The sequence below is a fragment of the Schistosoma haematobium genome, chromosome 1 (assembly GCF_000699445.3).
Source record: "Schistosoma haematobium chromosome 1, whole genome shotgun sequence".
Classification (NCBI taxonomy): Eukaryota; Metazoa; Platyhelminthes; class Trematoda; order Strigeidida; family Schistosomatidae; genus Schistosoma; species Schistosoma haematobium.
The window spans coordinates 62,358,585-62,646,942 of NC_067196.1; the positions used below are offsets into that span (position 1 = coordinate 62,358,585).

Genomic DNA, 288,358 nt, shown 5'->3' on the forward strand with positions numbered 1-288,358 from the left:
TATTCATCCTTTTCATATCTGCTTACAGTTCTCCATACAGTGTGTTCCTGGGATTTCTCTTTACCGTTTCCTTCCACGATTCCAAGATAGGGTTTGCTTCGTGATGCAAATTGGTGATTTTATGAGTTCATGTTCTATTGATTTTCAATGTGTTTTACTAGTTTCCTCTTCAGATTGGAGCTGGTTCGTTCTCTCCTACAGTAAACTGTTGCTCATGGTATCCGGTTAACGGACGTTGAGTATGTTGTGTTGACAACTGTTTATAAATACTTATACCTGTTTGATGATGGTTGTAGTAGTTCTCCAAGTTTCAGCTCTGTATAGTAGAACTGACTGTCTTGACGCTCATATTGAAGATTGTGACTTGGATGTTGACTTACAGACAGTCGTTTCGAGTTCGATATACTCTTCAAATGTGGGGATGCGGTCCTTGCTTTTCCAATCCTCCTGAAATCTACTACTTTGAGTTTATAACACTGAATAATACTACCAGAACACACTTTAAAATTACATCTGACGTCATATTATAACTACAGATTAATAACTGTTTGGAATCTCGGTGATCGGTTGAGTCAGTTCTAAATCTGATTTTATTTTCTCTACATAAATATTTCAACTGATGTATCACTATAAAAAGGGAAATGTCATCAAATTATTCTTATTCTAAGTTGTTGATACTAGACAACTGTAGAATGAGATATAAACTAATTCCATAATAAAGAAATGTTTTTCACATATTAAATGAGTGTTTCACAGGGTAGAATAATCAATGTCCAGGGTCCATGTTTGTTGTTTTAAGAATAGAAAATATCTGACATCATCAATGAATGATTTACTACAAAATTAATAAATATATGTTTGTCTTTTTATTCAACTACGAAGTGATAAAACGTACGTGCCGATACGTCAGTTTCATCGAACAAATTACTTATATCTATCATTATTATTACTATTATCAAATAAATAATAAATAAATAAATAATATACGGTAATTAAATCTAATTTCTGTAGTAACTTCTCAAATTATATTCATCGACCGAATATAATGTAGCTAGTTATAAGTCAATTTCAGTAAAAAAAAATATGATTTGACAATGAAGTTTTCTTTTTCTAGTCAATAAAAATGAGAAAATAATTGGATTGTTCTCTATTAATCTTCCAAATGGTTTGAATTTTTGTTCCGGTTAGCGTTTTTTTAGCGAGTTAGTTTTCTACGGGATGGGGTCGCTAACCCCATGCCCAACCCTCCTCCTCATTTACCCGGGATTAGGACCGGTAGTAGCCCCAGGGGGTCCCAGGCGGAGTCTTTTAATACAAACATTCTTTTCTTTCACTATCTAAGACGCTAACTTAGTAACATGATTTGTTTTGTTTGCATTTCTCATCGACTTATTCATTATTCAGGTTTTATGCTTATTTATTTCCTTGTTCAACATTCCATTATGTGAAGATATTACTTGACAAAATTAATAGATGCTTATCTGACAAAGTGAATTGTTTGTAATTTTGGCAAAAAATCATTCAGAAATCAAAGATAGTTACTATTATTATTAATCGCTTTATTCAATATTATATTCTCAGCACAAGGTATTTCAACAAGTTTCTTTTACGAAAAAACCACGACAACAACAAAAAAGGAAGGAAAAAGGTGAAAAAAAGTCTGAAACTGTACAACTTTCCAAATTAAAGACATGTTTAAGAATACAGGTTATTGACTAGGTTAATTCTAACAACCTGTTCTCATAGAGTATATTTGTTAGGTAAGGTATTATAGAACTTTTATACTTTTGCTTGCGTGCATGGATTTTTATGTAATTACGTCTCGTTCTACCAGAAAATAAATAAATAAAAAGATATGAGTGAAGGGGATGATTAGTATCTGATAAGATAACACCTGCCAGGAGTTTGCATGACTTTTAACAATTTGTTTGAAATATCATGCTCAAGATAATGATTTGATTTTGTTTTGGTTTTTTTCTTTTATTGAAGAAATGTTTTAGCTTATAGATGATTTTGTTTTGTCAAAGAATAAACCAATTTCAATAGTTGAGATCATGAGTCAATTGAAGCTAGACCACCAAGGAAAATCCGGAAGAACGTGACAGCTGTTTCGTCCTAGCATGGGACTCCTCAACAGTGTCCATCCACGATTCCACCCCGCGAAATTCGAACCCAGGATCTATTGGTCTAAACCACTTAGCCGACATCCGATGTTAATGTTTAACTTCAACCAATCCAGGAAATTGAGCGACAAATTTTCTATCTCTTTGTTAATCGTATCACATATTTATGTTTTTCAAGCAAATCAATTAAGGCATCAATATTTTACCTGCAAGTTTACGTACAATAATGTAAGCATGACGTGATATACTGTGCGTTTATATTTATAATAATTCTTTCAAAAGTGCTTCGTGTAATGAAGCTGCCTTCCAGAGAGACAGACAGACAGACAAACCATTAGATATGGATCTATGTGTATTCTACATTTTTATAATCGTTTGCCGCATAATAACTATTGAACAATGAGTTACGTTGGTATTTATCTATAAAGTTTGATCTCAAATATTTGTACTCGTTATTTATGCTTCATAAATTAGCTGCATGATGAACATAATGAACAAATTCGAAGATAATAGAACGTGATTTGATCGCGTTTAATGAATACAACTTTTACATGAAACCCAGATAAAATATTTAAATATATTTATAAATAGTCACTAATGTAGATTTTATTTCTATATTTAATCTGGTTACATCTGACTATACTGAAGATGAAATATCACGAGATTCTAGAAACATCGTAATCTAAACAAAATTATTATCTTGGAGATTTTCAAAGACAATCATAGACGTTAGCTTCTTTATACGATTAAGCAAAATTGCTTGAATAAGCAATAGCTGATTTTAAATGGATGTTTTTAAGCTAATGAATCCAATCAACTCTTTTGAAATAATGTACAGACTAATCAGTCTTTGGCATAAATTCTACCCTATACACAAGATTGGGCAGTGTCTTACTTTAAAAGTGAGTTAGACATGAAAACATCATATCTGGATGTTTTGAGTAACTGAAATTTATTCCATTTAATTTATTCATTCTAATGGTCAGTTATTATGTAGTTGTGAAGGAAAAATTTTGGTTGACAAAAAAATATTTTCGTCTGTAGGAAGTGTGATAAGCAAAATCTATTTATTAGAACATATACACACACACAAACACAAACAAAACTCCATTCTACTATGAAGAATCGAAATAATAACTACACATGATAAATCCAAAAAACAAAAACAGAAAAAACAAAATACGTCGATGTCTACAATATGAAAGATCTATTTTTAATAACTCGTGTATAGGACAAAGTGAAAATTAGTCGTTATTTGACATGTTAATGAAGATCATATTTTTCCCCCTTAAAACATATGTCTCAAAACTAGACAGAAATATGTCGTAAAAGCATATTCAAAGCAAAATGTGGAATTTTTTGTTGTTTCTTTTTTGGTCTTGAAATTCGAGACTCTGCTGAAGACTTTATGTGATAAATATTTTGCACCCTAGCTGTTATGGTTTCGAGATGGTGGAGAAATTTGCAGCTCAGGTGGATGATTTTGTCGTTATTGTTGTTGTTGTTATGGTTAATTTCATCAGGTTACATACTTTTTTTATTTGTAGACATTTCAAAAAATTGAAAAACATTACTTCCCACTACTAAGTAAAAAAACAATGAAAATTTTGTTGTCAGTTTTATTATTATTAGAATATGTTATACATTTCAATGATATTGTGGTATAAGTACGAACTAATGATTGATTTGTACATTATTGTAAGTTGATTACCAATTTCAAATATAATACAACATTCATTTGTGCATAACTAGTTCTACATGATATAAATCACTTTATTTTGGGGAATTATTAGTTTGTATATTATTTCGAATACTTTCAAGTATCATAGATTCCATATTCAAATTTTCTTTTAGTATCTAAATGTTTATTTAACTAAAACAAGAATTTTTGTTAAACGAAGTGATTTATTTATTTAAAACAATTAGTCTCTGTGACGAAGTTTATCAGAATTATGTGATATACTTGCACAATACACTTCGAACAATCTGATCACACATATACTTGTTAAGACATTTTTATATGAAGATTAAAACGTCGATTAGACAGGTTAAAGGTAAGCCATAACAAAGAAAAATAATAATAATAAAGTATCAGAATGGGTTCCGTGGAGATTTTTAGAAATTTCACTAGTTGAAATCATGAGTCAATTAAACCTAGACCACCATGGGAAAGCTGGAAGCACTGGATGGCCGACTCATCCTAGTATGGGACTCTTCAGCAGTGTGCATCCACGATCCTGCATCTCGCGAGATTCGAACCCAGGACCTATCAGTCTCGCGCCAGGCGCTTAACGAACTAGACCGTTGAACTGGCCGGCATCCAACGGTATTAATGTCTAACTTCAACCAATCCACGAAGTTGCGCCACCGTATACCATTGTTTTCAGTGAGTTCCTATCTCACAACAGACCTTGTTGAACTCCACTGGTAACGACTTCTCACTAGAACTCCAGGAGTATCTCTTGAAGTCAGTCACTAGTGATCAGGTGATTATTATTATGAGAATGGGTTTTGTGGAGAATTTTAGAAATAATAGGACGAAACGGCCGTCCACTGCTTCCAGGTTTTCCGTAGTGGTCTAGCTTCAATTGACTTATGATTTCAACCAGTGAAATAATAAAGTACACAAAAACAAAATGATGACCACTCTTGATAATAAATCAGTATTACGAGGGTAGGTGAAGTGTAGGGACAAATTGTTTTTGAATACATAAATGGGGTTTCAATTTCCGAATAGTCAAGGCTTCAATAAATCTTAGTATACGTCCTTGAAGGCTTTTGTATAACACTACAAATGTTGACTTGATATCAACCTTATGACCAGTCTCAATCAAATGTTTTGCGATCGAGGATGATGTCTGTTTATCCTGTGATCTTATTTGACCATTGAAATTCATTTGTTTCTGAAGCCATTTTGGTATATGTTCACCCACCTTTAATTGCAAACCATGATTGCTCCTCCCTATGTTTAAGTGTTTCCACACATACATGTAAATTGATAGAGAGAATGGGATATGACATAATCGCTTACTTGGTGTTTGGATTTTTGGTGAAACATAGAGCTTGTCTTTTTATTAATGACTAGTTGGGCTGCATAAAACGTCCGGTTGATGGCTAATTTGAGTCTCCGTTTCAACATGAAACTATTTATGTTGCCTCTTTATGATAACATAATGTAAACTCACTTTTATTTTTTATTTCGTTCACAATTACCTACTGAACATACATGAATAATAGTAATAGGTAGTGGCAAATGGGTTTATATTTGAGTAGAAGGTTAACTTCTTCCAAGTTAGCTTATTTTGTTAATATTGAATTTTATTGAGGTAACAATGAAGTATTTACGGTTTATGTTATGAGAATTTTATTAAACTAGTTATCTTTTATAGTGTCTATTTCTTGTTCAATATTGGATGTGGATGTGCACTGCTGAGGAGTCCCACAATAGGACGAAACGGCCGTCCGGTACTTCCAGGTTCTCCATGGTGGTCTAGCTTCATCTGACTCATGATCTTAACTATTGAAATTACTAAAATATCCACAAAACTCGTCTGATATTAACAAATATTACCTCAATGTGAGCTGGTAATTACAGATCATAATGTAGCGTGCAATATACTACGTTAAACTTTACTTTCATATGTTATGCTCTTCACGAATTAAACTCACTTGGTATATTATTGTGTTTTTTTCGTATCTTCCTATTGTTGTTTGGTACTACAACTGATCGGTCTCTTGTTGACAGATGTTCATCTTGTGTGGATTGCCTCGATATTGCCTTAAGTCACAAGCTTTGTAAACATATTTTTTTCAATCAAACCAAGAAATCTATGTCCGATAAGTAAAAGCTAAAGAGAATTACTGAAGTGATACAGTATTTAAACCGAACTTTACATATTCACTTGTGTTATAAAATGCAGAAAAATTATGTGAATGATTAGAGTGAGAATAAAGTTGATAAAGGAGATAATAATAATAATAATTATTATTATTATTATAAGTAATAGTAGTCATTACTAAGAGCATCATCCATTATCTATTATATATATTATACATATTAGGAAACCGTTAATCTGCACTCGATATTCCAGATATTACGGATTATTTCCATAGTTAAAAAAAACCCAGAGATATTTAAACTACATATATGTGTTATAGGCAAAGAGAGATTATGGATAACAGTGCAATCCATGACGCACGTTTCTTCCTAATTGGAACTTGTCAGTTGGATATACTTGGATGTATCACTCATCTCTGCTTAGACTGAAGGGATTATCGAGGTGTTCTCCATGAGGTGGGCGCATTCCATATAGAGACTGATCAATTACAGTCTTAAACAAGAACTGGAATTTTTAGACAACCAATGTAAATAAATCACATACTTATATGTTATAGTAACATACTTTGAGTTATTTGAATACAGACCAATTAAAAAAATTTTAGGCACACAATAAAAGCATTTTTAACAGTTCAATAGTTTTTTCATGGTAAAATTAATTTATACTCTGAAAATTAAGGAATATAGTCAAATGAATCGATGTTGTTCGAATAAACACACACGCGCATACAACTAATTATTGCATTCAATCGAGAACAATTAATATTAGCTTCCTGTATTAGATATGACTGAATATCATATAGACTAATTATAAACAGATTAGTTTGAATAAAACTATCGTAGACGTGACAAAATACCAGGTACAATAAGCTAGTTGAAATAAATAGATTTCGTCTTGTAATGCACAGAGGAGATAAATACAAGAAGATTTTCAATGAATAATTAAAAATTTTAAGAGCAAATAAAAAATAAATACAAACTATACTGTAATATTTTTTAAAGTATTTAGGTAACTTTCTAAAGTACAATTTAAGTACAAACTAAGTGGATAACGCGATGGCGTTTGAAGCGAACGGTACTGGGTTCGAGTACCAGAGTGAACGTCAACACTGCAATGCGGGTACATCCAGCTGACGAGTCCCGAATAGGACGAAACGCGTGTTCTGGATTTTACTGCTAACCACTATCCATTACAGATTATGTCTCTAAGATGTAGTCCCTTTTGAGCGACCACATAAGATCCAAGTTAGAAAAAATAACAAAGACTTAACTGATTCCACTGAGAAAAGAATCACGAAAGTACTCAGAGATCTCCTGAAAAAGATGATCGATAGTTCTACTCACAATAACGAACTGCACCAATCTTTGTTATTGCTCTCTTTAAAATAAAAAAATGAGTATGTCATAACTGACTACCATAAATTAGGAGGCTTTTGAATGTGTTTTGGTAAGGATAAATTTCTCTGGCTTAGTATAAATACATAAATAACATCTTTCTGATGTGCTTTTTCTCATAGCAAGATCTATCTGCTACGTCCCATGATTAATATAAAGTATATTTAGGATGTTTTGATTTTAATTCAGTAAGACTTTTGAACAGTTTTGTTAACTAAGAACAACAGGTTAATTATATAGAAAAGATTAAATGTGGCTAGCAATGGAATACAGGAAACACAGTTTGTTCAATTTAGACTTGTCAGCCGGATGTATCAGCTAAGGCTAATCAAAATCCAATCAAAACACCAACAATGAGATAACCTAAATCATTACAAATTGAAATAAGTTAACTAGTATTTTTGTAACTGACAATTTGAAGTTGACAGCTGCGATATTTCTGGTGACTAGAAATGGACGGTGATGATAGTCCATTCATCATGAATATTTAAAATTCGGCACTGGAAGCAGGATGTGTCCATAAATTATAAGAGTTTATTTCATGAATGTGACTTATATGAATGAATTCCGAATAATATTGCATTAATATTAAAACGATATAGGGGGTTAAACATTTAAAAATTATTACATTAGCTTTATTTAACCAATTATGGGCCATTATTAACTATTCTTTAGACAACTCAAATTTGTTTCAACGAACATACTCTATCCAAACTGCTTTGTAATTCAATCTGGACGTTGGTGATATTTGGGGTCGAGTTTTGTGAATAAAGATTTATCTATTATGATAAAGCTTAGGAATGTGAATTCAACCGTACTTTTAGTCAGTGGAAATACTGAGTTTGATATGTATGATAACATTTTGTAGATAGCAGTTTAACAAACTGTTCCAAGGCTCGTTTCTTCATGTCCTAGTAGACATATATGAGTAATAAATTATTGTTTACAGGCAATTTTACCATTAAGTATATACGATGTTCTAAATGAAAAACTTAAGCAACTTGAATGGTGTGTTATGAACTTCAGACTAGATTACTATGCTACCAGGACTTCATTTGTCACATCATATTATAATATATGAGATCAAAAATCAAGTCACTTAAAATTACATATCAAAGTTACAATCTGTTTTCCTCTAACGAATTACATATGATCAAATATTAGAACATAAATGTTTGGAAGATGTTCACAACATTCTATCAATTAGACAGACGTACTTTCGAGTAACGCCGATAAATAATTCATTATATAGTCATTTCGTGAGCGGAACTTAATCATCGTACGCTAAACATTTGTAATACTTTTAAAACAAACATTTAATTCGAGTAAGTCACGTTACTATACAAGATGAAGTGTATAAAATAGTATTCAGTTCATATAGAAATACATAACTCCTTAAATATTGTTAGTACGAATGATTTAACTTTCTTCACACTATTTGTTTTCGAAACGTAAATTATCAATATGGGTAACAAGATCTAAACATTGACTCTAAAGTTTTTTTAAAAAAAGGTTTAATTGATTTATTCTGATTTATTTAATGTAAATATATTTCAAGTAAATAATTTCAAATGGTCATTTTAACGGTTTTTGAAGACTGTCGAAAGTTTCTGAGATCACGAATTGAACTAATTTAGACAATCACTGAAAACCAGGAGGCAATGTTTTCTTCTAGTATAGGGCTCCTCAAGGGCGCACATCAGCGACCCCATGGAAGACTATACTCAAAACCTCTATGATGCATTTTGGACGCTTCATATCTAGATCACTAAGCCATTAATCAGTGCTTCAGATGTTTAAATTCAGTCAATAGCTAGCAGATATAAATAACTAATCAACTGGCCAATTTTGAAAGTATGCGTTGTCAGGTTCTTTCATGTGATCATAATTCATGTTTGTGTATTGAACACACTACAGTATAAAAGAAATACACATTTATTACTCATTTATGAATAGAAAAACTGGCATAGATGAATAGAATGATTCCATTTCATAGTCCACTCTTTATCCTGCATTCACGTAATGTTATCACAAGTGAAATGTAAGTTTATAAGCTAAGAGTACACGAAATATGTGTAAATTTTTTTAATGACGATAAAGACTTGTTATTATTCTGAAATGTTATTAACTATACAACTGAACAAGACGATGACACCCATTACTAGAAGTGTGTGAGGAACATATGCAAAAAAGTAGTGTTTACTTAGTTGGAATCAACACGACAGGCATTAAAATATTACTATATCATGATTTTATAAAATAAATAAAATGTATAATGTATAGTTGTTGTAAGAAACTTTTTTCAAACTTGATAAAAATTATCAGAAGGGGTTTTATGAAAGTTTTAGTAATTTAAATAGTTGAAATCATGAATTAATTGAAGCTAGACCATCATGGAAAACCTGGAAATTACTAAAATCTCCACAAAAACCCTTTTGATACTGATCATCATATGCTCACTAGTGATTAACGTCACAAGGTATTTCCTGGAGTTTTAGTGAGAATCAGTGACCAGTGGAGTTCAACCGGGTCTGTTGTGAGATATCATCTCACTGAAGACAATGGTGGATGTGTTGTTGAATTTCGTGGATTAGTTAAAGTAAGACATTAACACCATTAGATGTCGGCCAGCCCAGTGGTCTAGTGATTAAGCGCTCAAGCGTAAGACTGATAGGTCGTGAGCTTGACTCCCACGGTGGCTGGCGGGATCGTGGATACCCACTGCTGAGGAGTTCCAAAATAAGGCGAAACGGCCGCCCAGTGTTTCCAGGTTTTCCATAGTTGCCTAACTTCACTTGATTCATGATTTCAACTATTGAAATTTATAAAAATTACAATAAAATGCACTTCAGCATAAAATTTCTGAAAAATTAATATTACTAAAAGGTCACTAGATAAAGTTTTAAGGTTTGATATCATAGAAATGATTTTCCATAGTTACATGTTTGATTGATCTATTCAAGTTCATATATTTTCTAATTCATTTATCTGTTTCAAAATTCACTCATTTCTCCATAAATGAATTATACTTTCTACAGTATAAAATTATTTATTATAATATAAGGAGATATCTTCAAAATAATGATGATACAAAGTTGACCTTGTAATTTTGTTCCATTATCAATAAAAGAATCAAAATGTTCCATTTTGTTTCCATAAGACAATAAAAAAAAATAGGTGAATTAAAGTATTTCTTTTTAAAGAATGTTATAAATAATTAATGTATTAGATGATATTTTCAAATTTTTGATTCGTATCATTTTGCAGTACGTTTATGGAATAAGATTAATTGATTAACTAAGTACATAGTGATTAATGAATGGATCTATTTTCTGAATGTAAATATCTTATCTTTTGTTATAATGAATAAAAGGGACATAAATCACTGTAAATTCTACCATTGTAATATTGTAATGTCAGTTACTATGTTAAGACCATTCATTCTCGTATTTTACTTATTCTGTTATTCACTAACGCAATCTAAATCGATAATTATATACGAGGATTGACTATATATAGATATATTTCAATAGCGATCAATCATACGATCTAACTGGAGTCAGACCATGGGCCACCAGTCTAATATATTCCCAGAAATAATAGATAAAACTTTTCAATTCACAATAAAATTATCATTAATATAATCATATTCATCAGTATGTGTAAAGCTTTATTAATGCAACTTAGATTTTGGCAGAGTGATATAATATATTGAATTTTTTAATTGTGTCTCATTATAAACCATTAGTATGGCAGGTTGTTCTCTATTCAATGAAGTATTTATCTCGGTATAAAGAATATATTTAATTTTAATTTTAATTTATGCAAGATATATAATTGATATACATGTAAATGAATGTTTGTATACAATTATGAATAAACATTTCATGGGAAAATAATATAGTTCATCTGTTTCTATCATTTAGTGTTACATTTGGTTATAGGAATAAACTAGCTATGAGACATACTAAATGTAATAGAATTCAAAATACAACAATAAACGCTATATTGTTAACAAATAGTCTTTAAAAGCTTGATGTTTTGTACCATATAACTATATGAACAAGAAATGTGTATAGCTTAAACAGGTATTATTTTGCAAAAGATATTGGTAATATTGTTTGTCATAATAATGTGAATAATATTACGCTATTGACATCATAATGAAATAAATTTTAACACATGATAATGATCAGTGAGCAGGTATCCAACGGTGTTAATGTCTAACTTTAACTAATCCACGAAATTGAACAACACATCCACCATTGTCTTAAGTGAGATAATATCTCACAACAAACCTTATTGAACTCCACTGGACACTGCTTCTCACTAGAACTCCAGGAAATACCTCTTGAAGTTAATCACTAGTGAGCATATGTTGATTAGTATCAGAAAGCGTTTTTGTGGATATTATAGTAATTTCAATGGTCAAGATCATAAGTCAATTAAAGCTAGACCACCATGGAAAACGTGGAAGCATTGGACGGCCGTTTCGTTTTATTGTGATAATCCTCAACAGTGCGCATCCACAATCTCACCTCGCGAGATTCGAACCGAGGACCTATCTCAGTGCTTCCAGGTTTTCCATGACGGTCTAGCTTCAATTGACTCATGATCTCAACTATTAAAATTAGTATAATATCAACAAAGACAGCTTCTGATACAAGTGATAATGAGTTAGTTGAAAAAGATTTGACATTTTATTTATATGTAACTTGCTTTGAAATAAGTAGAAAATAAGGTTTAAACAATATTCACTTCAAAACTATTTTTGCAATTCATCAGTTTTCAGTTAAAGTAATTAAGTAAAAAAAATAAAATTAGAATAGAGTAGATGTTCTGTGGTGTCTGGTTATTATAATTGCTAGTAATTAGCTTCAAGATAATTCTGATTACAACCACTTGAGAAAGTAAACAGTCAAGGGATAAGCATTGAATGATTGCCACACATTAAAGTAAACTCAATAAAATTTAGATATGAAAACCATTTTAGATAAAGTCAGAGGTAATTAGGAACACTATAAGTACTTTAAGGTAGCTTTTAATGAAAAAAAGAAAAACAAAGATGTTTTCAATTTCAATAATCTTTCTACACGTTATTCTAGATATTATAAAATATCAGAAGGAGTTTTGTGGAGATTTTAGAAATCTCACTAGTTGAAATCATGAGTCAATTGAAGCTCGATCACCATGGGAAAGCTGGAAGCACTGGATGGCCGACTCATCCTAGTATGGGACTCCTCAGCAGTGCGCATCCACGACCCCACATCTCGTGAGATTCGAACCCAGGACCTATTAGTCTCGCGCCAGGCGCTTAACCAACTAAACCAATGAGCCGGCATCCAACGGTGTTAATATCTAACTTCAAATAATCCGCGAATTTGCGCCACCGTACACCAATGTCTTCAGTGGGTTGATATCTCACAACAGACCTGGTTGAACTCCAGTGGAATAATAAAATGTACTGTGGATTTACTAAAATAAAATATATGTTTATCTTACTGATACAATGAATATATATGAACAAGCAAAGTGAAATAATAAAACATTCGGCAATTGATATAAACTGATACTCGATCACGTGAATGAATAAACATACATTTGCATATACCATTTGTTGTTATTTCTGTAAATAAGAACAATGGAATTGTGAAATATGCCTATTTTAAAAGATGAAGTTGAAATTTAGTCTAGTTTAATTTTGTTTTGTTTTCTTCATTTTTCTCCAATTTATGCAAATCGGTTGACTAATTAGCTTTAATTCATGGATTTAATTTTGTTTTAAATTATTTCATTTACTAATTGGATTCATGAGTTAATTGAAGCTAGACAACTATGGAAAACCTAGAATCACTGAACAGCCGTTTCGTTCTAGTGTGGGGCTCCTCAATAGTGCGTATTCACGATCTTGACACGTGAGATTCGAACCAAGGACCTATTAGTCTCGTGCGCGAACGCTTAACCTTTACCTTGATCGTCTGAAAAATGAATATTGCACATAATGTGTAGTTAATTGCTAAAAGCTGATCATCATTCTTGATCACAAAAGTCTACCTATTTGAAATGAATAAAGTAGTAGTCCTTTAAATATTTATTGTAATTTCGGAAATTACTTGGTTTGAATATGGTTTTTTCAACAAAGAAATCTGGTTGAACTACTCTCTTCAGGTATTGTTCATTGGATACATGATTATTATTTTAATTCTTCAATGATATAAAGAGCTGAACAGTTGTGTGTTCTGATCTAATTTTTCCTTTACTTTGTATTTTATGATAGCTTTCAATTTCCTATGATCTGAGACAAGAAATTTCCTGAGTTAAAGCTATGAGAAGCTCTTTACTGTTTCAAACATTAGTAGCTAATAAATATTTAGATTTTTGGTGAAAATTGTAACTAACTGCGATTAACTCATCAGCTTAAACTATATGTATGTAATTAATCTACGTTGCATATTGTCTTTAATGGTAGTTTAGTTGTTTTATTTAGATTGATTCATTTATAGCTGTTAAATAGAGGTTATTATTTTAATGAAACTTCACTAATGAACATAAATGTGTTGACTATTAATGATCTAATGATTTAATTCTTCAATGAAACCTGTATATTGGTTATTTTACATTTTTAACTGTTATAAGGTAAAAAAATCTTCGACAGTAATCTTAGTCTTATTTCATAACATTAAAAAAAATCCTATTCATTGAATAAATCAGAAGCATGGTATTAAATGAATTTAGAATAACCTACTTGAAATATAACTTATCTAATAGTTGAGTTCATGAGTCAGTCGAAGTCACATCACCATGGGAGACCTTGAAGCACTGGAAACCCCTTTCGTTCTACTGTGGGACGATCGTCCAGTGCTTCCAGGTTTTCAGTGTTGGTCTAGCTTTAATTAACTCATGAATTCAACAATTAAATTACTATAATATCCACAAAACCTCTCTCTGAATGTAAGTTACTGTTACTCATGTCATAATTTGTTGAAAATCTGTTTAGCGTCTAGCGACGCAGACATTAAATGATTGTATATCATTTTAAAACAACTGAAAAGAAGAGCCTAGGACATAGCTAGAGAATCTTGATTGGTGGTTTTTGCTCCAACAGGAGTAACAGCGTAAGCACATAAGTGTTGGTCTAAATCAAACAAAAGCTTATTTCTTTTATTAAGACACTTGAAATAATTGATTTTCATTTGATCATTTCAACAAATAGAAAAGCATTTGAAATTCACACAAATTTATTAAAAAAAGATGTCGGTTTATTTAAATATTAATAGAATGTATTGCCTCAAAGCGTTTCACAGTTTATTTGAAATATGTAAATGGATAAAAGGTAAGCAACAAATAGCCATAACCGATGGAAATGAATACTGAGTGACTATCTGATAAATAAATGTGATTGTAAAATCAATATCCACTCACATTATTTGGTACTTGTAGCTAGATTATTCTTTACAGAATTCAACGAATAGAAAATACTTGGTATATTTCAGTAGACTGATCATAATGACAGTGGAATTTACAACAATATCGAGCTTAGATGATCTTATGGGTACACAGAATTTGTTTACCAATTTGAACCAGTATATTTTACTAATTCTTCTCCCAAAAAATTGTAGCATCATTCATGTTTTCAAAATAAACAAAGTTTATTATAAACAATCAAGCTTGAAAATTTTTAATTCACGCTTCTTCTGTGTATTACTATTTCCGTATCTTAGATTTGTGTCACATATTTGTTAAAGATAAGAGTATCGTTATATCCAGTAGTAATTATCAACGAAGAGCATATTTGAATAAAATTTAACTTGGATGAGGTAGTTGTTTTAAAATTTTTATTGATGAAGTGATTTCAGTAATTTTATTGAGACAATAATTATTCGGTAAAGTAATGGAAAATTCGCCAATAACAAAAGTGTATAGACTATCAATAATTTCGTGGATTAGTTAAAGTTAGACATTAACACTGTTGGATATCGACCTAGTGGTCTAGAGGTTAAACGTTCACGCACGAAACCAATAGGTCATGGGTTTGAATCTCGAGAGTTGGGTTTGTGGATGCGCATTGTTGAGGAGTACCACAATAAGACGAAACAGCCGTCTAATGCTTCCAGGTTTTCCATGATGATCTAGCTTCAATTAACTCATGATTTCAACTATTGAAAGTAATATAATATCCACAAAACCCCTTCTGATAATAATTTACTTGTTCAATACAATTCGCCCTGAGCTAGTATAGAAAATAATCGATATTTTTAATGAAACTAAGTAACTGAATTAAGTATGAGGAAAGAAATAGTTATAGATATCTAAAATGGTATTTTCAAATATACAAATCTCTGATAATGATATTTTAATTCAATTGATATGAACAATTCTCTATTATTCAACTGAGCTAGGTTATGGAAGCTCATTTATAGTTTTTTTTTTGTAGAAATTGACTGGTTACGATCTCAGATAGTGATATGAATGAAACAGTTGCACATGATAACATGATGACATTATTTAAAAGGGGCTAATGTTTGTAGGCGTTTGACATCAAAGATTCTTCATTCCATAACTCTTGAAAAAACATTTTGATTTATTCTTAATTATGATAACTTTGTTTGAATTCTACATTATGACACTTTAGTCATTTAAAAACTTAACTTGGCGTCTTATGTCTGTAAACGTAAAATATAAATTGACCATTAATGTAAATGTTAATTTAGAATAATAACGGTAAAATGTACTATAGTGAATTAGAATTATTCTTTTATCTTTCCATTATGTAAGTGTTTAAATATCATAAAAATTTCATACTGTTCTAATAAGAATAAACATATAATCCAAGTCATTACTAAACCTAAGTAGAATTAGTTTGAAATCAGGGTTTTTGTTTGTCAGATTCTGAAATGAGATCATATCAAATGATATTTGTCTGGTATGAGAAATAAATAGTTTAAAGACTTCGATATTCATTTTGATTTTAAAGGTAGTCATTTTGATATTAGTATTTCTATACTTACATAGACATATATTTTGTTCAGTTCAACAAAATATTCATTTTCACTTGATAAATCTAATTGCTTATCATTTTCAATAGGGTACAGAAAAGATGAAGGAACAATATCGATACATGATTACGATGTACCCTATTAATGCTAACATAATCCATACACAATAATTACTTATACTCACTTGGTATTGTTTGGCTTGTATCTTCCCAATGAGGTTTAAGACTGCAATTGATCAGTTTGTTATTGACATATGTGTATACTGTGCGTATGCCTCAATATTGTCTTAATTCACAAGCTTTTTGTAAGGAATGATGGATAGTGGCTAGCGATGGCGTTTGAAGCGAATGGTACTGGGTTCAATTCCCAGAGTGAACATCAACTCTGAGATGAAGGTACATCCAGCTGACGAGTCTCAAATAGGACGAAACGCGCGTCCTGGATTCCACTGCTAGCCACTATCCATCATTGCTTACAAAATTACTTATATTGTTTTATATAAAAATAAATTATATTATCCTAAAACAATTTCTCATTAATAGCATGACGCATAGAGTGAGTAAATTAGTTAAAAGAACCATTATACTGTATTCATAATTGTACTACGCTTATTGATTTCCTGATAATGAAATTTCTTTGTCATAGGGATTACAAAAAATTCAAGTATTAATTTACGAAAAGTTACTCTGATATGTTTTATGAGAATAGACAATTCGTAGTAAATGTTTTTTTAATTGTCAAGATCATATATCAATATTTTAGAGACTATATGAATTTACTTTACCCTTAAGTGAAAATAACTTATAGTCCATTTCGGTGAAGCTCCGACACTGGAATTTTCCATAACGTGAGATTCAACATTTCATTTATTCGAGTATACATTTTATGGCCATTTTGTTGTGACTGAAATCCACGGGTTAATTTGAGTGCTTGAATGACCTTAAGATGCTTTAGTAAGTGTTATCGATTGTTAAGATATTTTTATTTAGACGTTTCATCAATCAGTGACACTAGTGGAGAAATAACTGAAAGCCATGAAACACTTGACTGTTGTATTGCATTTGCTTAGGACTTCTCAGTGATGTTTTAAAATATTATTACTCAGGAACAAGCTTAAGATTAATAAATTTTGTGGTAATCACGGTGAATATTTCACATTTCAGTTAACTCTCGTTGTAGCACCACTGGGCTTTTATGGCATTATTGAGTGAACAACACATTTTTAAGGGAGAGAAACTTTATAAACCAAGGTATTGGATGGAATGTTAAGATATCCAACATAAACCTTGTCACTTGTAACTAAACGATTATTATTGTGATGGATTGACTAGAGTATGTACTTGTCCTACCTAATGAATTATGGGTTATCAAAGGAATTTTCATAGTTTGTTTTCCATAAGCTCTAGATTATGTTTTAATTTCTCATAATAAACTAGTGAATAACTTGTTTAAAGTTCGTCTTTTAATATTATCAGTGGCTTTATTTAATATTACATCTTCGGTACAATATAAAATTCTCAACACAAATTATCTCAAAAAGTTACTTTTTCTTATTTCTTGACCGATCCTTGCGATTAATATTGAGTGGTCACCAGTTGGATGTTAGCAGTTCAGGAGTTGACATATGAATAATGTATATTCTTTTCGATGGACATTGTCAGCAACCACGATGTCTCTGATTAGGCTCTTTTGTATGTTGTACAGCGAAAAGTAGTCAACATTTCACAAACGCACCTGGATAGGTTATGAGACTAATAGGCATATTGATGTGTTAAAACAAACAAGAAAACAGACAACCTGTTGAAATGTTCCGATAGCAGGAACAGGTAGCTCAAATATTCAAGCAGGCCGTCTTGATGATAATTACTTCATTTAAAAATGTCACTGATATTTCACTTACCTATTTCTGAAGAAAACAAGCACATTTTGTTTCAATTTTTAAACATTACTTCACAGGAATTCAACAAGTGTTACATTTTAAGTTTGATATAGTCTTAATGGCAATAAACTAATGAAAATATCAATCGAAAGATAAACTTAAACGATAAAAACACAGTTTTAAAACCTTTAATAACTTATCATAAATTATCAACTCTGCGATGCAAGTACGTCCAGCTGACGAGTCCCAAGTAGGACAAAATGCGCGTCCTACACTCAATTGCTAACCATCACCCATGTTTGCTTAATAAGCTTGTGACTTAAGGCTATATCGAGGCAATTCGCACAGGATGCACATATGCCAACATGAGACTGATCAACTGCAGTCCTAAATAACAATGGGAAGATGCAAGTAAAACTACACGAAGTGAACTTATCATTGTCCTATAATAAACATTATAATTAAGCTTATCATCTGATTAATACTAGACAGATGTTTACATTGCTAAATCGTTATTAATGTGAATAATGGCTAATGTTAATATCAGTTTACCTGGAAGCTAATCTAATTACGTAAATCTAATCTGATGATTAATTAATTCACTTGTCATCAATTCCAATATAATCCAACTTCAAAGTGAATTTAGAGTCAACTTATTCTACAAATGCAATCCCATTGATAATAATATATAAATAAATGATGGCATTCAAGTATCATTTTACTTTTCTCATTTACATACCGTATGAGTAATTAAAGTAACCTTGTTAAGTTACAAAAGTAAAAATTAGATTTTAAATACTCGGTCTTAAAAAGATTAAACATACACTAAAATGATAATGAATAATCGTTGTTTCATTTCCCACTGACTTTGTTTTAATGTTGTAGTCAAATGCAAGACTGTTATAATGAAAATGAATATTAGATTAATCATTGTTTATTTAGAATACAATCTAATTCACAATCTAATGTGTTAATTCATTATCATTCTTTTCATTGAGTTGTTGTGCTAAGTAACTTTCTTTTATCCTTTCTTGATGATGCCCGACCGAAGCTGCTACCTTGACGCGGTGGTCGGGCTTGCCTATCGTGATGACCCAACCGAGCTATATTGGCTGGAACATATGTTCCTGTAGGTTCTACCATGCCAGGCAGGACGATTGGAGAACAGTAAGACTAAAAGCAGCAACTCAAGGTCTGAGGGCGAAGTCGTACTGCTGACTGTAGAGGGGTGTGACAGCAGTAAGGTGTTTCCCTCGGACAACCAGCATCTGCAGCGATGCTGCCTCCCCACAAGGAGGGGTGCGGTTAGAAAAGGTCGACCCTAAAAATGTCACACCACACCCCACAACTAGGAAAACAGTTAGGCAGCCATATAGGTGATGCCCACCCCGAGGCAGCATGGAATGATATCCGAAAAGCTGTGGAAACAGCAGTGATATATGCTATTACGGTAACCCGTAAGTTTAGGGGGCAACACTGGATCTCAGCAGCATCTATCGTCCTGATAGATGCTCGGAAACTCATTCCACCTGGCTCTGAACATAATGAAGAGCGGAGTCAGCTTAAGCGCAAGCTGACAAGAAGCCTACGCAATGATCATGAACAGTGGTGGGTAGCGAAAGCAAGAGAGATAGAATAGGCAGCGGCAATAGGTAATAGCAGACAATTGTTCAGACTCGTTAAGGAAACCGGAATTAGGAACCCGACCGTTAGTGCAACAATCTCAGAGAAATATGGACATATTATTCATTCTCAATCCAGGAGATTGGATCGATGGGCAGAACACTTTAGGGATCAGTTCAACTGGCCTTCAGCCACACTTCGGTTTCCCACGATCTCTAGTCAACCTGAATGGCAAGTTAATGTAGGTCCTCCGTCCCTTTACGAAGTTGAAAAAGCCATAGGAAATCTGAAGCGAGGGAGAGCAGCAGGCCCTGACAGGTTTACTCCTGAGATTTTTAAGGATGGTGGTCCAGTATTAGCAGTGAGATTAACTGAGGTCTTAGGTAGAATTTGGGAACTGGAAACAGTCCCATCTGACTGGTCTCAATCACTGACTGTGCCAGTCTATAAGAAAGGACAAAAGTCCTCTTGTGACAGTCACAGAGGAATCAGTTTGACAAATATAGTGTCTAAAATATTAGCTTCAATGATACTTCGACGCCTAATCAAAGCTCGTGAAGAGCAGATTAGAGAAAACCAGGCTGGTTTTCGACCTGGACGTGGTTGTATAGATCAGATATTCACACTACGTCAGGTTCTAGAACACAGACACAGATTCAGACGCCCCACAATTGTAGTATTTCTCGACCTTAAGGCGGCATTCGACTCTGTTGATCGTGAGGTTCTATGGCAGTGTTTGTCACTGAAAGGAGTACCAAAGAAGTATATTAACCTTATAAAGGCTCTCTACTCGAACACAACTGGTAGAGTAAGAGCTTATGGCGAACTGTCATCAGAATTGATTACCTCTAGTGGTGTTCGTCAGGGCTGTCCACTCTCTCCATTCTTGTTCAACTTTGTCGTTGACGTACTTTTAGAGATTACACTTTCCTTGTCTAGCTTTACAGGGGTTGAACTTCTACCGGGAGGTTCACTTGTTGACTTAGAATATGCAGATGACATAGTTTTATTTGGTGAAGACGCTGACAAAATACAGAGTCTTCTGACCACTCTAAGCAACAATGCAAGCATGTTCGGGATGCGATTCTCTCCCTCGAAATGCAAAATGTTGCTTCAGGATTGGGTTGCATTGACACCCGAACTAGTGATAGGGAGTGAAGTAGTTGAGTGTGTCGACCGCACCAGTTATCTTGGAAGTCTCATCAACCCTTGTGGTTTGGTGTGTGACGAAATCTCAGCACGGATACAGAAGGCTCGACTAGCTTTTACCAACTTGCGTCATTTATGGCGTAGGCGAGATATCCGTCTATCAACCAAAGGACGTGTTTACTGTGCAGCAGTTCGTTCCGTCCTACTTTATGGCAGTGAAACATGGCCGGTAAGAGTAGAGGATATTCGTAGGTTACTAGTATTTGATCATAGGTGTCTTCGAAATATTGCTCGTATATCCTGGGACCATCGAGTAAGTAATGCAGTTGTTAGGAAACGGGTACTAGGTAAGGATGGCAAATCAATTGATGAAGTAGTGAAACTTGATCAGTTGAGATGGCTGGGACACGTGTTACGTATGCCCAACGACCGACTGCCTCGACGTGCTATGTTCAGTGGTATAGGAGTAGGTTGGAAGAAAGCTAGGGGCGGCCAGACCAAAACATGGCACAAGTCCATGAAGTCACTGACAAGTGGACTGAGTCATGTTGGCAGGTGTAGACTACCTGGTTGGGGACCACGAGATGATAGCAACCGATGGTTAGAGACCCTGAATGACATGGCTCAAAATCGTTTGCAATGGCGCAGGTGCATCCACTCTTTGTGTTCTCCCAAAGTTTGATTTCCTTATTCCTCCTTTTCTCTTTTTTTTCTCTTTCCAAATTTATTTCACTGGATTATACTCTTTAAATAACATCTCCAAACACTAATTTTCCCGATTACTGCTTATACTCTTATTACCTCTACCACTACGGGATTTGAATCGACCACTGCATCTCTGTGCTAATGTGGTGTGGCAACTCGAACTGATGTACGTCCGTACGAAGTTCTACGTTGTTACTGACTGACTGACTTCTTGATGATGATGTATTTATTGTGAAATATCCTTTGTAATTTCTGTCTTCTACGTAGATATTCAATTATATGAAAATCAAACGTATAAAAATCTGAATAAACATTTAATCATCCATGGCATCTTATGATGGATATCTAACATATTTTCATGTCAGATTGAAACAATGTTCACAAAATCATGAAAATACTTTAAATATCAAGTAAACTGAAAGTTAACGGACACTCATATAAAAAATGAGTATAGAATATGTAGCTTTCAACTCGTATTTATTTGTTCTATGTTAATCAATAAACGTTTGTTAGAACAGTCGTCTAAAAGACTTGTATTAGTCGTGTTAAAATGGCAGTTCAGTTGATCTTAGCTTCCTGGTTATCTCAATAGAACGATGGACTACTTGAACTACTTTAAATTCACTGAACTATGATTAGTCAACTGATGTGTAGTTTGTTCTGGGCATGATTGGCCATTCGAATTTCCCGCCTTGGTCATCTCAGATTGGAATCTATTGAGAAGTAAATTCAGTCAATTAGGCTTATAAGTGCCAACATTTCTAAGTATACATATTGGTAGACTCTGATATTTCTACTTTCTAATCCTTTATATTGTATAAAACAATCATACTAAATAGTTCGTGTGAATTTCACTATTCGTAATAATTAATATTGTACAGTAAATCATTACTTTTTACTTTAATGAAAAACAATCCCTCAAAGATTTTCTGTTTTGAGGTATCATGGTGATTTTTAAAAATATTGAATAACTAAAGTCTCTACAAAAACTTTCACACTAGTTACACAAAATCATAGTTGCCTAAATGAATAAAAGTGTAACCGTTCTACACTTTTAATTTATATGATAAATACATTTGGTATTATGGAGAAGGGGTTTTGTAGATATTATAGTAATTTAATAGTTGAATTTATGAGTCAGTTGAAGCTAGACCACCATCCTAGTATGAGACTCCTCAACAGTGAATATCCACGATCCAACCCCGCCGTATTCGAATCCAGGACCTACACTAAGATCTTATTAAGTATTTGAATATGAAATTGATTGCGTAATAATACTTTATATATCCAGTATTTTTAAGTTGGATATATATTTTCAAAATATAAATTTACATTAATTCAATTCAAATTATTTTTCATGTTTTATAGTAGAGATTGCTTCTTGATTATAGTGAATTTAAGACAAATTTATTTAGTATTAAAGGTAAAACCGTAATTTTTTTAGAAATTGCGTACAAATTTTCCAATTGATAATGTTTGATAAAACCGAAGCAACACATACAATAGGATTGAGAATTCTCTTTGGTCACTTTCAGCTTTGAATTTCAGTAGCTTTATCCAACAAGCAACAACGGAGTTTTGATCTGAAGAAAAGATTCAAGGAGAATTGACCGTAGTTCAAACATTTTTTGTGGAATAATAGTTACTCATTAAGCTCATCAGTGTCTATGGAGAAACAAGAACAAATGAAATAAAACGTTATGCAGTTAAGAAAAAGTAGATGAAATAGCAGAGGAGATTAATTTTCAGATAAATGGTTAGTTGAGAAAATCGAATCGAGACTCTAATCTAGTGATACTCTTTCAAGTAAATCGTTCATTGGGGCAGGAGACGGATAGAAATATTCCACGACATTTTACCTTCAAGCATATTTAGTACTTTACATGTAACTATCGAAGTATCTGAAAGTATTTTTCAAGCCAAAAGTGATTAGATGATCAACTTTTTCTTGATAAACCCGACTACTTGCTACTTCAAATTCTTTCAAAATAATTGATACACCATTATTACATTTTAAGCAAGCCAACTCTGTCAAAGCGTTTAAACAAAACTTATGTATCTAAAAAAAATACAATTTTAGATCTTGAACTACACTGATGATCTCAGTTTTCAATTAATTATTGTGTAATATCACAATTCACACTTCCGTTTATTAATTTGTTTCCTTTATTTAAGCGCTCGTGCACGAGACTGATAGGTCCTGGGTTCGAATCTCGCGGTGGGGGCGGCATCGTAAATGCGCACTGCTGAGGATTCCTACAATAGGACGAAATGATCGTCCAGTGCTTCCACGTTTTCCATGGTTGTCTAACTTCAATTAACTCATGATTTCAACTGTTGAAATTACTAAAATCTCCACAAAACCCCTTCAGATCCTTTATGCTTTACTTTTTTGAGCTTTATTCATTTTACTCTTTTAATCGATTGACGTAACTTTTGATATAAAATCTAATAGCATCAAGTAATTTTTATAATACTCCCATATTTTTAACCCCTTTTTACTCGTTATAAAAAGTTATTACTACTATTTCCAAGGTTTATTCACATGATGAGAATCCACGTAACAAATAGATTTATAATATTATGCTACGTTTAGCATTCTTTTTCAGCAGTTTTTTAAAGGTTTTAATGACTGTAGGGTATGTTACAAGTTAGTACTTAATAGATATAAGGTGGATACTAATAGTGATGTCAATGAGGTAGGTTTGAAAGAATTTTTGCTCTTATCTATGAAGTTCTTTTGACTTTTATTGACCTACATATAGACACTATATTATTTTCCTCATGACTAAACACCAGAAAACACTTCAAATATCGTTCATACGGAAGAATTACGTAACAACATAATGCTTTTTATAGAGTAATAGTCAATCTTTAACATTTAAAAGAAATGAAAGTGATTTTATATCACATCAATAAAATCATACAGAATGTAGGATAGAAAATAATGGTTTATGAATGACAACAGTAAAATAATCAGAATCAATTACACTAACGGATAATCATTGTTTACTTCACTACCAGTAAAAATTCAGAGGTGACTAATAGAATGTTGAGTACAATTTACAAAATAACTGAAAATCTTTATATTCAGTGAACCCTTTAGCACTGTGAAACTGTCTACTAACAATAAGGCAATTGATTGGTCACTGTCATGTCATGCGTGTCTAGTCCTTATTAGTGCAGATCGAATGCTATCGACCAAGTTGCAATGTGGCTACCAGCCTAGGTGACTCAACACTGCGCGTACTATTGTGAGACTAGATGGAGGTTGGACGTAGTCGACAGGAAATCCTGGACCCGGGTTTCGTGCTACATGGCACTCGTCAGCAAGGTGTACCTGTAATCATGAGGAAACTGGTGCTTCTTGGCGGATTAGATCTCGTGTCACCCAGCTTCACAGTCAGAGACGTTACCACTGAGCTATCCGAGTGCCATGTAGCATGAAACCCGGGTCCAGGATTTCCTGTCGACTACGTCCAACCTCCATCTAAACTAACAAAAAGTGTTTAAAAAAAGTACTTCACGTAGGATTTTACGTAAAAGATAAGTATTTTCTATTACTCGTAAAATACTAGTGATTGTTTGATAGTACTTATGTCAAGAAATTCTATTCACTCCCTATGTTTGTAAGAAATTTTAAGCTCAGCTGAATGGGGTGTTTAGTGAACCAAAGTTGAACACTAGATAAATAATAAGTTCGTCAGTTTCAGAATGTTAAGTAACCTTTCATTAATTGAGACAAACATTCACATAATTTCAGAAATTTATAGATATGAGTGGGAAATTGCTTAACGTTATCTGAAGTTAACTTTATATAAAAGACGAATGTCCATCTTGGTTTCTAAAAACAACTCTTCATTGTTGTTTGTTTATAGGACTGGCTATAGTAAACGGTTTGCTCCAAATATATTCATGTTAATTTGACATCATCAGTATATATAGTGAATAATTGGTGTTTGCAAATTAATCTCTTCACCAGAAGAGATTGACGTTTTCTTCACTGAATTGTGGTCTTCAGTTGTGGGAATTTGGAAGAAAGTACTACTATTCATGAACGGCTATAGGGTTCTTGGAAAGTCAAGCAAAGAAGTTTGAAGATTCATACTATGTGGTCTAGGCTATTTTTTTCGATACACATTTTTAAATATTCAGAACGAGCTAAATATATTAATTTTGTAAAGAATGCTAGTAATTAGTACGTAAAATGATTTGTAGTTCAAGTACCCAACTTTTAAGGGAAGGGAAGTCCATCTGCTAAGCTTTTTATAGCCATTGTATTAATTAAATATCACGAACATCCGTACCAAGTATAAAACATCTTTTATTATCGCACAAATGAAATTATCGTAGTTGTTGATAGCCGCAGGGTTTTTATCTCTTTAGAAGTAATCTCATTTCTTATGAACAGAAAAAAGCACTAATTTACTTCAGTTGTATTGTCAATATTACAAAAAATGCGAATATTTTGAACACATTGTATTCATTAAAATCATGCCTATAGAGTTACAGCCAGTCCCAAGTTCTTAAAAAAGAGGAGGGTTATACATGCGGTTGCCGAACCTATCCAGTAGGAAATAATTTTTCTAAAAAGTGCTAACTAGAAAAAAAATATTGAAACCATTTACTCTTCCTTGAAAAATGAAGAATCTTCATTCCAAAGAATTGAAACGCCTCATGGTGAAAGCTGAGCTTCTTCGGTAGTCACCAGACCGATGACTCCCCTGACAACCAGAGCAATAGTCAACGAAGGTACATAGAATGTTCGGAAAATATGAGAGACTAGGAGGATCAATCACATAGGTTTGAAATGAGGAGATGTAACTTTATGGTTGTTGGAATTAGTGAAACACGTTGGATCCAAACTGGAAAGAAAACATCAGCTTCGGGAGAGATGCTGTTTACCCTAATCATGAAGACAAAAATACTTCGCACACAAAAAGAGTCCCACCGATTCTGTATAAAGAAGCACGAAATGCAATTATAGGATGAGAATCTCATGGATCCAGAATCATCGAAATATCCTTCAAAACAAAGGAGAGGAGAATCACAATGAATATTATCCAATGTTATTCACCCACCAATAATAGCAATGACGACGATAAAGATCAGTCCTACCAGAGGCTACAATGGATCATAGCGATGTGTTTAGTAAATGACCTGACCATGTTGATGAGAGACCTAATCGCTAAAGTCGAACTGGACAACACCGTGTATGAAGATACCGTGAGATAACATAGACTAAGAGAAAGGAACGATAATGGAAAGAGGTTTGGGAATGTATGTGCATTCAACAGAATGGTTATAGGCGACAAAATATTCCCTCATAAACGCATACACAAAGTTATATTGGTCTCATCGGATCACACTACAGAGAAGCAGATGGATCATATCTGTATGACTGAAACATTCAGAAGGTCAATTAAAGTCGTGATAACTAGAGGAAGAGCCGGCATAAATTGAGATAACCATCTGATGGCGGTCATGATGAAACTGATGACAAAGAAGCACAGGATGACTGGAGAAATATCATAGCAAAAGTTTAATACAGCCCTTCTTCGAGATACCGAAAAACACAACAAACTCAAGATAGCTCTCAACATCAGGTTTCAAGCATTCCAAGATCTACTCGAAGAAGAAGAAACTACTATAGAGGACAATTGGAAAGAGATCAAGGAAGCACTAACATCAACGTGTCAGGGGATTCTGGACTTCAAGAAGCATCATCATAAGTATGGATATGTATGAAAATCCTGGGTAGGATTGAAGAAGTAAATAACAAGAAGACAGCAATGAACAACAGTCGACCAAGTAAAGGGTTAGTAATTACAAACAAGTAGAAAAGGAGCTCAGGACAGAGTTGTTTCGACAATCCTTGTTGACGGCCTATGCGCTTCCACTGGGGGGGAGACAGGCGGTAGTGCGTAACTGTGTATGTATTAAGTTACTCAATATGTTACGTTTTACGATTCTGTGTACATTTTTACAATGGGATTCATTTCTCTTGATAAACTTCTGAACAATAATTTCATTGAGAAATAGATCTACTACATAATCTTTAAGATATGTCAAATAATAGTATCCAGTGATTTCGGCAATCTGTATCTTTTCTTCTTATCATATTTTAAATAATAATAGAGTTATTATGAAAGGTGATAAGTTTTCTAATTGAACGCTAGATTAGGTTCCTAAGCTCTTCTAGTAACCCCCAGGCTAGATCTATGAAGCAACTCGAACACGAGAGAAAAGGCACAGCTCAGAGAACAAAACTCCACCAAAATCATCCACCTGAGCTACAAATCTTCTCCACCATCTCAAAGGCACGAAACACGGAAGAAACACTTTACTCAAAAGGTTCGTCTTGGTATAGAAAACCTAAGGTTTTTATGGTATTTTAGATGACCTTGGGTTTCCGTAAATTTCTGGAACGCCACTAAAAATAGTAGCGGTATAGGGAATCATCCAATCAGAAACTCGACATGTGACTTTTCACTTTCTAAATGTTTCTGGCATAACTTCTGAATGCTGATTGGATAAGCTGTTTCTCAGCGTTTACAGAGACTGTTGGTTTTTTTTCGAGGATTTTTCTGGATCTCCTTAACAAAAAGCCTTCAGGTTGATGTTTTATATCTTTAAAGATATATCATCATCTGAAAACTAAGTAAATATATCCACTTCTGCTATATAACGTTTGTAATTATATGAAATCAAAGAGACTCGAAAAAAAATATTTTTTAAGGATTCGTTTTTTGAAAAACCCTGTTTGATCCAATTTCTCGTGATAGGTAGAACAATTAGACTTACAGAAATTTAATTATATTTCATCCATATCCTTAAGCAGTTCGATATGTAATGCATTTAAGTTTGAATGTGCATAAATTGTATAGCATATAAATCCCGGATATCTTGAGATGAATACTCTTTACTTTAATATTCAAACTTCATTTCATACAACAATTATGATGAACTACAACTTATTATCAGTTAATGTTAATTTACTAACTTATACAGTAATAAATGTACTTAATTACTTACACCGGTTACCCCCAGTGGTGAATAGGCCACCGACCAGTGTTCTCCAACCCCCTCTGTCCTGAGCTTTACTTTCTAGTTCTATTCAACTATTGTTCATTCTTCTCATTTCTGTCTCCATTTCTCGGTGTAATATGTTCTTTGGTCATCCTTTCCCTCCAAATGATAACTTGCCATGTGACCCAGTTGAATGCTTTCCTAAATGTGTATCCTATCTACTTCCAGCGCTTCTTTCTGATTTCTTCCTCCACTGAAATCTGATTTTTTCTCTCCTACAATAAGCTATTACTGATAACAATAATAAGTGTACATGATTCTTTTTCTATCTCATCTGGTGAATATTAAAAACAATAACTTACAACGTATTGTCATTCAAAAAAAGAGATAATTATATTCAGAATGATGAATCTTCTTCTTTTCATTCCATTGAAATTCTAGTAGGATACAATAAAAAATCCTCTACTTGAATTAGATTATTGACATGAGTAAAAACAGTCAATTTCATATTTAATTGAAATTTAATCTAAAATGATAAAAATTAATAACGATGTAAAATGAAAAATAAAAATTGAACATTTTTATAAATAGTTGTTATGTAAATATTGTTATTGAAATAACGAGGGATAATATGTGTGAGCCACACAAGTCACATGATTTGTGTGTGGTCTGTGATACTACCCATGCACCCAAACCGAAGCAGGCGGTCTTCTTAGAGGGTCACTTTTGGAGCCTTTGACATGAAAGTCTAATCCACAAGGCAGTGGAGCAACTTTAGGAGATGCGGTCCCATGGTAACTGGTTCATACGACATTCGTTCCTTCAGAATACTGGAGCCAATGTGCACCATTGGTTTTCCAACTCCCTAGATGGACTCTCCGTCTCTACCAACTCGGTTAAAGTGCCAGACATTCGCTTTTCGTCCTCCCAATTCCGTAAGAAACACCCTCGTCATGTGGTCAGTGAGTAGGACTTCCCTGTCAATGGCTATATATGTGTGGCCATGTAACTCTCTCCACTTTCGACCGTACCAGGGCATTTGGGGGCATAGAGTAAGTCACAAAACGTCAGAAATACAATTTTTTCTACTTGTTGCGATATAAAAATAATCACACTAATTATTACTCAATACTCAATTTATTTGAAACTACCAAGTCCAATCTTAGCACCGATACCTATACTATAAATATACTTGTAATTAAATTGTTTAGACGTACATAATATGAAAATAATAGAAAAAGGTTTAGGCATTTAAAGATCTTTCGAGTACATTATTTGAGATGGTGGAGAAGATTTGTAGCTCAGGTGGATGATTTTGGTGGAGTTTTGTTCTCTGAGCTGGAGCTCCACGACCACCAAAAAGTACATTTTTTGAAATGATAGTCTAACATTCTTAAACCACAATATTAGTCAATAAAATGATTATCAATCATAATGAATTGTGTTTAATGTTTATGATTATCTAATTGAAGCAAATAGCACCAATGAATCTTATTTTCTCATGATTTATCCATATCCAAATTTGAAATTTGACTTTGATTTCATACTATACAATCTATGTGGCGAGACTAAAATTTATGGACGAACCAATCAGATTTACGATAACAGGTCTTGGATTTTGGCGCGAAATTCATTCACCGATTTGGCTAAATAGAGTCATGGCATTATAACTCATGTCAGTTCGTGATGAAAACTCCAAATCTAATTCCTAACCTTTACCATCAATTGTAAATGGTAATCTTTATTCTTCAAACTGCTTTAAATCCCTCATTTAGCCCTAGTAATTAGGTAGACACTCCCAAGGTCACTTTAGCGTCGCTCAAAGGTCGCCCATAGATTATAGTCTCATCCTATATACTACCACTTTGTAACATTTGCTGCCGTGTAAACTTTGACAGAGTGAATCATTACAGCATGTTATATTTCATTTTATCCACATCTTACAAACTAAATAACAGTGATAATTGAGTGATTTAGAATAAATTCCATTCATAATTCTCTCCAATTAATTTGTACATAGTAATCATAAACATAATTATTAAATGGTCCTTCATAAAACAAGTATTATTCGTCTGATTGAACATAAAACTGTTAATTTTATACTTATTGTTTTAATATTTATTTAAAGTTAATAAATGACTATTCAGTATTAGTATTTTGAATGAAAAGAATACAATTAACTTTGGTTTCTATTCAAAGCGAAATGTTAATTATGATTCTCAATAGCTAAGAAATAGTTGAATTCATAAGTCAATTGAAGTTAGATCATCATGGAAAACCTGAAAGCACTGAACCGTTTCTGATTATAATCATCATATACTCACTAGTGACGGTCTCCGAGAGGTATTTCCTGGGTTTATAGTGAAAAGCAATGACCAATGGAGTTCAACAGGGTATGTTATGAGATATTAATTCACTGAAGACAAAGGTGAACTGTGGTGCAATTTCGTGAATCGGTTGGATTTAGACATTAACATCATTGGATGCGAGCTTAGTGATTTAAACGTTAAGCATTCGCTTGCAAGATCGATAAGTCCTGAGTTCGAATCTCGCGGAGGGCGGGATCGTGGATGTGCACTGTTGAGGTGTCCCATAATACGACCAAACAGCCATCCAGTGCTTACAGGTTTTCTATGGTGGTCTAGCTTTAATGACTCATGAATTCGACTATTAAATTACTAAAATCTACACAAAATCCTCCTAAATAAATCAAATAGCAATAAGTAATTATACTAAATAAACTTTTTAAACTAGCAAGATAAAATAGACATTTATGATTATCATTATTATTATTATTATTTCATTTGGTTTCATATTAATTCGATTTATTTCAAATGTTTGAATTGGTATTTCCGTACTTGAAAATTTATCAAATAATCATATGTGATTGACTTTGATAAATGAAAGGAATAACACAACATAACGTAACAACACAAAAGTACATATATTTAATGTAGATAATTTATATTGTAAACAAAATATCTCTTTTGAAGTTTATATCGTAACCAATCACATTTCTATTCTTTTAATCAAAGATTATAATGTATTTTTTTCGTAATTTACTTTATATATAGAATTGATGATGATTTTATGCATTTCGCTATACTGATCAACTACTTTATGAGGATTTTCAAACATGTGAACTACAATACTATTCTCAAATAAATTTGTTTATCATGTTTTTTTAGCAAGATATAAATTGCTTCAGAGGATTTATCTTGAACACAATTAAAACCCTATTTTGGAAATTATATAACAAATTCATTAATATTATGTCTATTACCATTTGTATTTAACAGTCCTTCCAACAAGAATTAATACTTACATAGGCCGCCGACCAGCATTCTTCAACCCATTCTGTCCTGGGCATTCCTTCATAGTTCTATCCAATTGTTGTTCATTCCTCTCATTTCTGTCTCCATTTCTCGGCGTAATGTGTTCTTTGGTTTTCCTGTTGTCTTTTGGCCTTGAGAATTTCATATGACAGCTTGCCTTGTGTTCAAAATGTGTCCTATCAAATTCTAGAGCTTCTTCCTGATTTCTTCCTCCGCTGGGAACTGGTTTGTTCTCTCCCACAGTACGTTGTTGCTAATAGTGTCCGGCCAACGGGTCCGAACTATTTTGCGTAGACAACTGTTAATAAACACCTGTACCTTCTAGATGATGGCTTTCGTAGTTCTCCAGGTTTCTGACCCATACAGTAGAACTGTCTTGACATTTGTATTGAAAATCCTGACCTTGGTGTTGGTTGACACTTGTTTCGAGTTCCAGATATTCTTCAGTTGTAAATGTGCTGCTCTTACTTTGCTGATCCACGCCTTCACATCTGCATCAGATCCACTGTGTCCATCAATGATGCTGCCCTAATATGTAAAGGTTTTTACATCTTGCAAATCTTCTCCGTCAATTGTGATTGGATTGGTGCATGCTGTGTTGTATCGGAGAATCTTGCTTTTCCTTTTATATATATTGAGACCTAGTGCTGATAAGGCTGCTGTGCTACACTGATCGTCTTCTCCTGAATTTTTCCTTGTTGCTTGTGAGATAGAAGTGCCAGATCACCTGCGAAGTCTAGGTCGTCCAGATACATCCTAGCTGTCCACTGTATTCCGTTCTTCCCTTCAGATGTTGGCGTATTCATAATCCATTCTATCACCAGGAGAAAGAGGAAGGTTGAAACTAAGCAACCTTACCTGACACTAGTCTTAATACGCTGAAAAAATCTACAATTAAATGAAATATATGACTATACAATTATATAGAGTACAATGTATGAGCATCAACTTTACAATAATCATTAAACCTATGTGTGGGAAAAATTGAACATTACGTAAAGGTTATCATAAGTGATGTTTTTCCTTTTTCAAAAAAACTCTTCATTTTCTTTTTTTCTCTTTTTAATTTATAGAGATTGAATCTTCAATTTGTTTTCTATTATATTACAAAAACAATAACTTACCTAGTCTACTTTATCTTTTGAATTAAGTGATGACAATATACAAAAGGATAAATAAAAGAATAAAGTAATAAGATTAACAAAAAACACTGTCAGAATAAACAAAATTAAACAAAATAGATCAGAAAAGAGAGTTTTTGCTAATTGAAATGAAGGAAAAACAAACAACAGAGAAAACAATTTAGTAGAAATCAATGGATTATCTTAACTCTTTTTTATTTTGTTTATTATCAGGATTGTAATAAATTAAAAAGCACACGAAATGTTGTCATTACTAATTTAAACAAATCAATTATCAGAAGGGTTTTTTGTGGATAGTATAGTAATTTCAATGGTTAAGATCATGAGTCAATTGAAGCTAGATCAATATAGAGAACCTGTAAGCAATGGACAGCCGTTTCGTCTCATTGTGGGACTTCTAAACAGCGCGAATCCACGATCCCACCTCGTGAGATTCGAGTCCAGTGGAGTTCGACCGTGTCTGTTGTGAGATAGTAACTCATTGATGACAATGGTGGATGTGTCGCTCGGTTCCGTGGATTGGTCGAAGTTGAACATTAGCATCGTTGAATGCCAGCCAACTCAGTGGTCTAGTGGTTAAGCGCTCACGCATGATACCGATAGGTCGTAGGTTCGAATGTCGCGGGAGGCAGGATAGTGGATGCGCATTGCTGAGGACTTCCACAATGGGATGAAATAGCCGTCCAGTGCTTCCAGGTTTTCCATGGTGGACTATATTCAACTGACTCATGATCTCAACCAATGAAATCAATTATCATTAAAATGTTCCAGTAGAAATTTGAAATGAAATTGTATTTTAAATATTGTAAATAATTAAAATAATAAAATACTAATCTTATAAAATGGAATGAAGTTCAGTCATTAAACTCAGTGATGATTATTTATCAAAGATACTATAATTATTTGAATTGATGGATATATTTAAATTATCATCTTTAGAGATTTATTTTTCATGTGGATTATCTTAACAGATTCTTGTTATGTGCCGAAAATTCAAATACGGGTAGAGGTCAACTAATTCAGCATGATATCTTGAAGGGATATATTAAAAAATTTAATTATTGAATAGCACACTCTTACAAATAAATAAAAATGAACAACTAGTGTATTGGTTAGATATCAGCACCGTTGGATGCTGGTTTGGAGGTTAGGCGTTTGCGCAAGGGATCGAATATTCTGGGTATGAATCTCGCATGCGGTATTGTGAGTACACACTGCTGAGGAGTCCCATACCAGGACGAAACAGCTCTCCAGTGCTTCCAGGTTTTCTATGGTAGTATAACTTTATTCAGTACATCATCTCGATTAGAACGTTTACATATTCACCTTGAGTTATTTGCCTACTAAGTTGTTACAAGGTCATGGAATTTTTATAACATTTGATTGACGAAGTAATTCAATTTCTAATAATCAGGCATTAAAGTGATAATCTTAGATTTTTATACTTAATATATTATTACTCTTTTTTAGTTTTCGTACGATCAAAAGAAACAGTGAATACTTTCAATCTGCTTCCTTACGTTTTGCCGGTATTAAATGCTAAAAAGAAACTAATATTACTCCACGAAAATTGTGGCTAAACATTTGATATCTATAGCTCACTGTAACAATTAATTTTTCCTGATGATAACCAACAGACAAAAATAACTGACTTCATGTTGATTACCGATTACTATCAACTAGTGATTATTCTAAATTAATTCCGTCATAATGATTCCATCAGAATTGTGATTGTCAAGATTATATATCGTTTTCACTGAACACTTCAAGATGTCTAACATAGGATAGAAGAGCATAAAGTGTTTCAATACGAATGATAAATAGGTCTACAACTAACTATTACATTCGAAAAAACAATGTTTCAAATAAACGATAATTTATTTGAGTTGTATCGAGAGTTCAAATAGTAAACGCTTCAAGTGCAACCAAAATCGGAATGTTTCATAATATGTAAACGTCGATACGATTTAAAGACGTTTGAGGGAGTTTCGAATATACTTCAGATTTGAAATAATGTAGTATTAGTAATAATAGAATATTATGGATTGCTAAAGTTAGATCTTAACACGAGTGAACGTTGGCCTGTGTTTTCAATGGTGCTTAATTGTTGATTGATTCATGATCTCAACCAAAATAATGTAAATGGGTAATACTCCCAATAATGTAAAATTTTAATGAAAGAAAATTAGAATAAATTTCCAGTTGGAATTTTGAGGATCAGTTGTGGAGTTACGATGTTATTATATACAATCAGAAAACTGTTTAATTGTATTTCCCATTGATTTGATTCTTGGTCCTATATTTATTCATGGTTTCTTCTAATTGGTTGATGAATTGTATCGATTTCAATGTGTTTGTTGGGTGCTGATTGACCTGAGTGCCAAGCTTCTAAAACTTTATTGGTGTTTTTAGAATTCCCTATATCCATGATCTCACAACTGCAGGGCGGAAAATTGACGAGAAATATCTAAAGACTATCCAATCAATTTCAAGAAATATCAACCAAGCGCATCAGGTGAAACAAAATCAAGTACAGAAATCAATAAATGGATCATTCTACCATATATAAAAGACATTAGAAATTACCACGACATTACTGAGACATTTTTGGATTAGTTTATCACACAAACAATCCATTGCAAACCAAGGACGAAATGACAGAAGAATAACAACCGAATATCATCTGCAAAATAAATCGTTCCAACTGCGAAAAACACTACATCGGACAAAGACGTCAGCAACAGCCGGTCAAGATCGAGGTCTACAGAATAAGTTGTGAGTCATATATGGAGAAATCCAAATGCTTCACTTCTGCTTGAAGTTTGTGCTGATGATGTCATTCAGAAGAACAATGAAAGTTCCATGATCAGACCATCCAACTCATAAGACGAAACTCTACCAAAATCTGTCAATGTTTATTACAATACTCATAGTCTTGAATATATGTCAATGATTTAATTTTTCTGCTCTAGGTTACAAGTATACAAATGATGAACAATACATGATTTAGCAATTAATAAAACAAGTGATAATGCTCAATCATATTGGTTATTTAATATATATATGTATATATTCTGAAAATAATAATTACAGAATTCATACTAGTTTACAGACATGATCAGTTTGATATAGATAGTAACATTAAATGTGGAGAACAAACATGTGATACAAGATTGTTTTAAGTTTACTAGTTCAAAAATTTCTTAGGTAGTACATTTATAACATGTATTACAGCAATTAAATGAATCGGCCGGGAACTTTTAATTCTTCTTAAGTGGACATCCTGTTGATTTATTAACGGTGAATTTAAGGTCATTTCCTGAGCCATATTAAAATAATTATTATCACATACAACCAGGGAAAGTAAAATGGAAACAAAGAGCACGGAACAACAAAGCAATAATTACTATGTCAGTCAGGTCTACCATAATACATGTGTCATGTGACTCATTGATGTACTGTCCATGTTAGATATTATTCAAATTAGTTAAGGTTACCAGAGATGGTGTTAAAGTAAGGTAACAGCAGGTAGGTGGTCTTACTCAGTGAATTCAGTAATAAGAATGGCTAAAAATTTAAAGTTCCTATAGTCTCACTTATGGAATAAGATACACTTACAGGTGCCAAAACACTTAATGCATTTTTAGAGGAGCAGCAATATCGATGCAGCGAACAAAGGATGGGAGTGAATTTATCTTACGGATAGATTGTGGTGGATTATTCCAGAGTCTTGAGAATTTTACGGTAAAGTAATTCATATAGGTTTGTTTCACTAATGACAAAGAGTTACGGATGTCGTGATTAGAAGGTTCTGCATACTGAATTACTTCACTGGATGTAAAGGGTAGTTTATTAGATATTTTGAAGAAAAAGATAACATTTAGTTTGAGTCTCCTCTTCCATAAAGGGTCTAGCCCAAGTTTTTACATCTAGAATTATAAGTCAAGGTACAATCAGTTCCAAGAATACGGAGTATAAATCGTCTCTGTACTGATTACAACCATAATTTATCCTTTATGCGTACACTACTAAGAATAAACGTGCAGTATTCTAGGAGTGGTCGAACACAGACTTTGTACACAAAATACGTGATTCATTGTTATAAAGTTTTCGAGTTATGCAGTCCATAGGACTTTGAAACTTGGAAATCTGTTTCGATACGTGTTCTGTAAACGACAAATCGCAGGAGTACCTAAGTCCTAGGTTTACTATTGTATGTAACTTGGATAACACCTTATCATTTATGGTAAGATCTAAGTTGAGTGATGAATCACCGAAGCATATTCATCCACATTTAGCTGTGTCAAGCTCCAGCTGCCTTTTTGAGAACCACAGCGATATCTTGCTACGCTACATACTCATGCAATTTTGCATATTATTCAGCTCATGAAGAGAAAATGAATACACGACTTTAAGATCATTTGCATACAAAAGGTGCTTACTCACACAAAAACATTCACATATATCATTCATAAAAACAAAGACACTACCTTGAATTATACCACTTCTGACAGGGACAGTGTGCTAAAAGGAAAAGTTAATTTTATCTGTTTGGTGTCGGTAGCTGAGGAAGTAATCAAACCAAGCAAACAGATGGTTTTGGACCCCATAAGATGCGAGTTTATCCATAAAAAACTAGTGATTAACCATGTCGAAGCCTTTAGAAATGTCAAAGTATAGCACTAAGACCAGATGTCCTTGGTTATGTTGAGAAAAGTCTTAATTAAAGAAGCCACAATGTCATGTCATGCAAGATCTATGTTGAGAACCACTGATAAATTTTCCAGCGAGTAAATAGTTGGAGAGTTCGTCACTAACATTTTTTCCCGTAATCCTAGAGATAACTAGTGTAATATTTATGGACCGATAATTGTTCATGTCAGTCTTATCTCCACATTTGTAACTTTGTATAATATACACGATTTTCAAATAGTAAGGGTAAGTACTTGCTTTTATAGAGACAACAAACAACTTTGGAAAAAGAAATGGAATATCTGGACCACCGTATTTGTTTTAATGGTCACCAGGATTTCTTTTAACTGCCTGATCCATAAATGAAGACGTAAATACGATTAAATTGTCTTACAAACAAATCTAAGTTAAAATAAAAACAAATATACTGACATATTTTGATTTGTTTTCAGCTATACATAAGATAATCACTATTATCATGAAATTTGGCACCATTTCTATCAAGCTTATTACATTTCAACTACAAGAAGAAAAAAAAGAACAGAAACAATCGAACTTCATAGATCCCAGAAACAATCTAATAGTCAAATTGAATTACTTGAATAAAATTTTAATCTTTTCATTTCATAGTTTACAACTATGATTTATTTAAATGTGATTTGTAGACTTAAATGATGAATGGATATCTATACAAAATATTACTGTTAACATCTTGGATTTTTCTTTTGTTCTTCTCTTACATTTCGATAATGTAATAAGACGATGAAGTTTATCAGAATTATGTGATTGAAGGCCCTGGGTTCGAGTCTCGCGGGATGCGGGATCGTGGATGCGCACTATTGAGGAGTCCCACAATAGGACGAAACGGCCTTCCAGTGCTTCCAGGTTTTCAGTGGTGGTCTAACATCAATCGGTTCATGATCTCGATCAAAAACATTTCGAACAATCTGATCACACATCAGACATTTTTATATGAAAATAAAAGATCAACTAAACAGGTTAAAGGTTAGTCGTAACAAACAAAAATAGTAATAAAGTACACGAAAACAATGTGATTACTACTCTGAATAATAAATCAGTATTACGAGGGTAGGTTAATGGTAAGGACAAATTCTTTTTGGACGTCTAAAGGGGGTTTAAATTTCCAAATAGCCAAAGCTTCAATAAATCTTAGTATACGTCCTTGAAGGCTTTTGCATAACACTACACATGTTGACTTGATATCAGTCTTTTGATCAGTCTCAATCAAATGTTTCGCGACGGAGGATGATGTCCGTTTGGAATTCATTTGTTTCTGCAGCCATTTTGGTATGTGTTCACCCACCCCTAATTACAAACCATGATTGCTCCTCCCTATGTTTATGTGTTTCCGCACATACATGCAGACTGATAGAGAGAATGGGATATGAAACAATCGCTTACATGGTGTTTGGGCTTTTAGTGAAACATAGACCTTGTCTTTTCGATAATGACTGGTTATATATATTTTTCAAAAACCAATTTTTTCTATCAATATTGTTAAAAAGTATAATAAGTGTGGCTTTTCTCGTCAATAAAAGTTGGTGCTTCTGAATACCATGGATGCATAATCTGAACAAACACTTTTTCTCGTACACTTTAATATTAACAAAATATATATTACATTTAGTTTGCTATATTATAATTCATTAGTAAGCATATGACACTTTTATTACGTACATTTTTAAACAAAACCTTTCACACGCTTCAGCAGCATTGCGGCGTGCCTGAGAAGATAGTCAAAATCATACGGAATTGCTATGATGGATTAAACGTCAAAATCGTGCATGGAGGACAGCTCGTAGACTCGTTTGAAGTAAAGACCGGTGTCAAGCAAGGTTGCTTAATTTCAATCTTCCTCTTTCTCCTGGTGATAGAATGGATTATGAATATGCCAACATCTGAAGGGAAGAACGGGATACAGTGGACAGCTAGGATGTATCTGGACGACCTAGACTTCACAGATGATCTGACACTTCTGTCACACAAGTAACAACGAAAAATTCAGGAGAAGACGATCAGTGTAGCACAGCAGCCTTATCAGCACTAGGTCTCAATATATATAAAAGGAAAAGCAAGATTCTCCGATACATCACAAAATGCACCAATCGAATCACACTTACCGGAGAAGCATTGGAGGATGTGTACATCTTTAAGTATGTGGGGAGCATCATTGATGGACACAGTGGATCTGATGCAGATGTGAAAGCGCGGATCGGCAATGCAAGAGCAGCAACAAATTTTGGATAGAACTAGAAAGTAACGCCCAAGACAGAGTGGGTTGGAGAGTGCCGGTTGGCGGCCTATGCTCCATTGAGAGTAACAGGTGTAATTAAGTATGTAAGTTTTACAAAAATCCTGAATTATGATCAATATTGACAAGTTATATTTATGTCTGTTTCAATCATTCTCTAGTTACTTGTTAATTCCATGTACTTCATCGTACGACAAAATCTCTTATTTTCAGACATTATTAGCAGTATAACTCACTTCCCACTGATCCATATGTTTTAAAAATATCAAACTGAGTATTGCTTATTGACATTTTTTATAGCTGTTTGGAATTAATGATGTCTGAATCTTCATTCGTGATTTACGAGATTCACATTTAAGAATAATAAAATGTACTATACTACACTTATTTGGTTTTTCACTGGATGTTTGGCAGTAAATGGTTGATATGGATTGTAATTTCGTTCTTAGGTGCCTGAATTAAGTAAGATACGTCATATTAGAGTATATACATCCGTTAAGAATCCCCTTCTCCATCACCGATTCAGCAATTAATTCGGAAATTACTGTTTTCATTAGAGTTCCTTGATCTTCTTTAGATGTTTTATCACTGAATGCGAAACATACTATCAAAAACAAATTGAAATAGCAATTAAACCTTAAAATTAGTATTTTGTGAAAACTTGGTATCATCAGTCAGGTTCATGGATATAGCTCCATTTGCTAGATTCGATTCAATTAAAGTAAATAAGACTGTGACATTAAAGGATATTATCATATTATGAACAAAACAGAGCAAATGACTATCATTCTAGATTGAATTATCTAGAGAAAATTATATACTCATCATACTTTGTATTCAATATTCTTATAATTAGAAATCATTAATAAACCCTATCAATCTATTCTCTAAATCTAATACAGTAACATAAGATCCTGAACACAATTTGATAGCATTTTGCACCTCCCAACCCCCCCCCCAAAAAAAACAGTTCATATCATATACAATCCGTTCATGAACATTCATTTAATGTATTTGTTTTGTAATTTCTATACACAACATATGTACACATTCTTCATAAATGGTCATATGTTACATTTTTTCTTCAAGATCATATTTTTTAAGTCATATTATTTATTTGATATTTTCATGTTACCGTTATATTCAAAATATATTTCCTTAATCCATAATATAAAAAATAAACAATCATGTCAAATGTATCATAACAACTATGGAACTTGTAACTGAAAAAAAAACAAGAAAAAAAAACAAAACAAATAGAATTAATCTTTTACAATAAAAGTACATAATCCTATCAATGTTTAACAGGAAAAAAAGTAATTCTATACATTAATTTTCTATAAATCATTTAATCATGATGATATAATAGGTATATTATTTTGAAAAGTCGACATAATCCCAGGTAACAAGAAAACTTTAAGTGTACATTTTACTAGTTAGTATAATTGTATACAATAAAATTGGTTAAAGTTATATTAATTTCAATAGTTGAGATCATAAGTCAAATAAAGCTAAACCAACATGAAAAATCTATAAGCAGTTAGATGACTGTTTTGTCCTATTGTGTTACTCTTCATCATTGAGCATCCACGATCTTGCCTCACGAGGTTCGAACCCAGGATCTGTTGATCTCCCGTATACAATATTATTACTTTAAACTACATACTGATAGAAATAGTAAACCATAAATGGTTGAAAAATATAAATAATTAATTCTTAATCATATAGAGTGTGCATCAATTTACAATTATTTTTTTCCCATTTTGATATTTCGTGTTTTGTATGGCATAAACTTTAAAACAAAAAAAAACTTTTTTTTGAAACGCCAAAAAACAAACAAACAAATCTATCAAAAATAACCTAAAACAACATTTCAAAATAAGCAAACAAAAAAAGAAAGTATACATTTCAATGAATATATAATGTTGAATTTCTTCAAGTATACTTTCAGCGCGGGGGGTATAAACATAATTCTGTTTTGCATCGAGGGATTTCATTTCTTGTTTAACTTATGAGTTTTATCATTATTGTAAAGTACAATAAAATCAAGGTCAGTAAACAATTTTCTTTTCTCCTTTTTTTTTCTTTCATTATTAGCAAAATAGCTAATTAAAGCGTTTTAAGTAATAAGAAAAAAACATATAGTTTTTAAGTAAATTTCCTTTCTTTTGTCAATACCGGAAGATGATAAAATTTGAATTAAACTTCTAGTATAGAATTAAACATTGTTACCTGTTCAATTTTTGTCATTCTTTATGTCATTCCTGAATTAAAATTAATAGTAACTAAATGATTAATGTCATATAATATCACAAGACAACAACATCTATGTAGATTATCGTGGAACATTTATGATTATTAAGTGTACTCAGTAATAGAATGTGAAAGTTTGATCTGAAAGTGTGTTTTTATTTTTTATTGAGAAGAATAATGATTATTTTCCTATGCAATGATTGATCTTTTCTGATGAAGTTTTGTTCTCAGAGCTGGATAGTTTGGTCATAGAACTTTCATCGTTATTCTTAATAACATCATCAGCACAAACTTCAAGTAAAAGTGAAGTGTTCCAATTTCTCCACATATGTCTCACAGCTTGTCCTATCGACGTTTATCTTCATTGATCATTGTTGACCTTCAACCTGTCATTGCTCACTTCTTTATTTTGATTGTATCTTCCACCGATTTGATTCTTGGTCCTATATTTATTCATGTTTTTTTCTGATTGGTTGATGGATTGTTTCGATTTCAATGTGTTCGTTGATTATTGATTAACATGAGTACCAAGCTCTCAAAACTTCATTGGTGTTTTTAGAATTGTCTCTATCTAAGATCTCAATATTTTTCTAGTTAAATGTATGTCCATATTTGTCTACATGCATTGATATAAGCGAGGGTATATCATGACGGTTAACCACTAATTGATGTTCGTGTAGGTGAAGATAAAGAGGGAGTTCACTTTGTCCTATATAATGTTTTTCGTAGTTGCAACAATTTGTTTTGTTGATGATTTTCAGTTATTCTTCTTTTGTCATTTTTTTTCTTATAGTCGACAAAGTCATGAAAAAACAAACTTTCTCGTATTGTATCAGGATTAATGTTATTTTGTAAATAACTTTGAAGAAATGTCTCTCTGTTGTCAAAATAAAACTAGTTTAGAAAGGAGATAATCTAAAATATTGATCACACTAATCATTATCATAAGAACATAAATTTTTAGTTGCTTCAATCAACAATCTTATTATTTGTAAATGATAATAAAGATACGAACATACATTCATTTGCGTATTTTCATAACAGCGTTTTATTAAGGTTCATAATTAATTATTAAATGTTTATATTACAACTAAATATATCAGAAGGGGTTTTGCTGATGATACAGTAATTTCAATGGTTGAGATCATGAGCCAAGTGAAACTAGACCACCGTGGAAAACCTGGAATCACTGGACGGCCGTTTCGTCCTATTGTGGGACTCCTAAGCACTGCGCATCCACCATCTCGTCTCGCAAGATTCGAACCCAGGATCTACTGGTCGCGCGCGCGAGCGCTTAATCACTAGACCACTTACCGGCGTCCACAATAGGACGAAACGGCCGTCCAGTGATTTCAGGTTTTCTACGGTGGTCTAGCTTCAATTGACTCATGATCTCAACCATTGAAAATAAATATATCTTTAGACATCTGAGTTTAAGTGTTCGTTAAATAACTTTGCATACTTATGATTAGTTTGTGGAAATATAGAAACTAAAACTTTCTGCAATTCGGTTCATTTATTCTTAATCTGATAGGATGCGTTACATTATTTAGTAAAATTAAGCTAAATAATAGTTGCTAAAGATTAACAGTGAAGAAATATTTTTTCGATTAGCATAGCAAATGCATGAATGAATGAATACAGTAAGTTAATTCCACATAACAGTATGACATCATACTAAGGTTTATTAGTAAAATTCAAGTCTCGCTCAGAATTTGTTATTTTCTGTTTATGTTATAGCAACTATTCTACAACCAATTTCGATTATAGTTAATTTTTGTTAAGCCCTTCCTATTAACTTACTTAACAGACAATGTTATTTGAACAGCAACAATTCGCATATTTTTTTGCACCGTTATGATGACTAGATCACATGAGAGATTCTAGCCAAAATGTTAATCGTTTGAATATCACTCGACAATTCATCCTCCACCCCATGTATATATGTAATCAAATCCTTTTATTGACTTTTTCTTTGCCTTGCTGTGCTGTGCCCTTATGTGATTTGACCATAAATTTGCCACTGTATTTGCACACACACATATTCGCCTCTCAGCTTCAAATTCATTCGGTGTGCTTATAGCTTTTTGATCTGTGCTATCCTCTAATAAGATATAGTTGCCGTTTCTCATGCCCTTCAGATTTCAAACTTGAGATTTAATATTATAACGGTTATCGGGGTGATCGATTAACAATGCAAATCCACTACAATGTAAACAGTCATAGTTTCATTTGTTTGTTTGGTTTTTTTCATATTAATCAAAGCATAATAGAATAATTATTAGAATGGTCCATGATTTATCGTGTGTTTTAACGTGACATATTAAAGGATTCAACTCAATTATATCTACACATTGAAATGAATACAGTGTGACTGTAAGTTTATCGATTTTATTGGAAACATTCCTTACTTTTTCTTTTAAAGTAATGTACATGATAATGATTTTATCATCATTGTTAGTTAAAATGGATTTGTTTTTGTTTTTTTGTTTTTTTACCCGGGCTGTATTAAATAGGTACAGAGTTTCTTTCAATGTTTAATAAAAACATATATTTTGAGAAACTTTTTTTCTTACCATGATAGTGACAAATAAGAATATCGGAAATGGAAATGTATGAAATGTAAATTTCTTTATCTGTAGTGTCGGTTATTATTGTTAAATCCGCATAACTTATTTTAGCTTCGAGATAGGTCAATTTATTCATTCTTTTTGAATCACGTTTTGACCATGTTAATTATTCACTTATCAACCCTAACTGTTTTTATATATGAGTGCGTGTGTGTGTGTGTGCGTACACTTCTTAGCTCACATATTTGTAACTTATTTCTGTGAGGATATAAATATCGATTAACACTTGATTAAATCGAGTTGGTTTACATTGCCTTCTTCACCGTGCATCATTTCGTTTCTCTTTGTTCTTTTGATCGATTGTATGGATCAATGATTGTACAAAATACAAGTATTCGAAATCTATTCTTGTATTTGGCTTATTTAATTGCATTATTCACCAATTCGAGTTAAGTCGATAATTCTATACAAGGAATATTTCAGCAACCATTCATACGATCTAACTGGGATCAGATAAGGGGCCACAAAATATCAACCATTTTTTTATGGTTAAAAAATTAAACATCACAAGATAATCATTGTTTTCAAGACTAATTTAATTTTTTTTTTTGATTAATTTATTGGATATTGAAAATTAACATCATTTAATAAAATCGCTTATTATTCTTATTTACGATTCAATGTAGAACATTTAATTGATGGGATATTAGTGAAAGTGTATTCACATTATGCTCATTGTTCAAAATAACTGCCTACTGTAATGAAAATTACTGTATTCTTCAACATCGTAGTAATATGAAAGATAAAGACTAGAGTCGACGTCTTTTATTAGACAAGTTCAATGACGAAATTCATTAACAAACTAGGCCAACAATTTTAAGGTTTTTCTCATACATACTTTTTAGGCTCAACTTTATATTTCACACTATGTATGAAATATAGCTTTTCAAATACATAAACAAGAAACACTATTCGTTTCCGTAACAGATAATTTACAAGAGTAATATGGTAGAGATCATAGATTGATGAATGCTATTCCTCCATTGAAAACCTGAAAGTACTGGACGGCCGATTGTTCCTGATGTGGCACTGTTCAGCAGTGTGTATCCACAATCCTGCGCAAGAGATTCGAACCCAGGACCTTCCGTCTTGCTCATGAACACCTAACTTTTAGACCACTGAGCTAGCATCCAATGGTGTTAATGTCTAACTTCAAACAACCATGAAATTTCGCGACCATCTTCTACTGTCTGAGGTAGATACCTGTCTCTAATTGACATGAATTTATGGTCTCAACCAAAAACTCAACAACCGCACACAGAGAAATATGGTAGTTACAGTGTTTTTATATTTCATGATTTCTATAATTTGTTAAAGAAATCATCCAAACACTTTTAGCATTATCAGAATTTTGATGAATATTCTTTTTTCTTTTTACATTACATTGACTATTAATATATCTATGATAATTCATTGCATTTTACCGTCATTGTTTTTATTTGAGCAATATGTATCATTATTATCCCTGACTCCATATTATCCATTTTTACCTAATTGCTTTATACATGAAAACTGATTACAATAATACTCCCGTTACACATTTTCTTGTATTTTCCAAGATAGGATTTTTCGGTATTCAACAGAGAAATATAGTGGACAAGATTTGTAGCTCAGATGGATGATATTGATGGATCATGTTTTCTGAGTTGAATGGTTTGGTTTTGGAGCTTTCATCGTTATTCCGAACGATATCATCAGCACAAACTTCAGGTCGAAGTGAAGTGTTCAAATGGGAGATACAATCAAAACAAAGAAATGAACAATGAGAGGTTAAAAGTCAACAATAGCCAATCAACATTAAGATCTACAGGACAGATACTTCACTTCTACTTGAAGTTTGTGCTGATGATGTTGTTCAGAATAACGATGAAATTTCCACGACCAAACCATCCAGCTCAGGGAAATATAGTCTCAAATTAGTAATGCGTTATTGTTAGCGGACCCACAGGATTTCAATTACAGATTTTGCTTTTTGAGAGAATTTGTAAAACCTATAAATGACCGCTGATTTCTACTAATTATCAATCACTGTATATCGAAGAAAGCCGATTTATGTTTACCGAACGATAGGTAAATATCAGTTTACCATATGTAGTTTTCAATATTTATCGAAACTTATTCTTAATTCGCGATTAATTTATGATTTACACTGCCATCGGTGCAGAAAAAATAAGGACTAAGTGAGTTATCTCTATAAATATATTAGAACAAGTCTCGAAATATCTCAATAATCAGAATGATTAGTTCAAGAAGTTATGAATTGGAAGTAACTGTTGTCGTAGTAAAAATTTATTATTACTTCAGTAAATGATTATTGTTTGTTTGTCTGTCAGAAGCGTGAAACAAGCCACATGATAAATCCTTGTGATCACGCGATCTCTCATGTAAATAAGTAGAAAAAATTCAGAATAAACATTTAATCTGCAATTTATGGAGAATCCCAGTGTCTAATATAAAGTCAAACGGCACAAACACATTCCACAAGTTGATATTAAAACTAAAACTTTCCATAGAATTATTACAAGTCTTATATCATATGATGTAGTGATAAGGAATTGTCTCCTAGTTTTTAAATTCAAAGAAGAGTCAGTTACTCATGATCATCAAGTTGTATAAGGGGAGAAAAAGACAAAGTAATCACTTTCGTCTTTCTGATTCTGAATTAAGTAAGGGAAAGACCCTTTAAATGTATCCGTGATTTCTATGTCATTTCACCTAATTATTTATTCTCAAAAGTTCGAGAATCCCAATCTAGAGACAAAAAAAGTATCTTCAAACTCCACTTTTATGTATAGCAGCTTAATGATTCGCCAACGAACAGTTAATTCTTCATGCTAGTACTTAGTTGCCTTTTATAATATCCTGATCTGTGTATCGTCAAATTTATTCTTTATTCCGTCAAATCGTTTACGATCTTTTTACGATCATTTATTTATCATTCTGTATTACATCGCGAAGAGAATAATGAGTGGTAACTGTCGGAATCTATTTCTGGACTAATACTATACGTATAGAATTGTTAAATAACTAAACTATTCATATTGGTGTTCCTCTTATTATGAGCTTTGTTTTGACTTAAAGACTATTATTAGACGATTTACCGTTCTTGAGTTATACCCAGTCTATTAATTACTACCTCCCACATTCACAGACACTTTTGGCTAAGTCTTACACAAATATTGTTTCCTATTTTATGGTACGATGTGGTCTGTTTGGTTGGTATATAAACCCAGTATGTTTAAAATAAATTATTCATATCACAGAGGCTGAGATTAGTGTTCTAGACTTAACAGACAGAGCTAGGCGGTAAGCACGACCGATAAGTACTTTAAACTGTTCGTACTTGTTTTATGCATCATTGTTCCGATCGATAATTCACTGTTCTCTAATTAACGGTGTCATTATGTTATGCATTGATAAGGACACAGGGCACAAGTTATAACATTCTGTATTACATTTCATGCTTAAAACTATAACTTCATTAACCAATTATTACTCACTCATATGAATTAGAACAATATTCAAATATTTATCTCAGGTTAATAATGTTGTTTCTTTCTTTTTTTGTTCTAATTCAGTACTAAATTTTCTTTATATTCCATGAATTAAAGTGAAACAACTCAATGAGGGGGAGAGGGGCGGCGGACGGCATTTCTTATTCCCTTTTATTATAAGATAAATTATATATTATTTAAGTTTATTTATTTATTTTAAAGAATAACAATTATTAAAGACACGTTTTAGCAAAGATAAAAAAAAAGACAAGAAAAAACAGAAAATTATTTCTTTTTTCTTTATTTTTTTCTGCTTTTACACAAGAAATATGAAAGAGAAAATCAAGATGAAGAAAAAAAAGTTTTCATTTATCTTTGAAAGTTTCAAATAAGAGATTGATCACAATTAATATGTTAACTGTTTCAGTGGCTGTTGTTGTTGTTGTTTGTTTGCTTGTTTGTTTCTATCCAAAAGCTAGTTTATCAATATTGGAATAATAAATAATGATTGTATATAATGTAATTTACCATAGAATATAATTAAATGAAAATTTGTTGAATAGTGAATGTATATAGTGGAAGTTTCATTTTATGCATTACATATAAGGGAGAATAATTTGACTAGATTATGTTTTTGTTTTGTTTTAAATTGTCATTTAATTTAATCGGATCAGAATTAAAATAGAAAAAAAAATTTACCAAAATAATCAATAATTGTCAATTTAAGCTATTCTACCATTGAAAACTTGGGTTCGAGTCCTGTGTGCGGGATCATGAATGCGTACTGTTAAGGTGTACCATACTAGAATGAAATGACCATTCAGTACTTCCAGGTTTTCAATAGTGGTCTAGCTTGGATCGACTCATAAATTCAGGTATTAAAATTAACGATATCCCAAAAGAATTTTAGATGTATACTTGAGTACTGTAATGTAGTGTGAGTTTCTGTTTAACTCTATGAACTGCTTGAATGTGTTACTACTTTTACAAAAATACTAAAACTTTAAGACATATGTTGTCATAGAGGAAAAGATTGTTGTATATTTTAAATTTCCATCTCACTCAGTAAAAAAAAACTTAATCTTGAATCCATACGAATATTCGTCAAGATTAGAACGAATAGTTTGATAAAAATTGAGCGCCGAGTATAGAGAAGACATTTTATGTGAAAATTATATTTGAAATGATTTCAGCGATTGAAATTTAACTAATTCCAACGTTTCGTTCAGTTAACTTGTCTGGACTTCTTCGAGGTAATAATCAAAATCATCAAATAAATATATAGCATTTTAGATGGTGGTTGGAGGTAGTCAACAAGAAACCCTGGACCCGGTGATCAATCAATTGTGATTACATCTCAGTCCTACAGGAGGTCAGTCGCGGCTCGGATAGTTCAGTGGTAACGTCTCTGACTGTGAAGCTGGGTGACACGAGATCTAATCCGCCAGGGAACACGAGTTCCCTCAAGATTACAGGTACACCTTGCTGAAGAGTGCCATGTAGCACGAAACCCGGGTCTAGGGTTTCCTCTTGACTACCTCCAACCACCATCCAAAATCTCAATACATAGTGCCCGCAGTGTCGAGTCACCTAGACTGGTGGCCACATTGCAACATGATCGATAGCATTCGATCTGCGCTAATAAGGACTAGACAAGCATGACATTGATCACCACCCAGTGATCAATCAATTGTGAAATATATAGCATTGTAGCAGTCAAATCAAATCTATACTGTGTTAATCCAATCATATTCCGATGTTGATTTTTGTAAATAGGACAACATGAGTCAGTTAAATGAGGATCATGTGAAAGTTCACGATATGAAAATCAATGACTGAACGAATTGTGTGTGTATGTATGTCATGTGTAAGATTGAGTTATTAATAGTTGATATTAGGTGTTAATGTCTCTATGCGAAGAAAAACAAAATAACAATCTGCTCATTGTTAAAGTAACAAGAAGAGTTGTGACTATTTTTCGATGATGTTCACTAAAATGGGAAAATTGTGAATATTTATACCAATATGTAAATAAATATATTTAAAAATGAAGAATATTTGAGCGAACAATTGTTTTCAATAACTTAATCATCAGGCTCTACAGTTATAAGTCCATAATTATTAAGATATTTTAATAAGGCTAAAATTAGGCATATTTTAATGAATTTGATAATGCTATTTGTTAAAAATGGATCTAGATTAAGGGTTACTCTACATAGCCTAAGCCATCTGAATCAACTCCAGAAAACCAAACTTACGTATCCAGAAAAAGTATATCCAGTCCCTATTTTTACCTTGCCCTACGAATGGATCACGGGATACCTAAATTGAATATTATAAACCTCTATCTTAATCTTCACATCCAACACTCCCAATTCGTTTATCGTAATTATCTTGATGACACCCCCCTTATTACATATCATATAAACACAACAATATTATTATTATCTCAATTGACAAGATGAAATTCTCCTACTATGCGTTTTATTTACACGAGTTTTCGCATTTTCATTCTTTCTATATTACTATTATACTGATTGTTACTTGACACTTTGCGCCAAATGATTATAATCTTAATCAAATGACCTTTCTAATTTCCAAATAACACAATTTTGAAGTAGTTATGTCGTTCACCATTGTCAACATATAACATGTCAAATTCATTAACATATGCCTTATTTTGACCTTAGTAAAATATCGTAAAAATTATGGACTTACAACTGTAGAGCCTGATGATGAAGTTATTGAAAACAATTGTTCACCGAAATATTCTTCATTTCTGAATATTCTATCAGGATTTTTAAGCTGCTGAAATAAGTATATGTTTAAGCGTTCTATTGAAGTGACTGTTTCCTATTCCCCGACTTTCTGAAGTCATATTTGTATCAATTGTTTCATAAGAAACAGCAAACATCTGCACTGTTTGTCTTGGCCATCGCTGAAGCATATACTCACTGGAAAATTTTGTTTGGTCGTAGCATACAATTACAAAACCAAACGATTCTCAAAACTATGCAATTTCCAGTTTCTCAGTAAGGCGTTATTACAACTAAGCTAACTAAATATTCTAGACATCATATTATCTTTCAATAATGTATTTTTGTGCAACTATGAAATGTCTAATATGCGTATCCAATTTTTTAAGTAAGTAGTTTTCCACGGGTAACAATTCATCGTTAGTCCTCAACAATTACGAAAACAATCGAGTAAGTACATTCGGACCATAGAATAGTTGAACGATATGGAATAATATCTTCTGTTGAAAGTCAAATTCTATAAAACATAAAACTGTATAAAATTAATTAGAATTCAAGTATTATGTCTCATCGTTTTCACTCTCTGTAGATTTGACTTGAAAATCATGCTGTTTGAGTTTATTCAACATAAAACAGCATATTGTCTTTCATAAACTTTTCATGTTCTTTTGATTTCAGTGTTATAAAATATTCACTACACAAAGAGCAATCATATTTTAAAATGATTTTACTGATAATGGCTAATGAGGTTGGGTATATGCGTTCATAAAATCATTTTTATTCTAAGTGACGATTCTTATTGAAAGAGTCATGCATTTTTCACTGAAAGCTACTAATTTGTTGACATGCTAATTTATGTGTTTATCAATACTATTAAGGAATTGTTTTAATTTACATTCTATTCAGTTTGATATGGGTGACAGTATGTTTGAGAATATCTAATTGATTGTGAAAAGAATATACCCTGGTATGGATTAACCGAATGAAATTATCGCCTATCTAAGTGTTTCTTTGGTGATATTAAAAATAATAATAAAGATTATTTCCATGAAGAAATAGACAAAGTATAATGACGTTTGACGTAATTGAGCAAACGCTACTAGCGAAAACCTTGTGGATTATCAGTGAATTTTCAACAATGTTTACTTTACTAATGATGCTTCAATGTCCACGTTCGATGTTCACGTAATTAACATGATTTTTTTACACTTGTCATAAATGACCTACGTTTTTTTTGTAAAACTTGTTTTCATATCAAATAGTCGGTGAAATCAAAGAGCAACTTTAAAATCTATAGTCTTTTTTAAAAAACTTTTGGAATAAGTTTATTTGTTAATCCAAGGGGTTTATTGTGACATTAAAATTTTGTAGTCTGTATTACGGACTGATGTTTGTCAGACACCTATTGGAAACCAGAAAGTACTAGAAAGGTGCCGCGTTTTGGTATGGCATTGTTTAGCGATAGTGGTATCTGCATACTTAGTTAATTAAGCTTTTTACTACTTTTGGTGTGAAGGCTGATCAGAAAGGATCTCCAAACATCCTTGTTCTGATTTTTTTCATTGATCATCTATTTAAATTTGGAGTAGTAATAATCTAACTTGTATTCTTTGAGAGAAGATTTATGATCATGATTTTTAGAATCACTAATTAAGACATATCTAGAAAACAATGAAGACCCCGTTTTTCCAAATGATGATCTATAACTTTTTTATGTGTTTCTACATATTTTGTTGTTATCTCTAAGAGTCACGAAAAGCATATTGTACTGGGTGTTTTCACATTTAGCTTCCGTGTATTTGTTCAATTTATCTACACTTTTAATGTAGTTTTCAAACTGGTTTACATTCAACAAATTTGCAAAAATTATTCCTATCTGTTTAATAAAATAATTTTTTCCCTGATATATGGCCATTGTCAAGGAAGCCCGACTCACTGCCTTCTCACGGTGGCTTAAGAAATTGAGAGGGCGAAAAACCAATGTCCGGCGATTTAGCTAGGTTGCTGAACATGGAGGGTCCACTTGGGGAAATTGGAAAACCCTGATTCCAAATCAATAGTGCACACGAATGAACGGATTTTTGGTCACTGGCTACCATGAAACTGCATCTTCTGACGTTGCTGCACTGCCTTGTGGACAGACCTTCAGGTCGAAGGTTACGGGTGTGGCCTCCTAAGAATATACCTGATTCGGTCTGAGCATTCGGACTGCATTACAGCTCTCACACAAATCAATGATAACTACTACTGGCTTCATTGTCATTGTGTGGCGCATATGCAATTGGTTCCCTCCTTGTACCAATGTTTATGTGTTCAAATGAAATAAATTATAAAGTTTATTAAAAGATGGAATTTTGAATACTGCAAAGCACTCAACACTATTCGTGTTCAATATGGAAAAGTGTGATATTCTGATGAATAATCCAGTTGTTTTCATTTCATCAGTCTTTATTATTTTATCAATGAACTATACATTTTGATTTTCATCACTTTTTATTCTTAGCTGTAAACCTAATTAAATTTTATCATAAATGTCAAAAGCATAAATGTTTTCTTTTTTTTTAATTGGAACATTTAACATTTGTTGTTAGCTACATTTCAATGTTTGATATTATAACTGTATTAACAATAATAAAATATTTGTATTCTTATATGAAAGGCAAGGTCAATGGTTTCTTTTTCACTTTGATTACGAAGTATACAATGTATTCTTTTCAAGTCACTACTTAAATATTGATAAGTTACTGAAAATGTAAATATACAGTTAGTTTGTTGTTGTAGCAGTAAATGTATTTAACAATATTAATCTTTATTTGTAATAAACATTCATTATAAAGGAAATATTATACATTATACTGTTGGTTTTTAATCTTAATTAGTTCGTAAAGATAGATCAATTTTGTCATCATCATAATAATAATGTATTTGTTTAAAGCTATCGTAGGTTTGTAGGTATCATTACTAAGGTTTGACATGATAATTTCGAATACATTAAGCATTGAGTAGATTGTTATCAATAAAAGTAATATATTTGTAATATGTCAATGAAGAACAAGTGTATTTTGTCATAATATTCTGTTTGTTGCTTTGTACATTTGTGGGACTTTTTATTTTGTCGTCATTTAGATCGAATGATGTTGTCGAATGGGCTCTCCACTTTAGTGGCCCGAGATCTGACTCCAAGAAGATCATAATGAATGTGTGTTATCGCCTATCGTCGTATATAATCATCGACTTAAATCGCGTTAGTCAATAACGGAATTAAATAAGTCGAATAACGAGGATGGACTTGTGAATACATATATTTTGTATATAAAGCGAATGGAATAGAGAGAAGAGAAACGGCGCAGAGTGGAGATGGCTGGTAATCCAACTCCCATTTAATCAAGCGGTAATCAATATTTATAGTTACACAAAAGTAAGTTACAGACATGTGATGAGTAATGGGATAAGAAATGTGTAAGTACAAACTGAAATATAAGTGGTCGATAAACAACTTTGAATCGCTTCGAAATATCCCTGTGCTACATTCCTTAGTATTTTGAACTGATTAGTACTATACAAATACTATCAAGTATTTACATTCAATTGAGATCGATTCATGATCTCAGTCAAAAACTCAACAATCTCACACAGATAATCACCATGTGCTCATCAGTGACTGGCTTTAAGAGACGATTCTCAGAGTTCTAGTGAAAAAGTTAGACCAATGGAGCTGATCCTTCTCAAGTAGAGACAGGTATCTACCTCATACAATAGAAGCTGGTCGCGCAATTTCGTGGATACTTTAAAGTTAAACATTAATACTGTTGGATACCGACTCATTGGTCTAGAAGTTAGATGTTCGTGAACGAGACCGAAGGTCCTGGTTTTGAATCCCGCGAGTGGGATCATGGATGCGCACTGCTAAGGAATTCCATATTAGGACGAAACAGCCTTAAGACAGTGCTTCTAGTTTTTCAATGATCATCTAACATTCATGGATTCATAATTTTAGTCAAAAATTCAACAATCTTCACAACTTCATTTACCTGAAATATTCTCTAAACTATTACATTATGAGTGTAATTTTTAGTAGCATATAGATTGTGTACTTTCAACTAAATATTGTGTTAAAATTCATAGAAAATTAATAAAAATATAACTTAACGTTAATAAAGTCGATTTGCAGTTAGAAATAAAGAAATAGTAATGTGAAATTAATTACATACAATTAAACTTATTTATTCTTAGAGGCAATAAACCTATTCTATTTATAATACACAAATAATAGTAATAATAATACTGTTTTTTTCTAATAATCATAATAACATTTAACAGAGAATTATGATTTCCAATAGAATTTAATTATTTATTCAAAATCAATTCATATTACTAATGAAAAGAAAATTTTTATAGAAACAAAATTTATACGACAAAATATGTTTACTCATTGAATACTTTGATCATACTCTGTTGTTCTTGTTGTTGCTTACATTGTTAGTGATTAGTGCTGTAACAAAATGAAATATTGTTTTTAATTAGAATCAAAATTATTTGTTGATTTTCATCTTTTAAGTCAAAGCAATTTAACATCTGTTCAAAAACCTTTGATATACATATATATATATAATTACTTAAACCGGGTCTGTTGTGAGATAGAAACTCATTGAAGACAATGTTGGACGGTGGCGCACTTTCGTGGATTGAATGAAGTTACACATTAACATCGTTGGATGCCGGCCAGCTTAGTGGTCTAGAGGTTAAGCCTTCGCATACGAGATCAACAGGTCGTGGGTTCGAATCTCGCTGGGCGGGGGGCGGGATCGCGGATGCGTACTGGTAAGGAGTCCCACAATAGGACGGAATGGCTCTTCAGTGATTTCAGGTTCTCCATTGTGGTCTAGATTCAATTGACTCATGATCTCAACTATTAAAATTACTTAAACAGTTATTTATTCCAATTTTTTTGTCTTAAATGAGAGATGATGAATGGAAAAAAATGAAACAATTATTGTAACCAGTTATACTTAAAGTATAAAGATTTTGATGATCACATACACAAATACAATTTAAAATAATGAGGTCGACTTTATTAGAAAAAAGTTTCTCTTTATTCATATCATTTGTCAATAAGCTAATGTAATAGGTTGATTTATCCAAGTAGAAAAAAAATTAGATAATTATTGTGATTTTATAGTTCAATTAGTAAGATTCTTGATATAAATTAATATATGGTTAACTGAATAGGTTAAGTAGTTTCTCATTGATCTAACAATAGAATATTGTGAATGAATAAGGCACGTTAATTATATGCTTCAATAGATTATAATCAAATAGATTTTGCCAAGCATGTGTGTACTCAGTTATAAAGTATAATAAGCCAATGCCCTAACAAAAAAATAATTTTATTCACCTCAACAGTTCTTAAGACAATGCTTATGTCGTAAAACAACAGAATGCTAACATATTTTGCAAACTTGAAAAGTTTAAATAGTCCTTGTTGTTACACTGGTCTGGAATCTTACACCTTGTTGACAAACGCTTACAAAGTACTAAAATAAGAATAACCATTACGTATTTTCGTGTTGTTTGAAAAAGCAATTTCTTTGAGTTACATTTTATATTTCGACTACAATTTCCTTTTCGAATATTTAATTGATGATTACACAACAACCGATAAGAGATCCTTAGCAAACATCATCGGTACACTATAAATTGAGCATATCATGCTTCAGATTCTAAACATTTTTCTCAGGTAGCTTAACTATAGTCTTACTAGCACAGACGAATTTTGGCATGTAATAGTTTGTAGACATAACTAACAATGACGATGTTTGAATTCCCTCGTTCAGAATAGTCACCTTCCATGATCTATGTTTCTCAGTAACCATTTTTATAGGTAACTGCTAAATCCGATATGGATAAATGAACAAGATGATGACACTTTAAAAGCAAAAAAACAAGAGAATAAGAAAGGCTACACTTTACAAACAATATTTTATTTCACAGATTGAAATCATAAGTCATGATTTCAATCTGTGAAATTCCTAAAATCTCCACAAAACCCATTCTGATAATATTTTATTTCTCGGGGTATGACAATAAAAACAAAGTAAACAGCATATAGAGTATGTTTTAGAAAAATTACCTACGTTAAATAATTGGTCTTCAAACTGATCAATTTGTTTTTCCTCTTCCTCTTTCTTCTGATAGTCGACTGGATTATGAAGACCTCGACATCTGAGGGAATATACGGATTACAATGGACAGCTCAAAATCAGTTAGACGATTTGGACTTCGCAGACCACATAGCCCTCCCATCGCATACACATGAACAAATGCAGATAAAGACAACCAGTGTAGCAGCAGTCTCTGCATCAGTAGGTCTCAACATACACAACGGGAAAACCAACATCCTCAAATACAACACAGAGAACAGCAATTCAATCACTCTTGATGGTGAAACTCTGGAAGATGTAGAATCCTTCACATAACTGGGAAGTATCATCGATGAATAAGGAGGATCAGATGCAAACATGAATGTGAGGATTGGCAAAGTAAGGGTCGCATTCGTACAATTGAAGAATATATGGAATTCAAAATGACTGTAAACCAACATCCAATTCACAATCTTCAATACGAATGTCAAGGCAGTCCGTTCTAATGTACGGAGCTGAAACATGGAGAACTACTACAACCATCGCCAAGAAGGTACATGTATTTATAAATAGTTGTCTATGCAACATACTCAACTTCCATTGACCGGATACTATCAGCAACAGCGTTCTGTGGGAGAGAACAAACTAGCTTCCAATTGAAGAGGAAATTAGGTAAAGACGATGGATTTGATGGATAGGACATACATTATGCAAATGATCAAACTGCATCATGAGGCAATCCCTAACTTGAAATTGTGAATTGGAAGCGGCAAAGTGGAAGGCCAAAGAACGCATTATGTTGGTAAGTAGTAGCAGATATGAAAAGAATGAATAAGAACTGAAAGTAGCTGTAAAGGATTGCTTTGGACAGTGTTGGATGGAGAATGCTGGTATGTGGTCTATGCTCTTCCACGGTGTTGGGTGGCGGGCCTAAGTAAGTCAGTCATTGATTTGTCTGTCAATTAGTTCATTTGTTTTGAGTACCTTCTTTCTCTCTTACATGTTAGTAAAATATGAATCTTGGAAAAACATCAAATGGTAACTGCTCAATATTATCCATCCATTAGATCTGTATGTTATGAAATAAGATGTCGGAAACATTCAGATCACATATTACCTTTGTATACAATATTAGTATGAACTTACATTTAAGGGATTTTCTCTCCACAACCTGGTATCATCCAGAAAAGCCTGAAAACCAAGAAGGCCTAGTTATTGTTACATCTCATTATGTAATTTTCGGTCCTTTGTAAACAAAACTAAAATTTCACAGATTGAAATCATGAGTCAATTGAAGCTAGACCACCATGGAAAACCTGGAAGCACTGAACGGCCTTTTTGTTCTGTCGTGGAACTCCTCAGCAGTGCGTATCCACGAATCTGGAATTGTCTAACAATAAAAACAGTGGTAACATGTACCTTAAATCAGTCAGTAATCAAAAGAATTGTCACATTTTAACTCGTATAAGCTGTGTAAAGAAACACATATAAGATATAAACGCACAATTTTAACTACTTGTCCGTTATGTTTCATTATCGTTTGTGTCTCTAGTGTATTTTCTTAATGTTATCTTTTTAGTTTCTTTCTGACAATAACTCTTTTTAGATCATAAACAGAGATACTTATACGATGACTTTTCAAACAGCTTCTTAGAAATTATTAGTGCATATTTCGGTTGATTTTCCTAATTGATAATCTTTTATATGAATTGGTAACTTTTTATATATTACCATGTGGTTTACTAACCATTTCAAGTTAATAATAAAAAAAATTTATCTTCAATTCATGAATAGATTACAAATTTTCAGTTTATCCGTATCTGTTCGATGGAATAAACAAAGGATCGAATAGTCTCTCAGCGTTATAAATTTAATAGGAATTTCAACTGTTGAGATCATGAGTCAACTGAACCTAAATCACCATGGAAACCTGGAATCACTAGACGGTTGTTTCGTTCTGTTGTGGAACTCCTCAGCAGTGCGTATCCACGATCCTGCCCACCAGCGAGACTCGAACCTACTACCTATCGGTCTCGTGCGCGAAGGCTTAACCACTAGATCACTGAGCTGGCCGGCATCCAACGATGTTAATATCTAACTTCAACCAATCCACGAAATTGAACAACACATCCATCATTGTCATCTATGAGTTACTATCACAACTCACCCGGTTGAACTCCACTGGTCACTGCTTCTCATTAGAACTCCACAAAGTCCCTTCTGATATTTATAGGAATTTTTGAAGTTGAAGTGGTTTTCTCATTGATTTAATTTGTTGATTCAAAACACAAATTATATTTCAATATACATCATATGTCAATGAACGACATTTTTACAAGTTTTATACAATAGTATGAAATTAATTTTGTCTTAAAGAATGGTTCATTCAACATTGATTGTTCTGAAGCAACATATTTTAAGTGAATATAACCGTAATTCATCTGAATATTATATTGACATTGTTTTACTTGAATAATAATAAGCATCAAGAGATGTTCTTTTTTTTTAATACAGACTTAATGTTGTTGTTGTTTTTTTCACTAACTGTTTAGTCAACATAGATTTTACATTTCCGTTTCCCGATAACAATCATTGTTCGCTTTTAGTACCTCGGAATTCAAAAACGAAAAATCAAGGTCGATATTATATTTTTAAAGTACATTGCTTCTTTTTTTTTACTGTTATAGCTTTATCAGATAACTTATAAAGTACGAATTTTGAATATTTCACAAAGTTTTATCAAAGCTAATAGTAGACTTTATAACTCGCAGTTTAGTCGTATTTAAACCTTCCTAGTTTGATGTTCATATATCTTGGTGGTTGTGTCGAAATCAGTACTTATCATATCAAAATGAAATGCATTATCTATTAAGATACCAAGCATAGATAATCACTAGTTCGTCCACCCAGTGCAAAATTAGTGTTTATAAAAGTTTTGTTCTTCCGATGAAGATGTTCATGAGTGAATTTTGATCAATCTCTGTTGATGGATTTGCTGACCAAAGCGACGAATCTATTCTGGCATTTGATCAAAAAATGTTTAGCTCATTTTTATTTTGGCTGTCAGCGGAATCGTGTACTAGTGTTTTGACCCATATCGTCTTCGTTAGTGGTATATTCGCATAATTGTTTGCTTTTAGATACGGAATAACAAAAGTTACTTATCACTGTCAATGGTTAATATCATAATTTTGTATACAAAAGTGAAACTAATCTGTTGAAGAAGATTTGTATGTTTTAAAAAGACACTAATTTTTATCAGAAGAGGGTTTTTGTGAAGATTTTACTTAGTTACTAGTTGAATTTATGAACCAATTCAAACTGGACTACCATGGAAAACCGTTCAATGCTTCCAGGTTTTCCATGATGGTCTAACTTCAACGGACTCATGAATTCAACTATTAAAACACTGATTTATCGTTTGATACATAACGCTAAAAAATATAGTTTTAGATTTCTAGTTTACCGTTTTGTTTCTAAACGTATAGCTTGATATCCCAATTTGGTAATCAGTTTTGTATGGTGTGATTTATTGTTATTTGTATTCCCTTAAATAGTATATAAATATTAATTTACTGTTCTGATAGATATTCTTTGAATATCTTCAATTGGCATGCTAATAGGCTTGGTTACGAAATGTATCCTTTTTCTTATCTTAGCTATCAATTATAACTTTTAAATATAGAATTTCTTATAGTTTGGATGTGATTGTTTTTGGTGTAAAATGATGAGATATAAAAACTATGTATTTGCGAAAAATCAATAATCCTATATAACCTCAAGTTGTGATCAGTAACGAAAGTAGACAATCTTCTATATGTTATCAGTTAAACTTATCATAGAAAGCATGGAAACGAGAATAAATAAATAAATTTAGATAAGTTTATATTATTGTACAAAAGAAGCTGGTTGTTCATCTTATATCCAAACAAATAAACTTATTATAACAAATAACAGTTGATTGTTGTCCACATAAAAAGTAGGATGGATTAGAAACAAAATAACATTTAAATTTATATATTAGATATTAGTTGCCATGACGCGACTGATTGTACTAGGTTTCTTCTATTCATATTGTTTGATTTCGCCCACATATAAGAAGCTTCACCTGTCTATCTTTATATAACATTATGAAACATTTTGTTTCATTGATATCAATTGTATGTCGAAATTTTATTTAATATAGTGCTGTTTCCGACTTGTATATTCAAAAACAGTTTGTACTCACCTTAAACCTACCCTGCTAATATTGGCTTATTATCCAGAGTGATTAAGTTTCAAATTGTGCTCACATTATTATTATCATTAGTCTTATTATTATCCTTGTCTCATCTTATCCCATTTCCAGTCTAGTTGACCTTTTATCATTATGTTCTCAACAAGTATATGTGCTATCAGATTGTTCAAAATGTATTGCGCTAATATATCATCATATTGTTCTGATATTCTTCGTCTTCTTATTACATTATCGAAATTTATCAAAGGGACTAATTTCTTTAAACGTTTCTAAAAATCAAACAACTTTAAAGTAAGTACACAGATATTGGCCTTGAGTTGTTAAAGTGCTTCATACAGGTAATTTGATATCATCTGGCCAGGTAATGTATTTGCTAATCTTTTCTTTTTCTTATCTCCTTTAGAAAAATAATTAGCACAAACATTGAGAACTATTGGAATATTTTTATTACTGAAAAATAGCGATTACCAGTGAAGTTCAACCAGGTCTGTTGTGAAATATCAATTCACTGAAGACAATAGTATACGGTGGCGCAACTTCGTGGATTGGTTGAAGTTAGACATTAACACCGTTGGATACCTGCCAGTTCAGTGGTCTAGTTAGTTAAGCGCCTGGCGCGAGACTAATAGGTCCTGGGTTCGAATCTCGCGGGATGCGGGATCGTGGATGCGCACTGCTGAGGAGTCCCATACTAGGACGAAACGGGCGTCCAATCCTTCCGGGTTTTCGATTGTGGTCTAGCTTCAAATGACTCATGAATTTAACCAGTGAAGTAGCTTATACTGTCTATATAGAAATGAAAAATTTATATTTGCTATATAAGTATATTCTTTAAAAATCCCCCATATTTAAATGAACTGAATAAATAAAAGATTTCTCAGTATAGAAACTTAACGTATAATTCGGTAAATGAGTTATACTTTTTGTTAGTCATAAACATATGAACACTATGTTGGTAACAGAGTTCTCAGGATAATTTAAATATAATTTCTGTATGATATTCATTGATATTCTTATAGTGTAGTTATACACTAATCAATTGTCAAAGTACTAAGCACTAGTTATTCGAAACTTAACGTTTAATAGATGACAAGTAAATCTGTATTTAAATAAATGAAACGAGATGTTTTTTAATTCAGTATTTATATATGTGAAATAAATCTTAGTCTACCGTCTTTGTCTACTATCATATGTATATATTTTTCCATTTTAATAATCGACTATGTTAATATAATGAAATCTTCTAACCCACATAATGTACGTGACTAAAATATGAACTGTGGAATATATAATTTGTGAAAATGTTCAAATCAAAAAAGGATTAAGAAGAAATTTCTTTTTAATTTCTAAGTATGGAATGTTGTCTTCTGTTTTATTTGTAGAGCTCAAATATATTTATTTGTAAGATAACATTATCATAAACATATTATGTCAGACGGGGTTTTCTGGAGATTTTAGAGATTTCACTAGTTGAAATCATGAGTCAGTTGAAGCTAGACCACAATGGAAAACCTAGAAGCACTAGACGACAGTTTCATCCTAGTATGGGACTCTTCAACAGTGCGCATCCACGATCCCTCTCCCTGCGAGATTCGAACTCACGACCTATCAGTCTCGCGCGTGAGCGCTTAACTATTGTTATGTGTTAATTTAATTGAATTTCATCTGAAAACCTTTACAGTTTTAATCTAGAATGAAAATAGATATGCACTTTAAAATCATATAGATAACATGTCTGAAATATCTGGTTTTTCAATTCTTATTTATACCTATGAACGCTGAACATATGTTCAATGCATTGTTTTTTCTATTCATTACATCACTTGTTATTGACCACTCAAAGAGTATGACTTTATTCTATTGCTTTATATAGTTTCTTTCAACTGAACTTAAGTATTGTTAATCATTATTAAATACTGAAAAATATCTAATACTAAGATTAGTGAAATATATGGTTACTGATAATGAGTTGTTTTATAATAGTTTTAAAATATTTTCTTTGAAGTATATTTAATTTGTAGAATACTCTAACAGACAATAAAATATCAATGGTTGAGATCATGAGTCAGTTGAAGGCATACCACTGTGGAAAATGGCCGTTTCATCCCATTATGTTACTCCACAGCAGTGCGCATCCACCATCGCACCTCGCGAGATTCCTACCCAGGAGCATTCGGTCTCGCGCGCGAACGCTTAACCTCTAGATCATTGAGCTGGTATTCACAAAAAGACGAAATGGTCGTCCAATGCTTCCAAATTGTCCATAGTGGTCTAGCTTCAATTAAATCATGATCTCAACCATTGAAATTACTACAATATTGGGAAAATCCCCTTCTGATATGAATAAAATACTAGTTAAAAAGGGGGAGGGGGGACATTTGGTTATTGATTATAGATAATGTAATTAGTATCTACAGCTAATAGATATAGAATCTATTACCAATGGTAGAAATATAGAAATTTGCATAGTTTATTTGGTCAAAGGATTTAGCATCAGGTTTTAGTTTCTATTAATTATATTTTCTATCTTGATTACTTTTGAAGATTTTGCGAAGAAATGTATATTATCAAAGATTTCTTCTTTATTTGCATAATTGTTTTTTCAATAACACAATATTCACTTAAATGGATTTAAACCATTACTGAGAGAAACTTACAATGCTATATGTAACTTAACCATTCTATGTAAATGTTTCATTCATTTTTAATAATAAAATGTAATGTAACATGCCTTAACCAATTGGAATGAAGATAAAGTATATACTATGTGAACAACTAAGTTCGTTGAATATTTCTTCAAATGTTTTAAACTGAATTTCGTAATCTATATTGATGTATAGGAAACAGAATACAAAATACTATTCGCTTCAAACAGTTGTGTTATAATCTAATGGATAACCGTAACTGGGAATAATAAGAATATAGAGTAACAATTATCCAGCATAAATATTTCATAAAGACACAGGGATTGTAAAAATAAAATAAGTATAACTTGATCATTTAATATTAGTTATACGTCTGATGAACGTAATAAGACCTTAGTTAATTCACGAGGCAAGCCATAACTTGAAATTCTGAAGAAAAGTAGAAAAGAGGAAGGCCAAAGAACGCACTGTGTTGAGAATTGGAGGCAGATATGAAAAGTATGAACAGCAACTGGAAAGGATTTTCCACAACAGTGTTGGATGGACAATACTGGTGGGCGGCCTATGCCCCTCCACGACGAGTGGTAACAGGCGTAAGTAAGCAAAATTAATTCTAACAGAGTTCTAATTCAGAACATTATTTTACTACGACAATCACATGCAAAAGAATAAATCAAGTCTGCATTTTAACTTGTATTATTATGTGATAATATTTAAGATAAACTTATTCTAGTAATTTAAAAAAATGGAATGCATAATACCTTATATCCGCGCTTCGTACCACTGGCGTTTCGACAAATATCTCCTCTTTTCTAAAGATTTAATTACAAACACTATTGATCCGGACTAAATTTTAAAGTACACTGCATTAGTTGACGTTAGACATTAACATAGTTGGATGCCGGCCAGCTCAGTGGTCTAGAGGTTAAGCCTTCACGCGCGAGACCAGTATGTCGTAAGTTCGAGTCTCGCTGGTGGGCGGGATCGTGGATACGCACTGCTGAGGAGTTCCACGACAGGACGAAACGGTCGTCCAGTGCTCCCAGGTTTTTCATTGTGATTTAGCTTTAATTGACTCATGATCTCAACCATTGAAATTACTATATTATCCACAAAACCCCTTCTGATACATTGAAACTATTTGTGATATGCTTTATGACGATCATATCTGACTAGAAATACGGAAACAAGCTAACTATTCGTTCATTATAATGTCAAAAGAATTTCCAGTATAGAAAAACAGAGAAAGTATTCCGTTAATGTTTCACAATTACAGTTAACATTTTAAAATAAATAATAAAACGTTGAGGCGATAATGACATATGACTTAAATTTCTTAGTGTGTCATTGTTAATAAATCTGGGAGTGCAAAATTAGAGTGATCTAAAATTTCCTAAAGTGATTGTAGTATTGAAAAATTAAATACACAATTTATTCTCTGCGGAGTTTAATATAAATTAAAGTACACCGACAGTTGGATTGCTAACTATCGTTTCAAGTTTTTATTTGTTGTTCACTTATACAATACATCTATATTAAAAATGTATTAACAGTTATTTTCGCAAAATAATAAGTCTGGTTTCGTAGGATTACTCTAATTATTGAATGGCTTTCCATAAGTGGCTAGCAGTAAAATTCAGGATGCACGTTTCTTCCTATTTGGGACTCGTCAGCCGGATGCACCTGCATCTCAATGTTGATGTTCACTCCGAGACCCAAACCTAGTGCCGTTCTGTTCAAACGCCACCGCGTTCTTCACTAAGCTATTGAGTCCCGATAGCCACTTTTTTGTGCAATGGGGCGAAGTCCCGGAGTGAACATCAACCCCGAGATGCAGGTACATCCAGCTGACGAGTCCCGAATACAAAGAAACGCGCGTCCCGGATTTCACTGCTCAACACCATCTAACTTTTCTTACAATGAATGTAACATAATGCAACATTTAGGCAATACGCACAGTATGCATATATGCCAGTAAGAGACTGATCAATTACAATTCTACACACTAATGGGAAGATTCAAGTAAACAATACCAAGTGAATTGAATATTATATAATAATTCTCATTTTAGAAAACAAACACCGAACTATATGCAATCAAATTCACGTAAGTTATATTTATTCAGTTACAGGAAATAACTGTATTTTCAAATGATTTTTCTTTATCTATAGTCAATATATTTCCTGTTCAAAATTGAACATTCAGAAAGCTTGATAGAAAGTAACTTTAACCCTTGTTATTAATCATATATAGCCAGATAGAGATCAATTAGTATTTCGATGTTTAAAAGTTGCTTGGATTGTAATGTTTCAAGCAGATAAACCAGAATAATACTTAATCTAATTTCTGGCTACTGGTAGAGTTATTTTAAATGTTTTCTGTTACTTTATGACATTTATATTGTACAGAATTCAGTTGATATCCTTATCAACGTTTTAGTGTCACATGAATATGCGTACTTGAATTTAAAACAAAAATTTTAAACGAAACGGCCGTCCAGTGCTTCCAGGTTTTCCATGGTGGTCTAGCTCCAATTGACTCATGATCTCAACTACTGAAATTACTACAATCTCCACGAAACCCCTTCTGATACTAATCAACATATGACCACTAGTGACTGGATTCAAGAGGCATTTCCTGGAGTTCTAGTGAGAATTAGTGGCCAATGTAGTTCAACCGGGTCAGTTGTGAGATAGTAACTCATTGAAGACAGTTGTGGATGTGTTGTTCAGTTCCGTGGATTGGTTGAGGCTTGACATTAACACCGTTGGATGCCGGCCAACTGAGTGGTCTAGGGGTTGTGATCACGCAGGAGACCAATAGGTCGTCGGTTCGATTCCCGAGAGACGGGATCGTGGATGTGCACTGCTGAGGATTCCCACAATAGAACAGCGCTTCGAGGTTTTCTATAGTGGTCTGTCTCCAACTGACTCATGTTCTCAACTATTAAAATATTTTGCATTTGTTTTCTTCACTCTCATAGACATAATTCAATAAGTATGTAATGTTGAAGTTGTATTTGGTACATTTCTTGTCTTATTTACAAATGGATCAAACAGCATTTTCGACTAGTATTTTTTAATAAACAGTAGAGATTTGTTATTAGAGAAAAATATTAAAAAAATAGTGATATTCATCTCAATGATTTATTTTGTTAATTAGCTCTTCTATACAAAAACACATTGTGATTATTAGAAACATATGGTACCTTGTTATTCACAATCGAACAGTTTATTTCATGTTAGGTAATGTGATTATTATGATTACTATTATCACTAAAGATGTAACGGTCTGATACAGAATTTAATCTGACTTCTTATTGAATATTTTAGGAAAACGCAAATAAAGATGTACAAATAAACTCTGATTTTGAATTTACACAAGAGTTATAGATTTATCTTTAAATATCACAATTTGTACAGTTATTCTATATCTTTATATAAATATGTTATCTAGATTAAACTCGTACAAAGTTAGAATTGAGATGATTCACCCAGTGCTTTTTTTCGATTCATAATAACGTATTCAGTATGTGTATTACCAGTACTAACAAAATTCTTATTAGCTTCAATGATAACTAATTAAACAAGTTCATTATAATGAAACGTTATGTTTATTCTAATTATAAATCAATCCAAATTGTGATAATATTTCTAAGTGTGTATTATTTAAAAGTTTTGTACTACAAGAAAATAGTCTTCCAATCTCACTTAGCATACAATGATATCTAAAACGAACAGTAGTTACATACTTAATTAGCATAGGCCGCATACCAGCATTCTCCATCCAACCCTGTACTGGACAATTCTTTACAGCTCTTTACAGTTCTTATTCATCCCTTTCATATCTGATTCTATTTACCGACGTAATGGGTTCTATGGCATTCCAATTTTAGGCATTCCCATCAGAATTACAACTTACGGCTTACCTCGTGATGCAGTTTGATCATTTGCATAATGTATGTCCTATCCATCAAATCCATCGTCTTTACCTAATTTCCTCTTCAATTGGAAGCTAGTTTGTTCTCTCCCACAGAACGCTGTTGCTGATAGTATCCGGTCAATGGAAGTTGAGTATGTTGCATAGACAACTATTTATAAATACATGTACCTTCTTGGCGATGGTTGTAGTAGTTCTCCATGTTTCAGCTCCGTACATTAGAACGGACTGCCTTGACATTCGTATTGAAGATTGTGAATTGGATGTTGGTTTACAGTCATTTTGAATTCCATATATTCTTCAATTGTACGAATGCGACCCTTACTTTGCCAATCCTCACATTCATGTTTGCATCTGATCCTCCTTATTCATCGATGATACTTCCCAGTTATGTGAAGGATTCTACATCTTCCAGAGTTTCACCATCAAGAGTGATTGAATTGCTGTTCTCTGTGTTGTATTTGAGGATGTTGGTTTTCCCGTTGTGTATGTTGAGACCTACTGATGCAGAGACTGCTGCTACACTGGTTGTCTTTATCTGTATTTGTTTGTATGTATGCAATATGTGGGATAGGTGATGTGCGAAGTTCAAACTGTCTAAATGGTTGTGAGCTGTCCATTGTAATCCGTGTTTTCCCTCAGATGTCGAGGTCTTCATAATTCAGTCGACCAGAAGAAGAAGAAAGAGGAAGTGAGAGAGTAGACAGCCTTGTCTGACTCCGGTCCTTACTTGGAATGCATCTGTGAGCTGTTCTTCATGCACTACTTTGCACTGCGCCTATGACCATTTTGTTGAATGCACACAGATTTGCAAATCTTTCCCCATTTTCTTTTCTCTCTCCGACTCCATTTCGTCCCATGATATCTTCATATCCAGTGTTGTCTATTCCGACTTTGGAGTTTAGAATTTCTCAATAGTTGAATAAAAAAGATAGCTACTTACCTCTAGCTTTATCGAATAGTTCACCAACTTCACAACCAATAAATTTGGAATATCAGCATTTCTTTTTTATAACATCAACATTGTCTGTTTGTTTTTTTCTATGACATAATCAACAAAGGAAAATTTACTATTAAACATACTGTTCTAATTAAAGATATTTCAACTTATTAAAAGTTCTTTTTGAAAATCTACAATTTGTATTTGTAACCACCTGTACATAGAAAGTAATAAATAATAAAACAGAAAATTGTTGGATTCATAAAAAATAAACGTTTTGTTAATATTGAATATAAAAATTATGGACATTAATTTATTTTAAATTATTAAGCTGAAAATCATATTTTTATGGTTTTAATATTTCAATTAAAGACTAATACGAATAGAATAATTGAATTCATGAATCGATTAAAGCTAGACCATTATAGAAAACCTGGAAGCACCGGACGACCATTTCGTCTTAGTATGGGATACCTCAGGATTATTCATTCACAATTCTACTCTCTGGATTCGAATTCAGGACCTATCGTGCTCATGAACGAAGGCTTAACCATTAGACCACTAAGCCGACATCCAACGGTGTTAATGTCTAACTTCAAACAATCCACGAAGTTGCGCCACCATCCACCGTCTTTTTTCAATGAGTTACTATCTCACAACAGACACGGTTGAACTCCACTAATCACCAAATCTCACTAGAACTCCAGGATATACCACTTAAAGTCAGTAACCAATGATGTAAATATTCTGAAGAGAAAAAAGAAAACTATTTTTAAACATGAATATAAATGACCGGAAAACTGATATTTAAAATTCTATAAAAGTTTATATATAGTTTGGTCAGTAATTTTATTAAAATAAGTAAAGTTCAATTGAAGCTGAAAAATAAAAAGAATAAGGAAAATTAATTTTTAATTATAAACTTAAGTGCTAAGAATTAAAGTAAATAGAACAATGAAAAACTGATAAAAGTATTATTTAGAGCTCATACATTTGATTTAACTCTTTTGTTACTAATGGCTTTGAATAAAAAATATAAGTTCTAAATCACTTACCTATTGATAACTTAATATCTTCTATTAAAGAAAATGATAAGTATCCGCATCCTTGAAACTATATTAACTTCTTAATTTTAAATTTTGAGGAGTGTATATGAAGATGTAAATAATACAATTTGATTTATATATTCTCTAAAGAAGCGGCTTACACTAAGTTATGAAACGTCAGAAAATCTTATTTTTATACTCATTGGGATATTCATTTAACACCTCTATATATTGTGTTTTGTATTTATGAAAAAAAACGCTATTTTGTTTCTTACAAAACAACGAAAGTGTCCTCTATACTTATCCTAAAATAAAACCAAAGAATTTTTTGTATAGAGTTATCACGGCTACTGATTATCATTTTTTTTGCTTAAGTTGTTTCACTGAGGCAGAAAACTCTTAGTTTATGATGTACGGGTTCAAACGATATTGTCAATAAAATGTAAAGTTGTAATATTGATCCAGAAATATATGTTATCAACAAACATCAACCTGAACGATTTGAGAAGTTGAATGATAAAAAAACTCTATTTATGGAACTTATTCCAAATCGGTCCTGCACAGACCGAATTGCGACAACACAGATCAACGTCTAACAATCACTTGAGTGGGACTCGTCACTATACATCTACTTCATTGATTATGAAAAGGCGTTTGACAGTGTAAATAGAAGAACATTATGGAAACTTCTGCAACACTATGGAGTTCCTGAGAAGATTGTCAACATTATCTGGAACTCATACGACGGACTACAGTGAAAAGTCGTTCATGAAGAACAGCTCACAGATGCATTCCAAGTAAGGACCGGAGTCAGACAAGGCTGCCTACTCTCTCACTTCCTCTTTCTTCTTCTTCTGGTCGACTGAATTATGAAGACCTCGACATCTGAGGGAAAACACGGATTACAATGGACAGCTCACAACCAATTAGACAGTTTGAACTTCGCACATCACCTATCCCACATATTGCATACATACAAACAAATACAGATAAAGACAACCAGTGTAGCAGCAGTCTCTGCATCAGTAGGTCTCAACATACACAACGGGAAAACCAACATCCTCAAATACAACACAGAGAACAGCAATTCAATCACTCTTGATGGTGAAACTCTGGAAGATGTAGAATCCTTCACATAACTGGGAAGTATCATCGATGAATAAGGAGGATCAGATGCAAACATGAATGTGAGGATTGGCAAAGTAAGGGTCGCATTCGTACAATTGAAGAATATATGGAATTCAAAATGACTGTAAACCAACATCCAATTCACAATCTTCAATACGAATGTCAAGGCAGTCCGTTCTAATGTACGGAGCTGAAACATGGAGAACTACTACAACCATCGCCAAGAAGGTACATGTATTTATAAATAGTTGTCTATGCAACATACTCAACTTCCATTGACCGGATACTATCAGCAACAGCGTTCTGTGGGAGAGAACAAACTAGCTTCCAATTGAAGAGGAAATTAGGTAAAGACGATGGATTTGATGGATAGGACATACATTATGCAAATGATCAAACTGCATCACGAGGTAAGCCGTAAGTTGTAATTCTGATGGGAATGCCTAAAATTGGAATGCCATAGAACCCATTACGTCGGTAAATAGAATCAGATATGAAAGGGATGAATAAGAACTGTAAAGAGCTGTAAAGAATTGTCCAGTACAGGGTTGGATGGAGAATGCTGGTATGCGGCCTATGCTAATTAAGTATGTAACTACTGTTCGTTTTAGATATCATTGTATGCTAAGTGAGATTGGAAGACTATTTTCTTGTAGTACAAAACTTTTAAATAATACACACTTAGAAATATTATCACAATTTGGATTGATTTATAATTAGAATAAACATAACGTTTCATTATAATGAACTTGTTTAATTAGTTATCATTGAAGCTAATAAGAATTTTGTTTTAATATAGTGTATACAGAAGTAAATCATTTAAAAGAAATAAAGGAAAATATTACTTAAATTCTGTGATACATTACAATTGAAATATTCAGGATTTATTAATAAATTCGAAAATTTACATCAAAATTAAATTTATAGTAAACTAATAGCAATAGGATTATTGAGAAAAGAAAAAATTTTTTTCTTTCAAGAAAAATTGATGAAAAAGTAAGCACACACTTCCGGATCACGCACGAATAGAGGGAAATAAAATAATCATGTGTGTGTGTGTATGTATGTTTATGTGTATGTATGTGTACACTTATGTAGAATGTAGATAATTATTGTCTTGGAAGAAATATTGATGTGATCCATTCAAAGAATATACCATAGTTATATTTTCATTCATCTATCACAATCCATACTAATAAGTATACTTATAAATTTATGTGGATAGATACAAATTTTGAAGTATGAAAATAGTATGTATGTATGTATGTGTATATGTATGTAACTAATTCACATGGGTATAGAAAGTTCTTGCACAGACGCACAATGTCTATCAAAGCACATGATTAATTGCTTTTTAGGGAAATCTTTTTTTTTTTTTAATAATTGAATTTTGTCACTTTGCCTATATTTTAACTATAAATAGAAAATCAGTGACAAACGAAAACCCAAAAGCTTACTGCTGATCTACATGATTTATTTATCATTGGACAGATGAATGATAAACATAGATCAGAAGATAGATATTGAAGATATCTTATTTAAGCAGAGTGTTCTGGGAAGCGAATTTCTGAATATATGAATCTGTGGAAGCATGCATATATATATATATAGATATATGTTCAGTGGTCTTTAAGAGGTACATTCTGTTCAGAGGATCACATAGTGAATTTACAAATAACCGATTGGGTAGCATTGATTGGCATAAAATGAAGGTTATAATCATAACTAAGGCGAATTGTTTGGTATTAATCAAGTTTTAATAATTTTTACTTTTTGCCTAGATGTAATAATAATCCTGGTAATTTGTTATAATCAGGTAAACCACTTTATGAAATAATACAGCTTCAGGCAAAACATATTTGAAAAACCATTATTACAGCAAACTAACATTAGAAAATTCTCAAGATTCCAGAAGAATTTAGTTTCGATCATTTAGTTAATGGATTTTTCATGCTAACTAAATAGATATTAAGACTAATATGCGGATGACGCGTATAAATATAACTTTGGTAAAGGTCTGTATTTCCCGGTTTTTGATAAATGAACACTCCTGATAGTCAGTTACTACTCTCATAAATTCATCCCGAGGCAACTGCCTTATTACTTCTTGTTAGTTATAAGTTTCTAGTATATATAGTCAATGTTTAGATTTTAAATTATGAATGCAAGTTTTATGCAGTTGAAGTTCCATCAGCTAAATATATGTGCGTTTCAGTATTAAGCCTAAAAACCAAGAAATATCATTTCGAAATTCAGTGCTTTATTCACTGAGGGTTATGCAGTGAATTGGTAGCTAAAATTGGTTAAGATTTTAGATTGAGATCTTAATCTAGAAAGAAGAAAGCTGATAAATTTTAGAGGAGTTAATTGTTCAGAAACATGAGTAGAAGTGCTCCAAAACTGTTCTTGGAAACTTAATTTAACATTGTATTTATCCTTCTTAACTACTCGACTGATTTCAATACTTATATTGGAAATGAATGGTAGTGAGTTGTAACCTTCGTCAAACAACTTAGTTTTACTCCCAAGTCATGATGACTGACGACCAACGGCAAAAATGTGTCTTTTCTTGAACATTTGTTGGAATTCAAACTTGTCTGTTGCATATAGATATTTATATATTCACGATTATAAGCATTAGTATAATTTTAAGTTAGTTAAGCTGAGTGTCATGATTGCTTCTAGCATAGCAACGTCAGAACTCAATATCCGGCCTATAGTGTATTGAAAAACCTTTATTAAAAATCAAATATCAAAAGAATTAAAGTCGAGTAATTAGTGAATATTTGTTTTACAACAGAACTAAATATCCATTTAGATGTAAATAAATTTCTACTTCTTCAGAAACGACTTTCAACATTAATTTCCAGTGTATACACAAACTGATATTAAATGAACCAATAAGAAATAGGGGACTATGTATAAAAATGACATACAGTGTAGCCTTAATGATACGTTTGCTTATATACAGTAAACAACAAGGCTAGTAAACTCAAGATAGAGACTTGGTTATGGAAGGGATTATGGTATTCTTTATGAATACAAATCATATTGTATACTTTATGTAAGTCCTACTAATAGAACATTCTTCAGTTATACATTCACATACATGAGCATAACGTTAACATGAAGCCTGATTAGTAATTTCCTAGACAAAGGTATCTGTGATTAAATTATCTCGATGAGAAACGAAAACATAGAGTTTAAGATGTTCATAAGATTTTCATTAAAATTAACATCCGAACACTTTAACTTTGCCTTATGCTTAACTAATTTGTATAAATGAACAAATGAAAAACTGAAGATCTTTATAAAGATAACACTATTATTTTACTCTTCGCTTTTGTTAAACGCATGGATATTTAACACAAGTTGAAGAATAATAAGTAAATATAATATAAATAAATAACAATGTGAACATTAATTCAACTGGTATTGTTTTACTTGAATCTTTCGATTGATGTTTAGGACTCGAATTGATCAGTCTCTTATTTGCGCCCATCTTTGCTTATAATGCTTGTAACGTTTGAAGCAAACGGTACTGGGTTCGAGTCCTAAAATGAACATCAAATCTGAGATGCAGATACATCCAGCTAAAGAGTCCGAAATATGACGAAACGCGCATCCTGGATTCCACTGCTAGCCACTATCCATCTTTGCTTATAATGTGAACATCATTTTATTTATAATTTACAAAAAATAAACTTTGAATAAATTAACTCACTGAAGACAATGGTGGATGTGTCGCTCAATTTCGTGGATTAGTTGAAGTTAGTCATTAACACTGTTAGATGCCGGCTAGCTTAGTGGTCTAGTGGTTAAGCGTTCGCGCGGGAGACTGATAGGTCGTGGGTTGGAATCTCGCTGGCGGGGGGTGAGATTGTGGATGCGCACTGTTGAGCAATCTCACAACAGGATGAAACTGTCGTCTTGTGCTTCCAGGTTTTCCATTGTAGTCTCTCTTCAACTGACTCATGGTCTCAACGATTAAAATTACTATAGTATCCACGAAAACCCCTTGTGATATTGATTTAAAAGATTAGATCAAAAAGATTTCAAATTTACCGTCTTAAAGATTTATACCTGAATAAAAAATTATCAAACTGTACGTAAACTACCTGGTTTTATTTCACATGAAAAAAATATTTAAAAGAAATAAAACTGATAGGAGTCTGAGTAAAGAAATCGCAACATTCTATGATAATAATATCGTTTGTTTGATTTATTATTTTTATTTATCTACTGAACCCATGTTCATTATTTGAATGTTTGTCCAATGTTGTACACAATAATAAAATCATCACGGTTTTGTTGTAGAATCTTGAAATGATATTCGACATATGTGTTGATGGATAATGAGAGATGACTGTTCACTTGGTATTGGTCGATCTTATTTCTGTCAAATTTCTTAGTACATAGTAAATGCTGTCGACCAAATTACATTGTGGTCACCAGTTTAAATGACTAGACATTGCAAACACTGGGTTGAGATATTTGGTGGCTACATAAATAAGCATTTTGAAAGAACTACTGAACATTTTGATGAGATGGTGTGTGATAACACTTTTTTAACAGTTCGCACAAGAAAACAAATCTTCACTGAAAACTTAAAGCTAGATAAGTCATCAGGTAAATCGATCAGCTTATCCATCATTTATTAGGCAGTTAGATGCACTCAGCAAGAAACGGTGAATCGGGGTTTCAAATTCGTTAGTAAATTATAATTTGGTTAGTAGAAGCCAATCATCACTAAAAGACGAGATAAATGTTACATCCATCACACCTCGGAGATAAATCGATTGTAAATATCTCAGTTTTACATGAGGGCAACCGCATCTCAAATAGATCGATGCTAAACTTTTCGAAAATGGAAGCTAACTAATAAGGTATCGAGACTTACAACGTCCTATAGTTGGCTCAAGATTACAGACAAGGCTCATATAATACGAAATGTAGGTCTTAGGTTTCCTACCAACAATCTTCAACCACATAATAATTGACAAAAAACCTCACTGATTTTCAGTGAACATTCATTCCTTGAGGTGTAATTTCAAATTATATTAGTTGTACATGACACTATCAAAGTAATTTGTACTTCTTAGAAATAGATTGTTTGTAATTATCAGATATTTCATTCCTTATTATGGGTTTATAAAACATTTATTAATGTAAATGTATTTGTCAATAAAAGATGTGAAATAAACTATTTGTTATTTCTATCGGTGAATAGTAATTATCAAGATTACTGAGAAAGGAATTGGATCCATAATTTGAATTTCCAGTACTAACTTTCATGAAAAAAAAGATTCATAACTAAGTATTACTCTCTTATTTTAATTAATTTTTATGACCCTTAGAAATATTCCTTCTATAAATGAGAATAATCTATAAAGTGTCTTTATTTTAATAATATTTCTGTTATTGTGACATTTACATGATTTTACATTTATATGAAATTCATTATGATGATAATTACTAAAAACATGTTCTGTTCACATTCATTTCAATGTGACATGAATGATTTAACGAAGCTGAATAGAATGCATTATGTGAATGAATATATCTAATGCTAAAAGAACTGATTGATATACAAACTCTTATTTCGAGTTTGTATAAATAATGAAAAGTAAATGAAGCAAAAGGAAAATTATCACGTATATTTAACAGTATCAGAAGGGGTTTTGTGAAGTTTATGGTAATTTCAGTGGTTGAGATCATGAGTCAATTGAAGAGAGACCACCATGAAAAACCTGGAACCACTGGACGACCATTTCATCCTATTGTGTAACTCCTCAACAGTGCGCATTCACGATCTCACCCCTCGCCAGCGAGATTCCAACCCATGACCTATCAGTCTCCCGCGCGAACGCTTAACCACTAGACCACTAAGCTAGCCGGCATCTAACAGTGTTAATGACTAACTTCAACTAATCCACGAAATTGAGCGACACATCCACCATTGTCTTCAGTGAGTTACTATCTCACAACAGGCAATACATTGATTGCACATTCCATTGTTGCATCATACAATTTGTTTTCTTGTCATTGAAATATTATGTTTCATTAAACTGCAATAAAGTATTATTATTTATACTCAAAAAGCGAAGAATAAGAAAGATCTTTGAAGATTCTACTATTATTATAAGTGATAATGTTACAAGTCATAAATGTGGGATTTATTCAACTTCAATACAGATAGAAATTACACTTGGTACAAAATAAAATGTGTTTTCATTGACAAGATGTTACAATGTTAATATACAATAATGCAATTCACGTTTATATTTTGAAAACGTGGTACTTCTTTATAAAACTTTAATGCCAAATTCTTCAGAGTAACATGATGTAAATTTGTTCCTTGTTTGTAAAACAGAAAACATTTACCAATATCATGTTTTAAATTTTAAAAAAAACTATATTCTTATCTGAAATAGATGGACTATAAACATACAGATTCGAAATAATATTATACGAAAATTATGTTAAATACATAAAGATGAAACTCATTTGCTAATAGGAGACTAAAAATAATACATAAACCTAATTTGTAGGCAAAGATGGATAGTGGCTAGCAGTGGAATCCACGACGCGCGCCCCGGAGTGAACATCAATACCGGTATGCAATCCACGATATTTCGCGTCTATCTTCCATTGTTGTCGGTGAGTAACTGCCTCACATCCGACACGGTTAAACTCCACTTGTCACAACTTCTAACTAGAACTCCGAGAATTCCCTCTCAAAGCTGTTCATTAGTAAGCGCATGATGATTATTAGTATCAGTTATATAGAAAATCTTTACAACACCGTTGGGTGCCAACTCAGTGGCCTAGCGATTAAGCGTTCATGTGTAAAACCGAATGTGATTCTCTTGTGTGGGGTCCTGGATGTGTATGCTAAGGAGTTCCATATTAAGACAGAACAGCAGTTCAATACTTCCAGTGGTCCAGAGGTTTAACACTGGTCGGTTAATGGTTTCTATAGAAATCAAAATATTAAAAATGTATAAACAGGTGTTGATAACAAATTATTAACAAAAGTAGAAGATTAAATCCAAGTGAAACTGATAAAATCTGTTCTCAGCATACTTTTTAACTGATACGCAATTTAAACCTGCTTGACATAATATAGTAGATACTTTTGAAAGATTTTCATCTACATTCTGGTTACTCAGCGTTAATGTGATGTTTTGAATTGAGCCACTGCATCAAATACCTGATTTATCTTCTGTTTTATTTTAGTGGTTTCATACAAAGTAGCGCCTAATTCCAAATCATATGAGATGGTGCTGATGATGTCGTTCAGAACACGATGAAAGCTCCACGACAAAACCATCTAGCTCAGAGAACAAAACCCCACCAAAATCCAAATCATATATTAAAGTAGATACAATGTTTCTAGTTCTATTCATCTTATCAGCCAAATGTAACTACATTCCAACAAGCACTAAAAACAACAGGTAAATCCATATTTGAGTATTATTTACCAGATGATAATAATGTTGATTACATAAATATATGTATCAAATACAATTTTACTTACTGCCGACTAAAGATGAACAAATAAATTGACAGTTAATATCAAATATACATTAAGATCTTTTGTATTATAGTCACAGTATTCAATAGCAATTTTATGTTATATTTGTTTAGATTTATCTAAATAATTATTCGATAATTCACACTATGAATTAGATTAATTTGTACATAATATAAAGTTATGTTGAACACATAATCAACAAATAGACTCATTAAAAATTTGTTACATGACCCTGAAGGATAAAATGATTTTTAATTCGTTAATTTCAATAACATTATAATTCAAGATCCCATTTCGTTCAATTAATAACTAAATTGAATGGTTGAGATCATGAGTCAATCGAAGCTAGACAACCATGGAAAGTCTGGAAGTACATGTTGGCCGTTTCGTCCTATGGTGAGACTCCTCAGCAGTGTACATTCTGTGCTTCCAGGTTTTCCATGTTGGTCTAGTTCCAGTTGACTCACGATCTCAACTATTGAAGTTCCTACAATCTCCACAAAACCCCTTCTGATACTAATCAACATATGACCACTAGTGGCTGGATTCAAGAGGTATTTCCTGGAGTTCTAGTGGGAATTAGTGACCAGTGGAGTTCAATCGTGTCTTTTGTGAGGTAGTAACTCAATAAAGACAGTGGTGGATGTGTCGCCCGATTTCGTGGATTGGTTGAGGCTTGACATTAACACCGCTGGATGTCGGCCAGCTCAGTGTTCTAGTGGTTAAGCGCTGACGCACGAGACATATAGGACGTGGGTTGGAATCTCGCGAGGCAAGGTCGTGGATGCGCACTGTTGAGGAGTACCACATTAGGACGAAACGGCCGTCTAGTGCTCACAGGTTGTCCATTGTGGTCTCTCTTCAATTGACTCATGATCTGAACCATTGTAATGATTAACTGTCAGAAATAAAACAAAATATAATGTAAAAATTATGATTTTTCAGGTTACTCAATCATAAACATATAATATCTTTAACTGAATTTTTGTTTTTGTTTTTGTTTCTAATTCTACCATTAAGTTGACTGGGATTAATTTTTTCTTATTATGTTAATATTTAACATCTAATCACAAATTCTTAATTCCGGTTAAATGAAGATGAAAAATGAAGCGCACTATGTATAGCAATTATGTAAATCAAATGGTCTAAATCTATTCAAAATAGCTTTTCATTTGAAATGTTCAGTCATTTAGAAAAATTAAAGCATACATTTAATAGGAAGATAGAACGTTAAAAATAATAAGTAATAAAGCCTTGGAAATGAAATAATATTCATGATCAAAGTCTCACGCACGAGACCAATGGTCGTAGGTTCGAGTTCCGTGTGTGGGATCATGAATGCGCACTGTTGGGGAGTCCCATATTAGGATGATATAGCCATCCTGCGTTTTCAGGGTTTCTGTGGTGGTCTAGCTTAAATTAACTCATGAATTCAACTATTCAATTACTATAATCTCCACAAACCCCCATTCTGATAAAACAGGAATTATTTTACTGTAGATCCTTTGTAGTAAATAATCATTGTCCATCTTCTTTGTTGTAAATAAACATTAAAGTCAATAAAAATAGGAGTTCCTTTGAAATAAACTATCGAGTGTGACATTCAAAATACTCACCTTACTTATAGCCATTTCAGATTTATATTGAACAGATGAATATATCATTACAATGACTAAGTATCAAAAGTCTTGTTCATTCAGTGTTCATTGTGGTGATGTATTTGGCAGTTCAACATAAGTTTTCAAACTTTCAATTATTTAATGCGTTGTGTAACCAGAAAACAATATACGACAAAGTCGTTTGACATAACTTAAAAATGAAACCGCTTATAATTCACATCTTTTAGAAAACTTGTTCGACCTATAACTAGTAATCACGTACCGATTTCGGATCAGTTCATTTAAGTAAATTAACTTCTCTCTAGATCAATCACTTCAACATTTTCCAATATCACTCGTTCTATCATAGCTTGCATCATTTACTTGAGTGGATTCAGCTAGCAGCTCGGTATAGTGCTTTCTTCTGTGTACGACAAAAGTGTTTTGAAGTGATTTCAACGAGAAGTTTTACATTATTTAACGAAACGACGTTATACAAATAGTCCCATACTAAGACAGAAAAGCTGTTCAATACTCACTGCTTTTAGTTCATATCATAACCCGTGATAAATATTACGATCAAGTTATGTTATTAGTTATCATATGTCGTCTGGTTGCCGTTAAACTACATGTTTGCAATCTAAAGTCAGTTATTAGGAAGATATGAAATTTTTACGAAAAGTGAATTTAAAACGGAAACATAATATCTATAACTAAGGGACTCTGTGTTATTCACCGAATTCATTAAATGTTTTAAATCTTACTCTCTTGCTGCCATTGTACTGTACTGTCATTGTACAACGCAGTAATGTTAATATTAGTTTTATATCGTTGTAAAACCTTACGTTCATGCAGGCAAGATCTTCAGCAGTTACCTACTGTCAGTAAATACTGCTACTGTAGTGCTCCCTTTGTTGGAAATGAATGTTCTTGGATCGAAAAGACTAGTGTTTATTGATTAAAATCATTTTCGAACTCCGTTTCTTGTGTCCATAATACCATGTTACCATTTGATTCTAATGAATATCTCAATAGGAGAAATTTGCAACCGTTGATAATGAATAAATAAAGTGGAAATAATGTTAATTCATAGTATAACAGTAAAATCTAATATAGTTATGTTTAATAAGTATTGGTTGATTTCAACAACGTATTGCCTTTATATCGTACTCCAGATAAACACCTCAACAAACTAATTTTTTATTCTGAGGGTGTACAAGATTCGTATTAACTACTCATTTTCTGGTTTGTTATCATATGATGAACGAATTCAAGAAAGCTATCAAATTAAACCAAGAAATATCTTATGTTTATATTTACATAATAAAAATTATCTTTTAAAATGACTGCTCGATACTTGTATCTACATATTTATTTGGTAATATATCATTAAATGTAAACACGATTATGCATTATTTTGACTAGTACATCACTTCATTTCAAAGCAAAGGCGGCAATCCTACAGTTGAAGAACATATGGAGCTCAAAACGATTGTCAACCAATATCGAAGTCACAATCTTCAATAAGAACGTCAAAAAAGTCAGTCCTACTGTATGGTGCTGAGACTTCGAGAACTGCCACAACCATCATCAAAAAGATGCAAGTATTTATTAACACTTGTCTACACAAGATATTCAATGTCCATTGACCGGATACCATGAGCGGCAACATACAGTGAGAGATAACGAACCATGTTCCATCTGAAGAAAAAAATTAGGGAAAAATGTTTGAAGTGGATGGGACGTGCAGTGCGATAATCATCAAAAGCAAGTGCTAATTTGAAATTTTGAAGGGAAGCGGAAAAGAGGAAGACCAAAGAACACGCTGCGTTGAGAATTGAAGGCAGACACGAAAAGGATGAATAGCAACTGAAAAGAACTGGAAAGGATTGCCTAGGGCAGGGTTGAATGAAGAGTTCTGGTGGGTGGCCTTTGCTCCTCCACGACGTCGGGTGACAGACATAGGTAAGGAATCACTTCATTTATTTTAAAGTGTAAGTAATGCACCAAACAGAAAAGAGCTCTATTACATGTCGTTCAGAGTCAGTACACGATTTCAAAGATCTGCGTTATACTATAACCTTATATTAGTAGATTGTAATAATTATTAAGGTATTTCCTAATTGCTACTTGTGTTTATATGAAATAAGACAATATTGTACTATTAGGTTTAACAAATAATATTTATGATCTGTTTAGAACGGTAGTTTATGGAAACTATTTTTTCTACAACGTTGTATATGGGTTTAAACACATTTCATATTCTTTTTATGTATAAGTAAGAAGTTTTTTTACCGAAACATGTTTTATGCTTTATCAGTCTGAATTAACATGACATAGAATTGAATGATGTGCACATAAATAGTCATTAACTGAATCTTAGCACTGACTGCGCAATAGGGAATGAGAAAATTATTTCAACGGGAGTGAAATCATGCTGTCAGGCAAAAAGTAATAAACAGATAATCGTAAGCGGTTAGATGTTATCATGTATCGAATGCAAAAATCCCCATACCTAATTAACATGCATTATATACAATATGTAATCATTTGTTTTCACATACGATGTCCAAATGAATACTGTATAAAATGAAATACTTGTATTCTTTTACTGAGAGTTGTAGTCAAAGCTTACACTTTTGTACGAAGAATGAATTATATAACCCAGAAAATGTGGAGTGCTATTATCAGGCTGCACTGTTCTTTTATAAAGCAAACGTTTTTGACATTCTAATACATTATCTTTTCATTTGGTTTGTTAAACAAATATTTTATGATGCATTAACGTTTGAAGGACATGAAAAGGCAAACCCACTTTAGATGTTTGTACAGTTTATGATAGCTGGTTGCTTTTGTATTTCCGTAAAACAGATTCATTAAATGAATTTATCTTTTGATTTAGTACACTGATTTTTCAGTTTCATCAAAGTAATATATACACATAGGAGCAGTAAGATATGAGGCATCTTCTTAGCTTGGTTAATTTTAACTAACTTATATTTACCATGTATTCAAAATTACATTTGTTTTCTGCTGACTGTACGACTTAGTCAAACTTTAGTGGTTGCTACCATATTAAATAATCATTAATACATAGGTATTACACTTAGCAACACAAAACTCCTGGCTCATGATTTCGTTTTCATCTAGATGGAGTAATTCACTGAACTCTTTAGATATCTTAGTATCTGTCCCCATAAATTACGAACAACTTTCCAAAAGTGAAATCAAATTTCTGATTACAGTTCATGAAACTTTATGTGACCGGTTTATATCAAGAAATTACATAATGTCGAAAATGTTATGAACGCTTAATACATATTTACTGATGCAAGGCATTGAAAAATGCCATTTTATACCAGATCTTTCATAGTACTGAGAAGTAAACAAATGTTATCAAACAGAAATGTTATATTTCTATTATTATAATGACTCTTTCCTCTTATTTCGTTGAAAAGAAAACATTAAATAAACTGTAATAATTTCTCCACCCCAAACTAAATACAACGTTTATATATAAGGAAAAGTAACTTATTAAACTAATTTGTTAAGCAGTTATCAAAAATTATTTTGACTAATTTTATGACTAGACTTCCTTAGTTACTTACGCCTGTTACCCCCATAGAAAACTAACTCATTAAAAAAACAAGACACTAATCAGTTTATGACTAGAAAATAAGCTTATATTATCAGGAAACAATTTTGACAATTTATAATTTATAAATTCTTTAAAGATTACTCATTCACAATTATTCTTCTGTATAATTATCTATATAGAACTATATATTTGTTTATATGTGTATTATTGTTCACGTCGTATCAATCGATGTCAAAAACTCATGGAAGAACGGATACATAAATGAAATAAAAAGTATTCAAATGAACAAAGTAATTTTAACCAAATAAGTGACACTATTTAGTTCTTTTTAGAAGGGTAAAGAATACTTTATTACCATTTGATAACCCCTTTTAAACTTATTACTTATTAATGAACGTTCACTTCTGAACAAAACTTCAGCCTTGAGAACATTAGCTTTTCTAGCCAAGCTTTCTTTCATACTTATCACTAAAACATAGTGCTTTCAAGCGGTATCTGATTCAGAATTAAATATCCAGAACTATTGACTTTATAGCTGTGACAGAGAGATTAAGTGAGGAGGTGGTTGCATTATATATGCTTTGGATACCCTAACAACTAATAAGGTTGAAGATAGTGTCCTGAATAGTTTACCAGAATCAGTCTGGATATCAGTCAACACCCTGAATCTGAATCATAGTCTACTCCTTGGATGTATATACAGAGCTCCTGATAGTTCGAATAATGAGAATGATCTTATTATCAATGCATTCATACATTCATCTTCTCTAAACTTTAATGCTAAGGTTATCAATGGGGATTTCAATTATCCTGGTATCAATTGGAGTACCGGTAGTTGTCAGTCATGTAATGATGAGTTCTCGGCAACCATTAACATGCACCGCTGGTCACAGTGGGTTTGTACCCCAACCAGAGGCGATAGTATACTCAATCTAATATTTAGTTGAGATGTTATCCCACTATCTGTAAAAGTATACGATGAATTTGAAAGCAGTGACCATAAGATAGTAGTTTGCGCTCTCCCTATCTATCCCTCTTATAACCGACCCATTTAAAAAACCTGCCAATATAGAGACTATAAGCATGCTGACTGGGACCTCCTGCATTCACTGATGAAACTTTCAGACTGGGATACCTTTTTTCATATAATAGTCTCATGGATGCTATCGACAAATTCTATCTGATTGTTAACTCTTGTTTTGATTCCTGTGTACCTCTTAAAACGTACAGGTTTAGTAAATCTTACGAATTATATATACCAGCTAAATATCATAATAAACTAAAATGCCTACAGAATCGTTAAGTCAAACGACTTTACGTCAGTTGCACAAATAACAGTATATTTAGTCAAATTAAAGAGAAACATAGGTCGAAAGCCATTAATGAGGAGATACTAGCACTTATTACTAACTCAAAGGTACAAAACTTAACTCTGCTTTTCAATAAGCTCGCTAAAGCAACTCAGAATGTTGATATACCATGCATCCAGCATAAAAGAACTTTTATATACGACTCCAAAATAATAGCAGACCTTTTCAGTGGTATTTTCGCGAATGGTGTAGGAATCATAAGTGTCTGTGCTTCAAGAGTTATCTGCAAGACTAGAAACTCAATAAAATCTATCTCCTTCACATGCATGAAAATTAATAAGGCTATAAATACCCTTAAGCTTTCGAGAGGTCATGGAGTAGACGGGATTTCATCGTTTCTCTACAAGTATGATGGTCCAGGTATTCTACTTCTTTTTCTAAAGTTGTTTATTGTCTCTATAAAAGCCAGGTACTTACCCTTACTATTTGAAAATCGTGTATATTATACCAAGTTACAAATAAGGAGATAAGACTGACATGAACAATTATCGAACGATAAATATTACTCCAGTTATCGCTAGGATTATGGAGAAAATTATAGGTGATGAACTTTCTAACTATTTATTCGCTGGAAAACTTATGAATGATACTCAAAATGGATTTCTTAAAAATCGATCTTGTATGACATGTCATTCTGACTTCTTTAATTTAGTCTATTTTCTACGCATTATTTGTTCGCTCCATCGATGCATACTGTTCCTCTGAAAATGCATTGAATGTTCTAGCACCTGTAAGTGATATTATAGCAACTTTAAATGTTTAGCCACCTTAATTAATGCATTCCCTAAGTAAAACCATCTACTTGCTGTCACTTTATGTTAACACCGTCCCCAGCAAGTTTAACTAATTTGAATAACATCAACAGTATATCACTGTGTCACATGACACACGCATTTAGGTAGACCTGATTGACATATTTTGGTAATTATTGTTTTGTTGTTCTGTGCTCTCTGCTTTCGTTTTAATTTCTCTAGATGTAGATAATTATTATTAATTCGATCTGGCACACGAAATGACCTTAATTACTCCGTTCACAAATCAACAGGCTGTCTATTTAAGAAATATTAAAAATTCCCGGCCGATGCATTGGATCGCTGTAGTACATGTACTACTTAAACAACTACTGAACTAGTACACTTAAAACTTTCTTTTATCACATGTTTGTTCTGCACGTCTAACGTTACTATTTATATCAAATTGATCATGCCTGTAAACTGGCGTGAATTCTGTAATTATTATTTTCAGAATATAAGTTATTATTATATTCACTCTTACTTTCTTCATTGTAATTAGTTAAAAAAAATGTGAGGGGGGGTTCTGCATAATGTACTTCTCCTAATTGATAATAATTCCGAAGTTTAGTTTATTTACTAGGATGTTCACTTTTAACACCTAAATAGATATCAAATTTTATAGTTTAAATAGCATATTGTATATTACGAGTAGCCATGACACAATACATACCTAGCTTATATTTACACAATATCTTTTAGTAATATCTTGGGTGTATAAATGCTGTTTAAATATGTGAAGCTTGGACGTTTAGCAGTTAGTAAAATTTCATGCAGACACTATGATTGAAGTGATTTTACAGAAATTTCAGAACCTTCATCAAGTATTGAAAAAAGTAGACCCATATTAGCTAAAAACATTTCCTAGAAATTCATCATCAGGCTCTTCAGATATTGAACAATAAGTACTGTAATTTCAATAGTTCAGATCATGAGTCAATTGAAGCTAGACCATCATAGTAAGCCTCGAAGTACTGGACGACTGTTTCGTCCTATTGTGGGACTCTTCATTAGTGAACACCCACGATCCCGCCTCAAAGGATTCGAACCCAGGAGCTATCAGTGAGCAGTGGAGTTCAGCTGTGTGTGTTGTGAGATAGTGACTCATTGAAAACAATGGTGGATGCATCGCTCAATTTCGTGGATTAGTTGGAGTTAGATATTAACACTGTTGAATGTCGGCCAGCTCAGTGATCTATTGGTTAGGTGCTCACGCACGAGACTGCTAGGTCGTGGGTTGGAATCTCACTGGGAGGGGGCGGTATACTGGATGCGCACTACTGAGGAGTCCCACATTAAGATGAAACGGCCGTCCAGTGCTTCCAGGTTTTTCATGGTTGTCTATCTTCAATTGACTCACGTTCTCAACCATTGAAATTACTATACTATCCACAAAAACCCTTTTGATAATAATTACTGCATTACAATGATCAATATGAGCAGCTCTTATATAACTAGAAAGATTTAGATATGACTCTGATAACCTAAACCTGATTATATAAAATTACCATGATCAGGATTTCTGCTTTAAATTATCTTATTCTCAGTATATATACTGCCAAATTTGAATAATTTTCATATTACTATTATTACAACTTTCCAAGCAAACATTTCATCCATGAGTTATTAGATTATTCTAATAATATTTCACAGGTTTTCCATGTTGATCATTCATGCAATTTAATCATATAAAAGTTTATTTATAATTATTAATTGTTCTCTTATTATACGTTTCCGAACAATAATCAATTGATTTAAGTAGTTTAACTCATGAGATCAACAAAAAGAGGATTTCAGGATACAAGATTTGGTGTACTTACTTAATTAGCAGACACACACACGCACGCATATATATAGATATATAACGATCAAATTCAAATCTTGCCTGAAATTATAGTATACGCCCATATTTTACTTTAAATATTTATCATCATTTTTGATTAACAGTATTGATAATTAATAAATCGGTAATCTATAAAGTAAGTAATTGAAGGACATTTTTTTCTTCGAATAAAAGTATATCTAGAATAATTTAATTAATATAAATGATTTGTATATTCTATTTCTATGACATCTTTTTCTATTCATTAATATAAATAATAAAATATCTAATCACTAATGGTATTCTAATGAAAAAAAAATAAGAATTGATTTAGCAAACTTAGTATTTTATTAACCATTTTATAATCCCGGAAAACAAAACAAAAAAAAAGTTTATTAGATCTGCTCAAAGCATAGCTGATATATATCCTATAGATAAAATGAATTTGTTTGTTGTTGTTGTTGTTGTTGTTGTGGGTATGGATACTATTTTTGTTTCTTCTCCTTATTTTATTTCATTTGATTATTTGGAAATATACAAAAATTTCTATCAAATGACAGGACGGTTAAAAATGCTTTCTTTTCTTTGTTGTAATCCTTCTTTTCTTTTTAAACAAAACAAACAAAGATTAAATCCTAAGAATACAATCAGTATTAGTTTCAGGGAAGTATATCTGCATATATATGTATATATATCTGTTCATTTTAACCAATATATTCAAAGTAAAATGAAAATTAGAAAGTCATTTCTTATTTTAAAATAATTCGTTAAGTTTCATTTCCGCTTCATTTCATAGTGCTATATATACATAGAATGAGAGTATATATATACATATATATTTGTTTTAATCAGATTCATTAATCTACTATTTATACAACTAGCCATTTTGTTCATTAATTTAAAATCTTACAAATGAAATAACTAATTATTTCCGTTTCTAATACATTTTATTATTGAACAATGAAAGATTTGATATATAAGATATATGAATGATAGATGCCGTTACATATATATATATATATATATATATATATATATATATATATATATATATATATGAGATGGTGGAGATTTGTAGTTCAGGTGGATTCTCTAATTAAAGTTTTATTTTCTGAGCTAAATGGTTTGGTCGTGGAGCTTTCATTGTTTGTTTTGAACGACATTATCAACACAAACTTCGGATAGAAGTGAAATGATCCAATTTCTCCACATCAAGTTTACGGTCAACAAGAATTAATCAACATTGAGGTCTATAGGACAAGATGTGAACCATATGTGGAGAAATTCGAATATTTCACTTCTACCTGAAGTTTGTGCAGATGATGTTATTCAAAAGAGAGAAAAAAGCACCACGACCATACATCCAGTTCAGAGGATAAAACTCCATCGATATATATATATATATATGAAATTTATTTTAATCTAATAAATGTTTCGTTACATTTGTTTCGAACTCATGGTGTCTATTAATAAAGAACAAAAAAAGATTATTGCATTCATTTAGACAAAATGTTGGTTTTAAAGAAAAAAATTCAAGGATACACATTATATCAGTATATGTTACTGATATGCTAGTTACATAATTCTAATGTTCTTGGAAGTTTAACTGTTTCATACAGTGTTATGATCAAAGTACAATAACATTTCGGCTAATCCATGTATTATCTCTTTCTTTTCTTGACTACTCCCTTTCTTGATTATTTGCTTTTTACAAAATTTTGCTTAAATTTTCAACAGTGAAAATAATGATATATCTAATAATAGAAGCTACAAATGTATTATGTAGACTGAATGACTTAGAACACATAGATAGATGGATAAATATGAAGCACTAAACTGTATATAGAACTAATTATTGTCAGTATACAGATTTTGTGGATAAATCAGAAATACATTTGTTGATTTATTACTAAGAAAAAGAAGAACACTAAGAAATCCACGATGCATAATGGAAGTGGTCAGCAAATGCCGTTTTTAAAAAAATAATTTTCACACGTTAAATAGAACAGATGTCTGTTTAGCTATATATTTAATGAATTAGAGATGTGCATACGAATTATATAGACACAGTCTTTTTTAGGCTTGATTAATTACAAATTAATAGCCTATCATCACTTTTATAAAATAATTAAATAGGAATAATACTGCCATTTCATTTTCTTCTAAACATTCACAATCAAAATTTAAATTCATATTGATAAGATAATTATATTTTTGTGATAATTCAAAGAATAGCAATTAGCATTTCACATGTTTCGTGATTCGATGTAAGTCACTTCTTTAGAGTAAACAAATAAATAACCGAAATAAATGAACACAAGTTTAAATAGGATGCTCAATTCATTTGAAAATATCAGGTCAAACCTTCATATTTATTAGATTCACTTATTTTATTTTAACACATTCGAACAATTCTATTGATATCATCCCGTACGATAACTCTTTAAAGAGCATTTTATTTGATCAGTGATTGCAGTTTCATTTACTTCAACTTACGCTACATGTATTTATTACGATCGTTAATCTTACAAATCCAGATGATTTACAAACTGAATGGGTTATTCATTACATAATAGTCATTGCATTGATTATAAATAAACATAAATTCATTTTACGAACAATCCTAAATGTAAAACTTGTATTTTTAATCAATGTATATGTTATGAATTTGACTATTCTACTAGATCGATAATTTGAGCACATAACAGTAGAACATTATAAGTACTCATTAAGAGTAACATTCGGCTACCATATTTCTTCGTTTTATTACAATACAAATTTTTTAACTAGTGTGCATCATAGTTTTTTACTATGAATTCCTTAGTAGCGTTATGTTATTCATTGTGTCTGATACTACGAATTATATTTTCTTTCACTAATAAAATTAGTTGAAAAACGCTCTCTATATGTGTTGGGTCGACTTCCGAGAATTACGACGGAGTCACCAAAGGACCTGAAGGAGCCGAAGAGTTTCCCTCCAATCAGAACTTGGTAGAGCTTTTTAGAGCATCACCGTAACATAACTTAGCTCTTCGTGGATTGGCTTAATTATACTGACGTTATAAAAAATGCTAATATCTATAAATATCCATGATTTTCTGTACATTTTGATTCTTATGTAACAAACACATCTCCAGCATTCTTTTGTCTTCTGATTTTATGACTGTGAGAACCTATACATTTGAGTGCTATAGTTGTATACCATATTCTGAGTCAATCAAATAGCAAACATAACATAACTTTTATACATCTTTCAAAGTATCATATTTTATTTTTAGTAATCTAACATTCTATTAAACATAAGTAACTAGTGGATTTATTTGAAAATTTCATTATTTCATTAGTTGATCATTAACAATTACATACAACAACAACAAAAAGAGAAAAAGAAAAGGGAAAACGAAAAAAAAATACTTGAAAATATTTAGTTCAATCGAAAATATTCAATAATCCTGTATCATAGAAATATTATTTTTTTAAAAAATCTTTTTTTTCCCACATACTACTATGAATCTTTATTGTTTACATGAACTCATTATTAAGTAATGAATATGAAACAGTTTAAAATGAAAAAAAAATCATTTTATTCATTAAAATAAGAGTATACGATTTGTTTTTTTCAACTTATATTTATTCTATAAAAAAGAAATTGAAAAAGGAAAAAAAAACGTCTTTTTATTTGTGAAAAATAGACTTAACAAAATATTTACATAACTGAATTGACCTATATTCATAATGATAATGATGATAAATGTTAATGAACTTTTCAGTTAATTCATGTGAAAAAGGGTTTCTGTGGATATTATAGTAGTTTCAATGGTTGTGAACATGAGTTAATTGAAGATAGATCACCATGAAAGAACCTGCAACCACTGGACAGCCATTTCATCCTATTATGGGACTCTTCAATAGTGCGCATCTACGACTCCATCTTCCGAGATTCCAACCCATGACCTATCTGTCTCGCACACGAGCGCTTAACCACTAGATCACTAAGCTGGCTGATATCCAATAATGTTAATATCTAACTTCAACTAATTCAAGAAATTGAGCGATACATCCACCATTCTCTTCATTGATTCATTATCTCACAACAGATCTGGTTGAACTCCACTGATCACTGCTTCTCACTAGAACACCACCAAGTGATCAATCAAATGTGAATACATCTCACTTCTACAGGAGGTCAGTCGCGGACTGGGTAACCCGATAGTAACGTCTCTGACTGTGAAGCTGAGTGATACACAATACACTGTTTTCTTTAAAAATAGACGGAGAACATATGGAAATATTGTTGATTATAAATATATGTTAACTAGATGGTCATCAAACATTCTGTTTGAAAGTAATACAATGGCAAATAATAGATTGACATGATTAACATAAATTTGGAAACAATCAGATATTGATAAACTACATATTAAGTAACAAATTATCATGTGGTTATATGCAAAAACAATGATAATTCAGCAACTTATAATAGTAGCATAGTAACAACAGGTTCTAAATATAAGAAAAAAGTTGATTTTTTAATGACGAAAGAGGACTAACATTTGATATCATCAGGCGTTTTTAAAACTAATTCTATTCATACACATATGAATGAATTAATTTTTAAACTTTGACTATACAATTTAACATCCAACTACTTAGTTTAAACATTATAGGATTAATAATTGATTGATCACTGAATGATGAATAATGTCATGTGTGTCAGGTCCTTCTTAGTACAGATCGAATACTATCGACCAAGTTTCCTGTTGACAACCTTCAATCACCATTTTATTATTGGGTTAAAGTAACTGATTAAATAGTTAGTTGATTAAATCTCAATATCAAAAAACAAAAAACAAAAACAATAAAAGAAACGTTACTTCAAATCAATAAGTAGAACAAATTAACTAAAAATTCCTGTACCTACACACAATGACACTTAATCTTTCAATCTAGTTATTAGTTGAATGTTCAAATGAGAAAAACAAGTCAAAGAATACACTTTAAAGTTTGTTCAAATCAAAATCAAAATAATACTTTCAAGTATTTAATATAGATCTATAAATTGTTGAATTGTTTGAGGATCATTAACAGAGAATGATTCTGATCCACTGGTTTCATATTTATGATATAACAGAAAGAAAAGTCTAAATTAGATTGATTCCCTTATTATGATTTTTATTCATCTTTATCTCTGTATTAATTTGATGTGAGGATTACTCAGTATGACAACATTATGAAAACTTCTTCGACACTAAGGCGTACCTTAGAAGGTACTCAATATCATGCGGAATTCCTATGATGGATTAGACTGCAAAGTCGTGCATGGAGGACAGCTCATAGACTCGTTTGAAGTAAAGACCGGTGTCAGGCAAGGTTGTTCACTCTCATCTTTCTTCTTTCTTCTGGTGATCGACAGGATCATGAAGACGTCAACATCTAGGGAGAAGCTTGAGATACAGTGAACAACTAGGATGCAGCTGGACGATCTAGACTTTGCAGATGGTCTGGCTCTTCTATCACACACGCAACAACAAATGCAGTAGAAGACAACCAGTGTAGCAGCAGCCTTAGCAGCAGTTAGTCTAAACATACACAAGCAAAATTCTCCGATACAACACAGCATGCAACAATTGAATCCCACTTGCCGGAGAAGCATTGGAAGATGTAAAAACGTTTACGATATGTAAGCAGCATCATTGATGAACATGGTGGATCTGATGGAGATGTGAAAGCGCGGATCAGAAAAGCAAGAGCGGCATATTTACAACTGAAAAATATCTGGAACTCAAAACAACTGATAACCAACATCAAGGTCAGAATTTTCAATACAAATGTCAAGACAGTTCTACTGTATGGTGAGGAAACCTGGAGAACTACGAAAACAATCGTCCAGAAGACATAAGTGTTTATTAAAAGTTGTCTACTCAAACTGTTTCGGATTTGTTGGCCAGACACTATCAGCAACAACCCATTGTGGGGGAGAACAAATCAGATCCCAGCAGAGGTAGAAATCGGGAAGAAGCGCTGAAAGTGGATAGAACATACATTGAGGAAAGCATTCAACTGCATCACAAGGCAAGCCCTCATATGAGGAGAGGAAGACCAAAGAACACATTACGCCAAGCAATGTAGACAGACATGAGAAGAATGAACGAAAATTGGACAGAACTAGGAAGGAATTCGTAGGAAAGATTGGGTTGGAGAATGCTGCTCGGCTGCTAATGCTCCATTGTAAGTATCAGGCGCAAGTAAGTAAGATTACTCAGTATAGTATTTGTTACTGTCTTGCTGTAGGATATTTTATTCTGTATAACATACGGTATTCTTGTATTAAATTAGCATGAACTATACACAGCATGTGTTTTGTTATAACAGGATATTTTTCATACATGTGATTTTATACTAAATTATAATCAAAATGTACATACGAAACAATATATAAATGAGTATATTTTCGACTAGAGTTGTTATTGTCGTCTTTTGACGATTAATAAATCTTCATTTGTACCAGTCTTTATCTTTTTACTTTCACGTCATAAGAATTGCAGTAGTTCCTCATTTTCAAGTATAAGTGATAAGCAACGACCCAAAATAACAAAGTAGAATTCTATCAAGAAAACTTATCAATGTAAAATATAGTTTTGTTATTTAATATGATAATACATTTCTTATATATATATATTGAGTACTCTGTCTACAGCTAATCTGCTTTTATCGGTCATTTAGATGTAGGAGGGTGATTGTTTTTTGTTTTGTTTTTTCCGACTATACTAAAATTAAAACACGTTCTTGAATGAAAACAAACAAACAATTAAAGATTTAGAAAAAAAATATTTTTTTTCAAATAGATTGATGATTGAAATTGTTTGTTTTTTTTCAAATAAAATTTAATTAAAGAATTTCATGGTTAGTTAATGACATTTATTATTATTTTCTTCTCCTTTTTTGTCTCTTTGGATAAGCTTTATGTATTAGATGAAATGTAAATATGTCTGATTTATAAAAAATATTCTAATCAGATAATCTAATATTAAATACTTTACTTTATTCTTCAAAATAAATAAATAAACAAGATTATTCATAAAAAGGAAACTGTTTACTCAGACAATTGATTGTATTATCTAATCAAACATACATTTTTAAATTTATTGTGGATATATTTACATAATTCTGTCAGTTTCAAAGAGTATCTGTAGTTATATTCGGTCGGTTTTTCTTAAAAGTAAAAGATATGTGTATGTGACTTTTTTCTTGAGAAATCCTCTTCTTCTTCTTCTTCTTAATTTAGCTATCTTATTTTAGATCTAAAAATAGCATAAATATAACAAGCAATTATATGAATATTTATTCTTTAAGTGTTGAAACCACTTAGTTTATCGTCTAACAAATATACACCCTAATAAATGTATTTATGTACTAGTAGAAAATCAACAGAGAAATTTAACGAAAATACAGTAAATAATCTTGAAAAATATAAATTTGTCTGAACGGTTAAAAATCGACCTACTTCGATATACACCCTTATGATACAAATCAACGTATACTCACTAATGACTAGCTTCAAGAAGTATTTCCTGGAGTTTTAGTAAGAAGCAGTGATCAGTGGAGTTCAACCAGGTCTGTTGTGAGATGATAAACCACTGAAGAGAATGGTGGGTGTATCGCTCAATTTCTTGAATTAGTTGAAGTTAGATATTAACACTGTTCGGTGTCGGCCAGCTCAGTGATCTATTGGTTAATGCTCACGTGCGAAACTGATAGGTCTTGAGTTGGAATCTCGGGAGATGGGATCATGGATGCGCCGTATTGAGGAGTCCCACAATAGGTTGAAATGGTTTTTCAGTGCTTGCAGGTTCTTTCATGGTGATCTATGTTAAATTAACTCATGATCTCAACTATTGAAATATAAATTTGTCTGAATGGTTGAAAATCTACCACATTTCGAAACAATCTGTCCGTCAGTAATTCAAAAATCCGTCGTTTTATCTGAACCCTGCATACGTTGTTCCAAATAAGTAATAGATAAATGTTTTTTCGTAGTACTGAACTTCCTGACAGTATTTATCAACGACCTCATGAGGGATTTAACTCGCGACCTTTAGGTCTCTTTGAAAGCACCCAACCTTAAAACTGTTAATTTATTATTCAAGAGTCTGATAATTAATTGCTCGCTAGAAAGCCTGAAAAATGTGAGTTTAAGTGATGGTTGTTTCACAAATAAGTACTGCTGGAAGTCCAATGCTAGGATGAACCGGTTATTTGATATATATATATTGGCATTCAAAAGCTACTTAAAAGTGACGTTAACCTACAAAATTCAACAACCTTCAAAACCTCTTATGTTAAAAAGTACACTTAGAGTGTTAATATTACACTAATATTTCCATATATATTATAACTGAATTCTATATGAATTGATGAAGGTACTGATATGACGGGATTTCAGTGTGATAATTATTTGGAGTAATATTTGTTTACTTTTTCAGTGTGATATCTTATTCTGCATAACATTAATTTACTTGAGTGTTATCTTTATACAAGATTCCATATTGTTGTATTAAATTAAACGTGAAGTATGTTCAGCATGACATTCAGTATGTGATTTGTTATGACTTTGGGTATTTTTCATATATGTCGTCTTATTCTAATTAATAATGAATTTAAGTGTAATTTGGTAAATTGCAATGGTTTGTTTCTTGATTTATTGTATCCTTGTAAAATAGTGAAACAGTAGTTCAAAGAAACAATTTAATTTTATAGTCTTGCATGATTACTACGTTTATTGTGCAAAATATTATTTAGTAGCAAGGAAACAGTAAAGATATGAGAAATGAATATTCCTTTAACTAACAAACTACCCTTGGTGATAATTTAAAAATGTGATCACTTTCTCACCGTTTGCCTATACAAATTGTCATTAGGCGCAAACAGGATCTATTTATTGATTGAGCTAAAATCTTTTATTAAACATGAATAAACATCCACATTTAATTACAGTACCAAAGTTAAAAACGGAATTTGGTAACTTTATTCTGGTTAGACATTGATACTTTTCAGAGTTGATAAACGGTGGTAATGGTGATATACATCGATCGAAAACCATACTTTCACGTATTCGAGTCATACCTAAAATACCTTGTGATAACTAATGCTAACTTATTTCTATCTGATCTGAAGATGTTGAACCCCATTTTGAGGTTACACCTAGTAATTTAAAAGTCTAATGCATTACACATGAACCGACGGATACGCAGAATTAGTGAAAAATAAGAACACATAAGTTTGTGGAGGCCCGTAATTGAATTTTGTCATCATTTAGGTCGACGATATTCGTTGAAGGGCTCACCATCTTAGTGGCCCGTGGACCTGACTCCATTTTAGATCGTACGAATATTTGTTATCGCCTATTCTCGTATATCATCATCGACTTAAATCGCGTTATCCAATAACGGAATTAAATAAGTCGAATAACGAGAATTGACTTAAGAATACATATATTTCGAATATGAAGCGAATAAAAGAGTAGAGCAAAATGACACGCAGGGAAGATGGCTGAGAAGCCAACTCCATCTTTGCCAAGCGCTACTCAATATTTATAGTCAGACAAAATAAAGCTACAGACACGTGAATAATGGAATAAGAAGGGCACACATATACGCTCATATAAAAACAGTCTAGATTGATAAGCGAATTAATAACAAGGTCAAAGTATGGCTCAAGTAAAAGGAATAGAATGGGATGTCCGAAAGCTAGAATAAGGTATATGGGCTTGGCATAATAACTGACACTACAAGTTCAACACCATTCTTATATATATATACATATATATGAATTCGAGACGACCATGTTTGTAGATTATGGTGAGTTCATCGTGCATCGGTCCTTTCTCTTCAGCTCCATACAATCTAATATGGTTAATTATTTCTAATTATTAACATAATTTTAAAAAGTGAATTGTTAATTAACAACAAATAAGTTGTGCGTAATGTACTTCTAAAACTGAGTTCTTTTTAGAATTGATTAGATGGTAGTTCTATAATATTGTGATAATTTTATCATCTGATATAACAAAATGTTTGAAAGTTGGGAAAGGAAAGAGAAATTATAATCCCGACTCATTGGATTATCACTACAACAAAATAGAGAAAAGAAATTTCAAAATGTTACCTAGGCAGCTTACAGTTAACTTCTGACTCTTTGAATTTGAATGTAAGTTTTAAGTTATTTAGTAGTCACGGCTTCTGGAAAATTAAGTAACGAGGATTCGAGTTGTCAATAGATAAATTTTAAAGAATTCGCTGAATGCATATTGTGCCAATATTCAGGAGATGAGGTGCTACCGAACTGCATAAACAAAATCCTCTTCAAAGGCGTAGGTTATTTGGAACATTATCACTGAAATGAATAGAAGTCCACCTTATCGTCTTTCTAATGTTCATGCTTTTTTGTATATATGTTAATTGATATATGCAATTGGAGTAGTTTCATCTACTTTTGTCTTTGTCATTGAGTAATATTGTGTTTAATGGATTCAAAATGTCAGTGAAGAGTATGTTTTTAAGAGCTGTTTTCAATTTTCAACGAAGTTCATTCACTATTTATCTATCTTTGAATAATGTAAGAGTAATAGCTTTCGTATTTTGGGTTCACAGTCATACATCTTATTTCGGCGTTCGATATTACATTTCTTTACGAATGATTAGGGCGTTGATTTTATGGCAGACAATCATTAAGAAGAGTATACATCTAATTGAGCTTTCCTGGTGAATATGACTTTCCTTCTATGTATAAAAGTTTTAATCAACCTATTTTGATAGCTTCAAGTGGAAAATCTGTGAAAGTTTAAACACTATCTACTCGGAAATCGTTGTCAATGTACGTGCACTTGACAAATTCAAGTACAGTCACCTTGACTATAGGTAATAATTCTGTTCAATCCAAGTTTTCAACAAATATATCATCAAGGACAGATCCTAAAGGACTGCGCATCAATGATGTCATTACTATCGTTAATATTTAGAAACGATAATCATATTAGCTTATGTATAGATGAAGAGAAAAAAAAAGGAAATACAATGGATCCATCGTATTCTGCAAATATCGCCCTTCCTGCTTTGCTCGAGTTTGTGAAGTAACCCAAAAGCATATATATATTATGCGCCAAAGTTAAATTCTAAACCGTCAATGTTAATGTATGCAACTTCATCCATGCTAAAATACATATCACAGCATTTGTTAATCAGGAAATTCGGGAAAATAAACAAGTTCAATATTCTAAGATTATGAAAAATAAAAATAAATTATATTCAATCAAAATTCATTCCAGATTTTATTCATAGCTTTAATGAATAGATCAACGTAGTTTATATCGTTAAAAACTTGGGCTTTTTTCCAATAGATATATACCTATAACGTAGAGTAACGAGAAAATGAAGGTTACTTAGTGTTTTGACTAAAAAAACTTGACAGCAAAAAGAAATTTTTAAGTGGACCATAGACAAAGGAACGAATCACCAAACATATCATTTGATATGTCAAGCTGTTTCTTGTCAATTTTCAAACAAAAACATAGACGTATTTCTTACTTTCATTATATGTTCAATTTCGGTACATTCATTTTGAATTATCTTACTTGATTCACTTGGTATTGTTTGGCTTGTATCTTCCCATTGAGGTTTAAGACTGCAATTGATCAGTCTGTTATTGGCATATGTGCATACTGTGCGTATGCCTCGATATCGCCCTCATTCACAAGCTTTTTGTAAGCAATGATGGATAGTGGCTAGCAGTGGAATCCAGGACGCGCATTTCGTTCTATTTGGGTTCGAGTCCCAGAGGGAACATCAACTCTGAGATGCAGGTACATCCAGCTGACGAGTCCCAAGTAGGACGAAACACGAGTCCTGGATTCTAATGCTAGCCACTATCCATCATATCTTACTTGATGTCATTACATTTATAAATCTTGCATTGAAAAAAATTATCCTTAAATTTACACTTTATTCTTCACAAATGAACCTTGACGTTTGATCATTTGAAACTACATATTTCAATTGTTCAAATGCTACATAACTTAAATCTTGATTATACTTAAGTATATAATTCTAGTATAAATTAACTTTTTTGCCAAACAATGTACTGGAAATAAAAAAAAAAAATATTTACATTGAAATATCACACAATTGATATGTATAATAATATAGAAAGGTAATATGAGTTAAACCAAGATCTATATTGATTATGACTGACTGATATTCAATGAATAAATTTCTCTTTATCATTTATGATAAAAACAAAATTTTCATATGAATTTAAACAAGAAGGAAAGACTGAATTGTTAAACTTTTATTCATTTATATAGATTATTGTAAAAAATATCTAAGGGGGTAGTAGTAGTAGTAGTAGTAGTGATGGTGATGGTACATTTTATAGATTTATCTGATTTGTTATACAATATGTAACAGATATTATTTCTTTTATCTTATAATTATATGAATTTATACTTGATTCATATTTTAATGAACAATATTTAACCGTAAAATATCAGTTATTATAAGGTGAAAATATTGAATGATACATCATTATTAGTATTTGACTAATATATTAAATATAAAGTTAATAATTTATAAGATAGTAATGGGTGTATAAACTTATCGATATAAAGATGAATATAGAAGAATGAAAGAATTTATGAAGATCTCAAATAGAAATATCTATATACATGAATATTTGTTTGTAGGTCAATACAATTAACATGAAAGAATGTTTAAAATTTGATATATTTCAGACGAATAAAATTCATTTAGTCTTCTATGTTTCATAATAGATCATATTTTAAATATAATATAATACAATAATAATTTAACTTTCTTCTCATTTGCATTTATCATTCATATTCATTGATCAAGTTTTAATTAGTATCCTAATTAAAATTGATAATTGATCTAAATATCTTGAATTATGTTTATTAATTATGCGATAATTTCGTCGTATCTATTTTACTTTGAATTATTTTGTAACAAAATTAAAATTGCAAAAATAAAAGAAAGAAATAAAGGAATAAATGTTTAACAGTAAACTAAAATGTAAAGAATAGTACGACTGACAGAGATACTACTTTTTTTTAAAAAAGTATATGTATATAGTTTTCATGGATAAGAAACAGAGAGAGAGAAAAAACACTGATCAAAGAAAAGAGAAAATTTCAGCAGAACACCTAATCATTGAAATAATAAAATAGTTTACAATTAAAATTCAAAATTAAATTATTTCTGTACATAAATTGATATGGAGAGCTAATCTAAATTAATAAACGGTCAATCGATGTCAGTCAGAAGTGACCTAAAGGTCAAGTGCATTTCATTGGGGTTAGTATGTCAATTTCCTAAAGATAGAGTAGTATTTATATAAATGAGTATTTATGCATTTTTATTCGATAGTCCAGTACACTTTCTCATTTACTCTTGTGTTCTTACTTAAGTAATCAGTTGGGGGTTAGCTAGTAATATCATTATCAAATTTCGGACACCGTCCGTCACAACACAAATAACTGTGTATGTGTTAAAGAAATTCATGTTCTAATCAGATATAATAACCATTGGAATGAATGTGTTGTATTACAGACAATGATTTCTTGCCATTCCCATCTGAGTGAATTATTGTGAAATATTATTTTCTAAAAACATGAATAGAAAGACTGATGTAGACGAAAGCAACTATGTATATGACTATATGAGTCGTTGCGAACGCTATTGAGGTAGTTGGAGAATGAAAAGGGTAAATAAGTTCGGTACAATATTTCTCTATAATTACTGCCAGTTTTCGTACTGGTGAGTGCATAAAAGTGAATTTCTCGGTTTAATATATTACAGATATCTGAAAGATTTTATACGACCACAGTAATTTGGAGCAGATATCACGGGGATTTATACACCAGTATATGATTGTATCACCATTTCTTCTTATTGGGAATGCAAAACGTTTGTAAAACGAATTATTTCATTTAGTTCTGCTCATTATGTGAATTCACAACCAATCCAGTTAGCGAACGATGGATATTTTCTATTTAATAACACCAAGCTAGTGGAATAATTTACTTCAATTCTACTCAGCTGTAATGATTTTCCAAATACCTAAAATAAAGAAGTAGATTTTCAATAAGAAATAGAAAACGTGATTATCTTTTATGGAAAAACGTGGCACTATAAGTAAAGTACAATCATGGATTTCCATTAATCCGATTATTCTGACTTACTCGTTTTAAATCTTTGTATAAAATGTAATCTGGAAACACTTTACAAACTATCATCATAATCTAACATTATCTTAATTACCAACCCCTTTACTAGAAACAATGAATCTTTAGTTGTAATGAGACTTATAAAAACTATATATGTGATTGTTAATTAAATCACTAACAGCTAACTATCAGTAGATGAATGCCTTACGATTTAACAGATGAAATAATTTTTTTCAAGTAAAACAGATTCATGATAATAAGTGATAAAGTATTGGACTCGGGACGAACCACACTTTTGTTCTCAAATGCCCTGGTACAAATGACGATTACGATAGTCTGCTTTCACATGGCTACGCGTATACACTCACTGTCAGTTAAGTCCTACTCACTCCCTTCTCGTGGCGGGGTGTTTTTTAAGGCTTTGAGAGGACAAAAAACGAATATCCGGAGCTTGAACTGGGTTAGTGGATACTGTGGATCCACCTAGGGGAGTTGGAAAACCCTGATTCCAAACCAATGGTGCACATGAGCTCCAGGACCCCGAAGGCACGAATGGCGTATGAACCAATCGTTGGTGAACGACTACCATGGGACTTTATCTCCTGACGTCGCTCCACTGCCTTATGGATTGGACCTTTAGGTCAGAGGCCCCAGTTGAGGCCCCATAAGGAAATCACTTGCTTCGGTCTGGGCACCCGGGCAGTATGACAGCCCTCACACAGATCAATGATAACTACTACTGGCTTCACTGTTATTGTGTGGCGCATATGTATTTAGTGCCTCCTTGTACCTATGTTTATATGTTCAAATAAATGGACTAATATCTCATAATATTTTGCCAACCGTAATTTAAAATATTTTTCAATACGGAATAAATGTTTTATAAAACTTCTACAGTACAGTAATGAATAGTTATGCAATGTTAGAATATAGCTCGTTTAAATGATTTTGCAACTAAGTTTGCACATAAAATGTTGAGAGATTATAAATATTTGAACAACAAAATCAAAGCTTATTGACTGAAACATTGCTCTATAACTGTATACGTTCATGTGTTAACCGTAAATTTCAGAATGTGATATTATCAATACTGTACTTAAGAGAAGTTTTTGATGTTAACCATTGACCTATTTTATTCTTTTCATATTTAGCATACGCTACAATTCTCCAGTTACTTTTCGAATAAGTAAATTTTGAAAAAGTAAAAAAACAAGATATTAAACGGTTTTCGTATTCAAGTCTATACGATATAAAAATTTGCGGTTGAATAACTAAATTAAATAAAAGAAAATAATAAATAATAATTATTTTAATAGTTAAGATCATAAGTTGATTGAAGCTAGACCACCATAGAAAACATGGGAGCACTGGACGGCCATTTCATTCTAGTATGGGACACCTCAACAGTGCATATTCACGACCCCGCCTTGCGAGATCTAAACCCAGGATCTCTCGGTCTCGCGCGCGAACATTTAACGTCTAGACAACTGGGCCGGCATCCAACTAGGACGAAACGGCCGTCCAGTGCTTCCAGGTTTTTCACGGTGGTCTAGCTTCAATTGACTTATGATGTCAATTACTATAATATCCAGAAAACCCCTTCTGAAATAGTTATTAGTTTCAACTTTTTTGCAAAAGTAATTATAAAATTCAAAAGACTTTGATTATCAATTTAGTTAACTGATTGAAATGAAAACAGGAAATATTTATTCTGAAAGGTGATTTTAGTAAAACTTCACATATTTTCTTGAAAACAAACGAAATACATGAGTAGGTAAAATTCAAAATAAACTAATAATCTCTCTCGTAAAAGTTTAAAATTAACTATTTTTGATATTATAGACTTCAAATGATCAGTCTTTCTTGGTATCTTACCATCCTAACCGGATCGCTTCAATAATACTATTAGGTTATGGGTTAATTTTACATGAAAATTAAAACATTTTGTCCTGTAGATGATATAAGCTATAACATAACAACTACATATTCTTAACATTTTATGCTTTATTAAATATCTACATGGTTTTATAAATATAATAATAGCTGTAAAACAATACCTTACAAAAGTTTAAAAGCATGAGAACAATGCTTCTTGAATTTATAATACAATCTTCATGAATTCATTATGAAAATGAACTTTCGAAATGAAAATTGAATTTTCTAATTACAGATGGATAATATGTTGTAAAGTTAATCTTCATTGTAATAGATACACATTTTTAAGAATAAACTTAGACATATATAAGGTAATGGTAAGTAAAATGTAATTTTCACCAATAAAAATTCAATAAAACAACAAAGAGATATAGGATTGCATACCATATGTACATAATACATGATAGTTAAACACGAAATAATATTCTATGTTTACTATTTTTAACAAAAGTTATATTTAGTTGAACCAATAGAGAAAGTCATGTTAAAATAGTTAACATGTAGTATTATTTATTATAATACAAAACAATTTATCTTGATTTTATTACAAAGAGTTACACCTGTTCACTTAATCTTCTTAAATAAAGTATATTTGTTTAATTAAATCATATAAATATAAGCATTTTTACTGGGAATTATAACATAGTTGCCTATTGCATAATGAATATTTAACCAAGTAAAGCAATAATATTAATCAATATTTTAAGAAAATAATGAATGATTCTAAGATATACCATCTAAATGTATAGGTTTGTCGAATGACAATACTACAATTAAACAACCTGTTGTGATTTAGTATATCAATAACATTTCTAGTAGTTTAATAGATTTAAACAGGACTTGAAATGTAATAATTCCTACTCAAAGAGTTCTATGTAAGTAAATAACCTCATTAATTTTGGATTTTTTAATCCGTTACCCTGTACAATAAATAACTGTTCTAATTGTAACGTAAAACAAATGCAATGAAAAAATGAACTTTATCAGAATTATGTGACATAAGTGCAAAATAGATTTCGAAAAACCTGATCACACACATACTTGTTGAGGCAATATATATATATAAAATCCAAAGGTCAACTATAAAAATCTAAAGGTGGGGAAACAAAGATAATGATAAGGTAAGCAATGCAAAAACCATGCTGGATAATTAATCAGTATTACTGGAATAGGTTAAGGGTTAGAACAAATTGCTTTAGGACAAATAAGGAGAATTTCAGTTCTAGTATAGCCAAGGTTTCCATAAACCTTGTTAGACACCCATGGATAATATTGAATAACCCTATTCATATTTATCTTATTACCGGTTTCAATCAATTTTTTCACTAGGAGAAAGATATTTGTCGATACTGTGATCTTATCTGACTATTGGAATTCATTTGACTTCGTAGCTATTTGGGCTTGTGTTTATCCAGCCTTATTTGCAAATCATGACTGCTCCTCGTTTGTATGTATTTCGGCCCATACATGTAAACTGATGGACTGAATGAGATGTAACAATCGTTAGCATGCTGTTTGTGTGTTTCGTGAAACATAGACCTTGATTTTTTGATAGTGATGAGTTGGACTGCGTAAAACGTCTTAATGACATTTAGTTTAAGTCCCCATCTCAATATATGACTATTTGGGTCACTTCTGAATGATAGTGTAATATAGACACTTTTTTGGGTGCGGGCAATTAAGAATGTATTAAATGAGTGGAAGTAACTAACAAAAACGACGTCTGAAATGGAGGAAAGAAAATTACGAAATTTTATAACAAGAAATTGGTTTTTTGTAAGTGTGCTGACTAAATATTAAGTTGTAAAATGACCGAACATGTAGCATATATATAAACTAAAAATCTGTAAAAACTTACAAGTAACTTCAATTTTGCATTCAAAATCATTTACTTGACGATGTCACACTCATATACTATATGTAATATATGGTACCCATTGTTAGTAAAACTCCTCCTGTAGCTCTTCCAGAGTTACTGCCGGTCCCAAGCCCGGGTAAAGGAGGAGGCTTGGGTATGAGGCTAGCGTCTCCATCCCATTTAAACTCTGCCCTGAAAGTTAGAAGGTCTTCATTTAGAAGAATTATGACGCTTCATGGTGAAAGCCGAGTTCCTTCGGAATTCACGAGGCCGATGCTCCTTCTAACGACCAGAGCAACCATTTTTTCATAGGTACATGGAACGTCCGAGCAATGTGGGAGACCTGGAAGACCAGTCAAATAGCAACGGAAATGAGGAGATACAACTTTGCAGCACTGGCAATCATTGAAACCCATAGGATCCAAGCTGGACAACAAAGGCTAAATACGGGAGAGATGCTGTTATACTCCTGTCACGAAGAGGAAAATGCTCCGTGCACTCAGGAAGTTGCTCTAATGCTGTCCAAAGTAGCACGAAATGCACTTGTAGGATGGGAATCTCACGGATCCAGAATCATCAACGCATCATTCACAATGAATATTATCCAATGTTATGCACCCACCAATGATAGCAACGACAGATAGGTAGAGTACTTCGAGGAACTCCTGAATATTTCGGCTCTAATGAATTCACCGGTCATTGAAGCAGCGCACACAGATCTTCCTATAGATGTCAATCCACCAACCACGGAAGAAATCAGAACGGCCATCAAACAAATCAAGAGCGGGAAACCAGCAGGACACGACAATATACCAGCTGAAGCACTGAAGTCAGACATCGAAGTAACTACAAGCATGCTTTACCTTCTATTCAAAAAGATTTGGGAGGAGGAACAAGTGCCGATTGACTGGAAAGAAGGACACCTCATCAAGATTCCAAAGAAAGGAGATCTGAGCAAATGTGAAAACTACAGAGGCATTACACTACTGTCAGTACCAGGGAAAGTCTTCAACAAAGTTTTGCTGAACCAGATGAAAGATTCAGTAGTCGCCCAACTTCAAGATCAACAGGCTGGATTCCGTAAGGATCGGTCGTGCACAGACCAAATTGCGACATTACAGATCATTGTCGAACAATCAATTGCGTGGAACTCATCACTGTACATCAGCTTCATTGATTATCAAAAGCCATTCGACAGTGTAGATAGGAGAACATAATGGAAACTTCTTCGACACTATAGAGTTCCTGAGAAGATTGTCAACATTATCCGGAACTCATACGCCGGACCACAGTGCAAGGTCGTGCATCAAGGACAGCTGACAGATGCATTCCAAGTAAGGACCGGAGTCAGACAAGGCTGTCTACTCTCTCCCTACCTCCTTCTTCCGGTGGTCGACTGGATTATGAAGACCTTGACATCTGAGGGAAAACGCGGAATACAATGGACAGCTCACAACCAATTAGAGGACTTGGATTTCGCAGATCACCTATCCCACATATCGCATACACACAAACAAATGCAGATAAAGACAGCCAGTGTAGCAGCAGTATCTGCATCAGTGGGTCTCAACATACACAACGGGAAAACCAACATCCTCAAATACAACATGGAGAACAGCAATCAAATCACTCTTGATGGTGAAACTCTGGAAGATGTAGAATCCTTCACATAACTGGGAAGTATCATCGATGAATAAGGAGGATCAGATGCAAACGTAAATGTGAGGATTGGCAAAGTAAGGGTCGCATTCGTACAATTGAAGTTTATATGGAACTCAAAACAAATTTCAACCAATATCAAAGTCACAATCTTCAATACGAATGTCAAGGCAGTCAGTTCTATTGTACGGAGCTGAAACATGGAGAACTACTACAACCATCGCCAAGAAGGTACAATTATTTATAAATGGTTGTCTATTCAACATACTCAACTTCCATTGACCGGATACTATCAGCAACAGCGTTCTGTGGGAGAGAACAAACCAGCTTTCAGCTGAAGAGGAAATTATGAAAAGACGATGGAAATGGATAGGTTATACACTACGCAAATCGTCAAACTGAATCATGAGACAAGCCCTGACTTGGAATCCTGAAGGAAGGCGGAAAAGAGGAAGACCAAAGAACGCATTATGTCGGGAAATAAAAGCAGATATGGAAATTATGAATAAGAACTGTAAAGAGCTGTAAAGGATTGCCCAATACAGGGTTGGATGAAGAATGCTGGTGAGCGGCCTATGTCCCTTCACGACGAGTAACAGGCGTAAGTAAGTAAGTAAGTAATTGTTAGTAAACTAAGCTTATGATTAATGAAATGGAAAAATCAAAAATAGACCATTATAGTGAAGGGCTTACATTAAAACGACTGTGATTATTTTCTTTCCCTGAAGAAAAATGTCGGAAGCATTAAAAGTATTGAAAATATTGTGATTGGTTTAAATATTTTTTGAATTACGTTCTCCAAATGTCTAGATAAACACTGCTTTTTTCCCCGAATATATGAAGTTACAGTATACTGAGAAACAAATTACCTCTGATCGTAATCATGTTCAGACAAACTGAATATGATTTGTAGGTCTTAAAACAAAGGTTTGATTCGATAATTTCAAATAAATTGAGCATTGGGTATATTGTTATTAATCAAAATATTTGTAATATTCCAATGTGCAAAAAAATTAAATTTTTACATTTTCTGACATTTATGGACTCATTAGTAAGCAACTTCTCTGAAAAAGTTAGTTTCTCTACTTATTGGGATATTACAAATATATTATTTTAAAATAACTTGAATATAAGCTACTAATAACATACTAACTAGAGCTCATTATTATTAAAATACTAATTACTGTACAAATAATTGGCTTTTATATACATCCTGAAAATATAATAACCGATTATAACTATTTTATAATTATTAATTTTAATGAGTAACAGATTAAATTTCTTCCCGACACTATCAAATCCAGAAAAGCTAGAATAAGTTGATTTAGTGACTACTTCCACGTACTCTAATTGTATAATATTATTTACATCATGTACCATTTAAGTAAACAGCTGAAACAATTCGATTAGAATTAAAAACCAGAGTTTATTATTGTCAATCATTAGGTGATCAACCAGCACATATCCTAACATATCACGAACATTGTTCGAATGGCTAAAAGTTTCACTTTTGATATGACAAGTATTTTAAAAGCTTCTTTTAACAATTTGTCATACAACCTCAAATGAAAGAATATAAAAAGGTACAATAATTTTATTTCTAAGATAGAAGACAATTCATGTAGATGAATTCAGCGAAACATAAAAAAACTCTGATTACCCCAATCACGAAGAATGCTTAGCCCGTTGAGACTAAGGTGACTCATGTGATCACACTAGAAAAGTAATAAGATGAAATTCGATGTCGAAATTCTTTCTAGAAATGTTGAAATAAACTACACCTCCGGCATTTTTAGTCACTGGTGAAATTTAGAAAAACTTAAAACTCATTTTGAAGTCTCATAATTTTATAATTTTAAAAACATTTTTGACAATATAAATTACGCTATCGAAGCTGTCTTATTTGAGAGGATGAAACTCATATTTTTACGTTGACTGAATCATAACATAAATAAGTATATGAAATTCTATAACAATTACCATGAAACATGTAAACTTAGTTTGAACGTTTGACTTTGAAATAAGTCCTTGTTAATGGAGTGAAATAACCCAATTTCGAAAGAAAAAAAAAGACAAACGAGAAAAAATCATATAAGTCTTGTTTCCAAAAATATGGGAAAAAACTACAATCTGAATACAAGTCATTGGATATCGACCAATGGACTAATAATTTACATTAGCACGTGATGTAAAAAACATCATCGGACTTTATTCAGTCAAATATATTTGATAAATAATTGAATAATTCCATTGTATAATTCCATTAATGAAGTTATAAAACAGGAGAGATATGATTGTATGAAACGTGTTGCTCACATGAGATGTCGTATAATTTTATGATGGAAATCAACAACAAAAGACTTCCAAAATTGTTATTGTTCATAATCCATCCATATGTGAACCATAGTATTCAGCAAATTATCAATTATTTACTATAACCCATTTCAGGTAAATCTGTCTTGTATTAAGACAAGACAATACTTAGTCCGAAACATAATATATATATCTGCAACATTATTTATACCTACACGAAGGAAAATAGCTTGTTAGATCAATCTTTTTGAAGGTATAAGATCGAATTTTCAGGAAATAACAGGAATGAACTGTTAGATGTAAAAACAATCACTTTATATAAATGATATGAATACTTGTTTCTAATATTCTATTCATTTAAGAAACAACCAATAATGAACAATGCATTTAATTTGACATGCCTTCAACTATCCATATTTAGCAATAATCAATGTAATCCAACCTTTTAATGACTGATGTTTCAATTAGCAATTATGTTAACCAAAGGATTTGGCTTCCATTGAATTAGGTTGATCGAAAGGTTTTTACTTCCATGATATTTGCGTGATAATCTATGTACATAGGGCGAAACAACAACTGAACTGTATTGAATATGTTTACTAACTACAAACTGAGTTTCAATCTATTTGAACCGATCGATTAACTACAAAACATTCACTAGTTTCTCAGAAAGTTATAATTACTGAAGTTTCATATGAGAAAACCTTGTCTGGTACGAGATCAAGAACCCACAGATTACTTTGCCCATGAATGATGTTGATTGATAAATAAACGAGCCACTGTTTAGTCAGTCTCTTAGTAAGTAAATTACTTTCAATCATAAATAAGGATTTTAGGAAGGATATATATGAAAATGCCAACGTTTTGTTAAATGGTGAATTCATAGAGTTGAAGATGCACAGTGTAAATCCCGAATCACAGTAAAATAAAATACTTAGTTTTTTTTAATAAGATTAATGCAGGTGAAGCATCCTTATGATTTATTCAATATATATCTAGAAAATAATAACGAGAAATGAGCTATTCTAAAACTGACTATCACAAGAGTATGTAGGTAGATTACTTTTGTCTTAATATTATTGCAACGGTACTATTTACCATTATACATTTTTTGTTTCTTATCAACTTTCATTTGATTTTAGTATCTAAAGCCAATACTATTAAGTATATTACTAATTGTGCAATGTCAAACTAGCTGCTCAAATCAGTGCATCGTCCTTATGAACACAGGGTTTCAGGTCAGGCATAGGTTGTTTGGTTACAAAGAATGAACGTACTGTAGAACCCGCCTAAATATTATATTACGTTACCTAGTAAATTTAGAAGTGATGTTTCGGTAACATTATAATATATATATATATATATATATATATATATATATATATATAGCGCCAAAACGAAACATTTCCAAATACAAATTTAGCCGATGTCTATAACTTAACATAGTATGCGGACAACTTTTACAGTCAAAAACAGATTTGAAAGCGTCCAGATAAGGCTATAACCAAATGTTCTCGCATATTGTATATATTTGAAAAAGAATCACATTATTTACAAAGGATAAAATTAAACCGATGATCAAAAAGAAGTGTAGGCTATTTGTTTTTCTTTATAACCCATGTAAATATTTAATAACAATTATATAAAGTAGTTAAAATTACGGTTACCTAGTCTAAATATGTAGCTAATTACTGTCAAGATATATCTAACATTTATGCTTGTATGTACGAAGTTTTAAAAACTTTATGGTTAATCTATCTGTATATTACAACTGACAAGGACGCTACATCTGTACAATAAAGTTCTGAACAAAAATAAACTAAAGAGCTGTCACACTACTCATTAATTGTTTGAATTATATGATCTTAACCTCTGTCACAACAAACCGTTCGGCCTCTGTAGTGAATATGGAGAGAAAAAAATAATACAACATAAGCAAACTCTAAGCGGTTACTTAATATTTCAACTAGAGAAATCTTTCAAAAAAAACGCTAAGTATTATGTAGCAAAAATTTATGTTTAAACTTATTTGGGTAGCATATCTTTAACAAATAGGAAATTGATTCATAAAGTCTGGTAGGAAACAACTGGGGCGTAGAACTGAATGAAAACCTTCATTAAAAAAGTACTTACTAAGAGAATTTAAAGATAACTGAATGCGAATTCACAAACTCTAAAGGAAAGCACCAGCGTTAAAGTTATAACTGTTATAACATACTAGAAAAAAACATTTGGGCCACATTGTACAAAAACTAATGTAAATTATTCATTAAAATGAGTAATAATTATCTCTTGACTGACATACGGCACATCATTCAAAACAATAGGCGAAATTCATGTAGTCTTCTTGAAGTATGCCTTTTGCGTAGATCATCAAATAAGCAGGATTTTACAAGAGAAACATTATATCTCACGGGAAGGGAACTGAATGAGTATATGTCACATTATGCATATTATCTTGTATCGATTAATAGCTGAAAACACATTAATGTCATATTTATGTATTACAAATAATCGGGTTCCTTCAATCACGTAGTTACATTGTGAACGCTAATCTATGTGATGTGACATCGTGTGTACTATTTTCAAACACCTAAAATCAAAACTTTCTAAATATGTCAGTCCTCTACGAGCCAAGAAGTATTTCAGATGTCTCAGTTATGATGTCGCGAACTCTAAAACCCGATGATTCAGTTTTAAATCCCATTGGGACCACCAGCTCCTCGAAAATTTGAGGCTTACCTTGCTAATGAGTGAAAACTGACAAGAAATATAGGTTTACACTTTCCTAACAACCTCTAACCACCTAACGTGCAATATTGATAAAAATATGTCAAACAAGTCAAATTGTCAAAATACGAAGGTCACAATAATACAGAGGTAGAACAACGCAAACACAATTATTGTTGTTATGACAACATCAACAAATCATAATATTAGTCTACATCAACCACAGAAACTTCAAGGTATAAATATTCTTTGTAAAAAATAAGACGTAAATTACATTAGAATCAAAACAGAGGTAACTATTTTTCCGATTAGATCATTTATAAACTTCAGTTGTTATTAGTGAATATGATTAAATGATTATATTAAGCGAGAGAAAATGTCTGCTAGATTTACTGTTTAGGTAATATACATACTGTAATCACAGCATACATAAACCATATGAATTAGTGACAATATTGAGGTTTGTTATTTTTACATAGCTTAAATAATTTACTGACAACCTAAAAACGATAACACTTTTTTAAAATATCCAGATTCAAACAAATTAACTGGAAGAATGAAATGATTGTTAATTAAAATGTTTTTGTTTTGATGTTTTTTTTATTTATCTGATTACTGTTAGGTGTTGCATAGATCGAAGCTTATCACATTAAGTGGAATGTATACAAAATAATCCCGTTAAGAAGGCGGATAACAACATTTGAAGGACTATTTCTAAACACACTTCAATCATATATACTGTAAAGTTATAATTCTAAGTTAGTCATTTAATATAATTACTGTTGTACAACAAAATATGTAGATAAACAATTATTCAATTAAACCTTATTTCAGATTAATTAATTGTACATCACATTTCGACCCTCACTTTTTTCTAAAATTAACCACAATGAATGGATTTTGAGAAAAAGGGGTATATAGGGTCATTCTAGGGCGTTTGACAGTGTAGATAGGAGAACATAATGGAAACTTCTTCGACACTATAGAGTTCCTGAGAAGATTGTCAACATTATCCGGAACTCATACGCCGGACCACAGTGCAAGGTCGTGCATCAAGGACAGCTGACAGATGCATTCCAAGTAAGGACCGGAGTCAGACAAGGCTGTCTACTCTCTCCCTACCTCCTTCTTCCGGTGGTCGACTGGATTATGAAGACCTTGACATCTGAGGGAAAACGCGGAATACAATGGACAGCTCACAACCAATTAGAGGACTTGGATTTCGCAGATCACCTATCCCACATATCGCATACACACAAACAAATGCAGATAAAGACAGCCAGTGTAGCAGCAGTATCTGCATCAGTGGGTCTCAACATACACAACGGGAAAACCAACATCCTCAAATACAACATGGAGAACAGCAATCAAATCACTCTTGATGGTGAAACTCTGGAAGATGTAGAATCCTTCACATAACTGGGAAGTATCATCGATGAATAAGGAGGATCAGATGCAAACGTAAATGTGAGGATTGGCAAAGTAAGGGTCGCATTCGTACAATTGAAGTTTATATGGAACTCAAAACAAATTTCAACCAATATCAAAGTCACAATCTTCAATACGAATGTCAAGGCAGTCAGTTCTATTGTACGGAGCTGAAACATGGAGAACTACTACAACCATCGCCAAGAAGGTACAATTATTTATAAATGGTTGTCTATTCAACATACTCAACTTCCATTGACCGGATACTATCAGCAACAGCGTTCTGTGGGAGAGAACAAACCAGCTTTCAGCTGAAGAGGAAATTATGAAAAGACGATGGAAATGGATAGGTTATACACTACGCAAATCGTCAAACTGAATCATGAGACAAGCCCTGACTTGGAATCCTGAAGGAAGGCGGAAAAGAGGAAGACCAAAGAACGCATTATGTCGGGAAATAAAAGCAGATATGGAAATTATGAATAAGAACTGTAAAGAGCTGTAAAGGATTGCCCAATACAGGGTTGGATGAAGAATGCTAGTGAGGGACCTATGCTCCTTCACAAGAAGTAACAAACGTAAGTAAGTAAGCATGATCCTTACAGTAAACAGAAAGTAAATCGTATTTCGTCTGAATGATTTTCTTTCAATGCATATTAGAAAAAGTTCACTTCGTATGTTCTTTTGTGTAATAAATGTATACCTCAAAATTATCATGAATATTATATACAACTGATATTACCGTATTTGTTTAAAGAAAGAACGGTTAACTTACAGCTGTATAGTTTATATACTACCTCTTTCAAATGTAAGAAAAACCCTATACTAATAATCATGTCTTCACTAGCGACTAGCTTCGAGACGGAATTTTCAATGTTCTGGTAACCAGTTATGACCAGTAAAGAACAACCGTGTCGGATGTGAAGCAGTTATCCACGAAAGACATCAGATGGTCGCGAAATGTGGTAGACTGCTTAAAGTTAGACATTAATACTGTTGGATGCCAGCCCAATAGTCCAATGGTGACGCGTTTGCGTGCGAGGCTGAAAATCCTAGATTTGCGTCCCGCGTGAGAGATCTGCACTGTTGAGGAGTCCTATACTAGGACGATACGGCCTTCCAGTGTTTTCAGGTTTAACATTAACTGATTAGTGATCTTATTGAAAGTCAACAATCTGCACAACCCTATACTGAAAATTTATTTAGTTTGGATAGATACTAACACAATTAGGTATATTCCAGTTGAATATCATGTATTTTTGATAATTACCACTGTGATTAATAAATCAGTTGACCATCAAATTCATTTTTATTATCAATTGTTACATTCTTATTTCTAGATTTTTGCATATTTTTGTTTACAAAAAATCCGCTTATACCAAACCCAAATAAAATCAATTTTTAGGGATTTTCTCATCGTTTTAACAAAAAGCTGTTTAGTATATATACACACAAAAATAATGTTTTATTTCTTTTTCCTTTAAGTTTTCACTTTAACATTTATTTAAAACCATTAATGTAAAAGTTCATTTACACTATTCTTGAACTATAAAATTAAAATTCTGATTACTTTTATTTATAATAACTGCATAATACAAAGATATAGTATATAGAACACATTAACATTTCTCAAAGATAATCTTATATCGATTAGTTCACAAGTAAACAGCTGATACTTTTTAATGTCATATGCTTAGAAATAATATGTCTATTCTATTGTGATAGTTAAACAGATTTTAATTTTTCATACTTGATAATAATCCTCAATCATCAATTGTTTTTTTTTTTGAAAATTTATTTTGCAATTTTAATATTCTTCCAGTTGATAATTACCTCTTATATTTTTCATCTATATAACAAATTCATTTGATTATTTTGTACCATCTATTATAAAACCATATATCTACTTCATTTAATACTTCATAGTTAATTCCTCAACAGTTATCCATATTAAATAAATATAAACATAAGTATGCAACTCTGATAAATAACATAAATAAATAATATATTTTTAATATCGTAATCAGTAGAAAAATAAGATTTTCTAACGTTTCGTGACTTGATGTAAGCCACTTCTTCAGAGAATAAGTAAATAACCAAATTATAATGAATCCAAGTTTAAATAGTACAAAGGAACAACGCAAGAATATTATATATATATATATATATATATATATATATATGGGGAAATATTTTGATTGGTTAATTTTTAAATTTGCAGATAAATCTTCAGTTTATTGTGTGTAATAATAATAATTTACTTCATAAGTTTAATAGTGAAGTAAACTAGTTTCGTGGAACTTGATAACAAACAAAGGTAGGTGGTGTTGTATTTTCATTACAAATGCTTTAATAACTAATGTATTTTAGTTTGAAATTTCCTTAATTTAAGCATTAAAAAAAGATCACTTTCTATTCTACATAATCGATTATAGTACTTACGTAAAATATTCATATTCTAAGGGATTAAAAATAAAGTTTGGAAATGAAATTTTAAAAAAAACTCTGAAGACAAGCAATAACAACACTTCCCTGGAAGTAAAATTAAATCGATCAATATTTAAGAGGCGGTTAGTCAGACAGTTAATTATATATTATATTCGAGTATTTCCTTTTTTTCATATTCGTAAAATAACAATAACAAAGTAAATATCAATCACGTAATGTAAGTGGGTTTGAAAGTGTATTAAATAGAGAGGTAGTATATGTGTGCAGACATAGAAACAGATGCATACACCTACACACATATATTCATTTAAGTAATCAGGATTTATTTGCTTACCTATTTGCTAATTTCAATGTTTATAAAAAGGCTTTTCATTTATCTTGCCTATACATATTAGAAACCGATTAATAGCACGAAAAATAATAGAATAATGTCAGTAGGGTTTATAATCAATAATTCTTAGTTATGAAATCTTACTTCTGACTGTTTATTAAACATAAATTCATTCTTTTTTCACTTGGTATTATTATACTAAGATTTGTTAGAAGTATTCTTATTATTTTAGGCTAGTTAATTACTTATATTAACTAATTATGCGATATTACAATATGGTTAGGCTGTGAAATATACTAATTTGGAAACCAGTTGGAAAAAAATAAGATATTTTAAGTTGCTTAACTGAACTAACAAATGATGCCTAAAAATACGGTTCAGTCCAATTATCAATAAATTCATGGATTAACGTTACGTTTTGGTTTCGTCGCCTCTAGCTTACTTCAATCAACTACTTCTAAATCAGGCGAAGTCACCCATCGAAGTAGATGGTGGTTAGGCTTATGTACCACATATCTCAATCACTTCAATAAACAACGACTCACTATCTTATTAACCGAGTTACGTTTCTCGACTAGCTTTTCGTTTCCCTCTTCAGCATTGCTTACTCAATCGTCCTAATTTAGGAGACTTATGCTTTGAAAACACCTACGATCATATACTCGTAACCTGTTAATATCCTCAATTCTTAATGGGTGTGTTTCACACTACGAACTACCGTAAAGCATGTTTTTCCTTTGATTCGAAAACAGGCATCTCCTACGCCACAAGAGACGTGAACTAGTAAAAGACAAACTAGCATTCTGAATTCGTGCAAGGATTTAGTTAGACGCAAACGTATCAGTGTTTATGAAACGTTTATGAAAAGTGAAGTGGTCGATGCACCCTATTATTTTACTCCTTACCACTGATTCAGGTTTCCACATAGACCAGCCAGCAATATTTTGGATTTAGAGGAAGAAAATCGTAATTTAAACACATCAGCGTTATCACTCAAGGTGATCTGACGACTCTGCATTTTATCTGTATTGTCACCAAACACCATTATATCATCTGCATATTCCGAGTCATCAAGCTAATCTCCGTGTAAGAGACCGATTTCTCAGAAGCTAGACTACGACAGCGCTTTCTCTAAATGAGTATTTACAGAAAACGTGAACAAAAATGAGGTGTACAATTGTAACTACTTCCAAAGTTCGAAATACGATATTATCACGATTTTACTATGGTTGAACTAATAACAAGTATAACTTTACGCAACAAGATCATGACACTTTTCGTATAAAAATTCATTATACTTACTTAATTACTCCTTTTGCTGTTTAAATGATGATAATGATACTGGACGATCGGAATTTACAGAAGCATTACTTGAATGTATATCAGTCAAATTCCCAGTGTTCGATTTAACGAGTTTTGAGGGAGAATTTTTAAGTTGATTGTCACATTGTTTTATCAAATCTGGAGAAACATTGCGATATAATTCATGGGGAAATGAATATGAAAGTCTGGGACTTAATTTTGCATAACTAATATGACTTTTATACAAACTTTTATCAGTAGGAAACGATAATTTTGGACAGTTTTGAGAGTGGGTAATTATTTTATTGATAAAATTATTGGTGGTATTATTTGATGAACTGTTCGGATGTGATGTTGATGTGATTGAAATATGTGACCGTGCACTAGCAAACTCGGTTAGATTTTCATCTTCCAATGACGAACACATTAGGTTGGATTGCACAAATGATGACTGAGATGAAACATTTGCTTTTGTATTGAAACTTGTACAAAATATCACAGAGTCCGGATAAACCGCAGCACTGAAGGACGATTTAGGTATGGCAGCTGTATTAACTAGATTATGCTCATTAGACCAACTATCACTGTCAAACGGATTAAGTGACTTCCCATAATTATTGGATGACTTATCAGTAAAATTGAAGTTGGATTTGGATTGGAACGAATTTGATGGAAATCTAAAAGATGGCCAAGTGGGACTTGATGCGAAACCTGGATCCCTTGTGAGAAACGATTTTTCGTTTACCAAATCGTTCAAGCCAAGTTCATCACTATAAGTTAACCTTGAATTATCTAACAACGGTTTTGTTTCACTATAGGAAGGATAGACTGAGTTATCTACAGTAGAATTATCATTATGAGAATGAGCATCTATGTCCATTATGTCAGCTTTGTCTGGTATTTGTGAAGAACTTACGACTTTCATATTCACTATTATTTTATTACTATGATTATCATCAGTTTCAGAATTTGTGGAACAGTTTATTTTTTTATAAAAATTACGATAACCATGGTTATGTTTGAATTTATGAAGATTTAATTTTCGTTTAGAAAATGTCGTTAAATGGATTGCTGAACATCGACGATCTGATGCACGCTGACTCCGTGAACCATGTAGACGGAAGACTTGCAAATGACGAAAAGGATTAGACTCTCGACGATGAACGGCAGATTGGCTTTCAGTTATTTTATCAACATTTGACATATGGTCACTACATCCAACCCCAGCATTATTATTTTTGGTATTATCACAGTCTTTAAGATTACTTGTAGATCTTCTATTTTCATACAAATCTTTTGATATAGACTGTCTTACCCTCAATAAACGGGAGATTTTTGAAATAGATTCACTTGTTAGACGTCTATGATGCTTAAAGTTTCCATGTTCCAGTGCACTAATTAAAGGATTATTAACATGTAAATGACTGTTTGATTCTCTTTGTTCATTGATTGTTGCTCTCGCCTGTTAATTCATGTAAAAAAAAAGATTGAAAAAGTACTGTCAATTTAAAAAATATTTGAACGTAAAGTGCATTCCATAAAGGGTTCAGAAACCACCAGGTACATTAATAGTGCATATTAATCTTGAAATAAATGTCAAAACAAAGAAATATAGTTAGTTCTATTGATGACTGTACAAACAACACGAATAACTGGATTCACTTTCGAAAAAAATATTTAATTATGCTTGTTTTATTGTTTCTGTATACATAGAAAACATGAAGTTATTAAAAATATAATAATTATTAAAAACATGATACAGAAAATCAAATCATATTGCGTATACAATTCAAAGTGACTTAAAATTTCAGCATTATATATTTTTTTGTTTGGAGAAAATACTTGTTACCATCTGATTTGTATACTCCTCTCTTTTTTTCAGAATATGGACAAATGTATCCTAATAACAACCAATTTTCCAAACAGTTTTATGTTGATCAGCTTTTACTATGAGAAATATACATTTATGTTATCACCTCACTTAATGAGTAACTTTTGGGATAATCAACAGGTAAAATGGATTGAATTGTCAAAAACGAAATACGGTAAGTTAGGGAGAAAAACTGATATCATAGATTGAAAGTGTCCTTGTATTCGATTATATTCCATTCATATTAAACTTTGATCCCGGTCTACTGAATTCGCCGGACGTAATTTTAAATGTTTAGTCTGTATTTTTTTCTTATAACTTATTTTTACGTATTTCACTTGTAATTATCCCTAACATAACACATTTCGTTGACATTGCTATCACATAATTTTCAACCAAAATAAACAAGCAGGTATTGTTTTTATTTTCTTAGTCTGCTTAATTATTTATTTAACCATGACGTTTGATTAGTAACATGTTATATTCGTTGGTATTGGATGAACATACTTAGGTCATTTTATACTGGTCAAGGTTATACGAAATCATTAGAATAGTGTGCTCAAGAAGTATCAGATAGTTAATGTATTATTTGTTTCATATACATTGACTGCGAAAGTTCTAATGGATAAGCAAAAAAGAGAAATATTGTTTACCGACTATAAGAGAGAAATCTAATAACTGGAGACAGTTACATCAGACAGCTGATGAATTAACGCAATGTAGCATAGTATTGAATATTATAATATTATAATAATATTCAATGACAACAAATGAATTGACAAAGTGGTCCTTTTTTTGTTATAATATATAAACGGTCTATGTCTATATATTCTAAGTCTGAATGAATATTTAGTTACGTAGCTTAAATGTGTACCTATATTCTTTACTGTAATAAATGCATGATAAGAGATGCCTGGTTTATCATTGAAAGATCTTATACAAGAAATATGTTTCTCACAACTAGCCTATCACATATTTTCACTCATTATTTGTTTTGAATAAGGGATTAATAGTTAATAGATTACCTTGTGACTATATCAAGATCAAAATATTATACTGTTCACGAATGAACAGGTTACGTGATTTGTGCATATATTTTTTTCAAAACAACGTTTTCAACTTAAAATGACATTAACTTGAAAACTACCGAAAAATAAAAGGCAATGGGCAATAGTTTTTAGTATGTGAATATTTAGAAAGGGTAATCATATCCAGGTACGGAAATTTGTAGACTAATAAACTCAAACTGACTGCTTTTATAAATCTAATGATTACTATCAATATTTTTTCACTTGGAGTTGTATCCTTATTTAGTATAAATTTTCATACACCAGCTTTGACATTTTCATCATCAATATAATTTCTTTTGCAGGAAATGTACATCGAAAACAGTATATTTAAATCAATTGCAATGATATGTGATCTATAAAATCTACATACTGGGTTACGTGAATCAACTAACTTTACATAGAATGAAATGCTAATTCAAATTATTCATGTGTTCATTTAAAAATTAGTCGTTTGTCTACTACTTCAGAACTTAAATTATTTCTTTCGAATATAATTTCACCCTGAACGTTTTTATAACGGCCAATGTCCATGAAGAATAGTGTTATGGTGTTATTAATCATTTCAATGGGCAAACATCGACTTCATTTAAATATTACTGAATAAAATCAAAAGAATTTCTTTTAGATTCAGTAACACAATAATTAAAACGAATATAAGTTAACTCAAAATTCGAAATTAATCATCCGATCACTTGCTTCGATGTTCTTTACTACTCAGCACCGATTAAAATAAACTCTGAATGATTATACGGGGAAGATAGACAAAGGTAACCAGGAAAGAAATTGCCATACTAAAAATCATCATAGTAAATACATAAATAAATACCTTTTAATACGAATATTTCAACCTTTTTTTGGAACCACGGACACAGTTTCTAGAAATTAGCTTTCTATTGTACACCTAAAATGGCTAACTCAACAAACTTTACGACCGGATATCCAGTGTTAGTTGGAAACAAGTATCTTGATATAATAGTGGCTTTATGTTGTGTATTTGAAAATAAGTAAAACTCCATCATTTGGTTGACGGGACGCATGAATAGTTTTCACTTGACTATATCTAACTGGTGAGTTGGATCAATCAGAATTTGTAAGCAGTCATCCATTAATTTTTATTCAAATATTCCTATATTTACTAAATAATCTGAAATTTCAGTGGTTCAACGTCAGTCAACGATGGCAGTTATTATTTCCTATTTGTTTACAATTACATGCACTATAAACTAAATCTGAATAGCTCATACAATATCATATAATAGCATATTTTAGTTGCATCAATATTTTTTTGTAATAATAAGGTAAGAATACTGTCATTAAACTATTAACAAAAATAAGTTCTACGATCAAAACAAGTATTACGCTTCGAGTGCATTTTGTTTTCTTTTTTTAAATGAAATACACATGAGTATATAACTTTTTTTAGAAAAGAACAACGCAATTGGTGTATCTAGGATCGTTCTTAAGTGAACTTTGATTTATTTAAAGGGCACAAAAACTTTTTTTTTGAAAAAGAAGAAATGTGACGGCACGTATACATATATAAACTCAGTTAATAATAAAATACTTTGCCAAAATTTTATTATTATTATTATCATTATTATTATTATTGAGGTTATAGTTACAACAAATGTATTTTATTTGAAAAAGCAATATAATAGTAAAGAACCGAAAAGTTAATAGTAAACGTTTTTTAATAAACTTCATGTAGAAAGAGTTTGGGATATTTTTTTCTACCTCAGTAGATATTCATCTGGGGACACTGATGAAAAAACTCACAACTGAATAGATGTCATTTCCTGTACCCACTATGTAAAAATTATTTGAAAAAAAGTTTAATTCGGCAAAGAATAATCAATAGAGCAGAAATATTTATTCGTCTGTATTGCTTAAGTAAGTCAGGTTTCTTAAATATTTTATTATTCAATTACCAACTCTGAGTCTGGCCGTAATGTGAAAGAATTATTGAACCCTGTTACTCGTCTACAAATATGGAATAGAAAACTGGGAAATATATTAAAAATATATATAATAATGGTCAAGATTCTCTTAAATTAAGAGATTGAGAGCTATTACCAGTCTGTGATTGAATGTTTTATTTTCCACTAGCCAATCAATCATCTTAAAAAAAGGGACTATTCAAATACAAATGTTTGTCAATCTGGATTCACTTAAACAAACTGACTGAGATAAAAATACTTTTTTCTGCTATTTGGCTACAACGATACGAAATTCCAGAAGATTCATTATGTATCTCGTCTGACTGACAACAAAGTTATTTTTCATCAGAACAAGGTTCGTTCGTTTATTGTTTTCAATAGTATTTTTCCTGAAGTATTAGTTCAAGTTATGGTTATATGATAAATCGCAAGTATTGCATTGGGTCTTACAGGATGCGTGCGGTAAATACTAGCTATACACCGATGAGTGGACGTAAAAGGATTATTATCACAAACTAGATTGTTCATAAGCCCAGCAGAATTTTCACAGGTTTCCGTTGGTGAGAAAACGTACAGAGTTCCAAGAACTTTTAAATATGAGTATGTTGTTTTTGAACTAGATTGGATTATGTGCTAAAAAAAGAGACAATGCAAATTCATATGTTTTGTCATGAAAATATCCATCTGTTTTTCGTAAATTTATTAAGTCTCACTTTCAAACTTGTCAATTACTGAATAACAAGAGACCATTAAAATAAATAGCTGGACAAACAAATGTACTGTGACCAATCATTTATGATTTGAGACGACCCTAAAGTACATCTGAACGTCAACTTTAATTCTCAGAAACATTTATTTCCTTTGATCAGTTTAAATAATTCGATGAGATATCTTAGTTTATCAAAACAATGTGATATATTATTGTAATACAAATTGGATAAGCTAGTGACTCAACAGCGTATGTAGATATCTGTTAAATTAAGCTCAGCCTGGACAAATTGTTGCATAACAAAAACAAAGAATACAATAAGGGGTAATATGAATCAAACCGCTCCGGATATTGTAGTTAAATCAATCTAGCCAGGGTAAGTTTACTGTAAATACGATGTGTTTTTGGATCCATAAGAGAGAGAGAGAGTCTGAATTTTCAAGTGATTAAGGTATCAACAAACACAATTAGTTGCATTCAATGATCTATATTTCCAATTTCATTGAATTCATGATATTGTGTAACCATCACGCAATAGCATTAGTGATATTTGTCTCACAGCCTAAATGATTGAACTCTATTGGTCACTACTTCTCACAAGAATTCATATTGATGGAACAAGCATATTTTTATAGGAATTATAACTGACTAAATTGATATCATTGTAAAATAATAACAATAATTGTTGAAAATAAACAGAAATAAAGGTCAATAGTTTATAAATAGTGTGTAAATAATTATCTGATGAAATAAGAAATCGGAAAATTAAATTATTGATATATGTGACAACGACCTTGTCGAAATTAATTTACACAATATATCAAATGTCAGAAAAGAAATGATGAAATGAATAAATAAGGAAAATTCTTCTATGTTACGGAATGTTTATTATATTACACTTATGATTATTCAAGAAATTTCATGAATGAAAGTATAAACAAAACGTGAATCATCAACATCACAAAATAAATAAACTGGAGGAAGTTACCTAAAACTATGTGCAAATAAACAAGTAACAAAATATAAAAAAATTATTACTAAGAAACATACAAAAGGAAATAAGTGACAACACATCAGGAAAAACAGCATCAACTAACACGAAATCATCATAGTTCTAGTAGAAGAAACTTTAGAAGAAAGAGTAATTAATAAGATTACAGATTTATGTAAAATACAAGAACTAAACATTCTAAAAGTAAGAAATCGGATGTTTATGAGGAAAAACGGAATGAAAGATACCTTAACACAAATGATACCATTATGATACTTATTTTGTACAAAAATACTTCTTAAGTCTTTTTTGACAATTCAGGAGTACTTATATTTTATAGTGAATATATTTTAATGATATGTTAAATGTATTTTTATTTTTACAGATTAATCGAAACTCCACCTGTAGCTCTTCTGCGGTTACTACCGGTTCCAAGCCCGAGTAAAGGCGGAGGTTAGAGCATAAGGTCGGCAATCCTATACTGTAGAAAACAACCTTAATAAAAAGCACTAACCAGAATAAACGAATTGAACCATTTAAAATTTGTCCTCCGAGTTCAATGAAAAATTATGACGTCTCATGTTGAAAGCTGAGATTCTTGGAACGTCATGAAGCCAGTGCCCATTCTAACAAACAGAGCAACGAGTTTTATAGGTACTTGGAATGTCCGGTCAATGTTGGAGATCGGGAGGATTAATCAAATAGCTACGGAAATGAGAAGATACAACTTGCGATTTTCGGAATCATTGAAACACATAGGATCCAAGCTGCACAGCAAAGATCAGATACGAAAGAGATGCTGCAATACTCAGGTCACGAAGTGGAAAATGTTTCACGCTCAGGGAAGTGCTTTGATGCTGTCCAAATAACCACGAAAAGCTCCCATAGGACGGGAATCTCATGTATCCAGGATCAAAAAAGCATCCCTCAAAACAAAGAAGAAGTGGTTCACAATGAATGTTATCCAATGTTAGAAACCCATCAATGATAGCAATGACGACGACAAAGACGAGTTCTACGAGAGACTGCAATCGATCACAGCGAAGAGCTCAGGAAAGAACCTGACCATCCTGATGGGAGGTCTAAACGCCAAAGTCAAACTAGACAGCAAAGGATATGAGGATATCATAGAACGACATGGACTAAGGGGAAGGAACGAGAATGGTGACAGATTTGCTAATTTATGTGCATTGTAACAAAATGGTTATAGGCCACACAGTATCCAAACACAAACGCATACACAAAGCTACATGGACCACACCTGACCACACAACGAGAACCAGCTAAATCATATTAGTATCAATAAAAAATCCAGACGGACAATGTAAGACGCGAGAACAAGGAGAGAGCGCAGCTGACATAGATTCAGATCACCACCTGGTTGTGGCAAATATGAAGCTGAAGCTAAAGAAACACTGGACAAATGGACACATAGCATTACAAAAGTACAATACAACCATCCTACAAGTTACTAACAAACTAAACAAATTCAAGATAACTCTCAACAACGTGCTCCAAGCCTTACAACATCTACTACAACAAGAAGAAATTATGATGGAGGACAACTGGAAATCAATCAAAGAAGCACCAACTTCAACGAGTCAGGTGTTAGGCAACATCAAGCATCATCATAAGGAACAGCAGTTAACAACAACCGAACAGAAACAAAGAAAGTCAAAATACAAGCTGCATACACACAAGCATGAAAACAAGTGAAGAAGAGCATTAGAGCCGACAATCACAAATACGTGGAAATGCTGAATTGGAAGGAAATATGAAACAACTATATGACACGACGAAGAAACCGGGAGAGAAATATTGTAAAATGGAATGATCAATCAAGGACAAGGAACGCAAGCCAATCACCGAGATTCAACAACAGAGGAACAAATGAGTAGAACACGTCGAGGAACTCTTCAATAGGCCAGCTACACTTAATCCATCAAACACCAAAGCAGCACACACTGACCTCCCTAAAGATATCACTCCACCAACGAAAGAACAAATTAGGATGGCCAGTCATCGGAAAAATCAAGAGTGGGAAAATAGAACTACTTGAAAACATACCAGTCGAAACACTCAAGTCACACATAGAAACAACTGCAAGTATACTTCACTCTCCATTCAAGAAGATTTGGAACGAAAATCAAGTGCAGACAGACTGGAAAGACGGACACCTCATCAAGATACCAAAGAAATTGGATCTGAGCAAGCGTGAGAACTACTGAGGCATCACACTACTGTCAGTGCCAGCAAACGTTTTCCAAAGTGTTGCTGAACCGAATGAAAGGCTCAATAGACGTCCAACTTCGAGATCAACTGACTGGATTCTGTGAGGATCGATCGTGCACAGATCGAATCGCGACACTACAGATGATCACCATTGAACAATCAGTTGAGTGGAATTCATCACTATACATCAAGCTCATTGACTATGAGAAAGCATTCGACATTGTGGATGGGAGAACATTATGGAAACTACTTCGACACTGAGGATTACCTGAGAAAATCGTCAACGTCATCCGGAATTCATGCAATGGACAACAGTGCACAGTGGTGCATGAATAACAATTCACAGATGCATCGCAAGTGAGGACTGGAGTCAGATAAGTCTGCTTACCTTCCCACTCAACATACACAAGGGAAAATGCAACATCCTCAAATACAATACGGAGAATACCAAAACAATCACACTTGATGGAGAAACTCTGGAACAAGTGGAAACATTCACTTGTCTAGTTAACAAAATCCACCAACCAGCACGATCTGATTCAGACGTGAAGACGAGGATTGGTGAGGCAAGAACAACATTCCCACAATTCCTACAACAACATATGCAACTCGAAACAACTGTCAATCAATATCGAAATCACAATCTTCAATACGAATGTCAAAACAGTCAGTTCTACTGTACGGAGCTGAAACGCACAGAACCACTACAACCATCATCACAATCATACAAGTATTTCTAAACAATTGTCTATGCAAGAAACTCCAGATCCGTTGGTCGGACACCATAAGCAACAACCTACTGTGGGAGAGGACAAACCAGATTCCATCTGAGGAGGAAATTAGGAGACGACGTTGGAAGTGGATAGGACATTCATTACAAAAATCACCAAACTGCATCATTGGGCAAGCGCTAACTTGAATCCTGAAGCGAGACGGAAAAGAGGAAGGCTATTGGACACACTACATTGAGGATTGGAAGCAGACATGAAAAGGTTGAATAGGAACTGTGAAGAACTGTAAACGATAGTCCAGTACAGGGTTGGATTGAGATTGCTAGCGGACGACCTATGCTCCTCGACGAGGGAGAACGGGTGTACGTAAGTATATTAACTGAATCTAATATCTTTGCAGCTGAATATAACATATTAGTGAAAAATTACCTGGACTTAAAATGTCGTCCAATTAGAGTAAATGACTTCAATTACATAAAATTGATGGAATTAGGATCATAAATTTAGGTCGCGTTGATCAATCATTCTTTACATACGACAAGAATCCTTATGAATATTTAAAGACATAATTCATCCCTTTATTGAGAAGTGAAACGAAGAATAAAATTCAAATTATTACACAATTGTTCAAAGAGTTCGTAGTAAAATTCTATTAAACAAAAAGTAAAAAAATAAGCCACTACATAATCGGTGAAGTTCTAGAATTACACATTAAAATATGTCAAACACTTAATTTTTTATGTATACATGTATACATTCATGTAATTTGCTTTCTAAAACAAGTTCGTATGTAGCTTCCCACCTACACCGGGAATATATGAACTGAAATCAAGAAAATTGTATAGAATTTTCTTTAATATTTTTCGATTTTTTTAGTATCTTGCTATGCTACTAGACATACTAACAGAACTAATATTGCAAAATAGAAAATTTATCGCTAAAAGCTGTACTTTTTTTCCGTTTCATTTGTGTTATCATCATTCTAGTGGTAATATTCATTCTTTAAAATAAAGTTTATCCGAACATACTATAAGTTTCAAATAATGATTAATTATTTTATACAAAACAGTTTACAAGCATAAAACACAATAAGCCATGAAAATCTAAATTAATTCAAGTTTTATCCAGTTTCTTGTTGTTTATACAAAATGCTTTACCATATGCCAACGTGTTATTGTGTTGTTATTGTCTACGGACCTTACTTTGAAAAACTTTTTTAAATTTACTTGTACCGTTAGATCTAGTGTTTAATTCACGTACAAAATCAGAAGTTGGATGGATAAAAGATTAGTAATATAGTTTTAAAAGAAACATAAACAGGTCAATACTGGTAGAGTTTTGTTCTCTAAGCTGGATGGTTTACTTGTGAAGTTTTCATTGTCCTTATGAACAAAATCATCAGTATAAACTTCAAGTTTGTTATTTTTATTTACAAGCGGTATTTATCATGAATTGATTTCAATTAGAGTACTGCTGAAAACTGGAGAGGAATGGATAGTTGTTTTTTTCATAGTACCAGATTCTTAAGTATATCAGACAAACATCTCTTCTATGGGTCAAATCTTGAACGTTCAGTTCTCTATACAATCACAGCGATGAGACAACTAATTTTTTTCTTCATCAAATGTAAAATAACTAGAAAGGTAATATACCGAACTTTCTCTTCAGATGTTGTATATGATAAGTCATGTAAAGACTAGAATAAATCTATATTCGCATAATTAACTCATTTCATATTAACTTAATCTTATAAACAAATACTAAATGATAAATACACCTGTCTTATTATGTCATTTGAAAAATTATTTGTTTATATCTATTTGACAGATAATTTAATACAAATGATCATTGACTTTTATCATTGTATATTCTAATGATTTATCTAAGGCCTAAACCAATTGAAACAGTTCTAACTAAATAAATATTCTTAAAACAATTTTTGAATTACCATTATAGAAATTAGGGATACATTTTGTGATCAAATGTTTATTAAAAGTATTCTCTGTAGCAATTTAAATGAATTATTTTGATCATTTATTGTAATCAAAAAAATCTCTTGGATATTTTTTCTCCATGGAAAAAAAAACATTAAAGCGAAGTGGAAAGCGATAAATTTTTGATTGAAGTCAAGAACAAAGAGAAAAAAAACAAGAGAACAATAATCATTGATCAATTAGACACTTGAATAAGATAAAATACAATAATGTCCATGTACGATTGATTTGATTAGCATAACAAACTTGCCAGTAAATGAACCCCACAAATATGATGAACGTAATGGATCATATACTTTCATATATTCTGATCATCAATTTCAGGACTTACCAACATATGTCTTTATAGTAGGATTTCATTTCTGTTAAGGGAAATTTTCTTGAGAGTCTCACTGGTTTGAATATAAAATTATTAAGTTTTTAGGTGAATGAGTTGTTATCCAACTTACCCCCTATATCTGGTATTCACAACTCTTCTTTCAGTAAATCATGAAACCAAGGATAATATCAATCTTAATTTTAGTGTATGAATAGGTGACTCAATGGTTTGAACACTTGAAATTGAAGTTAGGTTAGACAAGATGTAACGGTGACTTTCATTTGCTTTTTTTTCTCATAAAATATCTCAAACATCTCAAATTACTTCCTATATCGTATGGTTTTATTATTTTTAAACTTTTACAATAAAATATTTAGCATAGAAAAACTAGATAATCAGTAATTCAATTAACACTTATTTTAGCTTAATAATATTTTCTGTCTATTCAAATATATATTATTTCCTGAAGGGTGAAACAATTAATCCAAAATTAATATTGAACTGATTTGAATAAGCATCTGTTAATTTGATAATCATTATAGTAGAATAATTATCTGAATACGTATATATTTGTATTACGTTAATCGGTCTATAAATTCTAAATATAAATTATATGTGGCATAAAATTCAGTTCATTACTGATCAATATTATTATGATAAAATGAGATAACTTACATTACATGGAAGTTTTGTAGTTCTTGTAAAAATGGTAACATAACAAGCCAATACTCTCTTATGTTAATTAAAATTGAGGTTATTAAAGGTGTAAAATATCGTTATTTTAAGAACAGTTCACATTTTATTTTTGTTCCATATCAACATGAAGCAGTAAAAGTTTAATGACACTGCAATCAACATTTAAGTATACCTTGAAATCCATGCATTTGTTTAAATCAATGTATGGATATTCATGCATGCTCTAAAAACACCTTCTATCCAAAACAAATTTACGATTAAGACAAACTTAATTCATGATTATGGGTGTTAGATAGTTGAGAATGTCTAAAAAACAAAAACCAATATTTCAGTACGAAATCTAATGATTGGTGTAATCTTCAAATACGTTAACAACTATTATCAAAAGAATATAATATTCAGTATTTGTCAGAAGATTGACGGTTACTGTATTTAAATAGATATTTCTTGAAATAATATCAGAAACTCTACATCATGAGCCTTGAGTCAGTCTTTTTTAGGTGCTTGCTAGCAGAAATTTATTTATATTGGTTAATACTAATACAACTGACATAGTTCTGTTGCTTTTTTCCCAAACTACGACCTCACATTTTACACAAACACACTGTTTTTAATTCATATTTTTAAACCTAATCCATCTGTGGTAACTAAATAACTTAAAATAACGGTGAAATGATTCTTTTCTATAAAATTCTGAACCATTTACTGACTAGTTTTTAGGAACCTTTACTCAGAGTGTTGTGAATTGAAAGGACAGACATTCGAAAATCACTGTAGAATAACTCACACATTTCTCTTTGACTCTACAAACTACTGATATACAACAAACAACAAGAAAATTTTATTTTGAATGGTAATTTTAACTCATATTATGACAGTTTAACATGAACATTTAGATATATGCAATTAGTTGTCTAAGAGGTGTGATACACCAAGTCACTAGCTACACAAACGTGAAATATTGGCTAAGATGGAATTGTCATAAAAAGAATGGAAGTGACAAGAAAACACTTCAGATTTATAGATAACAATTACGATAATTGAAATCACAGACTAAAAATTGAATACAGCTTACCGTCACCACATTCAAACAATCCATTAAATGCTTTTGCTGTAACAGTATGAGATCTTCAAATGTTAGTTTGGCTTTGTGAAAACTCTTACATTTATTGTTTTTTTGGCTTTTTGTTGTATGTTTCTGCTGCTCATTTGAGTGTTTTCGTTTATCCATGCTTGAATCTGAGAAACTGCTTTGGCTAGCTGGGTGAATATATATAGGTAGGAATGACGGTTTGTTATTCTTGTCTTCAACACTTATTCTTTGATCTGTTCTTTGTTGACTTTGCCGTCCATCATTAAGAGATAATGTACGATCTACTATCTTGCGTTTATTGCTTAATTTGAGACTAGAAGAATGCAAGACCTAAATAAATTGGCAGGTTTCAAAGCAAGAAATACTTTTATATCTAAGTGTTTGTAGTTTAGTCAAATTAATTACTAAAAAAATAACTACGTATATTTTAAATATTTTAACACTAGATTCATATGCTCCGCTTACAATTCAATAACCATTATTTAGTTCGCGCATAAAAGCAGGATCAAATCTTATGACATTCATAAATTGTCGTTCAATAACACGTGTATACATTCTTGAATAAAAACAACTGAGAGAAATGTATCATACTTCCTCTCAAAAGAAAACCGATCATTCAGTTCTTAACCTTATATATGAGGAACAGTCTGGTAGTCGTTAGGATCATAGGCCTGAAGAGGTAGGAATTTGAGATATACGATTCTAAAAGAAATGTCCTTTCACCCGAAACAATGATAAGAAGTTAGAAATATGACACCCACGGTAAAAACACTACATTAAAGTTAGCTAAACTTCTTACTATCACGACCCACAGGTAACTTTAACCTTTTGTGAAGCTTTTAATTAGTTTGTGTCTTTCATCCGTTTTTCAAATGTTTGATTTAAAGAACAGTGTATGTACAGCAGTAACTATAATTTTTATCAGATGTTGACAAAGTGGACGCCGAATAGTTAAATTTATCAATTACTTAAGAATAGCAATAGGTTACAGTCAAACTAACTCGCCGACTATACTTAAATCAATAACTTTTGCATAACGATTTGGTTTTTTTCTTCAGACTGTAATTTGTGATCACTGTGACATTAAATTCATTTCAACTTCCATTTAGTTCAATTTTTAACCATTTTAGAATGCAGACACTAATTTCTCCCTTACTTTAGTGACCTCCTTTATTTACACCCATAATAGACACATTTTCAGGTCTATAATTTGTTGATTTATAATAGTCGACATCAAGTGTGTTGGTACACACAGAAAGAAGTATTGTCGAGGAACCTGAACAGATAAGAGAAAAAATTTATTCGCTAACTTCGACCCATTATTTCTATATCATTTGTTAATTATTTTTTCATAAATGTTCATACTGATCAACTGTAAACAATTTAGAAATATAACTAATTATTTACTGCCCATTATTCAGTGTTTTGCGATTGTAGAATCATCCATTCTCAATTTATATATAAACAGACAAGCCACAATTATCGATATCATTATTTTACATGACTATATATTGTTATTCCTTCATCGTCTATTCTAGTTACGTTTCCTCATAGATCCCTGGATGGTGATCATACATGATACACAATCATACCTAGAACAAATAATTGTACGCGAAAATCATTAAAACAAACAATGTTTTAAAAACTGAAAGTGAACTAAAATACATATTAATCAAAGTATTAACTTACTTTACCGTGCGTTTGTTTTACTAAATTATGGTTATTCCTCCCTGATGAATTATTTGTTTCATATAGTTTGTCTTTCTTGACAATTATATGACCTGAACCAGGAGAAGTATCTTTCGCTACTCCAGAGACTAATTGATTAAATGTTGAAAGATTATGTTCAAACTTTTGATTCATATTATCTAATTCTGAATAATCTGTTTGAACGCATGATTCATTAACAAGGTTCTTTTTTTTATTTTTTAATAAGGTTAATGAGCCACTTCGAGTTAAATTTGAATGATGACTGATTGTTAGATCACTGCCTGTTGAATTTCTTGATGTATCATAACTTTGATCTTTACCTGTTGACTGATTAGCATTTATTATTGACGCGGGTGAAGTAGATGAGTATGATGTGGTTGTTTTGACTTCGAAATAGGCGGATTTCTTTGTTTCATTATCACAATCGTAATCTTCATCAACTGACGGCTCTGGACTTCCGGATTTTTCTGCACAAGCATTAACAGTTGCCATGAGTTGAGCTAATCTTATTCTTGCCTGTCTGGCACGCTAATAGATTAGATAGGAAGTGAATCAAATACAGAATTAATTCAATTTTGTCCCGCAAGTCAAAATGATATAAAGTTAAAGATGTTCAGATACTCGACAAAAACAGTATAACAACCATCGTACCTTTAGGTTTTATTTATTAGTTCATGTTCACAGTAGAAACCTAATTCTGTCAACAAAATGGTGTCACTTTTAATGGCGTTTTATAACCCTGTATAAATTCATTACCTATAATGCTGAAATATATATGTATTGTTTTACGCGAAATTTCCCAAAATAAAATAGGAAATTACAAAGGAACCCAATTATATGGTTGATGTTGAAAATGGTATGATCGGTTATCGTTGTATTAGAATACATATAAAAGCCTACAGTCTGCATAAGATCTCGCAATTACACTATCACTAGTTCAGATAGAAATTCTAACGTAGTTATAGCGTTTGATAATTTGTTTCCCATCACAATACACCTTTAAATAATTTAGCGAAAATAGTGTGCACTTGGGCATTTTGGGCAAATATTTCGGTAACATTTAAATTAATCACGATATTTTAAATATTTGTGGTCACATCCTCACAGTAGTATACATGTCAGCCATCATTTCTAAATTAATTCCACCTGTTTATATCCCATGTGTACTTTTATCACTAAAATAGATTCTTTTCTATGTAATGAAATGATATATTTGTAAATATAATGAAAGATGAAGGCCAATGTATTGCTGAAGATTTAAACGTATTTCTACCACATGTTAAACTGTTTGACCTAAAGTTTTGTAAGGTCACACTGAAACAGAAATCCGATTTGCGTCACTGTAATAAAGCTTAAATATTGATTTAATTGATCTGTTTAATATAGTCGTTAAACGGTAATTACACTAAGCAAAATGAAGACTTTTCAATGAAAAAAATTCTTTCCTTTAATCGTGTTTAATAGCCAATCAATTCGGACGTCCTGCTTCTTAAAATTTTCCTGTAACTTTTGAACTAGCTGAATATAAACATACATTGTTTTAACTACAGTGTTTTTGTACTTAAATTTGTCTACTGAAGTCTTTGTCCAGTTCGACAGTGAAATTAGCAGACAATTTTGTGAAAATGAACTTGTGAAATATAACAGATTAAGTAAAAAAAAGTATAGAGGTTTTGTATGCTAATAAGTTCAATTTGCAACTTAGTCATCAGTTTATTTCGATATCTTTCAAATTAAATAAATATTTATGAATAGTAGGCATATAACTAAATAAAAAGAAAACATAATTTTTTCCCAATCACTGGTGATGATATGCTTAAAGTATATCAGCCTTTTATAATTTATCCTACAGTAAAATGAGTGTTGAAAACTTTAGGAAAACCTATTTATAATCGCTAATGTAATTTACGAATTATTCTCCTCTGAATATACCAAATCCAAAACCATGCCTCCTAGACTTACTTTTTGTGCCTGTCTTTTATCAGATCTTTGACTTTGATTATAAATACGAGAGAAGTTTGATACAATAACGGGAACAGGTAAAGCAATTACAAGCACTCCAGAAAGTGAACACATACCACCAACAATTTTTCCAACTATTGTCTCTGGAACCATATCTCCATAACTGATAAAAAACAAACAAAAGTTACCAATATTTTATTACGTGCTCGGACAGATCACAGAACCTCAGCTACACTTCAGTCTGAATATATTTAACTTTATTAAGCCCTTCAATTAACTTATCTAACAGAATTGTCATTCGGTCAGTAACAATTTGTCTATATATTTGCATGATTATCATGTTTGTGTGAGCATGTATTCTTGAACATGGGTTAGATCTTACACGCATATCTTACCAGCATAAGTGTTAGTTACTTAAATTATTTGATGACTGATTTCGTTCCCCATATATATGGTTCTTAAATCCAATGTCTAAGTCGTAATCGTTCGCATTCATTCCTATTCGCATCAATGTTCGTATTTACTTTAAGTGTTTGTAATTTTGTGATCTGGGCTGTACAGTAATGAGCTTAAGTTAACGCTTCGTATTATCTTCCGAAATATAATCACCGTTGAGAGCTTTCGAAAATTGACCATTAGAACAAATTATATACAAAGCATAGGAATTATGTCGAAGGAATTCCACTACAAAATAGTTAAAGTACTCTATTATGCTTAAGACCAGCCATTTAACGGATATGGTGGGATGGTTTTGGAATTTGTTTACAAAAACCAGACAGTTCAAACCAAGTAACTGATACTGGTATAATAATATTGTTTTGAATGTAGACATGAACATAAATTCCTCTAAAACTCAGATATTAAAGCTGTACAGAAATGTCAAATATGATTACAATGAAGTATAATTTATCAACTAACCAAACAGCTAATTTTATGAAAAAATTATATCACGATTTCCCTAATACTCATTAAGGTTATAGACGTCCCAGGATTTATACTACTTACCACCATAATTCAGTAAATTTAATTTACAATACTCCTTACTAACTGTATTTTGCCTTACAATTAAGGATTAAGGAAAACATGGTCTGTAAACTATATAAAGTACAATACAAACATAGACACAAGAAAACAATTATTTAAAATGATATACTTTTAGGAAAAATACCATTTTTGAGCTTCAGTTTTTCTTAATGACAAGATTGTCTTTCATGAGGAAATCTGAAGAAACACTGGACAAATGGACACATAGCATTACAAAAGTACAATACAACCATCCTACAAGTTACTAACAAACTAAACAAATTCAAGATAACTCTCAACAACGTGCTCCAAGCCTTACAACATCTACTACAACAAGAAGAAATTATGATGGAGGACAACTGGAAATCAATCAAAGAAGCACCAACTTCAACGAGTCAGGTGTTAGGCAACATCAAGCATCATCATAAGGAACAGCAGTTAACAACAACCGAACAGAAACAAAGAAAGTCAAAATACAAGCTGCATACACACAAGCATGAAAACAAGTGAAGAAGAGCATTAGAGCCGACAATCACAAATACGTGGAAATGCTGAATTGGAAAGAAATATGAAACAACTATATGACACGACGAAGAAACCGGGAGAGAAATATTGTAAAATGGAATGATCAATCAAGGACAAGGAACGCAAGCCAATCACCGAGATTCAACAACAGAGGAACAAATGAGTAGAACACGTCGAGGAACTCTTCAATAGGCCAGCTACACTTAATCCATCAAACACCAAAGCAGCACACACTGACCTCCCTAAAGATATCACTCCACCAACGAAAGAACAAATTAGGATGGCCAGTCATCGGAAAAATCAAGAGTGGGAAAATAGAACTATTTGAAAACATACCAGTCGAAACACTCAAGCCACACATAGAAACAACTGCAAGTACACTTCACTCTCCATTCAAGAAGATTTGAAACGAAAAAAGCAATCACGCTTGATGGAGAAACTCTGGAACAAGTGGAAACATTCACTTGTCTAGTTAACAAAATCCACCAACCAGCACGATCTGATTCAGACGTGAAGACGAGGATTGGTGAGGCAAGAACAACATTCCCACAATTCCTACAACAACATATGCAACTCGAAACAACTGTCAATCAATATCGAAATCACAATCTTCAATACGAATGTCAAAACAGTCAGTTCTACTGTACGGAGCTGAAACGCACAGAACCACTACAACCATCATCACAATCATACAAGTATTTCTAAACAATTGTCTATGCAAGAAACTCCAGATCCGTTGGTCGGACACCATAAGCAACAACCTACTGTGGGAGAGGACAAACCAGATTCCATCTGAGGAGGAAATTAGGAGACGACGTTGGAAGTGGATAGGACATTCATTACAAAAATCACCAAACTGCATCATTGGGCAAGCGCTAACTTGAATCCTGAAGCGAGACGGAAAAGAGGAAGGCTATTGGACACACTACATTGAGGATTGGAAGCAGACATGAAAAGGTTGAATAGGAACTGTGAAGAACTGTAAACGATAGTCCAGTACAGGGTTGGATTGAGATTGCTGGCGAACGACCTATGCTCCTCGACGAGGGAGAACAGGCATAAGGAAGTAATATTTGTTCAAGCTATTATTTAGTAACAAGGAGAAAAATGAAAGCAAACAATAATGCATCATATTCTATGAACATTGATTTATGTTCGATACGGCATATCATTTACGTTCAGCTTGCTCTAATTACTGTGCATTTAGCACTTTGAAAGTTATACGTGTACGTATATACCACAAAATGCATTACTGGCTTTTCTGATTCACAGAAAAATAAGTTTAACGAATAAAATCTAACATACAATGAATTTCCCCTACGGAAGTCATCTAACTCAATTCGGACAGATATATATAGAAAGAATAAATTAATGAGGAAATGTTTCTATATATAAAGTAGGTTATCTAGGATTTCTTTATTTCCAAATTTAAGGATACTAAAGCTCACATTTAGGTCAAATATCGAATAAGTATGTAAACAATATTTACTATGAATTTACGAATCACACAATATCTTTTATTATTAAGCAATTCAATCTTTTTCAGTTCTAAACATCACTTGAAAGACCAGATTTTTCCTTGAGGATAAAACACATAAGTAATGAGAGATATGACACCCAAATAGTCAAAAATGATTATTGACGATATTTATAAGAATATTCTGTAATTTGTCAATAAATTCAACATATTAAATGAAGTTATTTTAATATGGTAGAACACAAAGATTACCATCGTATTCTTTTCATTGCACTGCTGTATATACTTCACATGTCAACTTTATAACTTCGCGGATTGGTTGAGGTTAGACATTAGCGCCATTGGATCTTGGCTCGGTGGTCCAGTAAGTTAAGCGTTCGCGCGCGAGACTCAAGGCCCTGGGTTCGAGTCCCGCGGCGGGATAGTGGATGCGCGCTGCTGAGGAGTCCCACAACAGGACGAAACGGCCATCCATTGCTTCCAGGTTTTCGGTGGTGGTCTATCATCAATCGGTTCATGATCTCAATCAAAAACTTAACAATCTCCACAACCCCTAAACTGATAACTTTATAACTGCTGTATTTAAAACCTACTTAAAATATTTCAAGGGGGATAAATCTCAGCCGGATGCAAACAAAGCGTAACTGATAAGTTGATCTTAAAACTAACGTAGTGGACAAAAAACAAAAACCGTGTTCCTATCACAACACTATCCCTTAGATTTCTCAACGACAGCAAATTAAACTGTTAATTTTTTCATTGAATTTTCGTTGTTTAATCTCAAAGATGTCGTCCACCGAGAACTAGAGTAAGATTTTGGTTTCTACACCGCCTCTCTCCTAATATACTCCTATTCTTAAAAAGAAATTAAAACGTAACAATCATATTTTCTCAGGGTTGAAAATTTCCTTTACTAGTAATTCCTAAGCTTTCCATTATAATCTAACCAGTAATTTATTGAATAGCTAAACTTTCAATTGGTACCAAATTGATAAAGGAAGCAATATCATAAAATTACCTGGTGTCACCCTTTACATTCAGTGGGAACAATTCACACTAACTTAATCCCTTCAAATCAAAGGAGAAATAACTAAAAGACGAAATAAAAATTGGCCTACAAAAATTATGTATAAAAGTTTCATGACAAACACCACTCACTACCCGTCTTTATTTAAAATTATTTATGTAAACTTACCCAAGTGTAGTCATAGTGACGATAGTATACCAAAATGATGATGGAATACTGGAAAAAGTGGTCCCTTCAACCGATTTTTCAGCATAATACATAACAGTAGCAAAAATAATAATAACCATTGTTAGACTAAATAGAAGAAAGCCCAGTTCTGATGCACATGACTTCAAAGTGTAGCCGAGTATTCGTAAACCAACACTGTGACGAGAAAATTTGAACACTCGAAATACTCGAAATACTCGTAACGTTGTAAACACACCAGAAACGCTCTGTAATAAAAAGGAAAATATATGTTTGTCAATCTGATCGCTAGTTCAACTTATAGCGTTTCAGTGAATCAATATAACTTTAATCATTAGACGAAACAGAGAATGTATTTGTGATAATGTTTATTAATGCTTTAAGTTACAAAGTTCAAATGAAGTGTGGAGGTTCGGCGAAACTAGTTAACTGTCTATTTTGCATTGATGAGGTCGAATAATCGACATAACGGTTTTTATCGTCTGACAAGCACTTAATCAAATGATGTGATTCAAATAAACCATACTTTATTTAATCCAATCACTTGTTCCACAGTAATTAAAACGGTTTTACAAAAAATTATGTAAATACCTTAACTTTTTAAATAAAAAGCTGAATCCATGCATAATTAAACAGCTTTTAAAGTATATAAATTACATCCGGTTTAATTGAGATCTTTCACGATTGCTCAACAAAATCAATATATTTAGAGAAAAAGAATACCGAAATTATAAACAGATCATAATTATATTTTTAAGATTAAATAATACTTTTCAAAATTAAACATTAATTTAGCGAAACAAGTAAGCACTGAAGATGCATTATAGATCTTTATTTTTTGGTGCAACAAAATACATTTCAATAAAAAGTCAAAATTCAGAGGAGATTTTTTCCTAACTAAACTTTCTTTGTAGGCGGCATGGACATTCATATAGTTTCAGAAAAGTTTTAAAATAAAATTTTAAAATCCAACCAAATTGTTTACATCATATAAAATAGTAAAAAGGCTATTATTTGTTAACTAACATTCAACAGATATTATATTTATCAGGAAAGTCCCATGTCATAAATCACTCTGTCCAGAAACTTAGTATTTGATATGAACACTATTATCAACAGTTTCGAGTATAATTTAGATTACCATTATCCTAATCTCTTACATTATCGATGGAGAATAACCAAGATTTTTCATAAAGCTGTAGTTCATGAAGAGATTTCTAATGAGAAGTAAGAAGATAATGTTTTTAGCTATTTCGATTACAAATTATATATTATTTCAGATAGAAAATCATGTTCACATGAGTCGTCAAAAATACAAGATAATATGAATTAGTAGCAGTGCTGTACGTAATTTTGTGTGGTTTATGGTATAGCTTGCACCATTTCATAATTTCAACATCGAACAAATTGAACGAATTTATGATAAGTAAAAACTATTATCTCTATTTTCATTAAATTTCTAAATTACTGAATAGCCTACTATTAACTAGAATAAGAACATTAACTAGGCGTTATACTATTGGCATTAGCCGTAGTTTTCGAATGGCTTACACAAAATTATGTAAACGTGTAGCACACATGATGCTTGCATATAGAAGCGTAATGAATTATTGGAGCATATATTTTAATTATGGTATCTTTACTGGCATTCCATTCTACAATACAATTTCTGATTCGGATAAACAAATTGCTTATAAAAACACATAAGAGTAGTGAAGTTATTACGCTAATTCAAAGATTTTAGAAAAAGCATTCCAACTACACTCCCATCGCTTTATGCTACATATATATATGCAAGTTCCGAAAGAAGTAATGTAAATGTGAAAAAATAAGAATGGTAGTAAAATGAAATGGAATAAAACTATTTCACTTAAAAATCAATGACTAATAACAGTTTCTTACATTACTTGTTTTTTTTTGTAGATGGTCAAAGTGACTAGTGTTTTTAACCATATTTCTTAAACGTATTTATCAACTCACATATACTTGATAAAGGTGACATCAATGAATGTCAACACAGAGTCATAGAAAATATTATCTTCCAAAAAGACTTACAAATTCATGTAACATTGCTTCGAATAAAAGTCACTTTATAAAAAGATGTATTTGGGAATTTATAAAAATTGTAAATATGAAATTTTAAGTTAATGAATGACCGATAAGGATACCAACAAGTGCAAGTTTAATTTCTCTAATTAAAATAAAAATTTCATATTAGTTAAAACATTTGTATGATGTGATTATGCAATTAACTAATACAAATCACTTAACAGTTCATTCATTATGGTAATGGTAATATTAATCCATTAAAAGATCTCAGAAGTTACTCGTAATTTAATCTTTGCTAGGATATAACAACTACTTGTTTTTTAAAGTATAACATTCGAATTATAAATGTTAAATATCCATAACCAAAGCACTTGCTGTAATTCTATGCTTCATGACTTTTAAATGATATACTTGATAGTTATTATAAATACTCCAAAGTTTTATTTTCACAAGCTCTTTCTGACCAAACTTTATAACTGAGTTACAGTAGAACATTGAAAAAATTAGATTTAATCTGAACAATTTGTTTGTTTTACAAAATATTAAATTGAAAATATAACCGATATAAATGGTTGTGTTGGTTTAAATTTTGTCGGGAAATGTATTATGCAATCTGCTAAAATGTCAAGATTTTCAAAGCAACTAACTTTTAACGTGATCTGACAATCATAAAGTATAAATGTTTTGTAAAATGTCGAACCTAAGACATTTTTACAAAAACTAATTAAATCTATGATACTATTTTTGTTTTTATCATTATAATTGATGCATCCCTGCTATACAAATTTAAGACATGAAATGAAAGTTATTTATAGGAGATTTGAAAACCCTGAAACTTTTCAACAGTGTGGTCATATTTAAAACATCAGTCAATCTTCATTTCTATGAATCATTAGACAATATTCATTTAAAAAATGTAACTAAAAGTCTGTCTTCGTAACTACTAAATAATAAAATCTTGATTTCCTGTGAAAATATGAAAGTCTTAGTTACAACACTGTATTTAGTTTGATAGTTAAAGAGCTATTATTCTAATGGCTGCCGAATATTTCGCTGAAGTAATTTACTGGTTTTATTATGGACAGTGTGTTCTAGTTAATATAATTTGAATAAAAAGATAATTAATTTCTTTATAATAATGTTCAATTAAATAACATTGTTCAGTTAAGTTTTGCCCTTTGTCTATTGAAATTATTTTAGCATCCACTAACTACATTTAACCATCTGCTAACGATCGGTATTTTCTGAGAATTAGGTAATCATGGTCACAAAACCATCTCACTATCCTACTAAAGTAATCACTTTCAGTATTGTACTAGCAAGAATATTTAAAGGATATCTAAGTACTTTGGCTGGTGACAATCATAGATACTAATTCTTTCACTAAATGTCATACTATCCGGCATATATTCACTTATCACCTTTTTCTTTGAACCGAACATGGTGTAATTGACTTGATTTTATTAGAATGAAATAAACTCTGCTCGTATTTCTTTTAAAATAGGAGATTTAAAGCAGAACTCTGTTATCCCTGATTCTAACAACGCTTTCAGTCAAAATTTTAAAGTATGATAGAGAACCAGTTATTAAGTATTTTATCGTTAAACTGATAAGACTATTTAAGATGATTTGTTGTCATCGTGAAGTTGAATCACAAAACCATTTCTTTATTAAGTGACACAATCCTGTTTCATACAAATTTTACTGATGTAAATGATTATTCAAGAACCTCTTTAAAGTTTTAGTAGAAAACTGCACGAGTAGCTTAAATACTACTATTTGTTTTACTTATTTGCTTTACTTTTGTTAATTTATTCTTTCACTGTGCTGATTTAAAGTGTGGTAATATAAATTCATTTTCATCTGCTCCAGTTCCTACATTGATAATAACCGAATGAAGTACTTCATACGTCAGGTTTTAGACTGAGATGAATAGTGATACAAGATCCGGTCTTTAAAATATTATTAATTTATTACCATTTTCCTGTGCATTTCTGGCTCGGTATCTTTAGATCACTTGTCTCACTCCTCCAATATCATAAGCTTACATTACCAAATCAGTATTCTTATTTGAACAGTAAAAATGACTTATCCAACTGGCGTGTAAAAACGTTAAGTATATTTATAGTTTAGGTAAATTAATTTATTTTATCCATTAACTTAACCATTGTCTGACAGCCTACTTGATCACAATATGGGTGTGAATATCGCACTTCACAATATTATGCAAATACCAATAATTCAAATACATTCATCCAATGGACTGATATTTTGATCTAATTATAAGGGTAACTACATACAGATGAAGTCTCAATTCCTTTTAAGTGTAACAATATTAAGTGATGAGAGTGTAAGTGAGTTCCATATCTGGATATATATAATTACTGAGCAAAAAATCAAGGCAATTTTTGTAACATAATGTATGTTAAATGGATGTTGTTTACAATCAGAAAGCCGGTTACCATGAAAACCGAAAATAGATGACAAACAGGTATTACGTATTTAATTAATATTTACTGAAGACTGACTGAATTTTGACACTAACTAACAAACAATGGTTGCTTGCTTTGATCAATATGAAGTTAAAACTCTCAAGCATCTAGAAAGTTTCTGTAAATGAACTCTTAGTAAAAGACATTCAACAATGAAAAATAGAATATCAAATGTTATACTCTGTTATATAGTAAATTATATTTTCATGAAAAAATGGAGGTTTGGTTGATTTAAAGATACAGCATTCTGTATTTAAAAGTAAAAGCAAAAGTGATATGAAAGCATATGTACAAAAAAACAGTATAAGAAAGTTATGAGAGCCGAATAAAAAGACTAGAAATGACGGACCATACCAGTTGGAGATTCATCTAGATAGTTGTAAGTAATAGCTAACTATTTATAAATACGTATGTAATTACCTGATTAAATCAGTTTAGGCCACATCCTGCGCATACAAATAAAGAAGCCATATTTCAGTAAATACGATATATTCATAAACCAGCGGTCAATCAATTTGTTTCTTGATGAGTGCTTAGTTTGTTAACTGTGAACTATCAGTACTTGAGTATTTTAAGTCGATAGAATAAGAATTTTGATAAAGGGAGAAAAACAATGGAAGAAGTTGACTTAGTAGTTATGAAGTTACGCTAAATTAGTTAGTAGACAATAAGTATTCATCACGAATGTCATTCTGTCAACATATTATTAGTCTATAGCTTACAACAAGATAAACATATTAACAAGCTACTACTGAATTTCTCTCAGTCTTCATTTAAAAAATTGTCTTTTTAATCCTACACAATGTTTATTAAAGTTTTCTATATGGCTAAAATCAACATCTGAAATCCCTTAAAGCTATTTTGTGTTGTTACAAACACTTCATCTGTGTTAGATACTGAGACAGGTCGCAGATTAACAGACCATACTCATTCGACAATGTTATATGTATGTATGGAATGTCATTTAAAAATGAAAACACTTGATATCAGTGTATGTTGAACTGAAGACTGAGTTGACCATTTTCTTCAGATAGATAATTATTCGTTGAAACACGTAAAATTTAGATAACTGATTGCACCACTTGGAGCAAATTAATTACCTGGATCAGATTAATTGATAGTATCAGATAATTTATTTAGAAAGTTTATCGTTTTTAACTATTTCAATAAAAGCAATTGATGGATCTTTAATAATCACAGAGAAAATAGTATTATTTTATGTGAAACATTCTTTTACAGTCGTTTGCCAAAAAACTTCGATCACTATAGTTCTATTACTTTCACAATTTTTGGTGTTCCAGATAGGTTTTAATTTACTTCTGTTGTACACAATATGTCGTATTTCAAATAGCATCAAAACATCAAGAGATTGGAAAATTTTTAAAACTGGAAAAGCTTTCTAAGTAGTTGGTCCTCAGAGTAAGTATTATTTAGAGGATAAAATATGTTCTTATCTACAATCAATACGCTCTGTTATTGTAATTGGTGTTGTTTTCAATTGTAAAACAACTCCAAACAAATTATCAAGAATAGTGAAGAGACGTATGTACTTTTGACTGAAATCATGATGAAATTCGTTTTACTCTTTGCTCACTTGTGTTTATATAATTTCGTATAAATTCTCATATATTTTCTCATTCCATGATAATATCCATCTAAATGAATTGTTTTAATGGAGATTCGCTTTAACGGTTTGGGGATTTCGAATTACAATTTTATGCTTAATTGAAAATAAAATTTTATCTTGACGTAAATAGCTTCTATTTACTTCAGTTTTATATTAGGTAATAAATACTCGATGGTGCTCTTTGATTCTCTTCAAGAGGACGAAGGTAGTTTTCTCTCCGTTAGAGACGGCTTTCCGAGAACTGCAACGAAGCCTTCAGACGCCTTAAAGGAGCAGAAGAGTCCTAGCCAATCAGAGTATGATGGAGCTTTTTAGAATATCAGCGTGGCGTGCTGCTATTGGTCAGTAGCATAATATCTCTTTGAGCATATTGGCCAAAATATGATGTCGATTTAACAAATGTTAACATCTATAAATACCCGTGTTTTTTGTACAAAAATGAACCTTTGTAGTAAAGTGCTTTTCGCTTACTTTGCGCCTTTTCTCTCGAGTTCAGGTCGCTGCGTAGTTCTAGCTTGCGGGTTACCAGAATAGCTTAGGAACCGAATAGAGCGTTCAAATTAACAAGACTTATCAGAAATACTCTTAAATGACATTCAATAAAACTAGACACACATTTTGTACGAGATACTGATGACAAAACAAAAACTTCAGTTTCAAAAGTTCGAATTCTAAAATTCCTCGTTTTATTTAATCAATAGGGATTAAGTGATTGAACAAAAGTGTAAACTAATAAAATGACCATAATTTTCGTAGTCGCAGCTTTTAAAAAATGTTGAATTATCATTAGACGAAACAATGTGTTTAAATTTAAAGTTGAATAAAAATTAGAAAAGATATTAGAAATCCAGCGTTAACAAGTGAATAACAGTCAAAGTATAGATTTCAAGAATGAAAAGGAAGAAAAAGCGAAGCAATTTAGATAATTATCGGCACGTTTGATTGAAAATCAAGCTATTTATACCCCCAAATGCCCTGATACGGTTGAAGACGGGTAGAGTCCGCTCTCCCTCTCGAAATGCTGTCACATGGCCATACATATATAGCCACTGTCAGGAAAGTACTACTCACTGCTTTCTCGTGGCAGGGGTGTTGTTTACGAAATTGGGAAGACGAAAGGCGAATATCTGGCGCTTTCACCGGGTCGCTGGACACGAAGTATTCACCTAGGGAAGTTAGAAAACCCTGATTCCAAACCAATGTTGCACATAGACCCCAGGATCCTAAAGGAACTAATGGTATTTGAATCGATCGTTGATGACCGGCCTACCATAGGACTGCATCTCCTGACGTTTCTCCACTTTCTTGTGGATCAGACCTTCAGGTCTAAGGTTCTGGGTGTGGACCGCTAAGAAAACCACCTGCTTCGGTTTTGACAGCTGGACAGCATCCCAGCTTCCACACAAATCGAATGATTTATGTTGCGCATATGTATTCTGTGCCTTTTTGTATCAATATTTATGTGTTTAAATAAATAATATTTATGGTTCTGTTAAGTTAAAGGTTAAATAACATATTTCAACGCAGGGATTTCTGATATCACAAAGCTTTTTGAGATATCTTTAACAATTCACATTAAGTTCATTCCATTATTATATATTGAGTACTTAGTTGTGTGAAATAAATATCTACCGTAAACACTATTCGGTGCACCAGATAAACGCAGATGAAGGGAATACGTAATAGTTCTTAAATTCATTCATTATCAGCAAACCTCAGCAGCATACGTCAGTTTCAGACAGTATAAATTCAGCTAAAAATATAAATGAAGGCTGATAGAAACAAGTAATCAGTTTTGCTCTTTATATGAGTCATCTTAATCCGTATGTTTGTAGACATTACTTTCAGTAAGGCTTTAATAAAAAACATTTTAAAATCATCTAAATTATCTCGATGTTCTTTGATGAAACTATATTTTATTCTCAGAAAATATACAATTTAAGATAATTTAATTTGAAGTCATATGTGAAATGTCCCTTTCAGTACTCATTTAAATGATTATCTTAGCATTAAAATCAACTCAACTCGTCCCTCCAAATCAGTTACTAAATCATAATCATACGTAGATGATTTCTTCCTAATGATTTTTTGCAAGCAATATTGAAGGAAAACTCTTTATTAAATTAATTTAAGATGCTAAATACTCTTTTTAGATTTTTTATACTTGTGTTCCCGTAAGATGTCATACACACTACAGCAATCATTGTACACTGAACTCGTAAAAGTTTAGACAGCTATTTGCAACAGTTGGTATAAAAATGAGCAATGCATGTATGATAAACATTTATTATCCTATTTCTCTGTAAATGCTAATACTAGAAAGTAACTGAAAACTAAAATTCCTATAAGGTACACTGGTTAGATCAACACATTTATCTAGTACATAACTCATTATTTCACTGAAAAACTTTTACGATAATCAACATTCTAACATCTCGTTTAATCTGGTTAATGAACTTTTATTAAACTCTTAATGTCTTTAAGAAAACAAGGTGCATCACATTATGTTTCTCACAATTCTGGTAATAAAATGGAAATCCCTCAATTAACAAAACCAACTGAATTATATCATCTGGTTGGCTTATATAAGTTTATTATACCTAGAGGGTGCAACCAAACAAATTTATCACAAGCTCAGTTTCTCTCCTATCACTATCAATTTCATCCTTGCCATGTTTACATAAAAAGATAGAAAGGCTTGACAATTATTTACTTGGGTCAAATAAGCGTTTCATTCTAATTATTTTCTATGTTGTGATTTTAAAGGACAATAGGGAGTTGAGTGTTCAATATAACTAATGAAGTAATATATTAATCTAATTAGTATATTCTATGGTTCATGAACTGAATTAATAGATTACGATGGTTTATATGCATATATGTGACCTTAAAAAATTTATGCTATTCAGTGAAAGGTTTTATTTTTACATATGAATAAATTTATTGTATTCAATTGGTGAATCTATATTTCCATATAAAATAAATTTTAGTTCAAGTAGTAGCGTACTCTAAGAGGGTTTAAGAATGAAGAAGAAAAACAGAACTAGTAAACTACACATAATGAGGATGGGATGAACATCAGGATATTCAGAATATTATATCCCATATACTGGTTTATAAGGGAAGGAGAAAGAATATCTATTTCAGCTTGATAATAGAATGAAAGCATGAAACGCTATGACCTTAAATGTATGTGAAATGGAAGACATACTTTAAAATCAACACAAAAGTTTGAAATTTTTGTGACAAGGACTTCAACTCTTAGTAGTAAAATACGGAGGAACTTCGTAATAATTTTTATCAAGTTCACTTAGCACTCACGTAATTTTGGTAATATTCGATCTCTTCTCAAGGCTGAAGACAGCTCATGTTCATAATCCCCAACAAACAGGAATATTTCAGAATAACCTGACCTTTTGGCAATATTTCTAACTTAATATATGGAATTCAGTTAATTTTGAGAACGAGACGTTTACTACTAGAAAGTTACCGATAAGCATAAAATTAACTTTCTTATTAAAAATCTGAGAATCTAGAAAACATTATAGAGGATAAAATGACGTGAATGCATGTCAGTCTTTGCTATTAACTATACATTTATACGTACGGTAATATTTTTATTCGCTCTAATAATCATACTTAAACCAGAAAAACATACATGATCGATACCTACCCATGGATTATATTATGCTACATCAACGTCGGAAAAATCGAATGTTCTAGGTCCTACTTGTGGTGTAGTTTTTAGCATTAACTTCTGTGTAGTTACATGATATTAATGAAAAGCTATATAGTCCTCCTTGATATTTAGTGGTTTATTAGTTGATATTAATCCAAGATACAAACTAACATCAGAATATTTTATAATGTTAGTTCATTGATCTTGCTATGGTGAAGCAATGTTATCTAACCTACTCTTAACACAGTATAGGATCTACTGAAAATGTTATTTCAAAAAGACACAATCTGACTTTTAGAAGTTTACTGGCTGTTGTTCAACTTACAAACAAACATTTATCTTGTTTTGTAAAGATGACTAGGCAATGTCAATATTCATGTGATATAATAGTTAATAGGTCTAATACTTATGTATATACTGAATAGGAATACTGAAATAATCTGATGAATAAGTATTTCTTGACTATTCATGTGTGTATGATAAATTCACTGGCTTTAGTGGTAGACTTCTCTAAATAGTAATCAATGAAAATTTTAATGATATTTAAATAAAGCCAGAACAAATATAGATGCAGAATAATATGAATGTATTATATTTTGTGGTTTCTCATCAGCTGCTTATAGCCAAATATGTATTAGGATTTTACATAGGGGTAAGAAATAGTATTTCTTACCTCTATGAATTCATATTATTCTGCATCTATATTTGTTCTGGCTTTGTTTAAATTCATAAAATGAACTAATTGCATGAAATTTAATGATATTTGTGACTTTGAAAATCTTGATTTACTATTGAGTTAATTTGAATACAACTGATTTACTGTTTAGAGCTGTTAGGGAAAGTTTATAGGCACAACTCATTAGCAATATTCTTGAAATTTTATCGACTTTTGGTTAGGTGTTGTCACAGACTAATATTAATTAAAATAATCGGTTGGAATAGCTTTCTTCAATACATAATGAAACGGTCTCAAGATTAAGCATTCGTATAGAGACCTGAAGGTCCTGGGTCCCGTCTTCGGAAGATTAGTCTTCTTCTTTATATCAGTTAAATGTGTATTGAATTAACGTGCTGTCAGAAATAAACCAGTTTCATTTACTTATTTAGTCTGAATAATCAATACCACGAATACCCTAATCACCACTTAATGAATAAAATATAATTATAATCGTAGAGAGGCATAATTAAAGCAATATATGGAATTAACCAGTAACTTTCAGAATTGCAGAACTTAATATAGAAAAGCAAAACAATAAACCGGGATCAGATTTTTAACTAGGAAATTTCGGGTACTTTATTGTTAATGAAGTGAGTCTTCAATGTAACTATTGGAGTGTTGTTATTTTTTATTAACCAGTTCAGCATTAGTAAACGATCTTCTACACCCTGTTAAATAAAGCTTTTGTGCTTAGTACTCATTAAACACTTCTAAGAAGTGTAACGACACTGTTCGGTTTAACTCATCGAAAAAGGGGCGTAAATTCCGAAATGTTTTTTGTTCAAATTTATTATAGCAGTTTATAAAATAAATATTTGACATACAGTACAATTTTTGTCATTTTAATTTACTCCTGTTAATATTTTCCAGTTAACAGGAAACCAGTTTAGGCATAACTACATAGTACTAATGGATACCCAACCAACAGATAATAAAACGCTGAGTTCGATTATCAAAATGTGAAATGATAACTTACACTTTATCTCAATGTAGCATAACTTAGTATTCCCAAGACAATCATAATAAGGTCATGCTTAACATTTTAATTACTATCAAAATTAAAAAGAATAAAAACTAGAAGCATATACTTTCACGAAAATACAATAAGAGAAAATAAATCTATTAGATCTACAAACAGATAGATCGGAAACATGCAAATGATCACCAGAAAAAACAATCACTAAAATTCATCATTATATGTAACTTCAAGTCAATCACTACAAATATTTTTATTAACTAGTCAGCAACGTTCTTTAATAAGTATAGTATACTATACCATCGTGATGTTTTCCACTGAGTAGTTCTTAATGCGTCAGAACAATATAAAACTAGAATTGCCTGATCAATAATTTTGTCTGACCATCTAGTGTTGTCAAAGATAAGTTTAATTTTTATGGTCTTTGGTAAGGTCTATGCAGTGATAATATCAGGACATACACCGTGTAAAACTCACAGTTAGGGTCACAGAAATAATAACTTGGTAAGTGAGAAAAATAAGCTGTGGTTTAGGAATCTGTGGTCTTGATTATCCACAAATTCATTGCTATCGTAATGTAGATTTAATAAACACTATGTGTCAATAAGTTGGATATGGTTTCTCAGTTTTTTGAACTAAAATAAGTCAAAATAAATCGATCCCATGACAGTTTTCTTTTCTTTCAATCGACACATAGAACTATTATACCAAAGAGATGATTTCTAAATAATAGATTCTACGTTGTATATTTTTTTAATAAAATAATATTCTACATTCATTGAAAATGATCGCAAAAACTCTTTCAGCTTGTAAATGAAAATTATAAGTGTTTAATGTCAACCAATAAATCATAAATATAGTTTTGTCTCTAATGAAAATAAACATCCTTCAGTATATAAGACATAAGCATGTGTATAATTAATTAACATTCTTATTCTATTTTGTTTACAAGAACAATTTTCTTTTAAAAATAACTAGAAGAATTAAATTCTGAATTATTTACTTATAATCATCACTTTATGTTGATTTGAACTTTCATAAAGGAACCAATTACATGATCTCTATTATTTTTCATCTAAATTGCTTTGATATGATTATGTATGAACAGACTATTCATGTTGTATAGAATAAACACAACTATGTTTTCCTACTGTCCTATCAAAATAAAAACTATCAGTTGGATCTCGTGTATGTGTATTAAAAATGTTTTTCCACTTCTTTTGGATTTCATTTAAACATGATCACTCTCTATTTTTATAGGGTACTTCATGTTAATATTGTCTCACTTTCTAAATATGTTTTTTGTATAAAATAACTTATTTAAAAGAGGTAATAGAAATGGAGCTCACAGAATAGACTGTAGTTAATATTACCAAAATTCTTTAAACTATGGAGCAGTAGCTTAGTTGTTACAGACTTCAGCTTTCAACCAGTAGGTCTTAAACTTCACCTTTATTCTACCTACTACTGTTTGGACGACGGAAATAAATTACTGATCCTCATCCTCGAATAAAAGTTTGGCTCAAAGGCAAATATATCAGCTTATTGTTGATAATTGAGTAACATTTCAGTACATTTACATAACAACATACACTACTATGAGGGATAAAACAGTATTTCAGAAATAGAGTAGAATCATAAAGTTTCCCAGATAGTTTAATTCGGAGGGACTTCTAGAGCAACAATTATTAGGAGTTCAAAAATATCAATTACTAATACTGTCTACTGGCTTCCTCATTACATAAAAAGAGTAGATCATAAAATTCTAGTGACTTTAGTGACTTCAGTCATTATGAAAATGAAAATAAAGAATAACGCACTTATTATAAGATTCTAAAAAGGCAAAAAGGGAAATTAGCTAACTAAAACATCACATTGTATTTTGAGGTAAATACATATTAGTCACTGCAGGGTCTTATAAGTACACTGCAAACTCACAACGTCTAAACCTTTAGAAAATCTTTGTATCAAACACAAATGATTAGATAATCAGGTAACTATATAGTGCTCGTTTTCAAATCTAGAAGAAAGAGATTTTTAACTTAAATATATATTGTTAAATTATAAGACCTTTTTTGACTTGAATAACGTTTGCAAATGGCCTATGTCTGACTAAGTTATTTTCAGTATTTTGTTGCATAAGAGATTTGCAAATAATCTCTACATCAGTTTTCCCATACCAACAATCGATCAGTTACTTCGAATTTGAAGGAATGGAAGGCCAGTAACATTAACCTTCAAATGTAAATTATCATTATCTTTTGTAATTTATTGGTATGTCATGTATGCACACTAATACAACAGAATTTTTCAGTTACTCAAGGTAGAAGTGAACAAAATAGAGGAAGCAAGGACACCTTAAGAGAAAACAACAAAGTGAACATAAATAACTAATTTACCGAATGACTTGCTAAAAACTACTATCTGTCATTCAGTAGCATACAAAAGGATAAAGGAAAAGGATGATAAAGAAAATACTTAACATATTTACTTTAAATTTTGCACCTAGAATAATTCTACTAGTGGAGTAATATAGTTTGAAGAGGGTAAAGACAAATGATTTGGAAATAACAACTATCATTACACTAAGAATTAAAACATTACGGAACATGTTATTTGCAAACAAACACTATTACGAATTATTTTTTACTCTTTGATAGTTTCTTGTTTGATAATTATGTGGATGTAAATCTGTTAGCGAGCTAAAGTACATGAAATGTTGAATTCTGCTTCAGAGATCTAAAGCCATTGTAAACAACACGAGATCTAAAAATCGCGAGTTCAATCCTGTGTGAAATCGTGAGTATGCCCAAGTTAGTCCCCAAATTAAAGGATTTTCAAAGTCTTTTGTATCAAAATAATTTTCAAACTAATCCTAACCTACGATAAAAGATGCCAATAGATCCAACGTTATATGATGGAAGGTAGCCTCCAAGAAACTCTGAAATTATTTCCTTTTCTAATTGGTAATCATCACCAAGACATGCCTTATTCTTGAGGTGATAAGTGTTTCCTTCTCCCATGTTTCTTAGCTATATATATATAGTATTTTGATCTCTACTCTGGATAGTCTAATTCCGAAGCTTTTGTTGCAGTGCTCGTCAACATTTTTAGTACTTAATTTGAGCATATTATATTTCTGAAAAAATATATATCACGTACAACCTGACAGTCCAGTACTTAGTGTGAATCAATAAAACGTATTCGAAAACACACCCATCGACCAATCAATAGAACAATCAAACAATAATTAATAATAGCATCATATCAGAGTGAATTAATGATCATAAAATGATTTTAAATAAAAAATATGAGCAGTTGTGAATAAGTTAGCTTTGCACCTGTGTATTTAAGAAAAGAAACGAAACATTCATTTAGGAAATGAGCTTAGCTGATATGTAAAATTGTCTATTATTTAGTTATTGTTCCTTAAAATTAACGATATATTATATAATTAACATTATGTACATATTACTTTAAAACTGAAAAGCCGCTTTACTTTAAAACAGTCCCTGTTATTCGAATGAAAATCCTAGTAATGTATTGGATAAATGTAGCAAGTCATACACTACACCATTTAAAACACCCAGTCACGTTTCAACTGGATAATCATATACTGTCATTAAAACTCCTTCAAATAATCTGTTGTTAGAAATCACATTGCGTACTAGTTTTAGTTAGGTAGGTGAAAACCAGGAAGCGCTGAGCGGCTTTTCCCCCTGGTATGGAACTCCTCAGCAGTCCACATCCATGAAACAGGGCCTCTAGTCTGATAAATGAACACTTAACCGATATACCACTGAGCCAGCATCCAGTGACGTACGTCCCTGCTTTCAACTATGTCGCTAAACTCTGCAACCATCCTCCATTGCTTAAGGCAGATAGTTGTTTCAGCCAGAGATGGTTGAACTTCACTAGTCACCACTTCTCCAGTGAAACTTATGAGATCACTTTTTCAGGTGACTGTTTGACATAAGTTTAATCTATTTGGTGAAAAGTTGAGAAATATAATGCTTTTGTGTCTTCGTTCGAATAGATTTCTATTTCGAAATTTTTTAAACTTGATCAATTAAAATATATATTACTAATCAAAAATCTGGACTTACGATGGACGCAAAATAAATTTTGCTTTGTAATCGAAATTGATTAACTACTGGTAGGTGGATTACAAACAATCTTGTCATATTCTTAAGAGCCAGCTGCAAATATCATATCATAAATTATGGTCTACACTACTCAAATATTTATCGTTCGAAGGGGCCTCGTTAGGTAATATGCCATATAATTTACTTCATATATGTGTACCTCTACTGATTGCAAGGTCAAAGATCGTCAGTAGTCCATTAAGTGAAATTGTTCAAAAAGCCTACAGAGTACTCTCAAAAGATGGCTATTCGGTCAGGAGTACGAGCGAGGATAATTTAATCCCGAAAGCGACTTCAGCTTATTTGAACAACTATCAACAATAACCCTGCTTCTTCATGAACAATAAGGAGGTTAATGACATGCAACATAGATGTCTTCAGGTATGTAGCTAATGCTGGGTGGAAAGTGTCAAAAAATGTTTATCTAGCACATTGTCCTATACACTTCTGTAAAACTGTCTCTCTTTCCTTGGCCAGTTGACGAATCAAGTAATAAGCCAGACATCCACCACATCCGTTGTAAACCGGTATACAATATGCTTTTCGTCGTTAGATCTACCACAGATTTCTTGAACAAACAGAACCCACAAACACAAAATAATTTGGACGATTGTCACACACAGAAGAGTCTAATAAAAAGCGCTACCATTAGGTTGAGCTCGTTTGACAAGACCACGTCATCAATAAAAACAAGATGAGTAATTAAGCCAGTTTTTCAAGTAATAACAAAATATATAGTCTTACTCTACGTTTGAGGCAATAAGGGGTAACTGTTCCTTAGAAATTCATAAGCTAAGCTTTGATTCACCTTTTCTGATAAATGGCTGTAAACAGCAGAAAATTTTGGGCATTTAAGCATCTGCTACAGCAAAAGCCTACAACTTCCGGGCAAGATCAATATCTACACAGTAAGAGCTATAGCAGCTCAAACTAACCCAGTCGTCGAGGAACCGCCACAGTGACTTGCAAAGTATTTCCAACTGTGGAATCGAATCGCAAAGTTAAGACGTTGATCAGCTTGCAATCTAATCCAGACGAATAAGGGATAGCCTAGTCAGTTAATGGCGACGATATTAAGTAATCCAGTCACTAGAAAGGTCAGCAATCATAGTTCCTACACATAACTTCAATAATATGTCTTAGTCGGAATCTATTTTGACTACACTTCCGTTCGAATCATGTCCCTTAACTTTCACACCAGACTTTTACATGATTATCTAGCTTATATTTCGTCACAAAGTTTTAAAATCACTCTTATGCAACATTTACAGTCCCCCTTCCCTAGTAAAATACTTTTCGTCCGCAAATGATTTAACAAGCTATTTATGGAGCAATTCATCAGAGATTGTCGTTTATGGTAGCTTAGTCTAATTTTCAGGGCAAGTCTTGATCTTTTGACATCTTGAATTCATATTTCATTAAAAAGCGCCCACAAATGAATACCTTGAATAAACAGTCTATCGTTGATGCTGTTGGAATGAAAATAGTTCTAAAGAATAACTTCTATGATCACTATGTTATGTTTTATTTACTGAATGGCAAGTAAAACTATTCTTTGGTGGGAAAATATTTGTCACCTCACCTAATCATGAAAGTAAGACTGTTACAAATAACAAATTCAGCAATAAATAACTGGACTGCTTGAGTTGTAAATACATTTATTCACTTTATTAGGCATTAGGAAAGTTGTTATTCAGTTTGTGGATAAGTTTTAGTAACGGTTAAGTTGGTGTTGGACAAAATTATTTCAATAGCCACGGAATTTATGGTTTTGATTGTGCTGAAAGCGATCCAAATTGTTTGCTTTATGCAGCTTAAACTTGCTTTAATTCTATTTCGGTTATTTATTCACTTTGAAGAAATGACTTGCATTGTTAAGAAATATCAGAAATGCAATTTTCTACTCATTGGGACATGACAAAAAATACAACTATTATTAGTATCTTATACAAATATTCGTCAAGATTGGAACGAATAGTTTTACAGAATTTGGGCGCCGAGTAAATACAAGTCATTATATGTAAAAATTATATTTTAAATAATCTCAGCGATTGAAATCTAAATAATTCCGACGTTTCGTTCAGCTAACTTGTCTGGACTTCTTCAGGGTAATAATCAAAGAAGTCCAGACAAGTTAGCTGAACGAAACGTCGGAATTATTTAGATTTCAATCGCTGAGATTATTTAAAATATGATTTTCACATATAATGACTATTATTAGGATCTATAGAAGTCATAAAATTGGCCAAAACCCACGTGGATGTCTTGAGAGAAAGCCTATGGTAAAATCTAAGGTCTGCATATTATATTGGTCCTCGCTGATCCATTACTATTTCATGAACATAAGACAGCGCGATGTGTTATTTGTTGTATCTCAATATCAAGTATTTATTAATGTCTTGTTGTCTCTTAAGCAGGTTAATTTTTACGATTGCGAAAAGAAAAACAAAAGTAAACGACCACTTATCCAAATACCTATCCGCGCAACGTTTTGTAAAGTGTTATAGAGTGTTTGACAAACAAATGCATTACATATTCACTTTGTTTCTATCTCAAAAACAATATATTCGTTTTGGACAAACTAAAGGGGACAGGAAAAACCTTTGATGCAACATTTGTATATTACGTAAATGAAGTGTGATAAAGAATTTTATCTAAATGCACTTAAAATAGGACGCACATTTCCCATTAAAGATGAACATCATTAGATATGCTGCCATAACTTAAAGTAAAATAGGACAGAAAAGGATGCTTTGATCATGTGGTCTAGAATGTTGACTAAACAATTAACATGCATCGTTGTAACCTGGAACTATTAATTAATGATTTATAAATTAACATTAAAATAAGCAGTTGAGTAGTCAAGTCTAATTTTCCCATATGCTAATAGACTAAAAATAAGACTAAAATGATAAAAATATGGTAACATTTAACAAGTTATTGGTGTATTGCATCGTAGTTTAAGCATCTGAAATTGTTGATACTGAACGAATAGTAGTTACTATAACACAGTAACAAAAATGACACATTACAGCTTTCTTAAAGTTGGTACTTTCCAAATGCCTATTAATTAGGGTATACATTACTTCTTTCAAACGTCAACAGCAATACAGTTGTTGAGGCACGTCTTAGCAGCCTGAATAATCGACCACTTTCAGGTATCCCATCGAAACATTTTTATCAAAACGCGAGCATTAAAGGAGTTTTAATATGTCGGATAAAAACTATGACTGATGCTTTAAGAGTTGATATTGGTTTCTGTGAAGTATAAACAGCTTTCGTTGTTTCTGTAGCAGCAAGACTTTGAGGTGGGATTTAAAAGTTAAGCAGGTGCAAACAGTTAGTTGTTTGAACCATTCTGTTATTTAGGAAGGTGAATAAAAGACGATAGTTGTATTTCTCAAAAACAATAAATATAACTGATATGAGCTTAGTCATCGACTTATCTAAAAGCGCCCTTAAAATTCACGTTCCAGGATGTTATGGAACATTAACTCACAGTTACATTTAATAAGTAAATGTAAACCTAATTTTCACTCCACATTTTATTCTGAAGGCAGTTACGTGAAGTGGTACTATAATGTTTCACTAATCTATCTAGAAACTACACACTTACATTAAGCAACAAAAACAGCCCTACAAACGGTGAACAGATATCATAACACGACAAAAATGTGTAAAGTGCATGACAAATGACAGCCACAGACTTACTTTGTTGTCTGGCATCAATAAGCCAATATAAAAAGGTAATATTGCAACGACATCTATTATACTCATCACAGATATAAAAAACTTCCATCTATTTGGCGCAGCATACATTCTTGCGCAGTATTCTACAGTGAATATGACTACACATGCTGTGTCGAGGCATGAAAAGGCATCTATGTACCGGTCGCCACAAGCCCGTTGTTTACTTAGTCCAGGTTCTGGCCCACAAGGTATAGTCTCCGTAATATTGGCAAACACGGAAACAGCAATAAAAAAGCCGGTTACGTAGTAAATGACAATTGCAGTAGTAGAAAACTCTGGGTTTTCGAAGGCCTGCCAAAGTCTGTTACGAAAATCCTTTGGCACTTCAGCATTCTCTTTGGTTGAGGATCTTTCCTCCAGAAGACGCTCTGAATTTTCACGTTTACTGTCATGGTAATCTTCGTAGCAGCAATCACCTAGAGCTTCCGATGCTATTCGAAAGTAGGCAAGTTCATCTTCATACTGCATGACACATTCTTTCTTAGGATAATGGAGGTGCCCGCAACGATAATAAGTCAATATATGTCGAAATATTTCAGGGTCTCTATCAAAGTAATATTCGCCACTATTCTCATCATAAAAGTAATCACGCTCATCTGATCCAAGCAAAGTATGCGGATACTGATTCAAACTGCTTGTAAGTACTTCAAATCTCTGACCGCTTACATTAATAATTGCCTTCTTCTCATAAATATCTTGATTTGAATCATCCTTTGTGCACACATTTTTCGGAAGACGATGTTGAGCGATCGGTACCCATCCAATCGCTGAGGCTCTAACGAGAGGTAACCAAGCAGAAGCCTGAGCCATATCACATATCTGAGCCATTAAATATCATTTCATGAACCAGTGTACGACTCCCAATAATCCACCATAATTGTCCTAGTTATTGAGTGATGATATACAAATTAAATTTTTAAATTCTGTCATGTTCCAGAGTTGACACAAAATAAAAAAGTACATGCGCGTATTCACAGAACGATCGCTCACAATTATGAATACTTATCACTGAAAAATTTGTGGTTATTGACACAAACAAACAAACTCGTGCTTAGTTTAAAAAGTTCTGAATTTCGCGATAGTTTCACCTGTTTCATATTACTCCTGTTTAAAAATGTATTCTTCATGATGATGCAGTAAGCAAATGGATTGAATTACAGTGAATTTTCAGGATCGAGTTTCGCCTTTCATACACAACTCATAAAACGCGGTTGCTAAACTGCTAGCTAAGGAGCTTAGATCAAGTTGTTCTCCCCGCATTAGACTTTTCTTCAGTGACTGCTAATTTATCTTTCACTACGCTAACCTAGGCATCATGAAGTTTGAGCTTCTCGAATCCAACAAGATTTTATGGCACTTGAACCCACACAACTCGGCAGATTAAAAGGAATATAGCCCACAGTCTAGTCTAATCCATTCTTGCTGCTCCCACCAGACATTTATTGCCAAATTTGAGCTACTCTTTGACTGAAATTGAAACTTCTTCACTACACAAAAACAGTAGCAAGTCGGATGTTTACAGTCATAGAATCAATTTTCTGCATCACAATAAATGACTTGCCTCAAGATATAATGTTTGGACGATGCGTGTCCTTACTGTTTGTAGGCAATTTGCCTGGAATCTCTGCTTATCAAGCCCTCAAATTCACAGATGATTTTGAGAGTAGTATAGAGATAATAGGGTTAACTTACTTCTTGTCTCTTCAGAAATTTATGACAGATATAAGACTAGACTGGTGGAAACCTCTCGATATCTGAGAAATACTAGTGGTGAGAGGTAATGACATATCCACCCCATATTCTTTAAATTTCCTCAATATCACAATCTCCACAACAGAAAGTATCTTAGGCATCATCTCCATGATACATAGTGTAACTGCACCAGTGGTGGCCCAGTGGTCGACAAAAAAAACATCTGCTCATAACGGTTTGGGAGAAACGACTGTGTTATTGAGGTCTACTGTTGCAAATCGCCAACCACATCTCATGTTTACCATCTGACATGGATTACTTATTCATCTCATTCAGGTACCATGGCTACTTCGATGGCCGGACAAGATCAACAGTGTTATTACAGAAATGTATCAGGAAGAGCGGGTGTATAAACAGAGTGAGACCACTGCCGCATAGGCCAGTCCATAGCGTGCAACTGACATATGTACGTCCGTTGTCTTTGACCTTGATGAAGATTTATAAACTGTAAGATATCCAGTGACCAAAATGTCGGCTGGTTTTGTTAAGAACCAGTAACATTTCACTGATCCTACACTGTCCATACGTCTTCCTGTCTAGCAAAATAACGAGTTGAGAAGATTGTCACAAAAAGCATTTGGAAATAAGCAGGACATAAGTGAGCATGATGGAGAGTTGTGTTATCTAAATGACATATTCAGGGTTAGTACAGCAGTGACCCGAAGAATCAACTTGAATAAATGGTTTTCTGAATCCATTGGAGGTTCAGTGAAGTGCCAAATCATCAGGCAGTCAGGTCACTGAATATCGAACAGTTCACTTATCCCGGTCAATGACAACCAACTCGCATCAGTTAATCGCACGGCATAGACTTGCCCATGTGCAGTGGTCACACTTTCTCCGTTGTACCCACACTTACCGATATATCCATGTAATAAAGTCGTTTTTCTTGTACAGTTATCAAAGTAGGCGTACTACCTGGACACAAGGAATGGGTAATCTACATTTGGCATCAACCCTGATGTGTGACTTCAACGTTAGTTGGTTGTTCATACCATTTCTGCATGAATCGACACAGATCATCTACGCTGGTGATCTACGCCACCTTTATCAAGTTTATTGCCTGAAATCTCGAGTAACTTAATGATGCGCCCTCAATCCATTCTTCTATTCAATCATATATCTACCAAATAACTGAGTATAGATACGTTCAATTATAATCAACTTCAGTACTAGTACGTTTAAATTTGTTATTATAGTATTAGAGCTGATCCGAAAAATGGGAAATATGTCATGATGTGACTACCTAATTATGATGACTGGGAGTATTTGAATTATAGTATGAACTAAGAATCTCAGAAATAACGTAATCGAATCAAGAAGTACTAGATAAGGACAAACGAATGTACTGTATTTGGAATTCAAAATCAAGCATTCAACAAGTACAAAGGAATCATTAGTTCATTCATGCACCACATCCGCCACAGCTTAAATTGTAGTGTAAGTGTCTGTAATTGATTGTAGATCTTCTCAAGTTCATCCTGTGTCTGCCCTACATTGTATTGGATAAAAACTATGTAGTATCTAGAATGTGCTCATTAGTATTGGAATTAACAACCGAAACCGGAACAGACTCACCTGGAATTTTATACAATCAGCATGCCGATTTTGTAATGAAATCATTAATATCTAGAATTCGAACCATAGATTTTTCAACACTACCCTCCACCACGAAATAATGTTGGATCTTTATATCCTCAAGTTATGAATGATGTGGCTTCATTTAAAACGTATTTCTCACATTGGTTAAAGTGAACATAAGAAGTGACTTTGTGATAAGTATAAACAGCAGTTGATATGAAGTCATCCGAATTGTAATCGAAATCGAGCTCATTTAGTACTTGTGCTTCGCATTGAACAAGTTTCCCACAAGAAACAAATGCATTATGAAGACAAATAATATTTGGTAGAACATCAAGATTTGATTCTTCGGAAATAGTTTCCTCAAATTTATTAAGAATGTCATTGCAGAGTAAACAACCTTCTAAAGGAGTCTATTACTTATTTATTCACGTCTGTTGCACATTTTTATATTGATATTTTCCAATATATGATATTCTGGCAACAACTTGCGATGACGGATAAAGATAAAAATAGTACCAATATAATAGACTCCGATGTACGCATATCGAATATTAGACGTCTTTCATTCGCATGACGATATATTCCACGCTTTATTCGAAAAACTTCCCCAAATAACTATTCTCACTGACCCGGCTGCTTGGTATGGAATGCATACGCACTACCGTCTACCAGCCAGCTTCAAATGGTTTAGTTGAACGATTTCATCGCCAACCTAAAAGTGCTCTACGAGCACACGAAAACGGCAACTGGCACGAAACCTTACCGCTCGTTCTCTTAGGCATCAGAACGAGCTTGAAGTCAGGTATCCAATGTTCCGCCGCTGAACTGATATACGGCACGACGTTGCATCCGCCTGGGGAATTTTTCACACCACGGAGCGGTAACGATTTCAATAAATCAGACTACGTCCATCGACTGTCTGAATTTATGCGAACACTGCCTCCGGTGTCAACTCGAATACAACATCGACAGGTCACTTTCCCCAGAGATTTATCTACCTGTTCACGTGTTTTCATGCGAGCAGATTCGGTACGCAAACCACTGCAACAGCCTAACAAAGAACCCTTTCATGTGATTTCTCGTCACGAAAAGACCTTCAAAGTTTATCGACATGGCCGCGTCGAGATCGTCAGCATTGACCGTCTCAAACCAGCACACGTCGATGACAGTACCCTACCTGATAAGCTGAGACTCAATGCTAAACCCATCAAACCTGCTAGCGGGATCCCTACATCTACTCCAGATCCCACGCTAGATACATCAGAGACCTCATTCTCACATCCCAGTCAACGGCGCGTGTCATCTGCACCATCTAGGGACGAGACTTCAGTCTCACGTCCAGATCAGCAGACCACGCCGCCCTTGACTTCTGATGAGATAGCAGGCTCGCGAAGTACAAACGAGACTACTGTCTCACGTTCCGGTTGCCGAGTACGCCTACCCGCACGCTTTTGCGACTAAACGCACAATCAACAACGGATGTAGTGTAGGACTATTTCTATACTACATGCATGCTACACCTTTTCTTTTTCTTAGATCTTTTTGTATCCTGAGCCCACGCATCCGACCATCTCCCGTTTGGTACCGTCGACTTCAGTCAACCTTGGCGAAAGCTGGTCTGATCACCCACCCTCTTGTCAATGCACTCAGTCAATATTCTGGTTTTGAATCTGCTTAGCATACGTTTGGTCTCGCAACTGGTTGTTATGGTCACTTCTAGTTCCGTGGCTCAACGTGGTTCCGTCCTACGTCTGCAGCGTTTATTGCCCGCACCACTACGAACGCAATCCTCAGATCCTGGATACGAACCACCCTGGTGTGGTACGCCAACATAAGCAACAAATACAGTACGTTTCTCCTGGTACCGTTCTAAGTAAAAGACCTTCGGTGGCAACTCGAGGATCAACGATCGCTTCCTGTTCCGTCAACCCTTTTGTCCTACAATCGCACGTTTGCCGTTCAGTCCCACGAACGAAACTGCTACCTATCGAAAGTTTAAACCCTTTCTAGCGGTATGCTCCTGTAGTGACCTACTTTTATCAAGAGAACGGGATTGGTTTAATGGAAACAATCATTATAACCAATTATACCAGTGATTGTCTTACTGTACTTGTTTGTCTAACTGTACTAAAGAAATTCTTCCTTCCGTTGCTTGTGACCTTGCACGCACTGACGTTTGCTCAGTGATTGCGCCTGTACTCTTTGGGCACGATCTCGGTACTCTTTCGATACCACGAGATCGCCAACAAATATATCTCGCTACAACCTCTAATCGCCTACTGATATCTAGTACGCAACCTTCTTGTAGTGGTGATCATAGTCAACCGCTACTCGACGCCGCGCTACATCCTCATGAATCATTTCACGAAATCTTCCTCCTCTACCAAATTCGAAATTTGTATACTTAACATAGTCCAGCAGTAGATCCTTGAGAGTTGTATAAGAAATCGAAGTGGGCTTTCCCGGTAAAGCCAGAGTTTTCATTAAGCTATGTGCTTCTTTTCCAATGAATGTGAGGAAGTGTGCTACAATATTAACATCCTGTGGTGCTTGAATGAACTAATGATTCCTTTGTACTTGTTGAATGCTTGATTTTGAATTCCAAATACAGTACATTCGTTTGTCCTTATCTAGTACTTCTTGATTCGATTACGTTATTTCTGAGATTCTTAGTTCATACTATAATTCAAATACTTCTAATTATCATACATCCTCATCATCTTCCTTCTTCATAGCGCAGATTTCAAACCCTTCAAAGTAATCCTCAAAAGCATCAAAATCTGAATGTTTGTCCAACCGTTCCATTACAAGCCCAATCGCTACGCTAATATGATGATTAGAAGCATTTGAATTATAGTATGAACTAAGAATCTCAGAAATAACGTAATCGAATCAAGAAGTACTAGATAAGGACAAACGAATGTACTGTATTTGGAATTCGAAATCAAGCATTCAACAAGTACAAAGGAATCATTAGTTCATTCAAATACCACACTAATTTACATGAGCTTACGTAGAAGTCACATTGTAGTCCACGCTGACTCGTCCTACGTGACAGTCAGAATTATAACGTCTAACACCTTGGATAAACAATATTTGGACTGAGTAGAGAGCAATATCTTCAATATAAAACCAGAAGTTCTATGGGGATGAACATGCCCGCATGACATAACAACCAATTGTCCTCACATTCACTATTACCGACCTCTTCCAAGTGTTAAATACTGAACATGAATTTCCTACTTTATCTCATATTTAGCTTGGAAGATCATGTAGTTAGAATCTAATGCCATTACATTACTCTCCCACCATATTCAACGTGAAATCGGTTCAATATCAAATGGAGTGTGGTTGTCGCTTGCGGGAGGTTACCAAAGGTATAATAAGAACCCTCCATATAGTAATAAGCTGAAAGATTAATCAAGAAGACGTCAGCAACTGGTCGGAAAGTACATGTTATAAGTTCGAAATATTTGGTTTACTCCTCCACACCCTCAAGATAAAAGTCCACGTGGATATTATTTGAGCGTTAAACAAACTAAGATCATCATAGCGAAGAAATATTTAGTACAGAGATATTTTAACAGGTCAGGGTGTATAGTAATGAGCGTCGGTTAATAGCTAAACACATGGACAGTAAAAGTATTTTGTGCTCGGAAGTAGAAAAACAGTCAGTTCTGTGTAAATCTTGGTATCTATATTATCTTTGGTTTACATCAGAAAGTCAGCCAACGTTCATGCTCGTATGCTATCCGTATGAGTTGATATATAATTTTATCTTCATTGGTAGACTAACTGAAGGAACAAAAGTATAACCACGCAGAGGAAGAATTTGTAGCGTGGCGTCGAGTCGCGGTTGACCAAGAACACCACTACAGGCAGACTGCGTGCCAGTTAACCGGTAAAATCCCCTGTAAGCCAAATACCAGAAGGCAGTTGATGGCTGTAGTCGAGATGTATTTGTTGGCGATCTTGTGGTATCGAAAGGATACCGAGACCGTACCAAAAGAGTACAAGCGTGGTTACCGAGCGTACCCGAAACCGTACAAGGTCACAATCAATCGAAGGATAGAGAGGCAGTAATATGGCTGTCTTTAGCACAGTTAAACAAACGAGCACAGTAAAACAATCACTGGTACAATTGGTTATAATAATCATTGTTTCCATTAAATCAATCGCGTTCTCTTGGTAAAAGTAGGCCACCACAAATTCCAACTAGCTTTCCAGTTAGTTTGTTAGATTTAATATGGTTTATTTAGTCACGATGAGATTTTCTCAACCTCATCATCGTTCACCCGTGATAGGATTTAATAAAACTACTAATACATATGAATGGTTATCAAGAATACATTTAATACATGAAATCGATTATGATTATGTTGATTTCGGATAGATAGATAACACTAATTTGTTCAATGTGAGTGCGTCCATGACAGACATGCTCCAGACTAAATATTTTGATATACAATAAACCAATTATTTGTATGCATATTTACAGACTGATGGTGCATACAAATCAGCTGTAAGAATCGAGTTTGGCACAAGGTAGAAATCGGATGATTTGAACAAGAGTGAATTGGAATTAACAAAGCTTATTTGACACAAATATGGGTGACATGTTGTACGACGCTTCCCGCCAAATAAATCTTTACAAAATGATAAACAGGAAGTGATGCTCATGTGATTATCAGGGATAACATAAGCTGTAACCAAGGGGAGTACAACTCTCAAGTACATGGTAATGGCATGGACCTTTGTCAGTGTTGGAATAAATTCGATAGTTTTTATTTTGCAGGAGATTCGCTCGACTGCTGGTACTGAGAATTTTCATACGTGATTGTCGCTAAACCTCCAATTAGCTTGACAAGGTTTCAAGGAGTTTACTAAATGAGCAAGTGATAGAGAACCATGCTTAAAACACCTATATGAGATAAAGATAACCACGAGGAAACACCAATCACTGGTACTTTAAGTCAATTTATAGACCAAGCTTATTATTAGTTTCGCCAATTCTATCAATCATATTATGCGATTGTCAAGTCACGACAATCCATTATGACGATATCCATAAGCCTGTAGCATGGCGTCGAGTTGGGATTGACTATGAACACCGCTACAAAGGGTCGCGTGCCAAATAAATCAGAAGGCGAAGGTTGAACGTAACCAAATAAATCCATAAAATCCCCGAGAAGCTTAATACCAGAAGGCAGTTAATGGACCAAGTCGAGATATATTTGCTGGCGATCTCGTGGTATCGAAAGGATACCTAGATCGTGCAAGGGTACAAGCTTGGTTACAGAACGTAACCGAATTCGCGCGAAGTCACAAAGTGTGTGGATAACGGATGCTTCTTAGCACAGTTAAACAAAAGCACATTAAAACACTGGTACAGTTGATTATAATAATAATTGTTTTTATTAAACCAGTCGTGTTCTCGCGATAAATGTGAGTCACTACAAGCCATTGTGTATAACTAGTTATAATGTTGATTGAGGAAATAGGTATTGTTTTACGTGATTCGAAGATAATAGAAGTTTGTAGAATTAACAGATCCGAGCTGCCTTATTATAGTACAAATAGCGACCCAGAAATATCAGTTTACTTAGTGTCAACTTTAATAATAGGCTCCAGATATTTTATTCCCAAAGCTCGCCTGACTAACAACCATGTGACAGTTTAGTCATTATACCAGTGCAGTACGATAGTATCTTAATGAGGTGACTTTATGTTAATTATATTAAACGTATTTTAGGCAACTAATGTAACAGAACTATTCACCCAAATACGCATAGCAATAAACACCAACATGAGATTAGTGGTGTTTGTGTGACCCAGAAAATTTCTTGGAAAGTTCAAATGGACCCTGAAAACGCTAGAAAACATTTTACCCTATTAGCATTGAATAGATGTTTACAAGATACATCTAGAAATTGAAGTCAAGGGTTACATTTCGGACTGGATAACTATCCTGCCACTATATTTAGAAGGGTTCCAGAAGCCCAAGGCCATCAGAAAAGCTGTAAATACCCCCCGAATTTCTGTACATGAACGAGCTTTGGAGTAAAGCATCCTCTCCATATTCCGCACCTTTTCTCTCGCGTTCACGATGTCGTGTGCATTTAACCTGAGGGTTACTAGAGGGGGTTAGAAATTCGAATCAAGTGTTCAGTCATAAGAGTTATAAAGTTCAAAATGTTAAAGGTGGTTCAGATACGTGCTAAATTCAAATGGTATAGAGATGATATAATACAGTGCATGTATAAGCTAGGTCAACTTGTACATTTATGGGAAATTTAACAACTAAAAAATCATGGCAGAAAAACTTAAAATTTGGGGCATAACTCAAGGAAATAGTTCGTTCTTGATCAGTTCGACGGAACATGTCACCTAATCTTCACGTTTTATTCTCCCCCATTAAGAGTATGGAAACATAGTGATGATGTCACAGGTATTCAGTGTTTGACAACGCTTCTACCAGTAACACCTTCTAATATATTTCGTTCCCACCAAGAGAAATCAAAAGACAGAGTCGAGGAGATCGGAAGAGTATATTTGGCGATGACCAATATATCGGAATTCTCTGATCTAATCTGGCTAGCGACTGCGGTTGATGTTGAGCACGGCGTTACCACACATGATCTGGTGCGGATGCATGACCGAGCACCTTCAGCTAGATGAGTCCACTAAAACATATGGTCAGCATCCAATGTCGAAAACTTACAGAGCTATTTATTTTGGGGATTTATTTACCGCTACAGATCACTCCCCCCCTAGTGGGGCAGTGACGACCCTAAGACGTGGCCAGCCAGAAGTTTAAACCCAACGAGTTTGTCGTTGGTAAACACTTTTCTGATAGCTTACTAAATGTAGCAGCGTCTGGTCGTCTTTCCTTACTATATGGGACCGAGGTACAACATAGCAAAAAAAGAAAGAGTTGCAACGAAAATTTCGACTCCTCGTAAACTGCATCGTTCTTTTCAGACGTCCTGGAAAACAAAAAGGAAAGTGTAAGTGCATGTCGAAATACACTCGTATATGCGTAAAAACACAATGTCGGCGAAAAAATGAAAAATATATTCAACCACACGTAACAGCGTTAAAAAAATGTTTTTTATGTTGTTTTTTTTAATAAAAATATAAATATATAGGCATAATAAAATTGTCTTTTTTAAAAAAAAAAAAATTGCATATCGTTAAAAAGAAAGATCGAGCTAATATAAAATGTCGAGTAGTGCCTTACGTGCGATAATCGTTTAAATGTTCTGGAAATCTTACACTTCTTCCAGAACGCGTCGTTTTAGGTTTATTTTCAGATACATTCGGAGTATCGTCGCTAGTGTTGGTTGTCGGTTGAGGAACTATGAGTGTAGGAGTCGCGTTGTGCGATTGTACCGAAGGAAAGTCGACGTGAATGGGATTTCCTTCTAAATACGCTGCTTTTAAGCGATCGATGCTGATGCTATCGTTTGTTCCGTTCTTGTCGACTATATAATACTTAGATTCACGTTGAAGAACTTTGAAGGGTCCTTCGTATGCTGATTCGAATGGTCGTCGATGCGAGTCTCGACGAACGAAAACGTGTGTACTATATCGTAAGTCAGGTTGAACGAAAACATCAGTTGATTGAGGTCGAGTGGAAGTAGGTTTAACTGAACGCGTTGCGTTTGTAAGCCTGTTCGTGTAGGAGGTTAGATCCATGTTCATTGAAGAGGATGAAGGATCCACGAATTCTCCTGGAAGTCGAAGTGTCATTCCATAAACGAGTTGAGCCGCAGTGTATCCAATGCCAGCTTTCACTGCATTGCGGATACCTAGTAAGACAAGTGGAAGAGCGTCGGTCCACCGTGATAGCAAAGCTTTTAGTTGTCGGTGAAAACGTTCTACCAACCCATTTGCTTGTGGATGGTAGGCAGTCGTTCGGAAGCGAGTGGTTCATAAAAGTGTGGTCAGACGACGAAAAAGTTCAGATTCGAACTGACGTCCGCGATCTGTAGTGATGGTTGAAGGGAAGCCGAAGTTTGCTACCCATCGTTCGACGAAGGTGCGGGCCACTGTTTCAGCAGTGATGTCCTTGATAGGTACTGCTTCTGGCCATCGAGTGAAACGGTCTACGCAGGTTAAGAGATAAGAGTATCCATTTGAATCTGGTAAAGGTCCTACCAAATCCAGATGAACATGGTCGAAACGAGCATCGGGAGTTTTCAATGAGCCTAAGGGACATTTATTGTGTCTGATAACCTTAGATTTTTGGCAGCTTACACAGGAGCGTGCCCACTCCCTCACGTCTTTATTCATTCCAGGCCAGCAAAACCTTTCTGCTATAAGCTTGATGGTTGCACGAACACCTGGATGCGAAAGTTTGTGCAATGTGTTGAAGACATTGCGTCGATAATGTTTCGGCACGATTGGGCGATCCCTACCTGTAGATGTGTCACAAAGTAAGGTTTCCTTACCTGTTCCCATTTGTTTGATGCGTAGTTTAAGTGTTGTGGACGATAACTCGTGCTGAAGATCACTGTCTTCTTTTTGAAGCTCGGCGAGTTTAAGAAGGTCGATTCCTTGGAAACTGTTCAAGGAAGTTATGCGAGATAAAGCGTCTGCAACTACATTGTTTGCTCCAGAGATGTGTTGAATGTCTGAAGTAAACTGCGAAATGTAGTCCAGTTGTCGAGACTCACGGGGAGAGTACTTGTCTGAAGAGGAGCTTAGGGAGAAAGTAAGAGCTTTATGGTCGGTGAAAAGGGTGAATTCACGGCCTTCGGTATAGTGTTGAAAATGCCGTACAGCACAATACATAGCTAGAAGTTCCCTACCGAATGTGCTGTACCTCGATTCGGTGTCTAGCAACCTTCTAGAGAAAAATGCCAAGGGTTGCCAGGAGTTGTTAACCCATTGTTGTAAGACTCCTCCGATTGCCGAGTCGGATGCGTCTACTGCGATGCTAATGTGTGCTCGGGTGTCCTGGTGTGCAAGCATTTTTGCTTTAGCGATCGGTTGCTTAACTGTGGAGAATGCTTTTCGTGCGGTGTCGTCTAAATTAATGAATTTCGCATTTCCACGAAGTTGGTCGGTCAGAGGTTTCATAAGTAATGCGCATTTGGGTATGAAACGTCTATAGAAACTTACCAGGCCGTTAAACGTGCGTAATTGCTTGACGGTGGTCGGTTCTGGGTAATCCAGAATGGCCGCCACTTTGGTTCTAAGGGGTCGGATACCTTGAGCATCGATAGTGTGTCCCAGAAAGTCTAACGAGTCGGTTCCGAATTGGCATTTCTGAACGTTTACAGTAATGCCATGTTTTTGTAATCGTTCGAAAACAAGGTCCAGATGCTTGAGATGTGTTTCTCTGTCCGGACTTGCGATTAGACAGTCGTCAACATACGCGTGTACGAAGTTGAGACCTCGAAAAACGTCGTCTATGAATCTTTGGGATGTTTGAGCAACATTCCTTAGACCGGAAGGCATTCGCAAAAATTCATAGAGTCCGAAGGGAGTTATGATAGCTGTTTTCTGTATGTCGTCAGTAGCCATAGGGATTTGGTTATACGCTTTAACCAAATCGATTTTCGAAAAGACAGTTGTACCTTTCAAAGTAGCTGTCAAATCGTGAATGTGAGGCAACGGGTAACGATCGGGAATGGTTTTCGCATCCAATCGCCGATAGTCACCAGTTGGACGCCAATCGTTGCTGTCCTTTTTAGGGACCATGTGCAACGGAGATGCATATGGGCTACTTGACGGTCGTATGATTCCTAAGTCCATCATGTGATCGAATTCGTTTTTCGCTAACCTTAGCTTTTCAGGAGCTAGTCGTCGTGCTTTAGAAAATACAGGTGGTCCTGTAGTCGTGATGTGATGTGTAACATTGCTGGTTGCACACGGTAGTTTCGGTTGAGTTTGTTGTATCCCAGGGTACTTATCGAGTAGTGGCTGATAGAGTGGGTCTGTCATATGTTTAACTGTGACTAGGGATACTCTACAACCAGTAAAAGAAGTTACGCAAACGGACAAATTAGTGTTTCCGTCTACTAGCCTCCGTTTGCGAGTGTCGATGATCGGATTGTGGTGTTGTAGAAGGTCCATACCAATGATTGGTATAGAAACATCTGCAACAACGAAAATCCAGTGTATGGGTTTGTGTGAACCCACGTTAAGGTAAACGTACCTTTTGCCATACGTAGCGATCGGTTTTCCGTTTGCTGCCTGTAAGTTTAAAGCCGATTAGTGAAGCCGGTCGTTGGGATTCGCTGGGAGAACGCTAACTTCTGCGCCAGTGTCGATTAGGTAGCGAAATCTCGTTGTTACATCTGTGACGTATAACAGACGGCTATGTTCGCCGGCTACGGTTGCCGTTAACGCGTGCCGGCTTGGAAGTTTCCCGAGTTGTTTTGCGAGTCAGTCGGTTTCGTGTTGGGAAAATTGCAGGGTTTTCTGCAATTTCTGGAAGACTTTCCATACTGGTTATGATACCAGCACCAGTCGCGGTTATCTGTCTCTTGTGGTCTAGAGACAGATCGCTTACGTGATGTGCTTCTACGTGTGGTGTGTGAACGCTTACGGTCTTTACGAAAATTAAGATAACGCGTAAGTGTATGACATAACTCGGTTATGTCATTCTGAGTCGTGTGAGGCTTTTCTTTGACTGAAAATACCTCGGTAGTAGATTTCGTAATTTCTAAAATGCGGTCGGCAGATGCAGCCAGTTCGTCTAAGGCGTTGTTCTGAAACGAGACCAGAACTGCTTGCACCTGTTGGGGAAGTTTTGATAAGAAGAGTTGTTTGAATAGACCTTCGTCGAAAGTTCTTGGGCCTATAACCTCTCTCATCCGTTGCAACATGTCTGTCGCAGAACCGTGTTGCAGGTCGATATTGTTGAAGAGTTGATCTAACCTTTGTCGATCGGTTAGGTCTCCTCGTTTAAGAATCGAGCGTTTTAAGATTTCGTAAGGATCGGAAACATCACTAGTAAACATACTAGGTGTTACGTACCTGTTGAATTCGCGCGGTAGTGCCTTGACTACTGCGAGGAATTGTGCACGTGTGTCGATCACGCCGTGCTCGAAGAAGTCGGCTTCTGCGTAGCAAAACCAGGCTTCGATGTTGTCGGGCCAGAAAGGCATCAGTTGAAACGAAGGTGGGGACAAAGTCTTAAGCTTGAGTACTTTAGGTGTCTGTTCAGTCATGATGAAGTATGATAATGAACGAGGGGAAAATATATATATCCAAGAAGAAACACGAAAAAAATGACAATGTTTAAAAAAAATAAAAAAATAAGGCAATGATATATAAAAATCCCAAAAAGGAACAGACTCACAGTTGCAATTAGGTGTACCAGATCACGTCAGTCTCACCAATTTATTTACCGCTACAATAGTGTCTCCCCCCTCACTCCAAAAATATAAGGACACTCTGGTAAGTGTTTAACGGCAAGCCACGAAATCAGTTCGGGGACTCAGATTCTAGTCTTATGAAGAGCGCCTCCAGTCATTGAACTGTTACCCACTAGAGTACAAGCGTCTTAGAAGTGACCTAATGACTTACAGTATCTTAAACACTTCTGAACATCCTTTTAAACACTTACTTAAGCTTAGTTTCAACACAAACCTTAGGGGTAACACACAGAAACTGGAGACACAACACAGCAGAACGGACTGTAGGCACACTTTCTACTCCTTAAAAGTAGTCGAATTCTGGAATTCGCTGCCGGTTGAACTAGCTCAAGAGACTTCCCCGTCCTTCGAGAAAATCTGACATATCCTTAAGGACAGTATCTCACTATAATTTACCAACTTTTTCCTTTTTAACGTAAAATATGCCTACCTGGAGGCGTCAGTGATTCACTGCTATTAGATACGGAAGCCTGTTAAGCGAAAGCTTCTTCTATCCCATTCAGAACCATTTGAATCTTTGGAAAGGTTTTATGTCATTTATACAATTACTATTAGTGGATGTCTACTTCAATCATGTACAAGGTGATGGCTCCCATCATACTCCTCAGACTGTCTGAGACTCGTGAACTACTTACTCATGAGGATCAAGATTTCAAAGTATAAAAAGCATCTAAAACAAAACCGATGTCCACTAGTTCAAACGTGAGAACTTCTATAGGAAAATTACTACGAAATAATTTAATTGCAAACAGTAAGATCACATCGATTCTAAATGACATTATTTGATTTCTGACAATGATCCTTTGAAAAAAATGTATTGTTATTCACAGACAGCTTATTTGTACATAAGTGTTGTGAAGAAACCATTTTTGGTTTCTTCAGAGATGAAGTTATACACAAGTTTCAATAGTGTTCCCATAATCTTCACCACATTTAAATAGGTTCTGTAAAATCTAGAATGTTGAGTTAACTTTAAAGGGAAGGGAAAAAAATGAAAAGAAACGTAAAATAAGTGAAAAATTTGATAAGCATGTTTGTGAAAACAGAATAAGAATAAACGGTAATATATGTGCTAAAAAATGAATAAAAATAAATAGACAAATAAGAAAGTAAATCGTTAATGCAGTAAGATTTGACAGTGGAATAACTTTCTGCAGTAGTTTAGAATGATGCTATGAAAGTCATAATTAATTGTAGAGAATAATCGTCAATTACCAATTTGTATGGGTCACATACGCATGGTGAAGATAAGATGAATCAGGAAAGTTAATTTATTGAAGTGTAATGCAAGATATTATTCCTTAATCACAAAGAAAACTACTTATTACAAACGTCATAAGTATAAACACATGAAGACTATATCCATGAAAATCAAGGCTCATTCCTTAACAATATTTTCTTTGGTTCTCGAGAAATACTTTGAATGAACACCATACAACATTAGCAAATATCGTTTGTATGGGTAGTGAGAGGAACTGGAAGCACTATTCCTCCTCAACATTGACATCGATAACATTCTACAAACTACTCTAATGGAAATAGGTAGTGGTCCTGGATAAACTTTTCCATCTTCAGTAAACGAATGGTATTGTCTTACTGCGTGATGATGATCAAGCTGTGCAATCAACACTTAGTCAGTCAGGAATAAATGTCCGTAGGTATAGAATGCACTTTTCAAGTACGAGGTACTTTTCCAGAACTGGCGGGAACCTACGCCTACAACCACTATTTGTGTTGGGTCGCCAGTAGTCGGAAAATTTGTGTATCTGGTTATTTGTGGGAGTGCTGGTGCAGTGTAAGAGAACTCAAGTGAAGAAAACCAATTTATTGTTCGATGCAAAATCACATAGTGGCTTGATAAAATATGGAAACTAAACATTAAATACATTTCTTGCACATCTTTGCGTTGTCCTTTATATTCTCCAATATTCTGTTCTCTGTATTTCAATCTTCGGCTGGCAGGTATTCTACTTTCAATCGCTGAAACATACTACTTAAATATGTCATCATAAGTAGCATAGGTCACAGTGGTAGTGGTAGCCGTTTAGGCAAAGTTCGAAATGGTTTGTGATAATCAGAGCCATCTTTGGTGTCGTCTCGATGTTAGCCTGACTGTAAAAGATAGGGTTCATAATATGTCGGTAAGACCGGTTCTGCTCTATACTTGAGAAACCGGTGCTTTCCGAGTTAGGGGTTTTCAGCGGCTTTCTGTGTCTGATCATCATTGTCCCCAAAAGATTCCTGACACCTAATGGCAACACTATGTCCGCCACGATTACTTGGTTAGGGTGAGATAGTATTTGAGGCGTTACTAGACATAGGTCGCAGTAGAAGCCAGAAAGCGTCATTTCACAAATTTCTCCATAGAAATGAAGCTTCTTTAGATGGAAGGACTTTTTGTTTGCACTTTTTCATATACTACTCTTGTTCACTTATTTTTATTCAGTTATTGTTTTAGATCGTATCCACCCCTCCTTCCTCAGTATCCTAACAGTTTTATTTTCCTATTATGCAGCGGACACTTATTTTACTGCCTATATGTAGCAATACTTGTTTCAATAAATAATCAATTATTTACGCATATGACTAGGGATGAGAGATAAACACTAAAACCGAAAGATTGTGTTTCACTAATGAATATAGATTTACTCATTGAAGTATCATTCGAAACTGGAATTTCTCTTTATTCCTCTTTATTATCATGAATGCCAGCTCCGAAAAAATTAAGGTGTTTTAGAACACTACGTGATTGACTAAAGTCCCAATAACAGGATGAGCATAAGTAGAGAGCTTGCCAACAAATGATCTCGAAAATACTCACTGTCGAAAGTCTCATCACGTGACTATTATCAAACGATAAGTATGAGCTGTGTCAACTTAGAAAATAGAACTACAAATAACTAGCAAACAACAAAGGTGTAGTATTATATTTTCTTAGTGAATCTCAAGAATTTTCATTTTAAAGTAGGCAGATTGGACCAAGTCTCTACAAATTACTATAATTTGTCTCAATAAGTGAGTATTTATATATTTTTATTAGTTTTAGTGATTAACTTGATAACATAATATTAAGTTTGATAAAACTAAGAGTGAAACAGTAACATAAGATAATGAAGTGTGAGTTTTATCTGATTTTGTTAATATGAAAGACATTAATTTCCAGTCATGCTCCCTCTAAACTAATTTAGATTACAAATAATTTTAAGATTTGGATTTTTTAATCAAACCTTGATGTAGGATATATAAAACTGAAACTTTAACATAAAAACATTTTACTTTTACAAGTCAACGTTAATTGAAAGACAAAATTATAGAAAAAACAGTTTCAAAAGAGTCGTTAAAATTACTTTGAATTACCACAATATTAAGCGAAATTACTATTTACTTCACATATCTGTTAGTCAAACGCCTTCAAAAATTCTTCAGCACATTGACGAGCCCGAGAATTCACTGCTAAGCGCATTTCGGAAATTTCTTTATCAATCTCATCCATGAAAGTAATTACGAAATCAACCAATTTTGCCTTTGACATCTGTTCCGTGTGAAAATTAGTGATAAGAAAACTGATGTCATAGCCCTATAGAGAAAGGAACATAAAAAGAAAAATGTTAGGATTTTGATTAAGAAAACAGGACCGCAGAAGGTTAGACGAACAAATATCTTTACGAGAAAATAGAATTTTAACTATGTATTGCATGTCGTTAATCTGAATGATTGAGATGTGAATGAGTGAAATTTATAGGACGAGAAAGTATTTCTAACAACACCTTGATGTGGTAAAATTTCGAACGATATCAATAATCAAAGAAACTTGACGTCTCCAACTTACACCAAAAAATAATTAAGTCATACAAAAAGCAAATCTACAATAGATTCAAAGTAATACATTGATGGGAATGTAGATAACATAAAAAAAGGATTATCGACAAGTCCAACGGAGAAAAAATTAGTTTATATTAACAAAAGTTACATCGTAAGCTAAAAGTACTAACGAATGGACCATTTATTTCAATTAGTCTATGCTCTACGAGATATGCAATGGACATCTTTACATAGGAATTATATTAACACTTCTACAACAAATGCATTGTATGCACCCTAAAATCAAAGGAATCATAAGTTAAATTAACACCAAGCTTTAAAGTACTTTAAAATATATTAACCAAAGGATAGTATGAAAAAATGGGTTTGACTCAGAGAAAAACAATATATCATACAACTTTTTAACAATTTCTCAGGAAAAGCTTTCAAAATAACATTAAGGTTATTGAACTCTTCCATCATTAGTTTTATTTCCTCCAGGGAGTGACACGAACAAAACAGGAGAAATACAACAAACCTGTAAATAACTATAGATCTTTAACTTCGCAGGTATCAATCCTAATGTTGGACTTGTTCGTTTCAAATAATGATGATCTTTAGCATCGTTGAATATCTATCTTCTGTACGTTATTTACAGCTTTCTGTGAAATTTGGTTTAAGATTTCTGATGTCCTCTAAATTAGGTCCATTATTGCCTTGAATCATCATCAAAATGAGGAAGTAAATTTCTACGGAGGAATTAATTTACTCGAATGAGTTGCAATTACCAGCCCTAGTTTGCAAAAATGAAATTTTAAAAAGTCTTGCAAACAACCCCAGGAGACAGAACATCCATTACAAATTATAGTTCAATCAGACAGATATTTCAAAGGATCCCTAAGCTAAAAAGTTAATCGATAACTAACAAAACAGTTAAACGAAGTTTCGACAACGTAAGTTTTTTTATATGAATAACAAGCAATGAGCTACTGACCGTTCCAAAACTAAGACAAAAAATTAATATTTATAAAATGTCTCGTCTAAATTTGAACGAATATTTCTAACAACTGATAAAATGAATGAAATGTAGTCAAAAACTAGATACCAGACATTGGTAATATTAAAATACAACTATTTAAAACTACCATTTGTGAATTTTACCCTTTCTGTTCATAACTGATTAGTTTGTCACGATTTTATATATTTTTTGAGACCTTGCTAATGAACAGTAGTTAACCAAACTAACATATATATTAATCTGTATTCGATTATGTGTAACATAACACAAATAAGATGGGATTTATGGGTAGAAACAACTAAGGATAAATGTAAGAAATGAGATCGTGAAATATAAAAGGCAACACTACTATCAGAAGAATTAATTAGATAAACAAATGACAAAAAATAATTACAAACTGATCGAAGCTAAGCAGACCCGTGATACGAAAGTAAGTTGTATAAGACTGGCACTTATTGGTTTATCACGGCTGCTTGGTTGGGGGCCCCAAGAATTGTACAACTCAGTGACTCAAGACGTCGTCATACACGACCCATAATAAAAGCCAATGGCTATCCTGTTGTAGTTCTTTTACACTTCATAGAATTGAGAGGAATCCCCTCGACAAAAAGTCCTTCCTGTTCGTATGTTTTCAAACCGGACCGTTTCTCCTAGCATACACCATTCTCGTTCACTTATTTTTATTTACTTCCATTACAGCGACTCTTTTTTATATCTCTTTACGCTGTCATTTTCGTATTTTTGTGGTGCATATTTATTTTGATGTCTATTTGTGAGCATTAATTTAAATAAACAACAAACAAATTTTGTATACACAGATACTTATTTTATGTCACGCACTCATAGATCTATGGGATATATGTCAAAAAACTTTTTGTTTCATACACATAGTTCCCTTTATTATCTTAAAAAGAGCAAGAACGAAGATTGGTGCAAAATAATATGCATTCATTTTATTTCGTTAGGTTTTCATCAACTGCTTACAACATGTATCCCACCAAATGTGTATACAAATCTACATGTATCTGCCAAAGCAGTTACATTAGTAGAACAGGAAGGAGAGCCTACGTCCGATCCAAAGAATATATTCCGAAAAGTTCAAGATTAAATGGATTAAAAGCATTCAGCAGTGCCATCGCAAGACATCTCCTTGACACGGGACATGAAGTCGATACACTGAAGTCTTTCAAGTTGATTAATATATGTACTACCTAAAACATGAAAATCTGAAGCTGTACTGACGTATTCAAAATATATTTTAGTCAGTTTATTATTCCATAGTGAAATGATCAATATTGCTTTCTAGTTACTTGTATAGAACCTGATCTGTTGATGTACATGAACGTAAATCTGAACTAGCGGTAATTAACTAAACGATATTACATGGTCGAGTGAACGGATATCAATCACACTCTAACAGTAAGCACATACATATGTGGAAAAGAAATATATTCTACGATTTCTAATCAAAGGAACATTTGCGCTAGAACCACTAAGCAAAAAATGTTGGAAGAATGTCTCAGTGCAGTTAAGTTACATAGGGACTCTGGACTGTTCTCACAATACAGGTGTGACTAAAGGTGTACGTACCTTGGCTAGGGTTAAGGAAATAACAATCAGAAGCTAAGAAACTAACAGAAAACCAAGGGAGTAAATATTGTGAACTCTCTTTTCACAATGAGAAATTCTTCTCGGCGATCCAGACAGTTCGAATAGGATTAATAAACTATCGCATGATAGAAAACCAGGGTGGGAATTCCTAGTCAACTATCAGGGCTTTTTCTGAACTGTGTACAAATAACAAGCACATATTAAAAAGGAATCAAATTTGTAGTTTTGCTGCAGCAAAAATAGGAAGTGAGGTTCCAAAGTTAACTTTAAACGATCAGAGATATGAACTTACAGGGACAGGTTTACGCCTAAGTATAACAAAGTCTTCTGCACGAGTCATCATAAACCGAGTGAATTTTCGACAAAGTAGCTTTTCGATTTCATCAGACTGTTTGATAGCAATGCTGACACGAACTGAATTAATTGACCCTTCAATCAGTACCCGCTCTTTTTCATTCCGACTAATAATTACGGGGTTTAGTAGTAGTTCCTTGGAGGTTCGAACTTCTATTTCAGGTTTGTTGTGACGTTCAACAACTTGTGAAGAAAAATTCTGAACACATAATGCTGCATTTAGAGTGTGCCTAACTGCGTTTAAATAGGGTTTTAGTGCCTGAAAATAACCAGAAAACTATACAATGTCAGTTACGTTAAAAGCTCTAGTTACAATTAAAATAAACTACTTTCATATTTTGCTAGGTTACAAATCATGCTACAAATAAGTACACAAAGATTAAGAACGTGTAAGAGTTTAGATGGAGATTCTAAAAAAACAGAATCACTGAGTTAAACCTAGCATGAGATTCATCAATAATAAATTGTCCTAACCTTTATTAATTCCTTATGTCTTGTTATTAAACACAAGTACCGAACTTTAGGCAAGGAACTAAGACTAGATATTTCATTCATTTTAATTAGTAGGACAAGAACTACTTGAAACAGCTAAACAAATAACGTAAGACTAAGAAGAAATGTAAAAATCTGGAAAAAGATACATATAGAAGCAGAGTAAGCAGATATGTACTCGACTTATAGCGATACTCCTTTTGCGAGTGAAGTGGGATTTCGAGGGAGTTGAACATCCTTAGTGAAAGGCTAGGAGTAATGTTTCATTAGGTAAACGGAAGGGTAGAATCAAAATCTAAATAGAATAGCCGGAAGTTGTGCTCTTTGCTCACACACGTTGTACAACCGATTTAGGCTTGGACAATAACTTATAAACGGAAAGAACAAGACATTTGAAAGTAGAGTATAAAACCATCACACACTTCTAGGCTCCTTTAATCTACAACAGCAAGTAGTCTGTTTTACTGGTTTGATCAACCTATGATGAACAAAACTGCTTATTAACATATGTGGTATGTTAGCGAAGTATTATGGGCAGAAATCACCGAATAGTTGTTTCGTCATAGTTATGGACTCCTCGAAAATGCACAACACTTTCAAGTCTCGGAGCGAGGAAAATACATTTAAAACACGCTTTAAATCCAATGATTTACGTTTCCGTTACGATTAAGGTTCTATATCAGACGGGGTTTTTGTGAATATTGTAGTTATCTTAATAGTTGAGATTGTGAATCAATTGTAGACCACCAAGGAAAACCTGAAATCACTGAACGAACGTTTCGTCCTCTCCTGGGACTTCTCGGCAGCGCGCATTCACGACCTCGCCTTGCGAGACTCGAGCCCGGGGCCCATGTCTCGCGAGCGAGCGCTTAACCACTAGACCACTGAGCCGGCATCCAACGGTGTTAATGTCTAACTCCAATCTTATATGAACGAGTTCTGGGGTTTTAAAAAATAAGAGTGTGATCCCGATCGATAAATGGTACGGGATGATGCGATGTGGTCAAAAGGGGGATTTAACCTTTAATACTAAGGTCAAGTTTCCAAATGGGGACATTACACACAATATAATGACTGAGATAGAAAATTATTGAGAAATGATATAATTATTTGCTACTTGGACAAGGTTGTAGAAGTAGCTTAGACAGCATACCAAATGTCATTACTTTGCAAGACCACTCATGATGCTGGGAAATCTAAGAACTGCAGGACCTATCCTAGAGTAGATCAGGTATGTTTGGTAGGCTGTGGACATGGTGAAGATTTGTAGCTCAGGTGGATGATTTTGGTGGAGTTTTGTTCTCTGAGCTGGATGGTTTGGTCGTTCAGAAGAACGATGAAAGCTCCACGACCAAACCATCCAGCTCAGAGAACAAAACTCCACTAAAAGGCTGTGGACAAAAAGTACGGATAAATTCTAAATGCTCCTCCTGGGAAACAGTAATTAATGGAGTAACGTGAGACTGTTCTAGGTACTTTGCATTGTATACTTTATTTACATGGACTTCCAAGTATAGTCGAGTCCTCGATGCTACCACACGCTGATACAAAGATCTGACGAGAAATAAAAGGAGACGCAGATGCATGTGCACTTCAGGACTTAGATGCTCTAATTACCTGGTCTAAAAATGGCTGACGCTTATCAACGCGGCCAAGTGTGCACATGAACATTGGGGATATAAAGGCAAATATGTACAGAGTAGAGAGTCCGTATCGAACATTTACCAAGTTAGATACTTATATGTTCACTACAGTATACATAACATTAGTGAGATCCAAACTTGGAAACTGTGTTCAGGCTACAAGCTCCTGTTTTAAAGGTGGTACGGGTATCTTGGAAAAATTGCACGGGGCAACTAAATATGTAATTCCTGAATTCCCCGGTCCATCATACAAAGAAAGCCTTGAGAAACTAGACCTCTTAACTCTGTACTACCGCAGATGTATAGGATAATAGGTAGTGATTTCAGACCTGATATATATTCTTTTTCCTAGCAGATCAAGACAACTCAGAGGACATACCAAGCGAGTACAAAAGCCAAGAGCGAACTGAGACAAAGGTTTTCGCACCGATTCATCTATCCTTGGAACCTGTTACCCGAAGAAATGGTGTCCGCCCCTTCACTTCACTCACTCAAGAAAAGACTAGGCACTTAGGAGCTTACTGGAAACGGACTAACGCACGTCGTACGGTTTTTGTCCTCAAAACACAAACCTGAAAATCAATGATAGAAAAGATTATATACATCATTATTTAACGATATCCACATACATTCCCTACACCTAATCCTTCTTAGTATCCCATATGAAATTTACAACAGTATAAAAACGTTAGACAACATTTTAATAATGAGTTTTGATTTATGAAACGACCTGACGGTCAAAAATGGAAGCTATTAACACCCAAAAAATCAGTGTAGAATCTTTTGACTTGGACTGGCCAGCTCGTGGACGATACAAAATTTTGTTCTTAAAAGCCTTAAGTATAGAATTTTCAGAGCATTCCTAGTAAATTTACTGTATTACGGAACGGTACTTACCATGAGAAAGCAATGACCTTCAATAGTTTATAATCATTCAAACTTCAAATGGTTCAAATGGTTGTGGACGGAATAGCCTTCGCTTAACAGGCTTCGGTGTCTAGTAGCAAGGGATCATGAACACCTCCAGACAGGGACCTAGGTATGTTAAACATACAAGAGGAAAAAGAAGTTGGTAAATCATAGTATGATACTATCCTTAGACCTTAAGAATAGATCAATTTGCCTCTTAAAGGACTCCTGAGAAGTCGCTTGGACTAGCTCGGCCGGCAGAGAGTTCCTGCATTCGACAACTCTTTAGGAGTAGAAGTTGTGTCTACAGTCCATTCTGCTATGTTGTGTCTCCGATTTCTGGGTGTTACCCCTTATGTTGATATCGAGGCTAAGCTTAAGTAGGTGTTTACGAGGATGTTCAGAAGTGTTAAGGGTACTGTAAGCCATCAGAAGGTCACCTCTAAGACGCCTACATTCTAATGGGTATAGGTAAAGTGATTGGAGGCGCTCTTCATAAGGTTTAAACTTGAGTCCTTGGGCTGATTTCGTGGCTCGCCATTGGATACCCTCTAGAGTGTCCTTATCCTTTTGGAGTGAGGGAGGAAATACTATATTTTCGTACTCTAAATAGGAATGGATAAAAGTGTTAAAGCTTATATGGAAAGTTCTACCGTCAAAATGGCCAAAAATGCGCTTCAATGTTACCAGTGCAAGGTTTGCTCGAAAGGCATTGTAGCGGTAAATAAATCCCCAAAATAAATAGCTCTGTAAGTTTTCGACGTTGAATGCTGACCAGATTAGTTTTAGCGGACTCACCTAGCTGAAGGCGCTCGGTCATGCATCCGCACCAGATCATGTGTGGGAACGCCGTGCTCAACATCTACTGCAATAGCTAGTCAGACTAGATCAGAAAATTCCGATATATTGGCAATCGTCAAATACAACTTCTGATCTCCTCGATTCTGTCTTTTGATTTCTCTTGGTGGGTACGAGTTATGTTAGAGGGTGTTACTGTTCAAAGCGTTGTCAAACACTGAATACCTGTGCCATCTTCATTGGTGAGCCTAACGTGATCTGGTACACCAAATCGTAAACTGTGAGTCTGTTCCATTTTGGGATTCTATATATTATTGCCTTATCTTAATTTTTTATACATTGTGATATCTTTTTTCGTGCTTTTTGGATATATATATTTTTCCTTCGTTCAATATCGTACTTCATATTTCATCATGACTGAACAGACACCTAAAGTATTTAAGCTTAAGAGTTTGTCCCCACCCTCGTTCCAACTCATGCTCTTCTGGCGCGACAATATCGAAGCCTGGTTTTGCTACGCAGAAGCCGACTTCCACGAACACGGCGTGAAAGACACACGCGCACAATTCTTCGCAGCAGTGAAGGCACTACCGCGCGAATTCAACAGGTACGTAACACCTAGTATGTTTACTAGTGATGTTTCTGAACCTTACGAAATCTTAAAACGTTCGATTCTTAAACGAGGAGACCTAACCGATCGACAAAGGTTAGATCAACTCTTCAACAATATCGACCTGCAACACGGTTCTGCGACAGACATGTTGCAACGGATGAGAGAGGTTATAGGCCCAAGAACTTTCGACGAAGTTCTATTCAAACAACTCTTCTTATCAAAACTTCCCCAACAGGTGCAAGCAGTTCTGGTCTCGTTTCAGAACAACGCCTTAGACGAACTGGCTGCATCTGCCGACCGCATTTTAGAAATTACGAAATCTACTACCGAGGTATTTTCAGTCAAAGAAAAGCCTCACACGACTCAGAATGACATAACCGAGTTATGTCATACACTTACGCGTTATCTTAATTTTCGTAAAGACCGTAAGCGTTCACACACCACACGTAGAAGCACATCACGTAAGCGATCTGTCTCTAGACCACAAGAGACAGATAACCGCGACTGGTGCTGGTATCATAACCAGTATGGAAAGTCTTCCAGAAATTGCAGAAAACCCTGCAATTTTCCCAACACGAAACCGACTGACTCGCAAAACAACTCGGGAAACTTCCAAGCCGGCACGCGTTAACGGCAACCGTAGCCGGCGAACATAGCCGTCTGTTATACGTCACAGATGTAACAACGAGATTTCGCTACCTAATCGACACTGGCGCAGAAGTTAGCGTTCTCCCAGCGAATCCCAACGACCGGCTTCACTAATCGGCTTTAAACTTACAGGCAGCAAACGGAAAACCGATCGCTACGTATGGCAAAAGGTACGTTTACCTTAACGTGGGTTCACACAAACCCATACACTGGATTTTCGTTGTTGCAGATGTTTCTATACCAATCATTGGTATGGACCTTCTACAACACCACAATCTGATCATCGATACTCGCGAACGGAGGCTAGTAGACGGAAACACTAATTTATCCGTTTGCGCAACTTCTTTTTTTGGTTGCAGAGTATCTCCAGTCACAATTAAGCATACGATAAACCCACTTTATCAACCACTACTCGATAAGTGTCCTGGGATTCACCAAACGCAACCAAAACTACCGTGTGTAACCAGCAACGTTACACATCACATCACGACTACAGGACCACCTGTATTCTCTAAAGCACGACGACTAGCCTTCGAAAAGCTAAGGCTGGCGAAAAACGAGTTTGATCACGTGATGGACTTAATAATCATACGACCGTCAAATAGCCCATATGCCTCTGCGTTGCACATGGTCCCTAAAAAGGACAGCAACGATTGGCGTCCAACTGGTGACTATCGGCGATTGGATGCGAAAACCATTCCCAATCGTAACCGTTGCCTCACATTCACGATTTGACAGCTATCTTGAAAGAAACAACAGTCTTTTCGAAAATCGACTTGTTTAAATCGTACAACCAAATTGCCATGGCCACTGACAACATTCCGAAATGAGCCATCATAACTGCTTTCGGACTTTACGAATTTTTGCGAATGCCTTTCGGTCTAAGGAATGCTGCTTAAACATTCCAAAGATTCATAGACGACGTTTTTCGAGGTTTCAACTTCGTACATGCGTGTGTTGACGACTGTCTAATAGCAAGTCAGGACAGAGAATTGCATCTTCAGCATCTGGATCTTGTTTTCGATCGACTGCAAAAACATGGCATTAGTGTAAACATTCAGAAATGCCAAATCGGAGCTGACTCGTTAGACTTACTCGGACATACTATAAACGCGCAAGGCATTCGACCCCTAAGAACCCAATGTGGTGGCCATTCTGGATTACCCAGGACCGACCACGATCAAGCAATTACGAACGTTTAACAGAATTGTAAGTTCCTTTAGACGATTCATACCTAAATGCGCGTTAATTATGGAACCTCTCACCGACCGACTTCGTGGAAATGTGAAATCCATTAATTTGGACGACACCGCATGAAACGCATTCTCCACAATTAAGGAACTCATCGCTAAAGCAACAATGCTCGCACATCAGGACACTCAAGCACCCATTAGCATCGCAGTAGACGCATCCGACTCGGCAATCGAAGGAGTCTTACAACAATGGATTAACAACTCCTGGCAACCCTTGGCATTTTTCTCTAGAAGGTTGCTAGACACCGAATCGAGGTACAGCACATTCGGTAGGGAACTTCTAGCTATGTATTGTGCTGTACGGCATTTTCAACACTATACCGAAGGCCGTGAATTCACCCTTTTCACCGACCATAAAGCTCTTACTTTCTCCCTAAGCTCCTCTTCAGACAAGTACTCTCCCCGTGAGTCTCGACAACTGGACTACATTTCGCAGTTTACTTCAGACATTCAACACATCTCTGGAGCAAACAATGTAGTTGCAGACGCTTTATCTCGCATAACTTCCTTGAACAGTTTCCAAGGAATCGACCTTCTTAAACTCGCCGAGCTTCAAAAAGAAGACAGTGATCTTCAGCACGAGTTATCGTCCACAACACTTAAACTACGCATCAAACAAATGGGAACAGGTAAGGAAACCTTACTTTGTGACACATCTACAGGTAGGGATCGCCCAATCGTGCCGAAACATTATCGACGCAATGTCTTCAACACATTGCACAAACTTTCGCATCCAGGTGTTCGTGCAACCATCAAGCTTATAGCAGAAAGGTTTTGCTGGCCTGGAATGAATAAAGACGTGAGGGAGTGGGCACGCTCCTGTGTAAGCTGCCAAAAATCTAAGGTTATCAGACACAATAAATGTCCCTTAGGCTCATTGAAAACTCCCGATGCTCGTTTCGACCATGTTCATCTGGATTTGGTAGGACCTTTACCAGATTCAAATGGATACTCTTATCTCTTAACCTGCGTAGACCGTTTCACTCGATGGCCAGAAGCAGTACCTATCAAGGACATCACTGCTGAAACAGTGGCCCGCACCTTCGTCGAACGATGGGTAGCAAACTTCGGCTTCCTTCAACCATCACTACAGATCGCGGACGTCAGTTCGAATCTGAACTTTTTCGTCGTCTGACCACACTTTTATGAACCACTCGCTTCCGAACGACTGCCTACCATCCACAAGCAAATGGGTTGGTAGAACGTTTTCACCGACAACTAAAAGCTTTGCTATCAGCTGCAAACGTTTCACGGTGGACCGACGCTCTTCCACTTGTCTTACTAGGTATCCGCAATGCAGTGAAAGCTGGCATTGGATACACTGCGGCTCAACTCGTTTATGGAATGACACTTCGACTTCCAGGAGAATTCGTGGATCCTTCATCCTCTTCAATGAACATGGATCTAACCTCCTACACGAACAGGCTTACAAACGCAACGCGTTCAGTTAAACCTACTTCCACTCGACCTCAATCAACTGATGTTTTCGTTCAACCTGACTTACGATATAGTACACACGTTTTCGTTCGTCGAGACTCGCATCGACGACCATTCGAATCAGCATACGAAGGACCCTTCAAAGTTCTTCAACGTGAATCTAAGTATTATATAGTCGACAAGAACGGAACAAACGATAGCATCAGCATCGATCGCTTAAAAGCAGCGTATTTAGAAGGAAATCCCATTCACGTCGACTTTCCTTCGGTACAATCGCACAACGCGACTCCTACACTCATAGTTCCTCAACCGACAACCAACACTAGCGACGATACTCCGAATGTATCTGAAAATAAACCTAAAACGACGCGTTCTGGAAGAAGTGTAAGATTTCCAGAACATTTAAACGATTATCGCACGTAAGGCACTACTTAACATTTTATATTACCTCGATTTTTCTTTTTACCATATGTAATATTTCAAAAAAAAAATTTTAATATGCTTATGCTGTTGCTTTTGATAATTTAGCGTCTAGCAATTTAATGCTCATGATGACGTTGTTCGAATGGACCAAGCTAGTCGTTCCAATGTTCATCGGCACAGTAAATATGCACCACCAGTTAATTTCCGCATTTCCGCATTTCTCTTTTTTGGTGAACATCGGATAATGCGATCTAGGAGTAATACCTAACATAACCACCTAGGTATCTATTAAAATCAAGCAAACAACGAAACTTCTCTCTAAAACATCAGTAAAAATTGTTATTACAATCCCCCCACAGAAAGGCTTCCTACAATCTACTGATTCCAACTGCAAAAATGCTTGCAGTGGCCTTTGTGTGCACTTATAGCGCTTAACAATCTCCAAAATGAATAGTTTTGTAAGTCTTCAACAATAACGAAGACCCCCATAGTTTTATTGGACAAGATCTAGATGAATGTGCTCGGTCACGCATCCACACTAGATCATGAGTGAGTTTTTCGTGTTGCACAGATCTCAAAACTAATAGCGGGCTTAGATCAAACGCTTCTCAACACACTGACGAACTTCCAAATATGTCTTTGAACTCAATCATCCCTGACTTATAGATTGACTGGTTCGGTATCCGTCGACTATAAAGTTGTAACTCGTAGAGGCGTTGCCAGAAATCATGTCGGGTGTGAGGCAGTCACCAATATCCTTACACTGATGGTTATCATGTGCTGATGGATGACCATCTACGAGAGGTGGTTCTCAGAGTTCTAGTCAGAAGTCATGACCAATGGAGTTCAACCGTGTCGAGTGTAAGGCAGTTGTAAATCAAAGATCATGAACGATGGTTTGGTAATATCTCGGATTGGTCGAAGTTGGACAGTGACATTGTCGGAGTTCAGTACAATGGTCTAGAGATTAATCGTTTGAGAACAAGGCCAGAGGCCCTAGGTACGCATTCCGCTTGAGGGATATACACTGTTTATGAGTCCCGTGCTAGTACAATACAGGCATCCAGTGCTTCCAGGTTTTCATTGATGATCTAACATTGATCGATTTATGATTTCAATCAAAGCATAATTATCTCCATAAACCTTTGTTGATAAACTTATTCCTACTCCACTGCAGTTAACTGGTGCGTCATCCGACCAACCGTGTGTTTTTGTACGTCACGACTCATTGTGAATACTACTGTTGACTGAATACGTGGGACCCTTCAAAGTCCGTCAGTGTAAAGCTAATTACTATAACATCAATAAGAACGGAACTCCGGATAACGTCCACATCGACCATCTTAGTGCACCTTACAAGAAAACCCTAATTATGTCGAATTTCCTGCTGAGCGCTCGGGAGACACAAGCCTCCCGACTAGGACACCATCAATGATAGCAAGCGGCTACGATAAAACTACTCTGGAATCCGAAAACCGGTTCAAAACAACGCTCTTCGAGAGGACAGTAAAGCTGTAGGATCATGGTCTAGGTCAGTATAAGTACACTTATCTTTTCCCCTCAAACACTTCCCAACATATTGACAAACTTCTAAAAATGTCTTTGAATTCATTCATCCCTGATTTGACTGCATTGGGATCGTTCGATTACAAAGGTGTTGCAGACGACGTCTTTTTCAAATCCTGAATATCTATGACATTTTTCGGCTCTCTTGTGTTCAAAATGACTTTTCAATGAAGTTTGATTCGGTTGTATAGCATGTAGGTTATCTCTCCTGTTGACGATCATAAGTGATTTGATAGCATATAACTAGGCTGTCCTAAAGACTTCACGAATGTTTAGAGCTCTTCGATGTTTTCGACCATAACTCCTTTATAATCGAAATATTCAAAACCTAGTTAAACTGGAAGTAAGCAATGAGAGTTCAAGGGTACACTTAGGAAATATTCGGCCTGTCGATAACCATTTGATCTAAGCTTGCTGATAGTTACCAGAGATGCGTAGCACGGTGTACCCGTTCATGATCTGGTGAGGATGCATCACCTAGTGCCTTCGGCTGGGGGTGCATCCAATAAAACTATTGGGGTCTTCATCATTGTTAAAAATCTACAGAACAATTTATTTCGTGAATCTATTTACCGCCACAATCTATACCGTTTTAGACTGTATAAACTGTAAACTCGAAGCTTCTAGGTGAGCTGAGTAAGGTTCCGTTTAAACTCTGATTATGCTTATGACTGGAATAGGTTAAGCACATGATAGTTAGATTTTCGCAGATGTGAAAAAATATGATCCAGAAGTGGTTCTTTAGATACGCTCCTAAGTAAACGCTGATTATGTGTACCGCATATAAATCACCGTATCTTTCTCATCCAGCATGACTAGAGAAGTAGAAAAACGGGGGACGTGATCATAATGAATTGAACATTTTGTTGTTCATTTATTTCTGTATACCTCACTACCCCCTAGAGTAAAACACGACAGGCAGACGCAGCTGGACTTAGCAAGCAATCATACGATTGTATGCCAAAAGCGAACGCGTGGAGTTGAACTATCTGCGTGGTCACATCTTAAGGTCCTCGCTACTCCATTGGGAGCAGTGGTTTGCATCAGTAAATGAATTCCCATCATGAACAGTCTTGTAAATTTCTTACATTGATGCCGACTTGGCACACTCTTATCTGGGGGCGCTTGATCAGCCAACTGCACTGAATCCCGTTTTGATGTCCTGTGCTACTCAAACCTCATAACAACTAGTCAGCTTGTAGTGACATTGGGTTCTAACCACACAATCCTCAAAGCTGAACATGAGACAACTGGGAAAATACATATTCAACATCCAACGAGGAGAAAAACCCAACGATAGAGAAGGCAGGGAACAGTGAATTGAATTAGTTCGAATCCACCGGATAGTACGGATCGGCCTTGCAGGCGTGGTCATTATTGAGTTTTGACACATACCTTTTATTCATACTAAATATATTGTTCCATCTCTAGCCTAAGTGTGTTCTTCATCGTACATTGATGATTGTCGGTGTGAATAATAATGTGACTTACACCTAAGATCTTATATATTAGGCAGTTACATCTTGACAAATCTACAATTTTACGATTAAGTTTATTATTGGAGCGGTACTAATATCATAGTAGACCATACTTCTACAAGTTCACATCGTGTACTACTCAGTGCACCAACTGTCTATCAAATTCTTTGCAACTCCTTCGTTCTTTTGCTTCGACAAACCTTGGAATCCTCAGTTAAGAAATGTTTCGGAAAAGTGTTGTCAAGCACAATATGTTCACGGAAAATCGCGTAGGTTTGAGTGTTTCCGGAGTTACGTCATTTAATATTGTGCATTATTTGTCTCTGAATCTCAACTGAAAGTGATGGTCTGCGTATTTCACGGGGTTGTGGAGTTACGGTCTAGATTGTTATTAAAACACTTGTGTATGCTGCTAGAATAATAAACCCAGTCAAAAAATGTGGACTTGCCATAATGTAACGGTCTGATCTATCAGACCTTACATGTAAGTCACGTCATTATCTATACTGAATAGTCCTATGTGATATTCAGCGATTTCTGATTAGGAATTCTGAAGAACACACTTGAAATGTGAGTAAAGTAACATAATTAATGTAACCACACATTATATCACATACTTTTGTACTAAATTTATAAAAGTGGTACGACTTTCGTTACGTTTTGTGTAAACTGAAGTTTGCTTAAACGTTGAACGTCGTTTCTTTGTGTCAAATAGAAATCCATATCTCTCTAAATAGTCTATTACTAGCATTACCAGATTTAAATCCGACACGGTGTACACCCAGAAGATCCTAAACCTCAACCGAGCGTCAAACATTTTTGACTGAACCACGCAATTTTAGTTTCTTTGGAAACTTGTGATGTAAACGATGAACATTTTCGGCCTGGTTTGATTTTATTGTGAGGACGGGTACAAAATATAACACTGGTATCCATCAAAACTTTCAAATCTGAAGTTCCTTATCTAATATGAACAAGCTTGTTTAGGCGTTAACCATCAGCCGTCGCGACGTGGGTAGGGTTATTGATTTCCTATAATCCTGGGTGTCTGTTTAGGCTATGCAAATATTTGGTTGCACTTGGTTGATTTGCCACCAAACTTCTAGTGTTACTGGCAGGACTGTTCAGGTTGTTTGGACGTCTGTGACCTATGACTTGAGTCTCAGTCGATATAGTGACCAGTTAATGTACCTGTGGTTTGCTCATATGTTGGCCACAGTTTGCGACTTTCAACACATGGTGATTTCTGATATGATTGGGTCTTTTAATAATCCTGCTTTCAGGCCGAGGCCTTTAGTTTTATTTTTCAAGGATTCTCGCAGATCCGGACGGATTTTTTTTCCTGGAATTATGGAAGATAACTCAATTCTTAACTATTAACATATAAACTGTGAATTTCATGCCATATGATAAGATATGAGTTTAACTTATGGTATTTATGATCATATTCAAACAATAATTCATAATCATATAATTACGTATATTCATTTTGGCTATACGATCAAACTATGCTCTGTCATTTTGAAACCATATATAATCATATTTGACGGAGATTTGCATTTCATATCTGTATTCTATTCCTTAAGGAATATATGGTTATATCGTATTTGGATGCTTTAACCCACGTACTTTATGTATCTACAGGATCTATTCAAACCTCTACCTAATATCAAGAAATGTATATAACCGTGTATGTTAAAGGACTGTATTCACTATTTTATGAACTATAATTTAAATCGTATTTGGGTACTATAAGTCATTTAACTTCCGAAATTATCTGTCCAATTCGGTGAGTCTGTCATAGTTTTTTTGACAGTATTTTGTTTTTCCAAAAAGCTGTTTCATATATTTGTTTATGAAGCAGCATAATAATCTTAGACGGTTATAATCTTTCAAACTACTTATCTCTGCACCTACCAATTTTTCTAATACGGACTTTCGGTTTATATATGTATCAGATACCGTACTCACTTTGACTGTTTGATACTAATTATCGACATTTCTAAATTACTTTACGATATAAGGCTATCTTTTGTGTCATATATATGTTAAAATTTATACAACTTGCTCCTTTATATTCTATTTTTCCTCCACACAGATATTGACATAAATACTTCATCTCTACTACTATCTTCCTGCCATTGTCATCTTTTGTTTTTGACACCACTAATCCTCACGATACATTCACTCTTGGTTAAAACATGGATTTTGATTTTTAGACTAACTTGAGCCCTTGCAATTGATTTTTTCACCCCTTTCTATTTCCAACATTCTGTTTAATCTACTTGCTATACGTCACTTTCTTATCACGCCACAAAAGAAAATCAAGGCCCCTGCTTCTAAGCGTCCAGCCAAACGTAGGAAAACGACACAGTTTAACACCACTACTGACACGATTTCCAATAGTTTCAACGAGACGAGCCACTCCGTTCATCCGGAAGCAGACAAGCTTTTACTAGTTGTCTCCATTCCAGACATGTTGAAAACTCTGCTGGTAAACAGTGATGATAATCGCAACTGCAACCATATGGATGCTATAAAAAAGTTGCAAGTAGACATGAACATTCTCAGTCCGCTTAAATATCTCATCAACCCCAACCTCACAGAGACTCCAGATCAAATGAATGACATAAATAATTTCCTAGATCGTGTTGCATCAGAGGTATTTGAAAGAATAAGGCGATCTAGCAATGCAATCGTGTTTAATATACCAGACACATATGCCTTTAAAAATATCAAATCTAGTCTGCTTGGAGCCAGCAATATGACACACGTACCATGTGTATGCACAAGATTAAAAAGAAGTCACCCTGGTATGTACTCTCTGATCTTGTTCAAATTAAACTAATCTGTAGACGCCAGTGAGTTTTTAACTTTCTTCAATTCATTGAGACAAAAACAGATTTTCAAGGATATTAAGATTCTTCCAGAAAGAACACCATACCAGCAAAAAGCTGGAAGCGATGGCTAAAGACCACCAGCGTCAAACTTCCGAACGCATCATAACCTCAGTGATCGTAAAATTAAGTCCGATTCTAAGAGGATGTCTAACTTTACAAGTATGCTGCCACCGAAAAACTCTCTTGAATCTACTGAAGCTCAAAGCCCAGAAGAAAGTAATCCCGATGTAGGCGGTGTCCATCCTCTTAAGTATGTTGACTTAGATTCAACCTGAAGTAGTTGTGCTGATGACGAACGGGATAACACAGTCCAAATCCCTGTTAGCGCAACACTCAGTTACAGTAACTGTGTAACAGATAACAAGAAAACTAATCATAACATTTATATAACCAATCACACACTTAACGTCGATATATTTGAACTTCGTAAACCATCGCAAGTACGTTTAACAACACACGATTCTCCCCAAACTATGAAGAAGCCGAAATTAACCACAAACCTTGGAAATAAACGTCTGAAACATGTTACCCATACGTCAGATGTAAATAGTAATCTGAATTGTAAATGGCCACTTGGTCGCGCACATAGACCTGATAGTCTTCTTGGTCCGGCTCCCAATATGTACACTATAACTTTATCGGATGTTATATCTAATAGCAATGAGAAGACTTTTTGGTAATTTCCCTCACATGATGACAAAGTGGTTGAATCTATTTCCCGTCGCAACACAACTCTTACCTTAGCTAATCCTACGAGTATTCATGGAACTATCGATTGCGATTTATACTCTAACCTGCTTCACTATGATAACTCTGAGTTTTTTATACTTTCGTTCAATGCCCGCTCTCTGTCCAATAAAATTATTCATCTTAAAACTCTTTTAATCCTTGTAAATCCAACCATTGTACTTATTACGGAAACGTGGTGTAATTCATCTATATCCGATCATTCCTTGAATGTGGATGACTACGTCTTCTTTAAAACCGATAGATGTTATGGAATAGGAGGCGGTACAATTATCTATGTCCGTTCAGACATTCAAGCGTGCAAATTTGAGGATAAATCCCTTGATGCTATAGACGACTCCACTTGGGTTACTGTAAACTGTGGATCCCAAAATTATTTACTTGTGGAATGCATATATAGACCACCTCATGCTGATACTAAGTTTGACAGATTACTAACAAACATTTTTTCCATTGCTTCGCGCTAACCGCATACTTTTAAAATCATCGGAGGTGATTTTAATCTGCCAAAAATTACATGAGGCTTGACTCCGGTACCAGGTCGATATAACAAGCTAGTTGAAACATTAGAAAATTGTGGATGGGTTCAACAGGTCCGAAAACCGACCAGGGGGAATAACACACTTGACTTAATGTTCACAATCAACATAGACTCTATCTCAGTGCATACCAGTCATGAGTTTTTTATGAGTGACTATAGAGTTGTATTGAGTATTATTCACTCTTTAAACGCCATAAATTGAACTCTAAAGCTTTAATGATGTACCAGAGCAGACATTTTGATCAACAAACATGGAAACGGACTGGAACTCTCATTCAATGTTCACCATGGGAAACTTATTTTACCACAAATAATGTTGACATTGCTCTTTCCAATCTATACCACAACCTGATATATTGCCTTGACTGCACTGCTCCAGTTTTTGGCCGTGTGGCTTATAATGCTAATAGGGGTCAAAATACTTTTAAAAGAAAGCTGAGGAAATTAAAATGCCGCTACTACGAGCAGAATGATGTGTATGCACTTCAGAAAATACTTAAATCAATCGACAGAAATGCTTCATCTAAACGTAAGTATTTTATGAATATAGAAAATAAAGCTCTACGTAGTAAAAGCCCAGAATTATCAATACTTCGGCTTTTTCAATCCCGTGTAAAGTCAAATTCCCTTGGCACGACTAAATTCTTCATAGTTAACGGAAACATTGTTAACGACCCGAATACTATATGCGAACAATTCAGCAAGCACTTCTCGCAGTGCTACAAAACTGGAACTGAAAACTCCATCATTACATTTCCAATGCTGACATCCAGACATCTGTCGAAAATTGATTTTACACCCTCCAACATCAAGCAGGCCATAGCTGCCCTGAAAAAGTCTTATGATGGTGGACCTGACGGGATACCTTCATCATTTGTGAAATATGGAAGTAGAGAATTTCCACTATTTTGTTTGAAACTTTTCAATCTATCTATGGAATATGGCACCTATCCATCTGTATGGAAAACATCCCTTATCACCCCTAGATTCAAAACAGGATCACGTAGTGATATTATTAACTATAGGCCAATTAATTTGACATCCGTGCTCTCAAGAATCATGGAAAAAATCATCCACAAACAGCTATTATCATTTTTACTTTCGGCTAGTCTGATCAGCCCATCCCAACACGGATTTATGACTAAACGCTCATGTTCCACATCGCACCTGGAGTTTTTTGATCAAATTACCCAGAAAAGAGATGTTGGTCAGTCAGTGATAATTCTTTACTTCGATTTTAGTAAGGCTTTCGACAGTGTCTCACACAAACTTCTTCTTTTAAAACTCTCTTCATTTGGCATACAGAATCCCCTTTTATCTTGGCTCAAATCTTTTTTCGAAGAACGTAGCCAAATCGTTCGCTTTGGATCTTGCTACTCTAAACCTGTGAACGTAACCAGTGGGGTTATACAAGGAAGTGTGGTTGGTCCATTACTCTTTCTCCTTTTTATCAATGACGTGTGTTCCCTCTTTCACTATGGTAAGCCTTTCCTTTCTGCTGATGACCTGAAAGTAGTATATTCATTCGCTTCTCCTACGAAAGAAAGCTATATTTCAGCGGTAATCCAAGAGGAAATAAACAAGTTGTACGAATGGACTGTTTCGTGGAATATGCCACTTAATGTTGACAAAAGTGGATTTATTCACATTGGTCGCTGCCTTAACTTAAATCTGACTGTACACACACATACACTCAAACCTCTCAACACTGTTCGTGACCTGGGTTTAAGATATAGCAACAATCTGAACTTTTCTGAGCACATTGCGTCTTGAGTATCCAAAGCTAGAAAGATCATCGGATTCATAATTATAAACTTCAATAATATCGAATCGAGATTATTATTCTACAAAAAATGTATCTTGCCCATTCCTGAATATGGTATTTTAGTTTACAGTAATTGCAGACATAATGACCTGATTAAAATTGAAGGTGTTCGAAGAAAGTTCACCAAAGCTGTTCTGGGGTATTCCGATAACAAAGATTATCACCAAAGATGTCAACAACTCAACTTAGAACCTCTTTGGATCAGACGTATTAAATTCAATCTTGTCTTTATCTACCGGCTTATTAACGGTATTTCCTACTCTTCGGTATCCACCCCTTCATACCTTATGATATCATCCCACAATCTACGCAATAAGGAGAATATTCTAGCGATTCCAAGAACCCACACAAACTTACGTCAGAATTTTTTTCGTTATTCGCTACTCAACCATGTGGAACAGACTGCCAGTGAACCTCCGTTGCAGTGAAACTACAACCCGGTTCAAAAGTCTCCTTGACGATTTTCTTTCCGAAAGTGGATTATTTCACCTATTGAATATCAATGTATTCAACAATGATTTATACAAACAAGGTCCGTCATCCATTTAATTGCCTGGAAAGCAAAATAAAACCTTTAAATCTTTTCACGTCTATTTTATTTCTATTTATCTTAATATATGAAGTCTGCTTATGTTCGTATCTATAATTATTACTGTTATTAATATCATTAGATATTCCTTTTATACCTTCTTATCCTTCTTAACATATTTAATTCCTGACTGTCCTTTGAAATTAATTGTGACTTTCATAGCATCATTCTTAATTATTATTGCACATATGTTTATACTAATATCCGGTTTCGCTCTGTATATTATTACATAAATCTACATGGTATTTATCCGAGTGCATTAAAGGATTTTTATTTTTCTAAATTGTTGGTTTCCTTCTGAGGTTGATATTCATTACGCAATTATTATTCTTATCATGGTTGAAACTTTTCACTAGGTGTTCACTTCTTTTCTCTCTTCTTTCCCTCTAAATAAATATTCTTAAGATTACGAAGTTTGTAATTAAGACAATAACTTGTGTTGCACTTAAATTAACTTCTCAGACCCGTTTTATCTTCACTATGCATATATGACTCATACATATTTATATTTCATTATCCTTTTCACTCAATTGAGACTTTCATCGCATCACTCCAAACTATGACTGCACAAACATTTATTCTGGCGTCATATCTTACTATAATAATAGGTTGTTTTTTCTTAATTATTTTTTGTTACTAATTTGACGATATATACATAGTCGTTTGTTCTTGTTTTATGTTCATAAACACGCTAACCAAACTATTTGCGTATTTCACGTCTCCTTTATTTCTATTCCCTTATTTTCTCCATTTCCTTCTTTAAACTCAATTCAATATTCTTCTCAATTACACAGACCCGATTTATTATTATTGATATTCTACTATTATTACTCTAAATTCTTTTTTTAAATATGGCAAATATAATGCTAACATTGTTGAAAATTGTGTATTATTGCATTTTTTGAAGAAACCCGAAATGGTTTCTTCGCAACACTTATGTACCCATAAGATGTTCGTGAATAATAATAATAATAATGCATCGTACGTAACCTATTTGGAAGACCTCCCTCCATCATTCTATCTTCAACACTTGCTAAGTTCGGCAAAGAGGTGTCCGGGTTTTGAGCGGCTGAACGTTGTTGGATGTAGCATGGGAGAGCTGTTAAACGTACTTGTTTCGGTGTTTGTTTATATATGGCGTTGCCACCCACTAAGGCTTGGAGGTGACGTATGAACTGTAATAGTGATCTATCACCTAATAGTTCACCTCGAAAGAGCCTTGGGATTCTTCAACGATCTGACAGGGATAGACGGTTATTTGTCTTGCGACTTAAACTGACGGATAGTCGTGATGTTGGGGGACTCAAATTTAGGTCACGAAATTCTTTACAAACTGAGGAAAGAGGGACAGAGTATAAATCTCGGCAGCTCATTTCCTAAGATGCTGTATTTTTCCTAATGAACTGATACAATAGTTGAACAAGCTGTAACTCGAGGTCACTATCATAGAATTCTGGGAGCTAGACGTTTTAGTAATAAGAGGGTCTACCTCTACTAGAGACATGTTACAATCGTCTTCTTGGCTTTTATAGAAGCTCACGTACAGTTGAGTTTGTTCACGTTTAATCTGGTTGAGCCCTTTTGTTAACTTAATTAACTGACAGAGTCATCTGTACAATAACAACTTATCTCTACCACTGTACCTTTATTATTGTTGCACCTATACGAATATGCATGCTTGATCACTGCTTACTGCCTACGCATATATTCATTCTGCTAGCTCTACTATTAGTCACTTAATTGATTCGACGATTCATTCATCTAATTACGTATATATATGTACGTTTTAATCATGTTCGCTTGCTTGCTTGCTCATTCGACTCGCACACTCCCTCGCTTGCCCGCTTGCTTTTCGGCACTATTCTTTCATGCTTGCTTAACGTACCTGTAATCTTGGTGGTTTGTGTGTGGTGTAATAATAAATATAATCAACACATCGTATTCGCTTTCTGATTAATACACCGTTGAAGCATCACCTAGTGACGGTTATCGGGGCGAATTTTATATGAAGTTTAAGGAAAATATTGAATACTGATCAAACCACTTTCACTCCAAACTGAATCTGACATGTGGTCTATAACCAATGGTTTAATATAATATAAACGGGGTGAGGTAATGATTTCAACACGAGTACTACGCAACAAACAGATATGTATGAAAATATATATCTAAAATTTGTGTTGAACATAATGATGTTTACGTTCACACTAAAGCGAAAAGATATGTAAAACAGTAATTAATGTTTATACCCAAAACTAAGCTTGTAAATTTATGGTCTACTTCGTTATTTGTATTTTTATAATGATAGACCTAACTCCAAAGTTGTACATCAGCTTTGAAGTGCAAGGTCCCCTGTTTCAAACTCACTAAGCTTTCAATATCCAGTACAAAGTATTAGGAAATATGATGCTTACACAAAATATGTGGGTGAACAAGTACTTGAACTTTAACTTTTTGGCACTACTAATATGTTTTCAATCTATTTTATATCAATCGACTTAAGTTTTTACAACCACATCTGCATACCTGAATCATGCTGTATCCTATCTGTATTCCTGTGTTCCAAATATTTGACCTTCTCTTTATCTTAAACGTTTAATAAAGGTCTTCCCAGTTATTGTACGTTTGACCTCAAGCACTATGTGGTTGAGAACCATTGCCACCACACTACTCTCCCACTAGAATGAACGTGACTTTGGTTCAGTACAAAACCAAGTGCAATTGTCGCTTGCCGCAAGTTACTAACAGCTTAACAAAGATTCTTGGGCAGAAACTGACCGCAAATTACATGCAATAAATTCAAAGTGTTTGACTTCATTCCCGACACGTGCAAAGTGAAAACTTACATTATTTGAAAGTTAGACAAATTGAGATTATGACAATAGGGAATTATCCACACAAATAATGTCTTCTGTGTACTCGCGGCCTAAATTTTGTCATACCATACGTTCGAATATCTATAAATATTCGTTTTGAATGTTTCTTCTTGGTAATCTTCATTTCCTTCGGCAGAAAAGTAAGTTGTAGGGTTACATTATGCAGGCCCATGATATTTACCAATATACCTAGGAGAACAAAAATTTGGCGTATGGGGTTGGGCAGATACGTCTTCAGATCAGTATGTCATTTTCCTTTGACCTCTTTAGGGTAGTTGATCTAGATTTCAGGGAAGATTTCAGCTTCTAATTCGGTATCAACAAGGTGTGCAAGGTGAAGACCATTTACACTTGTTATAACCTACAAAGCGTGTTAGTGAAGTAGGTTTCTGAAGTAACACTAGATGCTAAGTTAGGGTACCCAGTGGGTTTTCTGAAGTTCCCTCAAACCATTTCTAAATTTCACGTTATTTAACAACTTATTTGGCGAGCAGAGATACTGTTTTTAGGAAAGCTGCCCCAAATAAACGTTACGATTAGAGAATTTCATCATCAAAGGTACAAAGAAATGGCGTGCTGGTTTAGCAGGAGTCGCAACGACATTGTGACATTAAATAGGGAGAAATATAGTCATAGACAACGTACAAACTCAGAATGATCCTAAGGACATCAAGCAAAGGATCTGTGAATATAGATGCAGTGGGTAAGGTGTCATGACGTTATTACTAACCAGTTACATCCTAATGAACCGACCCAAAGACCCGAAGAGAAGACATTGATGACAGTGAGGCGAAATAGTATATTAGACTGAACACAAAGGTACAAGAGCTTGAGACTTGCAAATTTGCTTTCTAAAAACCTTTTCAATTAGGTTGTGAGGCGATCTAGCTACAGTGCTTGATCAAGCTTATTCAAGTAGCCGTGTTCACTGAAACCAACAAAGACAGTGCTGGATATTTAATAATTTCGGGGAGTTGCTTGCCACTGAACATTTGTCAGAAAATAGTTAACATTGAAAATAAAAATTTTAACAACTAGGAAAATTTCAACCTTTACTTTATAATGAAGCAGTATACATATTTCTCTATTCTAAGCTAAAGAAGTTTTCTCTCTTTCAGCGCTCAATACGTACTAGGCGACAATCGCAATATTTAAATTGTGTTCACGCTTTGTGGGGTTCTCGAGTTCCATATGTACATTCATTTGTCAACATTCTAAACAACAAAACGTTTCTAGACGGCCAAGTATAAAGACTAAACCTCATCATGGTAATTCTTCCATTTTGGCTTATATCTTTTCTCAGGAGCATGAAGAGTATGCTCGTGAGCTGGCTGCTCATTACAAAATCAGTCCACAATTGCCTTATCACTCCATCATTGAAGAACTAAAGAATGTTCTTGATTCCAAGCGTTCGGATTTGCAGAAATTATACAAATTGAAAGCTGGAGTTCAAAAGCTCCGAGATGCTGCAGGAAAGAGTGTATCTGCTGTCATGCCTTCAAGCAATGACTTCACGAGCGGACCCAATTTTACTGGGTCCAAAGAAGGCCATACACTGGATCGGAAATCTAGTCGAGTCACTACATCAGCGGTTATTAAAAGTATTAACAGTGATGTTCAAGATCTTGCAGAGGATATCTGTGATTTGGAGACATCACTTCTTTTACTGAAGCATTGTCAACCCAGTTTCGGTAGTTATTGTTATTTGTAATATAGTTTGCAGACCAACAAAGTGCTGTGATAAAGTCAGCCAACCGTAGTGACAGTATTGAACAACGCCTCACAGAGCTACAGAAAGCGTTGGATATAGAGCTGCAGGTATTAATATTTGATTTCATTTTGATTTCTGGTGTACTTTAGGTTCGCAGTGGGGCAGAGCGTCTGATCCAAACGTACAAATCGGGCCCTCGTCATTTTCTCGAGGAAGCTAGGAAGCAGTATGAAAATGCTAATAATAAAATCGGATTTATTCGAAATCAGATGATTCGCGTCAAGCAAATGAATGAAGGGTTCTGCCAGGTAAATAACTGCTGTCATGATATGTAATAATTTATTTTAAGGCATTACAGAGTAGTAACTAATGTACTTTTATGCCACCGACTTGTCGACTAATGTGCCTTTCAACAGTTCATAATATTTCGTTCATGTATCATGCATCTTGAATAGGAATCCTTTATATTTAGTTTACTCAAATACAAATGATATAATATAGGTTCATCTGTCGGCTCTTTAATAGTCTCAGTTAGTATAGTTTGTAGTTCATACAATTTTCAACTCGCGTCAGTTATACCACTGATAGTTAATATATTTATTGCCCAGTCCAGGTGGCATTCGGTCTTACGTTGTTATAACATGGTGGTATTTTTTATAAGCCTTTCATATATGAACTTCGTAGTTGACCTGTATGACTTCTAGTGTCTTTGTGAACATGTTTCTAGTTTCATACCATGTTGTTTACACGTGACACTTAGTTTTATTGGGAGAATTCCGGCATGACAGTTATGGCCATAGTACTGTGCTAGGTTCCGTGAATCTCGAAACTTTTTACTAAATTCAATCATTTAAGGACATTGAACTGAACAGAACAGCTAGTGGTTATCTATTGACGTTCGTATTTGGTTCACAGGTTTGAGCGACTTGTTTTCAGATTATTATGTGATTACTATAAAACCTTTTAATCGGGCTTATCAAATCAAGGTAGTTGTCCAATTACGATTCCAAAAATGTCCTAGTTTTTGAGTCTTTGTTGCCACCCATTTTCTTACAGTTCTGAAAACAGCTCTTATGTTGACCGCCACTTTCTATTTCATCAGCTGCAGAAGTAAGATTTGAATATGTGTGCCTCCGTAAACGTGTATATAGTCATATGCTAAACTATACTTCATATTCAGTATGAGGCACTGAACTTCTGGTTGGCTAGTTAGATCTATTTAATGATAGTGCTGTTCAAACTTGTACTGTGATGGTTGACAGGATGTATTTGGTTTACTGAACTTGATCTTTATACTAACCCCAACCAGTGTTGGACTCAATTGCTATGAGCATTTTCGAATATAAAAAAATAATCTTAGTTAAGTTATTCGAAAAGTTATAATGAGTCAGTGGTGTTTAACAGTATACACTCGTAGTTTGATGAGATTCCCTAACTCATGTAAAGAATGTTTTAAGGGGAATGTAAAACACTTTTCTTATTGGTCTTCGGATTGAATATATTTCAGTTTTAAGCTAGTTTGAATTCTGTGCACATGTTTTCATGGTTTTGGTAGTCATGGGACATATAAGTTATTTATTTCGAATCTAGCATTTTATTCTATATCCTATTGTAAAGTTTTGAAGTAAATTTATCAAATTTTAGTCTTAGCGATTCACCATTACTTTATCCTGTGCTATCATCGTTGACTATTTATGTTGTCACCGCAAATATATGTGACCTATTGGTTTTCACTTTTCATCCAGGCAGATACCTCGTCCCTTGGATCGCGTTCGGAAAATACATCTGATACAACTAAAGCAAATGGCTCCATAAATACATCCTCTTCTGTTTCCAATCACCAAGAGAGTTTTCTTATATGGAAAGATAAAGTAATGGAATTAGCCCACCGTTTGCGAGTTGAAAGAGCTTTATTCGTGGGGAGTAAGAAGGCTGTTAATGCCGTTTTAGACAACCAAATTCATGTGGACAAATCTAGAAAGTTACAGGTAAGGTTTTTCTCGTGCCTAATTCCATCCCTCAATGTATTTAGATCATTAACGACTGGCATAGCTAAGATAAAGACGTCATCTCATTTTTTGACATGTCCCAATACACCCCTTTTTAAGTAACTACGGAATGCATGACAATATAATTCTGTCGTAGTTTATTTACATACTAGAGATACAGTGTTATCTGTTGAACGATCAAAATTTGTGTATAAATTTATTCACTTAAACATAAACATATGCACAAGGAAGGGGGCACCAAAATATTTACTTACCGCACAAAAATAAGGTTGTGAAGAGATGGAAAAAAGCAAGTGTAATAAAATAAAACAAGTAAATAGAGATTGGTGTGTGAAGCAATAATAATAATAAAGTGGATGAAGCAGTTGAGATCAAACTGAAGAAAACGGAAATAGAAACATAAAGGAATTGAGAATCGGAAGAATTATGAAGGATGTAAAGGACAGTTGATGGAAGATTTGCAAATTAAGTATTTAATGTATGGTTTTCACATTTTACCAAAGAACTCTGCAATTTGTATCAAAGAATAAGTTGGTTATCCCCACCTGGGTTTGCTTTCACTATAGACTCATCACCTGATAGTTGTCGCATAAGTGACATGAACCCTTTTTAAAGATAGGGACAACTATCGACTCATTCCACTATGTTGGAACACTCTCTTATTCCCATACATTTGTGAAAAACTCAGTTCCTTATCCAGAAGGTCGCCACCATCTTTAGAAAGAGCCGGAGGTAAGCCATCAGGCAATTTGCATCGCTTCGAGGATTGGAGATCCTTTGGACTTCCTCCTCGTTTGGTGGATCGGTCATCACCGGTCATGTAGGACAGGGATTTTGATTATCCAAGATGTCAGTAGATTTCATTGTTGGGCATTCCATCAGCTACACAGATTGCTTCACTCACATCAGATCTCTTGTTGCCAATGACTTGGCTGAGTTGGAAGAGCTTCTGGCAACTACCAGGTGCAATTGTTGCTCCCGGCTCGATAGCACGTTCCCATCACCAAGCTTCTCAGTCTTTACTCAAACTTTTCACAGTTTCATTACGTAACAACTTTCGTTTATCGTCAAACTCGTAATTACTCGAAGTGGACCAAAGTGCTTCTACAAGTTGTAGGGATCTTGTAGAAACCAGGAGCTGGGACGTTTCGCGAAGCGTCTAGCGGCTTTACTCGTCATTTTCGTGGCTTATACGTAGTTTTGTGACAACAAAACTTATGAATACTGTAGTACAGCAGTTCTTTATAAATCTGTTAGGTGGCACTATTTCATTGTTTAGTATGTAAAGTGAATTGGCCGCCATTGAATATTCTTATCTTTCATTATGCTGATTTGTTTTGCTGTATTATTACATGTAGTATTCAATGATGAGTAGAATAGATCTCTCATTACGCCATGCCACTACGATTGGCTTAGATACTTGTGAAGAATATGTCTGGTGATCTATACTTGTTCCACTATATTTCGTCACATATGTTGCTGTTGAATACTTACTCAGCCTTGGGCCTAATTTTAAACATGCAGCGTAGCTTATTTAGATCTTTAGGTTCAATATGCTACCGTTTATACTTCCTCTTTGTTGTTTGCATCCCATAGTAATAAGGAATAACTAAACGTGATGATACAATAAGTCATTAGTATTTAGTGAAGTGATGGGTTTTCAGTTTAACTAACTAATGACTAATACTAACAATCTAATTAATATTTCCGTCACAGTATGTCGTATTTTCTTTCTAAAAAAACAAGATTATTTCAGGAATTCTTAGCAGTAATATATTTCTGATACTTAGACATCACTATCTGTTATATAAGAAATATGTCGGTTAATAATCTCTTCGGTGCATATGTTTAATAACTGTTCTACTTAATTAGTGTTACTGGGTAATAGTGGTTTTACTTATACTCCGGTAGTCGAAAATTGTGTGAACTAGAAAGGATCTATGATCTATAGGTGTATGATGACTCTATGAGTCGATGTGTATGTGCTTGAAGTAGTAACTGGGAATCAATGACCAATAAGTGTATCATAGAAAACAAAATAATGTCGTTTCAGAGCAGTAGCGAAGAGAAAATCGTAAGATAATTAGATCAAAACATTCACCAACAAAGTTCAATTCAGAACATAACGAATATAAATTTCACTTGTAAAATATATCTTACTGTATATTCAGAAAGTAAACTAAAAGTACGGAAGGATCCCCAGTGACTTTTAGTTTGAAGTGATAGTAATACGACAAATATTACAAATCGAGCCGCAAACATAATCTTATTTACCCAAGAAGTGTTAATACAACATAACTGTCCGCTATTACCCAAATTTGTTTCATGAGCTAATTTTTTTTTATCAAGTAATGTTTTTAGTTCGTATATTACTGCACGACGAAAGGATGCTATTCAGTTACTTGGAGTTAATTATTCTATCTTAAAGTAACGGCTTTACAGCAATATCAAATACCTGGTTCAGAGCTATCTATAGGATTTCATCAAGAATAAATTTGAAGGGAAATCGTTTAATCGGACAGTCGTGCCTTACTCTGCGATTGAGTTATTTGGTCGTATGCAATAACACTTCTTGAGGATCTTTGATATTTTGTAATCAATGCATATTCTCAGAGTTAGATAAAATCCTGTAGATAATTCCACAATGTAGTTTTGTTTAATGAGTCAAAAACATCATTAATGCCTTAGAGTTTTGTATGAGTGATGGTATTAAGAGTTGTAATGTGGAAATATGATCATTAGATACGAAATCGGATAGAAATTCAACCAGGTCCTTTTGGTTAGTTCCCACGTACATGGGAAATGAATTAATATGGAGACAACCTATATATATAATTAGTGTTGGACACTTACTGTAATAGTTGTCGCACCCAGTTAACTATATTATTTACAAACATCTACTTAGTTTGTTGGCTAAAATTTTGTTTCTATTCTTAAAAACAACAGAAAGTTGCTTATCTGATCAGTTTCTTGTTTTTAATGATATAAATTGAACATCCGCGTCTTCCAGGTTAGCCAGATAAGTTTCTAAGACAATTGAAGTTAACCGAACTGTTTTCAACAGTCTTTGAAGATCGTTATTGAGCCTGCCGTCCACCTCACTGAATTTTTCTAAAGTTCTTTATTTTTGACAGCCTTTCTTTGTTTTGGGCATGTGATACGTTATTTAAACGTAAATAATAGTTTTCCCTGTACATTCACCTTAGACTAATCACTTAACGAAAGCGAACGTAAAAACTGAGATAATGTAAGTCATACCGAAATGGCAAATCAGTTCAGCTTATCGTATTTCGTATCGATACAGCGAAGTCAAGTATGCAAAAAGCAAATTATGTTGAGAAAACTGATCCCGACATTAATAAAGGCAAAAACAAGACAGACTCAGAAACTTAGTCTATGCAATATCCAACAGCTAGTATGAAATCGTATGATTGTAACCTAAAATTTTCTCATACTATCTTAAACATCTAGGCAAAGTGAATAGTATCTGTAATACGGAAGTTGTCTCAGTAGTTTAGTTCGTTTACATATTTACTTTGAGCTGCATGTGAAATATGAGGTAAGTTCGCTTACTGTGAGATATACCTATATTAATTATCTAAGCTGAAGTAGCTAACCTGTGCTTAAACTTGTGATCTAATGGTTGAGTATCAGGTACTCATACTATTGTGACACTGAACAACATGTACTATCCGGCTTTCCAAGCATATATGAAAGGGGAACTCTTTCGCTTCGTACCTGTAGATTTCCTAGAGCATTTAATAGAATTTTATGCTTTTTTATATCCGAATCTCAGTAATATGTTAACTTATATCAGTTCGGCAATTTATTATTTTCTACAGGCGTTACAAGAGGCTCGTGAATCTCTCCATAGACTTTATTTGTTTCAAGAATCAATCAAACCGCTTTTAAAGAGACCTCCACCAACACACTTTCCCGAGATGATTTCTTCTATTGTCGATGACCCTGAAATGACTGTACTTTTATCCTCACCTTGGAGTAATACTACATTTCATGGCAATAGCTCATTGTTAATTCCCAGTCCACCAACTGCGATCACTGGAAGTTTGGAGGTTCGTTGCTTAGGTTGTCAGGATATCGTTGATCATTTTCCAGCTGAGATTGTAAATAATGAACTTTCTGGCACATCAACATCCCGGGTTCACTCTGTTCCATCAGTTATGACATCTCGCACATCTGAGAATCACTGGGGTAGGTTATTCATAAACTGATTTCCGATATTTTACCTCTAGAGGTCTCGCTAGATGTTTTCAGTCAGTCTAACTGTTATACCCGACAGTAACAGCGCTAGTTAGGGGTTTACTCATTATTTACCTATGGAAAGAGGAGTTTAATTTAGGTTTTGGAATCTATGGGGAGTTTAGTCCTTTCTTTGAAGCAATGACTTGACCTTCAACCATTAGGTCGTAATTTTGAAGGTACTTCACTTAATTCCGTTTACACAGGTGGATCATATCACTAGACCTAACTTTGTGTTGCTATATTTCTAGTACTTACGGTTGTAAATGATGAGTTAGTCACTTAAATTTCATATAGTCCTTGTAATGCACTAGTGTTTTGACATTCAGGGTATTGATTCTCAAATGTACAATCAACAATCCTTGATTCAGATAATGTTCACGGTTCTACCGATTCGTTAATTTCAATAGTTTAGCTTGGTGTCATATACTAGATCAGTCAATTTTTATAGAACACAATTAACTTTATAGGACGTCAGTTCTTATTCATAAGTTCTCCAAGTGTCTTGGGACATCGGAATTTTTGTTTGTTTTGTGTTGTCGATTCAACACCGCCATACAGCACTTTAGAACAGTGGCAAATTTATTTTGTTATCTATAAAAATTGAGGTAGGTAGTCTAGCTATAACCTAACAAGATTGAAACCATAGGTTCAGAAATAATTCAAAATTGTTGACATATTATTGTTTACTAACCCCGTTAATAATCTCAGGTGATGCATCATTTTGCTGCTTCATTTATTTGGCTATATAAATAAATATATGTATATGCACCCTTTTGTATTTCATGCTTGTTAAAACTTTCATTCTTATTTAAAGTGGATGTTCGATGCTCTTTATTGATTGATCATAAACGTGTATGGGACTCACCTTGGCGGCAACCTAATCAGCAGTGTTGGGACTCAAAGACTACATTTAATATCGATCGTGGCAAAGAACTGGAAGTCCAGGTATATTGGAAGCGTACGTTTCTTCCAAGCTCTGTTACCACTCCTTCAGGATCCTCTGCTTCATCCAAAAGTGGTTCGTCTGAGGATTCTGGTTCTGGATTAGAGTGGGTTTTAGCAGCCGTAAAGTATGTTATTCATTTTTAAAGTTTGATATATCTTCGACTTTTTCTACTCCTCAAATTAAATTGTTTTCAAATTTCATTCTAGTTATGTACGCCTTGAAGAATTACTTGGTGGCGAATCACGTTCTGTAATGCTTCCTATGTTACCAATGGGGAAAGTTTTCCTTGTCCTTAAATTCTCTGATCCTCTTCTTTCTAAACCTCGATGCGGCTTACATCGCCAGAAACGCTTATTTTCCAAGCGCAAAGGTATGGTGTTTGATAAGGTTCGATTCTAACGGTTTTAACTTTGATTCGCTAGATTTATTGTTGTTCTTTGAGTCGAAAACCCTAGAATAATTTTATGGCTTATTAAAATAGATATATGCTTCTGAGTCACCAGGTCTTTGACTCTTTTAGCGACAAATATTTGGAACTAGTATTTTTTAGCTGATAAGTGCATGCTGATATATGCATTAAAAAATTGGCACAATCAGTAAAGTGGAACAATTTTTAACTCGTAACTCAGTCGTAAGTCTTTTGGAAAAACTATCAACGTCTTCTAAGCGGTCCTAAACATCGGATCGATTGTTGTACGTCAGTAAACGATCTTGTTTCAGTGACATTTTAAAATGGTTCAACCCATATATCTTGTGAACTTTCTAAATACCTTATCTATGTTCGACGCCCTGAATGAAAACTAATTAATCCTATATATATATATATATATATAATCTCACAACTGAAAGGAAGCATACTCCTTTTGGATTCCTTGCTTAATCGACCTACTGTAGCTCATGAAAAATGTTTTTTCTAATGATTACTGTTTTATAATACATCATTTCTGCTTTAATGTCGAAGGCAAGGACTGGATAGTTTAACGACTCAATTTTCAAACGATTAGGTCACAGATTTAAACTTAGTTTTTCCTACTTTCCCACTGATAAGGGAATGAAATTATTTACATACATTACACGTAGAGGAACCTGTTCTTGATTCTTTAATTGAATCGACTCGTGCTAGTAATTTTTAATCGTCATATGATCTATTCTAATTTTACTCTGGATTTATTTTTTCTGAGCGGAGTGATAACTATAATCAAATCGATTTGCTATCACCTGTTACTGACATGTTCTAAAGGCAATTTACCCGTTTTTAAAACGATTAGAGTTTACTTTTCCGTGTCCATTTTCTAATACTGATTAAATTTTCCATGATGAATGTTAATCTAGATTCGACGATAAGGATAGGTTTCGATGCTCATTATTTGATTTGTTGAATCATATTTTTATATGTCGACTGTGAATTAGCTATGTATATATCTGTACCAATGTGTCTTAACATCCATAAACACTTATGTGGATTGTTTTTTCTTATGAGTCACTTATAATGATTCTCTCGTATCATAGCTATAATTGTATATTTTAGTTGTTAACTAATGAATAACTTTTATATATTTCATAAGTGTTCTGTGATTGACAGTTGATTCGGTATACATTTTTATCTTATAGTCATGTTTATTATTTTTATATTTTTAATATGAAGGAAACAATATTCCTCGTATTAATGAACTTGATATGAATATACCCTTATGGACTCGTTTGCTTAAAAGCGGTCAGTTATCTAAAATGAGTCGTTCCGTTGTTAGTGGTTCATGGACACTTAGTCATTCAAAAGAATTTGGATCTTCAGGATCTGTAATGATGCATGGTCTAGAGGGTCGCTTCCAACAGCTTAATACATCTCTTAGCGGTTCACCAGTTTCTGCTCAGGTGAGTTTTACTATTATTTTATTTATACATGATTTGAACATATTAATGATATTAATCACCCAATTTCGAAAAAATGGAGAGCATATAAATCGGCCTAACCAATAAAGCCTTGAAAATTATACTCATTTGTGTTAACCAAGTTATTAATGTTCTATTATGACAACCAGATTTAGATACTTTGTGTTTTTATAGTTGACTAATTCCCATAAAACGGTGGACTATGTTGTAAGCTATTTCTATAGATCCTTTCTATTGTATAATGTTTCGTTTTATAACTCAAAGCCTAGTACAATAAACACCGGAACACACTCTAATGTCTTTCATCATGAATATTTGACTGATTCAGGCACTTTATATGAGGAATTATAATACGCACAACTCGTCCATATTCAGATGTAGTTAACTTGACCCGATAAATGTCACCTCGAGTATTAACCTTTGACCCATCGGAGAATTTCGTTCTTCAGCACCAGTCACTCATAGAGTCGCACTTCTACAGAGTCATTACACAACCTTGATTGTCATGTGAATTTGGGAAATCCTTTCTAATCTTTTTGGATGTCATGTGCTACGTCAGAATGAAATAAAAAGACTTTTAGAGGCATAAAAATGAGAAAAATCGTACTACCGACTATAATAAGATTATATAGGGAAATTTCAGATTAAGAATGACAGCACAATCATCACTTAGTTTTATTCTGAGTCTTGTCTGAAAACTGACTGACTTTTCCAAACACATGGTCTTGTAGTGTCAGCGGATTCCATCTAAAGTCACGATGAGCCCAATGATCTTAAATCAGTGTATTAATACTTATTATGCAGCCAGATGTGAGTTAATGTGAATTACCGAAGCTAATCTAAAAGCGTTTATAAATATTGTAAATTACTTCCTAATTATCATAGTTCGATACATTCCATAAGACAGGTTATTCTTGATAGGACAAATAATTTTTAAAGCCATTGTCTCTGTTAAGTTTGTTCCTTCTCCTTTGGCTAATGACTTTGTTTACTTTAATATCTGCGTTTTTTTTTATTTTCTCTTGAGCTATGGAAAAGTGTGTTGATTTAAATTAACGAAGGTTTGCACGAGATCTCATGATATTCTGTTTGTTTTTCCAATTACTAATTTCGTATTATCCCTTAGTAGAGAACATACTTATCTAGGACTTTCGAAAGAAATGGACTTTACTGTATTTCGCCCGACCGAAGCTGCTACCTTGACGTGGTGGCCGGGCTTGCCTATCGTGATGACCCAACTGAGTTATATTGGCTGGAACATATGTTCCTGTAGGTTATACCATGTCAGGCAGGTCGATTGGAGAACGGTAAGACTAAAAGCAGCAACTCAAGGTCTGAGGGCGAAGTCGTACTGCTGACGGCAGTGGGGTGTGACAGCAGTAAGGTGTTTCCCTCGGACAACCAGCATCTGCAGCGATGCTGCCTTCCCTCAAGGAGGGGTGGGGTTAGAAAAGGTCGACCCTAGAAATGTCACGCCCCACCTACCTCACGGATTTCCGTCTCCGGCGGTAAGGCTTTTTGTAGAACGGAGCTAACACATTAAAAACCTTCCACGAAAAGGCCGTGCGCGATCGGCCTCAAGCAGTTGTCCCTTGGGCTCTGCGGTCACACTCCCAGGTCGTTAAGACCAACACTAATCCAATTTCCTTTTCAGGTTCCTCAAGAAATACCCTTCCACGGTGTAGGCAGCTGGGAAGTGATATCAGCCCTCATACCCGTAACAGCACACGAGACCAAGTTGGTCCCATTCAAATCCTTCCTACACCTCCTAATGCCTCTCTTATCTCCATGACTTACCCTCCTCACGTCTCTTTATCACCTCGCACCGCTAGGGCGGAACGTTATTCCTGGTCTCCTAAAACCACGCTCTAAACTACACGTAGGAGCTTTTAACGTCCGAATACTGCCAAATAGGACAGCAGGCTCCCTTAGCTAGGACTTTAGAATCCCGCGCCATCGATATGTGCTGCGTCTCGGAAACGCGCATACAAGATCCGAGTAGCGTCATTCATTTGACGTCATCATGCCAAAATAAAGAACCGACTCGATTCACACTTTGTGTATCTGGAATCCCTGATACTGCTTCCCGTAGCCTCGCTGGAGTATGTATAGCATTGAATTAGCTCTCTTAGACTGGATCCCAGTAGACAGTCGTTTGTGCGCTGTCCGACTGAACGGGACAGTAAGGATCCGAAAAGATAGAGACACTCATTGTTGCCTCTTCGTCGTCTCTGCCTATTCTCCAACTGACTGCAGCGCAGATGATGTAAAAGATGAGTTTTACGGAAAGCTCTCCAACCTTCTCCGAAAAGCTAGGCGCTTGGATGTAGTAATAGTGGCCGGTGACTTTAATGCTCAAGTAGGTAAACTAAGCGATAGGAGAGGACACCTGGCTGGGTCTTATAGCATCGTGGCTCAAAGAACAAATAATGGCGACCGTCTGTTGCAGCTATGTTCAGATAACCGCCTGTTCCTTGCAAATACTAACTTTAAGCATAAGGAAAAACATCTTTCAGACACACATTCAGACGCCCCACAATCGTAGTATTTCTCGACCTTAAGGCGGCATTCGACTCTGTTGATTGTGAGGTTCTATGGCAGTGTTTGTCACTGAAAGGAGTACCAAAGAAGTACATTAACCTTGTAAAGGCTCTCTATTCGAACACAACTGGGAGAGTGAGAGCTTATGGCGAACTGTCATCAGAATTGATTACCTCAAGTGGTGTTCGTCAGGGCTGTCCACTCTCTCCGTTCTTGTTTAACTTTGTCGTTGATGTGCTTTTAGTGATGACACTTTCCTCATCTAAATTTCCAGGGGTTAAACTTCTACCAGGAGATTCACTTGTTGACTTGAAATATGCCGATGACATAGTTTTATTTGGTGAAGACGCTGACAAAATGTAGAGTCTTCTGACCACTATAAGCAACAATGCAAGCATGTTCGGGATGCGATTCTCCCCCTCGAAATGCGAAATCCTGCTACCGGATTGGGTTACATCGGCACCTGAACTAATGATAGGGAGAGAAGTAGTTGAGAGTGTCGACCGCTTCACTTATCTTGGGAGTTTCATCAGCCCTTGTGGTCTGGTGTGTTATGAAATCTCAGCACGGATACAGAAGGCTCGACTGGCTTTTACCAACTTGCGTCATTTATGTTGTAGTCGAGATATTCGTCTATCAACCAAAGGACGGGTTTACTGCGTAGCAGTTCGTTCCTACATTATGGCTGTGAAACATGCCCGGTAAGAGTAGAGGACATTCGTAGGTCACTAGTATTCGATCATAGGTATCTTCGAAGCATCGCTCGTATATTCTGGGACCATCGAGTAAGTAACACAGTTGTTAGGAAACGGGTACTAGGTAAGGATGGTAAATCAATTGACGAAGTAGTTAAATTTCATCAGTTGAGATGGCTGGGGCACGTGTTACGTATGCCCAACCATTGACTGCCTCGATCTGCGATGTTTTGTTGTATAGAAGTAGATTGGAAGAAAGCTAGGGGTGGCCAGACCAAAACATGGCACAAGTCCATGAAGTCACTGACAAGTAGACTGAGTCATATTGGTAGGTGTAGACTACGTGGTTGGGGACCGCGAGATGATAGCAACCGATGGTTAGAGACCTTGGATGACATGGCTCAAAACCATTCGCAATGGCGCAGGTGCATCCACTCTTTGTGTTCTCCCAAATTCTAATCTTCTGAATTCTTCATGTCCCTTTCTTTTTTCTCTTTCCAAATTTATTTCACTGTATTATACTCGAATAACATCTTCAGACCCTAATTTTAATGATTACAGCTTATAATTTTACTACATCTACCACCACGGGATTTGAATCGACCACTGCATCTCTGTGCTAATGTGGTGTGGCAACTCGAACTGATGTACGTCCGTACGAAGTTCTACGTTGTTACTGACTGACTGACTGACTTACTTTATTTCGGCATGAGATTTAATAATAAGACTGACCTGCTCGTGAAACTGTGTTATTTGTTCGTTGGTTTACATCACTAATTACTTTAAGTGGAGTTTTTCACTTGCTTGATATTTCCACTGTGAATAAAAAATAGGGTGAACAAATTCCCATAATTATCGATATGTTTTGAATGCGTTTGTAATCCCACCGACTTATGCATACTCTTATGGACAGCTCTACCTATCTGCGTAGTGTTTTAAAGTACCCATAATTATAAATCTATTGTTCTGTAAATACTTGAAACACTATTGTATAGACTTTGATTCTTCTCTCCCATACCTATAGAGATGGAGTTCCTAAATTTGTTAATTTCTGCTTTATATTGCCTATCTATTTTAATTTTGAGTCACTCCTATATCATATTTTTATCATGGCGTTGTGAACCAATTTTTTTGTTTCAACATCAGTTTCATAGCTTACTCTGTATGATTCTTAGTATGCCATAAATGTATATTGCTCACTGTTCAAGTAGAAAAAAACTATATGTCTTGTCTTTATTTCTATACTATGATGATGTTCAACTTGGAGAATGCATTTATCACGGAAAATCACTTCATACTGAAAATTTGTGAAGATCGCTGAGATTTCCAATGATCAGATGATGATATTGATGATAATACATATTAGTGTATAGCTTATTGCTTATTTTTGTTATTTATGATTATTAAGGTGACCGATCTTTTCCTTAGTCTTTTAGGTTTTTATTATTTTAAATTTGCTTGCATATATGTAGGCTTTTAATGGCAAATCTCATTTAAATACTTCTAAATATCGAGAATCGCCATCTGCCTTCCCTACCAGATCAGTCAATATCACTGATACGATTATTCAACAGCGTCCATTAGTTACAATTATTCGTGAACCAGGTGCTTTACGGGAAAAAAATATTACATTAACTGAAAAGGAAATAAAAACCCTACGTAAAAAAGTGAGTGATTTGGGAATTTTTCAACCCCTGTTATACAAATTTCTGGGTCACGATAAAAAGATCAATGAGGCAGCTAAAACTCAATGTGAAAGCTTTTTTGTTTTTAAATTTTCTTGACATTAATTTGCAAATTCGCATGGCATAATAATAACCCGAACAAAGTTTCATATGTTTATTTTTTGTCATATACTGGTGCTGAGTGATGTCATTCTGATCCGAATTTTCTTTTAACTTTTCACACAGTTGGGTTGCTGCTTTGGTGGTCCTTAGACTACTGTTTCTTGTGTATCCCTGTTTTCATACCTTATTTCTAATCTATATTAATAATCATAACTGGTATTACTTTTGAAAATTGGATTTATTATACTTTGATTAAGATATTTTATAAAATATTCGAATATTTTTTGATTCATTTAGTCTCTTTTGACTGATGACATTAATGACTACTCATCGACACCCCATCATCATGCACCTGCTACTGGAATCGACTCTTCATTTTCGCCGGACTACGATGTTGCGCCAGTTATCATCGAATATGACATGGATAGTAGCTCCCGCAAACCCCCTACTCCGTCCCGTGTTTCAGACTACGCCAATCCAGAAGACCTTGGTGCTACGGAAATGATATCTATAGGTCAGAAGGACGTCGATTATCGTACTGCAGACTATGTTAATATGGATGTGCAACGATCTAATTCTGGTCCCGTTGTATTATCAACAGAAAAAGAAAATAAAGATATTCCTACTTCAGAGTCTCCGCGTACTGCAGCATCCGAAATTTTTAGTGAATGTAAGTTTTGTGCATTATCTAGCTTTGTTTGGGATAATCTGATTGGAAAATTTTCTGGTCGTATTCTAGCTGTGTTCATAACTAGGTTCATGTTGGGGACGTTAGATCCCCAGAACTCACTTGGGAAAGGACCTAATTTTGTAATTTTATTTAGTTTTCACGCCAAAGGCGCTCTTGTCACCTTCATCTCGTATTTCCCACTGGCAAATATCTTAAATACTATTGATCCGTTGCGTCTTTTAATATGGTATTTGGTAGCTCTCCCCAAGGACGGTTTTGTACTGTATATATACGTTTTGAATTGTGTTTGTTTTCACCGCTCGTTTCTGGCTGTTTGCAGAATATACTTCCCCATTCCAAGCTTGAACTTCTCCCCTCTAGTTAGCGGGGCTGGGAGGCATCAATAGCTAGCTTACTGGTCTTTGGTCACCGAGTCTTGTTTCTCGTTCGCAGATTAAGTGAACTCGTGATAGCTTCAACCCTTACAGTTCATTTTTAGTGCAGCGAAGTTTTCTATTGATTTTTATGAGTAGTAATCGATAAACATATCGGACTTAAAGTTTACTTTTTGAGGTTATGTATTCAGTTGGTTAGGTTGGTGGTATTTACGACAAATAAATTAGTAACAGGAACGAGTGAGTAGATAATCCGCAAGCAGACTATCTATTTTTCGGTTTATTTAGGACTGTCAAGCCAGGTCTTGTGATTAATGATAACATACTAATCTCAATTACTTTTGTATTCCAAACACATATTTCATAACTTTTTTGCTTCCAAATTTGACTTCCAAGTTAATGAATGGTAGAAAGTGATTAGATACCCGACCACAGTTTGCTTGAAACATTAGTTAGGATTTCCACCTTATAGTTATTGCTTACTTTAAATTTTACTTAAGCTGTTTGCTGTGCATAGCATAATCACCATCGGTTTACTTGGTCTTCTAATAATGTTATATATTCAGTTCAATGTGCATTGCACATGTTAATAAGTTTACATTTGTTCTTTTATTGTTTCTTCCATATCTTCAAGATTTCTACCGTTTTCGCTAATTTAATTGTTTTTAATTGCCTTTGATTCATAGTATCATCAAACAAATCCACAACAATACTCAGTATGATTGATTTCCGCACTGTGGCTGTACTTGGGCGTGGTCATTTCGGCAAAGTATTGCTATCTCAATACCACCGAGATAATAAGTACTATGCTATAAAATCTTTAAAGAAGGCGGAGATAATCTTTCGTAATGAGGTCGATACATTATTGACAGAAAAACGCATTTTGCAAATCATTACCGATGCACAACATCCTTTCCTCATAAACTTGATTGCCTGCTTCCAGACAAAGGTATGTCCTATTTTTCACTTATATTTCAGTTAGTCTTAACCATAGTTCATGTAGAATCTTGTGCAAACATGTATCCCTCCAGGTTGTCACACCACATGAGGGCAGCCTGCTTGAATACCTGAGTTACCTGTTCCCGCCATCTGGATATTCCAACAAGTTATCTGTTTTCTTGTTTGTTTTAACACATCATTATGCCTATTTGTCTCATAACCTATTCAGGTGCGTTTGTGAAAAGTTTACTACTTTTCGATGCACAACTTACAAAAGAGCCTAATCCGAGACATCGTGGTTGCCGGAAATGTGCATCGAAAATAATATAAATTATTCAGATGTCGATTCCTGAACTGCTAACATATAACTGGTGACCACTAAATATTTATCGGAAGGGTCGGTCAAGAAATAAGGAAAAGAGAATTGTCGAAATACTTTGTACTGAGAATTCTGTATTGTACCAAAAATGTAATTTTGAATAAAGCTATAAATAATAATAATATCAACAAAAAAGGAATAGAGAACACTCAATTTGAACTGCAGTGGGTATCAAAGAATAAGAGAAAGTACAGAAGGAAGAAAACAGATGAGAGAATTATTAGTTACTTACGATACTTAGATAGTTAAAGGTAATTCATTCATATATACATTCAAATATGTATTATAAGTATTGCGGGGGTCTCAATCTGTAAGTTTTAACCTATCCACACGATCTTTATTAACAATTGATGACTTGATAGATTGGTATCATATCTTAACATGTTCTTTCCCCGTTATTTTCCAACATACTCTATGCTACCCAACACTGCATATTCGTTTATGTGGTGTTTAAGCATAAGTAGCACAGGTGGAGATTTGTAGCTCAGGTGGATGATCTAAGTGAAGTTTTTTTCTCTGAGCTGGATTGTTTGGTCGTGGAGCTTTCATTGTTCTTCTGAACGACATCATCAGCACAAACTTCGGGTAGAAGTGAAGTGCTCGAATTCCTTCACATATGACTCACAACTTGTCCTGTAGACCCCGATATTGATTGGTTATTGTTGTTGGCCTTTAACCTGTCGCTGTCTACTTCTCTATTTTGGTTGCATCTTCTTGGTCCTATATTTGTCCATGATTTTTCTGATTGGTTGATACGTCAGATTCATTTCAATGTGGTTGCTGATTGACCAGAGTTCCAAGCTTCTAAAACTTCGTTGGTGTTTTTAGAATTGCCTCTATCCAAGGTCTCAACATTTTTCCAGTCAAATTTGTATTCACAGTTGTCCACATGCATTGATATAAGCGAGGATATGCCATGGCATTTGACTGCTAATTGTTGTTCGTGCAGGCAAAGGTGAAGGGAGCGTCCACTTTGTCCAATATAGTGATTTTCCCAGTTGAACCTTAATTTTGTGGATGATATTCGGATTTTTCTTCCTTCGTCATTTCATCATTTGGTTTACATAGGATTGGTTAAAGTGATTTTGCTAATCTATGTGCTACACTTAATGCAGACGGTTCCACCTAAGTAGAATATGTCCTAAACAGCTCAGTTGATGGAGATATATAATGTCATCAATATATTTGCTCTTTTTACTTTTAATCCACCCTATTTATACAGTACTTCCAAGACACCTGTGAGCAAATACTTGTAGCTTACTTGTGTTTTTTACTTTTATATCCAATGATTCACAGATATAGAGTGAGAGCTACTTTTTCACTGCTTACCCTTTATGTTTCAGTTTTTCGTGTATTGTATCTCTTAGTTTCGTTAATAATCAATAATCGTTTCGTTGTTCATCTATCGTATTGTCCCCAAGATATTAGTTAATTATCACTTATTTTCAATACTTTCCCAGTTATTGTTTTTTAAATATTATTTCTCAGGTCAACTTATTTTGATTTAAGTAATCTCCATTCACTGCTCCAAAAATGCTCATCTAAACAACTTGATTTATTACCCTTTTCTAGTTAGGCACATTAAAACTGGTGACAAATGTTACTTCCACTCGATCTCTGGTTTACCTGTTAGCTTATTGCATAGTAAGGCTAACAACTGAGGTCACAATTGGGCAGTTCTGAAACGAAGCTGACCCAGATATTGCTTGGTAAGATTTACGAACTGCTGTAGAAACACCAGCGACATCTATTATTGATTTAAACCAAAGGGTCACGGAAAACCAGTTCATTTCTGCTAAGTCTATTGCGCTGATAGATTCTCGTAAACTCAGGCTCTGAACACAATTGAAAGCGAAAACAAATAATCTGAATGGAAAATCGACCTCAGTCCCCAACTGCTAGTGAGGCTGGAAATAATGTAACTAGTCAAAAGCAAGGAGAATAGCAGATCCTAGTAGATTAACCTCAAAGATCTCCAAGAATGGTGGTCCAGTTTCAACAGTTACATCACCTGCGATCAACGGTGGTCTTGAGTGCTGTTAGAGGTGTGAAGGCGCTTATCACTTCCTGGTTGCCCACACCGTGGAACGGTTCTTCTGGAGGTACCTGAGAAGGAAATTGGATTAGAGGTGGTCTGTAACTCTTCTAGAGCTACTGCCGGTCCCAAGCCCAGGTAAACGAGGAGAGTTGGGCATGGGGTTAGCGACCCCATACCGTAGGAAACTAAATCGCGGGAGAGATGCTGTTATACTCCGGTCACGAAGAGGAAAATGCTCCACACACTCAGGAAGTTGCTCTAATGCTGTCCAAAGTAGCACGAAATGCACTTGTAGGATGGGAATCTCACGGATCCAGAATCATCAAAGCATCATTCAAAACAAAGAAGGGGGGATCACAATGAATATTATCCAATGTTATGCACCCACCAATGATAGCAACGACGACATTAAAGATCAATTCTATGAGAGGCTGCAATCAAACATAGAGAAGTGCCCAAGAAAGGACTTCACCATTCTGATGGGAGATCTAAACGCCAAAGTCGGAATAGACAACACCGGATATGAAGATATCATGGGACGACATGGATTGACTGGGAGAGAGAAACGAAAATGGAGAAAGATTTGCAAATCTGTGTGCATTCAGCAAATTGGTCATAGGCGGCACAATATTTCCACACAAGCGTATACACAAGGCTACATGGATCTCACCGGACCACACCACAGAGAACCAGATAGATCATATTTGCATCAATAAAAAGTTCCGAAGGATAATAAGAGATGTGAGAAGCAGGAGAGGAGCTGATATAGCTTCAAATCACCACCTAGTTGTGGCCAATTTAAAACTGAAGCTAAAGAAGAACTGGACAACTGGACAAACAGCATAACATTAGTTCAGTACAGCCTTCCTTCGAGATACTGACAAACTTAATGAATTCAAGATAGCTCTCAACAACAGGTTCCAAGCCTTATAGGATCTACTGAAAGAAGAAGAAACTAGTATGGAGGACAACTGGAAAGATATCAAAGAAACATTAACTTCAACGTGTCAAAAGGTTTTGGGCCTCAAGAAGCATCATCATAAGGAATGGATCTCTATAGAAACACTGGACAGGATCAAAGAAAGGAAGAACAAGAAGGTAGCAATTAACAACAGCCGGACACGAGCAGAGAAAGTCCAAGCACAAGCTGAATACATAGAAGCAAACAAGCAAGTGAAGAGGAGCATTAGAGCCGACAGGAAGAAATACGTGGAAGAATTAGCAACGACGGCAGAAAAAGCTGCAAGAGAAGAAAATATGAAGCAGCTTTACGTTACAACGAAAAAACTAGCAGGAAAATACAGTAAACCAGAGAGACCGGTCAAAGACAAAGAAGGCAAGTCAATCACTGAAATTCAACAACAACGGAACAGATGGGTAGAGTACTTCGAGGAACTCCTGAATAGGCCGGCTCCAATGAATCCACCGGACATCGAAGCAGCGCACACAGATCTTCCTATAGGTGTCAATCCACCAACGACGGAAGAAGTCAGAATGGCCATCAGACAAATCAAGAGCGGTAAAGCAGCAGGACCCGACAATATACCAGCTGAAGCACTGAAGTCAGACATCGAATTAACTACAAACATGCTTTACCGTCTATTCAAAAAGATTTGGGAGGAGGAACAAGTGCCGATGGACTGGAAAGAAGGACACCTCATCAAGATTCCGAAGAGAGGAGATCCGAGCAAATGTGAAAACTACAGAGGCATCACACTACTGTTTTTAACAGAGTGTTGCTGAACCGGATGAAAGATACGGTAGACGCACAACGGAAAAACCAAGGTCCTCAAATACAACACGGAGAACAGCAATTCAATCACTCTTAATGGCGAAACTCTGGAAGATGTAGAATCCTTCACATATCTGGGAAGTATCATCGATGAACAAGGAGGATCGGATGCACACGTAAATGTGAGGATTGGCAAAGCAATGGCCGCATTCGTACAATTGAAGTTCATATGGAACTCAAAACAACTTTCAACTAATATCAAAATCACAATCTTCAATACAAACGTCAAGGCAGTCAGTTCTATTGTACGGAGCTGAAACATGGAGAACTACTACAACCATCATCAAGAAGGTGCAAGTATTTATAAATAGCTGTCTACGCAAGATACTCAACATCCATTGGCCGGATAGCATCAGCAACAGCCTTTCGTGGGAGAGAACAAACCAGCTTCCAGCTGAAGAAGAAATTAAGAAATGACGATGGAAATGGATAGGACATACATTACGCAAATCATCAAACTGCATCACGAGGCAAGCGCTAACTTGTAATCCTGAAGGGAAACGGAAAAGAGGAAGACCAAAGAACACATTGCGTTGGGAATTGAGAGTAAATATGAAAAGGATGAAAAATAACTGGAAAGGATTGCCCAGGATAGAGTTGAATGGAGGGTGCTGATGGGTGGCCTATGCTCCTTCACGCGGAGTAACAGGCGTAAATAAGTAAGTAGTAAGTGGTCTTAATGACCTGAGAGCGTGACCGCAGTGCCCAAGGGACATCTGCTTGAGGTCGGTCATACACGACCTTTTTGTGAGTAATTTTCGTGTTAGCTCCGTACTTGTTGAGACCTTACCGCCGGAGATGGATATCCGTGGGATAAGGCGAAGTGTGCATGATTAGGATCGACATTTTATAACCACACCGCTCCTTGTGGGGAGGCAGCGTCGCTGTCATGCTGGCGGTTTGAAGGAAATATCTTACTGGTGTCACACCTCTGTACAGTCTGCAGTACTACTCCGCCTTCGGACATTGGGTTTGTTGCTTTTAGTCTTACCGTTCTTGAACCGAGCTGTCTGGCATGGTAGGACCTCGAGGAAAGATTGTTCCAGTATGCCTCGATTGTTTCATGATGATGGGCAAGCCCGACCACTGCGTCAAGGTAGCAACAACGGTCGGGACCACCTGCGATACTAATAAGAGGCTGGGGATTGGACATAATCCCATCTGAATGGTCGTGATCTCTGATCGTCCAAGTCTACAGGAAAGAACGAAAATTCTGTTGTTACAGGAATCAGGTTGGCTAATGTTACTATCTAAAATATCGGCCTCAACATCCAGCGCTTGACTAAGCCGTATCAAAGAGATATATCAACCTTGTTTAGGCTCTCAGCAGCACTTTTTTCATCTTCACTTAATTTCACCATAAATTTTTTTAGAAATAATCCTTTCATCGTTCAAATCTTCGACAATATATCCTTTATCAGGAAATTCAGTTATTGAATTAAGATCTCCAGATACTGACAATAGCCAGTCTCTTGATCGTCTTGAACGGCACTGTTAGCATGTTTGGGATTCAATACTATCCCGCTTCATGACTGGTCTGTGCCAACGCCTGAAGTAGTAATTAACGTGGTTGAGCGCATATACCACTTCTCTTATCGTGAAAGTCTCATCATCTCTACTGATTTGGTGCATGACTTAATCTCGGTACAGACTCAGACAGCTTAGTGGGTCTTTGCCAAATCGCATCACTTATGACTTGGGATAGATATCCGTCTGCCAACAAATGGACAAGTTTCTTGTGCGGCAGTTCACTCTGTTCCACATTACTGATATGTGGAGCACGAGCATTAAAAATGGGGGGCTATTTGTGATTTACTAGTATTCGATCTCAGGTGCGATGTTCGAAGCGTCGCTCATGTAGTTTGGGACAACTGAGTGATGAACAGTGTCGAGGTTAGACATGGGTACTGGGTAAAGACGGCGAATCGACTGACGAAGTAGTGAAACTTCATGAACTGAGGTGATTAGGAGATGTATTTTATATTTGAAACCAATGGCAACTTGGACGGACGATGTAGGAGTAGTATGCTAGAAGGAGGTTAGGTGGATGGAGAGCACGTAGTTGGTGTTTGTGGGATTACGGTAACCAATGGTTAGAGACTCCGAGTGACGTGACTGAAAATCGTTGTTAGTGGCTCAGTTGCATTCACTGTTTGACTTCCATAAGTTCTTGAATCCCGACCTTTCCTTACACTTTTTTTCAGTACCTAATCGTTTCTACTTGTACTACCAATGCTACTGATATCGTTACTACTTCTACTACTCTGGTATCTGTTTCCAAATAATTTCATCTCACTGTGCTAATGATGTATGTTAACTGGAACCAATGCACATATGTGTCTGGTTCGATAATATTCATCTTTTTCCGGTTGTTTGTTGTGTCCATTAAACTGTGTACCATAAATTAGATTTTCTCAGTTGCGGTAAATGCTAAACCTTACATTGACCAATTTTGCCTTTATTATTATCAACCGCCACTGAAACGTAATGGGTATTTAGACAATAGTGAATTTTGATTAAGCTTAAAAATATACAAAACAAAATGTCATATTATTTATCAAACTTAGCTCTCAAGCAAAGTACTAGCCGGCAAACGTACTGACATAAGTTCCGTTTACTAACAGTTGGAAAGAATGGCAAGCAACCACAAATCAACAAACATGCAAACTAATAATAATAATAATAAGTTTAACGATGAACAATGCAAATACTGGGGGACATTCATGAATTGGGATGTGACTAAGTATTTGGAAGTCATTGACAGTTTTTACAGACATATTCAAAATATGTGAGCTTCGAAAATTTTGTAGACATTTATCTCAATAGCTTGACTCTGATGGCCTGTGATGGAACTGATATAAGCTTTTTTCTTAGAATTTATCAACAAGAAATGTTCTATGAAGCTTTTGAATATACTGTTATGAAAAATTTATAAACAATTCCCATACTTCATCTATTGATTCTGTCTACAAAAATATAACATTCAAATTGAATATTATAATTAATTTACCACCTCTTTCACACACAGCTACTGCTTTATACAACACTTCTCAAAAGATTTAATGAGCTGGTTATATAAGAAAATTTTTCAAATTAAGCATTCTCTAGCCAACTGGAAAGAGTCATCCAGAGATAACATCTGTAAATCTATGTCTTTTGTACACCTACTAATGTTAAAGTATACTGTATTTCAAATAATTTTATTTAATGTTTACGTTTATTATATATTACTAATGAATTCTGTTTTCTGTGTTGGTTTACATGAACTCAATTCTATTTCTTCTGGCATAAATCATTATTGATTTTTAGTTATTGTTATTTCTTGTCAGATATAACTTATTATTTACTTTGTTTTCATTTGTTATCAGGAACACGTAATGTTTGTGATGGAGTATGCACAAGGTGGTGATCTCATGTCACTTATTCAAAAAAATGTGTTTAAAGAACCTCAAGCTGTGTTTTATGCTGGATGTGTTGTTTTAGGTATCGAATTCCTTCACTCAAAAAAAATTGTTTACCGGTAATCACATTTGTATTTTTCTGTTCATTATAGTCACATTTACAGTCTTAATTTCATGTCATTTTATTTTATTTATTTACAAAGAATAGATTATTCAATTGAATTAAAATAATATATTTGTAAATACACCAATAAGTAGAGAAATGAAAGTTTTCTGACGTTTCGTTATTCAGTGTAAGCCACTTCTTCAGAGAACAAATTTCATTATGCCACTCATTGGGATATTACAAATATATTATTTTTATGAATAACAACCTACCCAAATGCCCAATTTATTTGAAATTATCAAGTCAAGCCTTGGTAATGACACCTAAAAAATTATTCAATTTGTTATTTTTCTTAATGATACAAATAGAATGATAGCTACAGAATGTCTACCCTCCCATTGGTTGTAAACACAGACACAATCAATAACTTATCCATAATTGATTAACACTCATAGATTTTTCGAGTTTTTACACACACACACATTCACTAACTTCCCAGTGTGCTTTGAATCTTGAATGCTTACGCATTTTATTATTTATTAACAATACACTTTCCCGACAACTGTTCTGGATTTTGAATATTAATTATAGTCACAGTACTAGTAGGGAGAGTTGAGTCGCTAAAATACTCAGTTAACGGGATATCATATATTGAAGACAAATGAATAGGAATTAACGTCTACAATTGTCCCATGTACCGTGATTTTCTTCGATACTCCAAGAGAACTCACTCGATTTTTCAGTTTAAGTTAATACTTTCGCAGATAGTGGAAACGTCATTATAATCTATCACCGATTCAAATTTGGTTCCCAATAGATGCTGTAATGCTGAGATACACCACCTTACTTTCTGTTATTTACACTCAGTTATAAGTTGGTGGTGTAAAATGCCATTAAACCTAAATAGATCATCGATATATCGAAGATAGTGTATTATCTAAAACTGAAATGTAACTAACATACTTCCTACATGATTGCTTACTCATCTATTACTATTCATCTCATTACCTTACTAACACGAGTTTAATTTCTAGGTTCTGGTGTTCTAGTGCTTTATTTACTAGTTTGTTTAACTTTATACAATACCTATTTGTTTATTCATTTATTTATTCATTTATTCAGTGTTCATGCAATCCTTGAGAAACATGTAACATAAATAACATAGATTAAATTTACTGTGCAAATTCGATCTTAATCATAATCTTTTCAGTTTAATTATAAAAACCAAATGTATAAAGTTACTTTTTCTGTCTAGATTTATCTAAAACTTTATTCACATTATTCAAATACATTGTTTATGTCAAATCTTACTTTCATTGACTACATATAAGGTTATAAAGTTTTATCAATTTATTTTGATTTGATTTAATCTTATTATTAGACAATAAATAAGAACTTTCGTCTAAATTTGAACGAACAGTTTCAAAATATTAGAGCGCCGAGTTAATGTGAATCATTAAAGAGGAAGAATGTATTTGTAAAATCTCAGCGAAAGAATTTGAAGTAAATTCTTTCGCTGAGATTTTACAAATACATTCTTCCTCCTTAATGACTTATTATTAGCCATTTTGAAATGATATTAGTTTTGTCATTTATTGAACAAGGATTTATTGGTTCATCAAAATAATTTCACAGAAGTTAATCACTAAGTTGATTATTCATTCAACTGTAATAAAATCAATGTTAAGTTTTTTTTATTGTTCTTAGCACTGTTCAAATTCTATCGATCAAGTTGTAATTTGGCCATTAATCTGATTGATCTAATACGGTAGTCTGGCATTTAAACATACTAGCAATCGGTAGTGTGAATTATTTTTAAGGTCATCCATTCTGAATGATTAACTATTGTCTAGTTGTATTTTATTGGTTTTGATAACAACAAAAATTCTTACCAATTTGTAAACATCATTAACTATGACAAATAATAAGTAAATATTATTCACTGTTGTTTGACTTCAATATTCAGATTGGAATAACAAATATATAATATTGTAGAAATTTCTCTGTTTAAAATGTTAAGGTTTCTGATGAACTGATTTACTTTGTATATTTGTTGATGCAAACAGGAGATAAAACAATGTTTACTGTTTACATTGAATTCACAATATTTCATATTGATCATTATTTGAATAATATCGAATGAACTGAAAATGATATCTACAATGAGGCTATCAACAAGAAGCCTTGTATATACATTCTGTAATAGTTAATGGTCGGCAACAACGAAATTCAGTTCATCTTTTTTAATGAATGTTACTGAACTCGAAATTTGTGTCTTATGCTTCCCGTCAAGTTAGAAACTTTTGTCTGACTTCTCAATTCACGCACTGTCAAATGTTTCTCTAAGAGACAAGAATGTTCTTACGTAAATAGGAATCTATGACGAATTTCTTCAGATGGTATAACATAGTTTGCCTCTCTTTGGTAGTATAATAAGCACTTGGATGTCACTAAATGTGTGAGGTTTTTGTTATTTCTATTGTATAGTTGTAGTTAAAATAAATTAACCTTGGATCATTTGATGTTTCTCTTTGTTTACTACGTCGAATATAATCACACCAGTAATTGAATCCTGTTGAATGTTCTGTAGGTTTATCATGTAGTCCCTCTTGCTCAAACAACCTGAGTTTTCATTAAAATCGATGAACTAAATACTACTATATTATTGGCACTACTTGATGTCTTTCTAGCAACCAAAAAGTATTTTGCGATGATTGTTATACACTTTTCTATTTGATAGGGACTTTTATTTTAGTTGTTATAAATGCTACAGATCCTTTATGTTATTTACGTACACAGTTTCAGGGTATTTATTACGCCTTTTACTTTCATATTGACTTTATATGTGCCTGTTTGTTGTAAATTCTCTGTTACAATTATTTGTTTATATCAACGAATTTCAGAGATCTGAAACTGGATAACTTGTTGTTGGATTCGGAAGGTTTTGTAAAGATGGCTGATTTTGGTTTATGTAAGGAAGGCATGGGTCCAGATGATCGAACTTCCACATTCTGTGGGACGCCGGAGTTTTTGGCCCCTGAAGTTCTCACAGATTCTTCGTACACACGTGCTGTAGATTGGTGGGGCTTGGGTGTTCTCATTTTCGAGATGCTCGTCGGCGAAGTAAGCATAATAAAAATTTATATTTTGGGTGTTTGGTCTTTATCTGTTTTAAATCCGTCTGGTTAATCTATATCGCTGGACAAATATATATTTACGTCGATATTTCCAAATCAGGAAGGGTTCGGTGCTTTTAGTTGTTAACCACAAATAATCTGAATATTAAAATTCCTAACTTTCTAAAGTTCTTGTGACAATCATTTTTCTATTTTTAGTGCCCCTTCCCTGGTGAAAGTGAAGAAGAAATTTTTGACAGCATTGTTAATAAAAGCGTTTGCTACCCTAATTATTTGAGCATGGAAGCTAAGTTAATAATGGGGCGCCTGCTTCGTCGGAATGCTGCACAGCGTTTAGGATCTTCAGCTCAAGATGCAGAAGAAATTAAAAGACAACCATTCTTCCGTAAACTAGATTTCCAAGCTCTCTTGGCGCAAAAAATAAAACCACCATTTGTTCCTGTTGTTGTAAGTTATTTGATATTTATATTGAATATTGGTTAAAACTTTATCGCTTCATTGGAGTGTCGTAACAATTATTACAGTTCTTTCTCCTTAAACACAGTAGATCAACTATAGTGAACCGTTATTTTTGTAATATTGGTTCCTCATTAACTCCATATATAAGTATGCTTTTACGTTCATTCCTAAAAATTCCTGCTAAGTCTTATACAAGTGTTTTATCTTTCGTTAAGTTCAACAGACTTCAAACCTTTTGATTGATCATGTCTCTTTTGTGATTTTAATTCCAGTCTGGTCCTGAAGATGTTTCAAATTTCGATGAAGAATTCACCAGGGAAAAAGCAGTTCTTACACCAACTAAACAACGTCCGCCTCTTCTAGATGCAGATCAGTTAAATTTCTCTAATTTTGACTATTATTCACACTTAGTGTAATTCCGTAAACGTTTATCGTTTATCCATATGTATCTTTTTTTAGGATATGGTTACCGGGATAGTGTAAAAAAAGTATACCTACATGTTTGTTTTCTATTTGTGACCCTATTTCATCCCTTATCTATCCTCTATTTTAAACACCCTTTTCTCAATTGTTTGTTAGTGTCTTCCATAGTTCATTTACGGGTGCTTTTAAAACTTTTAATAAAAATATAAATAAACATTTTATCACTTTTTAAATACAAAAGACTAACTTATCATTGACTAAACTGAATACTTGGTATCCTTTTCAATCATTCCTGTTTGTTAATTAGTGCCTTTATGTGAAGGCAGTATTATGTGATTTCCAAATTCACCAAAGTTGTATTTTTGTTTCTTCCTTTATTTAATCTTAACTCTGATTTTGCCTTGGGCCTTTTGTTTGATTTCTAAAGCCATTTTATGTATGTATTACTGTCCATATGTTTGCTTTCATTTTGCAACAATATTATTTTATTTGTTTCAACAGGAATATTTTATCTCTATATGCGTATATTGCTTATCTTTTTCTCTTCCTCTCTATCTCTTTTGGTCAGATTGCTAGTAGTAATTATGTTCTTTCTTGTCTGTACCGAACAATTACATGTTAGATAGCCCCGATTGTATAATTTTTTTCGTGTGTTGTTTTTTTGTTCAGAGCAATCAGAGTAAATAACCAGTATATATACTCATTGATAAACATAAACATCTGTAAAAATGTTTTGGAATTCTTAAATGTACTTATTGCAGTTTTTCCTCATGTATGTATATTCGTTTTTCAAAGGAGTGGGCATACCCTTGAAATGATCGTTCAGTAGTTTTCGACTTCCAAACATGTTCAAACTTCAGTTTCAATAGCCAAAGTTTATCATTAGTCCTCGCATCTGAATTATGCCTCAAAGTTAAGCGTACAACTCTTTATTTGGTTAATAATCTCAGTAATCGATCAATTTATCACAGTTGAATGAAATTATTGTTTGGCCCCCAAGCATACCTGTCCTTATGATAAACATATAAGCTATAGCTAGGTTTTGAACTTCCTATTGACGATATTGAGTGACCTTAACACTCTCCAGGCTACAATCCACTACAGTTATTAGGTCGCGCTTCTGTCGTCATAAACCAAACAAAGGAGTCTGGGTAGCGATTAGTTTTGTTCTCTGTTGTTTCAGATTTCTCGAAAAATATTTGCATCGGGTAATCTGTGATGCTAGGCCCTGGAATCAATCGTAATTTCCAATGTGGTAGATTTTTACAACTTCGAAATCATTCTGTATAAAAAGATAAATTTATCTAGGCAACCAACTGTTTTCACTAAATTGATAAGTCAATATGAATGTAGGCGTACTTTTTGTTGGTTCATAGAATGATTAAATATTGGGTGTTATCGTGTGTCAGGAATTTATTAACTTATGATCACAGTTATATCATGCAATATATTAAAGCCTCAGTTATTATTAATAACTAATTATTTCGATTTTTTTAGTCATAGTATATTCATTCACATAATTTTCACACTGTTTATAAAGAACTCTTGGATATACAGTAAACAAATCTATCATGTGTTATCGATTCATGGCTTTGTCTGATATCTCGCAAATAAACAGACAACCACAATGCTGGTTATTATTATTATTTTTGTGGTTAGTTTGTTTTTAAAATATTTTTTATGTAATTTAACCTGAAAATATTCTCGTTCTAAATCAATATTGGACTTTGGTGTAGCACAAACATATAGAGTAGTTACTTTTCATCAACTTTTTTTTAGTCAGTCAGTCAGCTACAACGTAGGACCAGGCACATATATGCATCGGTCCAAGTTGCCATACTACATTAACACAACAAGATGGACACCGGATTCATAAAAGTAGTTAATTGAGAGGTGGTAATATATAAAAGAAAGATTGCAATAAGGATACAGTACAGGAAGAAAGAATTAGTTCGTAGAAAGAAAGACATGAAGCGATTTTAATCTCTTAGTTTAAGGGAAGACAGATAGTGTATACATTGGTATATATTGCACAAGCTGTAATGATAGTGTGAATTGAAGAGATTCCACCTAGCTGTGTTTTGCACAACAGTTTGGTGTTAAGCTTTCTGCTTGAGCTGAGTTGGTGAGTGCAGAAAATATTTTAGACCTAGTTTATTCATCTAAATAATGATGAAAGCGAATTTCTTGAAAAATGTGAACTGTCGCACGTACTATTGGGACTTTTTAAGCCACATCATAGCGAGTGAGCCAACTCAATTTACCAAGTGTGCCCAACCGTTGTCTACGCAAGATACTCAATATCCGATGGCCGGATAGCATCAGTAATAACCTACTGTGGGAGAGGAAGAGCCAGCTTCCAGCTGAAGAGGAAATTAGGAAAAGACGATGGAAACGGATAGGACATACATTACGCAAATCATCAAACTGCATCACGAGGCAAGCGCTAACTTGTAATCCTGAAGGGAAACGGAAAAGAGGAAGACCAAAGAACACATTGCGTTGGGAATTGAGAGTAGGTATGAAAAGGATGAAAAATAACTGGAAAGGATTGCCCAGGATAGAGTTGAATGGAGGGTGCTGGTGGGTGGTCTATGGTCCTTCATGAGGAGTAACAGGCGTAAGTAAATAAACCCGACCGTTGGTAACACCTATCGTAATGAACTAATCAAGCTATACTGTCTGGAACAATCGTTCTTCAAAGTCCTCTCCCTCGAAATGCAAAATCCTGCTACCGGATTAGGTTACATCGGCACCTGAACTAATGATAGGGAGAGAAGTAGTTGAGAGTGTCGACCGCTTCACTTATCTTGGGAGTTTCATCAGCCCTTGTGGTCTGGTGTGTTATGAAATCTCAGCACGGATACAGAAGGCTCGACTGGCTTTTACCAACTTGCGTCATTTATGTTGTAGTCGAGATATTCGTCTATCAACCAAAGGACGGGTTTACTGCGTAGCAGTTCGTTCCTACATTATGGCTGTGAAACATGCCCGGTAAGAGTAGAGGACATTCGTAGGTCACTAGTATTCGATCATAGGTATCTTCGAAGCATCGCTCGTATATTCTGGGACCATCGAGTAAGTAACACAGTTGTTAGGAAACGGGTACTAGGTAAGGATGGTAAATCAATTGACGAAGTAGTTAAATTTCATCAGTTGAGATGGCTGGGGCACGTGTTACGTATGCCCAACCATTGACTGCCTCGATCTGCGATGTTTTGTTGTATAGAAGTAGATTGGAAGAAAGCTAGGGGTGGCCAGACCAAAACATGGCACAAGTCCATGAAGTCACTGACAAGTAGACTGAGTCATATTGGTAGGTGTAGACTACGTGGTTGGGGACCGCGAGATGATAGCAACCGATGGTTAGAGACCTTGGATGACATGGCTCAAAACCATTCGCAATGGCGCAGGTGCATCCACTCTTTGTGTTCTCCCAAATTCTAATCTTCTGAATTCTTCATGTCCTTTCCTTTTTTTCTCTTTCCAAATTTATTTCACTGTATTATACTCGTTGAATAACATCTTCAAACCCTAATGTTTCCGATTACTGCTTATACTTTTACTACCTCTACCACTGGGATTTGAATCGTCAATTGTATCTGTGTGCTAATGTGGTGTGGCAACTTGAACTGATGGACGAACACTCGAAGTTCTACGTTGTTGCTGACTGACTGACCATGCCAGACAGATCGGTTGAAGAACGGTAAGACTAAAAGCAGCAAACCCAAGGCCCGAAGGCGAAGTCGTATTTCTGACTGTACGGACGTGTGACGACAGTAAGGTGTTTCCTTCAAACAACCAGCATAATAGCGACGTTACCTTCCCTCAAGGAAGGCTGGGGTTAGGAAAGGTCGATCCAAGAATGCACACCTCGCCTTATCCCACGGATTTCCGTCTCCGGCGGTAAGTTCTCAACAAGTACGGAGCTAACACGAAAATTACTCACAAAAAGGTCGTGTGAGACCGGCCTCAAGGAGTTGTCCCTTGGGCACTGTGGTCAGGCTCTCGGATCAATAGGACCACCTTTGATGCAATTTTATTTCCAGGTATCGCTAGATGAACCCTTCCACGGTGTGGACAACCAGATCACTTTGTTCATAATCAATCTCCCCCTTCAAACCAAGCGTGAATCAACATTTATAGTCGATCAAAAATAAGTTATAGACGTGATGAATAGGATAAGACGTGCACACACATATGTTCATATATAAAAACAGTCATGGTTGATAAGGTTAAAATGTGACTCAAGATGAATGAATAAACTGATTTCTTCGAACGCTAGAATAAGCTGTGTGGACCTATCCTGGCAACCAACATTACAAGCCTTGTATCAACGACCATATTACTAACTAATATATAACGATAAATTTGTGTCGAACGTATATGTGTCTTTGTGGATCTATCGAGTTCACATAAAAAAGACGAGGGATATCTTTCTTTATGAAGTATATATTGTGTAAATTGATAAATCTTGGGACTTTTTCATTTACTGGAAATTTCCCTTGAACAAACTCCATAGTGTAAATACTAAAGTCTTTTTTCAGTATTGAATGTTTTGTATGTATGTGAACAAAGCTGAGGTGTTAATATGTATCATACATTTGTAATGTTCCAATGAGTAGAAAAATTAAATTTTCTAACGTTTCATAACTCAATATAAGTCACTTCTTCAGAGAATAAGTAAACAAATTGAGCTAACAAACGTCTAAATAGTACAAAAGGACAAAACAAAAATATTTAGTACAATCAATCAAAAAAGAGGTCTGACCATGTCAATGTCATGTTACTCCGGTTGAGATGATTTATGTGGGACATGTTTAGGTATTTATGTGTTGATAGGTGAAATTTGTAATTTTAAAGGGTAGAGTTGAATTTCTATGTATAATAACAGTATGAAATGTGAATGGAATCAGACATGGTGATTCGGATAGATGGTCCAAGTCGGACGAATAGTAAGACCTTATCTATTGAGAGCAGTAGGATCTAGTAGTGTGTGGAAAGCGTCAGCTGCTCGCCTTTTATAGTTATGAAAGCCTTTTTTGTATCATTTCGATATTTGAATTGATAGTTATTGAAAATGGCATGCATCGCTACTGCCGATCTAATTTGTAGTTTATCAAGTGCTATAAGATTATCAAGTGGTTATTTTGTGTGTCTTAGCTGTTCTTTGGTTTGAGTTAAAATTTCACAAGATGACCGATATAGAAGGCATCACAATCGACACACATTAGTTTGTAGGCACAATTGTGCTGACATGAAGGGAATCCTATCCTTCAAACGAACTAAAGCATTTCAAAGGGTGTTAGTTGCTATGTAGCACTCAGTGTTGCTTTGAGACTCTTTGGAGTTCTGTTCTACCACAATGGTATGGTAAAACTACAATGACAATCCATGGAACTTCATCCAGACTATTATTCACCAGTAAATCCTTTCATATTACAAATGTCAGACTTTTCACCCATTAACACACACAAACGTAAATACACAAATATGTTTCGCATATATCATCTTAATCAGAGTAACATGACATTGACATGGTCAGACCTCTTTTTTGATTGATTGTACTAAATATTTTTGTTTTGTCCTTTTGTACTATTTAGACGTTTGTTAGCTCAATTTGTTTACTTATTCTCTGACGAAGTGGCTTATATTGAGTTATGAAACGTTAGAAAATTTAATTTTTCTACTCATTGGGACATTACAACTATATGATATTTAATAGTGACAGTCTACCCAATGCTCAGTTCGTTTGAAACCTCGGTAATGATACTTACAAACCTGTAGTGTGTTTATCTTACAAGGAGTGATCAAGTAAAACATAGAACATCAGCATATACTTATTATATAGGCTACTTACTCCTTACTTTTCAAATGTTTTAATGAATTAAGTGACTGAATTTAGTGGCTCATTATTTGATTCGTCTAACTATCAACTGGTGCGTCAAAAATTCGAATCACATTTAACATGGAGAGTTGTTTACTGTTCTGTAGCCCTAATGTAGTCGATGTATTTCATATCCTAATTGTCAACGATGTATGTAGTTCCTGGATTAAATACGTACGGAATTACTATGAGTCTCTGCCCTAGAGCAATAAATTCATATCGTATGTTATTTTCATACCATTAATCCCATTTATGTTATTTGCATATACCTTTTTTGTGTATGGTATTTTGTTTATCTCGTAAAATGAAATTCACTATCCTCTTAACTTTATTCTAAGGGAAGGAAATAACAATTTAATTAGTTTTCGCTTACAATCTTCTAATCAACGCTTCGATTTTTCCTTCAAATTATGTGGTTAATATTTTTATTACCAATATTTTCTTGTTGTTACTATGATATTTATAACCCTTAACCTGAGATTGGTTAACGTATCGATTGCATGTTAGAAAAACAACAGTCAGAATTGATGTCAGAAAAATACTATTACTGTAATATTTATACAGTTTTTCTTATTTTTACGGAATACTAAAATCTGTGTAACCAACTGCACAAATGTCGCAAACAGTTTTCCTATTTTGAATTTAATTTAGATAATTATTCATGTAACTAACTGTATGATATTCTATCTATTTGGAACAAAAAATTACTGGTACAAACGAGCATAAAAATAAATGTGTATCACACAAATAAGTGAAGGAAATTATGAAGAGGTAGATGAAGTGAGACGAATATAACCAGAAAGTAACCATATGAGTAAAAAAAAGTGAAACAGTTCATTTAGTAAAGTACAAACAGAAACAACATAAAATGACCACCTATTCGCTTTTCCAACCCGTCTCAGTCGTGACAAATAATACACGATGATGCTGGGATATTATTCGTAACATATATCTAAGTAACTGTAGCCAATATTTGAATTATGGTTACTGTTCCCGAACACATGTTATTTCCATTGGACGTCAGAAGTCTTTTGGAGACAACGATGATCAAGCAGGGAAAGTCCCTAAACATCGTCAACTCAGAGAGCACAGGTTTCAAAAGCAGAGCAGAAATGGTCTCATCGACGTTTTGTGAACCCGATCTTTCACGGCCAGACTAAAATGAGAACGTCACCAAAGGTGATTTAGGTTGGCATGAGTTATTCCGACTTTCATTATACGTTAATTGGTCACATCAGTAACAGCAATATCAACACACACAACCAGCCAGATACACAAACTCTTCAACTACTAACTGCTCATCATCCAGCGTGAATGTATTCATGGGCTTCTGACAGTCTCGAAAAAGTGCTTTGGACTTCGAAGATGCTACGTACATTCCATAGCTACGGACAATGATTTCCAACTAGTTAAGTGCGGACTGCATCGACTGAGTATCATCGTACACTAAGATAATATCATCTTCATAATCGAGACCAACAAATTTATCTTCAGGCTGCAGATCCACAGAACTACTGCCTCATTTCGTCAAATTTGTTTCCAAAATGTAACTTATGGTAAAGTTGAAGAGAAATGGCGAGGTTGAGGGATTCTCTCTGACCCAATTGCGCGAATAGAACAGTGGAGAAAGGTAATTGTATGCCATCACTCTACCTAAAGTGTTTATATATAGAGGCTTTCGGATGTTAACAAACCTCTCAGCCACACAGTTCTTTCGTGACGAGGTTAGTAAGACCATTTACTTTGATAAAAACTTTCAATTCAACGAAATAATCAAAAGGTTATGGGAATTTAAACAGTGAATCAACTTTATTCTTAAGGGTTTTTGGATCCTCCAGTCACTGATGTTGAGGATTAAAGTTTGGTATAGTGTATTCTGAGTGGACATTATCATTAACTCACAAGTTTATGAGTACAGTCGAATGGTGAATAGCAGTGGAATACAGGACATACGTTTCATCGTATGTGTGGCTTGTCAGATGGATATAGCTGCATCTCGGTGTTTATTTTTTCACCAGGACTCGATTCCAATACCTTACACTTCAAAACTTGTGACACGATAATGGTGTCGAGGCAATTCACTAATGATCCAAACATATCAAAACAGACCGATAAAAATTCACTTCTTAATATTAACAAAACACGAATACAATACAATTATATTCATCCCCGTGTCCTTCTGGATTCTGCAGTTAATTAATACGCGGAGTATTTGGAACGAAAGGCACTGGGTTCGAGCCTCAGTGTAAACACAAACGCGAGTTTGGCTATGTCTAGGCGAAAAGCCACAAGAAGTTTCAGACTCACGTTCTGAATTCCACTGCTACTTACTACCCATCTTTACTTAAATTGTAGGGATTCACAATGTATATAGCATCTATCTTCAATTGGTTCACACTCAAGTGGAAAGATTTTTTATACCGACATCATATAGGTTTGAGTTGCATAACCAGATGGTTTTATTTTTTGGAAACTCTTATGACAACACAACATGCCAATTATTATAGTAGTACTTTTTCTGATGACACATTAGTGTCATTACTGAAATATTAAACTGTGTTTGCAAACCATCAAGAAATTCCCCATCTTATGGGTTCAGTGTCTGTTATTTAGTAAGGAATTAATTATTAGGTAGTTAAAAATGACAGTGAGCAGCTTAAAGTGAAGATGGGATTAAAGAACATCATGCTGGTCAATGCATAGGACTCACTTTACAAGGTTCTCATTCCTCTTTAACACTGTCCACGATTATTTCTCATAAAGCTCCAAAGCAGGTGCTTAGTATCGGTTTGAATCTGATATCTTGAGAAAGAGATTTCGAGATCAAATAAGCAAATGATTTTACTTGAAAATCGAACAGCTCCTTAATTATTGTGTGGGCTTCTCATCATTTGGATGTTAGATAGTTTTTTTAGATTTGAAACAACTTGTATCGTTTGGATACGACAGTGAGAAAGGAGGGTTGAACGGATCTTGAATTTGGAGATCTGTAAGTTTTGTTGCTAACATTGACAGATTGAACTTCCAATAAAAAAAAACCGAATGATAAATTTTGATTCAAGTTATCTGAAGATTCACTGAAGTAGTTTAGTGATTAAAAAACCCGGCTTTTGACCGGTTACTTATAGGTTTAAAATTATAGCGACTCGCGTGCAATCGAGTTTAGTTCAGTCAAGGCCTTTTGTTGACCTATTTAATGGACAAAGTCATCCATGATATAACAACTTGTTGTACTATCTTTATTATTATGCTTGTATGAAATACATATGCTTGAACATTGTTTAGCGCCTACGCATGTATTCATTCTGCTAGCTTCATTATTAACTGCTTAGTCTATTCGCTGACTCATCCATTTTCCTACATATATATATATATATATATATATATATATATATATATATATATATATATATATATATATATATATGTACATTTGCACCCATTCACTACAACTACTTGCTACTGCTACAATCGTAGTTCGCTTGCTCATTCATTTTGCCTCTCTGCCGTCTGGTCCGAATTATCTACTAAATAAACTGTAGTAGCTGCTTCTTTTTGCCTTCTGATTTCAAACATCGTTGAAGATTATACGATAACGGTTCGAGGGTGATTAGTTATCGAAGCACAGCCACTACAAACTTCTCTTCATGTACTTAGATTTGGTTACTTATCATCCTCACTTTACGAAACCTACATCTGACAAATGTATGCGTCGGCCGAATCTGTCATATCACATTAGAACGGTGGGTTAGCATTGTTTCAAGACAGATACCAGAGTAGTAGAAGTCACGAAAATATCAGTAGCATTAGTAGTAAAAGTAGAAACGACTGGGTGTTGAAGAAAGGTGTAAGGTGTCATATCATATGGCCCGTCCAATATGAAGTGACATAATCGTCAATCAGGATACCGACTTCTATGATCTTGTTCCAGTGCTAAACCAATGACACGTTAAGCAGCATCAGCTGCCTTGAGTCAACTCTGAATCCTTATTGGTCCTCTGCAGTAGCTGTGTGTGAAAGAGGTGGTAAATTAATTATAATATTCAATTTGAATGTTATATTTTTGTAGACAGAATCAATAGATGAAGTATGGGAATTGTTTATAAATTTTTCATAACAGTATATTCAAAAGCTTCATAGAACATTTCTTGTTGATAAATTCTAAGAAAAAAGCTTATATCAGTTCCATCACAGGCCATCAGAGTCAAGCTATTGAGATAAATGTCTACAAAATTTTCGAAGCTCACATATTTTGAATATGTCTGTAAAAACTGTCAATGACTTCCAAATACTTAGTCACATCCCAATTCATGAATGTCCCCCAGTATTTGCATTGTTCATCGTTAAACTTATTATTATTATTATTAGTTTGCATGTTTGTTGATTTGTGGTTGCTTGCCATTCTTTCCAACTGTTAGTAAACGGAACTTATGTCAGTACGTTTGCCGGCTAGTACTTTGCTTGAGAGCTAAGTTTGATAAATAATATGACATTTTGTTTTGTATATTTTTAAGCTTAATCAAAATTCACTATTGTCTAAATACCCATTACGTTTCAGTGGCGGTTGATAATAATAAAGGCAAAATTGGTCAATGTAAGGTTTAGCATTTACCGCAACTGAGAAAATCTAATTTATGGTACACAGTTTAATGGACACAACAAACAACCGGAAAAAGATGAATATTATCGAACCAGACACATATGTGCATTGGTTCCAGTTAACATACATCATTAGCACAGTGAGATGAAATTATTTGGAAACAGATACCAGAGTAGTAGAAGTAGTAACGATATCAGTAGCATTGGTAGTACAAGTAGAAACGATTAGGTACTGAAAAAAAGTGTAAGGAAAGGTCGGGATTCAAGAACTTATGGAAGTCAAACAGTGAATGCAACTGAGCCACTAACAACGATTTTCAGTCACGTCACTCGGAGTCTCTAACCATTGGTTACCGTAATCCCACAAACACCAACTACGTGCTCTCCATCCACCTAACCTCCTTCTAGCATACTACTCCTACATCGTCCGTCCAAGTTGCCATTGGTTTCAAATATAAAATACATCTCCTAATCACCTCAGTTCATGAAGTTTCACTACTTCGTCAGTCGATTCGCCGTCTTTACCCAGTACCCATGTCTAACCTCGACACTGTTCATCACTCAGTTGTCCCAAACTACATGAGCGACGCTTCGAACATCGCACCTGAGATCGAATACTAGTAAATCACAAATAGCCCCCCATTTTTAATGCTCGTGCTCCACATATCAGTAATGTGGAACAGAGTGAACTGCTGCACAAGAAACTTGTCCATTTGTTGGCAGACGGATATCTATCCCAAGTCATAAGTGATGCGATTTGGCAAAGACCCACTAAGCTGTCTGAGTCTGTACCGAGATTAAGTCATGCACCAAATCAGTAGAGATGATGAGACTTTCACGATAAGAGAAGTGGTATATGCGCTCAACCACGTTAATTACTGGTTCGGGCGCTGAGGCACACCGGCTCTAAAGCAACACTCTGCACTTGGCGGGAGATCGTTTCGTAAGTGCTTAGATTGTTACTTAAGGCTGTCGGACGGCCGTGCTTCTCAGTGTGCTAACATTACTCACATACAGTATGGGACAGTTATGAGCACAAATACCTGTACATGGCAGCCAAATTAAATAGTTTCCACAGTTACAAAAGATGGAGTGACAGTAGTCAAAAATAAACTCTCAGAACTGGTTATTCATTAAGTCTTATCTAGATTGTCGTGGTTTCAGTTGTACTGTGTAGAGCAAACACAAAGAACGTGTATTCAATTTCAGTATTATGGAATATGTATTTTCGTATGATGAAAATGATTGTTTGTTTTTAATTGAGATCATGAATCGATCTATGTTTGAACACTATTGAAAACCTGGAAGCACTTGATGACCGTTTCGTTCCAGTATGGGACTTCTCAGCAGCAAGCATTCACGATTCCACTTGCGTGATTTGAACCCACTGAGTTGTAAATTTACTTCTTCCTAACAAATATAGAATTTTAAAGATGAAAATTCGATGTTATCGCGTCATTGTAATCGATTTTACTCTTTTACTAATGTTTCCAATCTAATCTTTGTCAATTATTTTCACATGTTTTATTTAGCTACAAATGTAATCGTTTTTAAATTTCCACGTACATTATAGTTGAATACATATAAGAAAGTAGATTGGTATAGTATATAAAGAAAATAAATTACTGACGTTATGAATTACTAATCAGTTAATTAAATAACATAACATTGAATAATTCATTCAACAATACAATCATTGATAACGTTTAGAGGAAATGGTCGCTTGTTTTCTTTTTTTCGATTGTCTATGGTATTTATACATGCTACTTATTAATTCATTTTTTCTTTGTCAGTAGAAATACTGTTTCTGTTATTAAGAAAAAAAAGTGATAGAACAGTCACTACTACAATGAATATTGTTTTCATGTTACTTGCATTAATGAAATTAAGTGCAGAGTAATTCATAGTGATAGGATTGTAACCTGATGTAAAGTTTTGCTACTTCATAAAAATTTGATAACTTTACAAATATTCCTTAAATAGTCTAAGCTTATTTGAAAAATATAACGAATAGTAGCTTTTAAGAAACATCATATTTCCTTGTAGACAAAAGTAACACCGCAAGTACAAGTATGATTGTGTAATTTTAGCTACTTTGTATCATTAAAACTAATAATTTCTTAATATGTATTTTCCGATTCATTTGATTTGTTTTACAATCTAATTTATCTGGGCGGTGTGTGCTACTGATGTCAACAGACATAAGTAGTATATAACATCAATTGGAAGTGAAATGCCTCGCGGCACAAGGTTAAGAAGATCGAAGAAAATAGAACAAGCCCATAGAATGATTGGTGTAGAAACGAACAAACGATCAAGTCTGAGACAATTGATTGAGATTTTGCAAATGAAGTATTTACTGCATGGTTCTCAGATTTTACAAAGTGATTCTGTAATTTTATGTTCAAATACATCTATGTTCTTGTTTACTAAAGTATCAGTTTATTATTTAATAGTAGCAAATTTTATTGGCTATCAATTAAAACAGGGTTATCTTTGATCAGTTTCTAAAATTTAGCCTTTTGATCAAGACAATTTGGCAGTGAAGTATCACATTATAAGTATTCAAGACTTCTAATTTCTGTACTTCCGAATTAGTCTACTTCAATCTATCTATCCATGTAAATTAAATTTATGCCAGAAATGTAAGTTTTCTTGATTTATTTTTCGAAGTTACTCAGCAGTATGTTCAAAGGTAGATAATTCAACATCTGCGCTTAATTCTTAAATATTCAATATTAAATTACATTTGTTAAAGAAATGCTACATACATGTATATCCATTACTATAAAATTTATCTATCAATAAAACTCCAATAATAAATCAATACACTTTACCATTATCTTCTTGTATATAAGCAGATGAAACTATACGTTTTGTTTACAGCATATGTTTCAGCTATACATTTTCTAGGTACTGAATTAATATCCTTTAAAACAAACAGTATATTAAGTCTACTGACATTGCTAGTGAAGCAAAAAGTATATATATATACCATATGGTATTAATCATTAAAAGGATAAGTAAAGGAGATTCAATTCAAGTGTATTAAAACTAATTTACTACTAAATTTTAATATTTCTTACATCAAATCCTAAACTGTAAAGTCTAAAAAATTTGATGAACTGGAGTCGGTCAGGAATGTACAATATTTATTCTGGTATTCGTATTGTGACAAATCAATATTGGCTTAATATCTTGTCTATCACCAACAATACTACGTGATTGTATTGCATAACTGCTATCTGGTAAGATTAAAAATTGAACGTCAGGTGGTTAGAGGCAATTGTAAAATGTCCTAGATTTGACTTTCATGACTGTTGGAACATGGTTATCATGAGAGAACTGGTGCTATTGGTGAGATCCGACTATGCAACATTGAGTTATTTTATTTATGACTGGGGTTCTGTGGGACTAAGGTGTTGACACCAATCAATCTTGGAATAGCAACAAATATCATATTGCTTAGTCCTTAATGTTGGCTAATCACCATCAATCAATTTGTGGTGAGGACGTTAGACTAAACTGTCAACGACATAACACTAACCGACTTAGGTTGCGAAATCGAGTCACTTAAAGTAGTCTCAGCTTCTCAATATGATCTAAAAAGTTCGATGAACGTCCAACATTAGACAGTGAGACATTAATCACTACACAGTGACTATTTATTCTTGAGCTCACAAATACATGCATCATTCACAGCAACCCATTACCTTTCGTTGTCTATTTTTAAAGTAGTCGCAAAGATACGACGGCGAAACTCAAAGTGATGTATTTGATGTCTGTTAAACGTGAAGAAATCCCGTAAGCATCTTATAAAGTGGTTATAAGGTTTTTCCGTTATCCTTGTAGTGTATACCGTTATACACATAGCGCCAATTTCCTAATGAAGAATTTCCCATTCAAAAAAGCATTGTTGAGAATTTCATGGAATTACTTAAAAGTATACCATCAATATGATCCATATGGTCAATTTGAGTGAAGAAAATGAATCATGATTTTCTTCCCTTTATCATCTTGAAGAGAGCGAAAAACAGATTCTAGCAGAATTTCATGAATTCACTTTATTTCATTTGGCTCTCGTCAGCTGCTTACAACCTGTGATATTTAAAATCATAATTAGAAAGAATGGGTTTAAATTACTTACATGAAAGGGTTTGGTTGGAAGTTATTTTGAAGACACATTAGTATAGTATAGTAAGGGTGTAGATAAATTTAATAAACTGAATAAGTTATTGCAAATGTATATCTTATGTAGAAGAAAATTCTACAACATTGGTTGTGACAAGAGTTCAGAGGGTCAGGAACAAGTGATCACATAGTGAGTAAACGCTGATGGGAATAAAATGAGTAAAGCTCAGTTAGTAAAATAAGTTTAATAATCTAGAACACCGTCGAATTCAAAAGATGTAATGGGTGAGACTACAATTTATGGACGACCTTTGAGCGACGCTGTACTAACCTTTAGAGTGTCTGCCTACTTACTAGGGCTAAGTGACGGTTATAAAGCAGTTTGAAGAATAAGGATTATGATTTACAGTTGATGGTTTAGGTTAGGAATTAGATTTAGGGTTTCCATCACGAACTGACATCAGCTATAATGCCAAAACTCTATTCAGCCAAATGGGTGAATGAATTTCGCGCCAAAATCTACGACCTGTTATCGTAAATCTGATTGGTTCGTCCGTAAATTATAGTCTCGCCATGTAATGATCTAAGTAAACGAAAGAAAATGACGAAGACATTTTCTTAATGATGCAACGAAAGAATATTTATCACCAAAGCAAAGAAAGATTAATAGCTATCTATTTTTGAACACATAAGTCAGATTTTTGACGCCTGATAGGAATGGTTTCTGCAAATTTCAGAAGACTGGGGCTTGTCTGTTTATTAATCAACTTGAAAGATTATGAGGTATCGACCTAATGTCTTGTATCTAAGAGATGTTTGGTAATTGTACTGCTTATGGTCGATCTTTCTCTTATTCTAAGGCTTTTTGAAATATGTTCAGAAAATCTTAGATATACCTTCATTTCTGTTCGGCCAATGTAGCTGCTTTGACAGATACTTGTAAATTTATAAATACAGCTGGCGGAGACATGATAGGGATGCTTGCCGACATTTATTTGGTTATTGAACATGCTGTTTTATACAAAATTGCTAGTTTGACTGCCGGGTAAGTTCTGGCTAAAACAGTGTTAAGCCTCCTTCTGATTGTACTTGAGACGTCATCACCTTTGAGGATGTGATTTATAGATATTGGTTTTTTAATGACTGTAGTCACTTCCGTCTTGTTTTCTTCAGTATTTTTTATATTTGTCAATAAATTTCTGTAGATACCAGTTGTCGCTTAGGTATTTTTTAACGTTCATCAACTCTTTGTCCAGTTTGTCAGTGGTACATATCCTACATACCCTATAAATAGCGATTTGACCAATGTTTTGTTGTATTTGACTGGACAAAAACTAGTGAAATTCAGGCAAAGGCCATCCCAGTTACTTTTCCGATAAACTGAATATTGAACTGTCCCGTCTCCCCTACGTTTTATGGCAATATCATGAAAGTGGAATACGTCATCCTTTTCGTGTTCCATAGTAAATAGTATTTCAGGATGAGCATTATTGGGGGTCCTCACAGACAGATCGCATTTTGTTTACTGTTGCAGACAATAAACGTCTCATCAACATATCTGGAGTATCCCGTCATTTCACTAATCGCCTGTTTGAGTACCGTGTTTTCAAAACACCTCATAAAAATATCTGCTATTATTGGACCTAATGGACTTCTCATTGCTACACCATTGATTTGACGGTATATGGTGTTATTCAACTGGAATTGAAAGCTTTTTGTGTACTAAATAGTAGTTTTTTGAGTTTGTGACTGGCACCAGTAGGAGACTGAAATCCTGACAAATTGTATAACTAGTTTCAAAAAGTGATGTCCTAATGAACAAGGATGTTACATCAAAAGAAACCATGAACTTACCGGCAACATTAGTATGATCTAATCTGTCAGTCAATTAGAATGAATTTCTAAACGGATATGTTAGTAATACTTTGACACACTGTCTCTATCCTTTTTGCCAGCCAGCGTGCAACTTTGTGATACAGTGAATAAGTCTAACAGGGATATCATGTTTGTGAACCATTGGTAAATCATTCATTTGAGGCAGACTTAAGACAAGAGGTTTCAAATCATTATAATTATAATTAGTAATCATTTTCATCTTTAGATGTTCTCTAAGTATGCTTATTATTTGTTTTTCTGTTAAATCACTTAAATCCTTGTTGAATTTATCTACCTCGAATCTCAGTTGATCGTCTAAGCTTGAATTCATCTCAGTAATATAATCAGTTGTGTTTATTAGAATAACATTTGAACGTTTATCTGATCGTAATATCATTACCTCATTATTTTGTTTCATGTCTCGGAAAGGCTTTCAAATGTTTCTTAGATAGAATATTTGACTTTGGTGTCTGTGATACTAAATATTGGTTAACAATATCAGCTATGATTAGGAAGCTTAGATAAATTTTCATATGTTTGTATATATATATTCATAGAAGTGCAAATAATCTCTGAAGGTCACTTAGTACTAGAAATCAATACACATGAATTTTAACTAAACAATGACCAGTGAATATGAACAAACAAAAAAACAAAAAAAAATTTTTTTTATCCAGAACCTGAATTATAATGATTATTAAATTAGTAACTATGCTGATTTAATTAATAACTTTTATTGTATTACATTTATAACAAATATATAAATACAAATGATCATTTTATAAATGATAACAGTTTTGTGTCTGAGACTGATTTATATTTGAATATTATAAATAAATTTTTATGTTAATTATGTTAAGTATATATATATATATATATATATATATATATATATATATATATATATATATATATATATATATATATATATATGTAAATGTACCTTGATCACTTTTCTAGGTTTTCAATGATGAGACTTTTAACTAAAACTCCATAGGGTTTTTCGTTTGTTTGTTTAGTTGGTTTTTAAAAAAAATAAAAGTTTATGTAAAGAAATGAGTATTGGTAATAAAAAAGAAAGAAAGAAAAGAAACGATCGATGTCCAATGTGTAAATAAACTATTTATGAATAACATTTTATATTGTTAATATAAGAGGATGTATGTGGTAAATGTTTAACTTTTAAAGATTAGAAAAGTAGTATTTAATTAATGTGTTTAAATAGTACTGTTCACATTGCCCCGAAATGCCCTGGTACGGTGGAGTATGGGGAGAGTCAGCTCTCTCTCGAAATGCTCTAACATGGCAATGTGCATACAACCACTGACAGGGAAGTCCTACTCACTGCCTTCTTGTGGCGGGGGTGTTGTTTACGAAATCGAGAGGACAAATCGAATGATTTGTGTGGCGCATATCTATTTAAATACAACTTGAAATCAAGGTTCAATATTCACGTTAGATGTAGCAATTATGATGCTACTAAATTATTAGTAAATGCGTATGGCTCTCAGTCACAACGGAAATGTAATGAAGGCATATTCATGGCTAGCTATGAAAAAAGATTGTATAAAAAGAAAATGTCGACGACTTCCAGATGTATAACTGGTACGTAGATGATACTTTTATCAACTGTGATAATGGATTTAACTTGGATCATATGATCATAAGGAAATAGATATATGTTATTAGCTGAAGATAAGGCTTCATTTGCTTAGGAACATGTATCTACATTTCTGAATGAATTGTACACACATTACTGATTTGATTATGAATACAGTGGTTTTGAGTGCTGTTGGAGGTAAGGAACGAGTATACTGCGCAGCAGTTCGTTCTGTTCTACTTTATGGCTGCGAAACATGGCCATTAAGAGTAGAAGACACACGTAAGCTACTAGTATTTGACCACAGATGCCTTAGAAATATTGCTGGCATCTGCTGGGATCACCGGGTAAGTAATAGTGAGGTTAGACGCAGGGTATTAGGGAATGATGGTAAATCAGTTGATGAGGTTGTAAATCTTCATTGACTGAGATTGTTGGGTCACGTGTTACGTATGCCTCAACAACGATTATCACGACGCGCAATGTTGACAAGTTTTGGGAATGGTCGGAAGAAAGTTAGGGGCGACCAAACCAAAACGTGGCAGTGGTGCTTGAAGTCACTAACATCTGGTCTGAGCCATGTCCGTAGATGCAGACTACGTGGTTGGGGTCCGCGTCACTATCGTAACCAATGGTTGGAGACTCTTGGTGACATGGCTCAGAATCGATCACAATGGCGTAGGCGTATACACTGTTTATCTTCCTTTAAACTGTGAGATTAAAATTATTTCATATCTTTCTTTCTAGGAACCAATTCTTTCTTACTGTACTATATCCTTACATAAAATCTTTCCTTTATATATTACACCATTGAGTTAACTGCTTCTATGAATCCGGTGTTCATTCCGTTGTGCTAATGAGGTGTGGCAACTTGGACCGATGCATATATGTGCCTGGTCCTACTTTGTAACTGACTGACTGACATTTCTGATTTAGTTAGCCAATTAGAACTTTCTACTCAATCCCAGAATTATTATCAGAAAGGGGTTTTGTGGAGATTGTAGTAATTTTTAATATTTGAATTCATGAGTCGGTTAAATATGAACCACCATAGGAAACCTGAAAGCATCGGACGGCCGCTTCATCCTAGTATGAGACTCCTCAGCAGCGTGCATCTAGGATCTCGCTCGCGAAATTCGAACTCATGACCTTGATCTCGCTCGCGAACACTTAACCTCCAGACTACTGAAGCGGTATCCAACGACGTGAATGTCTAACTTCAAACAATCCACGAAATTGCACCACTGTCCACTAATTATTATTATTTTAGTTACTTCCTTACTTCTGTTACCTCTCGTGGAGTAGCATAGGCCTCCAACCAGCATATTTCATCCAACTCTGTCCAGTTCAATCCTCTCCAGTTGTTCCTAGAGGTTATACATTATTTTCATGTCTTCTTCCGATTCCCGTCGCAATGTGTTGTTTGGCCTTCTTCCCTTCCGTATCTCTCAAGGATTCCAAGTTAGAACATGCCTCGTGATGAAGTTTGGTGATTTCCTAATTTATGTCCTATCAACTTCCACCGTTGTTTCCTAATTTCTCGTAGAGATCAGCCTTGTTAAAAAACGTTAACCAGGGTAAACAAACTGGGAATATAGCAAGCGTATATTTCAGTATCTGTACTTGGACAAATGCCTAACATAACAATGAGTCACTCTATAAACATTTTATTTGGGAGGATTTAAAAGCAATTCGGCATGGCTGGAGAGATACAGAAATAGACTCATTAGAATCTCTACGATCGAACACCTTATGGGAACGGATCACTTGATAAAAAGGGACTCAGGATTCCTAGTCATTTACATAGTAGATAGAAACCTGAAAAAGTATGTTCCTTTGTCTTAGCATTGCTGGAGCATCTACTATCTGTATAAAAAGTCAGAACCATGTATGCTAAAGAGATTTATTTAATCTCTTCTGTTACTATGGTCTTGATATCTAGATTTTGAAAGTCATTATCCTTTCGCTCTTTTTCTCCTACCTTGTACTTCTAAATGACATTTATTTGTTTTTATATTTTTTTGTCTGGATTCCAAATATATTTCAAAACTTTATCGTATCATGTGTCACAACCTTCTTTCATAGTTATTGATCTCTATAGAAAGTCTATGAAATTGTATACGGATATTCAAGATCCTAACAACCGCACTTTCAATTACTCGACATGACATACATTTTATTTCCTAATTTGTTACTTCGCCCAGTAATTAATGTTTGAGACAAAAATATTATTGATAGTCGCTATGAAAAGAAATATATATTTACGACTAATCAGCTTTGGAAATGAATTCACCGAAAAGAGAACTCTTCGTTAGAACAATCATCTCTCATTTACGTTTCAACAGCTGTGCATACATATTACGAAATTGAGAAAATTCCAGTAAGAGTTAGTCTTTCATTCTCGAAAGCAGTGCTCATTCTAAGATTCAAATGTACCTCCTAATGTGTTATAGGTTATGCATAAATCATCATTTAAGCTACCTTATATAATCCCTTACAAAGTTAAAATGAAATCGTCAGCTAAGTAACCCTATTAAAATACTCAAAATCATAATGAATAGAATTTCTAATACCTATTGGTGTTAGATAAACAACAAGAGATAATCATTTCAGGTGCAGAAAAATACTCAAAGGTTTTACTGGATTATGATCCCACCATTACAAAAACTGACTTAAGTTAAGAAATGGAAACTATTGGATCCTGATTTAGTTATGTGAAACTATCGTGCTTAACACGATATTTGAAGATATTGAGTTAGATATTAAAGGGGAAGAATGTATTTCTAAAATATTAGCAAATGAATTTAAAGTAAATCCAACGTTTCGCCTGGCAAAGTGGTCCAAGCTTTTTCAAGGAAATATAATCAAACATCAAAATCGAATATTGGATTCACTTCAAATTCATTCACTGAGATTTTAAAAATACTTTCTTCCCTTTTATGTCTTACATCAACTGGGCTCCCAAATACTGTGGAACTATTCGACCAAATTTAGGCGAAAGTTCTTATTTATTATATTGAGTTAACATTATTCATTGTACAAAGATTTTTAACAGTTTTGCATATTTCGATGAGAATTATCTTTAAAACGGATAAAATTCGTTCTCGAAAATCACTTTATCTGTCCGTAAATTACATATTTAATATAAACATGACGTAATCTGGAATAATCGGGAAATTTAGGGTAATATTATGTAGCAGAAAATAGTGAACTACGGTAATCTATTCAGTAATAATTAGATGATTAGGAAATTCATTTTTTAGATACAAGTCTAATTAAGGCTTATTCAACAAATATCAATCCGAGAAATGTTCTCCGTTGTACCTTGCTAAAATGGATCTTGGCTTCATGATAAATGTAAATATTGCTTTGGTAACAATTGAACTTTATCTAATTCTGTCAGTTATGTGTTGTTTATTGTGAGTTGTGACGTTTGTTTGCTTTTAACAGTTGAAGCATTTCCTAGTTACCTAATGTATTCAAGGTATAAGTATTGAACAAAAGTAATTCATAAATTATTATTGTAAATGACCACCTGGTGTTTAAAGTTCCAGTTACTTTGCTATATTACAGAATTATTTAGTAAAATGTAAAAACCGTACTCCGAAACTTCATTTGCAAAATGTTCATTAATTGTCACAGACTTCTTTGTTGCTTCATTTCTATACCATTTACCCTGTGTTCTCGTTCTTTTCTTTTCGATCTCCTTAACCTTCCATCACCAGGCATTTGACTTTCGATTGGTGATACATAGTACTTATATCTGTCGACATTAGCAGCACACATCACAATGTTATCAGATAATTCATGTCACTTCTGATTTACTTTAAGTAGTTTTTAATATTTTTAAGAAGTCCGAGAGAAGGTTAAAGTATTTATGGATTTTACAGTGGAATATTTACCATCCTTCTTGTTTTAAACATATAGGAGTCTACATGTTGATATTTAGTTGCCGACTATCTGTGAAAACGTATAAGCCTTATTCTTTTGTAAAATATTTATATTTTTAAGTTAAATATTTTCTAGTGTTTCAGTGTCGGATCAATATATTACATCACAGAAAATCAATGATGTTCACAAAATTATTGATAAATAAGGAAGTTCTTATTTATATTTAAATCATATGTACATAAATGAGGTTAATAAGTATGCGAGTCTAGTTATTATCTTCGTTGACTGATAAATGGATTACCAAAGCGATAACTATAAATCGCTTCTGTTTCAGTTGAATTATGCTTAAGTGTTTGTTTCAGATCATTTATGTATGAATATATCTATTCAATAATTAAGGTTTACTGGTCAGTTATTGTTTACTGTTGTCAGCCGTTTGACTGAAGTTTTTGCATCATTCTATTTCAGTGATAGATCATCAATAGGATATTAAAATTAAACTCTAAAGTCCATTGTTACTATAAATGGAGATGAAAATATGATTCAAATCTGTAGAAAGAACCATTGATATGAAATTATTTTTACCTAAACAGTTTTAAGAAAAAAATTTTATGTAGTTATAATAGAAGAAATGAACTCTAAAAATAGGACAAGATTTTAACTATACTGAAGTAGTTAGATATTTTTTGTTTTAATTCAATGGAAATGTGAAATTATTTAACATTCAAAGTGTAACTACGTAAATCAATTTTGAATTTGTAAATTGTAACGACTATGATTTACAAATTAACAGGTAGGACACATGTATCAATTGTATAAAATATAATGTCTATAAGATTTAATTCATTTTTGAAAACTTTTAGAGTAGTATGTTAACTAAAATGTTGAAGTGAGAAAATAGTTGTGATTTCTTGTTTACTGTATATACTTCCAAAATAAGAATGACAAAATCGATTTTCAGTTTAATTTTGATCAACATATACAAAGGTAAAAGTAAGATTCTCTGATACAATACAACATGCAACAATCAAATCACACTTGATGGAGAAGAAATTTTGGAAGATGTAAAATCCTTTACATAACTGGGCAGCATCATTGATGAACACAGTGGATCTGATGCAGATGTGAAGGAACGGATTGGTAAAGCAAGGGCAGCATATTTACAACTGAAGAATATCTGCAACTCAAAATAATTGTCAACCAACACCAATGTCAGAATTTTCAATACAAATGTCAAGACAGTCCTATTGTATGGGGCGGAAACCTGGAGAACTACGAAAGCCATCATTCAGAAGATACAAGTGTTTATTAACAGTTGTCTATGCAAAATACTTCGGATCTGTTGACTTGACACTATCAGCAACAACCGACTGTGGGAGAGGACAAACCAGATCCCAGCAGAGGAAGAAATCAGGAAGGAGTGTTGGAAGTCGATAGGACACACAATAAAGAAAGCACCGAACAGAACTGAGTGGGTTGGAGAATGCTAGTCGGCAGCCTATTCTCCATTGGGAGTAACAGGCGTAAGTAAGTAAGTTTAATTTTGAATTGATCCCAGATCACGATAAAAATTGTCTCCAATAAATTTGTTTCATAAACGAGTTTTGAGCAGATTTAATCTGTTTTCACCTTAGAATTTCGTATCAGACTTTGCAGTTATAGTCATGAGCAGTTATGTCATATATTTAAAACTTTATAACCATATATATATATTGAAGGATGACACTAGCGGTAATAATCGTAAACCATCATCAAAATGAATCGAACACCAATAATTCCCAGTATGATATTGATTTAAACACTCACCTGGATCAAACATCTATGATCAATATGAGATTTACTTAGTTTCATTGTTTTGTTTGACAAATATAACTTACTTACTCACTTACTCACTGACTTACGCCTATTACTCCTCGTGAAGGAGCATTTAATCTTGACAACTGAGCACATTTTCCTGAACATATGGAAAGGTATACTTAATATAGAATGTTGAATTAAACTATTTTAAAAATTTTTAGTTTATAAAGTATTTTCATAGTAGAAAAACTAATATTTGAATGAAGAATATTCTTTTTGATCAATTCTCCTCAGGTTCTACAATTCATATATCCGAAAAAATGACCAGGTTAAGGGTAAAGTACATCGTTTAAAGTTAAAACGTATGAATTTAGGATTGTCAAACAAAATAGAATAAAATTGTTAATATTGATATGACTCATATAGAATGTTAACTTGAGTCTACTTATATGTTAAGTGAAAATGTTAAGATCCATGATCAGAATAAATATGGGTCAAATAAGTTGAGAGAAATAATAATGCAATTACAATTCGATCAAATGTTTAGTGGAAGACTATATTGTATGAAAAATTATCAGTAGGACATAATAATCTTTCAATGCCGGAGAACTATAATTAGTGTTTTCTACGTGCCCAATGGTGACATCAAGGCTAAAAGATAAATTACCTAGAATTACCTAGTCTTTTAATGCGATGAGGATCTTTAAACGATTTTTCACCATATTTTTAAACGGCGGCCTATGCTCCATTGGAAGTAATAGGCGTAAGTAAGTAAGTAAATGATTAATTTGATAATTATTGATTGGAAATAATAGTCGAGTAACAATATACTTCCGGTGACCATTATATACATATAGTAAAAACATTTAACTTTTCATTGTAGATAATTTTCTATAGTCTATAATCTATGCAGCATACGGTGATCAGCATACAGTTAGTTCTATGGATTATAACAAATTAAAGTGAAATTTTATATAATTTATGATTTTGTGTATTTTGTTTAAAAACTACGATGTACTGGACTATGAACCAATGTTACGTAATTAGCAATATAAAGATATACATAAACAGTAAATGAATGATATATATCACCAGTGTGCTTTTATGTCATATATTAGTTTCAAGACAATTATATAAAGATCTGATATTTATGCGGTATAACATTCATAATACAATAGACAATACTTAATATGACATAATTAATGATTGTAAGACTGTGAAGTTTTCCTAAACACAAGTTTTTGTCAGTGTAATAAGTTAGGATTCATTATTTTCTTTCTAACCGAGCTCCACGAAAGTGGCTTAATACAGGATAAAAGTGTTTTAAACTTCTAAATCATACAAACCTGACTGATAATGAAATATTGATTTATAGTTAATGACCGAATATAGAAGTAACGTTTTGTCAGCTTCATATATGTTTTTTATTTTAAAAGTAGCACATACAGCAATCAAATATTCTTAATAAGATATTCTACTCAGAATAAAATTGGATAATTTCTTAGTGTATACACAATTTGTTAAACATTCGTCATTAAAAATAAAACAATAAATCCAATGGTATCAATCTATGTGGATATTATAGAGTATCTAATACCCTTGATTTAATCAATAGTGTACGATGAAGTCATTTTAATTCTCATAGATAGTACTATGTATTTATTATTCTATTTCTTTGAAAGTTTATCCTCTCATTTGGACATTTATTTAGTCAGTATAGGGGTTGTGGAAATTATTACGTTTTTGATTGAGATCATGAACCGATTGATGTTATACCACCATTGAAGACCTGGAAGCACTGGACGGCCGTTTCGTCCTATTGTGAGGCTCCTCAACAGTGCACATCCATGATCCCGCCTACGGGATTCGAATCTAGGGTCTTCAGACTCGCGCGCGAACGCTTAACCTACTGGATCACTAAGCCAGGTTTTCAATAGTGGTCTAACATCAATCGGTTCATGATCTCAATCAAAAACATAATAATCTCCACAACCCCTATACTGATAATTATCATGTGCTCACTAGAGACTAGCTTCGTGAGGGAATTTTCGGAGTTCTAATGAGAAGCCGTAACCAGTGGAGCTAGTCTATTTCGGGTAGAGACAGATATCTACCTCAATACAGTGGAAGATGATCGCGCAATTTCGTGGATCGGTTGAGGTTAGGCATTAACACCATTGAATTCCGGCTCAGTGGTCCAGTAGGTTAGGCGTTTGCGCGCGAGACTGAGGTTCCTAGGTTCGAATCCCGCGGGTGAGATCGTGGATACGCACTGCTGAGGAGTCCCACAGTAGAACGAAACGGCCGTCCAGTGCTTCCAAGTTTTCAATGATGGTCTAACATCAATCGGTTCATGATCTCAATCAAAAAGGTATTTATTTTGTGTTGTATTATACTTGACTTTACTACTATTTAGAAAAAAAAACAATTACAGTTTCAACATTTTAGGCATCATTCAACACTGATAATTTACGTAACAAATTACATAATCACACATATAAATTATGAAAATATGTAAAAAAGGTTATTTAATTCAATAAAGATAGTAATCAAATGGTTTACACGGTTTCGTATATCACAAAATTTTAGATCTAGTGCTCATACTTTAAGTTTTTCTTTATTTAATTGAGTACCAGAAAAATTATACACATAACTTTTTGGTTCAACAAGAGATTTACTTTCAACTGGTTGATTTTTTAAGCTTTTGAGAAGTTGAATGTTTCTTGTTTGATCTTTCTTTAGTTATTTTTATGACGTACTTCATAAACTAGGACTTAAGGTCTTTTGTTAATTCATGAACTGCAAATTTTCTACGAACAATATTCACTTCTATCTCTGTCAAGTCATTATTCAATGTGTCAATTTTATTAAGTACATAAGGTTTAAGTGTTTTTCTGTTGGAATGAACGTGAATACGGCGTAATAACATGATTCAATACAGTTTTTTATAAATCTCAATGATGTTTTCATTTCTGTGAACTATGCATTATACAATAGGTACTCATTGAATGCCTTCAAAGCAGTGAGTTGATCAAAAGATTTTAATCACCGAAAAATTCCCATTATAATAAAACATAATTAAATGTTCATATAATTGTGTTTTAATAATCAAATGTTTTATGAAATGATAAAAGAAAAAAAATACATAAAAATTTTATTAAATAAATAAACAAACCTATGAGAATAGTTTCACAGTATTTGGGCACCTAGTTGATGTGAGACATTAAAGAGGAAATATATATTTCCTTGAAAAAGCTTGAACTAGATTACCAGGCAAAACGTTTAATTTACTTCAAATTCTTTCGCTAAGATTTTACAAATACATTCTTCCTCTTTAAATCTATGACAATTCTAATGTATACAAAAGTGTACCATAGAGATAAATAACCAATTCACTTCTACCTGAAGTTGATGCTGATGATATTGTTCAGAAAAATGATAAAAGCTTCACGATCAAATTATCCAATTCAGAGAACAAAACTCCATCAAAATCTAATAAGGTTAAATAATATACGATTAATCCATTTTTTTTCTTTCCTGAAATAAATTTCTAATAAAACCATACTTAGATTAGTCGTCTGTTAAGGATCCAGTATATGAATAGATTTTATTGTATTCCAACTACAAATGGTTACTAATACAAAGTTTTTTTCACTTTGATTCACATTCTCATAAAGTTAATGGTCATTCAATGTTCATGTGATCAGTTTGGTATTTTATTTGTAAAAAAAAATCAAGTTTTGCTTGAATACTGAGGAATTTTGAAATTTTATTGATATTATAAAGAGTATATTTACAATGTATCGATAGTTCCATATGTAATAGTTGACTTTCGCTATATGTCTTCATCGCAAACTTTAATCCTAGTTGAATATGATTGTTAACTTAGATGACTGTACCATGTAAAGTTGTGCTTATAATAACACTAATATTTGTAAATTTAGGCTCATTGCAATGAATAAAGCTTGTATGAATAGAGTTAAATTCATTTTGTGTTGTACTGGGTTCGAGTCCCAGAGTGAACATTAACTCTAAGATACAGGAACCTCTAGCTGATGAGTCCGAAATATGACGAAACGCATGTCCAAGATTCCACTGATAGACACCATCCATCTTTGCTTATAAAGCATGAATAATGTTAGTTCATAGACTTTTTTGCTCTTACTTTGTTCAAGTTTTCTGAGCACTTTATCAATTTTATTTACAGTGGTAGGTTCAACTTTTTCAATGAGGTAACTACTGGTTGAATCATGTTGTAAAGGATGCTTTTAATAGACATTTAGAACATTCAGTTTCCAATCATAATATCTGATTCTTTTCAGTAACTTATTATTCATCGATTAGTGTACGTCCTTGGTCTTATACCAGTAGATAGAGACAATAAAATTATACAGATGAGAAATCTAGAAGAAAGGGATCAATTATTTCTTCATAGTAATAGTGTTATACTTACTGAGGCAAAAGGGTGCTAATTTGATCTGTTATATATGTTTTACACACATTCATCGTATACATAAAACTACACTTAGTATTGTTATATTATGTCTAACCAAGAAGTTTCTTTAGATGACGTCATTAAGAATATCAGTAATCATGGAAAATTTCAGACTGTCCGAGTTATTGCGCAGCCATGTAAGTAAAATTTAAAATTTTACACTAATAGTTGGTTTGTGGAAGCTGTAGTTCGTAGTAGATTTATCAATGAAATACTTGTAGAAAGTGAGCACCTGTTTGTAGTACTGAATTTTCAGAAGTTAGAAAACTAAACAATAATCAATATAATATCAGATATATAATTCTTAGGTTGGCCATATATATGCAGTTGAAAAGAGCAAGAACAAAGATTCTTCATACACATAGTTGCCTTTATCATTTTGAAAAGAGCAAGAACAAAGATTCTAGCAGAATAGCATGAATTCATTTTATTTCGTAGGTTCTCGTCAGCTGCTTACAACCTATGATATTTAAAAATCATAATTACATAATGGGTTTAAATTGCTTACTGAATATTGTAAATATATACCTAATGTGAAAGAATATTCTACAAGATTAATTGTGACAACAGTTCAAAAATGGGTTAGAAACAATCGATTACATAATGAATAAACATTGATAGGAATATAGTGAGTAGAGTTCAGTTGAAAGATTATTAATTTGAAAGATTGTTGAATAAAATCAATGATGTAATAAATGCAAAAGAAAAAAAAGAAAAATTTTTTCAAGGTACAGTGAAGGAATATTTGTCACCAGGGTAAGGAAAGATTAACCACCGTCTCCTTTTGAATACATAGGTCAGGTTTTTGTCGCCTGATGGCAATGGCTTCAGCAAACTTCAGAAGACTGGAGTTTGGCTGCTTACTAATCACCCTAAAGGATTGTAAGGTATCTACCTGATGTCCTGTATCAAGGAGATGTTTGGTGATCGCACTGTTCAGAGTCTTTCTTTCCCTTGTTCTAAGACTTTTTGGAACATGTTCAAAGAATCTAAGATATGCTCTCCTTTCAGTTCGGCCGATGTAGCTGCTTTGGCAGGTACACGTAAATTTATAAATACAGTTGGCGGTAACATGAAAGGGTTGCTTGTCGATCTTTGATTGGGTTATTGAACATGTTGTTTTATAGAGAATTAAAAGTTTAGCAGCCGGATAAGTTCTGGCTAGCGCTGTATTCAGTCTCTTGTTGATAATTTGTGCGACGTTATCACCTTTAAAGTTAAGATTTATATATACTGGTTTTTTATTGACCATAGTTATTTCCGTCTTCTTTTCCTTGGGCCTTTTATATTTGTCAGTAAATTTTTGTGGATAAAAGTTGTCTTTTAGGCATTTTTCTACGTTCATTAATTCTTCTTCCAGTTTGTCGGTGGTGCATATCTTTTCTGCCCTGTAAAATAGTGTTTTAACCAACGCCTTCTTGTAACTAATTGGACAAAAACTATTGAAATTCAGGTAGAGGCCATTCCAATTACTTTTTCTATAAATTGAACGTTGAACTGTCCCGTCTCCCCTGCGTTTTATGGCAACATCAAGAAAGTGGAACATATCGTTCTGTTCGTGCTCCATAGTAAAATGTATGTTATTATGAGCGTTATTGAAGAGTTTGAGCAGGCGGATTGCATGTTGTTTATTATTACAGATAATAAATGTGTCGTCCACATATCTTGAGTATTCCGTTGTTTCACTAATTGCCTGTTTAAGTATCGTGTTCTCAAGATACCCCATGAAAATATCTGCCATAATTGGACCTAGTGGACTACCCATTGCTACGCCATCGACTTGGCGATATATGGTGTTGTTAAATTGGAATTGAACATCTGTTGTACATATTAGTAGTAGTTTTTTGAATTCTGGGGCTGGTAAAGGTAGGAGATCTTCATTCTGACAAATTATATCAATAGTTTCAAAAAGTGGTATATTGGTGAACAAGGATGTTACAAATATAAAAGGCCCAAGGAAAAGAAGACGGAAATAACTATGGTCAATAAAAAACCAGTATATATAAATCTTAACTTTAAAGGTGATAACGTCGCACAAATTATCAACAAGAGACTGAATACAGCGCTAGCCAGAACTTATCCGGCTGCTAAACTTTTAATTCTCTATAAAACAACATGTTCAATAACCCAATCAAAGATCGACAAGCAACCCTTTCATGTTACCGCCAACTGTATTTATAAATTTACGTGTACCTGCCAAAGCAGCTACATCGGCCGAACTGAAAGGAGAGCATATCTTAGATTCTTTGAACATGTTCCAAAAAGTCTTAGAACAAGGGAAAGAAAGACTCTGAACAGTGCGATCACCAAACATCTCCTTGATACAGGACATCAGGTAGATACCTTACAATCCTTTAGGGTGATTAGTAAGCAGCCAAACTCCAGTCTTCTGAAGTTTGCTGAAGCCATTGCCATCAGGCGACAAAAACCTGACCTATGTATTCAAAAGGAGACGGTGGTTAATCTTTCCTTACCCTGGTGACAAATATTCCTTCACTGTACCTTGAAAAAATTTTTCTTTTTTTTCTTTTGCATTTATTACATCATTGATTTTATTCAACAATCTTTCAAATTAATAATCTTTCAACTGAACTCTACTCACTATATTCCTATCAATGTTTATTCATTATGTAATCGATTGTTTCTAACCCATTTTTGAACTGTTGTCACAATTAATCTTGTAGAATATTCTTTCACATTAGGTATATATTTACAATATTCAGTAAGCAATTTAAACCCATTATGTAATTATGATTTTTAAATATCATAGGTTGTAAGCAGCTGACGAGAACCTACGAAATAAAATGAATTCATGCTATTCTGCTAGAATCTTTGTTCTTGCTCTTTTCAAAATGATAAAGGCAACTATGTGTATGAAATATGCAGTTGAATTACATTACCAGCTTTAAACTTATATGTTTCAGACATTCACTGAATAAATATACAACAGAATCAAATGATAATTAAAATAACCCATTGTATCATTGAATAAAAATAAAGATAATTCAGTGAAAAAATTTTTCTACCTTTAAAGTAATCTACACAGTGCTTCTATAGACATATATTTTCCATATATAACTATATATATGAATCTACAGCTTAAGTAAATAATATCGTCAAAAAAGAAAATTTTCTTCGCTGAATTCTATTTTTCTTATTCAATGATATTATGGGTTATTTTAACTATCTAAAGGAATTGGATCGAAGGGAAATCAAATCAATATTTCATGAACTGCTAAGGCATTGGCAATCCACAAAATGAAGTCTGAACTTTGCATGCAGAAACGATTCGTGTAATCTATCATCCTTCTTCGATCCTAATTCCTTTTATTGGTAATGTTTGGGTTTTTTCTTTTTTCTTTATTCTTATTTGATTATTATTGATTTTTTAAATTATTGTTTAGCAGTCTTAAACTCTAATCCGTTATTATGATTAATACCCTCATACAAGTTTTCTTGATTATTATTCGGTTTTTATATTTGTCGGACCCGTAAATTATATTCATCTTTATATATTTTTCATAGCCCTTGATTGTTGCGTAACCTCATTTGATAATAAGAGTCTCGAATCAATTTATGCTGCAATCTTTTCTATCCTTTTATAGACATATTTTCCATATAACTATAAATATAAATGTACAACTTAAGTAAATGAATAAGAACTTTCGTCTAAATTTTATCGAATAGTTTCAGAGTATCTGGGCTTCGAGATTTTACAAAGAAATTCTTCCTCTTTAAGTAAATGATTTCGTCAAAAAGAACCAAATAAGTAGTTATAATCGGAGAATGGTTTTTGTGGAGATTGTAGTAATTTAATAATTGAATTCATAAGTCAATTGAAGTTAAAACGCCATGGGAAACTTCGAAGCACTGGACGGCCATCTCGTGCTAGTATGGGACTCCTCAACAGTGCGCATTAACCATTCCGCCTCCCCCAAAGGGATTCGAACCCAGGACCTATCAGTCTCGCGTGCAAACGCTCAACCAGTAGACCATTGAACTGGCCGGCATCCAATTGTGGTAATGTCTAATTTCAAATAATTCACGAAATTGAGTGACACATCCATTATTGTCATCAGTGAGTTACTGTCTCACAATTGACTAGGTTGAACTCCACTAGTTACTTCTTCTCACTAGAACTCGAAAAAATATCTCTTTAGACCGTCACTAGTGAGCATATGATGAATATAATCAGAAAAGTGTTTTTGTGGATATTATATTAATTTTAATAATTGAGATCATGAATCAAATGAAGCTAGACCACCATAGAAAACCTGGAAACATTGGACATCCGTTTCGTCCTATTTTATTAAAGAATATTCAATGGATTCCATATTGTTCATTGAATCATTTTTATTAGAAAAAAATTATGTTTAAATTATAAACTAACTGAACTGAAGCATTTTATGTTAATTTATTTATATAAAATTAATAATGACATAATTGTGATTAATTTACTTATTCAGTATAGTTAAAAACACTTTTACTCAACAAAGAAAACATATACAGTTGTTTTATTCTAATAACCTAGTTAAAATATGCAACAACACAGTCTATGACTAATATGAATAACTATTTGAATAAAACATAATTTCATTGTCCAACCTAATTGTATAATCTTCTTTTTGTATATATATATTTACATTTCAGTATACAGTTTTTCAACTGAAATACAAACATGCGTAGGTGTTTGTTTTTTATGATTCACTAATGTTTATACTCAGCAACAAGAAAATGTAGAAAAGAAAATCATTGATTATACTTCTTAAAAATTTTATAAATTTCTCTGTATAACGGAATATTTATTATTGAAATAAATACTATCTACACTGTAATATTCTCGTTTGTGATGTACAGTCAGTAGCGTATCATCATCATCATCATGAGAAGAAGAAACACAATCATAGTTTCTAGCTATCACTGTCAATTAGCTTTAATCAATCATCGCAACGAACCACAAAAACCAGAATTGTAATCGGTTTGCACACAAAAAGTGAAAATCAGTAAAGGCAATAAAAACCAGGAAGCATTTGTGGATACTCGAAAAAAATAATACTAGTTACCATTGAGTTGGTTAGCTAAAGCAAAATTACAGCTTTTACTATACTAATCACAATAAAAATAATAGGCCAAGCACTGGATGGCCGTTTCGTCCTAGTGAAAGACTCTTCAACAGTGCGTGCTCATGATTCCACACGTGGGACTCGAACGTAAGACCTTTTGTCTCGAATGCTTGCTTCCAGGTCTGGCATAGACTGAGTCATAAATTCAACAATTAAAACAGCTTATTGTTGAATCATTGGTGAAGTGACCATGGATTTCAAATATCAAATGAAAATTATATGGTGGTTTAATGAATAATCAGCATTACTGAAAAACAGTCCGTTGGACAAAATATAAAGAAGATTAAAAAGAAACGACTAGGTGGTTCTAACACTTTAAACAGTTAGAAGAGAGGTTATGATTCTGGTAAAGTGAGTATCTAGGTATACCGATTTAAAACAAAATGTTTAAGGTAATATTGGTAAATGATTTCGATATCTACATATTCCCCGCAACTTATCACATATTTCTTGACCATAAATACGGTTGTACACATCTATTAAATGCAATCTTCCTAAAGAAAACATTCTTCGCTAAACTATATCTAGACGTTTTTATGACAAAGTATACTGTCAAATATCATTTTAAATTTCTGTCAATAGTAACACTTAGTTATATTTAAGAAATTGTCAACAATTCAGCTATTAAATATTTCAATCCTTACTGACGTAGATATTCAATGGCATGTTAAACATTATTAGCAGTAGAATAAAACAAATAGGGAAATACAAATTTATTTCCTATTCAGTTAATCAATAACTTAGCCTTTAAAACAATTAATTGATGCATAAACCACTGTGTTAAATTTTCCATATAAAATAGGAATAAGGGATTGATTATCGGTTTTAGAAAAAAACCAAGATATTATTATAAAATTACAATCACTTTACGATATGAAGGCAAAATACTCAATACATTGTGATAAGTTGATTAGAAACAGACAAATCTGAAAGCTTAGAAACATTAATTGTCATAAATGAGAATTGACGTATAACGTTTTATAGTGAGGTTAGATGGTGGTTGGAGGTAGTCAACAGGAAACCCTGAACCCGGGTTTCGTGCTACTTGGCACTCGTCAGCAAGGTGTACCTGTAATCTTGAGGGAACTGGTGCTCCCTGGAGGATTCGATTTCGTTTCACCCAGCTCCACAGTCAGAGACGTTACCGCTGAGTTATCCGAGCCGCGACTGACCTTCCGCAGGTCTGAGATGTAATCACAAATGACTGATCACTGGGTGGTGATCAATCAATTGTGAACGTTTTATAGTATGGTGAACTTATATTCATTTAATTAATTAATATCAATATACCAGTATATTTTCAGACAGATAAGTTTTATAACCATAAAAAATGAAATTCATTTTCTTCATCTATACATGCATATCGATTTTTATACTCAAAATTTTCTACCATGTTTATAAAATGACTTAAACTAAGAATTAAATGAAGATAATTTATGAGATATGTGAAATTTCATAAGTTATTTAACAACTTATATATGTACACGCTAATAAAAATATATTACATTGACTCATGATCTAAAACATTCAAATTACTAAAAATCTCCACAAAACCCCTTCTGATACTAATCAAAATATGTTCACTAGTGACTGGCTTCAAGACGTATATCCTGGAGTTCTAGTGAGAAGAAGTGACCAGTGGAGTTCAACCGAATGTGTTGTGAGATAGTAACTCACTGATGACAATGGTGGATGTGTCGCTCAATTTCGTGGATTAGTTGAAATTAGACATTACGACAATTGGATGCCAGCCAGTTCAATGGTCCAGTGGTTTAGTGTTCGCGCGCGAGACTGACAGGTCCTGGTTTCGAATCTCGCTGAGGGGGCAGAATGGTGGATGCTCACTTCTGAGGAGTCCCACAATCGGATGAAGTGGCCGTCCGGTGCTTCCAGGTTCTATATGGTTGTCTAGCTTCAATTGACTCATGATCTAAACTATTGAAAAATACAATATTAATTTTAAGCTATGGAAATTTCGATATTGTTTAAATTCACGTCTCTCTAAAATATCTTCACAATACAGTAGGGAATCAATGAGATATGTATTTTTATTGTGTAGTTCGTTAGGCTTCATTGATAATACCCACTAATTATATATATATATATATATATATATATATATATATATATATATATATAGTTTATCGTAATTATGTGATACATTTGCACAATACAATTCGAACAATCTGATCACACAAATACTTGTTAAGATATAAGATCACAGGATAGACAGATATCATCCTGCATTTCGAAACATTTGATTAAGACTGGTCATAAGGTTGATATAAAGTCAACATTTATAATGTTATACAAAAGCCTTCAAAAACTTGTACTAAGGTTCATTGAAGCCTTGGCTATACGGAAACAGAAACCACCTTTATGCGTCCAAAAACAAATTGTCCCCACCCATAACCTACCCTGGTACTACTGATTTATTATTCAGAATGGTAATTACATTGTTTTCGTGTACTTTATTATTTCAGTAGTTGGAATCATGAGTCAATTGAAGCTAGACAACCATGGAAAATTTGAAAGCAGTAGACTGCCATTTCGTCCTGGTATGGGACTCCTCAACAGTCTATATCTACGATCTCGCCTCGTGAGACTCAAACCCAGGATCTATCAGTCTCACGCGCGAACACTTAACCACTAGACCACTGAGCTGGCCGACATCCAACTGTGTTCATGTTTAACTTCAAACAGTCCATGAAATCGAGCCATCGTAATCAAGTTAAACAGCGAGTCATTCGAAATAAATATACAGACAATCTCAGGATAAAGGTCAATAATCACTAATCTAGATTAAATTCGACAGAACAAGGTACCAGTCAGATGTCGAGAAGTTCAAGTAAACTAATCTCATCCTAGGATTGTTCTAATGATGTTGTTCAGAATAATAATCAAACTTCCGCGAAATTTATCGAGATTTATCAAAGGGATTGACTGTTTTAAATTTAATTTATTATTATTAATATATTAGAAGCGGTATATTATTTATCTTGAACGAAGAAGCAGGAACCTACAGAATGCGTAAAAGCATAGAAAACTACGTGAAATAGGTGACAATAGTAAATATGATAATGGTCAACTAGTCACTCATTTATATACAACATAAAGCCTGAAACATGTATACATTGGGTCAAACTGTGAAATACAATTAGCAAAGGAAAATGAAATTTTTTAGAGTAAATCCCAGAGTATTTTGTAGTAATAGTTTTATTGGCAATAAGGAAGACTAGCCATTGAAGATATGATTCGAAAGGTAAATGTGAATTATTAACATAAAAGGGATTTCCATAAGATAGTTTAGGAACTTGGAATACAAGGGAAGATAAAGTGAATGAACCAGGGTCACTGGGAAAGATTCTGAGCCACGTCACTTAAAGTCTGTGACCATTGGTTACGATAACCGCACAACATCAGTCACGTATTACTCACCTAACTACATGATTCAATCCAAATGTTACTGGCCTCATCCTTGATGCCACATTTTGCTTTGTTTGCTCCTAGCTTCCTTTCAGCGCACTATACCCACACCCACTGCTATATTGCCTGTCGACGTAGACAGTGGTTGGACATACAAAACACATGTTCTGACCACCCCAGTTCACGCAGTTTCACTACTCCGTCAATCGATTTGCAATCTTGATGAAGCTAAATAACAAGTTTAAAATGTCCATTGTTTTCAATTATTATCACTCTTTCTTCTCTTTAGCTTCTCCTCTCCACAGATACTCCAATAATTGTGTAGACACCTTTCTGTTTATGCTTAAGTTATTTTCCGACTCCATAGTATTCTTAACTGTGCATGACAGGTTTTCGAACATCTGTCTATTTAATAAGCGCTTTTTCGCTATGAGCTAAACTATAAGTAGTCTCCTTGCTGTGGCTTTTGTGAGTCTAATATGACCCAAATAAACATATACTTGCACCAGAACATGATCAGTTTGAAACATATTTTCCAGAGTAAGGGAAATTCCTTCATCGAACCTCTTCATTAATGTCTGATAGTGACATTTAATATTTGCTTCCGTCTTTAAGTCAGTTGTGGTTAACTATGTTGGACGATGTTTTTGTAAATCCTTAAAGTTCGTGTTTGGCATGAATAAACGCTATTTTGAGCATGGTTGCAATAGACAGTCGTAGTGCAAACAGAGATTAAGTCACACATATTTTATCCCTTTTCGAATTTATTATTTAGTTTTCTTGAATTGTTGTAAATAAAGGCCTTTTCAAAGAAAATATCGGTCAAGTTGCTAAATATCAACTCTACCACCTAAGAGATAACTTAGATTTATTCCTTCATGTGATTGTATTAATAAGTTAGCTTTATACTTAGTAGTACATAAAGTTTGAGGTAACTTATTTAAATAAAATAGAGTTACCAGGCTAATACAAGTAATTTTATTTTAGAAAGGTTGAAATAAACGTCTATACGTTTACGTAAAAAAAAATGAGTTGTCTAACAAATGATTGCCTGGTTTTGAAGGCTTACATGTTAGTAACCATTATCCAACACTTATGAGAACAGAAAATGTAAAGAAATCACCCTATTTTAAATGTTTAGAAAATGAGAATAAAAACAATCTATGTAAATTGTTTTATTCAATACAATGTTGCTTTGGGTTTAATAGAAAAAAAAACATACTTGAAAAAAATGAATTGTCTAATCATTTTGCAAAACCATCATTCAAGTCTTTATTAGTCAAATCAGATTATGATTTTCAAAGTGTTTGGTTACAATTTAATCTATAATATCATATTACAATAATTCACTTTGTAAATGTGTGCATGCAAACACATTTGGTAACAGGAAAATACACAATCATAATACCTATTTGTATTCTAAAGAAATCAAATACTTTTCCCCTTTCAATTTACAATCTTATTTATACTAGAGATTATTTAGGATTAATATATATTCCTAAAATTAGTTCATTGATATTTGAAAGAAAAGGGGTAAACAGGGAATACTAAATGTAACATTTAAGAAATTTCCTTACAAATACTGAATATGTATGTTGGTCTACTTATATGTGTGAAATATATTGTTATTAGAGTATGGGATATATTTAATAAAGTTCTGAACATTTTTCTCAATAAAATGACAGTGGCTCAAGAGGGATAATTCCTACATCAAGAGGTAAACTAAGTTTCTTCTTAACGTTTATTGTGACAGTTTACTAGTGTTTATTAATCCTCAAGAATTGTTTAATTCCTTCCTTAAAAAGATCATCCTTAATCGATGTGGTTTTGTGCAAAACATATGATCACAATAATTTACCAGTTTATTATAGACTTCAGAATTAAACAGATTACTGAGTTTAAACGGATGCATATTTAATGCAATTTCTAAATGAAAACTGAAAATTGCTTATTTGTTCGTATGTGATTTAAATAGCTTTAAAATATTGGATTAAAGTTTACACAACTTATTAACACTGTGAAAGACATAGATTTCTAAACACTTTACAGAAGAGATGGATAGTAACTAGCAGTGAAATCCAGGACGCGCGTTTCGTCATGTTTGGAACTCGTCAAATGGATGTACCTGCATCCCAGAGTTGATGATCACTCCATCGCACAAGCAGACTCGTTAGCACAGGATGCACATGAGACTGATCAATTGCAGATCTAAATAACAATAGGAAGATACAAGTAAAACAATACTAAGTGAATTTACAACAAATACAGCTATTTACTTACTTAAGCCTGTTAATCCTCGTGAAGGAGCATAGGCCACCCACCAGCATTCTCCATCCAACCCTGTACTGGGCAATCCTTTCCAGCTCCTTCCAGTTGTTATCCACCCTTTTCATATCTGCTTCTACTTACCGACGTAATGTGTTCTTTAGCCTTCCTCTTTTCCGTTTCCCTTCAGGATTGCAAGTTAGGTCTTGCCTTGTGATGCAGTATGATGATTTGCGTAATGTATGTCCTATCCATTTCCATCGTCATTTCTTAATTTCTTCTTCAGCTGGAAGCTGGTTTGTTCTCTCCCAGAGGAGGCTGTTGCTGATGGTATCCGGCCAATGGATGTTGAGTATCTTGTGTAGATAACCATTTATAAATACTTGTACCTTCTTGATGGTTGTTGTTGTAGTTCTCCATGTTTCAGCTCCGTACAGTAGAACTGACTGTCTTGAAGTTCGTATTGAAGATTCTCACTTTGATATTGGTTGAAAGTTGTTTTGAGTTCCATATGTTCTTCAATTATAGGAATGAGATCGTTACTTTGCCAATCCTCACCTTTACGTCTGCATCTGATCCACCTTGTTCATCGATGATACTTCCCAGATATGTGAAGGATTCTACATCTTCCAGAGTTTCGCCATCAAAAGTGATTTAATTCCTGTTCTCCGTTTTGAATTTGAAAAATACAGCTAATACTATTTTTGTTTTAATGTTTCAATTTATTGAGACAAATAATCAATTGTTTTTCTAATACAAATTTATTTCCCAATTAAAATGAACAAAAAGTAGTTTAACTATGAAAAAAGCTCTATTAGATTAGATTTAATTTATATACAAAATAATGATTGGAAGTAAAAATGATATTCAATATTTTATTTATTTCATTTATAATTACTGTAATGAAGTTGATATATGTATTGAATTCAAAATGAATTTCATTCTATTCAATAACCGTCTGTCATACATTTTATTTTCCTGGAAAATTAAACATGACATAAATATAAAATAATAAACTTTCGAAAATCCTTCTAAACACTAACCTATCAGCAAAGTAAAGAAAAAACAAACAAACAAACAAAATTGGCGACAAATGAGTTTCGATTATGAATGAATGAAGTTTTCATCATTAAATAGGTTGTGAAGATTGTTGAGTTTTAAATGAGATTATGAATCGATCGATGTTAGACCATTATTGAAAACTTAAAAGCAATGGACGACCGTGACTAGGGGAGTTCTACAGTGTCCAATGTAAGGCAGTTACCCACTAAAGACAATGGGATATGGTCGCACAATATTGTGGATTGGTGGAAATTAGATATTAACACCGTTGGATTCTGTTCCAGTGGTCTAGACGTTAAGCGTTCGTGGGCGAAATTGAAGGTCCTGGGTTCGAGTCCTGCTTGAGGAATCGTGGATGCACACTGTTGAGCAGCCCCATACTAGGACGAAATGGTGGTCTGGTGATTTCAGGTTTTCAATATTGGTTTGGCTTAGATCGACTCGTGAATTCAATAGTTAAAATTACTACAATATCCACAAATCCTCATTCTAACAATAAGCTATTTGTTATTAAATATTATGCTTTAGTTAATGTTATTTTCTCTGATTTATCCTAAGTTTTTATGATGGCAAATTGGTCGTGCATTAATAGCTTGCATAAATGACTATTATGGTATACACATTCGAGCATTTTATTAAAAAAATTAACCTTAATCACAATGTAGTATTTCTGAGCTAGTGATCACTTAGAAAAAGTGAGGTGAATTTACTATCTTTTCTGAGATTTTTGTATTTGCTGTACTTATTCAAAATCAATAGGTTATTTGTTAAATTAGGACTTAGAAAATATTCGGTTATAGTTAAATTTGTCAAACATAATTTATACAGTTCCTACTTATTAACTTTAATTGTAGAGCTATCGATATTCTCAGTTTTAGGTTGTGTTATAACTTATGCCTTGTGTCCCATTAATGTATAACGTGATGATACCGCCAATTAGATAACGGTGAATTATCGACAGGACTAATGACGCATAAAACACGTACGAGCAGTCTAGAATCCTTATCGGTCCTACTTTCTGCCCAGCCCTGCCTATTAAGTTCAGAACACCAATCTCAGCCTCTGCAATATGAATCATTTCAAACATACTGGGTTTATATACCAACCAAACAGACCACATCGTATCATGAAATAGAAAACAATATTTGTACAAGATTTGGCCAAATGTGGCTGTGAATATGGGAGGTTGTAATTGATAGACTGGGTATAGCTCAAGAATGGTAAATCGTATAATAACAGTTCATAGGTCAAAATATAACTTATAATAAGAGGAACACGAATATGAATAGTTTAGTTATTTATCAATTATACGATAAAAATATACGTATAATATTGGTCCATAAATGGATCCCTAAAGTTATAATTCATTATTCTTATCGGGATATGACAGGTTGCAGAGATTGTTAAATGAACCGATCGGTTCATGATCTCAATGAAAGAAGTTTTATTGTCAGGTTAACTGTCATTCGGGAAATACTTTCATCTAGTCAAGAATGCACCTAATTTGTGAGTAATCGTCGGTAAAATCATAATCTCTCTGATAAATAGTTTTATGCCATCAGGGATGTACACATTTCTTGCTATAGTGAGGCGTATTTACGTACATAGAAGTAAATCATTCATATAGTAATAAAGTTTTGCATTCTTTTTTGCTTCAATAAACACATCTATCCCAACAATTAAACTATATTACTATCATACCATAAGATTTTCTTTAAATCGTCTTTCCAAATTATCAATGAAGAGTACCAAGCAAAAAGATTAACTACTTAGCAATAAAATTAAATGAGAATTTTAGTAAGTGATATTAAGTGTTATCACAGGTAAATGATGTTGAATATTTATGGATGTTTGCACAATGCCAGATTTTTACTATTTACACTGTATGCAATAAATTTGCATGTACTTACTTACTTACGCCTGTTACTCCTAACGGAAAATAGGCCACTGACAAACATTCTCCAACCCACTCTGTCTTGGGCCTTCTTTTCTAATCCCATCCAATTCTTGTTCACTTTTCTCATGTCTATTTCCATTTCCCGGCGTAATGTGTTCTTTGGTCTTCCTCTCCTCATGTGAGGGATTGCCTTGTGATGCGGTTGAGTGCTTTCCTCAATGTGTGTCCTATCCACCTCCAGCGCTTCTTCCTGGTTTCTTCCTCCGCTGGAATCTGGTTTGTTCTCGCCCACAATCGGTTGTTGCTGATAAAGTTTGGCCAACGGATCCGAAGTACCTTGCGTAGTAAACTGTTAATAAACACTTGTATCTTCTGGATGATTGCTTTCTTAGTTCTCCAAGTTGCCGCCTAATACAGTAGAATTGTTTTGACATTTGTATTGAAAATTCTGACATTGGTGTTGGTTGACAATTGTTTTGAGTTGCAGATATTCTTCAGTTGTATATATGCTGCTCTTGCTTTTCCGATCTGCGCCTTCACATCTGCATCAGATCCACTATGTTCATCAATGATGCTGCCCACATATGTAAAGGATTTTACATCTTCCAAATTTTCTTCTTCATCAAGTGTAATTCGATTGTTGCATGCTGTTTCCATTGCTTTTTCCTTGTGTATGTTGAGATCTACTGCTGCTGAGGCTGTTGCTGTTACTACACTGATCATTTTCTCCTGCATTTGTTTTTGCGTATGAAATTTGTATATAACATGTATGTAATCACAATAACTGATACCCAATCTTTTTAAAAATAGAAAACCAGCTTAAAATAAAATTCTACATCAAACCTATGATAAAATGTATTCATAAACATATTGTATTCTAATTGATAAATAATAATAATATACATTTTAACATAATTGGTTACATTACCTTTAAACACTGTAAACAATAATTACACATTTAACTATGAAAATATTTTTATCTTTTCTCTTTCTTCTTTTGATATCCGATCATATGACTTTGTTATTAATAGAACAAACCTATTGATTAATACATGACGATAACATACTATTTTGCTGCATGTATACTTGACTATGTATTTTTCTTTTCTATTTATTATATTTATGTGTAAATTAGCGGGCATATGATTGTACTACTTTTTTAATAGTCAACAACAACAACATCATCATCATCCTCTTCATAAACAAACAATCTTGTGAATAATATTCTTTTCTTTTTTATAATTTGACGTTAGAAACATTAAATTATAGTGTCATATATTGTAGTTGATTAATGATGAATTATATTACAATCCATAATGCTAAATAAACAGTTAACTGATTTTGTAGTTTACTTAAGTAAAGTATTCATTCATATTGTCTATGATAAAATAAATGATAAAAATAGAAGAAAGAAAAAAAAAGCAATTCAAATAGCCAAAATAGTGTGATTATTTTCAGTAGTATATTGTCTTGTAGTTAAATTTTTTTCAGTAAGGACAAAATTATTTAACCACCAAATAGAAATCTAATGTTTTATTTCACAGGATTAGAGTTACTAGTGGAGAAAACGATCTTTTTCAGTAGGGGATTTATATATTTGTCACATTGAATGTTATATTGATTTTGATTTTGTTGACAAGATATTTTCACTTTTGAATAGTAATGGTGTCTAAATGTTTAATGTACTAGTTCTGCACTCGTGTGTAATTATCATGCAGTTTTGTCAATGAAACTTTATTAATTGTCCTGTCATTATCACTATCGAAAATGTTACGCAAATACTTTGATGGATATTAGTAACCTTCAGGTCATTCATACTGTAGTGAACAAGAACAACAGTGGGGACAATCGAGTGTATTTAACACAGAATTACAGGACTTGTTAATAAAATCTAAGAATCATAAAGTAAATGCTTAATTTGCAGTGTCCACCAATTGTCTTGAAATGACTCTGACTTCATTGTTCTTGCATTGTCATACAAATTTCATCCTGTTTCCATTCTTTACTGTTCGATTTTCTTGCCTTCTTTGCTGCCAGACCTTCTGTTCCCGACTAACATCATATACTACATATGTCAATATAAGTGCACACACCACAATATTACCTATACCTAACAACATATTTTCAACTGAATAGTAAAATCTACAAACAGACAAAAGGAATGTCAATGAGATTTTCAATATTAAGCGCGAAAACATTTACAACGCAACAAGATGAGAAAAAAATACTATTGAGAATTTATTAAAATAACGGTTGTTCACGCAGCCCTATCAAAAAATGTCAGCTAAATGTATCAGTGTAAACGAAATCAAATTTAGGAATCCACAAAAGGATCGTGCTATCATATATGAAGGAGCAATAAAAGATTACAATAAAAGTATTCAGGCGTTTTAGAATAGGTGTAGCGGATAAACCAGGAAAGTCACTTTAAATAATTCAAAGGATTAAATGAAAAAAACAATACAAGAAAAGCCAAACATCATTTATGAAATATTATTTCAACTGTAAAGAGCATTGTTTTGAACAAAATGAGTGTCTTTTTCATCTTTGCCTACATGAACATCAACAAGATGTTAGATGCCTCGATGTTTACTCACTTATATCAATAAACATTGACACTTGTGACAACATGTTCGACTAGAAAATTGTTGAGATCTTTGTTAGAGAAACTGTAAAGGTGACTAGAAAAGTTTTGGAAGCTAGACACTTAAGTCACCTATTATTTAACGAAACCGTCTAAAACGAACCAATTTACGAACCAACTGAAAAATACCATGAACGAATATAGAATCAGGAGGGGTTTTTGTAGATACTATAGTAGTTTTAATAAATGAGTTCATGAGTGATTTGAAGCTAGATAACCATGGAAAACCTCGAAGCACAAGACGGCCGTTTCGTCCTGGTATGCGACTCCTCAGAAGTGAGCATCCACGATCCCGCCCCCCCAGCGAGATTCAAATATAGGATTTATCAGTCTCGCGCGCAAACGCTCAATCACTAGACCACTGAGCTGACATCTAACGGTGTTAATGTCTAACTTCAACTAATCCATGAAATCGAGCCATCGTAATCAAGTTAAGCACAGTGTCATTCGAAATAAATATACAGACAATCTCATGAAAAAGGTCAATAATCACTAATCAAGATCAAATTCGACAGAACAAGGTACTAGTTAGATGTCGAGAAGTTCAAGTAAACTAATCTCACCCGAGGATTGTTCTAATGATGTTGTTCAGAATGATAACAACCGAAATTCCACGATGAAACCACCCATCTCAGAGCACAGAACACTACCAAAATGTTTTGATGATATTCACGATGAATTTCGTGTACGGTTTTCTAGAAAAACTTAACTTAAAAATCACAGGAATTTCATAGAATTGATTATTTCATAGCACATTGTTGACGAAAGGAAAGAATCAGTGCAAAATGAAATATTTAGTTTCATAGCATTATAACCCACTCTTTAACCTTAACATCTTATGAGCTAATGTTAGTCAACTGATAATACTTATTGTAGCTCCAAATGGGGTGATGAACACATTTTACTGAATAAACTGAAAATCTTGTCATAACCATGCATGAAACATACACAAATTTTGTTGTACTTTGTTCAATATTTAAGTGTATGTTAATGAATGTTAGTTTAAACTTGACAATAATCAGCTTTGAGAATTATCCAGTTGTTATGACTACTGGTTCTGAATGTGGTCATATTATCAGTTTCACTTGAAAGAATACTGTAAAAGACTGCACATATATCGATAATTATAGAATTTTATTCTGTTCATTCGTGAGTCGAGTTAGATCAAATTATCCCTGTGAATAATTCAGCCGTTCGTAAAACGTTTTTGTCCACTTGACATATTTATTCGGTTACAATACAGTTTGTAATTACATTTACTTACTTACTTACTTACTTACTTACTTACTTACTTACTTACTTACTTACTTACTTACTTACTTACTTACTTACTTACTTACTTACTTACTTACTTACTTACTTACTTACTTACTTACTTACTTACTTACTTACTTACTTACTTACTTACTTACTTACTTACATACTTACTTACGCCTGTTACCCCTCGTGGAGGAACATGGGCCGTCCATCAACATTCTCCAGTGAACTCACTTCTAGGTAATCATTTCCAGTTGTTTGCAGTTGCTATTCATCTTTTTGATGTTTGTTTCCAATTCTATATTAATTTCAATTATAATACAATATTAATAAATTCACATCAATCAGTTTCTCATACGGACTGTCGACACATCACATTTGAATCATATTTCATATGGAACACACAGTGTATAGATTTTGCTGTCACTTATGTAAAACAGTGATCATGTTTTTTTACTTATAATAAGAACTGCACAAGTTCAGTTTATTAATAATACGCAGAATATTATCAGTAGGCTGAAAAACATGTAATCATTTGATAAAAATGATTCGGAAACCTGAAGCGAGCAGCAAAAATCTAAAAAGGTGTGGCGAATTAGCACTGAATTATGAAGACGTGCACGACTTGTTTTGTGTAGATTTTATTAATTTTATAGTTGAATTAATGAGTTAATTGAGGATGTAGCACAGTGGATGGTGGCTCAATTTCGTGGATTGGTTGAAATTAGATATTAACACGGTTTGATGCCGGCCAACTCAATAGTCTAGTGGTTAAGCTTTCGCGCGCGAAACTGATAGATCCTGGGTTTGAGTCTCACGAGGAGAGATCATAGATATACACTGCTGAGGAGTCCCACAATAGGACGAAACGTCCGTCTACTGCTTCGAGACTTTCCATGTTTTCTAGCATCAATTGACTCATGCATTCAACTATAAAATTACGTGCATGATTATTAAATCGATACAGTGCTCTCAAGTAATAACTGCTTATAAGGGCAAATCAAGTTTCATTAAATTTATTGACAACAGTAATTGAACTAGAAAACCGTTATTGAGATTAAACTGGAAAAGTAGAGATCAGAATGTACTAGATTAAAGAAGGAACGAATTGAGCGAAGAAATTTCTTTTCAATTAGTTTTTCATCATGTCTCTACACTAATATATATATATATATATATATATATATATATATATATATATATAAAAGCAAAGGACAGGTAACAGTGATTAAAAGTTCTATTCTCTCTCACTTGGTTGACACAAGTCATCAAGTTGAATTGAATAAAGCCTTTAAGGTTATCTACAATATCCCATCAAATTCGCCACATGGTTTACGAGTGCGCCTCTTGCACATTGCGGAAGCCATCGCAATCCATGTTCACAAACCTGACCTTTGCATTCAAAAGAGATTCGTACAACCACTTTCTCTGCCCTGGCCATCAGTATAAGATTTTCTTCAAAATAACTATTTTTCATACTTCTTCCACTTGTTTTTTTTTAAACTTTTGTAATTTTGTTTCTGTTCCTTTTGAACTTCATAACTTCTCAGCATTCATCTCTTGATTTTTACTTAACTACTATTCTATTGACCATCCATTAAAAAATTCTGTTCCTTCTCTTCTCATATATTACGCAACGTAGCAACTTCTTGATTTATTAATCACTTTGATTATTAATAATCCTCTTTCTTCCAATTACTCAATGTTAATATAAATGTCATTATGCAACTGTTACGTAACGTATCCACTCGATGAGTATTATATCATTATTGTAAATCATATATATATTAGTGTAGAGCCATGATGAAAAACTAATTGAAAAGAAATTTCTTCGCTCAGTTCGTTCCTTCCCTAATTATGAAATGGCAAAATGGGAATGTACTAGATTAGTTTAGATATCCTGATATTAGTTTTCCATTATTATCATCTAGGAATTCAGAAACATAGAGTCTACATACTAGGAAGCTTAAAACAGTGAATAAAAGTCAACATGAAACAATTCTTGTCATCTACAGTTTCGTAATAGCAAATAAACAATAACTATTTAAGTTTTGATTCTCGTTGTATGAGTTAGGCATGAAAATAAAATCACAATTGGTTGATCATTGGGTGGTGATCAATGTCATGCTTGTCTAGTCCTTATTAGTGCAGATCGAATGCTATCGATCATGTTGCAATGTGGCCACCAGTCTAGGTGACTCGACACTGCGGGCACTATATATTGGGATTTAGATGGTGGTTGGAGGTAGTCAACAGGAAACCCTGAACCCAGGTTTCGTGCTACTTGGTACTGGTCAGCAAGGTGTACCTGTAATCTTGAGGGAACTGGTGCCCCCTGGCTGATTCGATCTCGTGTCACCCAGCTTCACAGTCAGAGACATGAATTTGATCATGACATGACATTGATCACCACCCAGTGATCAATCAATTGTGATTACATCTCAGTCCTACAGGAGGTTAGTCACGGCTCGGATAGCTCAGTCGTAACGTCTCTGACTGTGAAGCTGGGTGACACGGGGTCGAATCAGCCAGGGAGCACCAGTTCCCTCAAGATTACAGGTACACCTTGCTGACGAGTGCCAAGTAGCACGAAACCTGGGTTCAGGGTTTCCTGTTGACTACCTCCAACCACCATGAAAATAAAATAAAAATTAACTGCAGTCATTTCATACACATAGTTCCCTTTATTATCTTGAAGAAAGAAAGAACAAAGATTGGTGCGGAACAATGCGAATTCATTTTATTTCGTTAGGTTCTCATCAGCTGCTTGCAACCTAGAATATTTAAAATTCAACATTATTACAGATATTGACATATTTATACATAAGAGTGTGATTAATGATGAATAAATGCATCATGGTGTAGCGAAGATTCCGATAGAGTTAATGAGGTTATAAAATTTTGTCTCGAATAAATAAAGTTTGAGAGAGAATGTTCCAGAACATTGAAATAGCGATTAGAACTCATGAAAATAGATTAACGGTAATAAAGAAAATATGAATTGAAATCAGTCAGTTATGTATGATGTAATTCAAACTTCAGAAAGAGTTGGAATAATGACGTAGTAAAGAAATAAAGAAATAAATAAATAGAAATAAATGAATAAAGAAGGGGGTTTATTGTTACCAGAGTAAAGAAAAATTTATTACTGTCTCTTTTTGTATACATAGGTCTGGTTTTAGACTTTTGATTGCTAATACTTCAGCAAATTTCAGAAGGTTGGAGCTTGATTGTTTGTTAATCACCTTGGAGGACTTCAGTGTATCGACTTCATGTCCTGTATCAAAGAGATGTCTTGCGATGGCACTGTTGAATGCTTTCAATCCATTTGATGTTAAACTTTTCGGAATGTGTTCTCTGAATCGGACGTAGGCTCTCCTTTCTGTTCTACCAATGTAACTGCTTTGGCAGGTACATGTAAATTTGTATACACAGTTGGTGGTAACATGAAAGGGATGCCTGTCGACCTTTGATTGTGTCAAAGAACATGTTGTTCTGGACAGGACAATCAATTTTGCTGCAGGATAAGTTCTTGTCAATGCAGTTTTTAGTTTCATATTGATTGATCCTTTGACATTATCACCTTTGGATTTAAGTTGAATAAAAATAGGCTTTTTATTTGCTGTAATTTCTTTGAGTTTTTAATCTTCACGTTTGCCATATTTCTCAATAAATTTCAGTGGGTATCCGTTATTCGTTAAACATTTTTTAACATTCATAACTTCCTCTTCTAGTGTATCGGCAGTACATATGCTTTCTGTTCTGTGAAACAGTGTTTTGACCAGTGCCCTTTTGTAACTGATTGGACAAAAGCTATTGACATTAAGATAACTACCATTCCATGTGTCTTTTTTATAAACTGAACGTTGAACTGTACCATCCTTTCGTCGTTTTATCGCGATATCGAGAAAATGGAACTTGTTCAGTTGATACTCTATTCATAATCTTACATATGAACTTATACTTTTCATATTAACATAGTATGGAAGTTAACAATGAATTTTGTTGAATTATATTATTCAATAAAGAAATTAAAGATGATTTAGTAGAAAAACTTTCTTTCTGATGATTTGGCTATTATTACATTTCATTGTTTTGTCCTTAATATCCATCAGACAAAGAATTGTCATCATTTTTATATTTTTTCACTAACTGATTATTGCACAACTTCTTGTTAGTATCTTTATAATGTACGTAAAGAATTTGTGACGTAATATCACTTCATATTTTCCTAATTATTTAGCATCATACTATTTTACCATTGACTAGCAAATCAATTGACTATAAATACGATTATACAGCTTAAGTAAATGAAGATTTTCTCTGCTGCACTTATAAGTAATCTTTAGAAAAATAAAGAAATGACTTTCAACAGTTGAGATCATGAGTCAATTGAAGTTAGACCACCATGGAAAAACTGGAAGCACTGGACGGCCGTTTCGTCCTAGTATGGGACTCCTCAGCAGTGCGCATCCACGAATCCCGCGAGGTGGGGTCGTCCAGTGCTTCCAGGTTTTCCATGGTGGTCTAACTTCAATTGACTCATGATCTCAACTGTTGAAATTACGACAATCTCCACAAAACCCCTTCTGATACTAAAGAAATGACTGTTCGATTATATAGTTTCATATACATCATATATTCTAAACTTTATTAACATAACAAGCGATAAACAAATACTACTGATTATTATTTAAACTAAAAGTACAAGTTACAATAACAAATAAAATTTCATTAAGAAAACTGTTGCATAGACATTTTGTACAAAGCTGTGAAATATTTACATTTTATAAACTTTTGTATAAGTAAGTTTAGTAAAAAAAATGTTTACAAAATATAACGAATTCATGCTACTTTGTATCAATTGTGGTTTTATACGATAAAGTAAAGATTTGATGTTAGATATTTAGTATCGACTGATAAAAAGCCTTGAGCCCCAGTTACATGCAGGGTAGGATTTATGAGCAACATATATTTACAATTGAGGATGAACTAATGCATACGTCATCTGGTTCAATAGAATTCACTCGGCACGTCAGAAAACAGATATCAGTTGTCAATCTGTTATAAATTCTAGATTATCTAATTTCTACAAAATAACAGTGATAGCGTAATAGTTTGATGATAATATCTTTGACATGAACGTCAGGCAAAAAACGTTCAATACATTTATGAAGCATCAACATTGTAGGTATTGCCGATACACTTTCAAATAAGTGATATCCACTATTAATTTTAATTCCAAAACATTCTATTACCTTCAGTCGAATATATAGCTCGATGCAAAGCTACACTGAGAACTAGCATTGATTTGTTTACTCTAAAAGATCAATCTGTAGTGCTAAACATCATACAGTCAATGGCAATAATCAAATTTAGTCAGTTACATGACATGAATATGAAACCGTAGCATTGGTTCCATGACATTACTTTTTAGTGCTGTCACGGCTGTACCTATTAAGACACTGCGTCTATCACAACAAGCTGAATCTTATAGATTGAGGAATATAGCACGACCACTAAATTGCAAAATGAAATAAGAAGACATGCTTATATCCAGACATATTTGAAAGCTTATCTATATACATTAAGAGGAATGGTTATTTCGTTGAACCTCGAAAATCACTTATTGGTAAATGGTATAGATCAAAAGCACTGTTTGATGAAAGTATCCATCCACCTTGTGAAATATTATGGTTTGATAAAGAAAGTGAATAGCTCAATATTGGCCCATTTAGTACAAACCGGCCATAGTGCCAGTATAAACCAATCTTTTTCAATTATTTATAAGGTCTCGCGCGCGAACGCTTAACCTACTGGACCACTGAGCCGGCATTCAATGGTGATAGTGTCTAACATCAACCAATCCACGAAATCGCTCGACCATCTTCCATCGTAATGAGGTAGATACCTGTCTCTAACCGACATGGATTAGCCGTGACCAGTGGAGCTAATCCATGTCGGGTAGAGACAGGTTTCTACCTCAGTATAATGGAAGATGGTCACGCAATTTCGTGGATTACTGTATTTTGTTTATCACAATCCTAAATTCACATGCTTTAAACGATGCACTTTGCCCTTAACCTGGCCATTTTTCGAATTATTAATTTAGATATATAGTTGTAGAACCTGAAGTGAACTTATCGAAAAGAATATTCTTCGTTCAAATACTAGTTTTTTAATATGACAGGGATCTTTAAACGATTAAAATATTATGCTGTTGATAATACAAAATATATATAATCACTACAGGTTTATACAACTATTTATACAGTTTTAATTGTTAATGTTCTCTATGAGAAAGGGAGTGGTATTCATGAGCAAAGTTGTACAGTCGCAAACATACACAATTTCAGAATGGATATGTACAATATACCTGTTGTATGGTAGCAGTTTGTCGGTGCTATGACTGGATAAGATCAGATTATTTAGAGCAATATTTTACGTATCATTTCATTTTGAATTTTGGTCAGAGTGATATATGGGAACTTCGTTCAGTTGGAAATTTTAAGGTCAATATTTCCTCGTGTCTATGCAGTGTGAAGTTTGTTCTATATGACAAGTGTGAACTCTCGCTCATTGTGATAATTGAATTCTCGATATCAATTCAGGAGAACTATGTTTATTGTGTTCTTACAGTAACTGTATATATCCCCCGCAATGTGATAATACTAAGCGTATGTAAAAATTAGCACATGAATGATTACATTTAGGTTTAGTGAGAACGTGACTTTGGGAGATGTATGGAGATGTGTTTTTTGAGAGTTAATGAATCTCCGTTACATCAATTTTCCGTGTTCTTAATTTGAGTAGTAGTAGTTTCCAATTCTTAGTATAAGCAGTAGGATCGAGGAATTGTAGTGGTTTCCAACAACAGAGAAGAAACAGACAAAACAGATTCGATGCGCACATAACTGTGATGACTCCCGGGATATGACAGTTGGCAATCCAGATACGACAATCTGATTCCATAAGGAGATTCTGAGGTGCATAATGGTAAGAAGCTTCAAAATAGATCTAAACATTTGTTCCGTCTTCTTCAATTTTCATTAGTTCTTCACCCGTAAGTCTCTGTTCTATTCATTTAAACTTCTGTGCTATCATAAAAGTAAGCAGATAATATTAATTAAGTGAGAATTCCAAGTAATGTTTTATAAAAGTAGTCTAAGTGAGCTTTGTGAACAGAAAAACAACGGTAAAATTATAATCAATGAGTGGTTCCGGAGTAACAACGAGGTGACTGAGATCTATTTTAAATATAGTTATGCTATCTGTCCTAGTGCAGCTTGCTTTCACCATAAAGATCAAAAACGATCCTGAACATGTAATCGTGTTTAATTCATTTTAAATTTGAATTACTAAATATATCCCAAATTGGAACCCCTTAAAATAGGGCCTCCATGTAACTGTGTAGGAAAGAAACCGTAACCTAATATTCTAATAGCACATGCTACAGCATTTAGCCAGAGTTAGAATTTGGTATTTCAAATTTTCAGCTGCGCTAACGTTTCACTAATTCAATACATATCCAACTTAGTCGATGTTCTGTGGTTTTACCATATAATTGTCCGTCTTCATTGGTTGCAATAAAATTATAGTCAATCAGTTTCAGAGAAAATCACTGATGAACACTTAATTGTGGCTAATTAAGATCACTTCAGAAATAATTTTTAGAATGAACTCACACTAAACGAAGTAACCTAGTAGCCTACCGTATACATCAAAGTAATGTATGAAATCATATACTAACTCAAGTAAAAAAAGCGTGAACGATTAGATTTTGAATTATTGGTTAAAAACTATCATATTATAGCACAAGAATAGACCTTTTCAATTTAGATCTTTTGAATAATTGTGGATGAGTACTGTTGTGGTTTATTAAATTAAAATTAAGACAATTATTTAGTTTTCTGTGGTCTTCAATGAGTTGTGGAATAACATGTTTTTTTTTCAATGAGAACTTACATTTAATATATATGAAACCGCAATTTGGGTCCCTTTATTTTCTCTTAAATTTTTATGTGTATTTATATTTAATGGATTCGTTCGATTGAAATGTCTAATGTTCGGGTTATCCATTTCAGATTACTCATTATAACTCTTCTAACAACAGAGCAACGAGCATATTCTATTTGTTTTATGAAATTAACGTTTGCCTAAAAGAAATTATTATTCTTAACATAAATAATAAGAATTTCACAATGTAAATCAGTAAAATTAAACCAATTTTGAATAATGACAAACAATTATACAACCCTTTAAATGAGGAATTAGCTATTTCATCAATGGAATATTTTTCTTGAAACCAAAGGTTAATACTATTTCAATAACATGTTCATTGATTAAATTTAAGAAAATAGAAAGGACAAAAGAGCTAGATTTAATTATTGCCTATTGTCAGAAGGGGTTTTTGTGGAGATTTTATTAATTTCAATAGTTGAAGTCATGAGTCAATTGAAGCTAGACAACCATGGAAAACCTGGAAGCACTGGTTCTAGTATGGGACTTTTCAACCATAACCAGTGGAGTTCAACCAAGTCTGTTGTGTGATATCAGCTCACTGAAGACAATGGTGTACGGTGGCGCAATTTCGTGGATTAGTTGAAGTTAGAAAATAACACCATTATGTGCCGGCTCAGTAGTCTAATGGTTAAGCGCTCGCGTATGAGACTGATAGGTCCTGGGCTCGAATTTCGCGGGGGCGGGGTCGTGGATTACCTATTGGTTTATGTAGTCATCAATACTTTATTATTTATTGTAGTAATAAACCAGACATTTATCTTGAATCATTGAACAATCTTATATTCATATGATGTTAGATAATAAAATCATATTGAAGTTTGTGTTTTTAATGTAGATAAATCATAGATTTCTCTATTAGTGTAATTCAGATTAAAATTATCCAGGCTTAAATATGCCATTTTTTCAGAATAGATAAAAAGAGAATATTAACTTTATAAATGTAATTCACCTCGTCATATTAATTTGATATCAAGTATTAAGTGAACATAATGTTGTTTCGTAGTTAGTTAAAATATATGGTTTATCTAGGTGTGAATGTACTTTTCTTCGTCACTTTATTTGAATTGTGATAGTGTACATTGTTTTAGATTTAATACTTACTTACTTACTTACACCTGTTACTCCTAATGGAGCATAGGACGCCGACCAGCATTCTCCAACCCACTCTGTTCTGGGCCTTCTTTTCTAATTCAATCCAATTCTTGTTCATTTTTCTCATCTCTATTTCCATTTCCCGGTGTAATGTGTTCTTTGGTCTTCCTCTCCTACTTTGGCCTTGAGGATTCCATGTGAGGGCTTGTCTTGTGACGCAGTTGGCTGCTTTCTTCAATGTGTGTCCTATTCACTTCCAGCGTTTTTTCCTGGTTTCTTCCTCCGCTGGAATCTGGTTTGTTCTCTCCCACAATCGGTTGTTGCTGATAGTGTTTGGCCAACGGATCCGAAGTACCCTGCGTAGTAAACTGTTAATAAACACTTGTATCTTCTGGATGATTGCTTTCTTAGTTCTCCAAGTTGCCGCCTAATACAGTAGAATTATTTTGACATTTGTATTGAAAATTCTGACATTGGTGTTGGTTGACAATTGTTTTGAGTTGCAGATGTTCTTCAGTTGTAAATATGCTGTTCTTGCTTTACCGACCCGCGCCTTCACATCTGCATCAGATCCACCATGTTCATCAATGATACTGCCCAAATATCTAAAGGATTTTGCTTCTTCCAAATCTTCTCCGTCAATTGTGACTGGATTGGTGCATGCTGTGTTGTATCGGAGAATCCTGCTTTTCCTTTTGTGTATATTGAGACCTACTGCTGCTGGGGCTGCTGCTACACTGATCGTTTTCTCCTGCATTTGTTGTTGCGATTGTGATAGGAGGGCCAGATCATCTGCGAAGTCTAAATCGCCCAGCTGCATCCTAGATGTCCACTGTATCCCGCGTTTCCCTTCAGATGTTGACGTCTTCATAATCCAGTCGATCACCAGGAGAAAGAGAAAGGGTGAGAGTAAGCAACCTTGCCTAACACCGGTCTTTACTTCGAACGACTTTGTCAACTGTCCTCCATGCACAATTTTGCAGTTTAACCCATCATAGGAATTCTGTATGATGTTGACTATCTTCTGAGGCACGCCGTAGTATCGAAGAAGCTTCCACAGTGTTGTTCTGTCCACGCTATCAAATGCTTTCTCGTAGTCAATGAAGTTGATGTAGAGTGATGAATTCCACTCAATTGATTGTCCCACAATGATCCGTAGAGTTGCGATTTGGTCTGTACACGATCTATCCTTACAGAATCCTGCCTGTTGGTCTCGAAGTTGGGCGTCTACGCAGTCCTTCATTCTGCTTAACAATACCCTGTTGAAGACTTTTCCCAGTATTGAGAGAAGAGTGATGCCCCTGTAGTTATCACACTTGCTGAGACCGCCTTTCTTCGGTATTTTGATAAGGAGTCCTTCTTTCCAGTCTGTTGGTACTTGTTCTTCATCCCAAATCTTGCTGAATAGGATGTGGAGCATCCTTGTAGTTACTGCTGCATCTATTTTCAGTGCGTCTGCTGGAATGCTGTCTGGTACTTCTGCTTTGCCACTCTTGATTTGTCTGATGACCATGCTGATTTCTTCAGTTGTTGATGGGCCAACATTGATTGTTAGGTCCGTGAATGCTGCTTCGATGTTGGGTGGGTTCAGTGGAGCTGATCGATTCAAGAGTTTTTTGAAGTGTTCTACCCACCTGTTTTGCTGTTATTCGATGATAGTGATTACTTTGCCCGCCTCGCTTTTCACTGGTCGTTCTGGTTTACGATAATTTCCAGCGAGTTTTTTTGTTGTATCATACAATTGTCTCATGTGTCCTTCACTTGCAGCCTTTTTTGCCGTCATTGCTAAATCCTCCACATATTTACGTTTGTCAGTTCTGATTCTCCTCTTCACTAGCTTGTTTACTTCTGTGTATTCAGCTTGTGCCTTGTCTTTTTCTGCTCTTGTTCGACTGGTATTGATTGATGCCTTCTTGTTCCTCCTTTCTTGAATCTTATCCAGTGTATCAACAGTGATCCATTCCTTGTGATGGTGCTTCTTGTGACCCAGGACCTCATGACATGTTGGAGTGATTGCCTCTTTCATCCCCTTCCAGTTGCTCTCCACAGTAGTTCCTTCTCCATTGAGTAGATCATGAAAGGCCTGGAACTTATTGCTGAGGACTAACTTGAATTCATTGAGTTTGTCAGTATCCT

At 33.7% G+C, this 288,358-nt stretch overlaps 4 protein-coding genes across 7 annotated transcripts; 1 reads left to right on the forward strand and 3 right to left on the reverse strand.

Annotated features, from left to right (window-relative positions):
• Window positions 1-100,246: 100,246 nt before the first annotated feature.
• On the reverse strand, window positions 100,247-160,330 carry KCND1 (Potassium voltage-gated channel sub D member 1). The gene is made up of 7 exons (XM_051209305.1): window positions 159,292-160,330; window positions 139,877-140,142; window positions 135,657-135,819; window positions 133,674-134,222; window positions 131,967-132,314; window positions 118,343-119,804; window positions 100,247-102,231 (listed from the first exon to the last, which is right to left on the reverse strand). The coding sequence occupies exons 1-6, from the start codon at window positions 160,156-160,158 to the stop codon at window positions 118,347-118,349; spliced, it is 3,651 nt and encodes a 1,216-aa protein (XP_051074747.1). The 5' UTR covers window positions 160,159-160,330; the 3' UTR covers window positions 100,247-102,231; window positions 118,343-118,346.
• Window positions 160,331-169,195: 8,865 nt separating this feature from the next.
• ARPC4_1 (Actin- protein 2/3 complex subunit 4) lies at window positions 169,196-183,920 on the reverse strand. Of its 3 annotated transcripts, none has more exons than XM_051209306.1 (4): window positions 183,873-183,920; window positions 180,779-181,099; window positions 177,442-177,633; window positions 169,196-169,652 (listed from the first exon to the last, which is right to left on the reverse strand). In XM_051209306.1, the coding sequence occupies exons 1-3, from the start codon at window positions 183,873-183,875 to the stop codon at window positions 177,454-177,456; spliced, it is 504 nt and encodes a 167-aa protein (XP_051074748.1). In that variant the 5' UTR covers window positions 183,876-183,920; the 3' UTR covers window positions 169,196-169,652; window positions 177,442-177,453. The 3 variants fall into 3 exon arrangements, with proteins under 3 accessions (XP_051074748.1, XP_051074750.1, XP_051074749.1); XM_051209308.1 differs by lacking the exon at window positions 169,196-169,652 and adding an exon at window positions 183,706-183,810 and having other exon boundaries at window positions 177,312-177,633; XM_051209307.1 differs by lacking the exon at window positions 169,196-169,652 and adding an exon at window positions 183,706-183,837 and having other exon boundaries at window positions 177,312-177,633.
• Window positions 183,921-202,698: 18,778 nt separating this feature from the next.
• Window positions 202,699-234,613, forward strand: PKN2_1 (Serine/threonine-protein kinase N2). Of its 2 annotated transcripts, XM_051209310.1 has the most exons (16): window positions 202,742-202,846; window positions 202,882-203,269; window positions 203,302-203,396; window positions 203,439-203,597; window positions 205,035-205,277; window positions 209,141-209,510; window positions 210,376-210,631; window positions 210,714-210,877; window positions 212,153-212,379; window positions 217,106-217,300; window positions 217,718-218,090; window positions 219,172-219,434; window positions 227,002-227,153; window positions 230,044-230,263; window positions 230,476-230,724; window positions 231,009-232,813. In XM_051209310.1, the coding sequence occupies exons 1-16, from the start codon at window positions 202,844-202,846 to the stop codon at window positions 231,150-231,152; spliced, it is 3,501 nt and encodes a 1,166-aa protein (XP_051074752.1). In that variant the 5' UTR covers window positions 202,742-202,843; the 3' UTR covers window positions 231,153-232,813. The 2 variants fall into 2 exon arrangements, with proteins under 2 accessions (XP_051074751.1, XP_051074752.1); XM_051209309.1 differs by having other exon boundaries at window positions 202,699-202,846; window positions 205,035-209,510; window positions 210,376-210,877; window positions 212,153-227,153; window positions 230,044-234,613.
• Window positions 234,614-243,344: 8,731 nt separating this feature from the next.
• MS3_00000874 (uncharacterized protein) lies at window positions 243,345-248,193 on the reverse strand. The gene is made up of 2 exons (XM_051208468.1): window positions 247,631-248,193; window positions 243,345-243,452 (listed from the first exon to the last, which is right to left on the reverse strand). Exon 1 carries the CDS (start codon window positions 248,067-248,069, stop codon window positions 247,716-247,718), a length of 354 nt encoding a protein of 117 aa, XP_051074753.1. The 5' UTR covers window positions 248,070-248,193; the 3' UTR covers window positions 243,345-243,452; window positions 247,631-247,715.
• Window positions 248,194-288,358: the final 40,165 nt, after the last annotated feature.

Bases quoted from the DNA above. Each gene is read 5' to 3' on its own strand.
- KCND1 (XM_051209305.1), bottom strand. From the start codon at position 160,158: ATGGCTCAGATATGTGATATGGCTCAGGCTTCTGCTTGGTTACCTCTC. The intron at 140,143-159,291 runs GTAAGTCTGTGG...TTTTTATTACAG, and splicing joins TATTGATGCCAGACAACAAA to AGCGTTTCTGGTGTGTTTAC. The intron at 135,820-139,876 runs GTAAGTTTACAT...GTTTTTTATCAG, and splicing joins GTCACTATGACTACACTTGG to TTATGGAGATATGGTTCCAG.
- ARPC4_1 (XM_051209307.1), bottom strand. The intron at 181,100-183,705 runs GTCGTTTCATAA...GGTTATTTTCAG, and splicing joins CTTCCATTTTTGACCGTCAG to GCACTAAAACCCTATTTAAA. The intron at 177,634-180,778 runs GTAAGTTCATAT...CTTTCTCTATAG, and splicing joins TTAGGCGTAAACCTGTCCCT to GGCTATGACATCAGTTTTCT.
- PKN2_1 (XM_051209310.1), top strand. The intron at 203,270-203,301 runs GTAGTTATTGTT...TATAGTTTGCAG, and splicing joins GCATTGTCAACCCAGTTTCG to ACCAACAAAGTGCTGTGATA. The intron at 209,511-210,375 runs GTAGGTTATTCA...TCTTATTTAAAG, and splicing joins CACATCTGAGAATCACTGGG to TGGATGTTCGATGCTCTTTA.
- MS3_00000874 (XM_051208468.1), bottom strand. From the start codon at position 248,069: ATGAAACAAAATAATGAGGTAATGATATTACGATCAGATAAACGTTCA.